Below are 243786 nucleotides of genomic sequence, written 5' to 3'. Positions count from 1 at the left end.
ACCATTACTAAATGGGATGCATCTGATGAAGAAATAATTCAACAGACTGTTCTGCTCTGATCATTCAAATAAGACCAACCTGATGGTTTATATAACATCCTTTCAAATGTTATCACTGTATTTTCAATTTAAGAATCATGAGACTTCTAGTAAAATACAAACCATTGCTACTCAGTGCTATTGTGTGTGTGTGTGGTTTTTATTTTTTATTTTTTTGGTTGGAAACATGGATGCGGGAGAAAAGTCTCCTTAACAGGATCAATCACTAACTAGTTATGCCAAAGACAGTGACTCTTCTCCAATAACAGCAGTGCTCTAAAGCATTTCTTCCCACATATGGCTCACATGTTCTTACTAAAATGCATGGCAGCCACCACCATTCACAGTTCCTATTACTGTCTGTAACTCTGTCCTTTAAAATTTGTCCCCTACTCAAAATCTTTTCTCGAGAAGAGCTGTCATTGATTTTCTCCCATATTCCATTGAGATGCCACATTGTTTGAAGCAGAATGTCAGAGAATATCCTTCCAGCAACTCTTCTGGCTTGTAATCATCCCCACACCTTCACTTTGGCTCATCATACAGGAGCTAGCTGGTTCTGCTGATGCCACACACTTGTCTTCAGCAGGGAACTGTTTTTGAAGAGTCCTGCTACCATAAGTCTTTTTTCGTAAGTCTTTATTTGTGATTCAAGAATTTTGGTGTGATGTCAAGTTTTATATTTTTTGAGAGTGACTGAACTCTGCCAGAATTTCAAAGACTTTAATTTTTGTCTATAGCTTGATGCCACCCTGTTTTTCAGTTTCTGTTATGATATGATGGTTTTTCTGATAACTATTGTCAAATTTTCTTTATTAGTGCATGTGAGAGAATTATCCCCATCCCAACCCACCCTGCTGCCTTTAGAGAGAAAACTGTCATTATCATTGGACGAGATGAGTCATCAAAGAGATTTTGGATAATGGACAGATCTGATTGAGTAGATAAAGGTGAGATTATTCATTGGGTTTAGAACTTGTCTCTCATCTTTGCCAGGCACATGAGGGGAGAGTTTGAGGTTTCCAAAAGATAAAAAACCAGCAACTGAGTGGAAGACCCAACAGAGAGGAATAAACTTTGAACTTGAAGAGTCAGAAATTCTTCTGCTTGCCCCTAGTGGGATGCTGACACAAGATGGAACTCATGCTATGAGGACTTAGATAAATGGAATTGCTGAAAAAGCAAATGTTCCTTAAATGCCTTCACAATTCACCAGCAAAAGGGCTTCAGAAACCCTTAAGGAACCATGAAAAAGGGTCAAGGCTAAAGGCCCCATCTTCATCAACGTGAAAGAGATGATTAGTCAGTGAATACAGAATTCCTCCAAGGAATTTTGAAACCAGAGAGGGAACTCTCTCTCTTGTCTCTAGGTGATTAGGAAAAGGCAGAACTCAAGAAGCTAAGTGGTGTTGGCACTAGTTAGGGCACTATGCCCACATCCTGTGATAGAAACCAGTAGACAGTTCCTGGAAGAGAGAGAATTCTGTCAGTTCTGGTATTGGTGCCTGCCCAGATCTTGCTCAGGTTAGCACTCTGACTGCTGAGTACCTCACCAAGTATCCAACTCAGACCTTGCAGGAGCAAGGCATGGAGATGGGAGCTGTGTCAGCCAAAGTCACTGAAAGCTAGTTTCTTAGAGAAAGGTTTTGTGTTCTGTAAACTAAAAAAAGGGAAAGGGAAATCTCATGCCCCTTTCTCCATGGAGATGAAGTTGATATCTTTGTCAGACGTCAAGAAATTTATTAGACCACAGTTACCTGTGGGCAGGGTCACTGTGATTAAAGACATGCATTTTCTTCTCCTCCTTGCTTTCATGCAGAAGCTGACATATACCTCTGCTCAAAACACTGAGGTATTTTGCTCCTTTGGGGTACTTTCTCCTCACTCACGGAATGAAAGGAATCAAATGAACAGGGGCCTGCCTCCTTGGGGAAGGCTGGGTTATCTTTCTCTCTCTCCTTTTGCAGTAGATGCTTTAGTTCCTTGGTTAAGCCCCTTGCAGGGAGAGTGTAGTCTTGCTTGGTCTAGGTAAAACTACCAATTTAAGAAATCTTTCTTGTGGTGGCCAGAAGACAGACGGTGCATTTCTAAAATGGTGGCAGCGATGGTTGTGGATATTCCTGAATCTCACCAACAGCGGTGTGGGCAAGAAGTGCTTTGAAGTGAAAAAGTGGAATGAAAAAGTGGAAAATCTGCGCCTGGGATATTGTGGTTGACGACTGTGCCATCTGCAGAAACCACATTATGGCTCTTCGCACAGAATGTTGAGCTAACCAGGTGTCTGCTACTTCTGAGGGGACGCTGTTGCGTGGGGCATCTGTACCCGTCTTTGCACCTCCACTGCATCTCCTGTGGGCTCAAAACACAACAGGGGTGTCCACTGGGCAACCGAGAGTGGGAATTCCAAAAGTATGGGCACCAGAAAAAGAGAATTCTTCCATCAAGCTCAACTGTTTTGTTATTCATTTAATGACTTGCCATCCTGTTACTTATTATAAATTAGGTAGAACCACGTCTTTTCTGCTTTGTCTTTTCATTTTGCTATTCCTGCAGCCATACTGTATTCTGTGTCAAATAAAATCCAGTTGGATTCTTAAAAAAAAAGAAAGAGGAAAAAAAGAAAAAAAATCTTTCTTGTGTCCTGGAAATTTCTATGAAGAACAGAATACACCAACCTGAACCTGTTCCAACCTGGCTTCATTCTATTGCTTGGAGAGAATTAACTCATGCTCCATGGGCAACATCAAAGAGGCAGGATTTTCAGGGCTACCAAATGTGTTCAGTGGTGTTCAGATTCCAGGTCTACAAATGCTTGCCTTTCATTTGCTTCAAATGTCTGCTCGGGCTTATGACTGGATAAGCAATATACTGTGTAGTGGACTTAGAGTAAATACATTAGACAATCCATGCTCTACAGGTGTTTTACATATAGGATTCTTTTATGTGTAAAACTGGAGAGAAAACAGCTGTTCTACAGCCCCTCTTATTCCAGCAGAATAATGGAAATATATTGCTCCCTGCTTATTTCCTCTTTCTACTGCCACAAAGATCATATTCACATGATTCCAGAAAATCCATTTGATGATGGGTGAATACTACAAATTAATTTTGTTGAATTTCTGGAAGTTGCACCCAACTCTCCTGTCCCCTTTGAAGTGCTGCACAGAACAGCAATTTGCTGCTGGCCTTCTGCAGCCTATTTTGTGGTAGATGAAAGGACCAGCATCATGTAAACCAATAAACTGTTTAGACTCTCTACATACATTGCTCTCTTAAGGAACAAGGCTGTGTTGGCCAAAGGTGGCCCATAAATCATAATAAGAACAAAAAAAGGGTGGTAAGGTAAACAGTACTACATGGAACTTGTTTTTAGGCTTTCAGACTCAGTGAGAGGACTTCATAAAGTAGGATATTATGATATGGGAGCTAGCTGCTAGATCTTTGGATGTACCTTGATCAGGAATCTATTACCTTGTGCCAAGATCCTTGAGCCCAGATGGTAACCCTAGAATTCAGCTGCTCGCCAGAAATTGTTCTGCTAGTTTGATGGCCTTGTCTGTTGGGAGCAGAAAGAGAAGAATGTAACATTGAATTTCGAGCATTCCTAGGGACTTCAAAGGACATCCATGAACTGGCAGCATCTGCTACTTTCTGATTACTTGTCTGATTTATAGCAAAGTTTAGATCCAAGAATTCTCTAAAGATGAGTTATGAATATGAATACTTCAGGTAAACTAAGTCATCAGCTCTGATCAGAACTTAGTGAATTTTTCTTTAGTTTAACTGAAATACATTTCTGAAATATATTTTGACATTCAGTGCTCTTGTAGCATCATTACACTCTAGATTCAGAAGTGAACATTTCTTTTCCCAGGATTTCTGGCTTTGAGTAGTGATTGGAGCTCAATATTATGTAGATGAGCCAATGACTATGTCAACACATATAACTCCACATATATTTATTGAATATATAGTACTTGAAAAGCTGAATCAAATAATGGATCCTGCTGGGAAAGAGATTAAGGTCTAAATATCAAAATATCTTGATGAAACGTCAAAAATGTAATGTCCAACATCCAGATCTTTAAAAATTGAATTTTTTCCAGAGTATTATCTTCATAGGACAATGTGAATTCAGCCTTCAAGTATTTATTTACACTCAATGCCCAATTCTGTTACATTTTTCCAGGTTTAAACAATCTCCTCTATTCAATACAATTAAAAATCCATGTTACTAATACCAATAGTGTATTTCAGTTCTCATAATACTCTGCTTGATAAAGATACTTTCTAGACATTTTTTCTTCTTCTTTTTAAAAAGAAAATTCATAAAGAATTCAAAAAGAAAAATCAAAGGAAAAAATAATGAGAATCACCCTTCTAAAGTGTACAATTTAGTGGTTTTTGGTATATTCACAAGATTATGTGACCATTACCATTTTATAATTATAGAACATTTTTGTCACTCCAAAAAAGAAACTCTGTGCCCATTAGCAGTAACTTCTCATTCCCCTGTGTCCGCGGGGAATGAAAACCACTGACAACCACTAATCTACCTTCCATCCCTATGGATTTGCCTATTCTGAACATTTCCTATCAATGGAAGCATACAATACGTAGCCTTTTGTGTCTGGCTTCTTTCACTTAGCATAATGCCTTAAAGATTTGCGCATGTTTTTAGCATGAAACAGTATTTCATTCATTTTTATGGCTGAATAGTATTCCATTATATGGATATACCTCATTTCATATATCTATTCATTGGTCAATGGACATTTGAGTTGTTTTCAGTTTGGGGCTATTATGAATAATGCTGCTATGAACAATTTGTGTACAAGTTTTTGTGTAAGAATGTTTCAATTCTCTTTGGTGTATATTTAGGAGTGGAATTGCTAGGTCATCTAATAACTCTGTTTAACTATTTAAGAAAACTTCCAGATAGTTTTCCAAAGTGGCTGCACTACTGTACATTCTTATCATCAATGTACAAGGGCTCCAGTTTCTCCACATCTTTGCCAACACCTGTGAATCTTTCTCATTGTAGCCATTCTAATAAGTGTGAAGTGATACCTCACTGTGGTCTTGATCTGTATTTTCCTAATGGCTAATGAAGTGACATGAGCATCATTCATATGCTTATTGGCCATTTGTATATTTCCTTTGGAGAAATGTCTGCTGAAGTCCTTTGTTCATTTTAAATTGAGTTTTAAAATCATTGAGTATCAAGAATTCTTTATATATTCTGATTACTAAATCTCTATTAGATAGATGATTTGCAAGTATTTTTTCCTCTTCTGTGGTCTGTCTTTTCACTTTATGGATGGTGTCCTTTGAAATCATTTTAGCATTAAAGATTTGTAAAGCTCTCTGGAGTATCAGCTATTTATAGGTTTTGATAGTTTCTTACAGGGCATTTTCAAAAAACAAATTGCTTAAGTTGAGTTTGAATTCTCCAGTTGGTAATTAGTATTCTGAACATGAAGCAAGGATAGTTTTTAACCAATAGTGAACAGTATATTTTATCGTCTGATTTTAGTATTACTTTCTCTCCATGGTTTTACAGCAATGATTGGATAACCAGTATTTTCAGCTTTACCCTCTTATTTCTTGGCACTTATTGACTTGGCTTTAGTCAACTATAGTTGTTAAATTTGAATTCTGTTCTTCTGTCACCTATAATGCTCCCTTGCCTACTTGTAAATAGAAGTATGGAGCTATTTTATTCAGAAGTGGTCAATGAAATTACTCAGCAGAGAAAAATAACTCAAATGAGTAAAGTCTGGCTTCATCTACCTCATTTTTGAAATTAGTATAATTTCCAACTTAGAATTCCTGTTCAAGGAAATATTGTCTGTCTTTGAAAATGTTACAGGGGGAAAGAAGCAGATATAGCAATGCACCTATATTCCTCAAAGACACTCAGACCTAAGGCTATTCTCCAACCTAGCTTCTGTGGAACTGCCATTCTAACAAGCAAGAATGTGAATTATTAATGCACCATAGCATTGTCACCAACAGACCACAAAAATCTATTTTAAAAATTCTTTTACATACATAGTACAGATTCTGCTGTGGCACTGTGTGCTCTAAAAGCTGCAGATACATTTTAGAAAACACTGATGAAGCCATTACTGCTCTGTCCATTTGTTCATAGTATATATCATTATTCAAGAAATTTAAGAACCATAATGATGGAAAATCACACAGAAAGAAAAGAAAAGGAACATGGACTCTGTCAGAAACAAGGGCTACATTTTTATTCAAGAGGTCCCTAATGATGGAAAATCACAGTGAAAGGCAGAGGCGAAACTGGGATTCCATAAAGGACCTGACACACACCAGTAGTACAAGTAGGAGAACAGTCATAGCAGACGCGTAAAAATAAAGAAAAACAAAATTAACGAGAGACAAGCTGTACTGGGGCTGACGGGCAAAACAGCAACAAATCACAGCGAATTCTGAAGATTAATTTCAAAGAATCTTCTGAAATAAGCAAGGAGACAGACAGCATCAATATTAATGAAGCTGAAATGGAACTCCAAAAGAGCCACAGCATAAAATGGCACATGAATGTTTTGTTTTTAAATGGATTGTAGATTGGATCACAGGACCATCAGGAAAATGAAGGGACATTCACAAGAACATCATAACAGGGCCAGCTGTGTGATAAGCAATTAACAACATCAGTGCTAAAATCTCCAGTGCAAAAGAAAAACATCAGTGGTGAAATAAAAGAAAATGTCAACAGTCTGCAGATGAGGTAAAAAGAAGTGAAGAATAGATTTTATTGAGACTCAATAGCCTGCACTGTGTCAATATCGAATGTCTTTGATAAAATGGACAATAGGCATTCGAAGAAAGATCAGAATGGATTCCATCTTGCAGTGCACTCAGTTTCTCTTCAGACTGTCAACTAAGGCAGCCCTGGAATCAGCCCAGTGCTTCCACTGCTTAAACTACTTGCTGGCTGTAAACCAGATGCTTTTGGAAGCTGCATTACTTAGACAGGCTTCTAGAGTTCTGCAGATGCATCTCTCATGCATCCCTGTAGGTCAAATTTTAAAACAAATAGTCTAGATATGTTAGTAGGACTGGTTACTTAGAGGAATGGTATAGTAAACATTTTTATCGAATGAACTATTTGCTATTAAAAGGCAAATTAGCATATCCCTGTTGGTTTTATGGAGTGCTGACCTCCAGATGGACAGGCCCAGGGGCTGTGTCTCAGTGTAGCTGTGGCAATTCCACTTGGCATTTCCATTTCTACGTGGTACCACAGAGGGAGAAAATAACACCCACTTCAAGCTTCTTCTCTCTTCCTATAGCTCTGCAACATTTATGATCGCAGGTTGTCGAGCTCTTTTAACCACTAGCTGAGCCAAAGCCTGTTTGCTGGGGAAGGAAGAGTATAGGGAGGTTCACTTCCCATCCACAATTAGAAAAGCAAGTCGTGTCTGGCACAAAACAGCCTCTGGAGGGTTGGGTTCTTTGCAGTCTCCCCCAAAAGATGGATGGGAAGTTACGAGCATTTCTGGGGAACTTAAATCAAGGGGCCCTTTCACAAAGCTTTGCTCTCTGAACTGCCTTAAAGAAATATTAGCCGTGTAGTAATTTAAAAATATGTCCACAGATTCTTTGGTACTCTTTCTTCAAGAACTGGCACTTAATGCTCCTCTCCTCAACAACGGGCTGGGCTTAGTGACAAACAGAATATGATGAAAATACTGGGGCATGATGTTGGAGACTAGGTCATAAAAGGCACTGGGGTGAAGGCAGGTATAGCTCAGTGGTAGAGTGGATGCTTAACATGAATGAGGTCCTGGGTTCAATCCCCAGTACTGCTTTTTTAAAAAAAAATTAAATTAGAAAATAATTTTTTAAATTTTTTTTAACATTTTTAATTGATTTATAATCATTTTACTAGAAAATAATTTTTAAAAGATATTTCCAGAGGAAATTAATAAAATACTCTTTAAAAAAAAAGCATTAGGCTTCTTCCTTGCTCTCTCTTGAATCATTCACGTGGAGGGAAGCAGTGGCCATCTCATGAGGTAATGTCAAGAGGGTACTAAAGCAACACTATGGAGAGGGCCATTGGTTGAGGAATTGAGCCTCCACACAGCAGCCAACAGGAGTAAAAGGAGGCCTCTGTCAAGAACCAGGGGAGTGAGTTGTCCTCTAGTCCCAGTTGCCCTCAGATGGCTGTAGCCAGGGCTGACATCTTGAATACAACCTCATGAGTCCCTGAGCCAAAATCCCTCAGCTAAATCTCTCCGGAATTCTTGACCCGCAGAAACTGTGAGGTAATAAATGTTCATTGTTTAAGCTGCTAAGTTTGGCAGCGATTTTCTATGTACCATAGATAATTACTAGAAGCCCCTACCATTTATTTGTAGTATTTATGTGCCAGGCTCTTGTTTGTCAGACAAAACTTCTCTGAAAAGGTCTAAGATCTTTAATTTCAATGCGCAGATGAACCAGCCTGTTAAAAATGCTACTTTCTGTGGCTCATCTCCTGACATGCGACCTATGAATCTATATTTTAACTAGCTTTCCAGGTGATTCTAATGCAGTTGGCTGGAGCATCTTATTTGAGAAATATGCTTAAGCCTTTACCAAAAAAGCACATCTTTTAAATAAGACCCTCTGGGCATGTTGCTCCTTTTAGAAGAATTATTACATTATTATTTTAAAAATACTACCCAAAGTCTGTATTGCGGTTTCTGGAAAGAGAAGAAGATAGTGTACCCTGATGGGAAGATATTTTTAGAGACCAACAACTTCTCAGACCAGACCATTTAAGAGATTGTCTTCTTTGTTTTGGTGGACACACTGGATAGGATACTTGCACTCCACAAGGAATTTTGGAGTTGTATTTAGGGTAGTTCTATAGGCAAAAACCTAGACCTCACTTTGCTCACAAGTTTATCTAATTATTAGGAGGTAAAGGCAGAACTATCTCAGAGGAGCAGAGAGTTGCCAGCATGGTAGATCTGAGGGTCCCTGAGGCTCTCCCCAACAGAAATCTCCTTCAGTCTCATTGGATAAGATAAACTCACTCTCCTATCTCAACTATCTTTTAAAAAACATAAATACTTTTGGGAAAGGTAACATTCTTAACCATCAGTCCCTCAAAATGAGTGAATGCATCTTTTTTTTTTTCCCCCCTGTTAGTCTTAGAAAAGAGTAAGGGAGTGGAGTGAAAGAATGGCTATTTCATGAAACCTATGATGTTATCAGTCATAAAGAGCACCTTTATTTGGTATATTTTTAAAAAAGAAAAAAACACTTCCAATTATAATACTGGAAGATGCCATCAGCTGTAATATACATTTTTGAGATATTAAAATGTGAAAAAATATATATCTTAGAGCAGATGAAATGAGAGCAATTTTATGGCTGACAACATGGTTATCAACCACATATCCCTAGTAGGGAAGAGTCTAGATAATGAAACGGTTTCTCACCTTGGAGTTTCAAAGTGCTAAAGATTATGATAGAAAGTAATATTGAAATTTTAAACTATTGAGGGGATTATTTCATTGGTTTGTGCTTAAAATCAAAGCAACAAAAATGATTCCTAATACTCAATTTTTATGATCTTACAGTGCAACTGGAAGTCATCAGAAAGATCACAGTGCTTATATACATACAAGTTTCTTTCTTAAAACATGAGCTTTTCATTCATTCATTCATTCTCTGACATCACTCTGAACTCAGTGGCTTGGCAAAGGTTTGGGGTGGGATTGCTGGGGGTGGGGAGAGCATAAAAAAGAATAATTTTATAGCCTAAAGGTATACTTATCATTAATAGGAGATTATCCGGAATACAATTCTTTACTGGGGTCCTCCTACTACACCTTCCTGTTCCTCTTTCTTAAAGCTTCACCTCTCACTCTCAGAGGAAGTAGACACCATCAGACCCAACCCCCTCAATGTCTTGGCAACACCCCTTTAGCCTGCACTGCATCTATAACCTCTATTCCTCCAACTGTGGAGGAAGAGGCATCTTCCCTCCTCCTGTGTAAGGCCAACCCCTCTATCTGTGCCCTACACTCTATTTTCTTCTGATTTCTCAGAGAACTCACTTAAACTATGACTGCTTTTCCCTGTTTCTAACTTTAACCAACTCATCTCTACTGGCTCCCTCCCATCCGTCCACATTTACGCATCCTCAAGGCTGTCTTGTTTTAAAAGTTCTTTGAAATGAATACAAAATAGTGAGTGCAAATAGGATGAGTGAAATTATAGAACCCAACAGAGCTTAGATGAAAGTTCCTGACTCTTTCAGCTGCAGAAAGCATCTTCCTAGACAGCCTCTGTGCCCCATATGCTAGCTATTCACTCCTTCAAAACAAATATTTGCTAAGCACCTTCCAGGGTTGTAGCGGAAAGCTGGAAATGTTTTCATTCACCAGAGAAATAGAGCTTGGTTCCAAAATTGCAACTGGAATATATACTTTTCATGGGTTTCCTAATTAGAAAGTTAAAGAGAGAAGCATGTTTTCTTTGTAGTTGGGAAGGAGTAACCATAAATAAGGACTGAAATGCTTAGTCACTTGGATGAAGCCTTACCACTAAGGCTACTTATTCTCCTTCTTGTCAATAAGAAACAGAACTGGAAGTATGGTAACTTTTAAAGATTCTTTATATTAAAACATTTCTATATTTAAAACAGACAGCCATATTCCTGTACATGCAAATAATCTGTTGTTAAACATGAATTAATGCAATTTAAAGATCCAATTTCTTTTTAAAAAACATTTACAACAGCATCAAAAATGTGAAATACTTTTCTGACTAAAGACAGGCAAGCCTTGTACACTAAAAGCTACATAACATTTCCGAGAGAAATGAAGGAATGCCTACATAAAGGAAAGCTATACTTTGCTCGTGGGGTTGAAGACTCAATTTTGTTGACATTAATTCTCCCCAAATTGATCTATACATTCAGTGGAATACCAATAAAAAACTGAGCAGGCTGTTTTTATAGATATTGACAAACATTATAAAATTCATATGGAAATGCAAATGACCTGGCTTAGCCAAAAGAACTGAAAAAGAACAAAGTCAGCAGACTAACACTATCTGGTTTTAAGGCTTTGTAAAGCTTCAGTATCCAAGACAGTGAGGCACATTGATACAAAGACAGGCAAATGGATCAATGAAATAGAACAGAGAGTCTAGAAATAGGCCACCTGTATATGAACAACTGATTTTTTGACAAAGGTATACAGGCAATTCAGCGAAAAAAGGATAATCTTTTTGAAAAATGGTGCTGGAATGTTTGGTTATCCACATGCAAAACAATGAATGGACATATATATATATATATGTCAAAACTTGTCACTTTTTACACTTTAAATAAATAAATATATATATATATATAATTTTTTGTATGTCATTTATACCTCAATATAGCTGTTTAAAAACCATTAAGATTTACTTCTGAAAAATCAATGTATAATTTTACTGATGTTGTTGTCAGAGTCTCCCAAATCATAATCGGAATGGTGTCTGGGTTAGGATCTCCTATGGATATATTAATATAACAAGAGGGCAAAACTTGATCAAGGCAACCCTCTGCCTTGGTAACTTCACGCCAGGCTAAATTAAGATGCTTCCATTAGATTACTTTCTTTTGAACTCAAAAAATTTCTTACTATATTAGATGAGAATTGATGATCAGAACCAACTGTCATTTTTGCTAAAAGTTAAAAGAATAGTTTTTTAACTCTGAAATGAGAAAATAAATTCAAATTTTAGAAAGACACAATTCATGCCAATATTTTTTCCATCATCTTTGATCATCTGAGTTGGTACTATTACATTAGGCAGGAAATCCTATTGAATTTAATGCCTAATTATGCTAGGGAAATTAAATGATTCCTCGAATCACCCAGAGTAAAATGTTAACGGTAACAGTTTTAGTATATTCTGATATCCCAGTAGATATTAGAATAACAATTGGGCTTGGTTTAGTGCTTAAGAGATGTGTCGTTCAAAAGACCTGGGCTAAATGTCCATGAGCAATGCATGGATAAACAAAATATGATATACATTCTAAGACATATTATTCAGCCTTAAAAAAGAATAGAACACTGATACATGTGACAATATGGATGAATTTTGAAAACATGCTAAGTGAAATAAGTCAGACAAAAAAGGACAAGTATTACATGATTCTATCTATATGTGGTACCTAGAATAGTCAAAATCATACAAACAGAACATAGAATAGTGGTTACTGGGGGTTGGGAGGAGGGGGAAATAGGGAATTAGTGCTAAATGGGTACAAAGTTTTAGTTTTGGAAGATAAAAAACTCCTAGAGAGGGATAGTGGTGATGGCTGCACAACAATGTGATTATACTTAATGCCAGTGAATTGTACACTTAAAAATGGTTAAAATGGTAAATTTTAGGTTGTGTATATTTTGCCACAATAGAAATAAATAAATATTTTTTAAAAAGCCTCAGCTAAGAACTAGTTCTGCCACTTAAAAGTTACGAGATCTTGAGTTATACATGTAGAGAAGTCATGAGCTCCTTACGTGCAGACAGAGATACCAATACCTGCCTTTAGAGTTTTTGTGAGAATTAAATGAGATAAGGTATGCCAAGTATTTAAACGGGTATGTTTTGGAAGTAGTAAAAGTGAATAAATGGTAGCTATTTTACATATTTATATCTGTATCTCTAAGATTAACAGTTTGTTGAATGAATAAATGAATGAGTGAAGAAATGAAGGAATTGCCTGGCACTTTTTCCAGTGTATCTGAAATGTTAGAACAATAACAATAATATTTGCATAATGATTTAGAGTTCCTAGAGTGCTGTCACAAATGTCAGCTCGTTTGAATGGCATAATAACAAACGGAATAGGGCGGATGTGAGATTGCTGTTCCTGCCCACCGGGATCCTACAGCAGGGCAGCGATCAGGGTGCCTAGTACAATGGAAGAGTGAAGTAGTAAAATTAAACTTTAAACCCAGGTTTGAGTCCAGGGTCTTTTCCATAGACACAATATAAAATGACCAATAGGACGGGAAGATGTGCAGAACATCACATCACATGAAGGATTGGTAGGTAGTACCACTCTTTGATTCCTTTGCCCTAGATATCCTCCCTCCCCTCACACCTAAAAATTAGCTACTATGCCTCTGGCAATTAGGGGTTAAAGTGGGAATTCAGTGCACCTGAACTAAGGTATCTGGTGGAAAGTAAGAACCGGAGAAGGTGGGAAAGAGAGAAACCCGACACTGATTAACTCAAAGGAGGAAGGAGCATTGTCCTTTGATCTCATTCATGTGGCTATAAAAAAGCCCCGAAGCAATAAGGGAGACTGTTCCATTTCTTGGCCAATGACTTCTCCTAATGCTCAGGTCACTGTCTATATAGGATGGAAGATGGATAAGAAGAAGCTGGAAACAGAAAGGGAAATAGAGCTAGTGCAAGCTGGACCAAATTAGATCCTGACTGTGATTTTTGCTAGAAGTTGAGAATAGTGACTTAAGCAGTCAGTGAGGAAGGTACCAGCCAAGAAATGGAACTGTCTTCCTTCATCGCTGTGAAGGCCATAGCAGCGATGAAAATGAGACTATGGAGTCTCCCATGAAACTCTTCCTCCACAATTCCCTGGGCTGTCATTTTGTTTGTTTTTTTCAGACTAGATTTTGGGAGATTTATCTTCTACCTACAAAATACAATTTCTGCCCTTAAATTCTGCAGCTGAGGTGTGTGCCACATTCTCATGTCCTTTAAAATGTTAGAATTGAGTCATAAGAAAGCTGGATAGCCATACAATCACCCTGAAAAGGGCTTGAAGCAAAGCCTTAGTGAGATGACTCCAACCTCAAACTATATGGCAAGCACACGATTCTCCCAGTGCCTTCATCGTGATAGAGGTGATAGTACTGTAGTTTCTTTTGTTGCCCACCTGACGAAGATGTTCCTTCCGTCTCTAATGAGTGAGGATACAGACACATGTCATTGCTCCTTTCTCTCTACTCCTCTGACCTCGGATAGCATGCAGCCACATTCTGTCTCCATCGTTACTGCAGAAAGTGCTATCTTTAAAGGAAGATGGCTTTTGCAGTCATAAGAACTCCAGCTGATCTGGCAAAGGTTGTAACCTATTTCACATCTTAAAGAACTAATCTTTATTTGGGGGTGTCTTTAAAAAGCACCCGTCTACAAGTACTTGTTTCCTTAAGTAAAATTCGCCATATCCTTTACCACCATGCTTAAAAATACAATTTTAGGAAGCATAAATACTATAGATAAGATCTGAAATGCTCAATGTGAAGAATTAGTAAAATGTTACTAGTTGCACATGGTAAGAGTTTTAAAATAAACAAAAATTTCTTGAATGAACATCCATACTGTACAATATATTTTCAGATCACATCAGGTTGTTGGTCTACTAGAAGATATGGAGAGAATTTCACATGGATGTGAAATCATGATGGTTTCTAAGGCTACCAGTGTCCCTATCAGGGAAAGAAATATTTGTTCCTAATATTTGATGTCCTGCGAGAGTCTGATCACACAGTAACGGAGATGCTACTTTCACTGCTTCTGGGTGAAAGGAGCAACTGATGCATATAGAACTTTCATGACCGATAAAGGTGATAATGTGACAGAGCCTACAGGTAGTTCAGGGCCCCCTGGAGGAATGGAGTTCAATGTGGGAGGGGCTGTGTGCTAACAGGAAGTGTCTTAGAGAGGAGATGGGATTCAAAAAATTTGAAGGAGACAGTAGGTGGCCTAAATAGTAGGTATTTAGAAGGAGATTCTGGTGGACTGCATGGGGAGTATATTAGTTTGCTCAGGCTGTGATAACAAAATACCTCAGACTGGGTGGCTTAAACCACAGAAATTTACTTCCTCACAGTCCTGGAGGCTAGCAGTCCAAGATTAAGGTGTCAGCAGGGTTGGTTTCTCCTGAGAGTCTCTCTCTTTGGGTTGTTGGGGGCCGTCTTTCTGTCTTCACATGGTCTTCCCTCTGTGCCTGTGTCCTAATCTCTTCTTCTTATATGAACACCTGTCATATTGGATTAAGGAGTGCCTATATGATCTCATTTTACCTTCATCACCTCTTTAAAGGTCCTGTCTCCAAATACAATCAATTCTGAGGTACTGGGGGTTAGGACTCCAACACATGAATCTGGGGGGAGGGACACATTCATCCTAAAACAGAGAGCATTGTAGGCAGAGGCACAAAGACATGAAAGCATATGATGATAACAGTGTGTTCTGTAGCAGAAATGTAACGTGCTCCTTGGGGAGGGAGAGAGATGGTGCTGGAGAGGTAGATGGGGCTCATAGGTTGCATGGGCTTGTCTGTCAAGCTGAGGAGTTTGGGTTTTATCCTGGAGACTAAAGAGTCATGGGAAATTTTAAATTATGGAAATGGCACAAACATATTTGTGTTTTTGGATGCTCTACTTTGGGGATTGGATTGTAGAGAGGGAAAATGTTTGAAAGCAGGGAAACCAATTAGGAAGTTAAGGGTGAATCCAGAGGGATGGGGAAACTGGAAGGAGTTTTTAGGGTGCTATGCAGAGACTGGAAAGGAGCAGATGGTGTGGAAGAAGCTGAAGCTATAAATGAGCCCGTTGTTAGGACTAGGTCTCGATGGAAGCCAAGGGGGCGCAAGAGGCACAGAGAAGGAGATCACTGAAGAAAAGTGGAAAGATGCAAGGGTGAGTAAAGGCTCAGATAAGTTAACAGATGGAGGGGCATTAAAGGAGTCTCTGCCTGAGGCCTCTGTTTTTGCTTCTGCTGGGAGAATGGTGGATGAAGTCCGTGACTTGAAGAGAACAGTAAAGGTTTGGAGGGGCCACTGTGAATAGGAAGGGGATAAAATAATTTCTGAGCCACACTCAGTGAAGTGTATGGCTTTCATAGGAGAGGCTAGATGACGATAGTCCTGGAACAGAGAAACAGAACTCAGTGGATTTCTGTTTGGACAGCTGACAAACTTGATAAGGACAAAGTCCCAGGCTGAGGGAATTGGAGGCACTGGTGAGGGAGTTGCCCATACTTCGGGACCTGGGCCAGGGGAAAGAAAAGGAACTAGGAGGGGCTAGAAGTCTGACAAGCTAGGATGGTCGAGGTAGAGATAAGGCAGAAGAATGGGTTTAATGACAGACAGGACACGTGAAATGCAGGCATGAAGGAAGTGGTGGTGAAAACAAAGAGGCTTCTAATTAAAGATTTCAGAGGAAGAGCAGCTTTAGGTAGTGATGAGGTCCTGAAGTCAATGCTAAAGAGTGGTGACATGCTGAGGTTACAGGGGAGAGTTTGATACTAGATGTAAAAGGAAAATTCCCTAAAGATGCTGTCAACATGGCTCTATTGTTTGGCCTTTTTAAAATTTTGGGCTTGGGGAACTATTGGAAACCTCTGCTCCCTAAGGAACATGAAAGTGAAAAGACAGAGCTCTGAAAAGCAAGTACATCTGGGGACCATTAATTATATGTAAAAACAAAAACACCCTCAAAACAAGAAACAGGACAGGAGAGGTAAGCACTCTGCCTTTTGCGATGTTAAATAACTAGCTAGAGAGAATTTTGTGCCTAAATCTTCATAATAAGGCAATTTTATTTGGTTTATACTTCCTGTAAATCTTGAAACAAGAGAACTTTTAAGTTCTGTTATATAAATCCCCCCTACCCTTGAAAAACAGCTTGAATTCTCTTTTATGTTCCTGTCATCCTCCTGGGGTTACAAGTTTGATTAGTAAAGTGGACCTGTAATTTCTAACTTCACACTCTGTACTTTATCTAACTATTCATTATTTACCCCAATTTCTCCCTCTAGAAGTCAGTTTTCTTTTAGACAGCTTTCCTTTCCAAAAAAACTCTACATTATTAAAATAAAAACTAAAAAAAGAAAAAGCACTAACCTTGTTTATTTGGAATATTCTATAGGAATCTTTAAAGTGAATAAAGCTGGACACAAATGTTCATAGCATTATTCATAACAGCCAAGGAGTGAAAACAACCCAATTGTCTCCTACCTGATGTATGAATAAATAAAATGTGGTACTATCCATATAATTAACTATCATTTGGCCATAAAAAGGAACGAAGTGCTGATACATGCTACATCGAAGTGAGAGAAGCCAGACATAAAGAACCAACAGGTATATGCTAATGGTACAGGGTTTCTTTTTGGGGTGATGAGAATATTCTAGAATTACCCAGTGGTAATAGTTGCACATTGTGAATATACTAAAAAACAGAGTTGTGTATCTTTAAAAAATTAATTTTATGTTATGTGACTACTATCTCATTAAAAAAAAAGCAGTGAATAAAGCTACCAGAGACTAAAGTAAGGTCTATATGACCTACTGGACATGCTACATGGAAATAAAGCATTTACTCCAATTTAATGCCCCACGACTAGTTTATTTTGCCTTGTTATACTCATCTGCCATCCCTAAATGATCAAGTTATCTGATCTAAGACTTTAAAAAAGTCTTAAAAGGGGTCAATCTTTAAAAGGGGTCAAACTCATCTTTTAATCAGTTGGTCATATTTCCTTTTTGTTTGAATTTAAGATTTCTATATGCATTACACATTTCTTATTTATGTCCATTGTTTGGAAAGTCTCACTATACATGCTGGACCCTTAATGGTGAATCTGGGTCTACAGTCTGTAAGTCAAACAGCCAGGAGTGGAACAGATTGGTAATAAGTATTATACCACTTGACACACTCTCTTATACTGCTTTGGGAGAACCAGTCAAATGGTAACTGATTGAGATAACATTTTTTTTGAAGTAATATTTTATAATTCAAGCACAGTAGCTGATTGAGTCAAAGGAAATACTATTAATTTCTTCTTTACCAAGACCACTGAAATGTATCCATGGGAGGAGGAGGAGGAAGAAGAAGGAGAAGGAGAAGAAGAAGAAGAGGAAGGAGAAGGAGAAGGAGAAGGAGAAAGAGCAGGGGGAAAAATAAAAAGGAAAAAAAAAGAAAAAAAGGAAAAAAGAAAAAAAAAGAAAAGGAGGGAAGAAAGGAAAGAGAAAAAGGAAGAGGGAACTTAGCAATCTTCTAACTCTGGCTTAACATTCCTTGATGATCTGAAAAAGGGCTTGAGGTTGAGAGTGGCAGTGCTTGGTCTAGTCAGAAATCTACCCCACACTTATGTGCACAAACATATACGAAGAAAGGAGTCAGAACCCAGAGTTCCTGCAACTTACCCCAACCAAAGTAGCACTAGACTTAAATGTTGTGATAAAATTGGGGGCTAAAATTGGCCCCCAACAACTCCTGCCGTCCCTGAATACACACTGTGTTCCTCATCTTTTGAAGTGAAGTGTCTTAGTCATCTGGGGCTACCATAACAAAACTGCACAAACTGTGTGGCTTACATAACAGAAACTTATTTCTCAAAGTTCTGGGGTCTGGAAGTCTGAGGTCAGGGTGCCAGCATATCTGGGTCCATGAACTTGTGACTATGGCTAAGATTTGCAGGCAGAATTTTGCAGTACCAGCTGGTTTTTCTAAGCTGCATATGATGAAATAGGAATATAAAGAGTCCAAGCCAGGACTCTGCTGGCAAGGATCAAATCCACGGTGCTGCCAGCTAGATGATAGGGCTTCTAAGAATTTTAAGTGCACACCTCTTAAATTTTCTCTGCTAGACAAAAGGACTTCTGAGAATCTTAAGGGCATTGTTCCACAGCACCTGACTCTAAATCCAGGATAGAGGGGCTCTGTCTTACAGAGATTTATCAGTATAGCTTTTATATAAAAGAGTAGATTAAAATTTGATACACTGGAAGCACATAAAGTTTTTTTTTTTTTTAGAGGAATTACACAAGCATTGCCTGAAGAGACAGAGAGAGTCCAGAACTTCTTCTGGACAAGAAGCAGAGAAAACTACTCAGTTGCAAACACAGGCCATTTCTTTTGGAAAATGAAGAATGACTCAGAGGGTAGAGCCAAGCGCCTAGAGAATCTGAGAGAACTACTCTGAGCAAGCAGATCTGGGCCTTAATCAAGGAATGTTCTCTGATGTAAGAGTTGGAGGAAATGATAGCATATGTTTGGCTTAATTTCAGAATTACCATGGTCTGGCGACAGCCATGTGCCTCCCATCCTCCACCTTTTTGAATGAAAGTGTCCATTGTGATTTTCCTGTCCCTTTTCTATCATTGTATGGTTGGATGCAGGTGGGGCAGATAATTTGCCTTTTTCATTCACAAGTCTTTGCAGCCAAGGGCTGCACCATAGAGACCTGAAGAGCTTCAATTGCTCCTGGACCTCATTTAGCTGACCAAGTCTTGGACTTTGACCTGATGGCCTAAGAGTATGAGATTGTAGGGGTTCTGAGGAGTGAGTATATTTTGCACGTGGGAAGGATTTGAATTGTTGTGGCTAGAGGGTGGGACCAAAGTAGCTAATCTCCAATGAATGTCCCCGACAAACACTTCTCCTACTTGTATACTTGCTACTCTTCACATTAGGAGATGAAGCTTATCTCCCTTTCCTTGAGTCCAGATTGGCTTTGACCAGTAGAATGTGAACAAGATGACATTCTAGGTCTTCTGGAACTAAACCCTAAGAGAAGTGACAGCTTCCATCGCCTGTGGTTTCTGAAACGCTCCCTCTTTGAACCCAGCCACCTGCTGTGAGATGCTTGAGTGACATGGAAGGCCATGCAGAGAACGACCAAGGTGCCCCCCTAACCAACAACCCCGGCTGACCAGCACCAAATGTCATCTAAATGAGTGAGGCCATCGGAATCTTCTAGTGATCCCACTGCCTAGCCTGGCAATCCCACTTGAAGCAGAACTACTCAGATAACCCACAGAAATGTGAGAAATACTAAGTATTTGTGTTAAGACACTAAGTTTTGGCTAGACAGAAGACTGTAACAGAAGAGAACTACTAATATCTGTAGGATGCTTTCATCTTGTGCTGTGTAGCCTACTTGCCCCTGTACACACCATTTTCATTAGCCCTCGTAAAGCCTTTGTGAGGAAGATGGTGGTAGGACGAGGAAACTGAGGCTGAGACAGATAAGCTCATCCAAATGACATAGCTAGTAAGTGGTAACACCAGAGTTCAAGTCTAGAATATCTGGCTCCAAAGCCTGTATTTTTTTTTTAGTATACCATGACACTCACCAACATTTTGTAAAGGAAAAATTCAGGTTTAAATTAGTGAAAAATATGATTGGTGATTTTAAACAGTATTACTCTAGAACCTTTGATTATGGAACAGCAAATTCTTATTCTATATATAATGCTAATGTATAGAAAGCCAAATACTTGCTTTATCATAGTCTCAGTTAATAGACTTTAATTGAACTTAATTTCTTCTTTTAGCATGTCTTATTCAAATAACAGGAAGATATATTTGTTGCTTATTTTGATAATAAATTTTAATTATATTCCTATGGAAAAATCTATTGTTCTTGTTATTTACGAAATTCTTTTGTTGGTTTAGTGCTGTCAAACCAGCTGATGAGAATCTATTCAATACATTCTACTTTTTAAAAATTTAATATTTGTGACAGATAAAAAGTGCATCAGAAGATAGCTGCATTTGATTAGCACAATATTGCTGAGATTTTGACTTAAAAAATACTGTGGATTAGAACACTAACATTAAAAAATCTTCAAACTGGGAAGGGTGGGAAATAGCTCAGGGGTAGAGTGCATGCTTAGCATGCATGAGGTCCTGGGTTCAGTCCCCAGTTCCTCCACTAAAAAAAGAAATCTTCAAACAGCATGAAATGTCTGCTTCAAAGCCCCATATATAAGATGGAATCTGTGGTTAAAGAATAGTGATGTTTCTATACTTTTCCAAGGTAGCTCATTTCAATTTATTCACAAATGATTAGGTAGTTATATTTAGCTAACAATACTATACAAAGGAGTCTCTTAGCATTGTCTTTAGCAGTATAGTTCTATATAAAATGTGAGCAACGATTTTAGGTCAGATTGTTCCTTTTATTTGATTGCTCTAGACTTTCATAATTCATAGTCTGGCTCTTCTTAGGGTTATATTTCCAGTCGGTAGGGTCTTTACAACACTTTAATTGTGCACATTATCAGAAATGTTGATGGAGACAGCAGCAATAAGAAATCTGGCAGGCTGGTTCCTTTAGGACTGTGTCTCTGTGCAGTGCCACCATGAGCCCTTGGCTCTGCCCTAGCCACTGGCAGCTCTTTACTGTGACTCTGTGAGTGAGTGGTAGGTACTCTTGCACGTCTCTGAGACTTGCTCCCCACCTCTTTAATCTCTACTCAGTCCGTACAATTCAGTACAAGTGTCCCCTACTCCAGTCACTTTCAGTCCTGCAGTCTGTTCAGTCACACAACATTTACTCACCCTCAGTTTAGCTCTTGCTCATTCCACTGTGATTCCTTTGTCTCTTTTCCCCATGATGCTATGGAACCATTGAGGGAAGCAACCGCATTTTATCCACCTTTATCTCGCCATCCTTCAGCAGAGTACCTGGCACAGCATTAGATTCAGTAAATGTCTGTTAAAAAAGAGAATGAAAGCCTTAGAAAAGTACCTTCAAGGAGAACCACAAAAAAAACACTATCTTACTTTTTCTTTTTAATAGTTTTATTGAGAGAGAATTCACATGCCCTGTACTTCACTTCCTGGGGTTATTTATGCTATGGCGAACATTTGGAGGTAGTTGCAGTTTATTCTCCTTCTGACTCTCGCATATACTACAAATAGATTTTTTTTAACTTTTAAAAAAATAATGACAGTTTTCACACATACTGAAAAATATTCAACACCCTTTAAATTCTCAGAAGCCCTTCTTTCTTGCACAGCAGTTCTCAAACTTCAGCCGCATCAGAATTACCTGAAGGTTTTGTTAAATCATAGACTGGTATGCCCTTCCCTCAGAATTTCTGGTCCAGTAAGTCTGGGAAGGGTCTATGAACTAGCATTTCTAACAGGTTCTCAGAGGATGCTACTGTTGCTGATTGGGGGACCATGTTTTGAGAACTACTGGTCTAGCAGTTTCACCAATTATCAACATTTTGCAATATTTACCATTTATTCCTCCCTCCCTTCCTCTTTCCTTCTCTTCTATATTTTCTAAAAGCATTTCATCCTTAAATACTTCTGTATATATCTGAAATATAAGGCCTTTAAAAAATATTATAGTATCATCACACCTAAAAGTTAACACTACTTCCTTAAAATCATCTAATTGATAATCATCAAAATTTTCTGATTATCTCAAAAACATTTTTTAGGATTGGTTTGTTCAAATCAGGCTTAAAACAAGGTCAACAAATTCCATTTTGCTGTGACTCTTAAGTCTCTTAATGTAGAACAGTTGTCTTTCCCTGTTTTTATTTTCTCATGCCATTGACTTGTTGACAAAATCAGGTCAATTATCCTATACAATGTCTTACATTCTGCATATAGATAATTGCTTCTTTTTAGTGTAATTTAACTTGTCCTTCCACCCACCATTTTCCCTGTAAACTGGAAGTTAAAACTAAAGGTTCAATTAGATTCGGTTTTAGCTTCTTTAGCAAGAATATTTCATAGGCAATGCCAGCTAAGTTATGCTGCATCACATTAAGAGGCATACGATGTCTGGTTGTCCTACTTTTAGTGACGCTACATTGATTGGTAGATTTAAGTGGTAACAGATTAATCTTTAGCTTTAATCTTTTATAAAGTGAACTATCAGTCTTTCTCCTTAACAGTTTAATCATCCATTGATGAGCACTGCCTATACTACAAAATACTGGTTTTCTAATTCCATCATTCTTTTTACACTTATTAACTGGATTTTGCTCCTCAATTAGGGCTATTCACTGTATTTTGTACAGGACATGCAGGATAAGTTCTTTTTTTTTCCCTTTAAAAAAGGCAGCCCTAGCAAACTAATTTAATGCCCTAGTTACTTCTGAGGGTGACCAATAACTTTTTGTGTATTTACATAATTAATTAGCTTTCTTTCTCTTTTTCATATTGTTATGAACACATGGATTTTACACAGTCGATGTATTTCAATTTGTTGCAATCATTTTTCTTTTGGGTGTTTACATGGTTCCATATTTGGCTAAAGGAAGCCCAGAGGAAGTTGACTGTTGTATCATTTTGATAATGACCCCAACAGTCTTTGATAACTTCCTTCCTTTTAGGTAGAAGGCATCCCAGACTCATTTTGTACATTTTGGATCACAACACATTAACATAATCATTTGCTCTATAATGTCCATAAAATAGTTTCAAAATGATACCAATATTTTTAGTAATAATTAGACTATTGAATGAAATTAAAATTTTGCCTTTTTGTCCTTAGAATACATATTTCTAAGAAAATATATTCAAAGTCTTATGTTCTAAAAAACCTTAAAGTAGTTTTTCTCTTTGTGTGTTTGTATCACTAACTTGATATACAGTTAAGTTCATTTATTTTAAAACAGTCTTTTTGGTACTTTGTCAGGAAATGTGCTTTGTTTTATAAGCATCATTAGAAAACACTTTTCTTCAAGCTGTAATGAGAATTGAAGTTAAAAGACAGACTAAATGGGAAGAAGCACAGTTCTGGGACCTCATCTTCCTGCTTATATGCATCATTTAATAGTTCACCAGTAATTTCACAGCAATTCATCCAAGATTCCCTGAATAAACTGTTCCCTGACAAAACATTTTAATCATGGCATCAATTTAGATAATCCTGGTCATGTCATGAACACTGAAGTCTTAATGTTTCCAGGCTCTTGTTTGTCCCTGAATATCAAAGCCTAAAGATATACAGAATATGTCTTCCAATACTGTTAATAGTCCTATTTACTAAACTGAAATATTCATGATTAAAAAAAGAAATCCTAGCCAGAAGTTCCCTTTGAGGTCAACTTTTTTTCTACATGAAATATTTGAGTTAATCTTCAGCTCCAATAAAAAGCACACACAGACACACACAAACCCCTCTTTCTTCTTTATCTATACTGTTAGATCATATCATTTACTATGTGCAAAACATCATTTGGTTGTTGTGGAACAAGCATGCTTAAATAGAAAGTGGATCTGGAATCAGATGGAATTGGTTTTATATCACCTAATAGGTTACCATCTAACAACGAGACTATAATAAAACTGCCTAACTTTTTATGGGTTTGGTGTCCTGAGCTGTAAAAGGGTCATAGCAATCCATATTTGTAGAGATAGTAAATTAGGTCCCAAAAGTAAAGTGGCTAGGACAGTATCTGGCACACAGTAGGGGTTTACTATCTCCATTTTCTCAACCTAAATACCTCTTAAGACAAACAGAAGCAGAAAAAAAAAATCATTTGATCTTAAAGATGACTGTCGGTACAGCGCTACTTCCTCTATTAGGTCATTTTGTATAATCTGGCTCTGCTTTAAAGGAGCACCAACCTAAGCTGTTACTGCTTCAATTGGCCAGGAAGACACAGTATTGAGCAGTCTCTTCAGCTGTCAGACAGGATATCCCAAAGACAGCTTCTAGAAGAAGACTGCTCAGTAATTTTTCAGGGTCACTCAAGAAAACCTACATGTTTCATCCCACTCCTTGGAAATCTTTCCCTCCATGTGACAAGGTATTTTCTCATCCAGAGTAAAATAAAGCACGAGACTCTCAATTCTAAATTTCATCTTGGTAGTGAGACATCTGGTGAGAGCAATGCGTTCCTTAGATCAGTACTTTTTTTTTTCAGTGTTAAATAATCATTTTTCTCATTAGACAGCTGTTAAAAAAGCAAGGGAAGAGAGCACTGTTCAACTGTGCAGCAAAAGTACTCCTTCTAGATCACTATTTAATAGCAACTTTCAAAGAGTTGATCTCCTTAGAGCACATGTTCCAAGAGAGTTTAATGTGTATTATATGAAAGCACAGGTACCCCTTTGGTAATGCTGGGTTAAGGAGATTTAACAGGTCTCTTTATTACAGAATTTCTCAGATCCTTAAATATACTAATGTAATTACAGTCTCCCAAAGGGGGATGCAGAGTGCAGCACTTCCTAAACTTATCTGAGCCTAAATCCCTTGCTCCACAGAGCAGTGTGGAGGGTCACTGTTCCACAGAACACACTCTGGGAAACGATATTTTATAATTCAGAACTACAGAGAAGAGGAACATGGGGCCAATGGGCCCTCTCACATACACTAATCATTTTCAGGACAGTATAAATTCTTCTTTGCTTTGGCTATTGCAACCATTGTTTGGCTGTAAGAAATAGAAATCCATTGCAAACCAAATTAAACAGAAAATGGAACCCTTGGTAGAACACACGGCTGTCTCACAGAGTCCAAGGTCAGAAAGTATAAATGGCTTTAGGAGAGCTAGACTGTAACAGCAAAGTCAGAATTTGTGATTAAAGGACCACATGGATAATTGATTACCTACCCTTTTCCCTGTCTGCCTGTTTTGTTTTTCTTTCTTTCGAAGACCTTTATCTGTACTGTCAATCAAGTGTCTGACATAACCTGAGTCTATGTTCCCTTTAAGCAGTCCATAGCATTTATTGCTATGTCCGAAGTCCAACTTCTTAAGAGAAGAGACTCTTGATTGCTCAGCTTGGGATGGGTTTTCACCCACCACTAGTTCAATCTGCTGTGGCTGGAGAGTTCCTGTGCTATAAATAGGAAGCCCTCAGATGGATGAGGGGGCACGGATCCTTCTTAGAAGGAAGGGGCCACGGGATAAGGAGGAGCCACCAAGTAATGTTAGTCATGGCTTCTTTATAAGAATCATCCTAGAAAGAAGGGCACCCGTGATTGCAGTATTTCATAGACTGATAATAGCAAATTGACTTACAAAGAATGTCCTTCATAGAATTTATTTGTGAATCTATTATGAATATTATATTAGGTATTATCACTATTTGTTAGTATCTAATTCTCCTCTACTGCCAGGTACAAGGATTCCTGTCCCTTGAAATTTGATGTGGCCATGTGACTTCACTTGGCCAATGAAATGCCACTTTGTGGGGAGAGCACTTTGATATGGAAGGATTTGGAGAGACTGAAACAGCCTGTAAGTGACAAGCCAACTCATGGATATCCAGCAGATCCCCAGGGACTTATGCAAGAGAAGTACTTTCATTCTGTAACCCTCCTGACATTTTGGAGTTGTCAGTTATTGTATTATAATCCAGCCTATCCTGACTAGGACAAATATTCTCTGAAATGAACAACACAGGTTCAATACTATATTGAAGGTGAAATGTTATGCTAATCTGGTGTTAATGTGAGAGGCCATGAGTTTGGTGATGCAGGCCTATGTACAAGATTCCCCAATTTTCAGTTCAACTGATGAGACTCATATATTTTGGTAAGTAATCATCATTTTCCATGACTGGAATTTTAAGCATCTTGTAAAGGTTAATAAAAATATTATTTTCACATGCTGTCATTTTATAACACCATTAAGTGTTATCAGAAGATGGTCAGTTTTCTTCAGTGTTTTCTCAGTGAACTAGATGTGCCAACATTTATTACACTTACGTACATTAAATCAGATGACCACCAATGCCACTGATTCCTTTCAGAATTACCATTCTGTGCTCAAGCTCTCATCTTGAGAAAATGGTTCAGGAAGTGTAAGTGGACACAGGTGTCCTTTACTTCTACAACCCTGATTTTGCTCCATAGCCCTCACAGTCATGTGCCTCAGAGGAAGTTGATCGCTCGTCCAGCCCCAAGGCTGGGCTGAATGGCCTCAGGCCATTCCCTCTGCCTGTGTTTGATTCAGGTACAGGCATGAGAGCCCATTGTGCCCAGTCGAAGAAGTCTTCTGGAAGGTTTCTAAGACAGATTTCCTTCTTTCCAGGAAAGCGGTAGAGGAAGAGGTGGTTTCTTCCCTCTACCCTCTCTGAATATGTGTTGCTCAGAACTGCCACAGCAGTCTTCTTGCTGTTAACCTGAGGATGAAACCAGAGGATGCCTGGAGAAGACAGAACTATGATAAGGGAAGAACCAGGATCCCTGAAAATAGTGTTGAGCTACAGAATCTATCGGTCCTGAAGTTCTCCCTCTCTGGACTTTGTGACATAGGACAAATTTCCACTGAATCAGAATTTCTATTACTTGCAGCTAAAAGCATCCTAGCTAATACATTAATAATATTTTTACTTTTTAAGATTAGCATATGCCTTTTTATGTTGCCTCTGAGAAAACAGTAAGTAAAATTTTCTTTTAACATTTTCTAAGTCTTTATCCATGAATTACAATAGAGATTAGATAACAAAACTCTAGCAGTGCCTGCGATGATAACTGGACTCTTTAATCAATCAACTTTCTTTCAAATACCACGAGCAATTCCAGAATAGAGAGCAGATGGTTAAACATGCTTTACTTCACAGGTAACTTATGGTCAAATATCAAAGATTCAAAATCACGGTCTGTCAAGTGGAAGAATGAAAATTGAAAATCTGCTTCCTTGCTGATGCCTGACAGGGTCTGAGTACTGCTGGTAATGGAACAGGGAAAGGGAATGATTAAGCACCGCCTTGTATATAGTATCAAAGTCCTGCAAGTAAGTGAAAATCAAGGTGCTGTATTTTAAATCTTCAAATTGTAATTAAAGTACTTAGGTATCCTGCAGATTTTTACCAGGTTCTTAGATAGTTATTTGTGTAATTACTGTTTGCCTACCTGTTAGGTTGCAAGCTCCTTGAGGGCCAGAACCATGTTTATCTTGTTCTTCACTGCTCTAATTCCTAGAGCAATGCCTGGAATAGGTACTTAAGAATATAATTTTATATGAAAAACAACACAAAGTGAAGAACAGGATATTCTAAATATATGGGACTCTTTTCTTGACACCGGGTATGACAGAAACCTTAATGTAGAGAAAAAGAAAATCTGATACAGATAACAGAGAAAATGCTATTTAGTAACTCTATATAGGTACTTTTTTTTTAATTGAGATAAAATTGACATATAACAGTGTAAGTTTAAGGTGTTGATTACCACAAGTTTTAGCTAGCACCTCCATCACCTCACACAATTATCATTTTTTTTTGCGATCAGAACATTTAAGATCTAGTCTTTCAGCAGTTTGAAAGTATATATATATATAATACAGTATTGCTAACTATAGTCACAATGCTGTGCATTAGATGCCCAGAGCTTATTTATCTTCTAATTGCAGGTTTGTACCCTTTGCCCAACATGCTCTCAATTCCACAGCCTCCCTCTTCCACCCTGCACAAGTTACTTACTTATTTATTTTTTTTGCAAGCTGTTCCCTTATGCTGTAAAGTTATTATTAGGACTCCATTTCCCTTCCAGTGTAGTTACTACTATTATCTTGCTATCTGTTATGCCTGTAACAGATGTTAACAAGGTTAGCCAACAAGTGTAGTCCAGTCCTGCCAGCCCATGGTGAATGTGTCACGTCTGCATTTTCTTTCTTTCCTTCTGATCCTCTCTCTGTAAACTCTTCCTGTCTCCTGTCCCTTGGCTTTCTGTGCAGGATCACTAAATCTCTGGATTTCCAACTGAGCTACTCTGTACTGGGGGGTAAATTACTGACTCCAAGCCACTCCCTAGATCCTGTGTGATCTTTGGTCAACTCACTTGATCCCTGGTTACTGGCTGGGAAGGAAAGAAAAATTATGAAAGGCTAATAATAGCAAAGAGTGAAAAATGTGAGCTCTACTTTTTTTTCATCCCATTCATCTTTCCTTGGCAGCAGCCTTATGTGGAGCTGATCTGATGGCCTAGTCTCATTCTTCCTCTGACAGAGATTTTTTTGCTCCATTTCCATCCTAGACCACTCTGATTCGTTCCTCTAGGCTTCACTCAATCACTGAGCCCAACAGGTCCTAAATAGACTTCTCTTTGTGCAAAAGGCTCAAGGACAAACTTTCCTGTGTTCAAAGTCATTTTCTTAGGCTTGGCATTAGTGTTAACTCTTAATATCCTGTTTGTCTCACTGAGTCTTCATTTATCATGTAGAAAAGAAGATGCATACTAGGATTTTCTCTGAGAAACCCTGCTTCATCAGTAGAGAGAGGTAACTCACACAGATGTTTCTACTGTGTGACCACTACCCACATGAACAAGGCTGACTGGACCCTTAGCAGAACTTCATCTAAACTGGGCCAATCAGATTCTCTTTCTTGTGACTATGAATTGACCCCCAGTGACTGCGAGCTAGTCACATTTCCTCCAGTGAGCTGGAAATGGAGTCCTGTTTTTGGGTAACCGTTGGCAGCAATTGGCCACTCCTGAAACCCTGTCTAGCTCACTGACATCTGCGTGAACTGCTTTAAGGCACTTTAAAGGTAGTCAAAAGTTCAAGTTAAAGATGTAGCTGCAAATACAGAAACAAGGACTCGACAGTGTGAATGGAAGAGAATGGGTAGATCACAGAGATATTGAGATTTAAGAAATAGTGGGATTTCACCAAAAGACAGTAATAAATTGAAGATAATTCAACTACTCCACAAGTGGGGAACATTTTCAAGTGGTATTGGAGTGGCTGGTTGCTGGGCAGATTGGACTTTCTGGGATTCTGAGCTTTTTAGGTAATGGTTCCTCTCTTTTTTCACAAGCAGCAGTGTGAAAGCCAACTATAAAAACGTCACTACTAAAACAGTAAACAACTTAGGAATTACTTTGTTAGGGCTATTCATAAGAGTTTATACTGATGGTGGGTACAAAATGTGGGCTAGTTAGTTTCTTTCTGTTTCGTAGCTATCATGCACCCAGACACTTTAAAAAAAATAAATATAAGGTTTTGGGGACAAGGGATCTAGATTGAGAGAATTTAAATAGTAAATAGTGCATATTTGCCAATTATATAAAGAAAAAAGAATACAAAACCAAAATCAAATTAAGTTGCCTGTGTCCTTCAAAATTTCCAAATTTACAGACAAAGCTTTTTAACTTGTCTCAGTGGACCACTCTCATAGGGCTAAGGAAAACCTTAATGCAATTTTACTATAAATAATGGCTCAGTTGCTGCTTATAAATAGTCCCTATTAGAATTTTGGCTGAAAGAGAACAGATTTTTCAGTTAGACTGGGGCTTGAAATCTGGCTTCTGCCATTTACCAGTTAGTTGTGTGACTCTATCCAAATTACTTTTTTTTTCTCTTTTTAACCTTTCTGATACTATTCCCTCATCTGTAAACTGGGGATATCAGCCAACTCATATCTTTTCCTTTATTAGGAACTATTTTTTTTTTGAAAGAAGCTTCCAGTGTCACAATTTCTGTACGAGTATTACATTCATTGGAACAAATACTTGAAAGCTCGTTGAAGGCCAGGACCTGTATGAATGAATTCCTTCTACATATGGAGCTCATAGTGTAGTCAGGTGTGGGTGAGATAAGATGAAACCCTAATATTAACAATAGTCTTTATTATTGTTTATGAGGTTTTCCTATATGTGCCAGGTACTGATGCTGCAAGTTTTACACACAGTATCTCAATTTAGCCTCATAACTTGGTGAGGTGGGTCTTAACGGCCTCATTTTGTCTAGGAGGAAATTGAAGTCCAGACAGGTTACTTTGGCTAGGGTCACACAGCTGAGTAGTGGAATTCAGATTGGAACATACACGTCCCAGATTGGAATTCCAAGGCCCCTGTTCGTAATCACCCAGAGGAAAGGGGGGGTGGGGTTGGAACTGGCTGTATTAAACGCATTCTGGGATCCAGCACCTATCAAACGCCTGTTTAACAATAAGGTGACTAATGTCTCTTTAGATATTAAGCTTCCCTTAGCTCTTTTTTCCTTCAGTAAAGTTTAACAGCTTCTCACCATGTAGATTGACTGCAGAAAGTTATAGGAATTTAAGACGAGCTGGGGCCGTGGTCCCCGACGACTCAGTTGGCGGCCAAGCTGGGCTGGCGAGGCTCATCGCCAGACCTCAGGCGACCCCTCTCCAAGTCCGAGGGTGCTTCGAGGTCCAGCGGGTGAAGTGTGGGGCCGCAGAGCGGCGAGCGAGCGTGTACGGGCGACGCGGGGCGTGCACCGTGAGGAAGCTGAGATCTGGAGCCGAGTAGCCCCACGTGCAGAGGGCGGAAGACTCGCGCTCCGGGGTGGGATGCGGTCAGGAGGGCCCAGGCGGCTGCTCCCGCTCCCGCCCTCTGTGGGGCCGCGCGGCCTCTCCCACCCTGCTCCCGCCTCCCGGGCAGCCGGGTTGGTGGGCGGGGCGAGAGGGAGCGCGGGGCGGGGCGAGAGGGCAAACGGGGTGGGCCGGGGCAGGGCGGGGCGGGGCGCGCAGCCTGCGCGCAGGTGCCGCCGGGCTCCCGGCCCGCCCGTTCCGCTGCCGCCGCCGACGTGCGTGCCGCTCGGCGGAGGGGCCGGGCCTGCGCTCTCTCCTCCTTCCTCCCCGCCTCCCGCTCCCGACAGGACCCATCTCCTGCTGCCGTTGGGACCCCGTGTCATCGCCCGCCCCGAGCACGGTGAGGCCCTCGGGGAGCCTCCGGGTATGCTCCCCGCCGCGTTTTCGACCCCATGGCCCGTTGCTCTGAGGCCCGCGTCAGGCCAAGGCCGCGTGGCCGGGATAGGGCGAGGGCAGCGGGCGGCGTGGGGTGTATGGATGAATGAGGCGCTCTCGGACTAGGCCGCGCGTCCCGAGAGCGGCCCACGCCTCACCCGGCACACTCTGGGAAAAGCCTTCTCCGGAGGCCGGGACGACCAGTGGCCCAGTCCAGCTGGGGAAGATGTTGGGTGAGGCCCCGTTTGGGTTGGGCGGCTGGCCACCCCTCGGTAGGAGGCCAGGGGACTGAAGAGTTCTCTGCTCCTGGAGCTGTGCCTCGGAGACCTGGAGTTTGGCTGGGAACAGGTGTGAGTTAAGACCCTGAGAAGGGAGATTCCTAGCCCTCGGAGTCAGGGATCAGAAGCTGGGATGAGCAGGGCCTCAGCGTGGCCCCGGAAGGTTCAACTGGAGCCAGAAGACAGGGACAGTTTGAGTTTCCAGCTTATAAAACGCGAGGTTAGCAATCCTTATGAGTTCAGTTTGCAGTACTAAAGTGGAATCAATTCTACACTTAGGAACTTGGAGTCAGGTTGGCAGGGGCCAAGAATGTTTCGACCTGTAACAAAAAGGGGTAGTGAATCCATTTACGACTAGAAATAACCGAAGGGTAGATCCCAAAGGTTGCTTGAGTGGACTGATGAGTTGTACCTACAGTGCCAGAGGTAGAAGAGACTTGTTGGAAAGACCTTGATAATACCGGCATGTGTTCATTCATGTGAAAAAATGGTGCTTGTCGGTAAATGGGAAAGAACAGGTTCCAGATTAAGGGGAGGAGGGGAATGGTTTGGTGGGCGGTGACTCGGGTTGCTGGTGGTTCTAGAATGGATTTGCTTTGACACTCTTACCTATGCTCCTGCTTCCAAATACTTTCATTCGTATAGCGACACGTCAGGTTAAGAAAGTATTTTGTGAACAGAGTAGCTGGAGGATTGGCAGCTAAATTTTATTTTTAATTTCTGATGCCACATATTTTTTAGATTAGTTTTTCCAGGACTTCTCAGGAGTGACTGCTTTGACAACTATCAGAATTGGATCTGTTAACAGAATTTTTTTTTTTCATTTTTGTTGAAAAATAAAGTGAATTTAGCTCTGTGTCAGTTTTGAATTGATATATACAGTATGCTTTATTCTTAATCTGTTATTCAGTAATATATTTTGTGTGATGAAATACGTTTTTGCTCAATGAGCATAGTAAAAAGTTTTGTTCAAATGTGTGTTTTGACATTTCAGATGCCTCCCAAAAAGGGAAGTGATGGAATTAAACCACCTCCAATCATTGGACGATTTGGAACCTCCTTGAAAATTGGTATTGTTGGATTGCCAAATGTTGGGTAGGTGGATGTTGGGCTTTTCTCATTTTCATCTCGTAAATATTTTGGCTCCTATTGTAGAAATGGGAACTCATGAGATAATTAAAATTTAAACTGAAGAAAATAGGCTAGGAAGCTGGAATATTAATATGTTGCAAAACAAGGTTTTCATTTAGATGTATCTTATTTTTGGTTTTCTACACAGATACTGTGTTGAAATTTGTTACTTATATTGTGTGTCTTGCTAAACTTGGAGGAAGAAGCAATGGGAGTTTAAACATCAAGTTGAACCAGATCAGCTCTGTTTGCTTGAAACACTGTTGGGAGACACACAGTATTGAATTTAAGTGGAACTAGAGTAGTTTAAGTTAGATTGTTGTGCTGGCTGGCTATGTAGGGGTCCTAGGTTGGCTACCAGAGGCCATGAAGTAGGATACTTTAGGAAATAGTTTTAAAAGCCCCTTTATACATTTGAATAGATTCTCGGGAGATCAGGAGTCAGATGGCTGAATTTTTACTGGAGAAGAAGGTGACAGTTTTAAACTTAATATTGGAATTTGCTAGATAAAAGGGTATCTGTTACAAAGTGGTTACATCTGAAAGTTGTGAGAGCAGAATTTTGAGTTCTGTAATGTTTAAAATTAAAGTGAATTATTTATCACAAATAACACAGTAATAGGAAATGTTTTTGGGGTTTATTATACAAATCTATATACATGCAACTTGGATGTTCAAAGTCTACTTTATCCTTATTTGCCCTTCTGTTTTAATGCCTTTTACTAATATTAAAATGTAAAATGTCTAGAAGTAATTAGGGTATACTAAGGAATAACAGATCCAGTATCGATTTTTTAAAGTGACTGAAAGTATTTTGTTATGTGCTTTTTGGGCTTTTAGTTTGGCAGCAGGTAGGACAACGGAGTTCTTTCATGTGTCCCTTGGAGTCTCTGTCACAGAGATTGCTTAGTGAACGGAGCATGGTGTGACCAAGTAAGGCAGTTCTGAAATTCTTGTAATGCAAAACATGACAAGTGTGGCTGTCCTAATTTCACTCTGGAGCCTGAGAGGTTTGCATTTTGAGGGGGTTTCCTGCTGTGATATAGGCTGCTTGGAAAGTAAGACTAAGTGGAGAGTGGGAATATAAGCAAAACAAATAATTAAGCAAAGTACTGTAGGGTGCTGTCATAAACTTGAAAGCAAGATATGATCATTATGTATGTGTGTGTATTGCATTAGTAAGCAAGACAGTTTTCAGATATTAACATACTTCTCTTATTGTAGAATCATTGCAGTCAGTGCAGCTTGACTTTAAATGGGACTACTTTAAAATGAGGCATCTTAAAAAGTGTTTCCTGTATGAGCTTTTTAGCTTAGAGCATAATAAAATCAATATATATATATGTAAATAATTAAAATATTTTATTATCTAGTATAAATGTGCTATTTATGCCTTTAAATTAAATACTTTAAATACTTTCTCCCAGTTTTATTCAGGTATACTTTATAAACAGTAAAATTCACTCATGTTAATAATGTACAGTTTGAGGAGTTTTGTGTTTGGTTATGAACACTCCTTTTTACAGAATGATATTATATTACCTGTGTCAGGTGCAGGTTCTTTGTAAGCAACATAGATTCTGGCTGTCTTAATCAAGAGAAAGAGACTTATTGGAAGGAGAGCGTTGAAGGCCAAGCTGAACAGCCAGACCTCAGAAAGAACAGGAGCTATGGTAGTGCTGGCAGAGATGGGTCCACGTGGAGCTCAGCCATATGAACTGAGCTTCTGGGTGTTTCCCATCTCCTGCTATCTCTCCAATGATGCAGATTCCTGTGTAAGAAGATCTGATTGGACCTCAGGGTAGACCTACAAGACATTGTTTGGGGAGAGGGGTCAATTCTCTAAAGGATGGCCTACTGATCAAAAATAAGAATATTTAAAACAGAAACCATCTAAAGAATTTTGTGATTTTTAGAGAACTGAATGAATAAGAAGTTTTGCTTTTTAGTAACCATAAGGCTGATTACCTAGAAACTTAGAGGTAATATTCATAGCTAACAATAATTGATATTTATTGAACACTTACTATATGCCGGTCACTCTTCTGAGAGCTTTATATGTATTATATAATTTAATCAGTGGTTTAACCTCTTCCCCCTCCCCTTCCCATTAGAATTTAAATTCCATGAAGGCAAAGATTGTCTTGTTCTTGTTGTTATAGTCCTAGCACCTAGACTGATATCAAGAACTTCATAAACACTCAGTAATTATTTATGAATGGGATAGTTTTCCACCCTTGATGCCATGTGTAGGTTTAATGATAAGAAGGCATGTTTTAATGACCACTTTTAATGAAATGGAAAAAATACTAAACCAAGAGTGTGAACATTTGATTTCTAGATCTGTTCTGCTTTTTCTTAACTGAATGACCTTCATAAATTAGCTCCTCTTGGACCAGTATACTGCTGTAGGTGTGAGGCTTGGAGGCTGTTGGGGAAAACTACTTTTTTTTAAGGATTTATTTTTTTAGAGCAGTTTTAGGTTCACAGCAGATTTGAGGGGAGGGTGTGGAGATTTCTCAGATACCCCCGGCCCTTATACAAGCATTATCAACATCCTGTACCAGAGTGGTACATTTGTTATCATTGATGAACTTACATTGACACATCATAATCACCCAGTGTCTGTAGTTTACCTAAGGGTACACCCATGGTGTTGTACTTTCTATGGGTTTGGACAAATGTATAGACCTTTGTCCACCATTATAGTATCATACAGAGTTGTTTCACTGTCCTAAAAATCCTCTGCTGCTCCTATTCACATACCCTCCCAAACCACTAAGTTCTCTACTGTCTCCATACTTTGGTCTTTTCCAGAATGTCATATAGTTGGAATCGTACAGTATGTAGCCTTATCAGATTGGCTTCTTTTACTTGGTAATATGCATTTAAGTTTCTTCCATGTCTTTTCCTGAGTTAAACAGCTAATTTCTTTTTAGTGCTGAATATTATTCCATTGCCTGAATGTACCATAGTTTATTTATCCATTCATCAACTGAAGGACATCTTAGTTTGCTTCCAAGTTTTGGCAGTTATGAATAAAACTGCTTGCTATAAACATCCATGTGCAGGTTTTTATGTGGACATAAATTTTCAACTTGTTTGGGTAAATACCAAAGAGCATGGTTGCTGGATTGTATGGTAAGAACATGCTTAGTTTTATAAGGAACTTCGGAAGTGGCTGTACTATTTTGCATTTCCACTAGCAATGAATAAGAGCTCTTGTTGCTCCATATCCTTGTCAGCATTTTTTGTTGTCAGGGTTCTGAATTTTGGCCATTTTAATGGGTGTGTAATGGTATTCCATTGTTTTAATTTGCATTTCCCTGTTGACATATAATGTGAAGCATCTTTTCTTATACTTATTATTTGTCATCTCTGTATTTTCCATGGTGGGACATGTGTAAGGTCTTTGGCCTATTTTTAAATTAGGTTGCTTATTTTCTTATTATTGAGTTTTAAGAGTTCTTTGTATGTTTTGGTTAACAGTCCTTTATCAGATGTGTCTTTCACAAATATTTTCTCCGAGTCTGTGGCTTGTCTTCCCATTCTCTTGACATTGACATTGTCTTTTGCAGAATAGAGGGTTTTCAGTTTAATGAAGTCTGACTTACCATTTCTTTCATGGATCATGCCTTTGGTATTGTATCTAAAAAGTCATTTCCATACCCAAGTTCATCTAGATTTTCTTCTATTGTCTAGGAGTTTTATAGTTTTGTATTTTATGCTTTTTGTGATCCATTTGAGTCAATTTTTGTGAAGGAAGTACGGTCTGTGCCTAGATTCTTTTTTTTTTTTTTGGCATGTGGATGTCCAGTTGTTCCAGCACCATTTGTTGAAAAGACTATCTTTGCTCCATTGTGTTGTCATTGCTTGAGAAACTACATTTTGGTATTCCAGGCTTCTTTACTGTGTCATGGGACAGCTCTTCTCATTACTACCATTGCATGAGATGCGATGTGGTTCAGTTGAGGATGTCAGAGAACCCCAAATAACTTTTGCTTAAACAGACGTTTATTTTTTATGTAGAAGTGTAAGCTTTGCAGTCCTAGATTGGTGACTTGCTGTATGAAGTCCTTGAAACCCCAGCTCCTTTCAACTCATACCTTGGCAATCCCAGAGATGTGGCCTTTCATTTTCATGTTCCAAAGAGTTGTGAATTCCATACAGCTGGTTATCTGAAGGTCAGAGGGCCAAACAACTTTCCCTGAAGTCTATTAGGGACTTCTTTTTTTCTTTTTTACAACCAAGGGTAACTTTATTTTTGTCATAATCTAGAATAGGGACTTTTTCTTGTAAGCTACCACACTATGCTTCTGGTAGCATTCCTTTGTCCAAATGAAGTCATAAGAATTTATTTTCAGGAAAGGCTAGGAAATGTAGTCTTTATTTTGATGGCCATATGTTCAGTTAAAAATTCTGTTACTATGAAAGAAGGAGAGAATGGATCTTGGGAGACAGCTCAATACTCTATTCTAATACTCAGCAGTTGCCCTAGGGGAGTATTTGTCTTGCTTAGTTCATGCTTCTGGGAATGTCCTTTGGTTGTTCCTACAACTTGCCTTTTTGCAGTTTGCCAGAGACCAACCATAGTCTTTGAAACCTATATCCTGTTGTTGAGGAAAACATTGTAAGAAATGCTTTAAAACAATCACAAGATAATTATGTTCAGTGTTTCAGTTATCTATTGTTGTATAGCAAACCACTTCAAAAGTTTGTGGTTTAAAACAGTAACTATTATTTCTCATTATTCTGTAGGTTAGTTGGGTGAGTGTCTTAACTGTTGGTCTCACTTGGGATCCTTTATGTGGCTGCATTCAGCAGGTAGCTAGTCAGGATTGGAAGGTCCAAGATGGCTACACCCACAGGGCTGGGACCTTATCAGGTTGGCTAGAAGTCTGGGGATATCTTCCTTTACTTGGCTTCTTGCTCTCCAAGTGGTCGCCTGCCCAAGCTTATTTATAGCATGGTGGCTATCTCCCAAGAGAGGGAAAATGTGACAGTGGCCCAGGACACTTCTACCTATTTGTTTTGGTCAAAGCAAGTTGTGACACCAGCCCAGAGATAAAGAAAGAAGGGAAATAGAGTGAGCCTAGTGTTGGGAGAAGTGGCAAAGAATGTGTGGCCATCTTTAATTCACTGCAGTCTCCTATTTTCCTAATATAATTTGTGTGACTCCCATTTGTTCCCTGGGGAAGTCTTTCTGGCTGATTCTTAGCTTCTTGTTCTTGCTGAAGGGGTTCCATCTTGATTGATTGAAGAAACTCACCGGAAGAAGATTATTCTCTAAGTGCTTAAAAAATAACTGGCTTTTTAAATGCATATATTTATTTCTCATGCTGGCCAGATATTTTCCAATATTTGATTATAAAAAATTTCATGTACAGAAAAGCCACTGAATTTTTATATGGAATATTGTTTCTTATATATACATTATTCTGTTATGTTTATCTCTGGGATAGATTATATTTTCCTTTTGTAGTTATAACTTAAAATATTCCAGTTATTACTATTAATAATTAATTTTTTTGCAGATTGCTTGCATGTACTAGTTTGAAATTGATGTGGAAATGAAGGTACCACGGTAGTGCAAATGGTATATTTTAACTATTTTTTAGATCATTAAAGGCCTTTTAAAAATACTTCCTTTGACAAAATCTATAGCAAAAGACAATAGTGATCTGTTTTACTTTATTTTTGTTTTTTTGGTGGGGGAAGGAGGTAATTTGATTTCCTTCCTTCCTTCCTTCCTTCCTTCCTTCCTTCCTTCCTTCCTTCCTTCATGGAGGTACTGGGGATTAAACCCAGGACGTCATGCATGCTAAGCATGAGCTCTACTGCTGAACTCTACCCTTCCCCTGACAACAGTGATCTGATTGTCAAAGCTGGTACTCATTTTTGTTCTTAATATACTTCACCTCTCTGTCCTATTTGATAGTTAGTAACTCCCCACCTCTCTTACTCTTCCTTCAGTCCTTTATGCTTGCTACACTTCCTGTGTTTGCTCCTAATATTAGATTTCTGTCCTTGGCTGTCTTCTCTTTTATACTTTCTCCCTAGGCAGTCTCATCCTCTCCTGATTTTAATCATCTATTGGTTTCTGTTTTCTAATGTATATGTCCTGCTCAGGTTGCATCTGAGTTCCAGATTCATATACCTAACTGCCCTGAATATCTCCAGTTAAATATCTTCACTCAGTATGACTAAAACTGAGCTCAATTCCTCTTGCATTCCCTATCTTGGGTAATAATACTACTTTCCCCCCAGATACTTGAGAGATTTACCTTTGCATACTTTCTCCTTAATTGAATTTTTCAGTAGGGCACCAAACCTGCTGCAGATAATCTCTCTGATTTGTTTTCTTCACATTTTCATTTCCACTCATTTCTTACTTGAATTATTCCAGAGGCTTCTTAAGTGGGCTTTCTGTCAGAGCATTATTTATAGTGATTCTTATTGTTTTTGCCCCAGTGAGGTTTTTTTTTTAATTTTTAAATTGAAGTATAACATATACAGTAAAATGTGCAAACTTTAAGTGCACATATCAGATTTTTACATTTTAATTCACTCATGTAACCAGTACCCACATCAAGATCTAGGACAAATCCGGTGTCACAAAATACTTCCTGGTACCCCTTCCCAGTCAGTCCTGTCCCTCCTAAGATAACCATGTTCCAACTTCTGTTACCACATTGATTAGTTTGCCTGATACAGATAGAATCACACACTATACACTCTTTATGTCGTTTATAAGTCAACATTATGTCTGTGAGATTATACAATATATTTACCCATTTTGCTGTTGATGGGCACTTAGGTTGTTTCCATTTCTGTTTTGAACATTCATGTACATGTCTTTTGGTGGGTAGACCTAAGCATTCACTTCTATTGGATGAATGGATACACTCACCCTCTGCACTCCCATCCCCTTACTGCCCCACCTCTAGGAATTAAATAGCTTTAGGCAGATACTACCACACAATTTTCCAAAGTGGTCATTCTAATTTATAGTGCCCATCTTGTAATAGAGTGCTAATTGCTCTGCTTTCTCACCAGCACTTGGTATTGTCATTCTTTTTCATTTTGACCATTCTTGTGTATAGTATCTCATTTTGCATATCTCTGATAGCTAATGATTTTGAGCATTTTTTCATATGTTTACTGGACATCTTTTGTGAAGCATCTTTTTTTTCTTATTAATGATTAGTTTTTTTAAAATTATGGCTATAGATTCTTTATTGGATATGTATTAGAACTACCTCTTCCCAGTCTGCATGACTTTCTTGCTTAAGATTAAATAAAAATTGTTTTTGAAGTAGATCCACAGTTTAAAAAATTTCACACTTGGAAAGCTCGTTAAAAAAAATTCTTATATGAGGTCTGTTACATTCCCCAAATGTTAACCTAGTACAGTTTATAAGAATCAGGAAATTAGCATTGATTTACCAATTGTTTCACTATTGTCCATTTTCTGGTCCAGGATCTAATCTAGGATTACGTATATGTTGCATTTAATTGTTCTGTCTCCTTAGTTTCCCTTAATCTGGAACAGTTTCTTAGTTTCTCTTTGTCTTTCATGCCCTTGATTCTTTTGAAGAATGCTGGCCACTTATGGTGGGCCCTTAATTGGGGTTTATCTAATATTTCCATGTGATTAAATTCAAGTTACGCAATTTTGGGCACAGAAGTGACATGTGCTTCTTAGTGTATTCTATCAGGAAGCACACAATGTTGATTTGTCCCATTACTAGTGATGTGAACTTTGATAACTTATCTAAGGAGGTGTCAGACTAATTTCTTCACTGAAAGGCTTACTGTATTTCCCACTGCAATTAATAAATATATCCTATGGGGGATATTTTGAAATGACGTAAATATTGTGTTTCTCATACTTTTGTTCCCCAGTTTTGGCATGTATTAATGATTCTTCTTTGAAATAGTTATTATTGTGGTGTTTACCAAATGGTGATTTTAAAATTTCTATTGTTCCTTCTGCATTTATAGAAGGAACAATTTATAAAAGGAACAATGGAAATTCTATTGTATAGAATTCTATTGTAAAGAAGAATCTCGCTTTTATTCATGCAAACTATTTATAATTTATTTATATCAGGATCAAATTTTATTTTGTTGGTTATAACATGCTACTGTTGTTATTATTTTGTTGTTCAAATTGCCGAGATTTGGCCATCAGGAGACTTCCTGTTCACCTGTATTCCTTTTGAGGTGTCCTCTATTTTTTGAATATTTTCTACTTTCTGGCTGTGTATTATGTTCCAGGCTTATTTGTACTTTTTCTGCCCCAGCTTTGGAATAAACAAATTTGTATGTTGACACATGTTTTCATCTCTCTTGGGTGTATACTTAGGAGTGGAATTTCTGGGTTATATGTGACTGTTTGACTATATGAGGAACTGTCAAGCTTTTCTAAAGTGACTGTGTCATTCTGTGTTCCCACAGCAATATATGTGGGGTCTTTAACTGAGGTATAGTTGACTTACAATATTATATTAGTTTCAGGGGTGCAACATAGTGCACTCATAAATAGACTCAAAATTTTGATAGATTATACTTCATTTATAGTTATTATGAATTATTGGCTGTATTCCCTGTGCTGTGCAATATATCCTTGTAGCTAATAATTTACTTTATACATAGTAGTTTGTGCCTCTTACTTCCCTACTCCTATCTTTCCCCTCCTCTTTCCCTGTCCCCATTGGTAACCTCTAGTTTCAGAATGCTTGGGAAGGGATTGACCTAACTAAATACACATCTCTCTACATTTATGCCAGAAAAGATTATGCTAGGTATAGGTGAAATGATACTGGTACTGCTAGGTACTTTAGGAGTAAAATCGATTTTGTGTATGATGTGATACTAGCTGTCATTATAACAAAGATTCTTTCGGAAATGATTTTCAAATAGTCCTGATAGACTGAGATAGGAGCATAACCTAATTGTAAATCTCGAGCTGCATTATTTTGTTTTTTTTTTTTTCTCTGTGATTTATCATAACATTTTGTGTATATTTCCCTGTGGAGCTGCATTATTTTCAATTTCATTCATTTCTGTTAGTAAAAACATGTATCTCCCTAGCACCCTTTCTGGATTGGTTTTATAATCCTCAAATCTTATTTGAGCATTGAAATTAGAGTGAGATAAATTTTTCTCAGTGTTAGCCTAGGAATTGATTTGAAATTATTTTATTCCTTCTAGGAAATCTACCTTCTTCAATGTATTAACCAATAGTCAAGCTTCAGCAGAAAACTTCCCATTCTGCACTATTGATCCGAATGAGAGCAGAGTACCTGTGCCAGATGAAAGGTTTGACTTTCTTTGCCAGTACCATAAACCAGCAAGGTAAGAAAAATCTTTTTGTCTTTGTTTATTTGGTGGCCCTGTACAGAATGAGTCAATATATGTAGTGATATATTTAAAAGCATGTAGAAGGGTTTTTCTTTTGTTTTTTGTTTTTGCAAAATTAATGTAGCATTATTGTTTTGGGTGATTATAAAAGTAATGTAAAGCAGGGAGAAGGGTGAGGAAGGATACATCCATTATTAGCATTGCAGTTATTTTTTTCTGGGGAGTATGAAGTAGAGGGAGAAGTTAGTCTGTATTAGGTGGTCTCATTCATGTAAAATTATACACGTATGTATGCATTCATAGGAAATGTGTGAAATGAAGATCACAAACTGATGGTTATCTCTGGGTAATGCAATCTTTAGGTCATTTTTTTCTTTATTTCTTGTTTTTCTCTGTTTTTTGAAATTTTTATAATAAGGAGATATTATATATTTAATTAGAAAAAATAAAATAATACAGGTGTGTAGGAAGTTCAGACTATAGAGATGTATAAACAGAGGAGTAAAAGTCACCTCTGCTTCTACTTTGGTATAATTAATGGGTGTAAATACTTTGGAGGTAGATCCTTCCATACTTTTCTGTGAATGTGCATGCATGTGTTTATAGCAAGAGGCTACTTTTTAACTTGGAGTATTAACATTTTTCTAGATTAAAAATGCACATATAATTTCTAATATAATAATTATATTTAACACTATATTATATGAATGTACACAGTTTATTTTCCATTTTTCTATTATTTTTGGGTTGGGGAGGGAGGTAATCAGATTTATTTATTTAGTTAGTTAATGGAGATACTGGGGGATTGAACCCAGGACCTCATGCATGTTAGGCATGCACTTTACCACTGAGCTATACCCTCTCCTCCTCCATTTTTCTATTATTGAGAATTCAGTTTGCTTTTAATTTTTTAGTTTGTCTATTTTGAATGTGGTGATAATCCCAAGTTTCTGTTTCCAGCCCTGAACTCTGTTGAACTCCAGATACATATCTAACCACCTCCTTGACATGACACTTAGATGACTAAACAGGTGCCTCGGACGTGACATGTCCAGAATGGACTTCTTGATTTCACTCTGCCTTAGGTCAAATTTGTTCTTTCTCAGGACTTTTATTAAGTCAATAAGTAGCAGTATTATTTTTCCAGTTGCTAAGTTAAAGTCCAAGATTTATCCATGATTCTTCTCTTTCCTCACCCCTACATCCAGTCTATCAGAAATTCCTATGAGTTGTAACTAGAAAATATATAATGGATTCATTTACTTCTCTTACTCTTATCCACTAGTTTTAGCATCTATTGATTTTTTTTTGATGAGTTAAGTATTACTGTGTTGATTGTCACGTGATGATTTTGTGATTCCACCATTTTTCTTCATTTATTAGTTGGCATTCTACTATAAGAAAAGCTTCCTTGTTTTCATTTATTCATTCATGTAATTATTCATATCAGTGTTACTCACTTGGTTATAATCTGTCACAATCATTGGATATAGCTCAAATTATATCCCTTAAATTGGTTCCTCAGGCTGACTTTTGTATCCTTTAAAAAATCTTTTTATTTTTAAATGATTTGAATTTTATATAAAAGCTGCAAAATTATACATAGAATGCTTATATGCCCTTCACTCAAATTTCTCTGAACCTTTGAAAATAAGTTGCAGATACAGTGCCACATTGCACTTTAATCCTTCAGTTTGTATTTACTAAATATAGATACTCTCCTACATAACCACAGCAAGCCGTTATAATCAGGATGTTGACGTTGATCTAATATTACCATCTAATTCACAGATTCCATTTAGATTTCTCCAGTTGTCTCAATAATGTGCTTTTTTGCTCAATCTCCTTGTAGGTAGCAAATCTCTCAAACTCACCAGGTTGTCGCCCAGTTTAGACACTCTTGCTTGGGTCCTGTCTATGCTGGGCTGCTCTTCTGCCCAGATACCTTCTTTGTACAGGCTCCAGCTGCTGTTGGGCTGCCTTCTCTCCTTGCTCTGACACTCTCCTTGTGTGAGCCTTTGCCACTTCCCAACTGTATGGTCATATGACATTGCTGAAATTTTTCAGAGACATGAAGAGAACAACAATGACAAAAAAGCCCTTGGACTTAAAATTTGTTGAAATTTTAGGCAGTGAGGGAATTTATTTCTCAAAATTTCTCTTGCATTTTCTTTATTGATAAACATTGATTAAATGCCTTTATGGAAATAAAAAGATTGAGTGGGAACCCATCTTCATTTTTTCCATAACTTATGGCCTCTTTGTGGTCAAGCAAAGAATTGACAATAATTCATAGTATTCTTGCTACCCTAAACTTATCTGTTATATTGCAAGTTCTCAAATTTTTTTGTGTGTTTTTGATGAAAAAATATCTTCCTCATTATTTTAGTCTATTTCTACTAAAGAAAAACTTATAAATATTTTTGGTATTCTGTGTTCATTATACTATAATGATTAGAAAGATTTTTAACCTTATCATTTTAGTCTCAAGAAAATTTCATATGGTCTAAAAACATTATTTTGCTCAAGTAGTCTTAAAATTATTGGTACAGTATTAAATTAGGACTCAAGTTTTTATTTTTTGAGATATTATATTAATCCTGGCTTTAAATTGAGAATCAGAATTAAGAAACTCATTTTTATTAGAAACCAGAATCTCAGAGCTATAGATTATCCTGTCTAGTTTCTTCATAAAAAGAAACTGAAGCACAGAAAGGTGGAATGATTTGAAGGTCACACAGATAGTTAATGTCAACCAGTAATGGAACCCAAGACTTCTTGCTTCAAGTTCAAGGCCTTTTCACTCATATCTTTGCTGCTCTATTTCATATTTGTCATATGGGTGATATGTTTTAGTTGTAAGAAATTATATTATTTAGGATGAGTTTGGTTGCACTTAGTATTTTGGCTTAAAAAATTTATTGAGTTAGTAACGGGTAGCTTGGTATTTAGTGTTGGTTTTAGCACCCTACTTGTGTCATCAAGGACCTAGCTTTGTTCCCCTCTCCATTCCACTTTATCAACTTGGTAATAAGATTGCCTTCCCCTGTAGGCTTAATTGTCAGAATATATAAACAGCTCATAGGACTTAATAAGAAAAAAACCAAACAACCCAATCCAAAAATGGTCAGAAGACCTAAACAAGCAATTCTCCATTGAAGATATACAAATGGTCAATAGGTACATGAAAAAATGCTCAATATCACTAATTATCAGAGAAATGCAAATCAAAACTACAATGAGGTATCACCTCGCACCAGTCAGAATGGCCATCATTCAAAAGTCCACAAACAATAAATGCTGGAGAGGGTGTTGAGAAAAGGGAACCTTCCTATACTGTTGGTGGGAATGTAGTTTGGTGCAGCCGTTGTGGAAAACAGTATGGAGATTCCTCAAAAAGCTAAAGATAGATTTACCATATGATCTAGCAATCCTACTCCTGGACATATGTCCAGAGGGAACCTTAATTCAAAAAGACACATGCACCCCAATGTTCATAGCAGCCCTGTTTGCAATAGCCAAGACATAGAAACAATCTAAATGTCCATCAACAGATGACTAGATAAAGAAGCTGTGGTGTATTTATACAATGGAATACTACTCAGCGATAAAAAAGAATAAAATAATGCCATTTGCAGCAACATGGATGGCCCTGGAAAATGTAATTCTAAGTGAAGAAAGCCAGAAAGGGAAAGAAAAATACCATATGATATCACTTATATGTGGAATTTTTTTTAAAAAGACAAATGAACTTATTTACAAAACAGAAACAGAGTCACAGACATAGAAAACAAATTTATGGTTACCAGGGGAGGAAGAGGGTGGGAAGGGATAAATTGGGAGTTCAAGATTTGCGGATACTAACTAATACATATAAAATAGACAAACGATAAGTATACTGTATAGCACAGGGAACTATATTCAATATCTTGTAGTAACTTATGGTGAAAAAGAATATTGAAAACAAATATATGTATGCTCCTATATGACTAAAGTATTGTGCTGTACACCAGAAATTAACACAACATTGTAAACTGACTATACTTCAATAAAAATATATATAAAACATCAAGAATGCTGAATTCACAAGAAAATTAACTTAACATGGTCAATTTTTTAAAACACTTATTTAAAATGCTTTCCTGCTAATGCTTCATCAATAACACATTTTAATGACAGATCTTTAATTTTAACTTAGATATTTAAGAATAATTGTATTTTGAAGAGGTCTTAAAAAGGCTATAGTATTCCATTGTGAATTAGACAGAAGCTGTCTCTCATCAGGAAAGACTTCCAAAACAGGGCTCTTTTTTTTTTTTTATTTTTAAATGTTTTTTCCCCATTTTTATTGAAATATAGAAAAATGTTTAATGTTAAATGTTTAAATTAAAAAAAATTGCCTTCCCCTTTAGTCATAGGATGCCTTGCAAATCTTGAAACTGTATACTTTCTCATGCATTTCTGGAGTGAAGGAAGAGGGGTTTGCTTCTAGAAGCTCTCTCAGAGGACTGATGAGCTTATGTATTCAAGAACCCTCTTAAGGCTCTCCGGCAAACCTCTCTGTCAGTCTTTCTAGGCAAATGTAGCAAGACAAAGATCCTGTAATCATTAATTGTGCCCAGGGGATGAGGTTAAACTGTTTAGTATAGGCCCAGGCTACATGCTTCTTTCTAGAGCTAGGTGTAGAGCCAGCTTCTCCAAAGCTCTGGGCTGTTCTGGGGAGGTATGGCCAGCCAAATGACAATCAGTAAGTCACCAAGAGAAGGAGCAAAGGATGCCACGGAGGCAACCACAATATCTAAAAAAAACCTAACCACATTTTGTGTATGTTTTCTGTGGATTTGCTGGTAACAATAATGAAGTAATTTCTATTTGTATAAAGGATATTTTATAGAACAATTATTTTAAAAGAACTTATTTTCCATGCAAATAATAGGGAAGTATTTTGTGGAACTTTTATGTTGTATTTTATCATGTAATAAAATTGACATTCTGAAAAATGAATACTCTTGAAAATGGACAAAGTATACATAATATACCATACAGCTTTGTCGTATGACACTGAAAGCAGCTTTATTTGCTCATATACTTTAATCTCCATTTCTACATGGCTGACTGGTTTTCCTAACTTGGTTTCCATTCTGTGTTAACTGTTACTTTACTGTGTCTGATTCTGTTGCTGTTGTTAACAACTAGGTTATTAATATGCTGATAGCTAGTTCACATCATTACATGCACTTTTGGGCTGTATAACTTGTGTGGTGCTTAAATGCAGACCCAGATATCCTGTATTTGAATCCCAATTTTGTCAGTATTAGCTTAGTGATTCTGCATGCAGTAGATTTCTTAACCCCTCTAAGGCTCAATTTCCTCATCTGTTAAGTGGGTTTAATAAATAACACCTACTGTATAGAGTTGTTTTGAACTTGGAAATGATAACACATGTAACACTTAGTCCAGTTCCTGTCACAAAGTACTAGTTGAGTGTGTCGGTTCATTCTATGATGATTACATTGCCTGTGACTGTATACTCTAAACATTCTCCACTGCTTTCGTGTATGTGTGTATGTGTCAGTGAAACAGTATGATAAAATTAATGATGTGAGTTTTAATTTTTAGAGACAGAATAACAACATCTATTCTGCTTTAAAGTTTTTTCCCTTCATTTTCCTGGGTAAGAAAGTCCTAATGTTATAGAAATAATTTCTTGTTTAAAAAATTTTTCTTTGTATTCATTTATCAGATCATTAGCACTGAGAGTCTAGAACAAAACATTGTTCTAGAAAGGAAAGAATTAACTCATGTAACATGTTTAGGAAAGCTACTTGGTTAACAAACAGGTTCTTAGTACTATTTTACAATAAAATCGTCTTTTGTTTTTCAGCAAAATTCCTGCCTTTCTAAATGTAGTGGATATTGCTGGTCTTGTGAAAGGAGCTCACAATGGGCAAGGTCTGGGAAATGCCTTTTTATCTCATATTAGTGCCTGTGATGGAATCTTTCATCTAACACGTAAGTACAGTTGTTTGTTTAATTGATTTTATCATGATCCAAGTTTTCTTTCCATTATTGCTCAAATAAAATTAATAAGTAATAAAATAGGATTCGCTTAGCTTCAAATGATGAATCGCGGATTCTTCTGTTAATTTTGACTTTAATGTTATTAAGTGTTATCTCCATATGAGAAGGTTTATTCCATAGCAAGTATATGCTGTGTTGCTGTTATATTCTAATTGAATTTGATCCTGTTCTGGATTAGACCCATTGAGAGGTGTTTCTATGTGGAAGTAACTTTGCTGATTGTAAAGGCATTTTGAAATTTTTTAACTTGTGGGACTTTTCTGCATTCTTGCTTTTCCATGTGTTGAGAAGGCAGAATTGATAGAGGAGGGGATTCCACTATCTGAGAGGAGAGAAAAGCATCCAGGTTATTTATTAGGGATGAAAGGATTAAGGAAAAGCTATAGGTCAGCTAGTCCTTAATGGAAAGAGGGACATAAAGCAAAGGGAGAAAATAGGTAGAACTATGTGTTTGTTTGTGTTCTTTTGACTGTGAAAGTGAACCAAGAACATAACAGTTCTCTGACAAAATAGAAAGTTTTAGGTTAAGTCTCCAGTCAAGACTGCACTTTATGGTAATAGTATTATAATAAGCAAATTAATGCAAACGAAGGAAGCATCAATTAGAGATGGGGTCCAGCTGTGGGCTGGTTTAGTGCTTTTGTTAGTTACTAGTCCTTGACTTGATAACTATAAGCAGTTGAGAATGAGCATTTAGAAAATTTTATAGCAATTTGAAAATTTTTTTGTCTTTTATATTTAATTAAAAAATTGTGCCAGTATTTTTGTTATGTCTTTTAAAAAATTCATTTGCCTAGTTATTCATTTTTATTGTATTTTACAAAAGTCCACCGCAGGTAGTTTGAGAAGCACTAGTCTAGTAGCTTTACCTTGGATCGAGGTTTGGAGACACCTTCTGATAGGGTTCGTGGTGCAGGCAAAGAGTAAGGTTATATATTTGTGTGTGGGGGGGATTCAGTTACGCTGAGTAGTGTTACCTAATGTCTGTACGTTGGTAGGAGCCTCTGTTTTCCTGACAGGTTGTTTTTTCACTGGTTCTGGTGACTGATGTGAGAGTTTCAAAAAGAGAGTGGAATCAATTGTGACTCCTAGGTTTCTGGACTGCATCAGTTGAATGACTCTTGATGCCACTCACTGAAGTGTTAAATACAGAAGGAGCAGCAAGTCTTGGGAGAGAGTTGATGAGTTCAATTTGGAATAGTGTTTTGAATGTACACCTGGGACTTCCAGATAGGAATGTCTTTAAGAAAGTAGTGTTGATAGGGTAGGTGTGACAGGAAGATGGGGGCAAGAGAAGTGAAGGATTGGGTGTGAGTAATTGAACTGATGCGTGGCATAGAGCTTAGGGTAGCTTAGAGCTTACCATAGGATAGGAGTGAAAGGAGGAAAGGACTGAAAAATGGATGCCTCATGGATCTGTTTCTTGTTGAGGTTCAGGAATAGATTTGCTGACCGTGAGCAGATGTGTGATTAGGGAAGGATATTTGATTTAAAATTTTCAGAGGTAGAGCAGTTTAGGGTGATGGTAAGTTCCTGAGAATAGCTTGAAACCATTACTATATGTCATAAAGTCTTTGATTTTGTTGTCTTTTGTGTAATGTACATCTGATATATTTTTCTAACCTATAGGGGAAAAATGAATTTGGTTAGGAGCATACATACTTTATTGTATTTCATTCAGGCTAAAGACATTGTTAAGAGAGGAAAAAAATCCAGTTAAACTAGGTAACGTATTTTCTTATAGCAATTGATTTAAAAAATGTTAAACTCAAAATATGCATCTTAGAATTGATGAAATACTTTATGTATTACTTGTATAATGCACAGAACACACAATGATGACATTTATAACAAGAACTTTTAAAAAACCTTCATATAATTATAGGCAGTAAAAATGACTTGTAGAGAATAAAAGGATAAAGTGATTACTTTGAAGCTATGAAAACTGAGGAGTCTATCATTCCAAATTATATATTTTCATCTTCAACAGATTATGAAATATGAGTGTGAAATAAGATTTTATCTTTAATATTACTCTTTATTTAAGGATTATTTTCTTCAAATATCTTAGTCACCAGAAATGCAGTTTGTTTGTTTATTTACTATTCATTAATTAAATAGTAAATGCTTTCTGTTCTGGATGCTGGAAATATGTATAGTAGGTAGCAGAAGCTAATATATTCTCTGGTTTTGTGAAGCTTCTAGTCTAGTGGTAGAAATAAACATTGAATAATTATATTAATAAATGTGTAATTACATTGTTGGATTTGGACTTTATTAAAAACACATACTGTGAATTGTTTACTTATTTGCTTAAAATAAGTTTGAAATATATTTTAATTCTTCATTTTTTATTTTGGTAAGAAAAATCCATTTTTTATGTTTATATCTTTTAATTTCTCTGTTTTTGTTCTATACAATTTGTTTCAAGTACTAAGGAAGAGGGCAGTATAGAAGGATATATATTAGTGTGTTCAGGGCACTTTGAAGCTTTCCATTAGAACCTCAAAAGAGAGAGAAAAAGTTATCAATGCGAAGTTTTGGTTTATTACTGAATTTTAACTTATTAATGCTATGTTTCTTTCTATTAGTTTGATTTTAAAAAATTAACTTGCCCCTCACCTTGTTTACATCTTTTGGTTATTAGATGGATGTAAATGTATACATTGTATTAAAAATTTATACATTTTTAAATGTAAATAGTTATTTTGACAGGTTTACTTTGGCTGTTAAGTCTTTTTTTTTGTTGTTAACTTGAAAATCTAGTAATTTTGAAAAGCACTTTTTAAAAAAATTGCAGTATAGTTGACTTAAAAAATATATTAGTTTCAGGGTACAATAGAGTGATTTAATATTTTTATGTATTGTACTTCATGTAAAGATATTATGAAATATTGGTTATGTTCCCTGTACTGTACATTACATCCTTATAACTTATTTATAAGTTATAGAAAGCCTAGTTGTTTGTACTTCTTAGTGGCTTTAAATCTTTAGATCACTCTATCTTACTCATTTGACACATCATTTGTGGAAGACCTTTTTAAAGTGTGTTGGATACTGAGGGATGTAATCATGTGTAAAAACAGATATGACTGTCCCTCATGGAGCTTATAATCCAGCGGAGGAGACAAAAATTGAATAAATGGTCGTATAAACACTAGATGTCATTTTCCAATTGTGTGCAAAGAAGAGAGACTCTGTGTGTGTGTGTGTGTGCGTGTTTGTGTGTGTGTGTGTGTGTGTGTGTGTGTGTGTGTGTGTGGTGTTACCTTGGGAAAGTGATGGCTCTGCCTAGAGGGTGAGAGCTGGTAAGTTAGTGGAAGGAGGAAAGGAGAGGTTTACTATTCATAGTAACTGACTTGTTTCAAAGGCCCTCATGCAATGAAACGCTGATAGGATGAATGATAAGGAGTAAGAGTGATGGAAAAGAGCCCGGGAGGTAGTTGGGTATTCACCATGTCCACCATATTAAGGATTTTCTTCTCTAATGGCTTAAGTGTAAAGTTTTGAATGGAGACTTGGGACAGGGAGGCAGATTAAACTGTTTCCAGGAGTTATTCAATTGAGTTGCATTTTTAATGTTTCAAGAAATCAAATTGGAGTTAGGCATCAATAATTGGAAACTTTATTGTTATAAAAATATATTTTTCTAGTTACTGATAATGATTTCCATTGATGAAGTCTTAGCCTGAAAAACATAGAATACTTCTTTTGTAAAAGGGTCTATATACATCACATAGTTTCCTTACTCCTCAAATAGCAGTTGTTTTTTTTTCCCCATTGTGCAGTTTGTTGCCTAATGTATAGGTATTTCAGACCCCTCCCTCCGTCAGTCCTTTAGAGTTCTCTTTAAAATTTTATTTTCAATAGTTTTCTTATTTACAAAGTACACTAAGGACAGGAGAGATGCTAGAAATAATAAAAGATTGTGTTGTTCACATGTATGCAGATCTGGAGTTACATTTTGTCTTTTTTTAATTGAAGTATTGTCAGGTTACAATGTTGTGTCAATTTCTGGTGTACAGCATAGTGTTTCAGTCATACATATGCATACATGTATTTCCTTTTCATATTCTTTTTTGTTACAGGTTACTACAAGATATTAAATATAGTTCTCTGTGCTATACAGATGAAACTTATTTATCTGTTTTATATATACTTGTCTTTTAAAATATATTTTTAGAGTTACTATATACTGACTCATAGCTGTGGATTCAGTTACATAAACAGGAATTTATCTTTCACTAAACAAGTATTGCTAAAGTTGAAGTGAGTCTTAACAGGTTAGTTATTCATATAAGCTGAGTTAGCTTTAGCCTTCGCATAATCAGGTAAGTAGTCACAACTGTTTTCTTCTAATTTATTTTCCATTATTTTGATTGAGATAGAAAATATGTGCAGTAAAGTAATGTAAAATGCACAGATCCGAAGTGCACAGCTGGATGCATTTGTACACGTGTATACACTTGTGTAACTACCACATAGATCAAGATAGAGAACATTTCTGTCACCCTTTTCAGCCAGTCCCCCACTAGGGATAATCACTCTTCTCACTTATATCATCAGTTAGTTTTGCTTATTCTTGAACTTCATATAAATGTAATCGCACACTCTATATCCTTTTCTGCCTTCCTCCTTTCTCTCAACATTATGTCTGTGAGATTCATCCCTATTGTGTCCATTGGTATTGATAATTTGTACTTTTGTTAAGTTAGAAATTTGGATTTTATCCACTTCACAAGTGATCTGCAGGATTATGTCACTTAGTTAACAGTTGATGCTCTATCAACACACTCTGAATGAATTTTAGTGGGAAGACGTTTGGGGCCAAAAGGAGAGCCAGCAAGTTTTTGTAGTACTTCATGGAGGAAATAATAAGCACTGGATTTCAGAAAACTGTCAGTGGCAGTTGGAGGGAAAGCAAATTTGAGAGACTTTGTGAAGAAGGGATAGGAATTTAATGATAGGCTTTTCTTACATCTCCTATAAACAGAAGTCTCCTCAAATAAGACTGTTTGCCAAAGATTCAGTATAGAATAGGGGAACAGCAACCATATTATTGGAAGCAAATTCTTTTAAAATTTATACGTGCAGTAATTTCTAACAGGTGTTTTATTTAGAAAAATGATTAATTTTTCTCTAGGGTTTAGTGAGCCAACGTGACTTGCTTTTACCAATTTTTAGATGCAGTATAACTTCCTATTGTTAGATTTTTAAAGCTTTGAACATGACAAGGCTATTGATTTTACTGAATCCTTAGTTTTTGTAAGCTGGCATTAGAAGTTTTGAAGTGATTTTTCAACAGGAAGCTATCTGTTGTGTGTTATCTGAAGGACAGCACCTTTGGCAGTATCACTGCACCCAATGTTAAGCAGTTTATAGGTGAAACTTGTTTCTCAACAGCTGCTTAGAGATATGACCTTGTAGGCTAGAAACAAGAATTCTGCTTTCTGAGCTATGGGACAGTTTTATTTCCAATTTAGAAACATGTATGAGGTTTGGATTTATAGAACTAATATTTATGAAGTATATAAACATTTATTAGTTATAGAGAACAAAATTTCAAATATAATTTGATTCTTTTCAGCTAAATTGATTTGCATGTGCATGTGTGATGTCAGTGGTAATGTTGGGAGTATGGGTTAATGGTGTCCTGATCTTTCCAGTTCTGTTCTCCAGTTGCTTCTTAAATTTTCTTCCTGTGGATTTATTTTGAAAATTTTGTGTGAACTTCAGTTGCATTTATTATTTTGCTCTACTGACTTCTAAAAGGAACTTTACAGTGAAAGACAAACACATTAAAATAACAGGAAAATGACAAAGGCCAATTAATGAAGAATGGGGATTAAAAGGAGTGGGATGGATGGACTGCCAGGAATCTAAGTACATGATAACATATAACCAACACGAAATAAAATATTGAAATTGAGAATAAATCTTACCGTTGAGCATCCAAAACAGCCAAGGCAAAGAGAAAAAATTATAAGTTGTCTAATTTCATATATATCTGTTATATATCAGAAGAGATACCCTTTCCTAGCTCTAAATTGAAATTTATTGCATCTTTGTAGGGGAGACCTGAGGCACAGCCTCCTGTGTAGTGTTTGCTGTTAGTTTGCATCAAAGGCAGTAGTTTGGAAACAATCTTTTACCTCCTCCTGTAAAACTTGATGAAAATAGAGGGCAGCATTAGTTTTTTTTTTCCCCTGAAGTATTCATCTTTTCTGGAGTATTTACCTATACTGTTTTATATAATAGTATAGGTTTGTAGCTCCATTTCATATAAGGGATAAAGTGTAGGGAACCAAGGTTGACTGTAGAGTTAGCATGTTTTTAAACTACTTCTTCAGGATGTGAGCAGGCTTTGGCAGTTGTGGCATGGCAAGCAATTCAGTATTAACTTTATTACCATATGTCTGAATTGTTGGCATTTTATTTTGATTTCCAGAAGAAGGGAAATGATTATTAACCACCTGGTATGTATTAGGTACTATGGTAGATCTTTCTAATGTATTATTCTATTTAATCTTAACAGTTCTGCAGCTGTATGGATGAGGGTATTGAGAAAGAAAGGCCAAGTAGTTTTCCTAGGGTACATAGCTAGTATATTGGGCATGGAGCCGTCTTTCTTCTTTAAGGTTTTTTCTCTTTCTAGTTTTTTCACTATACCATACTACTGTTGTACATTTTTAGATCTAAATGTTTGAGATCTATATAGTAAACATGTTCAAGATACATGTATCTGTGTATGTGCGTGCGTGTGTGAGAGAGAGAAAGAAAATTCAAGTGCTTGGTGTACATTGTTTTTCAGAGACTACCTTCTCTGCACAGAGGTGACCTACAGGCATATCTGAAGACTTTTCTGAAGAGACAAGTCCTATATAGTGATTTTTTTTTTAAAGAATTAGGTTATAGTTTTAATCTTTTGTTGTCATCAAATATTTATTAAGTACTTACTAGGTGCCAGGCTCTGTGCTAAGTGCTTTATGTGAGGAATTTCATTTAATTCCCAGAACAAGTCAGAAGTAGGTACAGAGAGGTTAGGAAATTTGTCCAGTGTTACAGAGCTGGTGGCTGGTGTACTTGGGAATAGTACTCAGTAAGGCAAGGCTAACTCCAAAACCTGCATTGTAAGCTTTTGCACCAGTTCTGACCGATAAAAATATAGTGTGAGCTATATATATAATTGAAAATTTTCTGATAGCCACATTAAAAAAGTAAAAGGTGAAATTAACTTTAATAACATTTAATCTATCAAAATATTATTTCAACATGTAGTCAGTTTGAAAAATTATTGTTACATTTTTTATGCCATGTCTTTGAAATCTGGTGTGTAATTAATACTTAGAGCACATTTGGACTAAACACATTTCAAGTACTTTATAGTCATATGTGGCTAATAGCTACAGTGTTGAACAGGTCAGCTCTGCTCTATATTCATAGAAAGAAATTTGAAGAGGATCATCAAATTGTTGATAGTTTTTTTGGCAAATAGAACTGGGGTGGTGAGAGAGATGGGTGACTTTATTTTTTTACTTTAGACTCTTGGCTTTTTTTTAGTGAACGTGTACTATTCTGATTTATAAAACATGAGAAATTTTCTTATTTAAATACCAATGTAAGATATGCACAAATGATTCAAATAAAATTCTCAAGAGTTCTGCATTAACACAATGAGAAGATGACTTTGGCTTAGAATGTTGTGATTCTGGAGTTGTCAGTGATCTATTGTGATCTCTGTAAAATGTTTAGTTTTTAAGCAGGGCTAATCAGGATGGTTCTGCCAGGATGATTTAGTTAAGGAGTTTACTCTCAGATAACTAAATTAGAGGGTTCTGTTGTTAAAGAATTTACTTCCTTGATAGCTCCCACAGCATTATATTTAGATGGTTTGTTCTGCCATAAAATGATACTTGCATTTCTAAGATTCCTTAGTGAAAGTGTGTATGTGTGTGTGTATGTATGTGTGTGTGTTTTGGGGAGAAGAGGAGGCTATGGGAGAGGCAGGACTGCCTTTATACCTCTTTGTCCTAATAACAAGCTAACTCTATTTTGTGCACTTATCTCTTCCCTTTCCATGTATTCTTGGTAAGAAGTTATCTGCGGAGCCTTATCTGTGTCCTTGCCAGGTAGAGTCAGGAACTGGCCACCTAACCTAAGCTGGACTTTGAAAGACTGGAAGATTGAGATTGAGAACTCAGTATTTCATTTCATCTGTTTTTTTTTCCCCAAGAGTAAGAATGATAATAGGAAAAGAAGCATAGTCTTCTAAATAGATTCTTAGCATTTTTATTGTCTTTACACCAATTATTTTAACATGCACAGTGCAGTCACCTAAACAAAATTCCTTTGTTGATTGGCCAAAGCTCGGAAACCCTTGCTAGCCATGCCAGCCCATTATTGTTCGAGATCAGTAGCCATCTACTTATATCAAAAAGTATCCCCTTATTATGGATTGAATTATATGCAATTTAGGTACAAAAACTTGTGCTTTAGAAAAAAATGAGCATTGTTTCATAGTGCACATAAAATTGTACATTAATTGTGTGTTTAACTTCCCTCTTGTACCTAATGAGTAGACAGTTTTGATTTTATCAGATATCACTCTACCTTTTGATTGTAAATGGCCAAATGCTATTACTTAAAAAAAATCATTATATTTAAAAATTCTAAATGATATATGGTTATTATAAACAAAATAGGAAATAATTAAGGTGTTCACAATAAAATTTCTTATTTGCCCTTTGTTTCCAATCTCCAGAAGTGTCTGCTTTTCTTTTCTTTAAAATCTGAAAAGATACATGCTGATTGTCTTTTCCTGATTACATGGAAGAGTGTAGCTTCTATTTGCATTTACTTTTCAGTGTTTATTTTCTTTTTAAAAAAAGGAGTCTACTCCTTTTAGTAGGTAGAGCATTTCAGTTTTTGGAATAACTGCTGATTGTACTGTTTGATTTTGATGTTACTTCTTTTTGGGTTTTATAATTCTTAGAAAATATGTCTGTCCCCACCCCACCCATATATGATTTTAAGCCCTTGACTGATTTCACTTCTCTTTTGGGCTCAACCCCCTTAAATTGGGGAGACAAGTCCTTATGAGATAGAGCTAAGATTAATCTAGGTAGATGATTTCTGTACAGATGGTTAGAATTTTTGGCCAAGAAAAATAAAAGCCCTTAGCCTTTCTCCTTTATTATTAATAACAGATGGGTCTTCATTCTGTTTTGTATTACTGTCTCTCTGTATCTGTTTGAATTTCATGTTTAAATTGCTTAGTTAGAGCTTTAACAGTAAGATTCCAGAGAGTGCCTTTAGTTTTGTTGCCTGTGTTTGCTAAAAAAGGATGAAGGTAGCATTGATGGAAGGAATAGGTCTTAAGTTGCCTTTCTAGTTTATGTGGAATTGTAGCCCTCAAGGCACTACAACGTTATTGAACTGCTAAATGAGAAGGTAAAAATGCTTTCATTTAATTGCTACCCCCTCCTTTAGGTTAAGTTAGGTGTTTATATGTTTTGTAAATCACCTTTAATTACCATGAACATAAATTACTGTTTTTCAAGAGCCTATCCCCCCTCCTCATAAGCATGTCATTTAAAAGTTTAAATGAGTCACACATTTTTGCCCAGACACAAATTGCCAATATAAAGCTGTCTTTGATTGTATCCTAAAATAATGGAGTTTCTTTTCTTTGGGTCCTGTAATTTTCCTTTTCAGCAGTATTTATTAAATAAATCTGGTATTGGATGGCTGTAAACAATCTGACCAAAAAACATATGTTTTCTTTGTTTCTTCAGTACAAATTCAGTGGGTTAAATAATTATGTAGTGGTTCTCATCTACATATACAATGCATTCTAATAACCAACTTCTGTTTACTGTGGAAAATATGGCTGCAATAAGAAACAGTTCCTTCTAGTTTGCATTGTAATATTGTATGAAGCTGTTTAATCTACTAGCTATTTACAATTTAATTGCTTGAACATATCCTTGTATTCATGGTGGTCTCATATCTACTTTAGGTGCTTGAGGCATTTTCATTTTTTTTTCTTGATTGTCTTTTCTGACATGTTTTAGAGGTTTTGTTTCCTGTCCTCTTTGCTGGAAATAGCAACTATATGGATTATTTTTTAAGACTGTTCTCTCACTAACAGGTTGAAATTACTCAGGGATGGAAGGGTATCTTCTAAGGTCCTGGAGAGTCTCTTGATCCTTAAACATCAAATTTTAAACTGTGTATTTGTTAGTTGTCAGGAACCTGTCATTATGTTAAGTTAACAATGTAAGTATTGAGACTGATTCGGTTTTGAAAACCAGTGCATTCTTGTTATATTTAACTTGCATGAATAAAATTAGATGAGCACTTGTTTTATTGCAGTGAGTCTTCGATTTCCTTATAACTTGCCCTTTTGCAAACTTTACATTGACACCCTTAAACCACCCATTGTAGGCCATACAGTTTTCCTGCAGCAATGACTTATAATTTGGAGCTTATGGGTTGCCAGACCAGGCAGTTGAAGGAAAGGCAGGGCTTCCTCTAAGGGCTACAGGCTATGTAGCAACACTGGTCTGTTAGAACCAGACGATTCCTCTCCTCTGCACTGGTGAGGTCAAGGTGTTCCCTCAAAATCCCCAGACTGCACATGAGCCTGGAGTTATCTTGTCCAGATCCATGATGTTCCCTTCCTGGTCATCTTCTCCTCCCCCCAATCCTGTCTTTGCTGTCCTTGCTCCCACTGTGAGAGGGAGGAAGGGACCTTGCCTGGCTGGTCTGGACTTGATTGACTCCGTTCTTGCCATCAGACCTAAAGAAGAGCCCATTGTACCAGAACTTTAGATATTTTACACATCACATAGATAAGGAGTTGGGTCTCAGAGAGATGGTTCTGTTCTTCTTCCCTCTTCCTTGAGTTGAAAGGAACAACTGTATCAACCTTCTCTTTAGGCCAGTTGTGAAGGTCTCTTGCATGCCAGATTGTCAGCTGGTTAGAACTGAAACAATGGGTTATACATTAATTTACTGCTTTCTGGGAACAGTGTTCTCCCTTATCCCTGCAACTAAATTTATTACTCAAATTTTAATAAAGTATTTGTATGAAAATACAGGGGATCGCACGTACTCCACCCATTTTACTAACTTGTTATTTTCCATCTTTATATATTCAGGCTGAATTCTGATTTGTGTATTGTGGGTAAAATGTTTGGGAAAGAATTCTGATTAAAATTATTTTGAATATGATTCTTAAAAACAGTTGAAGCAGTGTTACATTAGGGGTTATAGTCAGACTAAGAGTTGGTATTTTACTTTTAAAGAACTGAGGAAAATATAAGCCCCCATTAAGGAAATTTACTACAGGTTATAATTTAAAATAAAGAACCACAATCTTATCATGCATTACCATTTTAGATATGACCTGCTATTTATAAATTCATGGTCGCAGTGATAGGAAGGAGTCAACTGAGTAATAGGAAAGGGAATTCACTGAGTTAGGAGCAGGCAACTTGCAGTGCTCTCATTTGATTCTCCTAAGAATCCTGTGAATTAGATCTTATTAGCCTGTTTTAGAAATGAGGAAACTAGGTCTCAGAGTTTGAATAACTTTCAGAAATCATACAGCTACTGAGTGGCAGAGTCAAGACTTTTAGCAAAACCCATACTTTAATGACTATCCTATGTTTACTTCCTAAAAGCTATTTTATTGCTTAATATTATATCATAAAACATTTTTCTTATTTTAAAATAGCTTTAATATTAATAATAATTTTAATGAGGGGATAATATTTCATTGTGTCAGTGATCTACAATTTATAATTTCCTAAATATTGGAATATGTTTTCACTTATTTTGCTGTGACAGTAACTCTTCAGTGAGTGACTTTATTCATATTCTTTTGCCTTTATTGTATTATTTCCTTAAGAAATATTTACTGGAGAGAAATTAATGAATCAAAAGATACACTTCTTTTACATTTCATTTTTTGCTAGACATTGCCACGTTGATTTTTAATAGGGTTTCTTGAATTTGCTTTCTGTGGATATTACCATGCCTGGTTTAACCAATTATAAATGTCAGTTGTACAGTTGTATTGGGAACAACTTAAAGTGTACACAAATCATTGAAATGAGATTACTTAGTAACTATTTACCCTACGTAGAGTAAAGGGGAAGAGTTTGGTGACTTTCATTAGGAAATAGCTGGAGAAGCCCCAAGAGTGGGACAGTCCCTAAAGCCTATGGGTAGATAGTTGTTGGGAAAGAATGGAGAAGACTAAATGCACTGGAATTTACAAGAGGGATGGTTTGTACCTGGTTTGCTGTTCTTGGCAGGGTTTTATGGTTAGTCTCTGAGTTAAATTTGATGTAAATTAAGATCAGACTATAATTTGAATTTGAATTTTAATCCTTCTTTGTTATAATCACTTTCTGTTCTTTTTGTCAGCCTTTCTTTCTAACATTGTAATTCATGGATGAGAATTTTAAAGTTTGCTTCATTTGATTTGAGAGGCATTAGGAGACTGACCTATTTTACTTGCAAATAGATTTATACTGAATATTTACATAGAAGGATTATGTTATAAACGTCACTATGTTTTTTCACTGAATGATTTGTTAGATAAGATTTTACTAGGAAAATCTAATAAAGGAAACAAAGTTAATGTTATTTCAGATGGTGTATGTAAAAAATATATATACATGTTTATACACTGTATTTTCGTATTATTTTTGTTCACTGCCCCATACCAGCTAAGGCAGAATGGTAGCTAAGCTTTCTGGTGTGATGATGATATCCCTTGACAGTTGGTGAAAAGAACTGTTCTGCCCAACATTTTCCCCTCATCTCCTTTCTTTCCCCTTACATGACATGAAGAATAACAAGTCTTATTACCAGAAGCTTTATTTGTTGAGGATTAACATGTTATAGATAGTTTATTAAAGCTTTATTATTACATCAGTTACCTTATTTAATCTTTCACAAGATTTATGTGAAGTATGCATTACTATTCCCATTTTACATACTAGAGAAACACTTAGAGAAGTTAAGTAACTCACTCAGGTTAGTAAATGGCAGAACTGGGAGTTGAACTTGGGTTCTTTGATCTAAAGCCCTTCTTTTAACCATTATCTCTCATATATTGTGTACATTTTTAGTTAATTGACTGTAACGTTCATGGGCCCATGTTTTAGGTCTTTAGTCTCCTTTATCTTAGAACCCAGTTACTTCAAGAAAATCTTCACATTCTGTTTTTGAACCTAAAGTACTCATGGTAATTACTTTGATGTTCACAAGCATTTCTAGGGATAGAGTTCAGAGGGAGAGATCATGTTTAGTCGGAGAAGTTGTAATTTTGTTTGGTTCATAAAGATAGATGTTTTGTGTGGGTTTCTTTGAAGGTAATTTATGTATGGTAAGTGAAATACAGCTTACTTTATTAAGTGGATGCTTACTGTTAATTAGTGTCAATGCATCAGTATTTTATCTGGAATTTTAAAAAATGTATTTAAAGTTTACAGGATCTTATTTTTACTAAATAAGAAATACTTTTCTGACTTAGGCCTTTTCCATCCTCTTAGGCATTTGGGTAGGATATGAAAAATGGGATTATATTGGTGTTTTACTAGGATAAAGTTGGCACAGTAATGAGTTGGTTCATTAGCATCCTCTAAAGGTGATTAATGTTTCATTTAGGATCATTAATTCATAAATTTAAACACGTATTTCAGTCCATTGTAGATACCATCCTTACTGATACTAGGGTGTTCCAGCTTTGGCTGAGGGAACCTCTTCAAGTTGGCTCCTAAACTCTTTAGATACCACACTACTAGTCTTTGATAGTTTTATGCTATCTGGTATGATATGAAGAATGTTCCTGGCTTATCTTTTCCATTTCCTGCTCTAGGCCTGGAAAAAGTGGAGTATTCGAAGAACCCCAGTTCCTTTTTCTAACTCCAATAGTCCTCACTCAACTGTCTCTCTTCAGATCCCCCAGAGAAATTCATTTTTATAAAAAAGGATGCAACTTTTCCAGTCACTCATCTCCATATGGAAAGATGGAAAAATATCTTAAAAGGAATTGAGATTAATAACCTCTTAAAGCAGCAATTTTCAAACTTTTTGGTCTCAAGACTTTTATAGTCTTAAAATTATTAAATATACCAAAAATTTGTGTTTACATAGGTTAATAGCAATCAATATTTATCATATTAGAAATTAAAGATGGCTAAAAATTTTTATTTCTTCTTACTGTATTTTAAAATAGCAGTGATAAACCCATTATGTGTTAACATAATGTATTTCTTGAGAAATAAGTACATTTTCTGAAACAAAATATTTAATAAGAGTGGGATTGTTTTATATTTTACAAATCTTATTAATATCTGGTATAATAGAGGATGTCTGGATTATATTTGCTTGTACATTTAATCTTTTGTAATATGTTGATTCGGTTGAGATATATGAAGAAAATCTGGCCTCGTACGGATATGTGGTCAGAAAAAGGAAGAGTATTTTAATAACCTTTTCAGATAATGGTGACTATTATTCTTTGATACTATATCAAAGCTTGACAAATAGAAGTTTCTTAAAAGTTAATTGGAATGTAGAGTCTGCATCTATGGCAATGGACTTTTTGTTCTTTGACATTAAAGTCCACTGGTCTGTCTTGCACTTTGAATGACTTCATGCATGCCTTTAGTCACTTGGAAAACACGAATTCTCAGTAAGTGATGTAAATTTTTAAAATCATGACACATTTCATTATACAGTATCAAAAAAATCACATCTGTTATTATCACAGGTCTCATAAGAAAAGTCTTTGAATATTGGGAAGCTGTCAAGCTCATGGTGGCAGGAACAAGTTTTCCAAAATTCTAGTTTTCAATTGAAAATAAAAAGAATTTTATCATTTATAATAAAATGGCTGCCAGATACCAAAGATTAAATTACCATCGTTTGAATGTCGGTTGTTCTTTCAAGTAGAAGTGATGTTCCACATAAAAAGTGGTTAGTTCAACTTGCAATTCAAATTCTTTTTCTTGACAACTATTGGACTTTGGTATGCAGCAGAAGTGTTTTGTGTGTACTTCTGTGTCCTCAGCATATTAAGAAGATATGTACCCAAGGTTGAGATTTAATAGAAATGGGAATTTCTACTCACTTTAAGGATATTCTTAAGTGAAACTTGATTGTTGTTTGTGTGAAGAATATAATGACTACTAATACAGTTTGACATCAATACCTTGATTCATGGCTAAGATCCTGGTAGTTTTCACATCATTGATATTGTACCATGACTACAAATGTCAACACAGTAACAAAGACAGATAGCATCTTAGTGTTATTATGAAATAATATTTTAAACTTGCAGATACCTCAGGGGTCCCTGGAACACACTTTGAGAACCACTGTTCTAAATTCTTTGAAATTGCCCAGAAATCTTTGTTAGTCTTTATGAATCTGCCTACTTTCTCATCTTCTGTTAATACAACCTGAATTTCTTCAACTTCTACTATTCTCAGTAAATGAAAATAGTTTATTACTCAACTTTGCCATTTTGGTTTTGCAAGCATTGCATACAAAATTTCACTGCAAATGTGCAGAGCTTTCAGCTACATGGTCATTTGAAAAAATTTTAAATAATAGATATGGCGTATTTCAAGCACTTTGCTTACAAATGAATATTTGGCCAGAATGTGTAAATAAATTGGATGTTACATATATGTCCCAGAATTAAACAGTTATAATGTGAGTTTTAGAGATAACTTAATACTCCATAGAGATAATTAAATATTCCTTGGTTGTATTAATGTGACTATAAGGGAAGTTGTATATTTTTATGTGCCTGTTTATTTTTTCCTTATTTTTTAGTATCTTAGTCTGCCCTTCTCCATCCCCAGTTGTTGCCTTTTAAAAAACTAGAACAGTTAAAATCATTTAAGACAATTAAGGATCCTTTGTGTATAGGAATATTTGGGAGTGGGGGAGTGGGGAGAATCTTTTAATCATAATCCATTCATAATCAAATCTTTTTTGTGATAGTTCATTGCAGTACGAGAACTGGGGGTAGTGAGTTACGTGTATCTTAAACTTTTGAAGTTTTAGTTCAGTCTGATTTTGCATTAGTTTCCTTTAAAAAACAACATCAAAAACAACATAGCTTCTTGTGCTCTATTAAAAGTTTGATTCTTAGATTGGGATAATGGTGGTAGTGAGGAGTGCTAGTCATTTTGGACACTGCCATCTGTTTCACTTCTTTCCATTAGTGAGAAAACACCTCTAACTCTGCTAACTAATTAGGCCTAAAGAGCTTGGGTGTTGGTTCCTTTGTTTGCTTTTATGGGGAGATTTTTCTCTAGCACTGAAAAGCAGTTCCCAGATATCAATTAATAAGAATAGATTTTTTTTAAATTTGAAAATATTTTAACCTAAATTATTAAATTATGAAATACACTGGCAATATATCAACACATTGGAAATATATTAATACATTGTCTCATATAAATACTTTTAGCCCAGTATTAATCCTAGTTTGTCTGGTTCAACTTCACCTTTTTTATTTTGAGAATACTATATTTCCCTTTAGAAGAAATCTTTTGGTTATTCAAAGATTAAAACAGATATTCTGGCATGACATTATAGAAATGTTGATTATGAAAAATTTAAGAGCTTCTCTTCAGTATGTTCTTTTTATAAACCACCTGTTTTCTTATGTGCATAGTGTATATATTTGAACAAAGTGCTTATCACTTGTCAGCCATCAGTGGCAGCGTAGAAATTACTTGTGGTACTTGCTTTGCAAGGAGTCCTTTTGTATTTGTGACATCAGCTTTGTTTTATACAATTAAAGTATTACACGCTAGAATAATCTAAATTGCAACCACTAAATGGTGATTTAGTTCTTCTTGCCTTGAACTGAATTTGTTTACTGATTGTATGCAACTATTGACTACTATTTAATGTGAGAGTTTCATAAAAATTTCCCCTATTTTGGTAACAAATAAGAAGGTGGTTATATTAATAAAGTTTTTTCTCAATTTAAAAATTTGCTTTCAATAAATATTACATTGAGAGATAAAATGTAGAAAACCCCATGTATATGGATAATCCTTCTAATATGATTTGATTTTCAAATAAAGTTTAATACTTCTAATATGATATATTCATGAGTACTTTAATAGTATTGTTCTAATTTTCAAATTCCCAGTTAAAAGTGTTTTGCAGACATTTTTACTAATTTTCTTCTGTTAAAGAACAAAGTATAACTGTTTGGTTAAGACTTAAGATTGATACTAGAATAAATATTTAGACTATTAGATAACTTCTTTTATACTTATAACAACATTAACTCTACATAGCAATCTGCATGCTTAGAGAACTTTACTGGTGGATTCTAAGTAGTCTGAACATTTTCTCTTTGTTGTCTTCTAAAATAGTCCTGGTTATAATTTATTTAAATAAGTTAACAGCACTAATATATTGACATTATTTAAATTGATATGTATTTCCTTCAGATAAAATTTTCAGAGAACAGATTTCAGAACTAATGGAATAAAATTACTTACTTAAAGCAAATGTGTCTTGTATTTCGTAAATAGTTTTAGGACTGCCACTATTCAGTTTTATTATAAAGGTAAAGTATAGTATAAGTACATTTCCCAAGTTAGCCAGTGGTGTATCTCTGCAATATAATTGACTTGCTACACTTGACAGTAGTTAGTATATAGAAAGTCTACATGGGTTCAGTGATTCAGAAGCAGAAACCTACTCACAAATAAGACTTTTTTCTTCTTTTTAAAAATGATCTGAAACTAAATGGAAACTATATTTGCAGGGACAAAATTTGGAGTTTCTTTTTCACTGTGGGTTTGCTCTGATGTGAGTGATATAATATAGTGGACATCAGTATATAAGTAAATGATCAGATGAGTCATAAGATGAACATCTGCCTCAGAAGCCCTTTCAGACAGCATAAGTTATGTTGTTGAAGTCTCTAATCAGTGCATCTGTCCCTGAGACTTCAGTTGGTACAAGGATAGTTTTCTATTTTGGATTAGTTACTATATGAAGACAGCATATTAAAAATTTTTTTTCCTGCATGCAACTGGAAAATTTGTGCCTGTGATATCTGAATTTAAAAATTACAGTGATTTTTTAAGCATAGTAATAATTAAGGAATAGCAGTAAGCGTACAAACTTTTACTTTTACCTGACTTAAAATGATTATTGATGATAGGACTTTACATTAAAGACCCACAGATGCTTACTGGAGGACATTTTCTTGCAAATACTGATGTTACAACAGGAAAGAAATCCAAATGGAACCTGAAGCACAGCAGGATTCAGATAGGATATTTAACTAAAATAGAAGATTATATTTTGAGGCTGAACTAGAGCATTCCTACAGTTTTTAAATTGCCACCAGAGAGAGTTAGCAGGGAGGTGGAGGCAAGGAGGGCAGAGGAGGGAAGGTGTATGTACATGTTGGTGTGTTTCACACAAGGTAAAAAGTTCTAAGCAAAAGCACATTGTAGAATACCAGATGATGAGAATGACATACAGAGAATTGTGTGGTATATGTGTGTGTATTTTATTCTTTACAATTAGCAAGTCACAGAAGATAATGCTTATGATCATATTTAATTTTACTAAAGGATACAATCTAAAGTAGAAGAAATCTGCCCTGTTCTCTTAGAAAATTTATACTTCGCCATTCAATTAATGTTTTTCACAAGAGAAAAATGAGTGTAATTAGAGTACAGGGGTTTGAAAAAGAGTTGGCACAGTTATTTTACACATTAGGAACTGAAAATATTGGAAATAGAGAATAGTCATCAGGAAATATTTTTTATTCCAAAAGAGGGTTTTAAAAAGTTATCAGGATTTTTAATTTCTGCTCTGGGATGTAGGGAGCTGGAAGGAGTGTTATTCCTACCCTTACAGTGAAAAAGAACCTGACTAACTTCACAGCCTAAGGACATACATTTGCCTGTAGGGGAAGAGGAGACATGAATACTCACTCACCTGAGATAGACACAGCTGGACACCAGTAAGAAGGATTCAGCTAGAATTGTGGACAAATTAGTGAAGGTCAAGTAGAAGCTGACAAGAACATGTGTAATCTCTGAGGACATCAGAAATTGGAGAACCCTGTACCCTCATGTGTGTTCTTCCCCATGCACCCAAGTGGGTGGGGTAAGAACCCTAAGAGATAGGAGATAGGAAAGAGATCTCAGTAGTAATATAATGCACACCTACGGGAAGAGGGCAGCAGTGCCAGGATTCTTCTCTCCTCTCTCCGCTACATAGCAAAAGCCTTGATCTGTGGACAATGGCAGTGGTGGAGAAAGGAGGCAACAAGCCTTACCTCTGCCTTTGGGTGCTGATGAAATTCATTGCAGCTGGGGGAGAGGAAGGGAGGAACACCTTCAGGAATATGCTTAGCCCACAACTGTGGGGGTTAGGTCAATGGGGAGGAGAATTGAAAAAACTACAATCTCAAGGCCTAGGCTTGCTCAGAACAGCAGAAGGTACATCCTCCCCAACCATTTTCTACCTCCAAACTAAGATGTTTCTAATATGAATAATAGCACAATAGGTACAGGAGAAGAAAAAGAATAGACAGAGAGACACAGTGCAGGGGGGAGACCTAAACTCAAAATAGAATAGACATTACTCTGATACACTAACTTCTGATTTCTATAGGAATTTGAAACCTGTAGTGCACTGAGGGTAACAATAGCAATAACTTCAAACCCAGCTCAACTCCTAACTAAATAAACTCACTTTCCCCTCCCCAAAAGCCTAGGAGAAGAAAAAGCTTGCCCTTTCTCAGGCATAAAAATTGTTTACCTCAGTCTCTGCTGTCCTACACAAGATGTTCACCTTTCAACAAAAAATCGCTAGGCATACAAAAAAGGCAAGAAAAATCACACTCGGAAAAAGCAGTCATTGGAACTAACCTAAGATATGACATAGAAAAATGGACAACATGCATGATAAATGGGTAGTTTCAGCAGAGAGAAAAAAAGAGAAGAGTCAAGTGCAAATGCTGTAAATGAAAAACACAGTAACAGGTAAGAATGTCTTCAGTAGTCTCATTAGTAGATTCCACTCAATGGAAGAAAGAATCAGTGAACTTCAAGATAGTTCCATAGAAATTACCAAAACTGAAACACAAAGAGAAGAAAACTTAAAAAAAAAAAAGAGTATTGAAGACCAGTGGGAAAACATTAAGAAGTCTAACATATGCATAATTGAAATACCAGAAGGTAAACAGAATGGGATAAAATAAATATTTCAAGAAGTAATAACTGAAAATTTCCCAAAATTAATGAGACATAGAAAACACAGATACAAGAAGCTCAGAGAAAAACAACCTGGATATGTAACACACACACACACAAACACACACACACACACACACACACACACACACTATTCAGAAAACAAAAGTCAAAGAGCAAATCTCAAAGGCACCGAGAAAAAAAAAGAAACATTACGTACAAAAAACAAAGATAAGATTTTGTCTGATGGCTGACTTTTCATTAGAAACTATGGGAGTCAGAAGACAGTGGAGTGACATTTAAAAAATGCTGAATGAATAAAAGCCTGTCAGTCTAGGGATATATACTCAGTGAAAATATCTTTCAAAAATGAAGGAGAAATAGTTTTTCTTAGGCAAGCAAAAACTAGACATTCTCTGACAGGAGACCTACCCTATAAGAAATATTGAAGTAAGTTCTTCAGGCAGAAGGAATATAATCTGCACAAACTTAGATCTATATAAAGACCATTAGACATGAAAAAAAGTTATTTCTTATTTTTAATTTCTGTGAGCCAACTTTTTATATAAAAGGCTAGACAATAAGTATTTTAGGCTTTGAGAGCCTGTTGCATCTGCTCAACTCTGCCATTGTAGTATAAAATATATAAGTGAATGAATATGACTGTATTCTAATAAACAAACTACTTCTAAAAACAAGTGATGGGCTAGACTTGGCCCATGGACTATATATTTGGTTCACCTCTGCTCTAACAGATAACTGTCTAAAGCAAAAACAGTATTATATGTTTATTGCATATTTAAGAATAAAAGGTATGACAACAATAGCATAAAAGATGGAAGAGAGGAGTTGGAAAAATATTTCTGTAAGCCTTGTATTTACTATACATGAAATGCTATAATATTTGAAAGTGGCCTCAGACTGTATATGGGACAACCACTAAAATTTTTGAAATAGAAGCATAAATAATAAATCTGTAGAAGCAATAAAATGGAATCAGAAACAATCCTTAGCACAAGAGAAGTTAGAGAAAGAGGACTAAAGAAATAGAATTAAGGAAGCAAATATCAAATAGCAAGATGGTGGATTTTAATTTAGTCGTATCAATAATCATATTAAATATGGGTGGTTAAACCAAGGATTGGCAAAGTACTTCCAACTACAGTTTCATTTGTTTCTACATGTATATTGTGATCAAGTAAGTTCCTGGAATTTAGATACTCATTTACCTGCTTCAGGAGGAATTTTGATAGTGTACTGTGATACCCATCAGTTTAATGGTAATTTACCTTCAAGAAATAGTTTTCATTTTAAGGGTAAAAACTGACTTGGTTATGAGTGGAGATGAAAGAGTACATTGTATTTAAGGTTTTGGAAACATCAATCTGAAATAAAGGATAATAAAGCATTACAGTAAATGCACCTTCACTGAAGCTGTTCTGCTTTATCAGTTACCTAAATGACATTGGATTAGGAGTAATTTTTAATGTAGGAAGTTTTCAGAATTCATTTGTGAAATGTAATGTATATTAGGTACACATGCATTCCTATAATTTTCCCTTTGGAATACTGCTGACTATATACTACTATAAGCATGCTTCCACATTACTCTGTGATAAATACTACCGTGTGGTTAGTCAGAGTCTGTGCTTAACATTGTATTGGTAACTTTCTTGTAAATAATTTGAAGCAGTATTGATTGTCTTTGAAAATAATCCAATATTTGGAAAGAGATTGGTGGTTTTCAGTTGGAGCTTTGTTACTTACTAACTAGTTTTGTGCAGGCAGTAACACTTAGGTTCCTTGAGTGAAGTAGAGATTATTATCATACCCGGTTTACAGGCTTATAGTGAGGTTTAAATGAAATATAATGTATGTCAAACACTAAATACTGAGAAATATTATACAAATTGAAATCCCAAACTAATTGTTTTGAATATATAATTATGTATGTGGCTTAAAAGTAGAAATGATATCTAAAGTTATATGCTGAAAAGCCTTGCACCTTGTCTGTCATCCCCTCAACTCTAGTATTTATTTTTACTAGTTTATTGCTTTTCTTCTACAATTTTTTAATGCAGATACAAGCAAATACTTTAAATATTAATACGTTAAATATTTTTCCTTTCCCTTTCCTAAACAAAAACCCTGACATAGTGTGTGATGCACCTTCCTTTTGGCATTTAAAATGTCCTGGACAGCTCTCCATATCAATACACAGAGATTGTTTTCATCTTTCTTCACAGATGCATTGTATTTCATTGTGTGGCTGGCTGTATTGTCATTTATTCGGAAGATTCAGTATTCCCGGATACTTGGCTTATTTCCAGTTTATTCCAATGTTAAAATGCCACAGTGAATAATCTAGTACATATGTCATTTCATACATGTGTAAGTTTATGAGAGATAGGTTCCTAGAAATGAAATGATTGAGTTGAAGGGAAAATGCATTGGTAATTATGGCAGATTTCCTCCCTAGGGGTTGTGCAGTTTTTGAACTGCCTCCAGCAATGTATGAGAATACTTAATTCTCTGTAACCTTTCTAGCAGAATATATGTTAAATTTACAGATTTTTGTGGGTCATTAGGTGAGAATTGGTATGTGGGTATAGTTTTAATTTGCTTTTCTCATTGTAAGTAAAGTTGAGCATCTCTTCATATGTTTAATAGCTGTTTGTGTTTTCTCCAGATTGCTTTTTTATGTTGCTTGCCCATTTTTCTGTTGGGTTATTCTTTCTTTCCTTTTTTTCCCCTTAATAACTAAGAATTCTTTATACGTTGGGAATATTAGATCTATGAGTTGCAGATATTTTTTCCCAATTTGTCATTTGTCTTTGTGTTTTGCTATACAAATTTCTTTTTGTAGTTAAACAAAGTTTATTATCAAAAAGGTATTCTCCACTTCAAGATTATAAAATGATTCATCTGTTTTCTTTCAGTATATTTATGGTTTCATTTATTATTTGTAAATTTCTAATCCATTCAGAGTTTATCTTTGTGTGTACTTTGAGACATGGATTTATATATATTATATATATATTTTTTTAATTAATAGATTTTATTTTCTGAGCAGTTTTGGGCTTACAGAAAGATTGAGCAGTAAGTACAGAGTTCCCATATACCCTCTTACTCTCCCCTGTATATATATGTGTGTATGTATATATATGTGTTTGTGTGTGTGTGTGTGTACACACACACACACACAAATATATACACATATATTTTTGTTTTGTTTTGTTTTTTTGAGAATGGTTCTTTGGTTGTAAAATAATGTTTATTAAAGTCTATCTTTTACTGACTTGAGATGCCACCTTTATCATATGCTAGACTTCTATAAGTATTTGGGTCTATTTTGAATCTTCTTAGTCTGTTTCATCATTGTGTTAGTTTATTATTTGTGTGCTAAGGCAACACTTTTTAAATCATTAATGCTTTTTATATATTGTAGTATTTGGTAAGGCTGTTCCCTTCATTTTCAGGGTGTTCCTGTCTAGTCTTGCTCGTTTACTTTTCTTATATAAACTTAATAATCAACTTTCCTCATCCCAGAAAAAGAAATCTTACTGGCATTATTACTATGATGACATTAAATTTACAAGTTAATTTAAGAAGAATTTATAATTTTTTCATTCAGAAATATGGCATGTTCTTTTACTTGTTCAGATCTACTTTTGAAATGTTTGAAAAGATCCTCTTTGTGTTGGTTTTGTATGTTTCTTATAAAATTTATTTCTAGGTATTTTATCTTCTTTTTCTGTTGCTTTTGGTATTGTAAATGTGGTCTACTCTTTCATTATGTTTTTGACTGTTGTTTGTACATTAAGATTACTTTGAATGACTGAAAAATTGTGCTGAACACTGGAATTTGACACAACATTGTAAAATGATTATAAATCAATAAAAAATGTTTAAAAAAAAAGAATACTTTGAAAAATGAGCTGGTTCACCTGATTCTTTGTTAGGTACCATAGAAATTACCCAAAGAAAATGTGAAAAATTTTCCATATTCCAGAATGACTAATACATAGGTTGAATATATAAAGCTTATATATCTGAAACACTCAGAATACTTTACATTCATATCTAAATTACACATTTCAGATTATAACTGAGACTTAATGATAGCTTAGCATCAGCAGAATGAATTTATGAAACTCAGCAAGGGGAGGCCTTACAAGATGACATAGATTTTGAAGAAGGTCTTTAAAAATGGATAACATATAAATTAAGTGAAATTATACGTAATACATTAATTCAGTGGAATATTCTGCAGTTTATATTAAAATGAACAGCTTTCTGTGATACTTAAAGTGAAAAAGTAGGTTATACAAAGCTGTATATACAGAAGTATTCTGGTTTTGTTTAAGCCCTAGGGAAAAAAGTCTCAAAAATGTATTCTAATATTAACAATGGTTAATTGGAGATTGCTAGATAATTTCTTCTTTTTGCCTACCTTTTCTGGTGGCAATTACTAGTTGTCCACAAAAATCCAGGTTCTTCTTCCTTGCACATCTCTATTCATCTTTACTAATTTTTTTTTAAATTACATTTCTAAACCTACCATGAGAATAGACATGTCTGCAGTTTTAGCAGTGGATTATGAAAAGAAGTGATATGTGATACTTATCCTAGATTTTAAGGCATTGGCTAAGCCTCCTCTAGTAGTTACTTTTCTTCTTTTATGCTGGTTTAATTGGAAGTGCTTAGATCATGTAGGCGATAGTGGCACCTGAGAGGATAGTTGAGCCATGTCTTAGAAGGAACTTGGATCCATGAAAGACTACAAGGCACAGAGCTGCCTCACTAAGCGGGACCGTTCATTTCAAGATTGAAATTAAACAGAGATAAACTTTAATGCACTCTATTTTTGGCTCTCTTTGTTTTGTGTTCTAGTTTTACTTTGGCTAATAAACCCATGTGTTCTAAATATGTGAACACACAGTACTTTCATAATTAAAAAAATAAAACCCATTTTTGAAGAATGTAGGATCATATACATATTTTATTGAAACTTGATATTTTCATTTACTATATCTTAGGGGAGAAATAATTAGGTTTATTTACTTAATGGAGGTATCAGGAATTGAACTGAGTACCTTATACATACTAAGCAAGTACTCTATCGCTGAGCTACACCCTCCCCCTCATTTACTGTATCTTGAATATCTTGTCATGCTATTAATGCCCATTTTTGTTTAAATAAACTTTTTATTTGAATAATTATAGATTTACAGGAAAGTTTTAAAGCTATCACTGAGAATTCCCATATACCTCTTACGCAGTGACAGTTTCCCCTTACTGTTTTAGTATCCCCTTATTTTACCGTGGTACATTTGTCAAAACTAAGTACATAAAATATGTTACTTTATTAAGCCAACATGGGTACATTACTATTAACTAAACTCCAGACTTTATTTGGGTTTCCAGTTTATCTACTGATGTTTTTTTTCTGTTCCAGGATCCAGTTCAGGAGACCTCATTATATTTACTTGTCATGTTTCCTTAGTCTTTCCCAGTTTCCTCTGATAGTTTCTTGGTCTTTTATTCTTTTTCATGACCTTGACAGTTTTGACTGTTGCAGTGTTTTGTAGTATGTCCCTCAAATTGGTTTTATATGATGTTTTTCTCACCATTAGACCAGGGTTGTGAGGTTTTGGAAAGAATACTGCAGAGGTGATACGCCCCTTTCATCATATCCAGGAGTACATGGTATCTACATGACATCAGTGATATGTAAACCTTAATCACTTGGTGAAGGTGCTGTTTGCCAGGTTTTTGTCACTGCAAAGTTACTATTTTTTCTTTTTTACACTTTTCCTTTTCTTTGGAAATAAGCCAAATCTAGCCCACATTCAAAGGCAAAGGCTAAATTTAATCCGATAGGTATCAGCCTTGATGTCTGCCAGACCAACTTTGGATATTTGAAATTTTCTGTTTGATCCTATGGGCAGCTGACCAGTCAGCATGGAACCAGGCTGAAATTTCCTTCTTTAATTGCATAGAGTATAGCTTACTAGTTGGGAACAAGAGAGGGAAAAAATGGGATCAGAGAATATACCTGTATTCTTCCCCAAATACCTAATTTTTCTGTTGGTCATCTTGGTTTGGATATCAAAATTAAATTCTCTGTCTCTGGAGACCTGAAGTTTTAATGGGAAGAAGTAGTAGTTTCTGGTAGTTTTAATGGGAAGAAGATTTACTGAGTACCATTTATTGAGTTCCATTTGGGACCAGTACTGTGCTAGGCCTTTTACATGAATCATGTTTAATCTTTAGAACATTCTCAAGAGGAAAGTACCAGTGTTATCTACATTTTACTGTGAAGAAACTGAGACTAGATTTTGACTTGCCTAATGTCATTCAGCTTATAAGCAAGCAGGAGTATCCAGGTCAAAACGATTCCACCCCCACCCCCACCCCACCTTTTCCTTCTATACATCACAGTGCCAGCAGTTCTTTTGTCTCTGAGACAAAATGAGAACAACCTAGTTATCATTAAATAGAGGGATGTGATAGCTGTTTGGTGTACTTAACAGGTAGTGTGAAAAGATAAAAATCATTAATGGGGGAAAAAAGAAAAAAAGGAAAACAAACAAAAAAAACTCTCTCATTAATGTTATTTGATGTAATCAGATTTTCAAGTAAGGATTCTCTTTTCCCCAACCTAGATCATATACTCCCTGTTTTCTCTGCCCAAGTGTGTACTTCCTGAATACCAGAAGAAACTCAAGAGAGACTGGACTCTACTGGTCTCAGTTCTGGCTTACTGTTGCATAGCTAATGGTTGGATTATCAATAGTCTGATTTTGCCATTGGCCAGTTCATTCTGATGCCAGTGGCTTACTTACCAGTTTCTCCCTCAGAACTGATGATGGTGAAATAAACTTACTATTTTTCTGAGAGTACCTTTTATGCAGATACAGTAGTTGTATTAGCAAAGATTGACCTTTTTTTGTTGTTATTGAAGTAGTGTCCCATTTTATTAAAGAGATGTCAGAGTTTTCTTTAATGATATCTTTAGAGATTTGTTGTATACAATAAAATGTTTAAAAAGTAAAATATTTTGTACATTTGATGGTAATAAATACTAAGAAAAATAAAGTATGGAAAGAGGATAGTAAGTGTTTGGGTGGTGTTTGCAGTATTAAACACTACAAAGGAAGGCTTCACTGAGAAGTTGATATTTGAGTAAAGAACTAAAGGAAATAGGGGGTCAAATTATGCAAATATTTGGGGCACAGAGGTAATAGGAAATAAAAGGGCTCAAGGCCGAGTGGGGCCTGGTGTTTTTGAGCTCTGTTATCCTATGTCCACCTGATTCATACTCTACCTTTCATATAACAGGTGAATTGTCCCTGCGAAGACCAACCCCTTCACTTGTATGTTAAATCTGCTTCCCTCTCTCTCATGTATGATTGTGCTATTCTGCTGCCATGTCCTCTCTTTTCTGTATCATGTTTCCTCTCTATTAATTTGTTCCCATGACCATGCAGACATGGTGTAATGACCCCCTCCAGCTACTACTCTTTGTTCTCTTTCACAGCGGAACTGAAAAAAGATTGTTTACACTATGTCCACTTCTTTGCATTCCATTCTTTTTTTTATTTCTTTTTTTTTACACCTACTCCAGTGAGGCTTTACCCCCAAAGAGCATTTAAGAAGTTTCTTGTCTAGGTCACCAATGACCTCCATGTTGACAAATGCTCCATTTTCATCATTCTCTCTGAATAAATATTAGCCAGTTATCCATTTACTTGTTTATCACCTGTTTCTACCTACTAGTGTGTAAGTTCCACAACAGCAGGCACATGGGTGCTTCTCAATATTTGTTGAATGTGTGGGTAAATGATGCTACCAACCTTCTTGTCCATACCTTATATGCACCATTGTCCACTTGCCTGAGTTTTTTTCCTTAGAGTAAATTACTAAAAGTAGAAATTACTGAGTCAGACTACACACATTTTAGAGGCTTTTGTTACTTATTATTAAGCTGCCTCCTTAACCAGAACATTCTGTTAGTATTAGTTTATTTTTATGGCTTTAGCATTTATTACGAATACCTCTTAAATATTTTTACTGTTTCAGATTTGTATCTTTTCCCACATTGCTAAAATTCCAGTATAACTTGCAGTTTCTCACTTGAATACTCTGTCGAGGCTAGACAGTCAAATAGAAAAAGGTGCTCCTGAAGTTTTGTATCCACAGAGTATTGGAGACTTAGAATATCATTGAAGCAGTATGACTGTCTTTAAGGAAAGAAGTTTTAGCCATTATACTGCATTCTGCTGCCTTATCTGAGGAATAACACATTTGCCAGAGGCATTTTCCTTTAGATTGCTGCCCCAGTCAGAGGTCAAGTATTGTGGTAACTGCACTTTTGCTATTTTGATTGAAGAAATAGAGCACTAACACCCCCCCACCCCCAAATTTGTACTCTGATTATATGGATGGATTTCTGATTCTGGATTTAGTCAAATACTTTGATTTTACTTGCATGTTCCCAGTATCTTGTTGTGAGAATGTAGGCATAGCTATTGCTAAGAGTAAAAATGGATACATTTGTCCTATAATTGTAGCATTTTACTGAATGTAAATTTTTTCCAAATAAGTATTGTATTTATAACAAACTATATTTTATTTTGGAATCTTTAGGTTTTCTTCATTGAGAGAAACGTTTCTGCTATTGTTAATTAGCTAGTAACTGCTGTTTTCAGTATGCTTCAATTACAGTATGTTGCTTGATTATATGTTATAAAATAAACTTAAGTTTATCCCAGGCTGCTAAACTCAGTAGTTGCATGTTAGCTTATTGTTAGGAGTAGGTTTCTTGTAAATTTGGGAGGGAAGGGAAAGATAAAAGTAAAAAATAAAAATATCAAGATATTTTCTCTTTCATTAGGCTTTCACAACTTAATCTTTTTCTTTTTCTAGTTCTCATGTGACCAGCAAGTGAAAATAAGTTTAGTTACCAGTCCAGAATGTTTTAGGAACATGGAGTTTTTGAATTATAGTCATGTAATAACTGATGTCTAATGCTGCTGTTTGATAACTGATAGCAAGTATTTATTAAGTACCTATAGTGTCAAATATAAAGCACTAAGGTTGGCGAATTTCATAATATAGCTATCCTTAACAAAATTCATGACCAAATGGGGAAATTAAGACGAATGATGGAATGAATAATAACTCAGAATGAATCTGCTTCATGTTCTAAAGGGGCATGTGGTTTTAGGAAGTTTATTGTAATGTTTTACCACCAATAGAAATGTCTACTTAGCCTTTATATATTGTCAGGCATCCCACATGAGCCTCTGTCTATTTTATAGATAATTGAGTAAAAATATTTTTAAGATCCATAATTATTGATAGTGAAGAATTTTTGAATATTCCTAAGTTAAGTTAGGGTGCTCCTAAAAGAGCCTTGTAGGCCAACAAAGATATGTATTTGAATATCCTGCTGGATATGGATATGAAGTTTAGAATATTTAATAAACTGAACTCAAATAGTATTATGAAAAACTCAAATAGTATTCTGAACTCAAAGCATAACTACTTTGAGAAGTTTCTGTTCATTTAAACTTTGATGTATTGTATCAATAGCCAGCAATTTTTTACATTGTTGTCATTCTGTAACCATTAAATTTTACTTTGAGAATTTGAGGTATTAGTGAGAATTTCATTAGTAAGTTTTTTTTATGATCCTCTTGGTTGTGTTTTACCCCTGCATATAAGTAAAATAAACTGCCTACAGTTAAAAATAGAAAATGGATGAATGCATGTGCATATAATCTTCTGCTCATCACCCTTTTAATTTAAACATTATCCTTGGTTTAAATTTAAGTTATATACCTCAGGTCATAAACTAAACCAGTCCAAAATAAGGCATAATGTTCTGGCATCTTCCTTACATTCTTCTTCTGTATTTCCTGGTAGGAGTGGAAATTCTGAAAATAAGAGATATTTCTTAGAAGGAGAGTTTAATTTTGCTGTTATTAAAATAATTTGAAAGTTACTTATTTTTCCTTTAAAAATTTGTACTAGTTCTCAGAAGTCAAGCATTTATGCAGTTTGTACAAGTTTTGGGCAACTAATTCTACAACGTAGAATAATACTAAATATTTAAACCAAGAATAAAGCTTAGGCTAAAGATATTAGGTGGAAAATAAAATATGTATGTATTTGACTTGAAATATACTTATTTCATAGGCTCATATAAGGACAGTTTGAATTAGCTGGCACAATTATTATAGAAAATAATAGTTTGATCATATGAAGTGCATGTATGTCTATGTCTCTGTCTTAAGGAAGTAGAGTAAGTATTAAAATTTTTCATGCTTATGAAATGATTAAATTTAGATCTTACTTTTTCTTAAGCACTGAGGCTTTGGAACTGGTGTTTGTTTATAGTGTTCCTTTGTGAAAGGAGGTAGATTCATAAATTAAAATTGACTTATTAGTTCAATGGTGGTTATTTAAAAAAACATATATTTCCATGTTCTAGTTTACATTTGAGGTTATGCAAAAGTAGTTAATATTTATGATCTGACATTTTTTAAAAAATCATCTTTGAATTGACTTAGTGATTTATAGATTATGGTTGTCTTTTTTTTTTAACCAGTGTTTGCTTTATCCTTAAAGTTAGTTTAGTTCTTCATAGGGAAATGTATTTTGATTTGATTAGTTAATTGGAAAATAGGCATTTAAAAATTTTGCAGTCTTATAACATGCCACTAAGTATCTGTAAGAAATACTAAGAAATACTTATATTTGGTTTACATGTATAGTAAATTCTTTAAATTATTTAATGAAATTATTACATATAGTTGATATTTCAAGTATAAAAGGGCTTGGATAAAACTTGTTAACTGCATTTATTAGCAATTTGAAATGTAAAGCTTTTTAAAGTGATTGAATCCAGCATTTTAAAGACAGAAGGTGAGTATATTTTGAAACCATTGGAGAATTTGTTCAATTGGGGAAAAGTCAATGACTGTAAATTAAGATTTTTCTATAAGATCTGCCTTTTTCTCTTAGTTCTAAGATATTGATTTCCTGAGGAATTGATATTTTATGATTAAGCATGTTAAGATTTGCCTAAAAAAAAATTCAAGTGATCCAAATGTACTTGCTTTTATTAAACTGACTGACTTTATCAAAAGTCCATTGCCATTTGCTTATGGTTTCTGGCTTTTGCAGGCAGAGAATGATAGTGCTCTTAAATTGGATTTATGCTGACTTTTTTTTATTGACTTTTAAGAAACATATTTGTTCCAGTCTGAGAAGTGCAGAGATCCATGTCAAATATTCAGAATTCATATTTTCCTTGAACAGAAGGTTGTGATAAAATGGTACATGGTGTGTTTTCATTGCCTGTTGAAAGACTTTCATGCAGTTAAAATAAGCATTTTGATGGTGGTTGAATTAAGAGTTTTTGTCAGTCTCTTCTCATCATGGATGATTAGACTAAAACGTCTGCTTGTCTTGACTTGAGATCACCACAGCTTCAGATAACATGCTTTGTGATTGAAGGTCGAAATATTTTGAATTCTAATAGGCTGCCAGATGAATTGCTTGAAATAGACTGTAAAATTTCAAGGCTTCCTTTTCCATCTGCTGTGAAAAGAACCATTGGGAATGGTTGAGCTTGATGATCATAGAATTACTGGATGGTGATTCTAAAACCCTCAAAGGGAAGTTGCTATGGAGATCTAGTTCCAGACTGAAATGATTCACCTTTGAAAGGCTGCAGGGTCTGAGAAGCTGAACACATCATTGTTCAGGTGGTCATTGGTTAGGAAATTGCTGGTGCCTGTGTAATCAGCACTCCTGTGGTAGTTAACGATCTAAAAAGGTTTGTTCTGAATGATGTGGGACAACAGCAATGTGCATAAGATGGCTTCTCTCAATCATGGTTTGCTCAGCCTAGCGCTTGTAAAAATACAGTGAACTAAATAGCACAGGAAAGGAACTGCTTCATTGAGGAAATCTTTTCAAAACAAAATTTTGCATTGATGAGTTTGGCACCTAAAACAAAGTGGTTCCTTTTGAAAATAAAGTTTTTGCAGAAACACACTTTGTTTTCTTCATTTTAATCTACCTTCCCACATCCTTTTTGTGATAAGAAGCTCTTTATTTCTCTAGGTCCAGGGCCTTACCATGGTAAAATGTTCAGCTTTTAATATCCCAAGTACTATGTCAAAAGCCTTTTGCCTAGCCACAGGGTCACATGAAAATGTGTTTAGAAAAGCTCCCAAATCTTAGGGGATGAGTCTAGGAAAGTCCCTAAATTATTAGGAGTAGAATGTAATTAATCCCTCTATAGAATTGTTCCCCTCAAATGTTTTATTTTTCATTATTTGTGACAATATGTATTTTAAGTTGATATTATTTCCAATTTTTTCTTCTACTATTTTTACTAACTTAAATTTTTAATCACCTTTTACTTTTATTTCTAGAAACCTGAGACCAGAATAATTTTTGAAATTCATTTGACTTCAAGTCATTGTAAACTACTTTTCTCCCATATTAAGATTTCAAATAGGTGAAATTCAATCTTAGTTAATTTTCCAAGGGCCTATAATGTTGAGCTTCTGTAATCAAGTATGAAAACTCATTAAAGATAATTTTATGTATCAAGTTTCTGTAGATAAGCAGTTTTCCCACATATTATTATTGAGGTATATTTTACATATAATAAAATCACTCATTCTTACTGTACAGTTTGATGAATTTTGTTTATTGTATATAGTTACGTTTCCACTATCACAATCAGTAAATACATTTTAATCATCCTAAAATGTTTTCTTATATTCTTTTGCAGTTCTGCCAGCCCTTTTGCTCTAGCAACCACTAATCTGCTTTCTATCTGTTTTATCATTTTTAGAATTTCATATAATATCATATAGTATATTTGTGTTAGACTTTTTAAACTAGCATAATATTTTTGAGATTTATCCGTATTGTGTGCATTAATATTTTGTTCTTTATTATTGCCATGATAATAATGGTATAGATATGTCACAATTTGCTTATCTATTCATTAGTTGATGAATGTTTGAATTTCAAGTTTCTGATTTTACTATTATGAATATATGTATTCAAGTCTTTATGTGGACATATGTTTCTGTTTCTTTTGGAAAAATACCTAGAAGTGGGATTGCTGAAGCATGTGGTAAGTATGTGTTTAGCTTTATAAAATACTGCCATATACTGTTTTCCAAAGTGGCTGTAATTTTGATTTCTCACCAGCAATATGGGAGTTCCAAATACACTCGATCCTCTCCAACACTTGATATTGTTCTGCCATTTAAACCTTAGACATTCTAAAGTGTTTCTCATTGTGGCTTTAATGTCTATTTTCCAGATAATTAGTGATGAGCATCTTTTCATGTGCTTATTTGCCATCTGTATATCTTCCTTGGTGAAATATCTGTTCAGATCTTTTGCCCATATTGAACTGAACTATTTGTATTATTTTGAGCTGAAAGAGTTCTTTGTATATTCTGGATAAAAGTCCTTTATAAAATATATGTTATGTGAAATTTTCTCCCAGACTGTGTCTTGCCTTTTTGTTTTCTTGATTGTGTCTTTCAGAAGGCAAAAGGTTTTCATTATGATGTTCATGTTATCATTTTTTCCTCCATTGGTTCAATGCTTTTTGTGCCCTGTTTAAGAAATCTTTACATAACTCAGTGTCACAGAGATTTTCTTTTATTAAAGTTTAGTATTGTTAATGCTTACATTTATGTCTATCATCCAGTTTAATTTTGCATATAGCATGAGGAAAGGGTTAAAGTTAACTTCTTTCCATACACGTAGCTAGTTGTTCCAGAATCATCTGTTGGAAGGGATATCTTTTCCTTCATTGAATTAACTTGGCAACTTGTCAGAAATCAGTTGACCACATTTTGGGCTCAAATGCAGGTCTATTTTTGGACTCTATTCTCTTCCATTGATCTTTTTGTCTATTCTTCTCCCAATACCACACTGTCTTGATTACTGTAGCTTTAGTAAGTCTTGAAATCTAATAGTATAAGTCTTCCAACTTTGTTCTTTTTCAAGATTGTTTTGGCTTTTCTAGGTTTTCTATATAAATTTTAGAATCAGCTTAGATTTCTACAAATTAAAAAAAAAAGCCTGCTGAGTTTTTATTGATTTTTGACTTAGTATTGAAACTATGAATGGAGACTACCAATCTGTGAACATGGTAGATCTCTTAATTTATGTAGATCTTATATCAACAATATTTTGTAGGCTACATTGTACAGGTCTTGTACATATTTTGTTAAATTTATCCTGAAGTATTTAATTTTTTTTTTGCTATTGTAAGTGATATTGTAGCTTATTTGTATATGCCCCTGATCAGTTTGAAGTTCTCTTTTATTCCTAGTTGGCTGAGAACTTTTATCCCAAATGTATACTGAATTTTATCAAATGCATTTCTTTCATCAATTGAAATGATCATATGGTGTTTCTTTTTTATTAATATGGTGAATTACATAGACTGAATTTTAAATAATAATAAGCTGCTTGTATTCCCAAGATAAACTCACCTTGTCAAGATGAATAATCCTTTTTACATTATGTTTGATTTGATTTGCTAAGGTATTTTTTAAAAGGATTTTTGCATCTGTGTTCATGAGGGGATTATCAGTTCTGTGGTTTTCTTTCAGATCTTTAGTTGATTTGGCTGTGAGGGTAATAATAGCCTTGTAAATTGAGTTAGAAAATATTTCTTCCCCTATTTTCTGAAAGAGTTTGTGGAGGGTTGGTGTTACTCCTCCCCTAAATACTTTATAGAATTTACCAGTAAAGCTATCTGAGCCTAGAGTTTTCTTTATGGGAAGAATTTTACTTGCAAATTTAGTTTCTTTAATTGATATAGGGCTATTCATATTTTCTATTTCTTCTTGGTTTAGTTTTGTTAATTTGTATCTTTTTAGCACTTCGGTGATTTCATCCAGGCTATCAAATTTACTTCTTTCTACCTGTTTGATTTAAATCTGCTTTCCCCTTTTAATTTCCTAAAGTGAGAGCTCAGATACTTGATCTTAGAGCTTCTTTCCTAATGTAATAATTTAAAGTTACAAACGTTCCTCTAAATACTGCTTTTACTGCATCCACATATTTTGGTATGTTGTATTTTTATTATCTTATAAAATATATTCTTACGTCTCTTGTAATTTCTTCTTAATTCTTAAGAAATATATGTGTTTCTAAATGTTTGGGGTTTATCCATTATTCTTATTGTTACCAAATTTTAATTTAATTCCTTTGTGGTGAAGGATCATATTCTGTTTAATTTTAGCTTTTTTAAGTTTATTGAGACTTGTTTTTTTGACCCAGTGTGTAGTGTGGGACAAATGAGCTATGTACTCTTTTTATTTTTAATTTTGCAATTTTTTAATTGAAGCTATGTGCTCTTGAAAAGAATATGTATTTTGTTATTAGATGTAAATGTTTGATAAATATCAATTACTTACGTCAAGTTGATTGATAGCATTTTCATATCTTCTATGTCTTTATTGGTATTTTTTCTTTTTTGGCCTAGTTCTGTCAATTTAGTTAAGGGGAGGTGTTAAAAATCTTCAAGTCTTATATTCATGTATGACTGAAAAATTGTGCTGTACACCAAAAATTGACACAACATTGTAAACTGACTATAATGCAATTAAAAAAATGGACAGAGGAATTGAATAGACATTTTTCGAAAGAAGAAGACATACAAATGGCCAACAGGTATGTGAAAAGATGCTCAGCATCACTGGTTATCAGGGAAATGCAAGTCAAAACCACAGTGAGATATCACCTCTCAGATGTCATGATGGCTGTCATCAAATAGAAGAGATAACAAGTGTTGAGGAGGGTGTGGAGAAAAGGAAAACACATGCATTGTTGGTGAGAATGTAAATTGATGCAGCCACTGTGGAAAACAGTATGGAGGTTCCTCAAAAAAAATTTAAAATGAAACTACTATACGATCCAGCAATTCCAGTCCTTGGAATATAACCAAAAGAAATGAAATAACTATGTCAGAGACAACTGCACCATGTTCACTACAGCATTATTTGCAGTGACCAAGATATGGAAACAACCTAAGTGTCCATCGACAGATGAATGGATAAAGAAAATGTTTTATATATATATATGTAATGGAATCTTATTCAGCCATAAAAAATAAAATCTTGCCATTTCTGACAACATGGGTATTATGCTAAGTGAAATAAGTTAGACAGAGAAAGACAAATACCTATGATCTCACTTAAATGTAGAATCTAAAAAATAAATTGACCTCATAGAAACAGAGAACAGGTTGGTGGTTGCCAGCTGTGAGGGGTATGGAATAGGTGAAATGGGTGAACATGATCAAAAGGTACAAACTTCCAATTATAAGATAAACAAATCCTGGGGACATAAGGTACAGCAAGATGACTGTAGTTAACAACACTGTATTGTACATTTGAAGGTTAAGAAAATAGATCTTAAAAGTTCTTATCACAAGAAAAAAAAATCTCCAACTCTTGATTGTGGAATTCTCTATTTTGTCTTTAATTCTGTCAGTTTTGACTTATTATATTTTGAAGCTTTGTTATAAAGCATATACACATATGTGAACATATGCCTTCCTGATAAATTTACTTCTTCTCATTATAAAATATCCTTTTATCTTTGGGAGTACTTTTAATTTTGAAATTATAAGATAGTTAGAGCCATTGTAACTATCTTATGCTTATTGTTTTCCATCCATTTACTTTCAGCCTATCAATGTCTTTATGTTTAAAGTACATCTCTTGTACACTGCATATAGTTGTGTCCTATTTTTAAAATACCAATTTTGATAGTCAGCAACTTTTAAAATGCATTGTTAAATGTACTTATTGATAGATTTAGACTTGTGTACTTATATTTGTGTCCTGTTTGTTACTTCTGCGTTTTGTTCCTGTTTCTCTATGTATTATTTTATTATTTGAAGTTTTCTTAGGATTTTATTTTAATATTCATCTAGATTTTTAAGTAGACCTTTTCACCTGTTTCTTTAGTGCTTGCTTTAGTGATTACAACACACATCCTTAACTTTTCACAGGTGGTATATAGATATCTTTAAATTTCTTACAGTTTATATAGTTTATATTGTATCACTTCATGTAAAATATAAAAACCTTGCAAGTATATAATCCCATATTCCCTTTCAGTCCTTTATGCTATAGTTGTATGTAATATGCTACATATATAAACTAATAATTTTAAAAAGTAAGAAATTCATATAACGTAAAATTAACCCTTTAAAAGTGTATATTTCAGTGGCATTTAGCACATCCCACAAAACAGCTTTTGCTTTAAACATGTTTGTATTACAAATAAATGAAGAGGGAAAAAACAAAAAGAGTTAGTCTTTTGCATTTATTTAGATATTTGCCATTTTTGATACTTGTAACTTTTTTCTGATAATCTGAGGTTCTATTATGAAGACTTGAAGACTTTTCTTTAGAATGCTAAAGTGCAGGGTTATTGGCAATGAATTCTCTTAGTTTTCTTTCATCTGAAAATGTCAATTTCAGCTTTATTGTTTAAGAATATTTTTGCTGTGTATAAAATTCTTTGTTGGCAGGCTTTTTTGGTTTTCCTTTTTGCACTTTAAAAGTTTTGTGCTCTCTTCCGACCTTTTTAGTTTCTGATAAGAAGCAAACCATTAATTGAAACATTTCCTTTTTCTGCTTTTAAGATTTGCCCTTTACTTTTGACATTTGTGTCATACCTCTGCCATTATGTCTGCCATTGAGTGTGTCTCTTTGTCGACTTCTTTGAGTTTATTTTTATTGGTATTTATTGAGTTTCTTCAATCTGTAAATTCCTCTTTCAATAAATTTGGGTACATTTTTATTCATTAATTCTTCAAATATTTTTTCTGCCCTATCTCTTTGCCCTCTCCTCCTAGGACTTCAATTACATGCATACTGGACCATTTATATAATCTAGTATATCCCTGAGGCTCTGTTCATTTTTGCTTACTCTTATTTTTCTGTGTTATTCAGATTAGATAGTTGTATCGATTTATCTGAAAGTTAACTTACTCTTTCCTCAGTCATCTCATTTTGGCTGTTATGTCCATGCAATTTTTTTTAAGGTATTGTGTTTATCAGTGCTGATTAAAAAAAAATCATTCCTATTTCACTACTAGGAATGCCTAACTTTTTGTTCATCATGTGCATATTTTTATTTATTGAAGATTGTTTTAATAGGCACTTAAGACTATCCTTAGCTACTTCCAACATCTGGGTCATCTCAACTTAAATTTCACTTGTTTTCTCTTAACAATATGTTTGATTTTCCTTAGGTAGTTTTGGATTGTATCCTGGACATTATGAATGCTAAATTGTGATTTTAAATTCTATTGTTTTTCTCTACTATGTGTTGTTTCTTCTGTTTTAGTACGCAGTTAGACTACAAATTCTATTTCTTAGTTGGCAGCTCCAGTTTCAGTTCTGATATTTTGTCTTTAACTAGTCTGCTTTGATTCTGTCCTGCCCATACATGGTTCTGGCATCAGTCAAAGAGATGTGTGTACTGAATTTGGGAGTTCCCTTTATTTTCTGTTGCTCCTTCCTGTCTCTTTGTACTCTTTTATTGCCATAGTTTTCCTGGCTTTACTTTTTCTGGTTCCCTACACCAGACAGTTTATCTGCTTCTTGTGCTGTACTCCCTACACTTCACCCCAGATTGAAAGTCTTGAAAATGGGAACTAACTTCATACAGCTCGCCTCCTTTAAATGTATATTCTCAACCAGTCTGTCTATCTTTGTTCTTCAGTGCCTTTAGGTGGCTGCTTTTTTTAGTATCTTGTTCTTGATCCACTGTGCTTTTTCCTCCTAGTTCCTAGAGTGGGGAGTAGTGGTTTTCCTTTGAGATTTTACAATGCCTTTATTGAAAATGGAACCCTTTTGGGTGGAATTTTAGGCCATCTAATAACTCAGTGGCATGCCAAAACTAGAATACAATTTCTTATCAAATTTGTACACTAGCACTTTACTTCCTGTAGTAATAGTATGCATGTTAAGGCAATGTGTTTTGAACCTTAAGAAGAATGTATTTGAGATTTATAGTTAAATTCAACTTATTACCAAAATGTAATCAAACCCTGAATTGATTATCACACAGTATTTTATCCTTAGTAATAATATGTTATCATTATACCTTATTATTATATAATAAAACTTTGTCGAGTAAATATTTGTTAATGATAAGAATTACATTTCTGAAGATTCTGAATATACTTGTGCTGGCATGCTCTTTCTCATATAGCCTTTGGGGGTAAATTGAAGAAGATATAAAAGATTTAGTCCAGTATGTTAGTGACTAAATTGTAGCTAGTTTATATTTACTAATGGGGGAAATATTTTTGTTAGGGATAGGCTAATATTGTATTGACTTCTGGGTTCTTCCCCCCACCTCCATTTTAAGTTTAAGATACTTTGAGACATGATTGTTGATACTTTTTAATGTTTGAGTTTATTTTGCATAACAATTATGACAGTATTTTAAAAGGAGACATTAAGTGAATTCTTCTCTTAAGTTTTTTTGTTGTTTTTTAAAAAAATTTTTTATTGAAGTATAGTTCATTTACAATGTGTTAGTTTCTGGTATACAGTGTAGTGATTCAATTATACACACACATATTTCTTTTTAATTTTCTTTTTCATCATAGGTTATTACAAGCTATTGAATATAGTTCCCTGTGCTATATAGTACATCCTTGTTGTTTATCTATTTTGTGTATAGTAGTTTGTATCTGCCAATCCCAAACTCCTAATTTATCTCTCTACCCTTTCCCCTTTGGTAACCATAAATTTGTTTTCTATGTCTGTGAGTCTGTTTCTGTTTTGTAAATAAGTTCATTTGTCTCATTTTTCTTAGATTCTTCATATAAGTGATATCATGTGATATTTATCTTTCTCTATCTGACTGACTTTATTTAGTATGTTGCTGCAAATAGCATTATTTCATTCGTTCTTATGACTGAGTAGTATTCTATTGTGTATATATATACCATATCTCCTTTATCCATCCACTGATGGACATTTAGTTTGCTATCATGTCTTGGCTATTGTAAAATAGTGCTGCTATGAACTTTGGGATGTATGTATCTTTTTAAATTAGAGTTTCCTCCAGATATATGCCCAGGAGTGGGATTGCTGGAGCATATGGTAGCTCTATTTGTAGTTTCTTAAGGAATCTCCATGCTGTTTTTCACAGTGGCTGCACCAAGTTACATTCCCATCAACAATGTAGGAGGGTTTCCTTTTCTCTACACCCTCTCCAGCATTTATCATTTGTGAACTTTTTAATGATGGCTGTTCTGACCCATGTGAGTTATAGATCAGTGTAGTTTTGGTTTGCATTTATCTAATAATTAGTGATGTTGAGCATCTTTGCATGTGCCTGTTATGTGCTCATTATTCTAAAGGTAGTACTGATGGTTATCACTAACAAATTTTATAGCATACTGTATTATTACAGAACAGAATTTTGCAGATATTTAAGATGGTATAGGTGGAGATACTTTGCAAAATGGTAAAGGACCACTGTTGTAGTTTGTATTAGTAGAAATTAAAACAGCTTTCCTATGGGGACCAGAACCTCATGCTCAGATCATGATTCCTAGATATGTGAACTGGTACTGCCACTCCCACAATTGAGTTCCTGTCAGGGCTCTCTAGTCTTCTATTGTTTCTTCATGCTCAGAAGTGATAGAGAGAGAGAGCTGTCTTCAATCTGCCTAGGAAATTGCTTCTCAGAGGCTTTGTTATATTTTTCCTGTCCCACAGCAGGGAAATTTAGGCTCACTTGTATAAGTACATTGGCTTGTTTTTATTATGTGAGTTGAAATTCTTAAACTTGTGTCAGATATTATCTTCTGATAAGTATTAGGTGACATTTAAGCTATGAGTGGTGAATCATTTGCTATATAATGAAAAGAGGAAAGACATTCTCAGTATCTTAAAAAATGCATTTTTCTCTGTTATTGAAATTATTTAATTTGACAAAACTAATCCAATTTCTTCGATAGGTGATACTCTTGCATGCAACTGGTGAGGGCTTAAACTCCTTTAAATGAATCATTTTATGTTTAAGGAAGAAGTAAAACTTGAGCTGGATAGACTTTGGTTAGATGAAAAGGAGCAACAATTCCCTTGGCATACAGTCTCCAGAAAAGGGAATAACACTTGTTCTGTACCTCCTGTGTATCAGAGATTTTGCTATGCAAAATTAAAAAAAATTTTTTTCAGTAGATAATATCTCTGTTTAGAGGTGAAGAAACTAGGAGTCAGAAAATTATTGTTAGCTACATGATCTTAGGGAAGTTAGTAGCAGAACTCATAATTTCTGAAGCCAGGACTTTTGGCCTGATAGTAACTTAATACCAGTTGGATTATTAATTTTTGAATATGAAATAATAGATACTCATTATTATTATAATGTTTTACCTATGGCAGGAAGCATAATGTCTGAGTTGTGATATTTCCAGTAACAATAGTATTCTATTTTAAAATGGCTTAAAAATAAAGACAGTCGTATCAGCTTGCATTACTGAGCAGGTAAGACATGGTTTCAGGCAGTATTTGATCCACTGACTCAAAACTGTTCCTAAAGACTTAATGTTTTTCTATCTTTGCCCTCTGCCTTTACCAACTTTATCCTAAGACTGATTACTCTCATAGCCTGAAGATGGCTTCCGGCATCTCTCTGGCCACGTGGTTTCTAGTTTACATCCATCAGGGAAAGAGTGACTTTGGCCCAGCCTTCCAATAAAAGGCTTTGAGATTTACTCCACTTGAACCTACTGGGGTCACATGCCCAAGCCTTGACCATTCATTATGGGTAGATGGAATCATCTAAACTCCTTAAACTCCTAAGAAATAATGGGGAGGAGGGTGGCTAGAAGAGAGGGGGCATAGGTAGATGCTGGGGAGTTGATAACAAATCTGTACATTCCAATGTCAAACTTAAACATTGTTATTTGCAGTTCTCTTAACTGGGGAGGAGAGAAAATGCCTGTTAAATTTTAAGTTTAAAATTTTTTAAGAACTAATTCATTTTGATACTTTGATTCTTAACTGGCAAATATCTTTCTTTTCATGGTAATACCTCATAATATATCAGTTTAAACATCTCATTATTATGAGTTAAAGCAGTATAATTCTGATGAAATTTTATTACTGGAGTTGTAATAAAAATATTTCCTCTTCATTAAATATGTGGTGAAGTTTATTGTTCATGAAAATGAAACTGATATATTACTTTGTGAAGTCACCAAACATAAAGCAGAATGATACTAGAGCCTCCTCATAGTGCTCTATATTGGTTAATGCAAATTTTATTTAATACCATGTTTTAAAAGTTTTATTTCTCTTTGTTTATTTGTGAACAGTCTTTGTTTATTTGATTAAATAAAGAATTCTGTTTTCCAAATGAAAACCTTTTTCTTTTTTTCATTTTTTTAGGTTAAAAGTTTTCTTTAAAATTTTAATCAGCTTTCTAAGTAGTTACTCATACTTTTTGTTTAGAGATAATGATTTATTTTATATTATTGCTATAATCTGTATCACTTCTGCTGGTCTTTTCTAGAAATGCTTCTTTTTCTATTTCATTCTGTTTCCACTACCACTTCTTAGTTCAGGCTTTTATGAATTATAATTGACCCTTGTAATGAATTTTGCTGAGCCTCTCTTTTTTTGATCAGAGTGACCCTGGGACCATTTGTGTCAGACAAGTTTTGTTTAAAATGCACAATCCTAGGTGGGACCCTAGTGATTCAGAATCAAGGAGAGGCCTGGGAAAATCAACTGCACCCTAGGAGATTTTTAAAAATCACTGTTCTAGTCTTTCCTTTCTTCAGGTTCTTCTTTCAAGAGTAGTGGTTTTCAACCATTTTTATGTCCCACAGTGACTGTGTCCAAGAATTTCGGTCCTGTACCATGAAGGGAAAAAAAAATGCCTATTTTTCACAAAGCAGGAAATAATTGTGTGCATTTTGTTTAATTTCCAACTTAAGTTATATTAACATTGCTATATTAGTTAGGAATATATTATTGCTATGATTTTAAAATATACACAAATAAAAATTTACCAGTAGCTGAATATTATGGTGAGCATTAAATTTTGTACTATGCTAACTCAAACGCAGAGATAATGAGTACATAAGGATACAGTTACTAAGTAAGAAGCAGTACCTTCATAGCCTAGTATGAGGCAAGGAAAAGGGAACACCAAAGATCTAGGGATATTGCTTATATTCCAGAGGACCATGTCTTTGGCATGTCACTGTTAGTTGTGCTATAGCCATTGAGAAATTAGATGTACTACTGCTTGTGAATCATTGCATTTGATCATGTTACTGCCTCTTGTAAAATATTCAGGCCTTCCTGGGAAATCCATTTTCTGCCTAGTACTCAAGGCTCTTCTTTGTCAAACATTAGTATGTTTTTCAGGGTTCTCTTTTCTGGTCCAAATTTTCCTCAGACAGATTTGCTGTTTGTACCCTGAATGTTCCTTATGTATTTCATCCTTGTCTTTGCTGTACCTCGAACAAACTTTATTCTCTAAGTCTATATCCTCTATGATCCTCCTCCCCCAAACTCCTTTTGCTCTTTCTTCCTTATCTTTGAGGTCAAAGAGGTCTCTTTATGTGGTAGGTACCATTTTAGCAGCTGTGATTTAGTTACATGTGCTTGTCTTATTTCTCCAACTAGTCTCCAACTAGACTATAAGCTCCTTGAAGGTGTGGGTCATATCATATAATTTACTCTCTCTCCAGGTAATCTAAATACGCTTTCTACATAGCAGTCAATAAATAAAAGGAAGGTTTCAGTTTTGTTGCTAGAATTTTTTTCCAGCTGTAGAGTAAGTTCCTCTAATTGTGGTCTAGTAAATGTTTTTATACTACTTTGCTTATTTGCCTAAGATATGCAGGGTGCAAATGAATGTGTTTTTATTGTCTTTATTCAAACTGTGGATCAAGGAGTAAGATTTTAGATAAATGAAAATAAAATTCTTGTATTTAAATGTTTTACATTTATTGTTAGACCTATTTTTTCTGTATGCTAGTCACATATGCTGATTTTTATATGGTGTGTGTATGTATGTATGTGTATATATATATGTATGTATATATATGTATATGTGTGTGTGTCTGTATAAATAAGCCTGTAGATGTAATACACGTATGTTTACATTAAATTTACTTTTATTACTATAATTCAAGTGTTACATTATTTCTAGTATTAATACTTTTACTCAGGATTAAAACTTAGCAAAATAATATATGATATGTATAGATTGTGTTTGATAGAATTGGATGAATTCTTATAGGTAAAAATTTATATGACAGAAGGGAAATCTTATATAAGAAATGAACTGCAATATTTAAAATAGAAACCTGAAATCTTTTTCACATTGCAGCTGAGTTAAACAAATAATCTTTCCACTATTGCTAAGAAGTGCATGTAGTTAAAAATGCATTTATACATATTATTTTAAAAAACCTAGTTAACTTTAAAATATGTAAGTTTTCTTGTCGTTTAGGGTTCTGTGAAGCAGATCATCAAGAGGGTTGCAAATCATTGGTGGTTTCTATTTTCAGATTTCCACATCCCGGAGTAATTTGCTTTAATTTCACCCAATTTAACCTATACTTCACACCATCACCATTCAGCTTTAATAGCTATGTTCTATGCATAAGAAAAGCAGATAAATGTCCACAATTAGGCTGCAAATGATTACAACTAGTTAGGGCTTTATGAAGACAAAACTTAAAGGACTATGGCGCCAAACAAAGCCACAAAAGACGGCTGAAAATGCTGTCTCAAGAAGTCAAGTCTACCATGGCATTTGATTTATCACTTTTGTAGTTGATTTTACTTATTTTTAATATATTGGCAGGTGTGCCGACTCTCAGAAATATTCAGCTTTAAAGAATATTAGTTCTGTGTTGTTAATGTATTTTACTTTTTATTTGCTTCCTTGAATTTCAGCATAGATAACCAGATTGAACCTTCTTAAAAAATATTAAAATAGTAGCATTCTTTTTTGAAATTAAGCAGAATTGGTTTGAAATGTACTGGCATTTATATGTATTTGTGAAATTAAGACTTTTCTGAAATATTTATGTATATGTTGAATGGTCCTATCAGACATATGATGGAAGTATAATTTTACAATTCTGTCTAGAATTTAATTTCTGGATAGGTTGTAGCATATAAAATATATGCCTTTAGAGTATTACTTATGTAACATGTGCACATACATAATATATTCAGAAATTATTTTAATCCTATTTGTGTGTGTTATTTTTTCTCTGTATGTTAGTTCTTATTGATGGTTATTGCATAGCAGTATATTAATGTATAAAGAATTTGGCCATGCTTTATGGTTTAAAAAATAAGCCAAACTATTCATTTTACTGTAAAAGCATGTCTTCCTCCTGCAAGATAAAATCTGTTCTTTTTGTTAATGTATTTCCATATTTAACAAGGTAAATCTGAGTTAAGAGCTGCTCACATTTCTCTTCAAAATTTTAGGTCCAGGCTTTGACATATAAATCTTCTCTTATTTTTTAATGAATAAATAAAATTATAAGTTTCAGTTTGGTATTCAGATATTAATCTTTAATCATTCTTCTAAATATTCTCTCAGAAAGTCTGTATAGATTAAAGTAACAATACTGATGGATGATAATTTGATTTTATAGCTTTTGCGCACCCAGAATTATTCATATAGTTGAAATACTCCCCATTTTAGAAATGTATTGTCCACTGTCTTATTTATTATGAGGGGTGACGTATTTATTTAAAACATGTACCTGTTTTAGAAAATACTTATTTTCTTAAATAATATTCAAATAATGTCTCTTTAGTTTATTATTTTTAGAAGCCAAAATAAATATAGATTAAAAACATAAGCGGTTGTGGGTTTTATATACACGTATCAAACACAGTGTGCGTGTGTACACAGAGTTGCTAACTTTAAAAATAATGCTCAGGAATTAATAGCTCGTTGCTTTATAAAAGCAATGTATTTTGGAAAGTATACTGAAACTTATTTTTTAAATATATTTGTTTCAAAGAAAGCAATCTATCTCTCAAAATAGACCAGTATAGCCATGGCAAGACAATATAGCTACACAGTGTTGTATTAAACTAGTTTCATATGCTATATCATAAAACTTTCAGTCCAATCAGCAACTAAATTTAAATACTGCAAATTGTAGCAGCAAAACAATAATTCTGCTGATTAGCCCCTTTCCATTTCTTGTAAGTGAACTGTTTATGCTGTTGAGTACCTTTTGAAAAAAGAAAAAGCCAAAACAGCCTTGATTAGTCAAGGAGTAATTGGATGACTTGATTTTAGCAAGAGAATGAATTGGTTGATGATAGCCTGTAACTAAGTGTAGTGGTTCTGTTCAGATGAATACATAACATACAGTCATCAGATCTTGACAGGTATAACATATAAGCAGTGCTAAAATCTGGTGGTGGTGAGGATGGGATGGAGATGGAGGAGAATAAGCTTGCCATGAACTCTTTTACTGGAAATTTTGAGATGATTCTTAAAATAATTGAGAGGAACTTCCATTTTTTTTTTATGCTGGGGAAGGGGTAGGGAGATTTGTCTTACTTTATTAGTATAGTCACCATGTTTTATGCTCTAAAGACAAAATAGCTCTCAAGACGAAAGAGCGATAGAATCATTTAACTTTCTTCAGGGGGATCAGCGATATCGTATCTTTCTACTGTTGCTGAAGATCATATTCAATTTAAACCATGTGGGAAAGCCTTGAAGCATTAATTGTATTCATATTTAACTATTTAAAGACTTGATTAGTCAGAACTTTTTGTAGGCTGAATTATTTATGATTTCCTGATTATTTTAAGGATTTATGTGAGTTTATATTAGTGAGGAATGGCATAAAGCAAAATAACATTTTTTCAAGATAGTTTTTTAAAATTATATTCTTTTGTAACTAGTCTTCGTAAATAAACCTTGGTTTTCATCCTTTGTCTCCCGTCCAATAATGTATTACAGTAACCACCTCTTCTCTGTTATAATGAGCTTCTTGGGTCCAGTAGTTTCAGTTGCATGAAATATGAAGTCACTTTATTGCTAGATGAATGCACTGACTGGGGTGAACCTCTACACCTAGCTGCAGGGGGTGAAGGGTGTGGCAAGGTGCAGGTCCAGCCATATCCCTTCTGTTACTGGCTTTGATTTGGCACCACCTGGTGGTGATTGTTTGCTCTCACTTAACTATTGATGGTGATGACTAGATCTTTAGGACTTTAGGGTAGCAGTAGAATTCTAGGAATCTCTCCGATGGCTGGTACCCATTTTGTTGAGCCAATTAGGGTGTATTGGGTTGGAGGACTTCTGAGTATGTAGTGACCTGCCTTACACAGTCTGCATCCAAAGGTGCAGTCCGCTTGTCTGTCCTTAATCTTTCTAGGCCTTACCCTTTTATTCTGTGTTTTTGCTCTCATTTTAGAACTGTGGATTATTGCACTTAAGGATGAAATTATTTTTGTGAGGTATGCTATCTCATTTTATGACATTTACCTTCACAGTTCAGACCAAAGAATGTTATCCCCATCATTTTCCTATTCTAACACCAAATGTTCTTGGTGAGTCCTTCCTTTTCAATTCCTTCTACCAACCCCACCCCTAGAAAAACTAAGTAAGAGTCACAATCCTTTGATATTATAAATAAAGCTAAAAATAGTTATTTAAAAAAATTAATAGCCAGCCATTTATTTGACTAATAAGTACCTGACACGTTTATAATTTTTTAAGCATTAAACACCAGCTTCAAACTCTAGCAGAGACAATATCATCTCTTATCAGAACATCAATATATTTATAGGATAAAAATAATTTATACTTCCATTAAAATATGCACAGGAATCCTAATCTACATTTTAAATAACACCAGTGTTATATATATATTGGTTATATATAACACCAGTGTTTATATATATATTGGTTATATATAACACCAGTGTTCCAGTTTGACACCTTGAGGCTGACTTTCCATCAGCTTGTACTAAATACTGACTCCTCACTGCTTCCTTTCATCCTGGATTTACTTTCTTGTATTTATTATATGCTAATCTATCTCCCCTGTTAGATTGTAAACATCTTTGAAGGCAGAAACTAATCTTACTTAGCTTTTTCATAAGAGAGTGAGTGAATAAGCAAGCAAGGGCAAGATCACAAGAGCACCTCTGAAAATCTACACAGGAATTTTATAATCGAAGAGATTCAATTTCAGCTCTTGAGCTCAATGTTAGAACCTTTTCATCAGTTGACATCTACACATTTGAGCCTATGGCAACATCTTTTAGTTGCATATAGCACAACCTTTGTCTTTTAGTGTACACCAGTGTTTCTCAACTCTGAGTTAACAATATTTGGAGACATTTTTGATCTTCGCTGCTGGGGTGCGTGCTTGTGTGTATGTGCATGCACATACTCTTGTGTACACGTGTGCGTTACTGGCATCTGCTTTGTACAGGGGTGCTGTTAAACATGCTGCAATGCACTGGTCAGTGCCCCAACAGCAAAGAATTATCTGGCCCAAAATGTTAGTAGTGCCAAGGTTGAGAAATCCTGGTATATATCTTGTCTTTAGCTTTTCATTTACAAATGTAGTTAACATCTTTTGAGTACTTACATCCTGAGATCTTTATATATTACCACTTTTAATTTTTGGAACAATCTTATGAGGTAGGTATTATTGTCTAGATTTTACAAATAAGGAGAAATTAAATAATCACACAGCTAATGAATCAAACAGTCTGAAATCCAGATTTGAATCCAGATATATGATTCCAGAATCTGTGCCCTCCATCGCTTCTGCTCTACTTATACTTCTATCCTTCCTGGAATGTCCTCTTGACTCTCTATTTCCCTTTGCTAATATCTGTCCCTAAAAGTCTTCATCTGTACTCAGGCCTTTCATCCTTAACCCTGAATCATGTTGATTAATCCGTTCTCTCTCTCTCTTTTAATTGGTGTTAGTTACAGGTTGTATAGGTATGTTTTCCCTCTTCCTAATTGAATTTATACATGTAAAAAATTTTACCATAATATGTAATCCAGTGCAACATGCCCAAGAAGTCCTCAGAAAATAATTAAGTGAATATCATCACTAATAGTCAAGCAATTCAGAGGTGAAACGATGAAACACAAGAAACCTCTCATGTCTGTTATTTCAGTTTGCTATGTTTTATGCTTTATTTACTCTGTTCATTTATGTGACTGACATGCTTAGCTCTGGTTTCTTTGAAATACTGGCTAGATATCTTTTTGTGTGCTGTGAAATTGATCCTTTGCTGTTGTGCTGCATGTCTAGCCTCATTTAGAATCTATAGTTCCTTTCTAACAGTTTTTCATTCTGAGTGCTAAAAAGTGCTTGAGACATTCATTCGTTCATTGATTCCTTTATTCTTCACTTTACGTTATACCTAATTGTGTATCAGCTCTGATTAAGGCACTGGCGAGAACCAGAAAATCATTTAAGACAGAATCCTTGAGCTTAAATAACTAGGAGATAGAATTACATATTCTAATACTAGATATACATGCTATAGGCTAGGATATGGTTAGAGGAGGCATCATTGTGAAGATACCATTTCAGTGACATCTAATTAAGGCTATGAAAGATATGTAACTTTTTTCAAAAGACAGAAGTGGGGAGGAAAAATATTCCATGCAGAATATGAGTAACAGCATTGAAAATGTAAAATGAAAGCATTGAGAATAGGTTCGTTTAATTGAAAGGTGGGATATTAATGGGTATCAGCATTAAAAAAATTAAAGCTTTGATTTGTCATTTAGTTTATTTCTTGAATGGCAGAGAGTTCACCTGACTCCTTTTATGCATTCCTCAAGTACTGGTTGTAAAGATAAAATTCTAGTTTTTGTTAATTTCTCGATTTGCATTTTCCCTCCTTATAAAGTTATTCCTTTTTAAATTAAAGCATAGTTGATTTACAGTACTGTGTTAGTTTCAGGTGTATACAACAATATTTTTTAAAAAGGTATAAAAATGGATTTTCCCAGGAGTCATATTTAGGGTAATGCATTTAACTGTCAGTTTTACCATACTTGATTGCAAATGAGTATTCTTAACTCCTCTCCTTATGTAGGGGTAGTAGAGCTCTCTTAGACCTGGACTCCTCCAGAATTGGTGTGTAGATGAGGCGAAGTTAAGCTTTGTATTTTAGGGATGGGTGTGATTTATAATAGAAAGAAAAGGTATGTAACTTTGAGGCCCAGGTAAGAGAATGGGCAAAAGTTTACTGACAGTTGAGTATTAAGAACTTTCAGGGCTTAAGGAGTCAGTACAAGAGTTTGACTTGAGCCGAGGATTTGTGGAGACTGAGGGTGGGGCGAGGCCAGTTTATAGAGCACCTTTTCTAGTGGCAGAGGGCTAAGCGCCGTTTTAGAAATTAGGAAGCTAGTAAGATAGTTTACTAGGGAAGATTAAATATAATGAAAGCAGCTAACTGAACCATGGCAGTAGAGCAGAATCTCATTAAATATTAATTCAAAATAGCATTGATTAATTTTACCTTTTATACATCTGAGTATTATAGAGAGTAAGAAGTGAAAATCTTGAGAGATTAATGTTAGTTTTCGTTGAGATAACTTCTTTTCTGCCTGCTTCTTTGGAAAGAGTTGATATATTGCTGCAACTAAAAATGTAAAATCCTTGAACAATTGAATATAATTAAGTACAGGTGTTGACTCTGGGTTATAGTTCATAACTTTTAAATGTCTTCAAGGGTTCCTTAACACGTGATTGCCCACTGTGGATCGGGTGCCCCTGAGGAAACACAGCTGTCACCCTGATATAGGTGATGTGGCAATCAACAAGTTAATGGTGTGTGTTTAATTATCTATACTATGTTATATAATTATATTGTATAAAAATTATATTGTATAATATTGTGATGTGTTGCTTCTAGTCAGTTAAATAGTATCATTAATAATATTTCTTTATCTCTGTATTAAATAAGATATGTAGTTTTATTATTTATTTCCTATACTACATTTATAGTTACTATAAATATTGGCTGTATTTCCCTGCGCTATACAATACATCCTTGTAGCTTATTTATTTTATATGCAGTAGTTTTTAACCTCTTAATCCCCTACCCCTGTCTTTCTCCTTTCCCCACTGGTAACCACTAGTTTGTTCTCTGTATCTGTGAATCTGTTTCTTTTTGATATATTCACCTTAATGTTTTGTTTTTGAGTCACTACTTAAGAGCATGCTATTTTTTTTAAATATAGATGAACTCTTAAAATTAGGAGAAAATAATAAATTAAAAGAAATTTAATGTTTCTCAGAACCTGACCCACTTTATTATTATTTCCTATAGTAAATATCTATTTGTCTCAAGATTGGGTATGGTTTTTTACTCCTAGCACTGTTTAATTGCTTCATTTAAGCTCGTTACTTTGTGTTGAAGCCCTATGTGAATCATTTACAATTTCTTTAATTTTTAGATTGGTCCCTCAAAGTCAGCCATGTGTGCATTTTATGTTACTAAACTTTCTGAAAACCTTGATCAGTTTTTGAATATGTCAGAGTGATGGCAGTTTTCTTCCTGTTGGCTAGGATTTGGTTTTTGAACCTTTTCCTATATGAGAGAGGAGGAAGAGAGAGGAGATAGAGGAGAAGCAAAGCAAGAGCATGTATTTTTGGCTATCCCATAGTTCTCTTTTCTATTCCAGTATTAAACAATTAGCCTGCAACATAGCCTGGACTATTTTTCATATAATAGGTTTTCCCCTGGAAAATAAAGGTTAAAGACTTTAAAGGCCATTTTTGATTGATTTGTTATTGTAAATAAGTACAGTCCACCAAGTGTAGTTATGATATTCATTTATGCTATTGCATCAAGTAATTAACAGTTTATATTACTAGACCAACTATTGCTATTTTTATATGTTTACAAAATATTTTATTTCTCCAGGGGTCTATAAATATATCCACTTAAAGTAATTAAAATTTGATTAATACAACCCTTTTCATTTGTTTCAAGCTCTGAAGCCTTAGAGCCTTAAACCGACATCCTTTTTAGTAGAATTTTGTTAACAAAATGATTTATTAGTTCTTTTCTGTGTTCCAAACTTGCCTTCTTCCCTGATATCTTTAAGAAGGCAAATTTACTTTTGAAGTAAGTATAAGTTGAGATGCTCTTCTCCCACTTTCTGACTTTAGGAAAGTAGTTAAAACTACACATTTATTAATACAAAGATAAAGAAGTATTACAAGCTTGAGGTCCAGCTATGAATTAGATTCTGTTTTTGCTCAAATCATTTCTATTTTCAAGATGAGAAGGGACTTCATCTAGATTTAAACTAGAGTTTTAAAGTACATCTATAAACCTGGGTTTAAACTACACTTCTAAATCATAGCATTTGGAGTGTGCAATAAACAGCTTTCACCCCTCCCCTTTTATGCATGACTCCATTTATATGAAGTTCAAGAACCTGCAAACTAATCTAAGTAATAGGTGTCAGAATGGTGTTTATTCTGGGAGAGGGGAGCAATTTAACTGGAAAAGGAAAATGAGTGAACTTTCTAGGGTGATAGGTATGTTTTCTTTTTTTTTTTTTTTAACTGAAATATGGTTGACCTACAATATTATGTTAGTTTTACTTGTACAACATAGTGATTCAAGATTTAAATGCATTACAAAATCATCACCATGATAAATCTAGTAGCCACCTGTCCCCATACAAAGTTATTACAATACTATGGACCATGTTTCTTATGCTGCATCTTACATCCCTGTGACTTACTTATTTTACAACTGGAAGTTTGTACCTCTTAATCGTCTTCACCTATTTCACTGACCCACCCACCCCTCTCCTTTGACAGCTACCAGTTTGTTCTCTGTATCTCTGAGTCTGTTTTCATTTTATTTTGTTTATTTGTTTGTTTTGTGTTCTAGATTCTACCCATAAGTGAGGTATTTATTTTTTTCTGTCTGACTTACCTCTCTTAGCATGATACTCTGTAGATTCTCCCATGTTGTCACAAATGGCAAGATATTATTATTTTATGGCTGTAATTCCCCCTTTGAACTACTCTTCCCCCATACAGTAAAGAATTTTTTTTTTCACATTTTTTTCTCTGTGATTTATCATAACATTTTGTGTATATTTCCCTGTGCTATACAGTGTAATCTTGTTTATCTATTCTACAATTTTGAAACCCCCGTCTACCCCTTCCCACCCTCTACCCCGCCCCCCACCCCGGTCACCACAAGTCTGTATTCTCTGTCCATGAGTCTATTTCTGTCCTGTATTTATGCTTTGTTTTTGTTTGTTTGTTTGTTTTTGTTTTTTAGATTCCACATATGAGCGATCTCATATGGTATTTTTTTTTCTCTTTCTGGCTTACTTCACTTAGAATGATATTCTCTAGGAGCATCCATGTTGCTGCAAATGGCATTATGTTGTCGGTTTTTATGGCTGAGTAGTATTCCATTGTATAAATATACCACATCTTCTTTATCCAGTCACCTGTTGATGGACATTTAGGTTGTTTCCATGTTTTGGCTATTGTAAATAGTGCTGCTATGAACATTGGGGTGCAGGTGTCGTCCTGAAGTAGATTTCCTTCTGGGTACAAGCCCAGGAGTGGGATTCCTGGGTCATATGGTAAGTCTATTCCTAGTCTTTTGAGGAATCTCCACACTGTTTTCCATAGTGGCTGCACCAAACTGCATTCCCACCAGCAGTGTAGGAGGGTTCCCCTTTCTCCACAGCCTCTCCAGCATTTGTCATTTTTGGATTTTTGAATGACGGCCATTCTGACTGGTGTGAGGTGATACCTCATTGTAGTTTTGATTTGCATTTCTCTGATAATTAGTGATATTGAACACTTTTTCATGTGTTTTTTGATCATTTGTATGTGTCTTCCTTGGAGAATTGCTTGTTTAGGTCTTCTGCCCATTTTTGGATTGGGTTGTTTATTTTTTTCTTATTGAGTCGTATGAGCTGCTTATATATTTTGGAGATCAAGCCTTTGTCGGTTTCACTTGTAAAAATTTTCTCCCATTCCGTAGGTTTTCTTCTTGTTTTATTTCTGGTTTCCTTTGCTCTGCAGAAGCTTGTAAGTTTCATTAGGTCCCATTTGTTTATTCTTGCTTTTATTTCTTCTAGGAGAAAATTTTTGAAATGTATGTCAGATAATGTTTTGCCTATGTTTTCCTCTAGGAGGTTTATTGTATCTTGTCTTATGTTTAAGTCTTTAATCCATTTTGAGTTGATTTTTGTATATGGTGTAAGGGTGTGTTCTAGCTTCATTGTTTTACATGCTGCTGTCCAGTTTTCCCAACACCATTTGCTGAAGAGACTGTCTTTATTCCATTGTATATTCTTGCCTCCTTTGTCAAAGATGAGTTGACCAAAAGTTTGTGGGTTCATTTCTGGGCTCTCTGTTCTGTTCCATTGGTCTATATGTCTGTTTTGGTACCAATACCATGCTTTCTTGATGACTGTAGCTCTATAGTATTGTCTGAAGTCTGGGAGAGTTATTCCTCCAGCCTCTTTCTTTCTCTTCAGTAATGCTTTAGCAATTCTAGGTCTTTGATGGTTCCATATAAATTTTATTATGATTTGTTCTAGTTCTGTGAAATATGTCCTGGGTAATTGGATAGGGATTGCATTAAATCTGTAGATTGCCTTGGGCAGTGTGACCATTTTAACAATATTGATTCTTCCAATCCAAGAGCATGGACTATCTTTCCATTTTTTAAAGTCTTCTTTAATTTCCTTCATCAATGGTTTATAGTTTTCTGTGTATAATTCTTTCGCCTCCTTGGTTAGATTTATTCCCAGATATTTTATTACTTTGGGTGCTATTTTAAAGGGGATTGTTTCTTTACTTTCTTTTTCTGTTGATTTATCGTTAGTGTAAAGAAAGGCAACTGATTTTTGAACATTAATTTTGTAACCTGCTACCTTGCTGAATTCTTCGATCAGCTCTAGTAGCTTTTTTGTGGACCTTTTAGGGTTTTCTATATATAGTAACATGTCGTCAGCATATAATGACACTTTTACCTCTTCTTTTCCAATTTGGATCCCTTTTATTTCTTTCTCTTGCCTGATTGCTGTGGCTAGGACTTCCAGGACTATATTGAATAGGAGTGGTGATAGTGGGCATCCTTGTCTTGTCCCAGATTTTAGTGGGAAGCTTTTGAGTTTTTCACCGTTGAGAACTATGCTGGCTATAGGTTTGTCATATATAGCTTTTATTATGTTGAGATATGTACCCTGTATACCCACTTTGGCGAGAGTTTTTATCATAAATGGGTGTTGAATTTTATCAAATGCTTTTTCTGCATCGATTGAGATGATCATATGGTTTTTGTCCTTTCTCTTGTTGATGTGATGTATTACATTGATTGATTTGCGTATGTTGAACCAGCCTTGTGTCCCTGGGATGAACCCCACTTGGTCATGATGTATAATCTTTTTTATGTGTTGTTGGATTCTATTTGCTAAAATTTTGGTGAGGATTTTGGCGTCTATGTTCATCAGTGATATTGGCCTATAATTCTCTTTTTTTGTAGTGTCTTTGCCTGGTTTTGGTATCAGGGTGATGGTGGCTTCATAGAATGAGTTTGGGAGTATTCCCTCCTTTTCAATCGTCTGGAAGAGTTTGAGAAGGACTGGTATGAGTTCTTCTTTGTATGTTTGGTAGAATTCCCCGGTGAAGCCGTCCGGTCCTGGACTTTTATTTGTAGGGAGATTTTTAATTGCTATTTCTATTTCCTTTTTTGAGGAAGGCCTGTATCGCTATAAACTTCCCTCTTAGCACTGCCTTTGCTGTGTCCCATAGGTTTTGAGTGGTTGTGCTTTCATTATCATTTGTCTCAAGGTATTTTTTAATTTCAGCTTTGATTTCCTCATTGATCCATTGTTTTTTCAAGAACATATTGTTTAATCTCCATGCTTTTCTTTTTTTCTCCTTTGTTTCTCTGTTGTTGATTTCCAGTTTCATGGCATTGTGGTCAGTAAAGATGCTTGAGATAATTTCTATCTTCTTAAAATTGTTGAGGTTTCTTTTGTGTCCAAGTACATGATCGATCCTGGAAAATGTTCCATGTGCACTTGAAAAGAATGTATATTCTAATTTTTGGGGGTGTAAAGCTCTGAAAATATCCACCAAATCTAGTTTTTCTATTGTAGTATTTAATTTCTCTGTTGCCTTGTTTATTTTCTGTCTGGAAGATCTGTCTAGTGATGTTAATGCAGTGTTAAAATCTCCAACTATGATTGTATTCCCATCAATATCGCCCTTTATCTCTGTTAGTAATTCTTGTATGTACTTAGGTGCTCCTATATTGGGTGCATATATATTAACGAGTGTAATATCTTCATCTTGTATCACTCCTTTAATCATTATAAAATGTCCTTCTTTATCTTTCTTTATGGCCTTTGTTTTAAAGTCTATTTTGTCTGAAAATCAGTACTGCAACACCTGCTTTTTTGGCTTTTCCATTTGCATGGAATATCCTTTTCCATCCTTTCACTCTCAATCTATATGTGTCCTTCTCCCTAAAGTGGGTCTCTTGTATGCAGCATATTGAAGGTTCTTGCTTTATTATCCACTCTGCCACTCTATGTCTTTTGACTGGAGCATTTAGTCCATTAACATTTACAGTAATTAATGATAGATGTGTGTTTATTGCCATTTTGAACTTATCTTTGCAGTTGAATTGGTATATCCTCTTTGTTCCTTTCTTCTTCCTTTTGTGGTTTGGTAATTTTCCTTTGTATTATCATGGATTTTATTTAATTTTTGTGACTCCCTTGTAAATTTTTGACTTGTGGTTACCCTTTTTTGTAAATCTATTAACCTATACCCGTTTTTAATAAACTGATAATAACATGATCTCAAACCCATCCTACTGTTAAAAAAAATTTAAAAAAAGAAAAAAAAATTCTGTATTTCCCTGCCTCCCTCTCCCACTCTCAGTGATTTGTATGTCTTCTTTTGTAATTTTGTGTTTTCTTTATTTGTAATTCATGAGTTATCACCTTTCCAGTTGTACGTTTCTCATTTCTGTAGCATCCTGCTGCTTTTCTATTTAGAATAGCCCTTTCAATATTTCTTTTAGCATGGGTTTAGTGTTGCTAAACTCCTGCAGCTTTTTTTTTTATCTGTGAAACTCTTTATTTCTCCTTCTATCCTAAAGGATAGCCTTGCTGGATAAAGTATCCTAGGCTGCATCTTTTTTTCATTCAGGGCTTTGAATATATCTTGCCACTCCCTTCTGGCCTGTAGTGTTTGTGTAGAGAAATCAGCTGAGAGCCTTATGGGGGTTCCCTTGTAGTTCACTCTTTGCTTTTCTCTTGCTGCCTTTAGAATCATTTCTTTATCCTTGACTCTGGCCATCTTGATTATGATATGTCTTGGTGTGGGTCTATTTGGGTTCTTCCTGTTTGGGACCCTCTGAGCTTCCTGCACTTGTATATCTGATTCCTTCTTTAAGTTTGGGAAGTTTTCAGTCATGATTTCTTCAAAAACCTTTTCAATTCCCTTTGATCCTTCTTCCCCTTCTGGGACCCCTATTATGCGAAGATTGGGACGCTTTATATTATCCCATAGGTCCCTTATGCTATTATCATTATTTTTTATTTGCTTATCTTGTAGTTCTTCTGAATGGGTGCTTTCTGTTGCCCTGTCTTCTAGATCACTAATTCGTTCCTCTGCATTAACTAGTCGGCTTTGCACAGCTGTTAGATCATTCCTCATCTCTGTCAATGAGTTTTCCCATTTTGCTTGGCTCTTCTTTATAGCTTCAATTTCATTTTTGACATATTTTATTTCTCTAAGCATTATCTCTTTTAATTCCTTCAGCAATTTGATCACTCCGTTTTTGAAATCTTGATCTAGTAGGCTATCGATGTCTATTTCATTGAGCTTTCTTTCAGGGGATTCCTCTTGTTCTTTTAATTGGGAAAGGTTTCTCTGCTTCTTCATCTTGCTCATACCTCTCTGGCACTGTGGTTTATGGAGTATCAGTTGTCTATTTTGGATCTTAAGGATTTTATCTATCTAATGCCTATTTAGGAATACAACTTAGGAAAAAAAAAGAAAAAAGAAAAAAAAGAAAAAATAAGAGAGAGAGAGAAAAATTTTTAAAAGAAGGGAGAAAGAGGGTTTGAAAACAATGTATAATGAATAACTGAAGAGCGGGTTGAAGCAGAGTATTAATCCGGTGGAGACGTCCTTTTAAAACCTTTAAAAAAAAAAAGGGGGTGGGGAGATGAATATATGTGTTTGAAGCCTGTGTCTAATCAGTAACAGGACATCAAAACCCAAGAGAAATAGAAATGAATTAAGAAGTAAAAATTAAGAGTAATTGAAAATAGAACAGGTAAAAACAGATTAAAAAAAAAAACAAAAACAAAAAACAAAAAAACAAAAGAAAACAAACCCCCCCCCCAAAAAAAGGGGGTTTGTCGGTGTTCTCCTGGAGTGTGTGTGCTTTTAATGTGATGTCCTTCTGTCTTCGTCCTGTTTTGGAAGCTCAGCTTGTTTTCATAGGCCCTCCAGCACCTGTCGACAAGCAGATCGTGCCTCCTCCTAACACAGGGTCAGATGCAGCTCTCCTCTGCTGCGGGCGGGCGGGTCACTGCCCCTCCGGATGCCGCAGTCAGATGTTGCAGACTGGCCAGGCAGGAGGGCGGGTCGTGCCCCCTCCCAGCACCTCCGTCAGGGGTTGTGTTCCTGCCCTACAGGCGGGGGGCCGCTCTCCCCCTGCCTGCGCCGCCGGTAGCTCCGCTGCTCTGTGCGGCTGCGCGCTCTGCGCCGGCGCTCCGCCCCGTTCGGCGCTCTGCCCTGGTCGCGCTCCGCCCCGTTCGGCGCTCCGTCCTGGTCGGCGCTCCGCCCCGGTCGCGCTCCGCCCCGGTCGTCGCTCCGCCCTGGTCGTGCTCCGCGGGTGGGCTCGGGGAAGACCGAGGAGCAGCCTCGTCCCTGCTCCCAGCCAAGACCCAGCTGCTTGTTTGTCTTTGTGGAGCAAGTTCTCTGGGGGACCAGAATGGAAGGATCCTATCTGCCCAGGGCTGTAGGCCCGTCTCAGTCTGGCCCTTGAGGCTGCTAAGCCCTTCGGTGCGGACGCAGGTTTCGACTCTGCCCCCGCCTGGGTGTTAAGCGCCGGAGAATATGGCGGCTCTGCCTGGGCCCCGCCCCTCTTCCCCTGATAAGTTTCCGCGTGTTTTCAGAGATGGGGGTATGCACCCTTCCCCCGAGAGCACATCAACCTTGCTGTTTTATGGAGGGCCCAGGTTGTTCTGTCCTGTACACACCCACAGCCCCGGCGCCAGCCCCTTGCAGTCCCCTGGAGCCGCCTCCGTGCAGCCGCCCCCGTCCTCCGCCCGGCTTGTGCAGCCTGGCCCTGCCCGCCGCTGCCGGCCCGCGTCTCAGGCTGGGTGTTGGGGGGACGCTCTGTGCCCGTTTAACTTAGTTCTGTCAGACAAGGGCTGCTCTGTACAGATCCGAGCCTTGGAGGCTCCCCCTCCATCCCGCTGGCCTCTCAATTGGAGAGGGGAGACCCAGCGAGCAAGCGCCAGTCCTCCTTTGCCGCTCCCTCCCCGCGGGACCTGTCCCGCGCTGCTTTGCCTTTTGTTCTTTCTTTTTTCCTTTTCTCCTACCAGATTTTTGGCGTCTTTATCTTTTGAAGAGGGCGATGATCTGTTGGAGTTCCGCAGGTGCTCTGGTTGGCTGAGTGGGTCTGTAGATGTGGGTCTTGGTGTATTTGTGGGAGAGGGTGACTTACAAGCGTCCTTCTACTCCGCCATCTTGCCCGGAAGTCCCCAGTAAAGAATTTTTGTCATGTTATTTATGAAAAATAAGTAGGAACTGGCATTTCTCAGTGTTTATAAATGAAGCTGTGGATGTTAAGTGGATTGCCAATACAAATTTAGTTCTGTCCCTTCTCTTTATATATTAATGAGCTATAGAATTATAAGGAAGTTGAGAATCATAGTTCTGACACAAGATAGGACTTTGCTTTGAAGAATGAATTAGAAATTTGAAAAGGTAAACTTTTTGAATAGGATATCCTTGTCTTGATTTCTAACATTGTATTTAATAATTTATATTCTACTGTTTAGGAATGTGGCCTCAACCTTTCAGTGATTTTGGTGGGACTCTGGATTAGAATGTAAATGTTCAAAACATTTATTGTTTACCACATAAGACAAGCTGGAAAGAATGTGAAATAATAGAGCATACAGAATGTTTTGATGCTGTGATTTAAGATTCAGTAGATTTATGTAATAATTTTGTTTCTTTTTTTCTAGTCTATACTTTGGTTATATAATACTTTTTGGTTCCGTACTTGATTTAGGCTCTGAATCTTACATGTACTGATGTTACCTTAGATGCAAATGAAGATCTTTTGGCTTGACACCTTGTCATGATCGATGGATCTCTCTCTCTCTCTCTCATTGCTTTTATGTAGTCAACATTGTTTTCTTTAATTAAGTCTCACTATACGTCCTGCCATCATATCTCCTGTCAGTATCCTCGTGTGCTTCCTTATCACCACACTTGGAATACAGCAGTTTTTTTTAGCTGGTTCCCTACTTCTGGTTATCTTTCTCAAATGCTGCTTTCCATTTGTTACTCACTGACGTAAAACCAGTGTTGACTCCCTGTTGACTAGCAGATGGAATCCAGACTTAATTTGCTATTTGGACTTTCCTATTCTTCACCCCTACCAGGTGTAATAAATTTTTGTCTTCTACTACTCTTCAATATAATTTCTCACTGTAGTCAGATTTACAGCCTTATTTATTTCAACTTCTACTTTTTTTCTCTGATGGTTTTCCCTGTTACTTGTCATGCCTTTATCTTCTTTACCTATACCAAATTTATATAAAGTCCTTGATAACTAATTATTATTAATTAAACCTACTTTTAAGGTCCTTGCTAGTATTATTCTCCTTTTTAATTAGATTAGATTTGTTTTCCCAACCAATTGTTCAGTGATTAAAACCAAGGTCCTGTTAGTTTGATTTTTGTTTTTAATTCTTAACAAGACTTAGCAGATTGTTAAATATACAAGCAAGCTTCCTTTAACTGGGAACTTACATTTAGTAAGGTGTATTGTGGTTTGCATATGTGTTGAGAGGGTGACAGTTTATGCATTGGTTTATATACTAAGGAATTCCTTATTTCTGCATTGTACATTGGCAGAGGATGGAAAAAACATAAGTAAAAGAGGCCCATCTTGACCACATATCCTCTTATTCCCATTACCAAGAAAATTCTAGACATTTAAGAGTTTGGGATATCAAGGTTTCCATGACAGGTAGTTTATAAAGTACTGCTGTGAAGCCTATATACTTAAATATATCATGTCTTAAAAAATCTAGCCAGGGATGCTTTTCTTTTGTAAAGTAAATATAGCCAAAACCTAAGTAGTAATGTAGCAAAACAATTCATTGACATCCTCAATTTTTGAAGTGTATTTTTATTTCTGAAGTCCTTCCCAGTTAGATTTAGTACCCTAAAAGTATGAATTTATCTGTCTTACACTCAAATCTTTATGGAATAAGATAGGTTTGAATGAATGAATGAGTAAATTGGTCAATCTTCAGTTCATTTATAATTGGCAATAGCCAGCTCATTTCCACCATATCATACCAAGAAATAAATATGATGCAGAGTGTCCAAAACCATGTGGATAGTCAGATGTATTCTCACCAAGTATTTCTGTATTTTGACTGACTCTCAGTGAAGAAGTACCCAAAATTTTAAAAAGTTACAGATTTAGTATAAGCATTGACATTGTGCATTTTTTCACTTAGTGTATAGATTTTATAATAGAAATGATTTATCTAACAACTAAAAAGGTACTTTTTGGTTCATTTTGTTTGCTATTACCTCAAAGTATACTGGAGTCAGTCAGCAGAGTTCAGGGCTGGAAATTGCTGTTAATGAGTGTTTAATAGAGGGAAGAGAGAAGAGAGCTAAGAGAGGTATCATTTTTGGGGTAGTTAAAGCAAGGAAAAAAATAGTCTGACAAGAAATGGCCAGAGAAAATAGAAGAAAATTAGGAGACTGCCTTTGGAAAGAAGCAAGGGAAGAGACGATGTCAGTGCTCTGAAGTTAAATGCTACTGAGAGGTCATTCAGGATTCCTGAAGAATGGTTATTTCATTTAGCATCATAAAGACAAATCTTTGGTGTCCTTTTTGAAATCAATTTCTGATAGCATGATAGAGGCATATTCCAAGCTGCTGTAGGTTACGTCTTGAATAGGAAGTAAAGAAGTGGAGAGAGCAGGTAGAGCTCTTTCAAGAAGTTTAGCCCTGAACCAGAGGAAAGAAAGCAATAGCTGGAAAGGGAATTAATGTCCGAGGGTGACTGACATGACTGATTCAATGTAGAATCTTAAGCCTACTTAACATGTTGATGGGAAAGTATTAGTTGAAAGGGAGATGATATAACTATAGGAGAGAGAGAGGCATAGTAGATTGAGATCCCAGGAAATACAAAGAAAAGTCTGTGGAACAAACTTCCTTGGAAGAGGATAAGATCCAGGGCAGAGATAGTAGAGAAACTGGACATAAATAATAGAAGGTAGTGCTCTCCATTTTACTGCTGGAAAGAAGAATAGATTGGTTTAAAAAACGGGATGGGAGTTCGTGTTCCAAGATGACATGCATTTTCTCTGTGAAGTAAGAAAGAATAGGTTATCTGCTGGGTAGCAGGAAAGAAGAGGAAAGCGCTGGAAATGTGAGAGAAGTCAAAAAGGTTTGAAAAACGTGTTTTGTTATGAAAGGAAACGTGTAGAATTGCTGGATGAAAAACCTTTGTGATGGAATCCAGTCTGAGCCTAGCTTAGGGTTAAATTTCTCTTATAACACCTCATTTAATAATGAGGCTTTAGTTAGTATTATTTTGTCACCCATTTTATATGTATATAAGAAATGTACAGATATAAAATAATTTTTATGCTAATAGTGGTTTTCTTCTTGTGGCTAGTCACTGCAAAACCAAAATTTTAACTAAAATTTGTGCAAATTTTTCTGCAAGTTAAACTTGCTTATTGTGTTTTAAAAAGGATGACTTTTTAAAAATCACTTGTTTTGTATGGACAAATGCATGTTCATTATGAAAAGTTTAAGCAAGACAAAAATGATAAAGAAGATTTAAAAATTGCTCAGTAGCTCACTGCCCAAAAGTTATTTTCATTGGCAGTTCGTCCATGTTATTAAAAGAAACAATTTTATAAAAATGTGGTCATTAATCTATGTAACTGTTTTAAGTAGAATACTGTATGTAGTTTAAAAGAAAGAAAAAGAACTGATGTAGTAAAGAAGAAATTACTGAACTTCAGGTAATTTTTTCACAGAAGATATGTTCTTAAATGATCCTGCTTGAGTTAAGAAAAAGGATCATGAAAACACTAAAAGACTGGAAAAATTATTTTTAATTACATATTTCATCTTTATTATGGCATCTACTGATTCCTCACTGTAAAAGATGAGGAAATCAGTACACTTACATTTTTACCTCCTTCATCAAGATGACTGTATAGAAAAATTTTTATTCTGAGTATCATAAAAAGTTTTTTTATTTTTATAACTGTACTGAACATGTTTCCTTTGTTGCTCTGACTGCCAGGAAGCTAACTTTAAATTTTCCTATTCGATTGTGCTATTTGTATAAGATGCCTCAAATCATGATTAAAAACTAAGTAATATTGTACTTCCAGGGAAACTTCTTCCATAATTTTCAAATATTCAAAAAATTTACCTAAATTACTATCTGATGTGTTTATGAGTAAGGTATAATATACCTCCTTATTTCTTGCTAATTTTGTTCATATGAATCAGGTACTATATAACATTGATTGTTTGTCAAGAACACTTAAGTATTATTTTAAATACTTATATTTCAATTGTAATAATTTACTTACTTTAAAAATTATTATTCACTGAATAATTCCACAGTAAGATACAAACAACTTAATTGTTTTTAATTCTGAGAAATTATATTTAAAAACGCAATTTACAACCTGTAATGAGAATATCTTGGTCTTCTGGTATATGAGAATGAGCTATCGTGACTGTTTTTCTCTTATCAGTCTCAGTCAGATGGTCTTTCAAGGTTACTGTGATACCTCTATCTAAAATAATTGATACTTTATGTTTGAAAACATCTCATTTTGAGAATATAATTTGATTGGTAATTTTAATTAAATTTATTTATTTGTAAGTATTTATTGTTTTGTGAGTATACCACTGCTTTCTGTTTATAATATTTCTAATCTGATTGGTAATTTTAATTAAATTTATTTATTTATAAGTATTTATTGTTTTGTGAGTATACCACTGCTTTCTGTTTATAATATTTCTTAGTATTTGTTCATTTTCGTGATACTGTTATCTCATAATTTGAGTAAATCCCGGTTGAATTATGTTGCCACATTATGTCTTCAAAAGGGCATAAAGTCAGTACACATGCTTCAGTAATGTCTGGTTGTTTTACCCTTATGTTTCCAGTAGGCAATTTGAAATTATGGCTTCAACTGCACTTTAAATATGTGATAATAGCATGTATTTCTAATAAGGGCCAGCACCATTTTGTTCAGATAGTGTGAATGGTTGTCACTCATATATGACAAATGCACCTTCATCTGCTTCTTTGATAGCCCCCGAAAAACCATACCCTCAAATCAGGCCGATGAAATTAGCTGCTGTGTAAATTGTGTGTCTGAGTGGTTCATTATCTAATCACCGTCAGAACCACAGTGATAAAGTAGATTGAAGCAGGGAAGAGGTCTGCCAGATGATTTCACCCCCCCACCCGTCCAAATCCGGTTTCCCTTGGAAACCCTAATAGTGCAGTTTAGAACTTCAGGCTCTCATGCCTGGAATTTAGTATCTTTTAATGTACCAAGCCTGAAAATACCAGTAGTTCTGGAGCATAATTTTCTTTCTGTAAAGATCATAATTTTATTTATTTCAATCAGCTTTTGAAATGTTGAAGCTCTTGAATTAGTGTTTTGTTGCTAGTGCCCTAAATATTACTAAATAGGAAAAAAATTACTATGTCCTACTTTCAAGAATTCAGAATAATTTGAATACACTGTTAACCTTCTGGGAATCTTAAGTCACTCTAACAGTGACCTTCTGTGTTATCTGTTTATTGAATTGTTTCCCTTTAATTTATTTTAGGTGCTTTTGAAGATGATGATATCACGCATGTTGAAGGAAGTGTAGATCCTATTCGAGATATAGAAATAATACACGAAGAACTTCAGCTTAAAGATGAGGAAATGATTGGGCCCATTATAGATAAACTAGAAAAAGTGGCTGTGAGAGGAGGAGATAAAAAACTAAAACCTGAATATGTAAGTAAAAACTGACGGCTTCTTTAGATATTTGAGTTCATTTTCCTTGATTAAATTTTTTAAATAAAGCATATAAAATATCTAATATTAATTTGGAATTTTAGAACTCAAGGTTTATTTCTGTTACAAAATGTTGAGAAGCTTCATTTTCTTTTGGCAACACACTGGTTGTGGTGATAGGCTGTTTAAGGTGTTCTTAGCAAACATTTAGCAGTGATATTGTGTGTTTATGTGGTTACTATGTATATCCTTAAGTTTTAGTGTTAGATGTAAGGTTTGATGATGGAAACTTACTGGATTTAGAGAAATGACTGAGTATGAGTTTTGTAGATTTGAAGAAGTGATTTATGTGAGGAATTCATCTTCCATAGCAATTGACTGAATGAATGCACTATTAAAGTAGGTAATTTTAATCTTTCAGGGAGGAAACACATGCCATTGTCTTTAACATTCAAATGTGTTTTCTCTCACATTGTAGTAAATAATTATTAGTTCTATTGAAATAAATGTTTCAAAATTGGTTTTGAAGCTTTTAGTTTAAATATGATCAAATTGTCTTTGATGTTAAAAAAGCAGTCTTAATTATATATTTTCTCATTTATTAACACTTCATAGAATGTTCTTGCTTTATATGCTTTTTGTCATAGGGAGTTTTCTTTTTAACTTTTTGTGTGTTTTAATACACGTTTATTTTCTATTTTCTCATTTTCAGAAACTGTGATTATCTTCTCTTTTTGATTTCTCTCTCTTATTTTTAAAGAACGGCACTTTATTTTTTTTTTAACTTTTTGGGTGGGAGTAATTAGGTTTATTTTATTCATTTTTTAAATCATGGTATTGGGGATTGAACCCAGGGCCTCGTACATGCTAAGCACTCACTCTACTCCCAAGCTATATACCCTCCCCCTCTTTCTCATTTATTTTTAATAAGTTTGGAAAAAATGCAATTGATTAGGGGACTCTAATAGGAAGAAATCAAATACAGAATCAACCTCTACACTTAGGCACACTACCTAAATTATGGTTGAAAGTGCCTGGTTTTGGAACAGGGAGACCTGTGTTGTGCTACTGATTGATTTCTTTGATAATTTAGAGTGAGCTCACGTCATTTTACTTTTTTTAACATCATGGTTACTTCACTTTTTTCCTATTCAAGTAGAACGGGGAAAGGAGAGAGATTTGTCTGAGGAAATTATACAAGATTTAGAATGGAAAGGAGGATTTCACTTGTGAGTATAAAAAATATTCCTTTTTGAAAAGGGAAAAAAAATCATGAGAAAGATGTTGAGATTGAAAACAATTCATTTGCCCCAAATGGCATGATTACTGATTAGAATAAAGCCTTATGCAGTCACCCTTAGTTCATTGAAACTTACTGACACCCATATATTTCAGAAGCATTAACTGTCTTAAAAATAAATTTATCAGTCTAGTCTCTTCAGCAAATGGTGTTGGGAAAACTAGACGGCTGCATGTAAATCAATGAAGTTAGAATACTCCCTCACACCATACACAAAAATAAACTCAAAATGGCTTAAAGACTTAAACATAAGACAAGACACTATAAACGTCTTAGAAGAAAACATAGGCAAAACATTATCTGACGTTAATCTCAGCAATGTTCTCCTAGGGCAGTCTACCCAAGCAATAGAAATAAAAGCAAAAATAAGCAAATGGGGCTTAATTAAACTTACAAGCTTTTGCACAGCAAGGGAAACCATAAGCAAAACAAAACAAATTGCAACAGATGAGACTGACAAGGGCTAAGTCTCCAGAATATATTAACAGCTCATACAACTTAATAAGAAAAAAAAAAAAAACCCAATCCAAAAGTGGGCAGAAGACCTAAATAAGCAATTCTCCAATGAAGACATATGAATGGCCAATAGGCACATGAAAAAATGCTCAATATCGCTAATTATGAGAGAAATGCAAATCAAAACTGCAGTGAGGTATCACCTCAAACCAGTCAGAATGGCCATCATCAAAAGTCCACAAACGACTTTAATGCTGGAGAGAGTGTGGAGAAAAGGGAACCATTCTACACTGTTGGTGGGAATGTTGTTTTGTGCAGCTGTTATGAAAAACAATATGAAGATTCCTCAAAAAAACTAAAAATAGACTTACCATATGATCCAACAATCCCACTCCTGGGCATATATCCAGAGGGAACCTTAATTCAAAAAGATACATACACCCCAATGTTCATAGCAGCACAATTTACAAGAGCCAAGACATGGAAACAGCCTAAATGTCCATCAACAGATGACTGGATAAAGAAGCTGTGGTATATTTATACATGGAATACTACTCAGCCATAAAAAATAACAGAATAATGCCATTTGCAGCAACATGGATGAACCTGGAGAGTGTCATTCTAAGTGAAGTAAGCCAGAAAGAGAAAGAAAAAACCACATGATATCACTTTTATGTGGAATCTAAAAAAAAGAGAGAGAGAGAGAGAAATGAACTTATTTACAAAACACAGACAGACTCACAGACAGAACAAACTTATGGTTACCAGTTGGGGAAGGGAGTGGGAAGGGATAAATTGGGAGTTCGAGATTTGCAGATACTAACTAATATACATAAAATTGATAAACAACAAGTTTATACTGTATGGCACAGGGAACTATATTCAATTATCTTGTAGTAACTTATGGTGAAAAAGAATATGAAAACAAATGTATGTATGTTCTTATATGACTGAAGTATTGTGCTGTACACCAGAAAGTGACACAACATTGTAAACTGACTATACTTCAATTTGAAAAATTTTAAAACTAAATTTATCAATCTAGCTTTTACGTAAATAGGAGGTAGGGGCATCAAGTTCTTCTGAAATTCTTGGCCTACCATTTCCTGGCCTTTCCTCTCAAAGAAAGCTAGAATGTTGAGTGGTACTAAAAGCATTTTCTTCTCATTTCTAAGCATTTTCCTAAAATTTCTTTATAAGATTTGAAAGGATGGCTTGAACTTGTGTTTACAGAAAAATCTGAACACTTCCCCCTTCATTTTCCCTTCTTCCATCCAGCTCTTCTAGGTAGCTAGAGAGCATGATAGCCTAATTTTCTTCTTTCCAAAAACTGATTATTTCGTTGTTTTCTTTCCTCATATTAGATTCAGCTGCTTCAGAATAAATTATAGATCTGTGTTTCTCAACCTTTTTGAAAAAAATTATCACCTTCCCTAAGGAAAAAAAATTAATTAAAATTTAATTTAAATAAATTAATTTAATTTCCCACAATGAGATAAATATTAACAAGTAAGACTTTGTTGGATAGGGTTGAGCTTTGGAGGGCCACAACATTTTTAATAACTATTTTTTTCTTCACCACCAAGAATCAGTTTTTGCCTTTCTAGTAGTAACATTACCCCCATTAAGAATTCATGCTATAGATTTTCTTGTAGCAAATCCAGTACTGGTAAGTATGATAAAGCAGATGACTCTTTAGAAAATTTTCTTTAGTTTGTTGTTAGCAAAGGCAGAATTTTGGTTGCTTCTATTACTCAATTTGGGGAGAATTTACAGCTTTACAATACAGAATCCTTCAATGCAGGAACATCTATTTATTGAGCCAGGCACTCTTGGGCACTTTTTATATATGTTATTTAAACCTCACAACATGCAAGATTGCAAGATATATATTATTTCCATGTTAAAACTGAGGAAGGCCAAGTTTCACAAGGTTTTATGAATTGCTCAAGATTTCATACTTACTAAATTGTAGATCAAATTTTTTCAGCCAGATAAGTCCAACTACAGGGCAAATATGCTTTTTTCTTAAACTTTTAAAAAAATTGTAAAATATGTCCCAAAAGATGCATTAACCTCATATGTGTAGTTTAACAAATAGTTGTGAAACAAAGGCTAGTAAAACCTACTTCCATGTCATGAAATAGAACATTATTAGCACTCTAAAATATCTCTATCACTTACCAGTCTTAAAACTCTCTATCTTCATACTGCTAACTGTAATCCAGAAATTTATAATAATTCCTTTCCAGTGTATGTGCCACCTATATCAATATGAATTATTTTCCTAATTTCAAATTTTATATAATTGGTATCATGTTGTATGTATTTATATGAGCATTTTCATTCAACAAGATTTTGTACATTTCATTTATATTGCATTTCTTTTTAAAAAATTTTTTTATTGAAGTGTAGTTGATTTACAAATATGTTGCATTTATCTTTAATTCATTCGTTTCCCTTACTGTAAAATATTTCACTGAAAGAATATACCATAATTTAAAAATCTGTTCTACTTTCAATGGGTATTTGAATTTTCCCTCAAAAATTTTTTTATAATTATGAACATGCAGCTGTGAGCGTTCTTTTACATGTTGGTGCACATAAGGGTAGTCTAAGGCATACATTTAGAAGTCAGTAGTGTATCTTTGACTTCACTAGATAACACTCTTTTCCTAGTATATGAGAGTTTATCCTGTTGTCAGCACTTGGTATTATCAGATTTTTTTCATTTTTGCAGTTTGATAGCTGTGTAATCATATTTGGTTATGGTTCTAATTCGCAGTTCTCTATATAAGATTGGAGGCTTTTTTTTAATGTATTTATCGGCCCTTTAGGATTTCCTCTTTTGTAAAGTGCCTGTTCTAATTCTTTTGCTCATTTTCTGTTGAATCATTGTCTTTTTCTCATTAATTTGTGAAAGTGACTTATATTCTTGAATAGTGGTCATTTGTTTTGATTGGATTACAAATATCTTCTCCCATTCTGTGGCTTTTACTTTTACTCTTTTAATAGTATCTTTTGATGAACAGATCTTAATTTTAAGGTTAGTGTTTTCGTGTCTTGTTTAAGAATCTTACTTTAAGGTCCTCAAGATGATCTCTTGTCTTCTAAAAGCATTATTGTTTTACCTTTCACATTTAGGTCATTAACCTACCTCGAATTTATTTTTTATAAGTAGTGTAAGGCAAGCATCCAGTCTTATTTTTCCCCCCATATGGAAAACCTATTGTTCCAGTGCCATTTTTAAAAAAGACTGTCCTTTCCCTACTCCAATGATGTGCCACCTCTGTCATAAATCAAAGGGCTGTGACGTCTTTGCTCTTTCCTGAGGATTGGCAGATGAGTCCAGGTAAAAGTGACCAAAAGCAGCAGTGGGATCTGCTGAGGTGAAGGTAAGAAGGAGAAGATGGAATGAGGGGTTGATGTCCCACTGACTCTCTGGCCTTATATATGTTCCCTACATCATTTTTATACTTTCCTCATCCCCTGCTGTCCCAGTCTCTAGTCTAGATCAGGGACAATTAAAGTGTGGTCCTTAGACCACCAACATCACCATCACCTGGGAGCTTTTTAGAAATGCAAGCTACAGATCTACTAGATCAGAATCTCTGGGGATATGTTTTAACAGTCTTTCCAAGTAACTCCTATGCATGTTAAAGAAAGTTTGAGGGTCACTCCTCTAGAGTAACCGCCACCACCCTGCCCCTTCCAGGGTAGAGGTGTCTTAGGCCTTCCCCAACTGCTTTCTTAGTCTGGCAATACTTCACTATCTTATTAGGTCCATGGTAGTATTAAGAAGATTTTTTTTTCCTGTTTAGACCTATTTTATTGTTGTCTTTAGAGGGGCAGTTACCCTGAATCACTTAGTTCACTATTACTGAAAGTGGAGGTCTACTGGATATAATATTACCAACAATTTGCCTGATATCATCATATGACAGTTGGTGGGGACAAAAACCAACATTAAGCAGGGAAAGGCGTTTGAGGATGGGTTATTTTAAGTAGTTGGTTTGTTAGTGCATGTTTTTACATTACAACTACTTTTGTCTAAAAAAAGCAAGTCACAATAATATTTATAGTATAATCCTGTTTATGTAAAAAATGATACCTGTATACTTGGTAAGTTCATCAAAAGAGGTATGGAAATACACCCAGTTGTGTTTTAACAGTAAACATTTGGAAAGTAAAAAAAGTTTTTAACAGTAATATGTTTGGAAAGGGAAGTGGTTGTGGGAGAGTGAGTGATTGGGGTGGGTGCTTTGACTGTTTATGCTCTATACTTCTCTGTTACTTGACTTTTTTTCATAGCAATGCATTACTATTTTGTTTTTAAAAGGCCTAAGGAAATTTCCTTTAGGTGGCCTCTAAAAAAAGAACTAAATGCATTTACATTGTCCTTAGCTGTTTCTAACCTATATTCATCAAACTACAGTTTTAGCTTTGCACCAGGCAAAAGGTTTTGAAGTTTCTGCCTGAAATTGGTAAAGGAATATCGTAGGAGATGTCAACTTGGAAGAGAAACACAGATGGGAAGTTGTAGGCTTTAGCATCAATTCCATCTTCACTAACCTGAAAAACTGGACAGGCAATGTATTTTATAAAGATTAAGAAGCAGCTCCTTATGAATTTTCTCAAGGCTGTGCCATTTTGAGTTGTAAAGCCGTTTTGAATCACATCTGAGAGTCTTTGCCTCTTAATCTAAATTTGGGTTGGGTGTTCTCAGAATTGGACCCTGAGGCAAAGATTGGAGTGCAAGTAGTTTCCTTGGGAGTATCTCAGGAGGCACACATCAGGGAGTGGGGAATTAAGACCTGGAAGGGAAGGAAACTAATGGGAAGGAAACTAATACAAAGTATGTAGACGAGCAGGTGGGAAACCCTGAGCAGATGGGGATCAGTCTTCCTAAGTCCCCTGAAACAGTGTAGAAAGTGTCTTGTAGCTTTTTCTACTGAAAGGGTGAGGAAGATGGAGTAATTATCAGTTAATTTCCAAAAGTCATTGGTGATGGGTTGCTCCTGGGAGCATTAGCTCCCTGGCACCTGATATCTGTGTGGTCTAAGCACAGCACTCAGGTAGTTACAGATGCTTACAGTAGAAGCCGTCAGCATGTGCTGGGTCTGTGTGGGTGAGTGAGACATGAGCAGGGCACTCATGGTCTCTACTACACATTTCTTCATCCAATGTGCATTTAAATTTTTTATCCTAATCACTATTTATTTTTGGTTCTTCTTTAGGATCACAGGTTTAATTTGGTGGTATTTTATATTTTTCCTTGTTTCTGATTTATCTTTAGTTTTCCCAGTAAAAAGAGTACCAATGCAATTACGTTACCAACTAGTTATTCTCAGGGAGGTTTTTTTTTTCCCAATATTTTTTTATATTCTCTAACAAATGATCTAAAGGTACAAAATGTGATTGACTTCTTTTCTTCACTTTGTGTTTGTAATCTTGACTAACAGAACCAGGAACTTCTATTGGACATAGATCCTAGGCTAATAAAAGCTACTTGAAAGTTATAAGAAAAATAGATAGATCATGTTGTTCACTAGGTATTTACTGATTATTCCTTAATATTCATTCAAATGTGTGTCTATTTTTTGGATAATCTTTCAGAAATTCAACATTCAAACCTCTCTTCCTATGAAGTTTACATTTTCTAGAGTTAGAAATCATTTGTATTTTTATGTAAATTAGCAGGAAAAACTTGGATTAGATATACGCTAGCATAAAACATGAGCCAACTTTTTAATGCTAAAACAGAATCTTTCCTAAGTGGAAGACTCATGGATTCTGATATAAAGATACCTTTTATAAGGTGGGTCTTGCTGCTGTGTGAAAATTGAGACACCAAAGAAGGCAAGAGTGGGATAGACATTTCCTATTGGTATTAATTAGCCAGGTGTATTCATTTGCTAGGGCTGCCATAGCAGGTATCACAAACCAGATGGCTAAAATAGGAAGAAATGTATTCTTTCACAATTCTGGAGGCTATAAGCCTGAAATCAAAGTGTTGGCAGGGCCATGCTCCCTCTGAAGGTTCTAGGGGAGAATCCTTTCTTGCTATTTCAGCTTCTGGTAGCCTCAGGCTTTCTTTGGTTTGTGGCAGTATAACTCCAGTCTTTGCCTCCATCTTCACGTGACCACATTCCCTCTGTGTCTCTGTTCACACTTCCCTCTTCTTATAAGGATACCAGTCATAATTAGATTAAGGGCCCACCCTACTCCAGATAGGCCTATTTAGCTAGTTCCCAAATAAAGAAAGTCACACTCTGAAGGGTTAGGACTTTAACCTGTCTTTTTTGGAGGACACTTTAAGCCATAGCATTAACACCAAGGCATCAAGATCAAGATTGATTTTAAAATTTATTTAAGTGAGTGTACATTCTATTTGGAAAGACAAAATTTGGAAAATGAAGGTAGAAAGAAAGCTTTAAGGCAGATTTTATTTTCTGATGATCAATGATCAATCAATGATGGAAATCATCATACTTAAAAAATATTTTCAAACTAACAGTTATCTAATTAAGTGAATAAAAATTGCAACCAGGAATTCTAATTAATGGGTCTTTTTTTCTTGTCAGCCTCTCTGAATTAAGTAATTAAAATCCCTCCAAACATATAGTTATTAGCAGATTTCTTCTAATTATTCTTATGGTAGTTTTTAAGGTTGATTTTTACATAACTTTAGAAGAACATACAACATATTTAAATATGTAATAGATGTGTTTTTCACTAAAAGCAAAATATTCAAAAAAATATACTGTAAAAACAAAATTCTCCCTCCCACTTCTGTCTTATCATTTACCTTTGTCTCCTCTTTAGATTCTTATGTATCTTTCCAAAACTATTCCCCCATGACTTAAAAAGATCATTTCTAAAAGAACAACACTAAGAGTGCTTAGCCTGAATTGCATTCATTCAACTTTCTCCCTGAATTCTTGCAGTCCTCATGATCTCTAACTCTGTGTTCTCAAATTATTTGAACTGAAAATCATTATCTTTGACTCTCTTCTCTCCTTTACCATTTATATACCATCCTTTTGATTTTATCTCCTGAATATTTCCTTTGTCTCTTCCTTCCTCCTTATTTTAATGAATTCTTTAATTTGAGCCTTGTTCATGCTTAAATTTCTTTACCTCCATTCTTGCTGCTGTTTTCCACAGTTAGAAAATACAAATCTCACTGTGTTATGTCTTTGATTAAAATATCTCGCCATCTTCCTACAAGATACTGCCAACATAAAGTCTATGGCTCACAAATTTCTTTGTGTTGCAACCTTGCCTGACATATTTTCTCAACTCTTCTAACAGTAAACTAAAGATTTTGGCTTCACATGGGCTCATTTACTGGAACTCTACCCTTTTGCTACTTGCTCAGCCCCATTTCCTAGTCATTCTTTAAGACATAGCCTAAAGCAGAAGTTTCCTACTCTTTAAAAAAAAACATTTTTATTATGGTAAACTATACATAAAATAAAATTTACCACTTTAATCATTTTAAGTGTACAATTTAGTGGCGTTAAGTACATTCACAGTATTGTACAACCATTACCCCTATCCATTTCTGGAACTGTTTCACCATCCCAAACTGAAACTCTGTATGCTTTAAATAATAACATCCCATTTTTTCCTCCTTCCAGCCCCTGGTAACCTCTGTTCTACATCCTTTCTCTATGAATTTCCCTATTTTAGGTACCTCATGTAAGTGGAACTATAAAATTTTTGTCTTTTTGTGTCTGGCTTATAGATTCTCAGTGTTCACTATTATTTATTTGAAGACAGCAGTTAGGAAGTGCAAAGCTGTTTACGATTATCAGGGTAATACAAAAATGTATTGTGTTTGGGCCAAGGGTCACGAGAATTAGACTCATTTGAGACCAAACTACTTTCAAATCATCAATCTATGTATACTTGAGGTGAATGAACTTATATAAAAGCTGATGTTATGGTCCATATTCTATAGACATACTTTCCTGGATATTCCTACCTGTCTACTTTCTCCTTGCCAATTGCAAACAGAACACAGATAAAGAGAATTAAAAATAGGACATGTTAGTATATCCCCATAAACTCAATATTACCAACCTCAAGTGGGCCCTCAGCTATATCCAGCTTTCCTGTTTGCTCTCCTGCTCTCTGCTGTCACAGCTCCCCCACTCTCCTCAAACCTCTTATTTATGCCCATTCCCTGCTTACATCCATCAATATCCTTAGCAGACAACCTTGCCTCCTACTTCGAATCAAAATAAAAGCCATCAGACATAGGAATCCTCTCATTTTCTCTCTAATTTTATGCTAGCCAAACCTAAAGCCTGCTATTCATTCCTTATTTATGGCTAATTTTCCCAGTTCTTTGGATCTTATCACGTACTAACTTTCTAGAAACTTTACACTATTAGACATCGCTTCTTCTTTTTTTTCTTTTATTGCTTTTAAGTGATTTTATTGAGGTAAATTCACATATCATAAAGTTAACCCTTTTAAAGTATATGATTTTTTTTAGTTTATTCACAAAGTTGTTTCAATCACCAGTAGTTCCTTCTTTCTTATATATACAGCTTGTCCCTCTCAAACTAGATTGTTTTCATCAACTATTTAAAGGTATCTTTTTTAATCTTTAAAAAACACTTCTTGAATACCACACTTCTCATCCTTCAATTAACATATGTTCTCTACTTTCCTTTTTTAAAACCTCTTGAAAGACTTATTTTTTTCAACCTCCTAATAACTCAGTTCAATCTATCCAGTTTATCTGCTCATCAAACTCAAATAGGTTTCACTAGGGTTGTCAGTGGCTTTTGCTTTGTTAAGTCCAAGGGACATTTTCAGTCATCGTGATTTGTCAGTAGTATTGGATGCTGTTGGGTCATTTCTTAAACTGTTATTCCCGTGGATTGCATGACCACATTTTCCTGATTTCCCTCCTCCTTCTCTAGCAACTTCTCAGTTTCTTTTGAAGGCTCATCCTCTTACACCTTGGCTGTTAAGTATTGGCATTACTTAAAATTGAGTCTTAGGCTCGCCTCTCTTCTCTCAGTTCTTTTCCTATGGATATCATCTGTATCTATGGATACAATTACTATTTAAATACAAATAACTTCCAGATTTGTATCTCTAGCCCTGATCTGCCCTCAGAGCTCCAGGTAGCATATTTAATCCCTGACTTGACATCTCATATGTTTCTCAAAGACATCTTAAAGTTAGCACATCTAAATATCAAACAGAAATTTCCCTCTCTCAAACCTGATTCTCTTCAGGATTTCTTAGCTCAATGTATCATACCACTGTCTGTTAGATTATGCAAGCCAAAAACCTAATCATCTTTAACCCATTCTCTCTCCATCATTTCTCATATGTAGTCCATCACGGAATTCTGGCAACATGTATATATATATGGATGTAATAATATACCTATATTTTCCTGTGTGTATGCATACATAGAGATAAAGGATAAAACATATATGGCAAAATGATACTTTAATGAATCTGGGTATACAGACATTATTATTGTAGCTTTTCTTTATTGGAAATTATTTCAAAACAAAAGGTAAAAACAAAACAAAAATTAAAATGTATGATTTTAATGTATAGAGATACAGTTAAAATACATGACAGTAATGGCACAATGAGGGGGTAATGGAGTAATTAAAAGTGTTATAGTGCTCCAATTAAAAGACAAAGTATAGTTAAACATAGAATTACCATATGATGCAAGAGTTCCACTCCCAGATTAATATTTGCAAAAGAACTGAAACCAGGTGCTCAAACAAATACATATGCAAGCATGTTCATCACAGCACTATTCACAATAGCCAGAAGGTGGAAGCAGCCCAAATGCCTATCAGGATGAGAGGATAAACAAATTATGGTAAGTACATACAATGAATATTATTTAGCCTTAAAAAGTAAATGACTGTAGATGCTAGACATGGATCAACCTTGAAAACATTATGCTAAGTGAAGGAACCTAGACACAAAGGTCACATAGTGTATGATTCCATATGTGTGAAATATCCAGAATAGGTAAATTCATAGAGACAGAACTGCAGATTGGTGTTTGCAGGGGCTAGTGGGAAGGGATGGGAGAAACTGTTTAATGAGTATGGGGTTCTATTTTAGAGTGATGGAAATATTTTGGAAGTTGATAGAAGTGGTGGTTGCATAGCATGAATGCTTAAGTACTAAATTACTTTAAAATGATTAATTTTGTGTTTGTGTAAATTTTGTCTCAATACATTTAAAAAAAAAAAAACAATATCAGATTGGATTTTAAAAACCCACCTGTATACTGCTTATAAGACATATCTGAAACATTAAGATAGAGAAATATTGAAAGTAAAGGATGGAGAAATACATATTGTGCAATTTCTAACCACCCCCCCCTTAAAAAAAAAGCTAATGTATTATACTAATATCAAAGTAGACTTTAAAGGAGTTAAAGGGAACATTTCATAATGCTAAATGTTCAATCTACCAGGAAGATAAAATAATTTTAAGTTTGTATATGCCTAGTAACATAATCTCAAAATATATAAAGCAAAAACTGATAGAACTAAATAAATTTTGTAAAAGACCCAAATCTACAATCATAATAGAATATTTTAATACTTCTTTTAGTAATTGATACAACAAGCAAACAAAATTTTAGTAAGAATATAGAAGATTTAAACAGTGTGATTAAGGAGCTTGACCCAATGGACATATACACAATACTGTACCTAACAACAACAGACATTCTTGTCAAGTACAAATGGAATGTTTACCAAAATTGTCCATGTTTTTAGCCATATAGCAAATGAGCAAATTTCACATGATTGAAATTAAAAAGAATATGTTATCTGACCATTATGGAATTAAAATTAGCAATCAATAATGAAAAGATTACTAGAAAATTACTAAATGTTTGGAAATTAGATAGTACACATCTGAAAGATTTCATGTTTTAAGGCTAAATCATAGTGGAAATAAAATGTTTTAACCCTAGGATAATGAAATGATAATGAAAATACAACATATCAAAATTTGTTGTATTCTTTTCTGACATATACAATCAAATTCTATAAATTAATAATCTCAAATGTATATATCCAAAATAAGAAAGGATAAAATCAGTGTTCTCAAACTATCCATCTGAAGGAGTTGAAAAAAGAACCCAGAGAAACCAGGTGGAAGAAACAATAAAGATAAGAGCAAATATTAATGAAACAGAAAAGAAAGAAACATGTAATAAAGAGGCTCAAAAAGGCCTAGAGTTGCTTCTTTGAAAACACTAATAAAATTGTTAAGTTCTCAGTAAGACTGGTGAAGGAGAATAAAAGGAAGCATAAAATCAGCATCAGGGACTCTGTTATAAAGAAAACTGGTGCAGGCAACTTCACTATACGTTTAAAGTCTCACACACATTCTTCCAGAGAATAGAAAAAGAGGAAAACTTGCCAGCTAGTTTTATGAGGTCAGAAGAGTCCTGATACCAAAACCATACAATGTAAGAAAGAAAAGTTAAAGACAAACCTCTTTCATGAACATAAATACACATTAAGTAAAATATTAGCAAGCTGTAATAAACATTAATGACAATATAATATGACTAAAATTCTAGTAATGCAAAGCAGATTTGATGTTAAAAAATTAATGTAACAGAATAAAGGAGAAAAGTCATATGATCATATTTATACGATGGAAAAAATTTAATAAGATTTGATCACTCGTGATTTAAAAAAAGATTTCTAGGAAAAGAGTAAGCTCTTTAATCTGAGAAAGGGTATCTACAAAAAAAAAACACTACATAAACAATTATACTTAATGGTGAAATATTGAATGCTTTCCCCCTCATACTGGGAACAGAGCCAGTCATGTTTACTATCACTGCTTCTATTCAGTCTTGTAGAATTCTTATATTAGATAAGATAAAAGTGACATTATTCACAACATGCTTGTGTATTTAGAAAATATGACAGAATTTGGGATATAAAGTATTAGAATTAGTATATGAAGTCATCTGAGTTGTTGGATACAAGGCCAATATGAAAAATGATTTGTATTTCATAATTGAGAACTTAAAGGAAATTTTTTTTAAAAAGATGCTGATTGTAGTAGCATTTAAAAAATTCAAATACCTGGGAATAAATCTAGTGAAAGTTCTAAAATTTCACCCAGAAAACTATGAAAAAGTATTGAGAGCAATTAATGAATAATTAGATAAATGGAAGGTTATATCATGTTTTGATTGGAAGACTTGATATTTTAAAGATGTCAAACCTCTCTAAAATTGATCTATAGATTCAACCAGATCCCAGTCAAAATCCTATCATGTTATTTTTTGTAGAAATTGACAAACTGACTCTAAATTTTTCTTGGGAATGCAAAGGTCCCAAAATGGGCAAGGTAGTCTCAAAGAACAAAGCTGAAGGAATTTGTATACATGAATCTTAAATCAAGACTATATAAATGTGCAATGATTAAGACAGTCAAGGGTAGACAAATTGACCAATGGAACAGAATGAGTATATAGACACAAATACACTTTGATTTGTGATAAAGATGGCACTGCAGAGTAATGGAGAAAGGAATGCTTTTTTCAAGAAATGGTGTTGAGTCCACTGGGTATCCTTGTAGGAGAGAAAATAAATTCTCACCCACCTCCTGCTATACAGAAAAAGTAAAGTTTACAAAGAGTTAAAAGGTAAAACTCCTATAGAATAAAACATCTATCATATTAACATAGAATATCTTCATGACCTTGGGATAGACAAATTTTTTTAAACCGGACATAGAAAGCAATAATTATAACTGCAAATATTTTTAAATTGGGCTACATTAAAATTAGGACTTACGTTAAACAAAATTTGAAGAGCTAAGCTCAGAGTGAAAGAACGTATTACAGTATCTAACGAAGAACTTGTCTACATAATATGCAAAAAACTACAAATAAATAAGAAAAAGGCAGCCCAATAGGAAAATAGGCAAAAGCCATGAACAGGTACTTTATAAGAGAAAATTCCCCATTAATCATTAAGGAAGTACAAATTCAAACTACAGCAAGACACTACACACTTAACATAAATTAAGAAGACTGACAATACCAAGTGTTGGAGGGAATGTAGCAAATGGAATTCTCAGATAATGCTGATGAGAGTGTAAATTAGTGCATCTGCTTTTGAAAACTGATTAGCAATGTATACTATGTTTGAGTAAATGTGTGACTTATGTCAGAGTAAGTCCAGTCTTAGGTATATGCTCAAGAGAAATGCATACATAAATCTATAAAATACATGTATAATAATGTTTATAACAGCTTTATTTGTAATAGTTTTAAAGTATAAACAACTTAAGTATCAATGGTAGAATGGATAAATTGAGGTATATTCCTATAGTGGAATATTACATGGCAAAGAAAAAACATACTAAGACTACATCCAACAATGTGGATGAATTTCACAATGTTGAGCAAAAGAAACTGATCAGAAAACAGTACACACTGTATGATTCCATTTCTGTAAATTTCAATAATGGGTTAATTTGTGGTGCAAAAAAGCTAGGATATCTGGAGAGGAGTAGAACATTGTGACTACATTGCTAATAATATTCTGTGTGTTGATCAAGGTGGTAATTATATGCATGTGTTCATCTGTGATACTTCATCAAGTCTACTTATGTTATACTGAATATATGTTATACTTCAGTATAGCACCTTTTCATGTTTGGCCTCCAAACCACTGATTATCTTCTGCTGTGTCAGTTGAATCTCTATTATATTTTTATTTTCCTATATTGATTTTGGTTTCCTTAAAAATCTTTCTTAGTTTGTCAACTCTCTTAACATCTCATCCATTTTTTTCTAACCTCACTCTGTCCTCTCTTTGATGGGCTCATGTTTCATAGGTGCTCTTTTTGCATTCTGCCAAGTATGCCGAACAATTCATTAAGAGGGGGTTGTGCCTGTGTGTGTGTGAGAGAGAGAGATCATTTTCTTATTCCTTTATGATTCTCTTTATTCAGTAGCTTTTTTATTAAAATCAGATTCTCTTTGTCCTTTCTTGAACATGGTGAAATCCATTCAGATTTATTTATAGGAATCATAGGGACAGTTGCTTTCTTCTTAGTAATGCTCAAATCCTCTGCTGAGATTTATACCTCAGAAATGAATTTGTGTCCATTCCTGTTGCCACTTTATAGCCAACAGGGGCCAGAAGCATTGCTGTGTTGTTTCCACTATTACTCTCAGTGAATCATGTAACTGAAAACCCACAACTGCCAGCATATATTCTAGTAAATTATTGCTAGAATTAACCTATCATTTTAATTCTTGAAGGACATGCCCCCTTACACACACACTCTCTCTCTCAGCCATGTAGAACATTGTTGCCAGGTGTCTTAGTTTGCTTCTATGTTGCCTGACTTCTTTTCTGGGAGTGTTAGTCACTGAAGTATGTAGAATGTAGTCAGGGGTCAGTACTCTGGTCTCCATAAACAGCAGCATTCATTTAGTAGAGCAACAAATGCTTAATATTCTGATTCAGGCAGATCCTAAATTTCAACTTAAAATATAAACTGGAAGTCTTTTTTTGTTAGTGAAAGCCTAGATTGGTCTTTCTTGGAGCAGGAGGAAGCTGTATTAGTGGACTTCTAGCCAGACTATTTTGAGCTGGAGGCCTTGCCCCCCATTCTTTTGGCCTGAGTGCATTGTTGGCCATGTGTGTGAAAGCTACCCAACCAGTATAGGTCAGTTCATCTGGGTGTTAGCTTCAGGTTTTAAGGTGGTGGGTTTGGCTAGAGAGAAGTTTCAGGCTTGGAAGCTGCAATTATTGCAGAATAAGAGTGAGTCACCTTGATAAACTGCCAAGTCTATCCAGTTAGCCATCAAATTTTAGGATTATAGATGGTAGGCTGAGGATAGATGAAGTCCTCCCTTGTCCTCACCTTGTAAATATACCTTTATTTTTTTCCCTGTTTTTAAGATATTTACTGGTTAAAAATAAATAAAACAGCATTATAGTTTTAAAAAAAGAAGACAGAATGGGAAAGTCTCTCTGGAATCCAGTCTTCCCCAAGATTTCTATTGCTACCAATTTGGTAAGGCATCTGTCCAGTTTCATTATATGAGTACACTGTATTTATATGTAATATATATAGTTTCAGAACCACTAATGGAATCACATTATGCATTCTGCCGTAAGTAATAATACTTAATATCTATTGAGTATTTACTGTGTGCCTGGAACTGTGGCAGTTATTTTACATGTATTTTCTCATTTAATTGTTGAATTGAAGTTACTATCCAAATTTTACAGAAACAAACTTAAGTTAAGTAACCGCCCCAAAGTTACATAGCTAGAAAGTGGCAGAGCCAGGACTTGAGCCCAAATCTGTTTGGCCACAGAATCTATATTCTTAACTTTATTCCATTGTTCTGAACCTGCATTTTACTTAGCAATGTATTTTTAACATTTTCCCATGCAAATGTATATCCATATATGTCTTGTCTTAATGGATAAAAACTGTTCCGTTATATGAATGACCCAGAATTCATTAATAAATCTCCAATTAATGGTTTTTTAGGTTGTTTCTAATCTATACCTCTCTGTTTGTGCTAGTCTCACACTGTTCTAATTACTGTAGCTTTATGGTTTATTTAAATATATAGTAAAGCAAGTTACATATTTTTCTTTCTAAACATTTTTAACTCTCAAGCAATTCATTCTTTTTTTTTTAACTTTATTTGGGGTTGGGGGTGAGGTAATTAGGTTTACTTATTTATTTATTTTTAGAGGAGGTACTGGGAATTAAACCCAGGACCTTGTGCATGCTTAGCATGCACTCTCCCACTTGAGCTATACCCTCCCCTCTCAGTTCATTCTTTTAGAATAATGATATATCAATTTGTAATATTCTCCAACATCCCTGTTATGAATTGTGTTAGATAAACATTATAATGGCTGGAATTTTTATCAGCACAACGTTGGTAAGAATGGATAAATTTTGAGTGCAGGGTCTGGGTAAAGCAAGTTTTAGGCCAGTGTCTCTGGACCTCAGCCCTGGAAGTTCATGAACCTAGAACATATACTTAATTGACTGTTGTTGGGGCATTTGAGTCATTCATAAGCATGGTTCTTGGATTTTTGCCTCATGAATCCTTTTTAAAAGCATTCATAAGAAATGTGCCATCATCTCTCAAAGGCACATAAACCAAACTTTACATACAACTTCAGGGTATTAGGGAACTCCTGAAATCCATTTATGGATCATAGATTAGTAATTTCTGCTATGGGGACTGAAGAACACCAAAATAGAGAAGTCTAATAAGTAATCTTAGAAAGTCTACTTAAGGGTTATATATTAGTGTTTGCAAAGAAAAATATTATTTTTGTGATACATGGATTCACAATACCTATTGTATGCAGATACTAAGAATGTTGAATTTTCCTGATGACCTTGGAATAAGAGTGAGGACTTTGACTAACAACCTTGGGAATGCCTAGGCTAAGCCAGGAGTAATTAGAGGAGTAGTAAGGAAGACAAGAGTCCAGGGTGATTGGACACAACATGAATTTTCAAGTCACTTAGACCTGACAATGAATCTCAGCTCTGCCCCTTACTGGCAATGGGAATTTAGTCAAGTCATACATCCTCTCTGAGTCTATATACGTTACAGCTGCTATTAATAACAACAGTAATAAAATACACTGAGAACATAGAGCATTTCTAAAGTTAAATGTGAGGCCATCATCAGAAAGAAGAGTCGGAGCAGAAGAGCAAAGTATTAGACGTGAATTTGAATTAAGTTTCTTCGTTGTTAAATTGTAGTTGTTCAGCAAAAGCTAGTCCTTGTAGAATGTTGAGACTAGAAGCCTGAACTGAGATTTCACTAAGAAAGCCTGTATTGTTGGTATCCTTCAGACATTTGAAGAAAAGGACTAATGAATTATTTTGATTGGAGAAGATGTACGTGTGCTTTAAAGGAATACCCAAGAGAATATATTGCCATTTTGTAGATCATTGGCTTTTAGTATTTCAACAATCATGACGGCAACAGCTCACATTTATTGGGAACTTACTCTATGCCAAGAACTATGCTAAACATTTTATATGCTTTCTCTCTTGATCTTGGCAATAGCCCCCAGAGGGTAGATAGCATCATTATCTGCATTTTATCAATGAAGTAATAGGACATAGACCTGGTAAGTGGTGGATCTAGGACTTACTCCCACATTTAAGCATCAAGCTGTTACCTCTCATATTAGTATACTCACGTTGCTGCAGTATAACCAAAAGTTCAAATGACTAGGGATTTTTGCATAATCGTCATCATGTACAGAATTTATTTTGAAAATGTGCAATTTGTTAGTTATCAAAACAGTCCTCCTCCTACATCTGAATTTCTATATAATGACGTTACTAAAGAAATACAAAATCCTAAAGTAACTTCTAATGCATCAAGCATTAGTGTTTTTATTTTATGCTTTTATTGTATTCTAATTTGTTGAAAGTCGGGTAAGTATGGAGTAGATTATTTTTTTCAGTTAACTAAATTCGATTAACTGGAACCTTATTGTTCTAACTATAATTATTAATATACCTGTTTATATATACAAGCATAAGAAAAAATTCAGTCTGTCCGTTAAGTATTTTATACAGATAAGTCCAAACATTTTCTCTCATCTGATCAGAAGTCTTTCAGATAAGGAACATAAATAATAGCTTTGACATTTTGCTGAACTTAAAGTTAATTTTTATCTTATGTAACAAAAATAGCACTTTGCAACTATACCATATAAAGATCATTTACATAAGATTATCTTATCTGAGAGCAATCTATTTTTGTTTTGTATTAAGTAAAACTATCATCTTAGTAATCTAAGGTGTCTTCTTGGCTGTTAAATCTTTTGTGGGGGTAATTAAGAGTACTGAGTGCAAAATAAAATATCTTAAATTTTAAAATATTTTTACTTTCAACTGTTTAAAAACTTGGTTATAATCTATAAAATTTTCTAAAAAGATTTGAAGGTGGTTTAGTGAATATACTGCTTGAGAACTTTAATTATGAGTTAATTTTCTTTATCTAAAATTTGAGTGCTCCTAATTTGTAATATAATGTTGGTGTGAAGGGAAAAAAAAAAAAACTAATGCCAGAAAGCTTTTGCGATAAGATCTCTACGTCTGAAGTGATGATCTAGTTAACTTAAAATGAAAGAGAAATACCAAAATTCCTTCACTAGCAATCAGCGGTTATTGAGGCCCTTTGGTTTTGTAAAAATGTTTATAGTTACAAAAGTATTTTATACTTTTATACGATTAAAATTTAATTTCCTTCCTTATTTTTGGTTTGGCTTTCTTTTGTCTGTTTTCTTCTCTTTTCTTCTTTTAATTGAAAAAAACAAATGGGACCAAATATAAGATGGTACCACTGTTTTCTCCTTTTGTATAATCTTGTTGCGTGTCTCTACATAAGCTGTTCTGGCCACTCATCGTAGTAACCAGCTGGGCCATTTCACCTGCTGGAGCCATTAAAGAGGACTCTCTCCCCCTAGATTAATCCCCTTCGACATTAGTTTTTTGCACTGACAACTGGAGCAGGCATTCAGAATTTGCAGGTGGCCAGTGTGACGCACATAATTGCCTACAATTTTAGGCAATGAATAAAAATGGTCTACATTACTTGTCAAAGGTTGTATATGCAGTGCCAAGTGAGATCTATGGGAAGCCTTTTAGGGTTTAAAGAACAGTTAATAGCAAGGCTGCACAGGGCTTTTTTAATCATAATGCATTTGTAATATAGCACTTTGATCTTCTCCTTGTAGGAAATGGTGTTACATTAGCCACTTTTTAACATTTATGAGTGAAATTCAGTTATAGAAGAGTAAAAGTGATTATTCTTAAGCAGAACATGTTAGATTTCATTAAAAGTTTTCAGCTTGCCCCTTCCTTGTTAAAATCTGTGGGAAGTCCTTTTCCTGGAGGGTTTCAAATCAGGATCTAAGGATATAGGGCTTTTTCCTTATTTTTCCTGTTGGTAACAGCAAGATTTGGAAGGAAGGTATACTAAATACTGAGGTGATTTATATAAGTGGATATTTATAGAATACTAACTGATTTATGGTAAAATAAATACATCAATGAAAATGTAGGAAATTTATTGCTAATAATTATGTATTACAATAAATTTTGAGAAATGCATATTTAAAACATATCCATAAATTATCTTTAACAACAACAACAATAACAAAAACAGATGACTCTCAAACGCACTTCTGGAAGAGCTAAGTTTGACCTTTCAGACCCAAGAGCCTTTTATTAACACCTGCCTGTAAGGAGAACCTTGCCACACGCAGCTTTTAGATTCAGAACCACAAAACTGATGAGGAAAGGCTTGAAGGGTTCAGTTTGTGTCACTTGCTGTTTGCCGTTTCCATTTCACAGATGATTAATCTTTCTGTGAAGAAAGGCCAGAGAAACAAAGCACATTGGGCTCTTCCTGCAGTTACTCCTTCTGAATGCACACTAGCTTGCTAACTAAAAGGCCTTTAGATTTCCAGCAGAGAGAGATGTTCTGAAAGTGAATGCAGCTGGTTGGAGGTCACCAGTGCAGGGCTCTTGCCATTGTGTAATGGAGGCTTTGGCAGGTTGTGTGGGGGGGCGTAGGGTTGAAGCGGGGACAGGAGAAGTGGGCAGGGAGAAGGTGTCGACAAAAAAATTAATTCAGAATAAAAAGGGTTTTGGTCAGTTGACTTAATATTTTGGAGGGTATATCATCAATAATAGGCTCAATTTTTTCTATTTTGTTTGTTTGTTTTTCTTTTTAAGGAAAAACTTGTATTTCAGTCTCTCTCCAGTACCCCCCTCTATTTCCTAATAGCATGTTTATCTTGCAAGTGACATCACTAGATAATGTTGAAATATTATTAACTCTTGTAGTCTTTATGTTTTAATTGTCTTGAAATTTTTAAGACTGTTACTAATTTTGCTAGTATTCCAACTTCATTATGTTAAAATTTTAATGCCACATTAATGTTTCATTGCTATTTGGTTTTTTAATGAGATATTGAAAATAATTATCTGTGTGACTTTGTTCTCTTTTTGTAAAAAAGTTGAGTTTATTTTTATTTTGAGAATTTGAAAACTTTTAATTTTAATATTTAGTATCTAAATGCTTAGTGTTCATCTTGTATTTACTTTTTTCTCAATTGTGTATAGGACATAATGTGCAAAGTCAAATCCTGGGTTATAGATCAAAAGAAACCTGTTCGCTTCTATCATGATTGGAATGACAAAGAGGTAAGTTACAAATATGATGCCATCTGTTATTACCTTTGCTTTGATTTCTTAGGCCACAAATTAGAGTTGTCATTATTTTACACTTATTATTATATGTAGTTAAACTTTATTTCTCACAATGATTGCTTATTCCTAGGCTTGCTTTTTTTTCTTTTCCCCTACTCCTGGTATTTCATGACAACTAATCTTCTAGAAACAAGAATTATAAAAATGAAAATGGCTACTTGTTTAAAAAGAGTTTTCTTTCAAGTTCTTCAGTGACTTACTCAATATTTACTCAACTTTTTAAAAGGATTCTTTATCTCCCACTTTAGATTGAAGTGTTGAATAAACACTTATTTCTGACTTCAAAACCAATGGTCTACTTGGTTAATCTTTCTGAAAAAGACTACATTAGAAAGAAAAACAAATGGTAAGTTTTTTTCTCCCCAGATATACCCAGATATATCAAATCCGTACACATACACACACACATGTACATATGTACTTGCTGCTATGTTTGATTTTATTTTTCTCATTATTAAAAAGTTTAAAATGGATGAGAAATCTTTGCCTGTTGTTTACATTTGGAGATGAGTCTCCTAATGATTTACACTTAGAGAACTTAAGGGAAAAAAAAATAGGCAATATTGAATTATACATATTTACTTATCAAATTTAAATTTAATAGACATTAATTTTTTTCTTTTGCAAAATCAGAATAAAAGTAGTTAGAGCAAAAAAAAACTTTTTGAACTAGAAATTTCTAGCTATGTTGATATTATATGTGACTCTAAAATACCCACTTGAGATTGTAGCTGGGCATACATATTTAAAGTCCAGATTGAATGCTTTAAGAATTTTTTTGAATTAAAAAAACTATATGTAAGTGGAAGGAAAGACAGATATTTGATTCAAATACTTTAAAATATACAAAGGTAAAAACTATTCATTCATGTGTTGATTGTTATTTTTGACATGTAACCAAAATGTACAGGGTTTCCTTTCGTTCACTAGTAACTTCAAAAAATCCTGTGTTCTTATAATATATGGGCATGTACACATTTGTAATAGTGCTCACTGGACCCTCATTATTTTATACTATTAAGCCATACAAACCAATGAAAACTATCCAAAGCAAAATATCTGAATTCTTCTAAAATATATTGTCGTTTTTTCCCCCTGTACTTCATTAAGTACTTAGATGCACATGGTTTCAATTTTCCATTAAAAATTCTCATTTCCATATGATATCAAAGAGTGAGAAGCTTTAAACTGAAAAATAAACATTCATAGACTGGAAGCCAAAACAATAATTAATGTCAGATGGTTAACTCCAATAAATCATTAGAATAAATTCTGTGAAATTACTGCAACTAAAAATGCCCTGTTGATAATACTATAAGACATTTTGTGTTCCTGATAGGAAGCTGAATTTGGCCTCTTTATTGGTAATGTTCTAGAAAACATAAACCTGACATGAAACTTTAGTTCTGCCTGGTCAGTGTCCTCCAATAGTTAATTTACTTAAAAATAAACAGTTCTGTCTTGTTTCTTATATAAAATTCTTATAAATTTCATGATTAGTATGTTAAAAATTGTTACCTTTGGGAAGAAATTTTAAAATAAATTATTTGACCTCAGTTAATAAATCTCATTGTGGTATGAATGGTAAGGTTTCCTGAGGCTCTGTGAAACAATACAGACATCAAAGTTTACATGAAAAGGGATGAGTCAGTTTCCTTGCCCAAAGGGGCTTCTCACACCTGTATTTGGATGATTACAGGTAGAACTCCCTGGCTCTAATTGTATAGTAAATACCATTTCCCAGAGCCTAATGGTAGGCAGACTGCTTGGGAGACGCCAGTCTGTGATTTAGCTGTCGCCAGACACCCCATGTTTTTTGTGAGACCAGTTGTGATGATGATATGGTTATAGCCAATTGAAAGTAAACTCTTGTCTAAATAGCAAATTTTAATTTATAAAAATGTAGAGGTACGGATGATCCTATTTATAAAACCAAATTTTAGATTTTATGTATGACTAATGATCTGGTTTGGGGTAGTGTGTATGTTTGATGGGGGTGGAGGGATCAGATCTTGTGGAAGTTAGTGTAATTGTAGCTGAAAGATCAAAGACTGGGTAACTGAGTGATGTTCCAGAAGAGAATTTACCACATAGCCATTTTCTGTACAGTTTCTGCCGCCTGCTGTTCCTATTTTCCCTCAAGCTAGCCATTGACTACCCCCTGTGCATCCCTGCTCGTAAAAAATGATTGAGGAAGTATTTGTCATGTATTTATGAGTGGGAAACATTGTGTGATAGGGAATGGCATCTACTGGAGCCAGAAAGATTGCCATTTTCCTTTCATTCAGCCATTCTGCTACAGCTTTAAATCCTCTGTTTATGCAACATAGCCTTTGTATTAAAGTGCAGAATAAATTTTTACTATGAAAGATATGAATGCTAGGTTTTCATCATTTATTACATTGCAAGCAGATGTAGATAGTTAAAATATATTTTAATTACTAAATCCTTTTAATTTGTGTTAGCGTCTTGTTTTTTGGGTAATGTTTATATCTAAACTCCGTTTACATTGGTTGCTCCTTTAGCAAAAGAAAAAGTTGTTTTTTAAGATTATGTAATATTGCTGTAGCAAATTAAGACTGATGCAGGAAACAGTAATAAATATTTTCATGGGTCTTTTATATCTAGAAAACTATTTTGAATGGTCAGGAAAGAGAAGGAGTGGTTTGTGATTCTGGCCACAAAAGGAAGACAAAGTATATTTTAGTGGGTCACTATTTCAGAAGTAATGAACATTTTAATTACTAGCTAAAGTTCACTTTAAATTTAAATGGTAATGTATTATTTTTCAATCCTAGTAAAAGAAGGAAACATTTTGAAAGATAAGTCTATTGTGTTACTGGGTAGGTGACCTTTTTGAAAGATGTAAAAACTGGAATGGCTCCAAGCATCTACTCACTGATTTTAACAATGCTGAATTGGTCATTTTGTTGATTTATGATTAAGACCTAGGCCCTGAAGGAAAGCTGACATGGCAGCTGGGTTGGTTACAGTTGTGTTGTGATCAGATGACAGTAATCAAGATGTTGTAAGGGGAATCCACAGAGATCTTTTTTTTTTTATCATTATATATTGCTGTTCTTTGAAGAATAAAACTATGCAGAAGTTGTTATTGTCTTTGACTTATGTCAGTGATTTTTGAACATTTGAGGATTTCATTTTTCAGATGTGATCAGTTAGTTTTAACTAAGATTCTGTTACATGTAGTATTAATTTTCATTTGAGATTGCCTTCTGAGTCATGGTGTCAAGCAGGTACAGGACATTAGACCTGCCAAACTGTTGCTTAATTAGAGATATGAATTTCAATCTTTATACCTTTGCTGCTCTGTTAGTATATGCTATCCAATTATGAAATCAGTAGAACACGTACCTAGTTTCCAGTTATGTTTCATTTTTGTGTTCTTTTTGTCCCCATCTTTCTTGAAACTGTTGATAAAGGATAATTGTATTTTGTTATTTATTATACTACATATTCCTATTCAACTGGAAAGTATAACTAAAACTTAAGACAGTCAGACTCTGTATGTGTGTAATCTATATTTGCATATGCCGTGGTAAGCTGTGGTCACTGAACATTACTCTCTGGCTAATACTATATGAGTCAATTAATCTGAGTGTCGAAATTGGTTCAAGATAGGTAGACAAGTATTTGCAAAGTCTTTTAAACTGTTGGATAATCAAGGACAATATATCAGTTTCACTAAATAAATTTTAAATAGAAAAATGTTTTATTAATTATTATTTTTCTATGATTCAGTCTTCTCTACCCCTCACTTTTCTGTTTTTGTTATTTATTCACTTAATTTGTACACAACAACTAAATGTAGTTTGGTGATATGCACTGTGTACCTGGTTAGGGGAAAATTATGAAATAAGTCCAATATTATTTTGATTTCTTGAACTGGAAGAATTACAGGTACTATATCTCACTAACTACCCTACAGAGGGGGTATGTTCATTTTTTGCATCTAATTTGAGTGCATGTGTACATATACAATATAAAGCTATATTTATATATGTTACATACTACACAGGAAAAAACCTTTCAGGTATATAGGGGTAGTTTGAGCTATAATATCTAGTGGTTTCTTAGGCTTTTTCATATGAGCTCATCATATATTCACAGTAGGTATAGATGCTGACACACGAGCATACTTTACACAGCTACTATAATTATTGCTTTTCCTACAGGAGTAAAAGTAGTTGATTGGCAACCCTCCATGGAGGTAATATTAAATGATCATTTGCCTTACTGTGAACCTTAGGTTTTATTTTCCTGTTTACAGTAGGCGGTCTGACAGGAATTGTTCTACCTAACTCATCCTTGGACGTTGTTCTCCACAGCACATATTATGTAGTAGCACATTTCCATTGTGTCTTATCAATATGAGCAGTATTCACCACTATAGGAAGATTTGTTCACTGATTTCCATTATTTTCAGGCTATATACTTAACTTGAGCAGAAGTCCACTTCACAATTATATTTGTAGAAGGTTAATATAACCTTTTTCCCACAACATTTCCTTGGCCTTTCAGGAATACTATGATGTGTTCTGTAAAACTATTATAAGGAGTCATCAATTTCTGACAAGATTATTCATTGAAGCTAGAAATTTAACACAGATATGCTGCTTTGAAAAAACCACATTGTTATACATTTGATTTACTTGAAACAAATAAAGTAGAAATGATTAATTATTCCTAAATAAATTATTCATTTTAGTGCAGGAGACTTCTCAAGTAGATTTGAAATTAGGTTCAATTCATATAAAGGTTTCAGAAACATACCCTAGTATATAAAGCAATATACACATATCTAAGATTTTTTTAAAATGTTTTACTTTATCATCCACTAGTCTGGTAGAGTAAAAGCTGATATATTCATGCAGTATTTGGGGGGGATTATAATTTCTGGGTTTTTTTTTTAATTACTTGTGATTCATACGGTTTTGTGAGAATGTTGTGTGAGCTTCATCTTGAAGCATTTAACATTATGAAGCCTATGAGAATACATTATTTTTCTAAGTATGTTTCTACCGACTTGAAATTACAATGTAGTGTTGATAAGTTTAACATGTGAGGAGTTTTTTTAGCTGAATTAAACTTTATAAACTATAAATTGTCATTTTTAGTGGGGATGCCTTTATGAGGACTAGTGCTTGTTTGCTCCTTTGACAGATGTAAAAGGGTAATAGAACAGGTCAAGAGTATTCTGGAAGTCTAAACTGAGCTTTGCTTTGCTTTGCTTTGCTTTGCTTTGCTTTGCTTTGCTTTTCGTATGGAATTGATTAAATTGGTAAATCCTATACAACATATTCTTAATTTTACTGAAGCAAGTTATATATTAATCTAAAAAGAAAATATTTTCTTAAGACCCCTTCTCTGATTTACAGTTTCTTGGAGGGTTTGGGGTGGGGGGAGGTTTAGAGTTTTGGGTAAAGTTTTTATTGAATTATACCTACAGAAAAGTACATGGCTCAATAAATTTTAAAAAATTAAGTAACTCGTATTACTACCACCAATATCAAGAAATAGAACATTACCAGCATCCCAGAAACCTCACTTATGAACCATTTCTAGTCATTACTTATGTTCCCGAAAAAAATCCGTATCCTGAATTCTGGCAGTTTTGATTATTTATGCTACAGTTCCTTGTTTTTATTACTGTATAATAACCAATTGTTTGCTTTTTAATTTGTATTATGATAAAGCTTTGAAACAGTACCATATGCAATATGAATTGGGATTTCAAATAATTACTGATGAATGTATTTTGTGGAATTGATATTTCTTAATATCTCTGATCAAAATCTTGAGTGCTAAAAAGAATGTACTAAAGCAGGACAATCTTTTTATTACAAAAGATGAAAAGCTGAAAGGAGTGGGAGAAAAAGGACCTTTGCCCATTCAGGAATCTTTTTACTTGAAATGTCTTTTGGCATTTGTATAGTGTGTTCATGTAATATTACTTGTAAACTTTTCTGGTTTTCATTAAATGTGTTTTGGTTACTCTTTTAGCAATTTCATATTCGTATCAAGAGGTATTAGTGCCCTAGAACACAGTCATAATGAAACCAAATCAGACTTATGATTCCATATTTGAAAAACATAATTATGGAAGAAAGCACATCCTTTTATACGGGCACAATGCTACTGACACACCATATTATGCATGTTAGGAATTTTCCCTGGCTTATTTGCCTTTTGCCCAATACAGTTCAGAGACAGTAATTTCTCTTTGCAAGGTCATTCACTGAATTTGAGAAAGTGGTACTTTCAGGAGAGGCAGTTGTTGTCTTCATTAGCGCTGTCTGTTGACTTACTGATCTATGAGTGATATGGCTTATCAAATTCGTCAGGGCTTTCGTCTGTTCTTAAAGTAGGTAAAGAATTTCACTGCATACAATAGGGAGGAGTTTCACAAATTTTTCTCTAATTCTGAAAGACTAAAGCTCTTTTAAAAAACAAGTATTCTCTAGGATTCTCTGATGAAATTAAAACATATATTCCCCATACATGCACACACATTTCTAGGAAATGAAAGACAAACTTTGGCATACAGCTATATAGTGTTCTTCAAATCACAAGTGTTTCATGTACACAAAGAATTTCTCTGCCCGACTCTGGTGAATACTTTGAGGTCTATTAATACTTTTTTTAAAAAAATCTGTTCCCCAAAGGTTAAGGACTACTGAGTCAGATTTTGTTTCTAAAACTATGAGTTGAGATGAACCGCCCTCATAAAATGAGAGTTTTGAACAGTAGTTGGTAGAGGTAGAGGTAGAGGAAAATGTTGAAGCCCAGAAATCTTAAGGAGTGTTGGTGATAGGAGAGTGCAGGGCCTTGCGAAGGGTGTGGTGTTAATGCAGTATGCATGATCTGAATAACAGTGTTTTCCTGGGAGAAGGCTGTAGAAAAGGATAGAGCTGCACAGTGGTACCTGGTTCAGTCTTTTTAATGCTATATCAGGAAGAGAAATTAACTTCATGAAAACTGTCATTATGAATATAAATTTCAAATTTATGTTTCTTATGAAGACTGTGAGTTCATTGAGCAGATAAGTACTGTTTCCTTTTTCCTTTTCTAAGCAAATAATCATTGAGCCTGAACAGAAAAGGCCCTTGCCCCCACAAGGCTTATAGTCCTTGTGGGATAGTAGACAACTAACAAACAAATATTTAATATAATGTCAGGAAGTGATTAGGACGAATAAAAGTAAAGCAGGGTAAGAGGGTGTTAGTTTAGTTAGGGTAGTCAGGGAAGGCCTTTGTGAAGTCAGGGAGTGCACCATGAGAGAGGATCTGAGGAAAGCTTGGTCCATAGAGAGGGAACAGAAAATGCAAAGGCAGATATGATGGAGCATCGAAAAAGAATAGAATGTGAAGACAACCACTAGAAAAGAGCTTATAAATTCTTATTCAAATAAATCACAATTAAATAAATATTGAAACGTTATCCTAAATGTGTTCAAGTAAAATTTGCAGTTACATAGATTTACTTTGAATTTCATCTTTCCTTTTTCATGCTTGTCTAACAGCTTGCTGATCCAGACTACTATTCATAAATCACTTCTTTTAAAAGTCCCTTGATGTAAATGACCTCAAAGAAGTAGACTAAACTTTATGAAGAATAATAACAACCTGCGTTTGTCAAAATTTTACAATGTTTCAATTTACATTACTTCATTGGATCCTCATACAAATCCAGAGATAGCCTTCATGACACTGTAATTTTGTCCTTAAACTGAATTTTTATACAAGTGAAGTATGTTCATAATTGGATTAAGAGATCTGCATTTTAGTTTAAGAATGGGTTAAACGAACAAAGAGATAAACAAGATTCGTGTTTCCATTAATACAGTTACAAAGGTACCTTTTCCGTACTTTAAATTTTAATCTGTCATTAATATCAAGGGGTTGGCATCAGTATTCCTAGGCGGTTATCAACATTTTCCTCAGAAATTCTTTAAAAAGAACAGTTTGTGGAAAACATCTTTGGGCTTATTAGTCCGTTTTGAAATTTAAAAGGAAAAGATTGAAAAACATTTGTCTGTTGGTAATTGTTTTTTAGCTTACATGAAGGTCACTAGTAGTTTTCATATATAATTTATATTTAAAATTGTTACCTTTTAAATTGTGCCATTTTTCTTTCCTCTCTCCTGCCCCTACCTTCCTATTAAATGACAATGACTTAGCTTTTCATGTACCAAGCCAAGACATACGTAGCAAATCATCATTTATTATTGAGTTCCAGGCTCCCTTTTGAGCTTAGAAATTGGTGAGGTGTTAATAGAAGGATAGATAAAACATGAAAATTTTAAGAATATTTACAAAACACAGCTATTATCATGCCCATTTTACAGATGAGGCAGCGGGAGAGATTATGGAACATGCACAGGTCCTTGTAGCAGGCAAGTGGAAAAAATAGACCCATTTGACTTGAATATTTGTGGAGTTCCACACATGACAGTACCAGATATATTTGTGAATCTTTAGAAATCCTTGAAAATATTGCTTTAATTAACTTTGCATTTTGCTCTGTTTTATCTCAGAAAATATTGTCTCTACTAAATTGTTTAGGGTTTTAGTTAATAAAAGAAAACCATTCTCAAGATGACAAATTCTTAGGGTAATAAGTTTTAACTGCTGTAATTTTGTTAACTGTATATTGTTATAGCAATATATTTTAGCACCTACTTTAGCATTCATTTTTAAACGTACCATATATGAAAGTTTTGGTAGAAAAAATATAATCATTCTTATTGAAACGAGTCTAAAAATTACATCAAGTTGCCAAGTCTAAAATAATACTACAGAATAGACCTCACAAAGTATATCTATAACCACAGATCAGTTTTTATGTATGAATATGACAAGGAGAATTTTCCTTCTTTTTTCATCTAGCATACCGTACAATTTGTTAAGAGCAGTTCTTCACTGCTGGGGTGAGGGAGTTGATGTGCAAATAAACAGGGAACTGAGAGAATATCAGGAACTAGAATAGCAGCAGGTAATTCATGTGCCTAAAGTGTTGTGTTAGTAGTAGTTGGCATCATTCAACATGTACTCAACACTTACCTATATGCATTGCATTTAAGACTCCCAGCTACCTTATAAAGAAAGTACCATTATTATTTTAAGGAAGACAAAGCAAGTATAGAGAGATTGAGAACTTAGCCAAGGCTACAGAGCCAGTCAGTGGTGCCAAGATTCAGGCCTACACAGTTTATGTCTATAGCTCTTATTCTTTGCTGTGTCATGGTAATCTCACCACTGGGGCATTGGTGATGCTGGAAAGGTAGAAAAGGCCTGAGAAATGGGTCACATGCTAACCACGTTTCCTATCACTATACATTTCATTTAGCCTAGGTTTTGTTGTTGTGAAATAATAGTTCATGTACTATAAAATATGAGACTAAAAATTCACTGTAACTTGGTTAAAGAATGCTAACTGAACATAATGTAAAAATGTTATCTAAAACTGTATCTTTATTTTCATGGGCTTATCTCTGAAAACTATTTTCCAAACATATACCAATTTAATAGCCCTTTGCGTAAGGTCAACAGTTAAGATAGCTTATATATTTTTACATGGAAAATACATATAATTAATCCTTTTTTAAGATAAGTACTTTTTTCTGCCACTTGGTTGTTTTATTATGTGTTTTTTTTAACCACATAGTGGTTTGTTCTGTTTCCTTGCATTTTCAGTAACTTGGATGTGTTTTTGAGACATGGAATTGTGCGTATATGTGCACGTGTGCATATCTCTTTTATTAACTGAAGTGCAAACAGATAATTTGTATACTATTTCTGTTCAAATACTATATTAGCACATAGCAATATACTGGAAAGAACATTGTATGTGCATATATATGTATATTTATCTACACATACATCCAAGTCTTGGGCAAAATAATGACTACCATTTTTGTGCATCTATTATATGCTGGACTTTGAGGCACTTACATATATTCTTTCATTTGGTTTAATCCTACTAACATGGCAAATATCTACCCAAATATCTATCTTTCTTTCAAGCTCATGAGAGAAAGTATAAAACATTTTATTGCATTTATAGCATGCTGGTCATGAAACAGAAGGTACAAAAAAGAGTTGTCTGTGTTAGTTGTATCTTGGTAAAAATTACACGGAAACCCATACCAGCTAGAGAGCAAACATAAATGCAGTGTTTTTACATAAGCAGGACTCAAGATAGTTTGGTTAGTTTCCTTATAGCCCTTGTTTCCTCACCTGTGAGATAGAAAGAAACAATTTTCTTATAGGATAATGAGAATTAAATATTTTCCATATATTAAATTAAATTGTTCTGTGGTGTAAATAGGTCCATTTGTCTTGAGATTTAATTCTCATAATTTGATGAAAAAAGCATGTATATGATAAACATAGTTAATTAGTGTCTGCACAATAAATTCTCTTAATGGACTTGAGTCTTACCGGCATAAAATAACTGCATTCATCTTTGCTTTCCAACAAGTATGGGTTTCTGTCATTTCACTAGTGTACAACCAATATAGACAACTCTTTTTTTAACACTTTTTGTTGCTATAAACATATGGCTGAAAAGCATGCTATAAATGCAATAAAATGTTTTAACCTGTTAATTTTCAATAAATAAAGGATAGCAATTTCACATTTTCTTCTTTTTCTCCTAAATATACGTATTTTTATTTTTATTTTTTATAATTTTGTGATGTTCTGCCCTCTGAAATTAACAAGGGTAAGGTCATTTGCATTTTCCCCTTTCTTTCACCGTATTTTTGTTTCCTCTCTTTCCCCTATTCAAAAAAAATTATTTTGAAGTTTGGAATCCAGTTAGAAATCTGTTTAGAAATATAAATAGCAAACTTCATATTTAGAGAGATCTTACTGTTTCGTGAATACTCAAGACTTTTAAATGGAACAGTGGCACTCAGGAAATCTGACTGTGTTTCTCTTTTCATTAATCTAGACTAATCCCTGTACCTTTCCAACTCTATCCAAATGGATTTTTCCCTAGTCCTTTCAGCAGCTATGTTGTAACATGTACTATGTAGCTAAGAAAATCAGTGGTTTACAAGATTGTTCTTAGATGTAGACTGAAAAAACAAAATTCATAATTATGTTTTTATTATTTAAAAGTGGGTTTTTTCTGAGTCTTGATTTGATATCGTATAGAATAGTTTGCATGGGATACTTCTTGCATCAGAGAACTTTACTTCAGGACAAATCTGAGACAGAAGAGAAAAAAAGAGACCAAGAGAGAAAACATGGAGAGTATCAACCATTTGCTTCCTTTCCTATGTTCAGAGGTAAACATCTTAGTTGTCTAGATCTCTTGAAATTAGTACTTTTAAAAGCTTTTAAAGGTTAATAGGATAAATGGGTGAAGTATCTGGTTAAAGTTTAATGATTAAGTAATTACGTTCCTACAGTTACATATATTGCGATTATGATGTGTGGTGGGTGTTATTTTAAATCTATTAAATGAAATTTGTGTTGTTGGCCAAGTATATGTTTTAATGTGACTTGATATTACTTAGGCATTTTGGATATATAGTTTAAAGGCCACCAAATTTACACTGGGAAATTCTTATCAGCTTCATAATCTCGGAAAACTGAAACAAAGAAAAAGCAATGCCTGTTAAATATTCTTAGCTATATGCAGGGAAAGGTATGTGAGTGTGACTTAGCTAATAATGATGACTTTCTTACTGTATATCACATATAGGATTTTTAAATTAAATATTTAATAGTTATACATTTGCTTATGGTTATTTTAGTGCCCTGTTGACATCAAGGGTTGCTGATTGTTGTATTTGTAGTTCCTGACAAATAGAAATTATTTGATATGCTAAGCCATTTCTGACAGAAGATACAAAGTTTTGACAAACACGTATGGCACAGCAAGTGTCCAATTCTAAAGAGCAAAATAAATGCAAACCACCATTATGGTGAACACAAACAGCCTGAAAGCAAGTTATCAGTAAGCAAATAATTGTTGAACTGTTATGAATGGAATAGGATGTTGAAATAGGGCATGATTGGCTGATGTTACATATGTCCTTGATTACCTTCCTTGTGCTTTTATCCTAATAAGTGACATTCTTTGTATTCCCTTGGATGGCTAGACAGTCTGACACTGAAGAAGAATAAATATTGCATGTGGTACACATTAAGCTGTCATCCAAGACAGCATTTATAAAAAGTAACTGGAGAAATTCATAAGAAATTCTGCGCTGCTACAGTTTCCTGGCTCCAGTCATAATTGTCAAAGTTCTTGACACATTTAGGTCTTCAGAAATGATTTAGGTTTATAGTGGCTTGGTGTATGAATAATTATTATGGATTTGTGTTCTCATATTGCCTGAGGATGTTAATGTTAGTTACCCAAATGTTATGTTTTACGGTAATTTTTATTTTAAGAAATATCCCCACATTGGTAATAGTGACATATCTTCCATCTTATGGTCTTTCTTAAAGGGATTTTAGACAATTCATATATTTAAAAGGAAGAACAGGAGTTTTTTAAAATGCTTAGTTTATCTTTATAATCAGTTGGAAAATACTGCTTGCGTGTGTTTAGTGCTAGCAAACAACTTTCAAAATAAGTATTTTTATTTTATTTTTATTTTTATTTTTATTTTTATTTTTATTTTTCAGCAGCATTGGAAAGCCTTCAAATGGCTCAAATGAATACTATTTTCAAGCTATTTCCAAAAAAACAAATCACTACTTGATGTTTTAAAATATTGTATGCTTTTATTCACATACTTTTGTAACTTTAATATAGTTCTTTGAGGCAGGGTAGTGTTTTATTTGTTCACTGTTATCTCTTAAAATTTCCTTTTGGAGGAAGATGTGTAGAGGATATAATATTGTACAAAAATAAGCATACCTAAATAAAGAGATAAATTATGATAGGCAAATTTAGCAAGCATTTTTTTTAAAGTCCCTCTTTCTTTCACTAAACAAAAACACTTCTCCTTTTCATCCTGTGTATAGAGTTGGTCACATAATAACTGTAGGATGCCAGAAATTTTTCTCTTTTTTTATATTTCTGTAACCTGACAGTTATTCTAAGTCATTTGAAATAAAGTAATTAGTATTCCCATTCTATAATCTAATCAAGAACATAACACATTCTATCAGCTGATTACTAGGAAAATGTGATTAAGTATCAGAATGATTTAGGATCCAACACAAATATGAAAATATTAAAATACAGTGTTGAATTCTAAATTATGAGCTCTATTTTGGGGAGGACAAGAGGTCAGTCAGAGTTTTTGTGACAACTGTATTTTATGTTAGTTTTAAAATTATATAATATTAATTTGGGGGAATGTTTTTGGGATACTCTCTTTACTTTGAAATATAGATGATCCATTTGGATTGAAGAAACTTTTCTCCAGGTATAACACGGCTCAAATGTTACCTATAGCTTTTAACTCTCTGGACCACTACGGAGCACAAAATATTTGCCCAACTGGTAAATTGAACTGTAAGTCCCACTGCGGGAAATTGCTTTGCTGTGCTCCAAACAGCAGTTATCTTAGTAATTGTACCTGAATTCTTTGTGGTTAATAGAGCATAGACGTCCATTTTACAAGCAGAAAATTATTTCTCTTAAATACTTTTAATTATAAATCCCCCAAATAAAATGTAATTCAGTAGACTATACGGAGATATTAAATTGCATCATTTTTAATTATTAGTGCAGAAAACTGAAATTCTTTTTTTCTTTTTAGTGTAGGACTGTACATACCGACATTTCACATTCTAAACTGGAGCTCCCAACAAGGAGCTTATCAGAGCAAATTGTCTAGTCCATCCCCTTCCTCACTCAAAACCTAATGACCCTTTATCATCATGGTTTAGATTGCTGGACACAGATGTGAGAAAATACAAGTAATCTACAGGTAACTACAGTAGCTGCACTGATGTTCTCAGAGAACTGACTGCTGGGAAGATAAAAAGCTTCCCACAGAGTCTGTGACTTTCCAGCAGCAAAGCACATCATGAGCTCATACATGAAGTTTTATTTGCTGAAAATTCACAATAAGATACATTAGAACATTCAGCAGGGACTCTTTTTAGATGAGCACAGAAATTCTGGAGGGTTATTAGTTGATGCACCAGTGCATAGCATCACACTAAAAATTTTTAAAAGTTCAGCAATATTAATTCTTTCTACAGACATCAAAGATTATAACTACAATGCAGCACTAATATTGAACTTCCTGATACTCATATAATCTACTTCAGACCTTAATCTCTTTCTCTTCACAAAAGGCTGAGCTTCCTGCTGAAAAGTAGTTTGGTTATGATTTTTAATATGAAAGTGGAACAGCAATTTCTCAAACTTTATGCTAAATTATGTTTCAAAGGACTTGTTTGTGACCAGGTGGCCTGCTTTTGTTAGCTGCTTAGATTGTGATCAGTGAGGAAAACTCATTTATCTATTTGCATGCAGTTGAGTAATTTACCATGAAAAGGATGATCTTTTTTTGTTTGTTTTGTTTGTGGTTTGATGTTTTTGTTTCTGGATAAAGGTACTGCACCTGTAGCTTAAGTTTTATAATTGTTGGTTTATTATTTGCAGTGATCACAGTTTCAAACAGCTTTAGAAAAACTACAATGCAAAAAATAGTTACTTAATCTTTTTTTTATGTATGAAGTGTTTTGTTTTTAGTCATTGAATCTGGTTTAAGTTTACTAGATTGAGGTGAATCAGTGTGAATTAGACTGCCTGAACTTCAGGTGTGTGTTTCTTTTCAAAAATCATTTGCTCGTCATATTTTTGTAAAAGCTAATTAATTTTGTTTCTGTAAAATCTATAACTTCTGGATTAGGAATAGTCATATTTCCTTCATATGTCAAAATGAATTACAGTCCTCAAATCATTTTTAGAAATTACCATTTTAGTAGCTGAAAGATAAAGATGATTTTCAACAACCAGTGTTGGTTAAGCAGTTGACAGCCAACAAAAGGAGTAGTGAGGTATTTGACTCATTCATTGTGTAGCGGTATGGGTTATGTACCTAGCTTTTTCCTTTTGGAAAATATTGAAATGCCCAGAAAATTAGAAGAGATACTGTCTAAGTCCTTTTAGGCTAGGTTCCTACTCATTTTTGCTTCAAGAATATTATATACTTGTAAGAACAATTCTATGCAAGTAGAGCACATTATATCAAATATACCTGCCATCTTAAGTAATTAATTTAATATTAAGTTTCTAATGTAGAATGACTGTGAACAAAATAAATTTCTTATCAGAAAACAGAAAGGACAAATTGTAAGTACTGCTGATCATTAGAATTCCTATTATTATTAACAGTGATTAATGTCACTCTTTTTGGAGATTTGTATTGGTGAAGATTTTTAGTTTATACTGATAAATTTGAAACATTCCATGTTGCATGGCATAGATTAATCTAAAAAACAGAACATTGAAGAATTGTTTGAGGAGTATTATGCATTAATTCTGTTTTTAGTTTGCTATAAGATCTAAAGAAAAAACTGTATTTGTTTCCATTTAGCAACAAATAGGAAACACAGAACTCAGAATTCTACAAAGTGTATTTTCTTACGCTCTTCATGTTTAAAGGGAAAGAGACCAGGGAAGCATGTGCTGTATAAGATTGTTTTGCATTTTTGTTTTTACATCACCAGATTAAGTATAATGAAAGCCATCTGAGAATTGTAGGAAATACTCATTGGTTTTTGTCAAGGACTGTATGGGTTTCTTTTCCTTCTTATTCCTCTGTAGTTTTAAAAAAAAATTTCAACAAGATATACAGAAAATTAAAAACCTTGTCTGTTACAAAGTTTTGTTTGAGCTTTTTAAACTGAGTGATTAGCAGAAATAATGACCCTGTCAGCCTTAATCACATTAAAATGTGGTTAACATCATTTAATTTTTTCCACTTAATATGCAAAAATTTCCAGTAGATTTGCAGTGAAGGCCATTGAAATTCCATTAGAACAAGAATAAAAATTTCAGGCATCATTTATTCAGAGAAGAAATAAAGGTCTCGATTGAGAACTGCTGAATCTTTCTATTAGAGACACTATGAATCATTACATTGAATGTACCTTACGTTTTGATAGACCTGTGTCTGGCTTTTCAAATGGTTGAAAGTCATGTTTTATCATTTCTCATGAGGAGAAATAAGCTAGAATTGCATAATTTTATAAATATCTAAAAGATTACTGAACATTTTATTTTGTACTCCTTAACCTGCTTAAATTGTAAGTAGAAATTTATTTGTGCCTGAAAAACAAGATAATGAAGGAATTAATTATTTTAATATGGAATAAACTACATAACCAACCCGCAAAATGGACAAGTTGTGTTTTAAATAGTTACTTTGGTGTATGCCAAAGAAGAAAATTAGAATCAAGCATCTAATGACACTAACTCTTTCCCAAAGTTCATAGCTTATCATTTGTCAAGCTTCAACTGGTATGTTATGCTGCATTAGCTATGTATGAATTACAACTGAAGCACATTCTATGACTTCTAGTATTGTTTGTCTCTTTATGATCATTTTTGGTATTTATTTATTGTGATATAGTAAGAAAAGCTTAATTTTGTTTTAAGCAATTAAGAAATGCCTACCATTTGTACTTTCTTTGGCCTGTTTGCATTTGCCAGTATCCTGTAAAACTTACATTGTGTGGAATGTTTCTCCTCCATTTAAAAAAAAGGACTGTTACTGTATATACCTGATAAGCAGAAATGGCTTTCTGGAACCATTCCTATCTCTCGGGTAATTAAGTAATTATACAGTGTTGGGTTTTTGTTTTTTTTTTCAAATTTGTATTTTGTTCCCAAACCGTTTGAACCCATTGTATGATTACACTGTGTGTACTTTGTAGTAAAAATACCATTGGAAAATTCATCAGGGAAAGTGTTCCATGCATGTGTACTCACAATGTATAAATTTCTCTATCCTGACATGTTTCTATATGTGTGGAAATCTAAGAACATTTAATTGTCTGCTCCTCCTGTTTACCACAACCCTTCCCCACCATGGTTGGCTCCTGTGGCCTCCTCAGAAACCCTTTCCCTGACAACTCTGCCTAGAGTAATCCTCAGACTCCCTTTTGTTCACAGCATCATGTGTATTTGCTCCTGAGCACTTACCACAAGGTATATCACCTCATTTATTTGTCTGTCTTTTGGTCCCATAAGAATTTAAATTCCATAAGAATAAGGACCATGCCTGTTTTGTTCATTTTCTATCTCCAGCACTTGGCATTGGACTCAGTAAATTTTGTTAATTGATTGAATTAACAAATTCTGGATAAAGTCAGTTGAATTTATCCATTAATGTTTCCACTCTTTTAGTCTTCATTAATAGGAATATCTAAATCACTTGTCTGTTCTGGTTAGATACATCTGAAGTTTAGAGCACAGGTGGGTAGACCGTGCCAGGGAGCCACAGATGATTTCTACAATGGGTCAGATAGTCAGTGTCTTCGGCTTTGAGGACCACGGTCTCTGTTACAGCCACTCACCTTTGCTGTTGTACTGCTTGGGCAGCTGCAGACAGTGTGTAAACAAATGGACATGGCACAGGCCGGTGAGATTTCATTTATGGACCCTGACGTTGAACTTCATATAATTTCACTGCCACAAAATAGTCTTCCTTTTTGTTGTTGTTGTTGTTGTTGTTTTGAGAAATCAATTTAAGATGTAAAAACCGTTCTTAGCTTGTGGGCCATGCAAAAATGTGCAGTGATTTGCTGACCCTTGTGCTTAGCCCAAGCCAGCCTTTCAGTTGTACATGTGATTATATAACCCTACTCATCTACTGAAATAGTTCCTCCTTCTGTCTCTCCTGCAGCATCAATTTTTCCTTCCTGAGTGGGCATTTCCATCAGCATATAAGCATGCTGTCATTTCTCCAGTCTTTAGAACAACTTATTTTGACCCCATTTGCCTTTCACACTGCAGCCTTTTCTGTACTTCTTCTGAAAAGAGTTATATAAATATTAAATGAAATTACATATATAAGATGCCCGTCATTTTCTCCTTTCCTTATAAAAGAAATATGGTTGTGTAGTAGCATTTTTTGTGTTAACTTTGTTTGCAGATTTTCCTTATTTAAAGGAAAACTAGTATGGAAAATGTATCCTGAATAATATTTTTCCTCAAAACAGTATGACCCCATTAGGAGGCAAGATGGGGAGGAAGAGGTATACAGTAGATGGAAGAAGGCTCCATACTGTGTACCTGTCTCTGTCTTTCTGTCTCTGTTCCTTTCTGAATAAACTGTGCTTAGAAACTTTGTGATACTCTCTCGTGCTTGGCTTATGGGTGACAGGCATATTAGCCTTCCACTTCTAATCTCTTCTCTTTACTAATTTTCTCTCTGTCTGCCATGACTCTTCCCTAGGGATTAGTAAATTGAGTGACTCTTGTTAACTTTTATACCTTCAACTCCACTTGTAATGCTAGTGACTCTCAAAGTTTAGTGTGCACCAAAATCATCCGGAGGGTTTATTAAAAACCAGATTGCTGCCTTCACTGCCAGCATTTCTGATTCATTAGGTCTGGGATGGGGCCTGAGAATTGTCAAGTCCAACAAGTTCCTCGGTGCTGCTGGTGCTGCTGGTGCATGGATGTTACTGAGATGCACTGCACGCTGCTAATGATTTGCAAATCTGCAGCCTTGGTTTTTCCTCTTATCCCTTTTCAAGTTTCATGATTTCTGACTGTCAACAAGAAATCTCCATTTGGCTATTCCATTATCGTTATGAAGCTTAATATGTACAAAACTGAACTCTTTATTTTTTCCTATGATACATCCACAGTGGAATCTACTTTTAAACTTTCCTGTCTTTGTTAGTAGTACCAGCACTCTCTGAACCTTTTAAGCTCAAGTGCTTCAAATCTTTTTAGCATATGTTCTTTTATACATCATATTCAGTTAATTATTACGTTCTATCTTTTTTCTTATAAATCTGGCCCTAACTCATTCCTTCCTCTTCCATTACATCGCTTATCAACCCAGACTAAAATCTTATCACTTCATTTTTGAGTTGGGTAACAGCCTTCTAGCTTATCATCCTTGACTTTGTAGCTTATTTTCATATGCAAGGCACTCTGATTTGCTTTAAATATATTCACTCTGCCATTTTCTCAATCTGTGACCTTCATTGAAACATAGAATATCTTCACAACTTGGGATAGGCAAAGATCTCTTGGATGAGATACAAAAACACTAATATTAAAAGAAAAAAATGGACTTCATTATAATAAATAACTTCTGTCCACCAAAAAACACCATTAAGGAAATGAATAGATTAGACACAGACTGGAAAAACACATTCACTGTACATATATCTGACCAAGGACTTACATCCAGAATATATTTTTAAAATTTCTATGAACAAATGATATAATAACCTAGTTATAAAAATGGGCAAAGGATTTAAACATATGTTTGACAAAGGAAGATATATAAATAAACATGAAAAGGTACTCAGCATCTTTAAGTCATCAGGGAAAGGCAGTTTAAAACCACAGTGATATATGATTTCATAATCACTAAAATGGCTAAAATCAAAATAACTAATAACACCAAATGTGGACATGGAAGGGGATAGGAATTGTCATGCATTACTGATGGGAATATGAAATGGTACAAACACTTTGGAAAATTGGTAGTTTCTTTTGAGTTAAGTATACATCTACCTCTGACCCAGTAATTCCAACTTTCAGTATTTATCTAAAAGAAATGAAAAATATATTCATATGTTATAAATTTTTTTTACACAAAATAATAATAGCAGCTTTATTCATAATAGCCCCAAACTGGAAGCAGCTCACATGTCCATTAGAAAAATGGATAAATAAATTGTGGCATATTTATATTATGGAAGTCATAACACCTCACCAATAAAATACACAGAGTATCTTGGAGAGGCAGTGGGGATTGACTTGGAATAGTCATATGGAAACTTTCTAAGGATGTGGAACTATTTATTCTCTATCTGTTTTGAAGAGTGGTTACATGTGTATATAAAATTCAAGAGCCATCAGTGGCTTCTTGTTTCCTATCAGGTGTATCCAAATATACATTAAAATACCTAAAGAGATCAACAGGCTGTCTTGGTGAGTTCTGTGAAGATAAGGACAATGTTTGTCTTGTTTATTCCTACCAACTCAGCACTTTGCTGGCACATAGTAAATTTTTAATAAATATCTCTTGTGTGAGTGAATAGTCTTAATGTACCATGAATGTTTTTGCACGTATTTTATAATACTTTTTCTAATTACTGTGTGATATGTTATTATATTGATATGCTATATTTTATTTATTTATTTATTAAAGTGAAGTATAGTTGACATACAATATTGTGTTAGTTTCAGGTGTACAACATAGTGGTTTGATAGTCAAATAAATACATTATGAAATGGTCACCATAAGTCTAGTAACCATTTGTCACTATAGAAAATTATTACAGTATTATTAAGTATTCTTTATGCTATAATTACATCCCCATAACTTATCTATTTTATAACTGGAAGCTTGTACCTCTTAATAATCCCTTTGCCCTATTTCGCCCAACATCCCCCACCCTCCCCCGACAACTACCAGTATGTTCTTTGTATCTGTGAGTCTGTTTTCATTTTGTTTTGTTTTTAAATTACACATATAAGTGAGATCATGTGGTATTTGTCTTTCTCTGACTGACTTATTTCACTTAGAATAGTTATACCCTCTAGGTCTGTCCATGTTATCGCAAATGGCAAGATTTCATTCTTTTCTGTGACTGAGTAATATTCCTGTGTGTGTACATGTGTCATCTTTATCCATTCTTCCATCAATGGGCATAGATTACTTCCATATCTTGGCTATTATAAATAATGCTACAGTGAACATAAGGGTGCATATATCTTTTCAAATTAGTGCCTTTATTTTCTTTAGGTCAATACTCAGAAGCAGAATTGCTGGATCATATGGTAGTTCTATTTTTAATTTTTTGAGGAAACTTCATACTGTTTTCTGTAGTGGCTGTTGTAGTGGTTGTACCAATTTACATTCCCATCAACAGTGCACAAGCATTCCCTTTTCCGCATCCTCACCAGCACTTGTTATTTGTCTTTCTAATGATAGCCATTCTGACAGATATGAAGTGATATGTCATTGTGGTTTTCATTTGCATTTTCCTGTGATAAGTGTCTATTGGCCATTTGTATTTTTTCTTCAGAGAAGTATCTATTCAACTTCTATGTCCATTTTTTAAATCAGATTGTTTTTTGATACTGAGTTGTATAATTTCTTAGTATAATTTCAATTTTAACCCCTTTTGATTATCCAGATCCCCCACTGTTTTCTTTTGAGGTTATTTGACTTTTGTATGTGTAAATGAAGTACAATGAACACTGTGTAGCCATTCAAGAAGGTACATTTTCCTCAACCCCAGCCAACACTGGGTATTATTGTTACTTTAACCTTTACTAATCTGATAGACAAAAAATGGTGTATTATTTTAATTTTTATTTCTTTGATTACAATGTAAAGATAGAGTACCTTTAATATCTGTTAGACTAATCATTAGAGAAAAGACGTATCTCCACTAGGAACAAAATTAAACATGGGCATATGTCAGTTGCATAGCATTGATTTCTCATATATAGTGATTATTTTGATGTATTCTAAGAGCAGAAATCTTATTGTAAAGTAAGAGAAACCACTCAAGAATATGCATTTAACTGTAGTGTGTCATTAATAAAATTACTTTTGGTATTTTTAAGTGACTTTATTTAAAACAGCAGATAAATGTAGCAGGCAATGTGTAAAGGCAGAAGAGAGAAACCTTTGAACTGGGAATGGGAGCAGAGGAATAAATGTTTTATCAATTTTGTATCTCCCAGTATGGCCAGGGAACAGGATGTGAGAAGCTGCTTTTCATACTCAGAGGCAGGTAACAAGTGGTTTCTAGACCGACTATTTTGATTACTATTGGCTTAGGAATTTTAGCAAAGTCAAGTATACGTCCTACTGGTGTACTTCAAATCTGTTTTTTATACATATACTTGCAACCCTGAGTAATTTTTTGCCCCTTTTTAGAATCTGCTGGAATATGACAGTTTAAGGAGAAAATCAGGAAAGAAATACCTTTAAAAAAATTTTGAAGTGGTTAGTGCTTAGACCTGCCTTCTTGGATAAATCTGATTAACAGATAAATATGCAACAGAATTCTGTGTAAGAAATTGTTTTGAACATTGAGGTGTTCATAAAAGGCAAAGCCATTCTTCACTTTATAAATAGTAATTGCTAATATATACTGGACATTTACCTTGTGTCAGATACCATGCTAAGCATATTACGTGCACGTTCTCATTTAATCTTCACAACAACCCTCTGAAATAGATGCTGTTACTATCTCCATTTATAGGTGAGAAAGCAGACTTTGGAGGGTTTCCATGACGTGACTAGGATCCCTCCTATGTCTGGCCTCAGTACTCTGTAACCATATTCTATACTTACCTCCTTTTGCAAAGGGATTGTGTGTAGGAATCCTTTAATTATAGAATTCCTTGCATTAAAGTAAATTAACTTCTATATTTTATTTACAAAATTTCATTTTGTGTACAGTGTCTTTTCAGTAAAATAAGGGACTCTGGTATATTATTAGTTGCTAGGACAAACTACAAGCTATGAAACCAACTACAAATTTTGATAGATGTGATTCTACTCCCACATGTTTCCTAATTATCCCTTTTCTTGTGTGAAAATATTCCATTAAGCCATTTGGCACTTTGTATAAGACTATGCACACCAAATTATGTTAAAATAAATATTCCTAAAACAGAGAATAAGTCTTCTTTCAGAAGCAGCTGGTAGTTTTGCCACAGACTGCTTACCATGGATAGGGAAAAGTCACTTCATTTCTCATCTAACATGGTTCCGCTTAGTGAAAATGTCTGTTAATAAGAATGATTGCATGTGCCTATTTGCAATTACTGAGGTGTGCTTTAGAGTGCTTTTCTTTTTTATTGCTTCTTGCTTCTCCCCTGTCCCCAAATCACTTTTCTCCAAAGATACAGAAACAGCAACTTTCCCTTTTTTACAATGACTATTTGCCTTGGGTTTGTATCCTTCTATGTCTGCCCCTTAATGAAATTCACATGTATCCCAGATGAATAAATAGTGAGAGAATTTGGATAAATAGGATCATGAAGGAATGGACTCCTTTGTTAGAATATGGAAGCACCCTCCAGAGTGGATGAATTAAGAACAGCTTCAGGAAGAAGGATCTATATGGGAGAGGAGGTCTGTGCAGAGTGATTCGGACATACTTAGCCATATTTATCTTTCCCCTGGGGGTTTCTTAACTTTCTTACTGGCCCCACAAAATCCCAGCTCTATCATGAGCAAAAAACCCTTTCCTTTTCACTTTTCCTAAAAAAAAAAGAGAGAAAGTTATATAACTGAAAAGACTATTAAATATATTGGTTTCCTTTTCCAAAATTCTTGGTTTTAATGAGGCCAAAATCTTCCTTTACTGAAATTGTGCATTCCCTCCTCCTTGTCATGTCTGTGGCACATTACTTCCCCTATCATAACACTTATCATGCCCTTTAAACTTATGCATTTGTCTGTTTTTCCTCCCCCAACCCTACACCCTCTTTTTCACAGTTGCTTTTCCAGGGTCTAACATAATGCTTATTAGTACACATAGTTATTTACCATATATATTTGCAGTCATTTTGCTTGAATTCTTTCCAGTTACTTCCCCATCTATAAAGAGTTGTTTAGACAAGACTTCTTCCCAGAAGTACAGACTTGATTTTTAAAAAGAACTCTCATTCTTTACTTGCAGGTAGTCTAAAGGTATTATTAATTCTATAGTTTCTGTTGAGAATGACCCCACTTGCTGATAGGAGACAGCTAAGATCGGGGGCTAATGTTTGAAGACCTCCTGGGTTCTAGGCACTTTAATACATCAACCTGTAAGGATATATTATTTGTGTTACTGGTGATTAAACTGAGGTTCAGGAAGCTTGAATGACTTTCCCAGAATGTTATTTATAGCTAGTATATGATTAAGCTGGCATTTGAATTAGTATTTGCTTTACTCCAAAATCTCTGCTTTATCTATTGATCTCTTCTATCTCTGCAGGAAGAATAGACATTATAGGATCATACTGTGCAGAATGTTAGCATTTTTTAATCTTTAAATTCTTAGTTTAGCTTTGGATTTTTTAAGATAATATACACAGAATTTTCCCTTTTAAAGTAAGTTTTAGTATATCCACCATATTATGCCATCATCACTACTAGTTCCAGAACATTTTTGAGATTGGTCTAAATTTATGAAGACTTAATTCAGAAGTTTTCATCATTTTTATGGTACTGTGTTTCTTTGGCACACTGCCACAATAACACGTGTTGCAATACATGCTCTCTCTCTCCGTTCCCCACATATACACAAACTCACTCTTGTTTCAAGTATCTTCTCCTTGATCTCTCCCAAGAGATCAAGGATAGCCTTTTGACTTTCTTCATCTTCATAAGTAGTCTGGGTATGGACGTCGCATTTCTGATACCATCAAAATTAAAGATTTTACGTTCTATCTGTGATACTTAAATCAAGATTTGTGGCTCTCCCTATAAGTTTATGTTTTGATTATGGATTGCATCAACTGGTGTCTTTGCACAAAAGTGGAAGGAAAGATAGTTTATCCCAGAGCCCTGTGGCCAGAAGTAATTTAATTTCTTCTATAGGATCGTATTATAGTTGGGAAGTTTTCTTACAACTAACAGAGTTTCACAGTCTCAAACTGCAAATGTTGATTTCATACCTCATGACAACTATAGTTACAGAATATTTCTTAGTGTAATATTTAAAATCAGAATATGCAGAGAAATGGCAGAGATTCACAAATATTGGCTCTCAGACATCAAAGTGCAAAGTGTTGTAAGGGTTAGGTACAATTCCTACTTCCAGAGATCATAAATCTAGGGGGTTTTTGGTAGAGTCCTAGATTCACAGGTGGTCCAGAAATTATTTTGAGAAACACTGCTAAACTGTACCCTGCTTAGGGCCACTTAGTATTAATGTACATCATAACTTTGTAGCCTTGAAAGGGGTAAGAAGCCTGAGATTCTGGGAACATCTTGAAGTTTGAGGCACTCATTTTGGTTCATTCGCAGTGAACCTTGATGGTTCTGACTTAAATTACAGTAGTTCAAGCTATAGATTACCTTGGGAATGAAAATAACCCCACTACACTATGATTTTTTTTCTTTGTGTAGCCTTACCTGAATTAGATATACTTCCTTCCTGTTCTGTTGGTATGGTTTTTCACTTTGCCATTCTAGTAAACATGCATTACCCCCAGTTGTCAGGTCATCTATAGCTTATTAATTTCTAAAGGTTGACTCTGGCAGAAGAAACAGGTAGCTAGAATCTATAAGAGTCATATGTATTTCTGAGTGTTCATTTACCTACTCTTTTTTAGATTAACTTTCAGCTTAATTCATTCCTTTTTCTTTGACCTACCCAACATTTATTGAGCATATACTTCTGCCAGGCCCTATCATAAGTGGTTCTGGAAATATTGCTGTGAACAAAATATTCAAAAAGTTCCTTGCCCTAATAACTGAGTGAGTGGGTTCATCAATGCTATGTGAAAGACACTAAACGTTGACAGTAATATATTAAGTGCTATGGAGAAAAATAAGTCAAGGTAAGGGAGTAGAGAGTGCCAGAAAATGGGAAAGGAGGGGCTTTTTTTTTTTTAAGATGGTGCAAAGTTAACATCTAAGCAGCGATCTGAAGTGCCTAAACATTTCAGCGCTTGTCAGCCATAAAAACCGACAACATAATGCCATTTGCAGCAACATGGATGTTACTGGAGAATGTCATTCTAAGTGAAGTAAGCCAGAAAGAGAAAGAAAAATACCATATGAGATCACTCATATGCAGAATCTTAAAAAAACAAAACAGAACAAAACATAAATACAAAGCAGAAACAGACTCATAGACATAGAGTACAAACTTGTGGTTGCCAGCGGGACAGGGGGTGAGAAGGAACTGGGATTTCAAAATGTAGAATAGATAAACAAGATTGTACTGTGTAGCACAGGGAAATATATACAGGATCTTGTGGTGGCTCACAGTAAAAGAGAATGTGACAATGAATGTATGTATGTTCATATATAACAAACATTGTGCTCTACACTGGAATTTGACACAACATTGTAAAATGACTATAACTCAATAAAAAGAAGTTTAGAAAAAAAAAAGATGGTGCAAAGTAACATCTAAGCAGCGATCTGAAGTGCCTAAAGATTTCAGCGCTTGTCCATTCGATTTTCTGGCATATGCCATAAAATGTTAGAATTTGCCATCTATAAAGAATTATTCAATCGTTGAACTTTAGAGTTGTTAAAAACAATAGAACTCTTTCTTATGAAAACTGATGCAGAAATCCAGCACATAAGAATGATGCAGCTCTAGCTGAAATGCAAAAGTAGAGGATCCATAACCTCCCTATTCTCCCTCCCTTGCTCTTTCCACCCTTTATCCTCCTAGCAGAAAGGAGCTCCTCCTATAGGGAACCCAGAACAGGTTGAAAACACTTGTCAGTTTGCAGATGGGTAATCTAAAGCTAAGAGAACTTAAATACTACCTGTAGTCACTCAGCTGATTATTAGCCAAAGCAGTTTCCACCTTGTTGTCCATTTAGAAAATATTGAGCATTCACTGTGTGCCAGTGTTGTGCTAGGAAAGTTCTTTAGATGTATCAGGGAACAAAGACAAGTCCCTGATCTCAAGAAGTTTTTGTGATAGTGGGAGGAGATTTTTAAAATAGGCAATGTATAGTATAGGGTGGAGGGTGGTGATAGCATCTATCCATATGGAAGCTCAGGGGAAGCTCTGTAGGAGCTGGTTTCTTAAAGAATAAATTGGAGTTAGACCAGTTAAGAGGAGATGCAATCATATACTTAAATGCGGACAACATCAAAATGTGGTCTTATCAGTATCAGGATGCTTTCAGCTACAAATAACAAAGACAGTCCCAATATGTGATAGTTAGACCCAAGGGAGTTTGTCTCCAGGGTTGGTTAATTCAGTGTTGCTATAATAGTTTCAAGAACAAGGGTTTTTCTCATCTTTCCTTACATCCATTCTTCTGGTCACAGTAGGGCTGCTAGAATTCTAGAGATAAGATCCAGACGCTCGTCTTTTCCCTGTTTAAGAGTCAAATGAGCCTTTCAGAATCTTTTCCTGAAGCCCCTAGCAGGCTTCCTCTCATGCCCTGTTGACCACAACTGGTTCACATGCCCACTCTCAGAGACATTGCTAGCTGGAGAATGGGATTACTATGATTTGCTCAAAGTAATTAGGATTCATCCTGATGTTTCCTCTTGTTTATTCATTGCAAGATAATTTTTTTTAATGGAGCCTTTTTGCTGAACATAGAAAATACCTCCATAGAGTTGTTACATGTTCATCACATGTAGATTAATTGCATGTCTTATCTTTGTATTATCTTCTCTTTTTAAGCATATTCAGAATTAAATCCCAAAGTCATGATGAGCCCAAGGTGTTGGGATAAGTATTTCCCAGTTTTTCTAATTTGCTTTTAAGTTTGTCTGCTTGTCATAACACTTATTTTAATTTCTTCATAACATTCCAGTTACCACTAGAGTTAGAAAGCTTGTTAATCCTTGAAACGGAAAACCTGAAGCCCAGTTTTCACTTATTTGCTGCAAAAAGAATGTCTATTTCCCGAGAATTTATTTCCTGTATGTGTGTGTTTACAAATGCCATTTTAATATAGTGACTGCAAAATGAATGGGGTTTCTCAGACAGTGGTTCTGTGAGGTCCTCATAGATAATAATTTGTGGTAATATCTCTCTTACTTGATATGGATTCAGGTTCCACAAAGTCTTGCTCTGTAATCATTTCTTATAATTTGAATCTAGATTCCAAAGCTAACTTACTACAGATATTTTTCCAGATATTGAGGCTTATTAGAATAAGAGAGGCATAACTGGGTCTTATAAAGTAAGAGCTGTTGACCATAGTAATTCGGTCTAAACTAATCATTTTTACTGTGAATCTAAAATTTCTCTGACATTGCAGGGGATTCAGAGCAAACATTCTCCTTATACTTCCTGAAGTTCTAGTGACTTTTTCCTCTTGGTTTTGAGCCTGAGGGATATAAGCAGGTGTTTTTCTATTATTCTCACTTCTCTCTTATCAGTGGTATAAGGTAGTCAGTATCTGCTTAGTTATCAGTTGGCTGCAGAGTTATCTCAGACATTTTATGCTTTCAGTTAATGTGCTTTTATTTTCAAAGTCCTTTAATTCAGTGCTTCTGAAGGCTTAACATACATATGAAATACCTGAGAATATTGTTAAAATGCAGATTCTGAGATTCTGCTTTTCTAGGAAGCACCCAAAAGATAAGACCATACTTGGAGGAGCAAAATTTAATTGTTCTGTACAAGTCCATAAAGCCAGACAAAACCGTTGAAACTTGACGTCTATTATATACATGAAAGATGGGGATCTCTTTTAGAAGAGGGATTAGATTTCCGACACTAATCAATTAATCAGACTAGAGTTTTTTTGGTATTCCTTCTTTCTCCCTCTTTTTTCCCTACTGACTTCCTAATAACCCCCTTCTAATAACTTAATTCAAACAAAGAATTTTGAAGAGTTGGGAACTTGGGTTTTTTAGAGCTAATTTTTTGACCTTGAATGAATATTGTTGATGGTATATTTTTCAGTCTGTATATTGTTTGTGGTATTAATTTTAGTGCAGGTTTATGGTATTTATTACCATTTGTAGTTGAATGGCTAGTTGGACACAAAATGTTGAAAAGAATAAATTAAAATTCTTATTAAAGTACATTAGAGAAAATGATCTCAGGAGTTTAAGTTGCAAGAATTTAGGTTTATGCAGAATATCAAATAGCACCATTGAGATTACTCTCTTTCTCATTCTAAAGGTAAGTACTGTTTTGTAAGAAGTCTCAATTTGGATATGAGTATGAAGTTAATGAGTCTGTGTACCATATGTTAGAATCAAGTATGAAATCTATTTCTTCTTGTGGGTAATGATCAAAAAATGTTTGAAAGCTGCTGTATTAGGACATAGTAAAATGGAGGATTTAACTCTATCTAGTCCAGGGAGCTTCCAGTGAAGAGGGTGGACAGAGCCAATACAGGAACCTCCCTTCTTGTTTCTAATATATAGAAACATTAGAAAAATAACCAGGAAAGGATAGTATTGATGATGTGTGGTATTTTTAGTACACAGTAGGACTTGAAAGCAGGAAAAGGGATTCTCTGGGTGCCAAAAATAAAGAGGAAAGCTCGTTGATCATAGTAGGTGAACTCAACAGTATATGGCCCTCAGGGGAAGCTGAGCTTACATGGCTTAGAGGCCTTGGTGTCTATATAGGAATAAGACTCAGCACAGGCCTCAGGGTACAGGTAGGTGCTGGAAGGAGGCTCACTCACAAAGCCTAGAAAGAACTGTTCTTTCCATGATTAAATACTAGAAAAATGCACCCCAACTCCTACCCCTTCCAGAAAAGGGAGAAAACTGTTACTCTCAGGAAATTATAGACTGAAACTGCACTGTTAAGAGGGAAGGGGGGTCTTAATTTGCATTGCCAGTAACCTAGTGCAGAAACACTAGGCCTCAAAATGATCCAGAGCCCAAGACCCTCCATAAGGTCTTTGCCTGGAAGAAACAACCACAAAACTACTGCATTGATACATCTCAGCAACCCAGGAGTTGACCACAGTCTCTCTTGAAACATAACAGCTTCTGCCCAATGACCACGCATTCAAGAACATCACAGCCTATACACAAGAACCAACTATTTTGAGAGTTCGTTAGCAGATGACAAATGGTAGGGGACAGAGTTACACACAAGAAACTAGAATTAATTAGCACTCTCTGAAGGAACTTTTAAATTAATCTTTTAAAAATATTGAAAAGAAATAAGAATTTATGAAACAAGAGTAAAATGTTACCAAAAAAGAGCAGGTAGATTTTGAAATGTAATTTTTAGAAATAAAATTAGTATCTGGGAAGAGATATACAAACCACGTAAATTAACCCTAGGAAAATCAAATTATGGAATCTGAAATTTCAAGGCTGGATAAGGTCAGCTTATAAGACCAAAGGTAAATTTGAGACAATCTTTTAGAAATCTAATACTAATTTAATATTAAAGATCTCATTCTGCTCGAAGACTCTAACACATCACTACTTGCCAGTGTATCTCAAAGCATCACCCTTTTAGCCTTAAAATTGATTGTCCCTGCTTTGTTCACTTTCTGTGGAATCATTACTAGGAAGATAAATACAATTAATGGCAGTTCCTCTTTCCATTTATCACTCATAAGACTTTGGGGAAATCATTGTGGCTCCAGCTCTTTATGAGTAATCTCCAGCTTTATGCAATAATCTGTTCATATATGTTTGTGAAATGAATGCTATGGAAGTCTACAGTTTAACTCTTTGGGAGTGTACTGTCTTTACTGTTTCTTCTCCCCTCATATAATTTGATTATTTTATGACAATATCATTATCATTATTATTTTGGTCACTAACAATTGAATAGTTTTCTTTAGACATTTGCTAACATTTGTATACAGAGATTATTATTCAGTCACTTTGACAGAATGTACCTGACATTGTTTTTCTAGTAATAGTACTGAAATAGCCCTCATCTGCCCGTAACACACATTTTTGAGATGACTAACTGTAGTTTGGGGTATGGTTTGTAGCAATAGAATAGACATTTTTCTGCAAAAGGTAACTGGTCCCAATGGGGTTCAAACTTGTGATCTTGGCCTCATTATCACACTCTTGTAACCATCAGACCTAATAGATACATTATATGTATTTCAGTCTGTACTCTTGAAATCAGTTCATATTTTTAATTACCCAACGCTTATTTGAAATATGTAATTAAAAATCACTTCGGGGCATTTCTCACTTTTGTTTGATAGTAAAAGTAACAAAAGTAAAGCAGACAGCCAAAGAACCTAACTCACTTTTCATCTTCCCTGTGTTTTCTATGACAGTGAAAGTCACAAAAGTAAAGCTTGCAGGCAAAGACCTAACTCACTTTACGGAGAGTGCTACGGTACCTTTTTCTTTTAGTGAGGCTGTAGCAGGTCTGATGTCAGTCACTTTAGAGACCTTTAGACCTCAGTGCTCATTTATTGCTAAAATGTACCAGCTCTGCTTCTGCATTATGAAGATCATCTGTCAACACTTTGAGATATTCTCCTTTGTTATTAAGCTTGTGATGCTCTACACTGTCAGGTTTTTTGCCAATTATAGTTAAGGTACAATGGTGTATTCACCAGATCAAAGTCTCACATTGGCGGTAGAGGAATGATTTGTAAGTCTTTATTCATCTGAATTGTACAATAGAACACCTGAGGAATGCAAATAATCCCTCTGAGGAATCTGCAGGAAAGGCTGTTAAAATGACAGGGTAGAACTATTGTTATTCTGAATTGATGTTTTAGCCAAAGTAATTATTTTTTACCTTGTTGTCTCATAACAGTTCTAGTTTTATTAGTTATTTTGACCATATTTATGAAATAAAATGTGTTTGATATTTTTCTATTATCCTTTTACCTGGCCTGTTTTATTTCACTTTCATTGAATTTGTATTTGGTATGTGATTTTTTTTAATTACATATTTTATTCTGACTTGTATAGTAAGTGTATGTTACTAAACCATTGATGATAAGATTTTTAATGTACAGTTTTATTTGAATAGTGTAAGTCTATAAAGTGACTTAGAATCTCATGTTGTTATATGCAGAAGTATCAATTTAAATTTTCATTTTTTTCCTTAACCTTTGCTTCATAACTTTGCATAAAAAAAATAGCTGGTTTGTATTCCCTGTTTTAAAGGACACATACTTTATTCCCAAATAAATCTTAGGGATTGGTCCATTATTTTTAGGATGTGACCGAAAAGAAAAAATAATACAAAGATCAAAAACAACTGATAACATATTAAATAAGTGAATTATTGGTTAGCCTTGTATAACAAACATGTACAAACTACTGTGTAAATTTTTCCTTTCTTTATCCCATCCTAAATTCTACTCAATAGGGCATATTTTAAATTTTCTAATAATTCTGATCCCTGCCATTTTCTTTCATGAGTGTTGATTAATTTGTGGTTTAGTTCTTGTGTTTCTTATCCACAAAAGTGACATTTGCATTGTTTATTTAAGGTTTCCTGCCAGTTTTTTTCCTTGGTAGTTATTAAAACCTTGGTCTAAATATGGGAGAGAAGTGGAACTGTATAAGACAATGATATACATTAAACTATGAAATCTATATCCAGTTGTATACTAAGCTCTACTCCAGAATCATAGTCCTATATGCTATGGTAACCTAAGAATGAAAATGAATAATAGTAATTGCTGTTAGTATTTGTTTACTGTATACCAAACTTTACTCTTCTAGGTTCTTTACCTACAATATAATATGTACTATTATTATCTCCACAGATGAGGAAACTGAGGCTTAAAAAGGTTTAGTAACCTGCCCAGTAATAAAAAGCTAGCAAAGTTGTAGGACCAGAACCTGGTTAATGCATTCACTATACTTATTTCATTTATATTCTAACTACCACTTGGCTAAAATATTCCATGCTTTGGAAGAAAAAAAAATCACTCAATAATTTTTTTCAGGTAACACTTGGTGTCAATTTCCTAACTTGCCTTTCCAAACCCTTTGCTATTAAAGGAATTAATTTCCTCTGTAGTTCTGTTATTCATGATCCTACAAAAGTGAGACTCATAAAAACAATATGTACACAATCAACTAAGTTTGTAAATCTATATTTCTGGACACTTTTTTTTTTGATTGGCAAAAATCTCCCTGAAAACCAGTGACAATTATAAGCTCTTGTTAGTCCAAGAAGGAACTGAACCAGGCATACAGCTATCTGGGTGTAACAAATTATTTGTCAGAGCTCTTCAAAATTCAATGACACTTTTAGGTGTGATTCCTATACATAACAGAACTTTGTGTTTTTGCTTTGTAAAAATTTACTTTGTAAAGTAGAGAAAATAATAAATCATAACATTGAGATTTTCAAGGTCACAGGTGTTAGTGCTGAATGAATTCAGTATAACTTTAAAAAGTTTAAAAATATTTGTATAATAGTTCCTATAGATAATGTATTAAAGTAAAACTAGATTACAGTAAAATATTATGGCGTATACCTGAAGCAGTTGCTGCCTGTTAATGCCTTGACCTTGGAAAGCTATACACAAAAAGATGGCATCATAAAACCGTGCAATTCTTATGAATATGTATGTGCTACTTGATAATAATGAATGTGGTACAGTCATGCATGCACTACAAGATAATGTTGTGCCCTTTTTTGTCTACAGGTTGATAAAAATTAAAGAGTGGGTGGACAAGTATGACCCAGGTGCCTTGGTCATTCCTTTTAGTGGGGCCTTGGAACTCAAGTTGCAAGAATTGAGTGCTGAGGAGAGACAGAAGTATCTGGAAGCGAACATGACACAAAGGTTAATTAGCATTCATTTTCCCTACACTTTATTATCAACTATTTCCTTGCAGTAATTTAATTGCTTGCGCTGATAGAATAATAAATGACAGAGTAATTACCATTATAAAGAGGGAATCTTCTCCTTTCTTTACCATGAGACAGAGTGAAAAGATTTATTTTAAATTAAGTTTTTAACTGTCATCTGTCATCTCTCCACAGTGTTTTAATTATAACATAGGTATTAGTTATGTATATTTTTGAGAAGGAATGATCGCCAAAACTCTTTCGTCATGTTCAGTGGGGGAGGGGAAAGGGTGAATCAGTTGCCTTAATTTTTTCCGAGTAACAGTAATATATTGTTTAAACATTGGATTTCAATCAAATAATTTTGCTTTCATGACCCACATCCTGGAAATAATTGATATTGGAGGAAATTAATCAAAGAACGGGTAGATCAGATTTTGGGGGTTTTATAGTAAACAATTCAAAATGATATGTTTAGACTAACAATTAAAACCAATTTTAGAAGGGATTTTTTAGGAATAGTTATATGCTTTCTGACCTCCTCAAGTGTATTATAAAAGAAGAATAGTCATTTACTAATATCTCTTAACATTTTCTGCTTGAAATGCATAATTTTAGCTCTGTACTGATCTCTGGCACAATCAACTTATATGTTGAGTGAATTTGTTTCATTTTATTTCAGCGCTTTGCCAAAGATCATTAAGGCTGGGTTTGCAGCACTCCAACTAGAATACTTTTTCACTGCAGGCCCAGATGAAGTGCGTGCATGGACCATCAGGGTAAGATTCATACTTATTCATCAGCTATATCCAGTTCCACACTATTGAATTCAGATTGATATCACTGACTTTGAAGTTTGTCATGGTGGCGGTTAGCTAGTCATTACAGATGAGGTTTTTGTCCAGGATAACTTTAATTATTTGTGAGCTGCTGAACAGTGAAAGTGGAGCGGCATTGATTGAGGCAGGTAACAATTGATTCTGCCTATTACATAGTCTGAATTTCTTCATCCTGTAGAATCTGTCTACCCTCCTCCTGTGGTCAGAGATAAGACGCACCAGTATTGTGCTTGCTTAATCTGTGTGACTGGGTTTGTCTGCAGTGAAATTGATGTTGCTTTTCATTTTGTATTCGCTAAGTTTGTTTGGGTTGCGGGTGGTTCTTTCCTCCTTTGCTTTGCTCGGATTACATTTTCAGCAATAAAAGCAATATGACATCATTATGCTCTTCATAGATACACAGTTGGGCTCAAAGAGCTAAACTCAGTGTGTGATAATTCATGCCTTTTTTTGTTTGAATTAATAGAAATAGTGTTTATTTTTGCAATGTTATATACTCAGCCTTCTTTAATAATGTGATATGTATTTTAAATATTGATGTATAACTGATTACAACCAGAGAGAATGACTAATTTATTCCCAGAGGACAATAGAAACTGAACTGTAATGAGTTGCTTTTAAATGAAAATACATTGTGATATGGTGGTTACTCTTAAAAAATATTTTGAAATACATAAGGTCTGAAATAGTGTTACAGAATGTAAAAATAATGTCAGAACTTTTAGAAATACTCAATGTCTTATTCATTCTTTTATTATACTTTTTTAATGTATGCTACATGAAAAAAATGTAGGGCTGCTTTGATTTCTATTTTTACTGACTACCTTAATTTATTGTTGCATTTATTTTGATTTAAGATGGATAGGAACATGGAGTCAGTTCAACATAATGTTAAATGCGTTGTGTGAAAGTGAGATTCACTTTTCTTTGATCTCCTTTTTCCCTTGTTAAAAAAAAAAGTTTGATTGACTTCTAACTAAGGTCCTTTTATACAGACTTGGAAAATAATGTCAAAGCAAATCTGAGTTGCTAAACAAATTGCCAGGGTTAATTTTTACTATTTATTTTAAAGCCTTAAAACTTCCAAACTTAAGCATGTGCAGCAGGAAAGAAAACATGTTCTAGGCTTGAAAATGTGAAAGCTGGTTTATCTTAAGACTGATTGTAAGTATCCATGATCTAATGTGCTAAGATATTTAGTCAGGTAAGCATCAGTGAGTAGCCATATTAACCCAATACATCTTTTATTGTAAAAACTGTGCTTTATAGTGTCAGACTCCTTATCACTTTAACATGCTTTATTAAGCAGCCTTTAGGGTCACCATTATTTCTCAGATATCTTTCCATGGTTCTGTGTGTCTGGAATGTATGTCCTTGTAATTTAACATATGAGGTAATTATAAGGCATTTCTCTTCCTATATCAACTTGAATTTTCCTTCATGATGGTTAGAGGCAGTGTGCATTATGTAAAGTGTTCAGAATTTTATTATTAAAATTTTATGACGATTTCAAAATTATTTGCTGAGCATAGATTATATGATTTGTTGGAAATGCCTTTAAAATGTTCCTTTATATATTGATTTTTATATGTTCTTTAGATGAGCTGAAATTTCAAAGGCTTTTTATCTTTTTAAATCCTTTGATAATTCACCTTGAAAGCTACTTTAAAATCCTTATTTTTTCCACTGTGAAGAATAGAAAATCGAAATGAAACCTACGCCAAAACCAGACCACTGCATCTAAATCGATAAATCTGTGGATGACTATTAGGAAAAACAAAGCCACGCTTCTTTAATATCTACTGATCTGTCTGTGCTAAGTCTGCTGCGCAGAGGTATCCAGTGTTGAAAATGTTCTAATTATATATTTGGCATCTTAACTGATAGTAAACTAACTTTAAGTTGAGCCCAACTGCAGATCGGAGAAAAGAAACTCTACGCTTACCATCAATCATCTTAAATGCAATTAGTTTTCTCTGGTCTATCTTTTCAAAGAAAGGGACGAAGGCTCCTCAAGCTGCAGGAAAGATTCATACAGATTTTGAAAAAGGATTCATTATGGCTGAAGTGATGAAATACGAAGATTTTAAAGAGGAAGGTTCTGAAAATGCGGTCAAGGTAAGGAATTATTTTCTAGTTTCACATTTTATAATCTTTGCTAATATGAAGATACTCATAATTAAAATGAATGATAACTGTCTTTTAAACTGTGTGTCAGTGTTAGTGTTGCTATCAACTGAAGAGCTGTAGATGTTTATGTGCTTTTAGACAATTTTTTAAATTATGAATTGTCAGTAATTCTGTGGTGTTTTTCTAAAACTGAAAATTTTTTTAAAAACTAGCTTTAAGTATTATAAATAATTTCAAAGAATTTGTTCACTGGTGGCCAATGAAAAATTATACTTACTACATTTGAAGATCTGAAATAAAAGTAGTATATGTATGCTTATGATTAATTCAAAGAAAGCAATATGAATTTATTTAAACAAAACCTGTTCTTGCTGAAACTTCATGGTTGTACTTTTTTTTTTTTTTTTTTAAGATCTTTGGGAACTTGATTTGCTTTCTCAACACTAGAGGGCAGGTCCAAAATTGTGCTTTATTTTAGCTAATAAGTATAATTTGATTTGCATCCACTAATACTGAAGCTATATTATACATGAGTAATAAATGATTTTTTAAATGTAAATTCTGTTGCAGGCTTGATTTTGTTTGGCTTTATTAGATTTTACCTAGCAAAATCTACTAGGTATGTGTCCTCTCTAATCGATAGATAGGTCAAGTTATTAAAGTGACATCGTAAGAGGGCCTCTTTATCTTTAATTTGTTATTTGAAGACTACCACAGAAAATGTTAAAGAATTTAGAAGTCTCTCTTGTGTTTACTATTACATAATTTGAAAGAAATGCAAAAAAGTTTATTTGAAGTTTAGTTTATTCTCATTGATATCATTGGAAAGCTGATACTGAACAGCAGGACGTTAATAGAACTGTTGGAACCCCAGGAAGAGGAGGGGAAAATCTTGGTATAATTGGTTCAGTGTGGAATGAGAGCTATTTTTTTTTTTAAAGGAGTGAAAGAAGTTACAGTTTACAGCTAAATAAAGTCATTAACTTTTCGATGGTGTCATCTGTGTCAATAGATGGGTATGAAAATATAGTGTATTAAGATTGGACTTTGTCAGGAATACAAATTAGACTTGAAAAATCTCAGATTATTTTTCAACTTGCTACATCATGCTGGCGTATATTTTTTTCCATAGAGTAAAGGTGATTAAAATAAGGATGTTTTTCTGTTACTGGAATTTAGAAATCAGATGCTTCTTTTTTATGCTCTCATGGGATAAGCTTGTTTTACCAATCCTTAAATAGATGTCTATGTTGTAATAAACTTGGAAGATATATAAGTTGTGAATACTTCTTTTAACAATACAGAGAAATTTTATAATACACAATAAAATAATATTGCCTGCTTATAGAATTGCTTAACACTAACTGGGAGCTTTTAAACTATAAATTGGAAAAGATTGACCTCTGACTTTTCAGCTTAGAATACCATTAAGTATTTTATGTAGGTTTTTTAATCTCTAAAACTAACATTTCAAAATTTGAGCTCCAAATAAAATAAAGCATTTATGAATTGCTTTACGTTCTTATATTCAACAAATACTTACCTGCATATTATCAAGTAGATTTTAGGTTTGAGAGCCAAGATTGTGTATTTGTGTATGTATGTATGTATATGTATTTCTAACACCAGTGCAGCATAACTAATTTAATGCCAGTGCTGTGAACTATATACTGAATAGCTCTGTGTGGGCTTTGTAGTCTACAGGGATATCACATTATTAGCAATCATATCTGCTTAGGCAAAGCTGGCTTCTACAGATGGCTGCTTTCAAGTGCAAATGAACTGGTTAGACGTGTCTTGTTTAATACATACTCAAGATTCACAAATGGGTATTGATTTTTTTTCTCAACCAGTGTTTCTGATAGCAGTGGAAATGGATTAAATGGTCTCTAGAGAATTTAAAGGAACACTGTCACCTTTAATTAGTAGTAAACGAGTGATAACAAAGTATATAAACTTATATTAATATACCATGTCAATATGTGTTTGATTTAAATTGTCTATATAGTTTTATAGCATTGGGCTTTAGATTCTCAAAATAAGTAGCGTATGGGGTTCCATACATCACACTTTTACAAAAATCATGTCAGAGCATCTGTGTGTGCCTTTTTTAATGTTATGGTATATTGGCTTTTTAAAAATTAGCATCATTTTAATAGCACTTATTAGTAGTAAATGTTTTTTTTATATATGGTCTAGATAATTGGAATATGCTTTCTAGGGCTCTATGATCTGATTTGTTGATTTTAATTTCAGATGTATGATGTTTCTTAGTGTTGTTTCTGATTAATATAATTGGACTTGACTGTGAACACTCTTATCAGTATCTTCAAAGGGAAGTACTAATCTTGTTGGGCAAAGGTTTCGTGTTGTCAGTAAATTCCAACAAAAGGAAAATGCTTTTGAAAATTTTTTCCAAAAGATCCTGAAGTCCTCAATGTTGCATGGTCAGTGTGTGGTCATGTGGGACTAGGTTGGTTGTGTACTGTGGGAAGTGTGGATGTCATAGATGTTGAAGAGCCTGTTGTGCTTAGAATGAAGGGTGTGTGCTGTGCCACGGGGTGAACCTGGGTCTCGGGACCCGCTGCTTGTTTGTATTAGAATTACCAGCAGATTGCTTGTCTTCATCTGCATGCCAGCAGGTGGAATCAGTTGCTTTGCTGACTAATTTACAAGTGAAAAAAAAATGTCTTTGCAGTTCCAACCTGTTAGAGTCTACTTGTAACTAGGGCCATAAGTCACTCTACTTCTCTGTGATGAATTCTAGTTTACACCACTCTGTATGGCTATTGTTGAGACTAAATTAAAAGCCACAAGGAAATAATAGTTTACAGTTGATAATAGTTTTACAGTTGATAATAGTTTTCCGTGTAGCAAACTGTCTTTTTGGCATCATCGATATCACCAAAGAATTTCTTTAAGCAAATGAAGCGGCTTTAACCTAGTTGTATAATTTTTTTTTCCTGCCTGGTTTGATCTGTTTTGTTACAGTGACTTGCCGGATGTTTGCAGACACATCAGAAATGTACCATAAACAGCATGTAATGAAACTTAATGATATTGGTATAATTACATTTATGTACCAACAATTTAGTGGAGAATACATTATGATTATGTATATATGGAAAGTCTAGTGCTGCCCGAATCAGGAATCTTTGCTTCTCTCCAAGTCTGGTTTTGAACTTGTATGCCTTCCTATATTTCTTTTTTTTTTTCCTTTAGTATGACCCAAGAAGTATAATACTTTGTGCATGTGTTCCTACCATCTACCTCATATATTGAATTGTGAAATAACCTATTTCCTCTGTATTTCCTATTTACAGGCTGCTGGAAAGTACAGACAACAAGGCAGAAATTATATTGTTGAAGATGGAGATATTATCTTCTTCAAATTTAATACACCTCAGCAACCGAAGAAGAAATAAATTTTAATTATTGATCAGATAAACATGCAAGTTCCAAAAGGCATATGCTTTTTTTAAAATTAAAATTTCTGAAAACTGAAGGGGCAAATAGAGTTGGGGGATGGGACTCTTCTACAAACAGAATTATTTTTATTTGTTTTAAAATTAAAATACTGTGTACCTCCAATGAAATGCGAGTTCACTAAATGTGAACAGCTTTGCTTTTCATGTGATTAAGACCCTACTCCAAATTGTAGAAGCTTTTCAGGAACCATATTACTCTCATGATACTTCATTAATCTCCATCATGTATGCCAAGCCTGACACATTTGACAGTGAGGACAATGTGGCTTGCTCCTTTTTGAATCTACAGATAATGCATGTTTTACAGTACTCCAGATGTCTACACTCAATAAAACATTTGACAAAACCAGCCTTGGTGTGTTTGGGGATGTCTGTATTGACTGACTGTGGTGTGCTGAATGCGATACGGCACCTGGCGGTTGCTGATTACAGAATTTTAAGGCGTGTGTATGACACAGTAACTGGCATGTGGGGCAGCTGCAATTGTGTCTTAAAAGTGGGTCTTTCATGGGAATCAGAAGAATAGTATACAGGGGCTTGTCTCAAGAAAGTTAGTTAATTTGTAGATGGACATTTATTGACAGATGATAGCAACGATATTCCAGAGGATGTAACGTAGGTGACTGTGACCAAAAAGAAAATAATGCTGGAAAAAAGTCTGCTTCAAAAATTAAAGAATTTGTTGTTGTTTTTGTTGTTCTGACCATATTGAAGAGAGCGCTTATTTTTAATCATTCCTTTGAAATTATGAAATTATTGTGAAAACTAACCCTTTCATATCTGGTGGGTTATACTTTTGTTTTGATTTAGAGTGAGTATAAAGAGTTCATTGCTAAAAAGATTAGACCTTGAAAATTATAAAACTTTTTTTATACTTGCTGTTAAAATACTTTAAGACCAGTTGAAATTTTAGTGTATGTAAGCCAAGCACTTTGTAAAATTGTAGCAGAAAATTATGCAAGAAAATAATGATAAATTAATTAACTGGAGATCATTGCCACTTAGCCTTTTTATCTTATGACAGTCTTATTTAGAGTTCCCTGCTCTCTGAGCCCTCCCTTTCTTTCTCCGTTAACACTCCTGCAAGACCGCCCTTGTCCCCCTCCATGGCCCTTTTGAGCTCCTCTGTGATCAGAGGACCATTTCAGTGGAATAGAGATCCCCACCTGAGCCAGCCCTTGCCTCTGCTGTGTTGCTTTGTTCCATTAAAGATAAGGAAGTTTTAAAACACACACACATAAACTTAACATTGAAAGTTTACTTAATGTAACACAAAAAACCAAGAAAAGAAGTGATTTTAAAGGTGATTTGCTATACAGGAGAAGGGATGTTTAAAGAGGATTCCATTGAGTCACGGATATAATTTAGAAGCTCTTTGGTGAGTATGCTCTTTTTGAGAATCAAGTAATGATCTTTTGCTAACATAAAAATTAGTAAACTGCAGCAGAGAAATAAGAATAGAATTAAGTGAAAACCTTTCTTAAAAAAGAACTAAGTAAAACATAAATGAAACTTAGGTACAGGTGTAGTTGACCAAGTTTGCAGTGAAAATTCCTGTTATATGTCTGTGTTAGAGGAATGTATAGATTAGTGGATTGTTAGGGATTTCAGCAGCATAGGAAGAAATCCAATCTCTTGGTTTTGAGTCCTCTCCAAAATAAATTGCATAGACTTCTTAAAGAAGTTTGAAATCTCATTAAAAAGCCTTTAAGATTGTGTAATTTTACTAACTCTAACTTCTAATGTGATAATTGCACATTGCAGAACAGAACCATTAATAAGAGAAAGGAGTTAGTTTTGAGGTAACTACATTCATTAGGAGCTGAAATTAAATGCTAAAAATGTTTAATTTAGTTAGAAGTTCTGCAACATTCTATATGTATAAAAATTTGTCTTTTCTACAAAAGTTGAGAATTCCAAGAATTTTGCATGTAGACAACTGGGTATGTGCCTATATGTTAATGTTTTCTCTCCTTTAATATTGGTGGTAATTAATGTATTTTTAGGATTAGAAGTGCATTTTTCCCACCTGCCAATAGATCCATCTTAATCAGATTTGTAGTTAAGAGATTTGATTTGAAAAAAGTTTGTGATAGCATTTAGTGTGGTTGTATCATTATTACCTTCGTAACTTCACTTTGGGCATGGCTCAAATCAGAACCAGAACCCCCCTAAAAAGCACGAACGCTTTTCATTGTTAACATAGGTGCATAAGCTTCTGTTCACTTTTAATTTGTCAGCTCCATTTGGAGAGTAAGTTTTCCTACTCATGAGTAATCAGCTTTCCTGCATCAAAATCCAGATTGATGCTTATCTGTAGTTGTCTCTTAGTATTATATTCTCAAAGCTCCTTTGTAACAACTCTGTCCCCTCTCATTCATAGAGTCAGAGACAGAAAATCCCTTCCTTTCCTGTCTCATATTTTTTTGATTAGTCTACTTAAATGCACTTAATAGTCTTTTTTTTAATTAGTATTACTTTACCAGAGACTTCAGAAATGTTGTTTCTAACAGCACAGGGCTTTAGCTGGGAAAATTGATCTCATTTTAAGCTTATAAAAATACACTCTAGTGATAGAATAAAAGAGCTAGGTTTGACTTTTGAGTGACTTTGTCTCCTAACTGACTTGGGGCCCCATATAAAAACTGACAGTTCTTGGTTTGCCTTCGTGGTCTGTTAATATCCCGAACCACTTGTAAATTAGTGTCTCATTGAGAAGCCCCATGTTGCAATTAGGAATTAAGAAAAAGAGGAGACTTGTGACCCCTAGGGTGGCACTTCACAGAGTTTTCATATATCGGATGTGGTTCTTGGCTTTTCAGGTCCAGGGACTTGAATTTTTCAGCTCAGCTGGTGCTGTGTGTGACATTTTCCAAACTTCTAGGAGTCTAATTTATAAACTAGGATGCCAGTTTCTTTCATTTACAGTAAAAGATGTTTCTGATATATAAATAATAAACGGTGGTAAAGGCCCATACTCAGGAGGCCAGTTTGAATCCTGACTACACCACTTCCTAGTTGTGTGACCTTGGTTAGGTAAGTTACTTGACTACTCTGAGCCTATTTCTTCTGCTGTAAATCATGGATAATGGACCAGCCTCATGGGGTTGTTGTGAGGATTAAATGAATTTATACACGTACAAACGTACCTCAGATATATTACGGGTTCCAGACCACTGCAATAAAGCTAATACTGCATTTTGTAATGTGAATTTTTTGGTTTCCCAATGCATATAAAATTAGTGTACACTATACTGTAATCTGTTAAGTGTACAATAGCATTATGTCTAAAAAACCAATGTACATACCTTAATTTAAAAGTACTGCTAAAATAATGCTAACCATCCACTTGAGCCTTCAGTAAGTTGTAATATTTTGCAGTAGTAACACCAAAGATCACTCATCAACAGCTCACTACAACAAATATGATAATAATGAAACAGTTTGAAATGTGAGAATACCAAAATGTGATACAGACACACAAGTGAGCAAATGCTATTGGAAATATAGCACTGATAGACTTGCCCAACACAGGCTTGCCACAAACCTTCAATTTGTTAAAAAAAAAAAAGGGCAGTATCTGTAAAATGCAATAAAGTGAGGTATGCCTGTAAAACGCTAAAATTGCTTAGTAACTAGTAAGTACTTAGTAAATGTTAGCAATTCTTTTAACTTACAATTTGGAGTGCTTCTTTCTAGCATCTGTGTCCACTCGAGACAAAACCATAGAACAATGTGTTGCTTGGTTAAGTGTAAAATTAGAAGAGAGAAATGTAAATTTTCTTTAGGAAATCACTTCCAGGACTTCTAATGAATGTCTCTAGTTGAGGTTACCTTCTGTCTATTTGATCATTAGGTCATTTTATTAGTCCTGTCTCTGTAAGATCACAGTAAAAAGGGGCACAGATAATTAATGGTATTTCTTCCAAAGACACATAAAAATGAGAGATAATAGAGGGATTTGCCTTCTTAGCATCCTAGACCTTCAAGCTCTAGGCTATGCAACAGAGTTCTTAGTGAAACATGAAAAAAACTCAGTCACATGATTTGGAATTCTCAGATCCAGCTCTTCCTTTGACTGAATTTTTGATTCCCCAACCAGAGAATGACCTATTTTGATGCTGTTCTTGGGGAGCATTTCTGTATCTGCTTTCTTATATGGATGATAGAGTTGCTTTCATGCTTTGGCAAGCAACTAGGGAAGGAAGACACTTTCATAAGGGCCTGTACATGTAGCCTGCATTTGAGGGCCTGCAGAGCCCACCCAGTAAGGTCAGTGCGGTCTATTGCCACCGGAGCGTGGGAGAGGAGGATAGTGATACGTTCAATTCTTTGATTCTCCTTCTGGTCTTCATGCAAATTGCCCTTTTTTCTGGTGATAAAAATCTTGGTTGCCTTAGAGAATAAGGAATAGATCACGTCTTAGTTTAATTAAGTTTCAATCACACTTTCCTCATCCTCTTGATATTATTTTATAAAACACTTTACTCCCCAGATCATAACTATAAACTATTTGTTTGAAGGTTATTTGCACATTATTTGATCCATTCTATGTTGATTTTACTCTGAGAAAATGATATTATATGAGAGTATGCTTATTGTCTACCGGAACGCATTCTTTCTCCGCAATTTAAATAGAGCGTATCTGTAAAATGCAATAAAGTGAGGTACGCCTGTAAAATGCTAAATGGGCACATGACCTGGGCACATGGCTGACCTGCTGCAGACTATTACTCAGACTCTGCAGCTAAGAGTAGGTGCAGGATTGAGCTCCTGTCAGTGGAATGCGAATGCAGGCTGATTCCAGAGATAGGCCTTAAAACATTGGATCTGTGCTCTCCTCAGCAGCTATTTTCCTTCCAGAGAACCCATTATTAATAATGCATACGAGGACAGCACCTTAGGGGACAGTGGAGCAACAATATGTCAGGAACCTGCATCTCTGAAGGACTCTAGAGAGCAGAGTACCCAGTAACCTGCTTCCCTGGGACTGGTATGTGAAAGAGAAGTAAACTTAGGTATTTAAGCTACTGTATTTGAGCTACCATATTTCTGTTGTAGCAGCTTAGCTTTTTGCTCTAGCAAATACAGACATTCTCTGTTCTTGTCGCCATTATACCTTCTTTGGAGTTTATAACTTCTGTTCTGTGTTATGAACACAGCTTTATTGGGTGGAAAGAGCTTCCAATCAGATCTGGATCAGATACCACTTCCACCACTTAGATGTCACCTTCTGCAAATTACTCTTCCTGCCTTGCCTTAGATTCTTCATAGGTATAATGAAGATCAAAGATTAAATGGCCTAGTATGAAAGGACTAAAGAGAGTTTTCCTATATAATAGCTACACAAAAAATGTAAATTCCAGAGAGTTCCCTTTAACATCACCTAAAGTAAACACTGTTAACGGGCCCAATCCTTACATACCATACACAAGAAAATACAGAGCATGTTTTTCTGGGGTTATTTAAATACTTGTCCTGTAGAAGAAATATTAATATTTTAGTATTGCTAAAGAATTTTCTGAAAGAGGAAATAGTTGAATTGAGTGATAAATGTTGATATTTTGCTAATAATATGCCAGGACTTCATATAAATCATTGAATTCTCAGGCTGAAAATGTCATTTCAGAGTATCCTTCTTAACTTACCTACTGTGAATAAGAAGTAACTGAGGAGCAGAGAGATTAAGTAATACTAACTGTATTGACAAGTCATAAAATAATAAACTATGTTGTTGCAAAGATTAATTTATAAATTCATTATTTGGAAGTTGATATTAATTTTCACATGGAAAATGGTTATTGTAGTTTCAGGGTAGCCACAAAATCCTGTTCACCACAGTGTCACTAAAATTCTGTAGGGAGTCTTGGACAGCCAAGAAAAAAGGGTAAGGAAGTCCTAACATCTCAGGGGAGGGGGTAGTTGAGTTGTAGAGTTCATGCCTAGCATGCACGAAGTCCTGGATTCAATCCCCAGTACCTCCATTAAAACTAAAGAAATAAACCTAATTACCTCTCCCCACCAAACAAAATTGTTAAAAAAATCATAAAATTGCTTGATTAAAAAAAAAAAAAGAATGAGAAAAAGATCACAAACATCTCAACGTGGTAACTGGGCAGCAGAGATCATTGATCATCTGGCCACAGACTACTTCTCTCATAATTCCTTTTTTTGTAAAGACACGAGGAAATTAAATTCTTTAACCAAAATTACACAGCTAATTATTTCCTCTTTCAAAAAAAAAAAAAAAGATGGTCATTTTTTCAACTAGTACAGTAGAGCATTATTTGCATTGAATGACCATTTTGGCCTTAATGAATAGAAACAAGTTTGGGAGGGTAGGATGAAAATCCTACCAGCCTGGATCATGTATATTTAAAAGGTTTCAGCAATCCACGTTTTTCCCATTAGTCCAAACTAGAATATCCACAAGCAGTTTCTAAAAATAAATAAATGATTAGGGATGAGTAGACATGAGGGAATAGCCAGCAGACCCTTGTGATGCCCCTATTTCTTCACCTCACCCTTTGTCCTTTGAATTATTGTTACCTGAGAATTATAAAGGAGTATTTGTCCTAAAGAAATGAAGGATGTGGAAATTAGAAGGAAAAAAAAAGGCTTAAAAACTATCCTACTCAGTGAAAATGTGCTGCCCCTCTACTGCTAAGGTGGAGGGGACACGCTACATTTTTATCTGGGGAGCAGATGTACATATATGCACATTTTCATGCAGCTGTACAGTTGAGACTTGAGTATTTTACTGTATACCTCTGTTTTAAAAAGAAAAAAATACATCCCTCAGTTAAACGATTGGTTGGTAAAGCCCTTATGTCCAAAGCATTACTACAATATTAAGTCTTCCATAACGTGCTTATGTACTTGAAGGTTTTTAAAATTTTGGTTAGTGATGATATCGATATACAAACCGCATACAAAAAATTTGTTAATGCTTAAGATAGCCGCATTTTACAAATGAACAAGATGTATTATTTCAGGAATTATGTTGCAAGACTGGTTCCCATAGATGAGAAGGTAAATTATTTTCTGTGATCCAAAGAATTGAATGACTTCTAGGTTTTTAGCCTGAGCAAATGGATGCATGATGGTGCCACTTACTGAGACGAGAAAGACTTGGGGGAGAAGCAGGTATAGGATGTGTGGGGGGAAGGGAATCAAGAATCTGTTTTGAATGTAGGTGACACTGCCCAACTTCAAGACTTACTATAAAGCTACAGCAATCAAAACAGTGTGATGTTGGTGAAAGAATAGACAAATAGATCAAGAACAGAATAGAGAACCCAGAAATAGTCCCACATAAATATAGTCAACTGACCGTTGACAAAGGAGCAAAGACAATACAATGGAGCAAAGATTTTCAACAAATCTTTCAAACAGATGGTGTTGGAACAAGTTGATGTTCACATGCAAAAAAAAAAAAAAAAAGATCTGGACACAGACCTTACATCTTTTGCAAAAAGTAACTCAGAATAAATCACAGACCTAAATGTAAACATGCAGAACCATAAAAGTCCCGGAAGATAACATAGGAGAAAATCTAGATGGCCTTAGGTATGGTGATGACTTTTTATATATGACAACAAAGATACAATCCATAAAAGAAAGAATTGATGAGTTACATTAAAATTAAAAACTTATGCTCTGCAGAAGACACTGTCAAGAAAATGAGAAGACAAGCCGCAGACTGGGAGGAAATATTTGCAGAAGACATATCTGATAAAGAACTATTACCCAAAGTATACAATGAACTCTTGAAACTCAACAATAAGAAAAACAACCCAATTAAAAATATTTTAAACATAGGTTCAAGATGCCCTTTAAACACCTTTGGGTAGATATCAAGTTGGTCTCTAGCTCAGAGGAAAGTTTGAGGCAGCGGATATATAAATTTAGAATCATCACTATATGGATGGTGTTTAAAAGCTGGGGACTGGAGTAGATCACCCAGACTAGAGAGAGTGTATAAAAAGAGAAGAGGAAAGGGCCCAAGAATGAGTCTAGTACAGAGATCAAGGAAAGGAGTAGAGATCAGCAGAACAGACTGAAAGAAGCAGCTAATGACAGGAACAAACCAACAAAGTACAGTCAGAGCAACCAGGAGAAAGCAGTTTCAAAAAGAAAGCAAATGCTGCTGAGCAATTGAAAAAGATGAAGATAAAGATGTGCTGGTTGACAAGTTTCATTTGAAAGCCAAGTTTGGATTACTCTTTTGATAAGTTTTTCTGTGAAGGCGACAAGAGAAATGGGTTAGTGGCTGGAGGGAAATGTTCAGGTAAGAGGATGGGTGGGTTGGTTGCTTGCTTGCTTTGTTTTATTTTGGTTCTGTGTGATGGGAAATGCTAGCGCATGTCTGGATGTTGATAGGTATGCTCCTGAAGGGGAGAGTTTGAGGCTGATGAGGCAAGAGAGACAGGAGGAGGCAGAAGAATTGTAGCTTTGAGAAGCTGTGGGGTGAGCAGGCACAATCTGGAACACTGGTGCAGGGACTGCCCTTTGGTAGATGCAGGAATGCTGCTTCCACTGGAATAGAAGACAGTGGGAACTTGGGTAGAGGTGTAGCTTGTTTTCCCAGTGATGTTTGGATCAAAGCCATAGCAGAGGGTGTGTGGAGAGAGTAGATTTTAAGGGATAATAGAAGTTTTTCCACAAGCCACTTCAACTTGCCCTTTGGCTTTTGTTTTTTCTTTTTCTTTTTCTTTTTTAAACCATATTTCCAGGGGCTAGCACATTCGAGTCAACTCCCAGTTGCTTCAGAAGGATTCCAGAATCAGCGGGGACAGTGCACCAGCTGAGTGTCAGTCCTGAGGGAATGGGCACCTTCTCACCCCTTGTGCTCCTGCGCTTTACCTTGTTGCAGGAATAGGGAAAACCAGCGCTTAAGGTAATCTCTCATGAGGCTCTGCGTTTTATCTTTCTATTTTTGTGATAAGATTCCTCAGTTCTTGCTCTCGTGAGGACTGCCAAATCTGAGCAGTTTCTGTTTAGGGCAACTACCCTTCTTCACAAAAGTTTTAGTCTTGGCAGAGAATAGCAGTTACAGCTGCTGCTATCAATGATTTAAATGAGGGTGTTGTTGGGGGCGGTGTACAGTTCATAGCCTTTCATTTCAATCCATTGAAATCCCATGGTAGTGCAGACAAGAAAGCATGTCTTGAACTTTCGTGGCTCTTGCCTGAGTGAATTAACTAGCCCTGTTTACTAATATTTTTCTGCCCCCTCTGAGGACCCTTGTCTTTAGAATTCACTGCTCTCTGGTTTGAACAAAGCCTCCAGTTTGCTGCTCCTCTGATCTGCAGCTTGAGAGCAAGCATATTTGCTCTGGTCAAACTCTGTGTGTAAGTGATGTCAGCCATTTGGCTGATTATATTTGTATCATTTTGGAGTGAATTCCAGGGACCTCGGGACATGATTCCTTTTTTACTTGAAAATAGATTTAATGAGGAAATGTATTAGATTTTGCCAAGTTTTATTTCCAAGGAGGGAGCCTGTCCCAAGGCTTAACTCCTACAAAGCCAAATCTGATGTCTGGCTTGACAGATCTTTACCCAATCTAGACAGTATAACAAATGAGAGCTATATTTCCTTTCTTATGCATTCTTTGAAAGTAATGACCAGCTCGGGACCAATGTCCCACCTTTCACCTGCTAATGCCGCCAAACATCACAAACACTGTTGATTACTTTCCCATAACCATCTCCCATACCCAGTACACTCCCCTTTCCTTGCAACAAAAATCTCAATTTTATTCGAGAGTAAGTTTGCCCAGCTCCAGGAAATGCATTATTACTGGTCTAAATTCATCATGTAATCTCCCTTCTCCTCTGCCAGGGATAGGGATAGGCAGGTGACCCAGCTCTGGCCTGTGAAATGTAAAGAGGTCTGGAGAGGGCTCTTGGCAGAGCTTTGGGGGGAAAATTCCTCCCTGATAAAAAGAGACTGACAAGAAGACTTTGCCGCACTCTTTTCCCTCCTGCTACGAGGGACTTGGGGGTGAGTTCCAGGGCCGTCTGGACATCATTCCTTTATTATTTGAACATAGAGTTAGTACCAAGAACTGTATTTGGAGCTATGGAAAAGGAATGCCAAGAGATGGGCAAAGAAGCGTCCCTAACTGTTGGCCAATACTGGGTCAGCCTCCCTCCAGACCCTTTATTTGTGCAAGAATTAAACGCCTTCATTGTTTAAGCCACTTTTAGTTGAGTATTCTGTTACTTGCAGCTAAAAGCCTCCAGATACACCTGACTTCACAGAACTTACTATGCTCAAGAGCATTTATACCTAACACTCTCTATCCCGACTCAACAAAAAGAATTCCCCATCATCCACTTGGCTGTTAAGCCACGGCTCCTTAGTAGCTTGTTACATATAGTTAAAGGTCCAAGAGTATTATAAAAGCAAAGTGTTTTAATTCTTCTGATTTTCTAGTGCACTTTGGCTAAGTGGAATATTGTAAATAAAATACTTTTTCATTAACTGATCTATAGAAAAGTGAATGTTAGTATTCCCAAATAGCCGTTTTAGAGTTTTCTTCTTTAAAGTGTTTTTCAGCCCTTCTGGTTCAGAATTTGAGTTCTTGACTGGGTCAGCCTTTGGGAATTATTGAAAACCAACCGTAAACAGCCCCTGCTGTTGCCTAAGGCAGTCACTGTGGGTTCTTTTTAATGCTATGAAAGCTCACCTGTGTTATTAAAATCCCAAATATTCTTCCTCCTTTATGGCTTGGCATTTCTTAACCTCATTTGTCCATAACTTCAGCACTTTATGCATGTTTATTACTAGAAGCTTAAATTTGTTCTGTATTAAATATTTTTATTACAGTTTTTCCTCTTTTCCAACCCATTCACATTTCTATCACTTGTATCCCTGAAAATGTGGGCATATGGCCAAACCTCATTGTGGGGACCACTAGGTCAAACTGGAAGATGATGATACTGTCATTTGCGATTAACTACCAAAAGCACATCTTCAGTTTACCAGGTTTTCTGTTTTTCTTATCTTTACCTGAGAGTAAAATTAAGGTGTTTAGGTTTGAACTAGCCCCAGGAAATCCCTGACATTTTGTAATAAGCAAAAACAGTCTTAAACTAACATTTGCCCAGAGCCTAAAATAAACCATGCAACAAGCCTAGAGGGAATAAGCACAACTTTCTCTTCATTCTGAGCTTTAGCTTTCATGTTGGCCGAGGCAGATTTAGTTACTGACAGTAGATACAAGCTTATTTGCTAGCTGAATGAAATGGGACTGGGGAGAGGAGAAGGAAGAGTGACGAAAGAACAAAGAACACTGACCAACTTCGGACATAATTCTTCCAGTAAACTCAGTGCAGATTTTGTAGTGCATTTCCGCAAGTGGTTTATGGAACTTATTTTCAGATTCTACACAAAGCACTGATTGCATCAAGCAGCTGAAGAATTCATCTCCTGCATCCCTGGAACAATGACTGTAAACTTGTTCATTAAATTCAACAAGCATGTTTGAGCCAGGCCTGTGCCAACTACTAAGGACTATCAGCCTCTTGAAACCCAGGCCTGTGGAGGAGGGGTTTCAAAGTTGTCTTGATAGTACCCACTCGATTTTAATGTATGGAGGTGACTGAGTGACAACACAGAGAGGCTAATGCCACTGAAAGAAGATTGTGATTACTTACATTTCCCAAGAGAAAGGAGCCTGCCTTACTACACAGGGCCCCATGGGGTAGCACCAGGTCTGGTCAGGAGGCAGAAGCAGCAAGGGGAAAAGATGGCCCAGACCTTTACTGTTTTCCCAGGAAAGGCAAAGCAAGGCAGGGAAAACAGCTGAGGACTGCCTGGTTTAAATAATGTTGGCGGGCTCTGGGCTACCGGAGTGATGTCTCGTTGTGTGCTACCTGGCTCTGGTGATCAGGGCAGAGGAGTGTTGGCTTGGTGTGTGAGAACTGAATAAAGGAGGTGGTTGGGAGTATGGACTCATGATTGGTTAGAAGGTTTGTAATATGATTTTTGTGCCTCCACAAAAGCAGGCTTACAGGGGAGATGTCAGCAACCGTGGCCGTTAGTTTGGCCCTGTGACTAATGGATGCCAGGTGGACAAACATAGAATCTAAGAAAACAGAGGAAAAAAATCCACATGATCAGAGGATCTCAGTGCAAATCAATCCTCTTACACACAAAAAAACTTAGAAACCATACTGTGTATGGATAAGCACATGGAAAACCAACCACATAGCTGTTGCAGGTTTTACTTATAAAAATGTGCAGTAAAGAATTTGGCCTTGCCCAGAGAGGTCTGGCCTTTGCCCTCAGCTTGTGGGATGAATCTACGTCGTACCCAATAGGACTGTCTTTGTGTAAGGCACTGGATGGCCACACTGGATGGTAGGGTGGGGAATGGCCTCTCCAGAAAGACCAGCCATATAATTTACGGTGGAGCTTAGGTCACATAGTATCAACCTACAGGCTGAGTTTGACCATGTGGGCAATCAATTAATCATGCCTACATAATGAATCCCCAGTAAAAATTCTGGACTCCGATACTGAGGTGAGCTTCCCCAGTGGGCAGTGCTCCATGCCTACTGTCACACATAGATGCCAGGAGGGAAATGCATCCTAACTCCATGGGACAGGATAATGGAAGCTGCACATCTGGAACCTTCCCAGACTCTGCCCATCACCTCTCTTCGTTTGGCTGATTTTAATCTGTCTCCTTTCCCTGTGATAAACCATAACCATGAATATAAAAGCTCTCAGTGAATTCTGTGAGCCCTTCTAGTGAACTGTGAAACTTGAGGGCAATGTTGGGAACCCCACCCCAAACGTGCAATTGGTGTCAGAAGGGAAGGCAGTTTTGGGAACAATGACCTCAAACTTTGCAGTTTGTCTAACTCCAGGCAAAAAGTATATACATGTGTTCTGTCCATAAATAAATAAATTTTAAAAGTAAAGGAGACATTAATTAAAAAATGGAAGGTTCTCCCCCCTTCTCTGGCTTTACCAATCCCTGTTCTCCAGAAGATCCCACTTTAACTGTTTCTTTCTGGTTTCTGCACAAATACAAACATATATACACACTTTATCATTTTTTTAATCATAAATGAAGTTGTGCTCTAGAGCCTGTTCTGAAGTTTCCTTTTATCCCTTCTATTTCATGAATAGTCTTTGTGTCAGCACATCTGGACCTACCCCTGTGCTTTTGGGTGGCTGAATGGTGTTGGTATGGCTGTACCATCATAAGAAGGGAACCAAGTGTCAAGGTTCTTGTGAGATCACATGATTTCACATACGTGGAGCTCTTAGAACAGTACTGACACACAACAAGCAAGCACCCCACGTGTTTGGTACCATTTATTTGTTTGTTTATTTAGCCAATCCTCTATTGTGTACATTGCTATTTCTAATTTTTCCATTATTTCCAACAAGGCCACAGTGAATTTCCCTGAGCGTGTACTTATACAATCACATCTGGGATAAATTTCTAGGAATGGAGCTGGTATGCCAAAGGGTATATGCATTTAACATTTTGCTAGGTGTTGTCAAACTGCTGTCTAAAATGGTTGTACCAATTTACATTCCATCCCCTGGCCTGTGATCTTCTTTATTCCCCTTAGTCCCAATTACTGAGCGTTACCCAACTTCTTAGTCTTAACCAGTCTGATGGGCTTTTAAAAATTGCATCTCCTTGCAGTTTAGTTTGCATTTCTTTAATTATTGTGAGGCTGGGTATCTTTTTTTATATATTCATTCATTTACTTTATATTTATAGTACTTTTTCTTCCAGCTGCTTAATTCATGTGCTTTAATTTCCTATTTGATTTAAGCAAACTTCCCATGCCATTTGAAACTAGTATCTTGAATGAGAATCAGGCAAAATGAAAAGATATCAGGATGCTTTCCCAGCCAGCATTTTCACATCATTGTGACTTCCACTATGGTTTTGAACTTCCTTAAAAAAAAGCAAAGCTAAATGAAAAACAATAGGCTAGAAAGAGGTACTAATTTTTTCTGGTTGATTGAAGGACTTTTGTTTATTTGTTTATTCCTCCCAACTAAATAGAATTCATTCCCTTTTATTCAGCTTATATCCATCTCTCCAGCATAGAAACCAACCCACCAAGAACTGAATCTTTTTATTTTTTAATTTAAACCAACCTAATAAATATTTTTTCATTTCTCACCCAACATAAAAGATGATACACAGCAAACTGGTAACAACTTTTGTGTGTGTTGGTAAGTTTTTGTGCTTTCTATAGACTGAATTACTTTATAAAAACAGGTTGATTTGTATGTTGTTCTAAGGTTTTGTTTTTGTTTTTTTTTTGGAGGAGGTGGTAATTAGATTTATTTATTTTTAGAGGAGGTACTGCTGGGGACTGAACCCAGGACTCTGTGCATGCTAAGCATGTGCTCTACCACTTGAGCTAAACCCTACCCCTCTAAAGATATATTCTTGATTTTCAAGTGAATTTCACATTTTGCAAAGAACATTTGTGTCAACTCCTCAGAAATTTGATTTCTCCAAAAGAGAAACCCCAAAATATGATCCTGCCTTTCTTCAAACATTTTTCCAAAATTGACCTCTTGAAAGCTTACCAAATGGGGCTCCTTATTTTTCAACTGTACAACCTCATCCCTGCCCCTTCCCCATTTTTCAGAACCTGTAACAGTCAGTATATGATTATACACAAACTAGCCTCACCTGTTTATATATACCCATATCTATCTTTTCTCCCCTGCTAACTGTAAAGCTCCTATAGATTAGATTCTCTGTTAGTTATAAACTAGTATAACAAATTACCTCCAAATTTAGCAGCTTAAAACGACAGTAAACATTTATTACCTAGCACAATTTCTGTAGGTCAGAAGTTCAGGAGCTGGGCTGCAGTCATCTAAGTAAAGGCTTGGCTGGAGCTGAGGATCTGCTTCCAAGGTGGTGCCCTCTCCTGGCTGGCAAATTGACACTAGGTAGTTTCTCACCACGTAAATGCCTCCACAGACCTACTCAACAGCCTTCATGACAAGGCATCTGGCTTCCCCCAGAGTGATCCAAGAAAGGACAAGGCAAAAGCCACAGTGTCTTTTATGATGTAGCTCAGAAGTCACACACTCATTTCCAAAATATCCTGTTGGTTACATAGATTGATCCTTTTAAGGTAGAGAATACCAGGATGCAGGAATCATTTGTGGCCATCCTGGAGGCTGGCTACCATGAGGACCCTGTCTTTTATTTATTCCTTACATTCCTCATAGGTCATAGATCTCGGCATTGGTATCATCACTTAAAAAACCCAATGATGCAGAAATACTGCAGTGAATCAGGAAAGTGTTTCCTTTATCAAAACTGATGACACATGTGTAAAAGGACAAGTCTTAGGTCAGCTCTGCAAGGCAGAGATGTGCATGCATGAAATCTGTTGTGGAGAGTCAGTCCTCCAGGCCACAGCCCTCCCCACCATGGAGAGTGCCAGCAGAAGGACTGGGGTCAGGCAGTTGTGGAACTACAGCTATGGCCTCAGCACATGCCCAGGGGAGCTCTAGAGCTGGGATGGCCCTTTAGAGTATTTACACCATCGAAACTGGCAAATGCTGCAAGTCAGAGTTTTTCATCCCTGATCTGATCCCTGAGTCAGTTACTCATCATTAACCAGCACACAAGTGATCTTCTGAATTCCTTTCTCTGAGATCCAGAATGTGTTATTTTGGCGTATTAAAATTCTGAGAATTCCTACCATAAGGAAAAATGTTTAACTTTGTGAAATAAGCATTTTCTAAACATGAGATGGTTACAAATCTTAGGCCACAGGCTCAAGTGTACAGGAAGCTATTTAATTTCTGATTCTGAGTCCCTTTCTTTTAGATTGATGAGGGAAAAAAAACAAGACATAACCTCCCTCCTTCCTGGAATTGTCTCACCACGCCCACCCCACCCTCCAACTGCCAGGTTTTATACTGGTTCCAGGTGGCAGTAGCGGCGTGCTTCCAGTTCTGGTTCTTACTCTCTGGTGCACCAGACACTGCTCAGACGGCCCACATCCCTGACCACAGGGCCCTGCTGGGTCTGCGGTCTGGGCCAGTCCTTCTGTGACACTCAGGGCAAAGGAATCCTGACCTAGAGGTGTGCACTTTCTCAGCTTCTCTGTCAGCACCACTCCTAGGGCCTCTGGCATCTCCCCCATCCTCAGGGCTCCAGAAAGCCTCTGAGATGCAAACTCTAATCCCACCTTTTCCTTTGCCACTTCCCTGGGCTCTGCTGCACCACATGCAGAAGTGGGCTCCCTCCCCCCACCTTCTCTTCCCGATTCCCCCTTCCCTTGTCCCACGCCTCCCCCTCACCTGCTCCCCACCTGCTCTCCCCTTTTCCTTGTTCCTTCCCAGCTCCCTTCCCTTCTCTCCTTCTCCCGCTCAAAAGCATTCCTGGCTGGGGAAGTCCCTCTGTAAGTCTTCCAGTCTTTTTTCGAGAAGCAGCTGAATTCTCCTAAGGATTTAGGTTTTGAATAACAAAAGCTAGGAAAGCTGGCTGTTTTGTTTTCTGTTCTAACAGAAGCCTCCCCTAAAGCACTGAGCAAGGTACCTCGATCTGCTTAAATGGGGAAGAAAGTATGAAACTGGAAGAGATGGGCTAAAGAAACTCTTATCTGAAAATACGTTTTGCTCCATCACACCAGTTCGAACTTCACAACAGTTCAGGCGAAATTCTGCTGGCGGCTTCCCACGTGGCCTACAGAGGACCCTGCCGGGTTCCCAGGAGGTACTACAGGATGGCCTCAGGGCTCACAGTCAAGTCCGGAAGGCTTCATCTCCAGACCCTGTCCGCCTTTCCGGAGCGTAGGTGCAAAAGAGGAGGAAGGCTGCCGTGAAGAGAGTCCCAGTTTACCTAGAGTCCGGGGGCTGCAGAGGGCGAGTGGAGGGAGGTTACTGTTCTTGGTGGCCTTTGGAAAACTTTCTCACAAGATTGCATCTCCCCCACTGCGCTTGTGTTTCCACAGGCACTGCTTTCTGAGGCGCCGATGGCACTTTTGAAAAGGATCCTGATCCCCACTGTGATACTGTAGGTCTCTGAAAGCATCCTAAAATCCCTTGGAGAATTAACATACTGATTTAGAAATGACACCAAAATGCAGACCCTACCAAACTAAAATAAATCCAAACACCACTACATGGGCATGATTTAATAGGACGTCGTTTCTCTGTTGTTTATTTCACATAGCACTTATACTGGTGACAACCACCATAACAGATCCCAGGGCCTCGATAAGATCAACAAATTACCAAGTGCTAATTGTTTCTGCCAGGTGTAAGTGAGGAGATAAATAGCTGATAAATGAAACAGCAGTGCCGGAGGGTGCCATTCCCCGACTCCTGGACTTTTCTGCACTCCCTGGCAAAATAATTTCCTCTTCTCCCCTAATTAGACACTTCTACCTTTAAAGCCTGCACTCACTGATGTGCCAAATTTAGAAGAGGAGAAAAAAGATAAGGAGGACAGTGGTCTAATAAATTGAATGTCAATGACATTTTATCACTTTGTCATCATTGAAATATGGACTGTCTCTCTTGGATCATATCTGGTCATCTATGTAGTTTTTCCCTAAGGAGCTACTTTCCTGGTGCTGGAGTGTGGGGACCATCACTTAAGGTCCCACGTGGCCGGGCACCTTTCAATGCCTGCTGGCACACCACAGCAGTTTGCTGCCATTTACGGTCCTGCCTCACACTCACTTATAAGTGTTATTATCCCATCACATTTATTCAGTGCCGGTTAATGTGTCTTAACTTTATCACAAATGCCAGTTGTTCTCTTCTCAGCTTCCCATCTCAAGTGCGAATTGTAAGGGTTGAATATTACCACCACATTATTGCACTAGAAATGCAGACAGAGTGCAATACAGTGTAAAGGGTTGGGGTTTTTTTTGTTTTGTTTTGGTCTTTTCGTCTTCAGCCTCTGAACATCTGGTTAGAAGAATGTTATCTGGATAATGTTATTTTCCACTCTGCTTTAGTCATGGTATGTCACATGCATTAGATATTTGAAAGACAAAAATGTGGCCATTTCTTATTATTTCATCCAGCCAGCCAGCCATTGACTTCATCATTTATTGTTTGCCTATTTACCAAACTCTTTTGGTTCAGACCCTGTGCAGGGTGCTAGATGAAAGGCAAATGTGAGTCTGGCACATTTCTTTCTGCTCAGCTCAGAGGGAGAAGCCGAAACTGTAAATAGATTACTGTATAAAGATGTGTGCAGGCCCCACCCAGCCTGGGCTTGGGCCAGAAGATTCCAAAGAGATGAGAAGGCAAAGAGGAACAGCAGAGAGCAGGAGCAGCGACCTGTAGGCCCCTCACTGAGCTACCCTCAGAAGCAAATAAGAGCCCACTGTGTCTGGGGTATCAGTGCAGGCGTGGCCAGGAGGAGCCTGTGAGGATGAAGCACAACACAACCCTTGGCCAAGGTTATCTCACTTTTTCTCCCAGGAACCCTGTGACTCACATACTGCCCTAGCTGCTCTGTATGAGGAGCAAGAGGGATGAAGGAAGAAATTCCGGCGGCCCCTGCCTACTGTGACCTTGGAAAAAGGAACTTAACCTTTCAGGGCCTCAGTTTCTTCATATGTTGAATGGGGATCAAAACAGTTTCTACCTCTCAGGCTTGTGAGGATGAAATGAATTTATACATGCAAAGCACTGAGAATGGGGCTTAGGTTCAATACATAGTAGCTATCATTACTAATCCCACTGATTAAGCTTCGTGAGTATAATTAAGTGACCCGAATCAGACAGCTGAAAAGGAGCAGAGCCAGAGGTCAAACCACTTCCCCACCCACAACGCTCTGTATTGTACCGCAGGACCATATAGGTCAAGACAGAGTGCAACCCAGGAAGGCTTTCTGCAGAAGTGGCATCAAGCTGAGTTTGGAAGAAGGGCTAGGGATTTGCCAGGGAAAGAAAGTGGAAGAGGGCATTTCAAGGAGATGGAGCTGATTGTGTGAAAGCACGCCTGATGTGTTGGGGGAACTGGGAAAACCAACGTATAGGGGGAGGGAGTGGCCAGAGCTACATGAAAACCAGCTGAGGAGTTTGGACTGGATCCTGAAGACCTTGCATATTCTTTGTTTGGGTTTTGGTGCTAGTTATGTGTTTATACGAAGAGTGGAAAAGAGTGAAAGGGAAATTTAAAAATATAGGTCATCTGTATTTACAATTTATTTAGTACTTTTCTTTAAATGACTTGCTCTTTTTACTTAAATTTATTTTTAAAAGAAGCTTTGCATCACAACCATAAATGGAAGGCTCAAAGTGCCGAATGTGTTTTGAAATTCAGATTTTTTTCTGATTCAGAAGGTGATATAATGTGTATACTCAACATGAGTTAACACCCACCCCAGGGAGGCAAAAGAATCAATGAATATTTCTGCAAAGAAATGAATGAATATTTACACTAAAATAAAAACTACATATTGCTTGTCTCAAATTAGCTTTGGCTCCAACCTTACCAAAAAAACCCTTTTATTTCAGAGTTTTTTTGATTTTGGAATGTAGATGAGTAGTATCACTTGCTGGAAATAGAAGGTAGCAGAAAATACATTCATGGCAGAGGAAGCCATGTGATCTGAGTCCAGCTCACCCTCCCTGCTCTGGATGCTGGCAGCCTCCACGGGCAATGTCAGCAATGCGGGGAGCTGGATTAGAGGAGACAGAATCTCTAAGTGATATTCTTGCAACTTCTCTAGAAAGCTGAAGCTACCTTAAAGTTAAAAGTTCATTTTTTTTTAAAAATTCAACTTTCTCCTTGGCATTAAGAACTGACAGAGAATAAAATGCAGAATCACCTTCTCATTCCATCATTTCATTTGTTAATACTCTGTCCTCATTCCACCCAAAATCACCTCATGGACTCCCCAACACCTAGGCCTTTGGAAACCCTGGCTGGGGCTGGGCTGGGCTGGGCCACACTGTCTCTGAAGGTCCGGCCAAGAGCTTAGGCTTTTTCTGTGGATGTAGAGGTTCCCACTACTGGTATGTAAGTAGGTTGGGAGCTGCCCTTGAGAGTTTCATCTGCGGAAGAGGGGTGGGCATTTTGGCGGGAGCAGGAGAACTTGGGCAAGAGAAGGGGAGGGTTGGTGGTCACGAAGGGGTAGACATGGGACAGTTGCGGGAAGACATGAGGCGTCAAAGGGGCAGGAATCCAGGCCCATTAGGGGTGTTAGGCCAGGGCTGGAGTACACAGGACAGTGTGTCAGGGGGCTGGCTGGGGCAGGATGCTGACTTTGAGGGGGCTAAGGGCACCTTACGGAAAATATCTTTTATGGGACTGGAAGCCAGAGCTCAGAGCCAGAGATGCAGGTTTGGATGTCCTCCTTTTGCAAAACAGGGCCCTGGAGCTAGAGGACATCTCCAAGAGAGAGAAAAGAACCTTCCTCTCCCCTAACCCCTTGCATTGCCAACCTCACCCCCACCATGGTTTAAACTGGGGAGGAGACCCAGGAGACCTACAAACTGGGAAATCGGCAGAGGGGTCCTCATGCTAGGTGGAAAAAGAAGCTTGGTTCTTGGTTATTAACAGTGAAGCCAGTGGAACTGGGATCTGATTGACAGAAGATGGAGACCCTCTCTAAAGGACCCGATGGCCTGGGCTGCCAAAGCAGGGAGTTGTTTTACCAAAGACAAAGGAAAGATGCACATGGAGACATCCTGGAGGAAGCAAGGAAACAGGACTTGCCTTTCGAGGGCCTGGGGACCTGTTTGCGCACAGAGGACACCCATCCTACCCGAGTGCCTATTTTTGCCCCCAAATTCCCTCCTGTCCATCAGCCCCTTGCCTGAGACACCAACACCAGGAACCCTGTGCCAAGCCAGTGCCATTCTGGGGCTTAAGCCAGCTGCGGGGAGGAGGAGAGAAAATGAAGACCTCAGGGCCGGTTGCTGAGCCAGTTGGATCTTGGCTGAAGGGAGAACAGTCCTGAGCAGGGGCCACCCTGGCCCTGGCCTGCCTAGGGCCCTGGACCCTGGGGTCAGCCCCCTGCCCCCCAGGGAGGGCTGACTGGCAGCCGGCTGCGGGCCTGCGGGAAGCCGGTCAGCCTGACATCCCCAGCAGATGTCAGTCTGGGAACAGGAAGCAGCTTGTTTGGGGCTGCTAAAAATAAATAAATAAATAAATAATAACCACAACCACAAGAAGAGTCTTTTATTCCAAAGTAAAAAAATGCTTTAATGACTAGAGCATTTAACACATCGGGGGTTTTCATTGTTTTCAATTATGTGCAATTCTGAAAGGAGAGCACAAATTCTGAGCCTGAATGGAGAATTGTGGGGCTGTGGATTGGTGCTGTTTTAAACATTTGCTTTACTACTTTAAGAAGAGAACTGTAAAATGGAAATAATGATATATTATTACAAGTAAATTACACTGTGGAGTAGCATTAATATTGCAGTTGAAACCTAGAATTTGAAATAAAGATGGAAATATTCATTTGTACATAGTTTTTGTTCTTAGAAAAAATGATTTGGAATTAGGCAAGAAGCTTCCTTCTGTGTGTGCTCCCCCGGCAGGCTGAGCGCTCCCTGGCCCCGACCGCCCCCACCAGCCTCACCGCCCTCCCGCCTGAGGCCAGCAGTACGGACAGGAGTTCTCAGCCCCTAGGGGCGCTGGCACGGGGTGGGGGCCTCCCAGCTCCCCCCAGCGAGGGGGGAAAAGTAACGCATTGCAGAAATGTGGGATTTGGAAAGTGGAAGTCCCTGCCGTCTGGGGTGGTGGGTGGACCTATCAGTCTAAGGTGCTTGGGTTTAGAGACTGGATAAGGGGAGGGTGACAGGCAAGCTTTACTCTTTGGCAATCACTTTCCCTAATGGGAAGAGGGCTGGGAGAAGGGGGACAGGGGAAAGATTAGGGATACAGATAACTTCCTTCTGTTTGTCAATTCAAGTGTTTTTCATTTTTATTTTACCTTCTTTTTTTTCTCTCTATGGGGGAACTATCCTCCCTTGAGTGTTTTTAAAACCAGGATAATACAGCTGGGCTCTGCTGACTGTTTTCTGGACTGAACATCAAGGTCTGCTGTGGTCAGTGACAAAAGACCTTTGGAAACGCATCCTTTAGTGATGCCCCATCATCCTAGAGCCAGGCCCACAGGGCTCATGAGGCCTCCTGCCCATTTCTTGCCCTGCGTTGCCCGCTTGGCCCAACTCTCTTCCCCTGTCCCAGCTGCTGCCCCTGAGGGCTGCTGTGCAGGTCACTCTCCTTCCTCATCACCCATGAGGTTCACCAAGCTCACCATTCCAGACTGTACTGCCTCTGTGAAGCCTTCGGGGACATCCTGTCACCCCACCTATCCTACCTACCAAGTCTGTGTTCCTCTAACACCTGGAACTTATCTTTCAGCATTTTCCATAGTGTGTTCCCCACACTTGATCATGAGTTTCCTGAATGAACCTGGGGTCACATTTGTATCCCTTGCCCATTGCAGGGAATAACAATAAATGCTGAATGAATGAATGAATGGACAGTTTGGGAGGTGAGACTGGGAAGTATTATTTACTGAGCATATACCAACCATCCTGCAGTGTAAGCATGATCTCTCTTTTTACAAATGAGGAAACTGAGGGGCAGAGATGTTTAGTAACTTACCCCAAGAGCAAGGATTAGACAGAGCAAGTCTGTCTGACTCCCTAAACCACTTTTTCATCCATATGATGGAGTAAGGACTGACTCAAAGAATCCAAAACATGTACACTGAGCACCACCAAGAGACCTTTATGGCACTTGGAATCTTCAGGACAGTCTGGCAAATACCAAGGGTCTTCATGGAGAATTGCCTTGACTTCCTGATAACCACTCTCTCTCCCACACTGTCTCCCATTCTCATGACCGTTTTTTTTTTTAATGAAGGTGCTGAGGATTGAACCCAGGACCTTGTGCATGCTAAGCATGCCCTCTACCACTGAGCTGTACCCCGCTCCACCTTTTATTTGGAAAGCTTTAAACCTAGAGAAAGGTCGGTAAGACAATGAACATGATTATATACTTCATATTTGCAAATATATATACACACTCATATATATGTATTTTTACATTACAAGTTTTGGGGTTTTTTGGCTTTTTTTTGGTTAAACGATTTGAGAATAATTTGCAAGCTCAAATATTTTGGCATGCTTCTGTTAAGGAGAAAGATTCTCTTCTGTAGTCACAATACTATTATCACACCCAACCAATTAACATATATTTAATGGTTAATATATGGTCTGTACTCAAATTCCCTAATTGATTTAAGAATGTCCTTTTACAGTTATTTTTGTTTTTTGGTCCAGGATCCAATTGAGGGTCACTAATTTCATTGAGTTATCTTTTTTCTGTAGTCTCCTGTAACCTGAAACAATTTGGTTTTTTTTCTTTTTCATGATACTAACATTTTTGAGTCCAGACTAATTTTCTTGCAGAGCGTCCCACATTCTGTATTTCTCTGTTTGTTCCCTCGTATTTTTCCCCCAAGAATACTACATGGTGACGTGTATATCCCACTGCGTTGTATCAATGTCAGTAATGTCAGTTTGTCCCATTATCAGTGATGTTGTTATATTTGCTTGGTGTGATGGGCAGCCTCTAAGACGGTCCCCACATCCAATGGTCCCCACCTCCTGGTATTCACACCCTGTGAGTCCCCGTCCCTTTGAGTGTGGGCTGGAATTAGTGGCTCACTTCTAAAGACTAGAATATGGCAGAAGATATAGAATGTCCCTCCTGAAATTAGGTTATAGAAAGACTGTGGTTTTCATTTTGGGAACTGTCTCTGTTTGCATCACTTGCCCTGGGGGAAGCCTACTGCCGCGTGTGTTTGTGTGTGTGGTGAAGCACTGTACGGAGAGGCCCACAGGAGTGATATAATTGATTATCATAACTTCTTTCTGATAGCCAAGTTGTCCCAAATTTGGTTAGTTAAAGTTCCTTCAAGCTGAGGTCTGTATCCTTTTGACATGTTTCCATCAGTCTTTGAGCATTTTCTTACTTTCTGGCTCACTTTGTATTTTCCTTGCCCCAGACCTGGAATCAGCCATCTCTCTCTCTCCAAGGTTTCTTTTAGTGGAGAATGACATTCAGAAACCAGGCCCTGGCCACTAAGTCTGCTCATTGCTACTGGGATATCATTGCTTATAGACCTTTTCACGGACTGAGTTAGAAAATGCATTTTTGAAAAGAAGTTTCCTCCAATTCAAATCCAGCACGGTAGGGTTCTTCCTCCCCTTCGCATTCCATGTTTGTGTCTCTTCCTCCAATTCCCGACATCAGTATATTTAATCATTTGCTATATCCTACAACAGACTCAAAATAGTTTCAGAATTGCTACTCCAATACCATTTCCATCACGAAGACTTCTAAGAAAAATTCAAGCCTTTGCAGTTTTATTTGTTCTTAGACTGCATCCCACTAAAGGTGCACAGTCAGAGCACAGTATCACTAATCATTGAAATTAACTCTGTATATGTATGGGGTCGGGGAGGTTCCATTATCAATCTGACATGCAGTTAGATTTCTTTGTTTCTATTTACATTGAGTTTCAGGGTTTGCTTTCTTCAAATCTTTTTAAATTTAATATATATTTTTTTTAACATTTTTTATTGATTTATAATCATTTTACAATGTTGTGTCAAATTCCAGTGTTCAGCACAATTTTTCAGTCATTCATGGACATATACACATTGTCACATTTTTTTCTCTGTGAGTTATCATAATATTTTGTGTATATTTCCCTGTGCTATACAGTGTCATCTCATTTATCTATTCTACAATTTTTAAATTTAATATAAATTTAATATATTTTTAATATATAAAACTTTTACATGGCTCAAAAGTCAAAACTCTGTATATAAAAAGTATACTCAGAAGTCTTTCTCCCATCTTCATTCCTTCCACTCCATTCCTGTCTATCCACTATACACAACCATTTTTATTAGTTTCTGGTTTATTCTTCCTATGTTTCTTCTTCTTATACAAAAAGTAGCATACCATGTCTACTCTTTAGCAGTTTGCTTTTTTCACTTCAGTATCTCTCAGAAATCACCACATGATAATTCACAGAAATATTCCTCAACCTTTTCCATTTTGTATTACTCTGTTGTATGAATTGATCATAGTTTACTCAGTTAGTATACAAATGGGTGAGCATTTAAGTTGTTTCTAATATTTTGTTATCATAAATAATGTCTAAGTAAATAACCTTATAAATATGTTGTTTTATGTTTGTGGAAGTGTACCTTCAGGGTGAATTCCTGCTATTAGGATTGCTGGGTCAGAGGGTAAATGCAGATGTAGTCTTGCTAGCTATTCCAAATTCCCTCTATAGGGGTTGCACCACTTTGCAATCCCAACAATGATAAGAATCCCCTTTTCCTTACAGCCTTGCCAACAGAGTGCATTACCAAACTTTTGCATTTTTGACAATTCCGTAATGACTAGTATCTTTATGTAGTTCAAATATGCATCTATAGCATTATGAGGGAAGCTAAACATCTCTTCATATTTTTAAGGTCCATTTACATATTTTGTATGTGTGTGTGAACTGTCTATTCATGCTTTTCCGCAATTTTCTATTAAGTCTTAGCTCCCCCCTTTTTGATATTTAACTATTACTTATATTCCTAACATTACAGGTTAGCCTGTATCTGTGAATCTGTGAATCTGTAATAAATGTTACAAAACTTTTCTCTCAGTTTGCACATTTTTTTTTGCCATGCAGAAGGGTTTTTTTAAAATGTTGTTAAATTAATTAATATTTTATTTCTTGCATCTGAATATTTTAGTTTTCATTAGAAAGCATTTATTTGGGAGTTGGGCTGGGGTTGGATTGGATTTCCTGGCATGTTGGTGTTGTGTCTCCCTCTTCTGAGGCACTAGGGTGAGACCTCGTCCCCCTTCTGCCAAGAAGATGGGGGCCGTGAGCCAAGCCAGTCTGACTGGTTTTTCTCTACTCTCTCAGGAATTCCACAGCCCTCCTTGACCCAAGAAACCTTGGTTGGGGAGAGTCACTTACCTCTCATTTGGAGGGGTAGATGCCACACAGGAGGGAAAGCTGCCCCACATCTTCTCTTTTAGCCAGAGGGGCAGGTACTCAGAGCTGCCCTTGGCTTGCATGGGGTTTGAGTCATAGGCTTTTCCCACACCCAGAGTATAAATAAGTCCACCCATATTTTCTTCTAATACTTGTGTGGTTTAATTTTTTGCATTTAGGTTTCTGGTCCATTTGGCGTTTATCCTGGTGGGTGTTAAGAAGTATGGGTCCAATTTTCTGCTCGGCAGGTTGGCCCCTTGGAGAGGGACACGGCGTTGGTGAGGAGGACTAAGCGGCGATCGCCCTTACTGTGTCCACCGCTAGGTGGCGCTCCTTTAGACTCATTTGTGTGGAACCGTAGGAGGAAATGCTCTAAAGTCTTGAGAAGAAAAAGGAAATGACTGGTTAGGTTTGATTGGCCAAGAGGAAGCCTCTTCTGGGAAGTTTCCCTCCATCCACACAACCTAGGCTCATATAGGCCAGCTCGGTACTTCTTCCTTATGTTTGAAATTACGACTTCCTGCATGTCTCTGTTTCCGTCAGGAATGTTGTGTGGGCCAAGAGTGTGTGCGCACAAAGATTGCTCTTGCAGTGTCTCCAGGCCCTGGGGTGAGGCAGTGGGGAGAGAGGTCAAGGTGGCCACTGCCTTGACCTGTGCTTCCTGGGGAGCCAGGGCCTGGGAGTGACAAGACTTGGGTTCCTCTCCCAAGCCACTGCCAACTGGCCTTGTTATCACAAGCTGCTTAGCCTCCTGTTCCTCAGTGTCTTCATCTGTAGAATGGAACAATGATGCCTTCCCTGCCCATATGACAGACAAAGCTGTCAGAGGAATACAAAGATATAAGTGGAAATGTGTGTGCAAAGTAAAAAACACTGTATAAATGCGTTTTTTATAATCATCATAGTCATATTTTATCATATATGGATTTGTCTCTCTGGAAGATATGAAGGTCATAAGAATTTGTAGTGATAGCCTACTTTATTGTATAAGATGATTTTTCTTTTTCTTTTTCTTTTTCTTTTTTATAAGATGCTTTTTCCATGTATCCTCTCATGAAGGCTGTGGAAGCAACACAGCCTTAATGAGAAAATGGACTAGGTTGGCTTAAAAAGGACTGCCGAAGTCGAGGTCCTAGAGGAGGTCTACAATGAGCTTTCCTAAGGGTTCCCACACCCCTGAAATTGTGTACAGAGTTATGTTACGTATGTGTGTCTTTTTTGCAGCTTGTGCCAGATTGCTAAAGGGGCTCTCAGTTCAAAAGTGATTAAGAACCACCTGGAAAAAGGAGCCAGGCTGGCCCCAGGGCCCCCTCCTCGTTTGGCTCTGGAAGGACTGAACTGGTTCTAGGTTATCCCTCAGCCCCCGATTGAATCTTCTGGCTACGGTCTCACTTCCTACTGGAGCTGGTCTGGAGAGAAGGAGAAAAGAGATGTGGGAAGGGTCTGGAAGGGGTCTGTAGTGTCTAGAAAGCAAAGATGAAACCCTAAGGCACATGCGCAGCTCAGCAAATAGAAAACAATTGTGTCTTGCAAAACACTTGTCATGCCACAGTGGTCTTCCCTGTTCCTGAAATGTGCCAAGGTCGTTCCTGTTTTGGGGCCTCATGCAGAAGTGGTTTTGATTACCTAGAATGTTATTGCCCTGGCTCGTCTCCTGGCTGGTTTCATATCATCCAGGTCTCAACTGGACTGTCACTTCCTCAGAGGGGTCCTCCCTGATCACACAGTCTCCCCAGCCCCAGTTCTCTTCAAGAGCAACCAACACGATGGGAAATCACCTTCTTCATTCGCTTACTTGTTTGTTGTCTGCACTGCCAGCCCCCCACCCAGCAGAGTGAAAACACGATTTGGGCAGTAACATGTTATTCCCCAAGTCTCCAATAGTAGCTGACACAGGGAAGCATTCAACACAAACTTATGGAATGGATACCTGTTGTATGAAAGGAACGGAGTTCTGGTTAGAAAGTACTGCAACAGCGTCTTTGACTCCTCTTCCTCCCTAAGTGCCAGTGTCAAAGTTGTCCGGTGTGTGTTCTGCTTTTGCGAAATGCCTCACCACCATCTCTCCAACCTCTATGGCCGCTGCTCACTCACCCTGGACCTCTCACCCTGCTGCCAGACGTTCCTCAAACACAGGTCTCCTTGCCCCAGCGCCGCATCCTTCTCCTCTGCTCCAGTTCAACCCCCACTCCTGGGACAGCCAGCCTTCTCATGTGGCCTCCTGGTCATTTTAGGGGCTGAATCAAAGTGTCTTTCCCCTAGTAACTCCACGCCCTGCTTTCCCAGCCAGTAGATTTTTTGCCTCTCTTATTAGTGAAGCCCAAGCATGGTGGGTGGTGTAGGCAGCTCTGTGGGAATCTCCGGAGAAGAAATGTGTCTGCCCCTGAGGTGCGTGGGGCTTCTGAAGGCAGCAGGATGGGTGGGTGTGTGAGAAGTGGCAGGGGCTGGGGCAACAGCCGGAGAGAGTTTTCTGAGGCTGGCTCAGGAGCAGGCCGAAAAGAGCCCCCTGCCCCAGGATAGACCCGGGGACCCTAGACAGCTCTTGTCGTAGGAGGTGCTGGGGCCTGCCTGCTACAAATCACTTAAGCCCTCAGAAGGGCTGGCATGGAGCAGCACCCAGGTGACGAGATGGCCTTGTCCCTGCCTGTTTTGCAGCTGTGGATAGCCAGCCAAGGGTGAGCAGGTGGTTGTGTAATAACTTAAGAAGGGAGAAAGCAAACCCAGTGAGCCAGGAGATCCTGGCTTTGGTGATGGAGGAAACACTGACCACAGCTGGTGATGTGGCCCCTCTCTCCATCAGCAACTGTTGCCGGGTGTGGCTGGCAGGGGTTAGCAAGCTCCTGCCTGCCTCTCAGAAGAACCCACACTGGGACTCATGTGGGAAAACGTTACATAAGCAGTTCAGGCGACGATATTTAGAGACCTCTCTTATGAAAGACACTGCATTTCCTGTGAGTTATTAACATTAAGAATATGTATTTTTCATATAAAATGTCTAAATTCATCTACCCTCTAGAGATCATTTCATCTTGTACCTTGTGCTATCTCAGCAGAAAAAAAATGCTTTCCTCAAATGTGTCAGTTCTATTTTTAAAAAGGTTCAGTGACCTATTTCTGTAAATCTCACAGACACTGAAAGAAGAGCAGTCTATTTAGGCTTAGCTCTGTCACCGAAAAGCCAGGTGTTGGCTACAGAGTCGCCATCTTGCTTTGCAGGAGAGAAGCGTAAACAAACGAGGAGGATTGTCAGAGTGAGATCATGGGAGCATAAAAACACACATGCATACACACACTTCTCCATTTTTTAACAGTGTCATGATGACTACAGCCCAACTTTAGCCAAACTCAAATTAGAGGATTGCTTAAGAGTCAGCCATTTCCTGGACAAAGAACTTGAAAAGGCAATTTACAAAAAAGGGACCACAATTCATCGACTAATACATGGAAAATGGTTAGCTCCTCTAGCAATCAAGGAAATGAAGATTCTGACAATGCCAGTTTCCAAAGCTAACCTACGGTGTGAGATGTCAGGCTAGCAACTACCCCTGGGTGGGGTGGAAGAGGGCGGAAGGGGGCACAACAGGGCTTCTGCTAATGTTCAGTTTCTTGATCGGGGTGCTGGCTCCTTAGGGGTGTTCACTGTGAAAATTTGCTTATGATTTGTATACTTCTCTGACTGCATGATAAATCTCACTATAAAGTTTACATAAGAAATAAGCTCACTTTCTATCTATTAAGTTAGCAGCAAAAAAAAAAAAATTTCTTTTTTTTACGTGATAACAGCCATGCAGTTGAAGCCACTGCAAAGTTGGAATTTTCACGTACAGCTAGTGGCTGTGTACTATAACACAGCCCTCTTTGGGGAACAATTCAGCAATATGGATTTAAACTTTTAGAAACATTCATATTTGTTATCTTGTTCATTCCACTTCTGAGACTCTATCTTAAGAAACAATTCAAAATGTCAAAAAAAGGTTTAAATTGCAATATCATTTAGAATAACAAAAAATGTGTGACAGCAAAACATTAAAAGCAATCTAAATGTTCAACTACAGGGCCAGGGTCAAGAAAACTCTGCTAAATCCCAGAATGACATTTTAGGGACTCTCTAGTAAACTAAAGTGAGTCATGACAGGAGGAAACACAATACAGTAAGTAGGAAAAGCAGGATATGGAATTGTAGGCACAATGGCAACTATGTTAAAAAAAAAAAAGAGGAACAACTCTATGCAGAGAAAATCACAAGAAGATTAAAAAGTGAGCAATGGGGAGAGAGTATGGCTCAGTGTGGGGGGAAGGGTATAGCTCAGCGGTAGAGTCAGAATTAGCATGCACGAGGTCCTGGGTTCACTCCCAGTACCTCCATTAAATAACAAATAAGTAAAACCTAATTACCACGCCCCCCCCCCCCGCAAAAATCAGTGAGCAATGCTTGTGTTTGGTTAAAAGGTCCATGTGGGATATAATTTCTTCAATTTACTTTCCTATGTTTTCCAAGTTATATTTAATGAACGTGTACTACTTTGGTAAAGGAGGGAACATTTAAAAGGTCAGCCATGTGCCTTCCATTCAGTCTCAGAAGGCACTGCCCTCTGCTTCTCCCGGGTCCCCTGTACCCCTGCCTGTCTGTGGTTTGGTGCCTAATGTCACCCTATGGGTGGAAGGGAACCAGCACTGGAAACTGTCACCTCTGGGAGTTTTGAAGCCAACTGTCCTCTCCATCGTGGCTGATGCAGGCTTGGTTCTGATGACCCAGTAAACTTCCTGAGCACATCACCAAGGCTACAAATGTGCCAAGGTCCTACTAAAACACTTGAACTCTGGTGGTGTGGGGGTGGGGAAATTATGGGCTCAAAAATACGAGAAGAAAAGTGCAAAATTAAAATTTACAATTTTTTATTGCCGTAGCTACAAAATGTAAATGAGGTCGACTCCTTTCATCCTTCCCTTTGATTTCATAAAAATGTCATTAAATTTAAGATCAATTTGTAGATTAAATTTTTCTCATGTTCAAGAGTTTCTGGCTATTCGTGACCTTTGAAAGAAATTCATAGCAAACATATATTAAATTCTTTTTTTCATAGTCATACAATTTTTAAAAGCAAAGCGGTAAGAGAAACAGCGATACAACTATGTTTCCTGTGGGATAGACATGGGTTTAAATGCGTGTTCCAAGGTAGGACAGGGTTGCTGCAGGCGAGAGTGCCTGAGGCCTGGAGGTCTGGCAGGCCAAGGCACCTTTGTTCCTTCCCTCAGGTAATAAGCAATGCACCAAGAGGTCTCCCGTCACACCCTTGCCTGCTCCAGGAGGAAAATTTATTCAGGTGCTTTCCTGCTGAACATGCCCCCTTAAGAGAAGTCAGCCTTGATCCTGAGACTAGGTGGACCCCCTCCTACCTTCTTACCTAAGTCCTATGCTTCCTTTTGTCAAACCTCTTTTCTTGTTGAATTGTAATTATCTGCCCCTGCCCATGGCCCTGGGAGACCCCTGAGAGTAGGAACCACTTTGTAAAGATCTTTCTTAACGTTGTGAATGCTCCAGAGTGTTGAGGATTAAATGAATGAATTACAGGATGGGAAAGAGGGGGTGAAAAGGGCAGACAGGGGTTGGAAAGGGGGGAGGGATGGGGAGTTGGAGACGAGGGTGGCCTGAGACAGGTTTGGATTGAGCGGACTGTGGGACCGCTGGGTAGGTACAGGTGCTTGGTCCACGTGGATACTCCAGCCTGGCGTGCAGGCGAGGGGAGGGGCTGGGATGGAGTCATCGAGGTTGGGGGGGAGTGTGTCGAAGCCACTGCTGTGGCTGTGAAGAGGTCACGTGGGAAGTGTGGGTGGAGAGAGCCCTGGGGAACCTCATAACTTGTGGGGTGAGCAGGAACGTGGTAAGTGAACAGGAGCTGTGAAGTCTGAGTGGTTCCAGTAGAAAGAGGAAGAAAGCTGTATCAGGAGTTGTGAACTCCGGGCGGGAGGCCAGTTTGCGGTGAGCACTCCTGTGTGTTGACTGTGTGCCAGGCCCACGCCCTGTGCTTTGCATGGATTATCGCAAGTGAGCTACAGGGCAATGTTCAGATAAACCCCATTTTACAGACGAGTGAATCGAAGCACAGATTGGCTGAGTAACTCTCCCAGAGACACATAGGAAGGAAGTGAAGATGCAGGGTTCCACTCCAAAGTCCACCACAAGGCCAGGTTACCTCCGCGTACAAGTGGGGTTGGAAGACTATCCCGAGGAGCTGGTTATTAGAAAGCCGCAGTGCAGTGTCTGCGATGCGGGCCCAAGCCCAGCTGCAGGGGACTGCGTGAGTCAGGGACAGGTCAAGGGGACACGGAGTGACTGTTTCATGAAGCAAAGGGGTGCTTGCAATTTCACCCATGTGTTTGTTTTCAAGCAGCAATTGCAGGGGAGAGAATAGCTCAGTGGCAGAGTATGCGCTTAGCATACCCGAGATCTAGGGTTCAGTCCTCAGCACCTCCATTAAGAAAATAAATAAACCTAATTTTATTTCCCCTCTCAAAAAAACTAAAATAAAAAATACACAAAATTTTTTTTAAAAAGAAGCAATTGCCAGCCATACTTTTTATAATTTTAATGTCTTTTAAAAATGATATTAGCTGTTTTGGGGTGGCATGTGAGGTTTGTAGCCGGGAGCTGCTCCTGCCACCAAGAACATGGAAACTTTGTCCCGAGTCCCGCTCTTAGTGCTTCAGTGTCCCAGCCTGAGATGAAGAAGCCGCCCCGGGTGCCTGGCCACCGCGGTGTGCGCCCCGATGCTAGTGTCTTACTTCTTATCACTGGAGGAACAATTGATGAAGTCACTGTCGCACCTCCCAGGGCTGGCTCCGTGACTGATGAACGTGGGCCTCAGAGGCCCACTGGTGGAGTAAGTGGACAACATACTACGAAGGGCCCGCAGCCAGCTTCCTGTTTACAGAGGGAGGTTTAGGTTTCATAATCCTGGGCCGATCTAATGTGCCAAATGTTCCAAAACTCAATAGATGTCTTGTCTATTCATTGGATTTGTGTCCTACTGAGTTTTTTCGTGGCTGGAGTATTCATGAGAATGAAACTGCCAGGCTATCTGAATGTTCGAGTGCCTTTGGAGAAGAAATCAGTGGAAAATGGATTTGATCCTGTTAATGAAATTTTAAAGGCTGTATCAATCCTCTAACATGAAATGTGGGAAAGGATGAAAAACAGCAGAAAAAGAAACATCTGTGATAAGACAGGAAGCAATAAAGCTTGGACGAGAGTGTCTTCTGCTTAGGGAAGAGATAAGCTTATCACAGTATTTTTTTTCCTGCTGACCTGTACGGATGTACCAATGATAAGTGGCATTTTCTTCTTAGTTTGTTGTTTCTGAAAGAAAATATGCTCTGTTTCTACAACTATACTATTGAATAAAATGATTTTTTCCAACCCCCTTAACATTTTTTGGACCTTTCTGATTTTCAGAAATTAATGTAAAATCAGGAAGCAAGATCCCATAGGCTAAGAACCCTGGGTGGCTGGTCAGCTTTGCCTTTAGATACTGTGTGATAGTACCTTATTTCAGATATGTATGTAAAACTGCTTCCTAAACAGTAAGAAAGGAGCAGAAATTGATAATTTTTCTAATTAAAAAAAAAGTTAAATTTGAACATAGCAATGAAAACCTAAGCACCTCTCCATTGCTTTGTTAACTTCTTCCTTAATGCAGAACTGGCTGTAACAAACACTTGCAAGCCTTTCTGGTCAATATTCAACATTATGGATTTTCTTACAATTCATTTATCCACAGACACTTTTGCAGAGCCCTGCTGCCTGCAGAGCCGCTTGGAAAGTGAAGAGGAAAGAGGGGTCCTCCACCCCTCCTGGAGACTGGGGTCCTTGGTCCTAGGTGGGCCTGTTACCTAGAACTCTCCCTGCCAGTGTCTGCCTGGCTAACTTCCTTTCCTCCCTCAAGTCTTCCACCATTGCAGTGAGACCTGCCCTGACCATGGTAATCCTGCAGCCAGCCCTCTCCCCACAAACTGCAGGGGCTCCTGTCTCCTGTTCCCTGATCTATTTTGTTCTTTTCTCCATAGCAACTGCCAGCCACTGAGTAATTCTACTTATGCAGTACCTTTAGTGTTTGCTGCACATTTCCCCTGACTACTATGGTGCAAGCACCTCGAAGGCAGGCATCTTTATCTGTTTTGTTCTCTGACTTATCCCAGGTGCCTAGAGCATTCCTGGGCACATCGTAGGCCTTCTGTTCATATTTTTGGGTTAAAAAAAGCAGTTGTCCCAGTGGGCTGTGACTCCTTCATGAAACAGGAAGGGCTTTGGCCAAATTTTGGAAGATGGGCAGGCTTTCCATAAGAGAAATAAGGAAGATGATCGGGTAGGGGAGCAATATGAGCAAATGCTGGGAGACTGGAACAAGTCAGTCCTTTGGGAGGCAGTAATTAGACTGATTTGGCAGTGCCTGGGGTGTGTGGTAGCAAATGCCAGGATAAAGGGTGTGGATTTTCTTTTGTAGACAATGGGAGGGAAGGGAAGGACCATGGAAGGGTTCTGAGCAGGGAAGGTACTTGATGCCAGAAATCTTTTAGGAAGATTGACCTGGAAGTGGAGTGCCTTTTGGGTGGGAGTGGTCCCTTCTGGGATATTTTCCTGGATCCCCACCCGCGTTTTCCCCTTCCTCATGAGCACTCCTGATTAGTCTGGGGCTTCTCTGTGCCCCCATTTTCCCTGTGCTCTCACTGCTCCGCACTAAGCCAGAATCAGAATCTGAAGGTGTGTGGCGCATCTTAGATTTGGAGGGAGGCAGCTTTGGCTCTGCCGACTCCCCTTTCTCTAGCTGAAGTTGGGGGAGCCTCTGGTTAGAACTGGCATGTGGCACTTGGGATGCTTCCTCCTGCTCCTCCAGCTTCAAATTCATGCTACGGCCCCAAGAAGGATGAGAGAATGCTTTGAGATTTCCCTAAGCAACAATGAAATTCCAAAGGAGTAAAAGGCACGGAGACCTTTGCCTGGTACATCAAGATCGTGGACAGATTTAGAGCTGGAACCTTGTGTTACAATTACAAGTCAGACTCCAAGAGCGGTAACCAGCCCATTAGCGCAGGCACCTGGAAACTGACTTTTCTGTCATCTCTCCAAACACACACACACATGCACACACACGTGTGCACACTCTCACAGACACACGTTCACTGGGCCCTGGAAAGATCAAGGCCAACTGCAAAGCACCCATTCCCCAAGACTCCTAATTTATATTGGGAACTAGCTATAAAGCTCCCCCTGGCCCCCAGCCTTCCCTTGCAATGATGAAGAGCATGTCACATCACACTAAATGTGACACTTAATCAAAACCCATCTTCTTTAACAAATCCTTAACCTCCAGCACAGGAGAGTCACCAAGGCCAAGGGACGAGACGGGGAGCCGACTCAGGTGGCGTACGCTTTGATTAAGATGATACAGATTTCCTTTTATTTCACTTTCATCAGAGTTGTAGAATTCCAGATCTGTCCCCTTTTTGATTTGACAACAGCACATTTCAGTAGAGGTTGACACCAAAAAAAGACCAGGACTTGTGCTCTCTTCAACCTGGAGTAGGCGATAATTTCTCTGAATCCTCTTCAGTAATGATCGCCAGGGCTTCTGATCTTCCCATAAGCAAGTTTTGCAGGGAATGTGGTTAAACTGAAGCACAAACCTGGCTGGCATCTGGTTCCTTTCTTAAGTAGTATCTAAATACCCTTAATCTATCGGCCCTGGAAAAGACCTCCCCTTCTCTGCCTCCTTCCCTCTGTCTTTTTTCCCTGAGACTTAAATCCTCAAGTGAATTCTTTCACCAGATTTCTGGGGCAGGAAATTTACTTCCTGCCACACAGTATATTAGAAACTTCTGGGACTCCAGCGGCTGTCCATCTCTATCCCATGGCCCATGGCTTTTCTCTTGACCTGTGTGGGATTTTGTTTTACAATTATTTAATCACAAGGTAGTTCCTGATACAACATATTTCTCTCTGTTCAACAGTTATTGAATCCCTGGTTATGGATGACGTAGGTGTTATGAGACAGAAAGGTTTATTTCTGCTTCCAAGAAACTTTCAATCTGGAAATATGATGCAATAATAGTAATATGTGGTAGAATGTGACAAATGGCTACAAAAACGCCAAAGCACAGGAATTCATCCAGTATTAGTCATCCAACATGTGGCAGACCCCATTCTAGGCACTGGGATGTGGCTCTGTACAAAACGGACAACATTCCTGCCTGCAAGGTGCTTACATTCTAGTTGGGTCTGGATTTTCAATTTTTGTATATTCAGCTTTGAACAACCCATCCTTTCAAACTTTATCCATTGACCTCCTCCAGTCTCCTTTTGTAGACTGCATTTGGACTTTCATGCACACGCTGACAAGTGAAACGTCTGAGCTATTGCACAACCTCATTCCAGCCCAGTTTGTGTAATGTTGGTGCCCTTATTATTCACTAAAAATCAGCAGAAATTTAAAAAATTTGAAAGTGTGTAAGTTCTCATTAACTTATTATAACTGAGACAAAGATGGAAACCATTAGGAAGGAAAAAAGCAAAATGAGAGGATCTATTTAAAGTATTGATGAAATATCACATATTGAGTCTCACGAAGTATAATCAGGATTTTTAAAATTATTTTTTGTTTCTGTGAGAGCAGTCTTCCTTATGATACTTGTTGGCAATAGCTTGGGCAGGTTCTCAGCAAAAGCACTGTTTAGGCCCTACCACTACACGGGGACCCCTTTTGCACTCCTCCGGGCTGGGTGCTGGGACCTGGACTGAGAAAGGACCAGGTGTGGCTCAGTATCAGGAAAAGGCACTTACCTTTTACTCAAAGACATAAAGGAGAATAGAGTGTCCAGCATATTTCAAAGCAGAAGAAAAAAAGGTTTTCTAGAAAAGCCTGCATTTTAGCCAAAAAGAGGAGATAAGAAAATAGCAAAGAATCATCTCCTTTCCAAGAACAGGTTAAGGCTAAAGATTGTTGACTGACCTAAAATGGGAAGATGGAAGTTGGTTCAAGGGCCGGAGCCAGGAAGAGACTAAGTGTCACACCTGCACTGTGGAGTGCCCCCTGCCCCGCCCCTGGAGGAGAGGAGACTGTCCGAGAATTATTCCTGAAGACAGTCTATGAAGGAGTCCGGGCAGGATGACAGCACACCAATGGGACAGGTTGAATGTTGCGGGTGAGGGCAGCCAGAGCCACCCGCAGCTGTAATAAGAAGAACTTTACTTGGTAGTTACAGTGGCATATGGTCCGTGTCCTACTTTCCCTCCCGCAGGCCCCCGAACTGCTCATGCAGCAATGCAGCATGCACAGGAGGAAACTACAGCCTTAAAAGCCAGTGAGAGCTGGAGCAAAGACATCTGCACTTGTCCTGGGAGACAAGATCCTTCTCCTTCTGACCGGCAGAGGAGCTGAGGGGCTGCTACAACCCCTAGTCAAAGTTTGGAGGGATCATCGTCTGCTGGCCCTTCTCTGTGACCTCCCCATCATACTTGAGAGCTGACCCCTGGTCTCACCAGCACGATTAAGAACTTTAGCGCAGAATTCAGTCACCATCCAGGTGAGTAAACAGGTGTTTGTTTCTCTGTGTGTCGTTGTGATAAAATAGTCTACGTTTTTAACTTATTTTTTCAACATACATAGAAGTATAAAGAATCCCACGTTGTACACAAGCTTACACAATTACATTTCAGTTTTTTAAATTAATGAATCAAAAAACCAAAAAACAATTAAAAAAAAAAACTCTTCTTCAACCATATGATGGACTACTATGCAGCCATTAAAACCTTAAAATCATCTTACTGAAAAAAAAAAAAGACTCCCATATACCCATCATCTAAGTTTAAACATTGATACCTTGCCACATGCTATAGACTGAATATTTGTGTCTTATCCCAAATTCATGTATTGAAACTTAGTCCCCACTGTGATGACATTAGGAGGTTGGATCTTTGGGAAGTGGTTAGGTTATGAAAGGGGAGCCCTCATGAATGGGATTAGTGCCCTTAGAAAAGAGACCCCAGAGAGGCCTCTCACCTCTTCCACTAAGTGAGGTTAGGTGCGAGGTTAGCCATCCATGAACCAGGAAGAGGGCTCTCATCAGACACCAAATCTGCCAGCAACTTAATCTTAAGACTTTTAGCCTCCAGAATTGTCAGGTGTAAATGCTCGTTGTTTATAATCCACTCAGTCTACGGTATTCTGTTACAGGAGCCCAGATGGACTAAGACAGCAATTTGCTTCATCAGCTTTTTTTCCCCTTAAGTATTTTAAAATAAATTCCAGACATTGTATTTCACCCCTAAATAGTTCATTATATGCTTTTAAAGAGATAAGGACATTTTCTTATGTAATAACCAGAATACCCCTATCACGCACATCAAAATCAATAATAAATTCTTAAACATTTTCTAATACCCAATCCAAATTCAAGATCAGGGGCGTTCAAGGTGGTATGGCAGTAGACATACCCAGTCCAAATTCAAATGTTCCTGGTTATCCCAAAATGTCTTCTTACAGTTGGTTTGTTTGAGTTAGGATCCAAACCAGGCGCACACCTGCATTTGGTTGTTATATCTCTTCAGTTTCTTTAATCTAGAGGATGATTCTGCTGCGTTAGCCAGGGGGTTGCTCTCACCACCTCTGTCCTAGGCTGCTGTGACTCTCTCCAAGTGTCCTTCGAGGCCCCTCCTGAGCTGTCCGGGTAACCAGACTAGAGTGGCTACAGTCTGAAGGTATTAGCTCTATCTTGGAACAAGAGATGCAGATTTTCAAAATTCCAGGTATGAGACCATGAGTTTTGGGAAAAATGTAGGATGCAGTTTCTGTCCCCTGGTTCCAGACAAGATACAGCTTCCACCTGGAGGAGGGAGAGAGAAGGAGGGCCCCAGGATACAAGCAGGCTGAGGAGGGTGCATTCCACACACAGAGGAATGCAGCTTGTGCTGGTGGGCTAGGCAGCTGCCCTCCTCGGGCTTCTCTGGTGAGCATGGCCCGTGACAGTCTCCTGCTGTTTGTCCAGTGGAAGAGACACCGATCACTGCCGGGAGAACTTTACAGTCAAAGGCCCATGTCACAGGGAAAGCCCCTTCATTGGGCGTGAGGGCCCTGGCTACCTAGCGGGTTGGTGGTGCATGGAAGGAAGCCTGTCCCACCCCCACCCTAAACCTGGCCAGCATTGCACTGAGGTCATCCGTGCAGCTGGGCCAGGAGACACACGCCCTCTGCTACATCTTTGTAAGGCTGCCTGGCCACTGGCATACTCTCGTGCTCCCTCTGAGAGTTCAGCCTTATGCTAGGCTGATTTTTCCTAGGTTTGAAACTTTGATCCAAAGAATAGTGTTTCTCAGAAACAGACTCACAGACATAGAAAACAAACTTATGGTTACCAGGGAGGAAAGGAGGGAGGTGGTGGAGGGATAAATTGGGAGTTCAGGATTTTCAGATACAAACTACTGTATATAGAATGATAAACAACAAGGTCCTACTGTATAGCACAGGTAACTATGTAATAGCCTATAATGAAAAAGAATATGAAAAGGAATATATCTAAATATATATATACAAAACTGAATCACTATGCTGTACATCAGAAATTAACACAACATTGTAAACCGACTATACTTCAATTAAAAAAAAAGACACACAAAGACTAGCATTTCTCTCATGGGAGCAGGAAGTACCTGGAGCCTGAGCTTTGTCCTCTAGTGCAGTGTTCCAGCCGAAGTGTGCCCCTGGCCCTCCTGGAACAGAGCTAGCCATGCTAGTGAACAGAGTGGAGAGGTGTGAGCCAACACCCAGATGACAGCTGTGCTCTGGGCCTCGGCCAGTCCAGAGTGCTGGCCTGCCTTCCTGCCTGTGTCTGTGTGGAAACTCGGTCCTGCGGAGTGCGTTTGGAGGATGTTCATCTTCTCTGATGGCCACTTAGTGCTCCTTGGGCCCTTGTCTTCTCTCTATTGGCCTTGGTGGCCAAGGTACTGAGAAGGCAGGCTCCTGGGGACCCCAGACATTCTCACTGTACCAGGATGGTGGGAACTTTGGGGGGCTGCTGCTCTGCTGGCCCCCACATGTAGCACAGAGATCCTGGCAGCTGGAATCTGGTCTGCATCTGATCCATTTTATCTGCGAAGTATTCAGAAAATCTCTCCTCTGGAGAACATGCTGACCCTCTGAAAGAGGGAGTGTAGGGTAGGTTGCCTGTTTGAAGATGTTCTCAGTTTTGATGAGGCTTGTGCAAAGACCCTCGATAAGCCTCAGAACGTGAGCCAAGTGGGTGGGGAAAAGGCTCTCTGGTGACACTCAGCGTCTTCCCCGGCCTTCCATTTTACGTGTTTACCAATTGTGAAAGCAAATCCAGCTGTTGGGAGGAATTGCTTCCAGATGACATTATGGGAAAGGAAAACACACTTTATAAAAAGGCTGCAGAATAAAAAGCAGAACATGTATGCTCTGTGGGCCAGGATCTCATATGGACTATTTCCTGATATTGTGCAATAAGCCAGCTCCTGGGGTAATAATCAGAACGTGCAAATGTTCCCTGTACTAGAGTCAGGAGACCAGGGCTGGGGCCAGTCTTGGCAGAACTTGGGGAAAATCACTTGACCTCACTGGGCCACCAGATTTTTCTCCTTCTCCAGAACTGCTTCCCACCTTCACCGGGGACCCCCTGTGAAAGCCTCAGAAAATATCTTCTGTATGCCCAGTGATGTAAAAGGAACCACAGCAAAGCAAAGACATTTTGCTTTTGAAGACAGGATTCGTTTCTCAGCCCCCCAGCACAGAAATTTGCTGTGTTGGCTTTCTCCAAGATTTTAGAAGCTCTCTAACGAGCTGGAATTAAACTGTCCCTTTACTAATTTGGTTTCACAGGCCACTGGCTAAAACCTACTTAGAGTGGTTTGGAAGAGGATTAGGACATTTGCGTCTCTTCCAAGTTGACTTTTCAGGCAAGGGTCAGTCAGCAGCTGGAGACTCCCTTGGCTCGGGGCCAGGGCTCTTTTGTAAGCTATAAGTTTGCAAGGGCCTGGCGAGCATGCTGTAACTCTATTATCCAAGAAACAGAAAATTTGCAAGGAAATAAAAACGTAAATGTATAAAAGCAGGACACATGTTCCCAAGTTTGCCTGCCTAGAGAGAAGGCCAGAAAGCCCAGGGTTGGGGGGGGAAGGTATAGCTCAGTGGTAGAATGTGTGCTTTGAAGGCACAAAAGGTCCTAGATTCAATCCCCAGTACCTCCATTAAAAAATAAATAAATAAGTAAATAAACCTAATTGCCCCCTCCCCAAAAACAAACAAAAACAACAACAAAAAACCCCTCAACACAGAAAGCCCAGGGTTGCATTTCCCCAGGGAAAGGGAAACAGCCAAGGCCCTTGAGTTACCTCGTTCAGTCCCAAGAGGGCAGAGCGGACTTCAGCAGCCAGAGAACTGCCTTGAGCTCAGGAGATCTCCTAAGACCTGCATGGTCGCCACTAGCCATGTGTGACGGTTGCAATTAAATAAAATTTAAAATTGTTTTTCAGCCTCGCCAGCCACATTTCAAGTGCTCAGTAGCTATACATGGGTAGTAACTGCCGTATGAGGCCATACAGATAAAGTGAACATTCACGCAGTTACTGAGTACCACGGCTGTGAAGGAAGCATCCAGCATCTCTACCCTCAGGGAGTTTCTCTTCTAAAGGGCAAGATAAACAATAGACACTAAACATAATGAGGAACTTTATCCTTTGAGGCACCAGAAGGAAACAGATGAGGCACTCAGTTGAGTGATTGAGAACAGCTTAATAAAGGATTTACCAAGATGTGAGCTGACTTCAGAGAAGTCAGCAAGGAATGGTGCAGGACTCCAGAACTACCCCCAGTAGCAGTAGGCCTGGAGGCATAAGCGGAGAGGTGATCAGCAGAACCCAGTGAGAGCTGCGGAGAGGGGGCTGTGGCCTCTGCTGGGGACCTGGCCAGGAGAGGGTTATGGGTGGGGGAGGGGCCTAACGACTTGGACCCCCACACTCCTCCCTTCTCAGGGCCTCCCACTGGCCAGGCCCCAGGGAAGCCACTGGCAGGGAGTCCCCTGGGGCACAGCGCACGGTGGAAACTAGAGGAGAGGGAATCTGAAGGGACAGACAGAGTAGCTAGCATCATCATGTACCTATTAAAAGGCAACAGGTGCAGAAGGAAGAGGACAGATAAGAGGGATGAGTTATAGGCAGGCAGCCATGGGAGACAGATTGCCTGAAGCACCGGGTCTCCTTCGTTTGCTCTCCCACCAGCCCTCCTTTTCTTGTTTCCTTATGACTAATTGTGTCCCTGCCACCAGGTCCTAGTGTCCTCTGCTTTTTCGGCCACTTGTCCCATCCTATCTGTGGCACTCTGACAAGTCCCTTGGAGCCAAACCAGGGCAGCTCTGCTGAACCACCTTCAGTGAATCTTTCTGCTCTGTTGACCTTAGGAGCACAGGCGGGGCAATTTTTCGTTTTAATTATATTTTAGTTTTTAGAATAGTTTTAATTTTCCAGAAAAATTGAGAAAACAGCATAGAGAGCTCTCATCTTATTTTGTCCGGGGGGGGGCCCACACAACTGCCCCTATTATTACAATCTTCTGTTGGCATGGCAGATGCATTACAATTAATGAACCAATAATGGCATGTTATTAACTCAAGTCCATGTGGCATTCTGATTTTCTTAGTTTTTACCATCAACCTAAGCTGTCTCCAAGCCAACTCTGCCACCCTCTAATCCGTCTACTTGTTTTCACAAATCCCTTTCCAAGCTTTCAAATGCTGAAGAGAAAAATCTAAAACTGGGTGATGGGTCCAGTCTGGTGAGAGAATACGGAGAAACACTAACAGTCACAGAGCAACCTGCAGGTGCAAGGGATTCTCAACAGCTTCAACCCAGTCCCTCAACGTTGGGGCGCTACCCTCCTTGAAGCCATCACACAGAGGTCCCTTAAACCCTCCTGCCAGCTTCCCCTACTGTTCATAGCTTCCATATCATGATACAGTTATCAAAACTGAGAAACCAGCCTTGATATGAGACTATTAACTGGGCTACGGACTTTGCCTGGATTTCACCAGTTTTTCTGCTAATATCTTGTTCTGTTCTAGAATCCAATCCAGTCTTCCATGTTGGATTTGCCTGTTCTGTCTCCTTAGTGTTCGCCAATCTGACAGTGTCTCAGGCTCCCCTTGTCTTTCATGACCTTGACACTTTACGAAGAGCATTAGTCAGAGGATTTGCAGAATGTCCTTCTATTTGGGTTTGGGTTTGATGTTTTCTCATGACTAGACTGGGGCTGTGAATTTTGGGGAAGAAGACCCCAGAGGGAAAGTGCTTTTTTTATGATGTTGTATCAGGGGGTTTATGATCTGAGCATGACATAATACAGAGGATGTGAACCTCGGTCACTTGGTTGAGGTGGTGTCTGCCAGGTTGTGCCACTATAAAGTTACTAATTTTCTTTTCTTTCTCTCTTTTTTTTAAGTTACTCATTTTCTTTTCCATACTCTCATTACCAATAAGTCGCTAAATCCAGCTCATACTCAAGGGAACAGGAATTAAGCCCCTTCTTTGGGGGAAGACGTATCAAAGATTTGTGGACGTATGTTAAACCAACCACAGGAATTAATTAGTATTTTGGGGTAGAGACTTCGAGGCTATACAGAGATCCTGTTTCTCCTTAAAGTTTAACCCCCTGCTTTTCGCATTCCTCAGTGGATCTTGCTGGCAGCAATTACTACTGTGGGGTTTTAATGGTGACTTCCTACCTCCCTCTTCCTTCTGCTTTTATAACGTGGAATCCTTCTGTGAGGACAGTTTGTCTCTTCTACTCATTTACGGATTCAGTCATTTATTTATACCAATGTGGACTCATGGATCTTTATTTTTTCTTTGAGTTATAATCTAATATTATTATTATTATTATTATTATTATTAATTTTGTTGCTCAGATTGTTTCAGTGTTGGACATTGGGAGCTCTTTCAGATTTCTGTGTCCCTTCGGCATGCCCTCATCCATTTTTGTGTTTTGCTTTATTTTGAGCAGCACTTTACTTTCTGTCAGTATAAAATGCCTCAAGCTCACTTTGTCTTTTCAGCCCCAGCTGCTTCAACCCTGGAATCTGCCATTTCTCCAGAGGGCCTCCCAGGGCATTTTAAATTTCCCTGCTGATGTGCTAGTGGCTTTATTTAGGGCCTGCTGTTTTGCCAGGATCAGAATCCTCTCCTTACAGGCAACTCTCACGGTGGGAAAGAGCCTGACGGAGCCATTGTCCCTGCCCTGGCCCTTTGTAGTTACATGGCTTTGGGCACACAACTCTGTAAGCCTCAGTGTTCTCTTCTGTAAAATGGGGAATAATTGCACTTCCTTATGGGGTTTGTGTGAGATCTAAATGAGAGACTGCATGTGAAGCAGTTCACATGCCTGTCATAAATATTCAATAAATTTTTTTCCATAAATATTTTTTGATGATAATGAAGATGCTGCTGCTTCTGGTAGGGGTGACTGGTTTTAAGGGTGTAGCAGACTGCCTGGCTATGTAACCTTAATAAAATTCTGTGCCTCCGTTTCTCATCTGTAAAATGGGGATAATAACAATAACTACCTCCTGGAGCTTTGGTTGGATTATGAGAGTTAATACACACAAAGCACTTAGAACAGGGACCGGCATATAGTAAGTACTTGTTAACTGTTAGCTATTACTGCTTCTGTAACTATTACTATTAAAGACTAAATCTCTGGATCCTTTGGTGTTATCCTACCTATAGTTCGTAGGCCAAGAATTATGGTAGAAAAATTTAACTATGTAGATTTTTTTTCTAAGCATGAAATGTAAAGGTAATAGTGGTTAACATTATGCAGTTGTAATCCTTAGAAGGAGTACAGCCAAGTTTGGACTCATAACTGTTTTGATCACCAGCACATGCTGGTGACATTTTCTCTTCTGAGGTGTTGACAAACAAAATAACTCAATTCATATTCATCTCGCAATGATGCATTTAGCCCAAATGGCCAGAGTCTTTGGAGAAACTCTTCATAAATCCATCAAATTTGAACATTAAAAAATGATAACTATGATCGGCCAATGCTGAGGGACCCATTTTGTGGAACAAACACAGTTAGTGACACAATAATTAAGACGCAGGGAAGACTGCTGACAATTTGGAGATGTTTTCTTGGAGAATATACCAAATGACTTACAGATTGCGGGACATTAGCAGATAATTAAATTGGCAATTTATTGCTGCAGAGTGACAGTTGTGGCCCTCTCCTCCGTGCTTATGATGTCAAGCATCCATAGATAATTCCTGCTCTGCCTTAACTGTAGGATGGAATGTCATGAAAACACCTTCCCTCCGGCTGAAAACCCTGATGAGTTTTCTTGCCAAGAATGTAAGGATTTTCTCACTGTTGGTGTTAAAGTGCAGCTGAAGCTTTGCTCAATGAAGAGTCTGGTGGTGTGATGACACGAGGGAAGGCCCACTGGGCTCAAGGGTGGACACAGAGACTCCCCTCCCTTCTCTCACTCATCTCAGGCACTCCCACCCCACCTCATACCCTAGGGGCATCCTTGATGCCAGAATGAGTTATTCACTGGATGAGTGTTGCCCCAACCCCAGCCATTTGTGAACAACCTTCCTGGTTTTGCTTTATCCACAAACAATATGGGCTGTCATTTGTTTAATATTTTTCTTATAGTAAACTCACTTTTGAAAACCATGATGCCCAAGTTAGCCTCATCTTGACCAACAATATCGGAGGAGCCACAGGGCCATCATAATGATAAGGTCAGCTGACCTCAGTCAATGGCTAGGGGGGTGTCTCTTCTCTGTGAGGAAAAGTCCACTGTGGCCTGGCTGGGAACTGAAGCAGAATGGACAAGAGCCTAGAGGAGAGACTGGGCTATCTTCATGGAGACAGTTCTCTTTAAATAAGTTGACACTGGTGCAGCAAGCCCTTCTAACATGAAGGGGCACGTGTCTGTTCACTATGAGCAAACATCAGGGCTCCTGAGGTCCAAGAGAAGGAAAGGCAGAGTGACTGGACAGAGTGAGAGTGAAGGCTGTTATATGCATGAGGAGTCTGCAGGGTGGAGGCAGGCACATGGGGCCTGTAAAGCCATCTGGAGGACACTGTGGTGGGGGCCTCACTATACGAGGAGGTGTCCCCTAGAGTCTGTTCCAATGATTTGGCAGTCTGCACCACTCTCTGGTTTGGTTATCGCCCACTGTAAAGAAGATAGGTGTCTTCCTGGGTAAAAGCTTAAGGCTGACAGAGATTACAAGCTGCAAACACTTGGATCCCATTAACATTAGTACAGCTATTAGTAATGGTTTCTTCTGGAGCATAACACACCAAAGGCTCTGAGGAATTCTACAGTAAAACAACGAAGAAACAAGGGGTTTTATTGGGCTTAACTCAATGTTGCCTAAAACTCAACTACATTTTCACTATCTTGACACTCAATCTTTGATTCCTAACATTCCCTCTTCTCAGATGTACTAAATGGTAAGCCTTTTTTTTTTTTAATGATGGTGAAATACAAGTATCCTAGTTAAAGACAATTTTGCAAGAATTTTGTGATGGGCCCTCAAGTCCCTGGGGTCTCCTCCAGAGTACTGCTAAAACACTGTTGGGAAATACGGCTTTCACTGTGGCCTTGCTGGAAGTGGGGGTAGCTATCCTGTTTTCTTTTCTCCTTAGATTAGGCCCTAAATCTCAGAAGATATAATAGCTCACATTTGCATGGCATTTTATAGTTTACTATATCACATGCATTACCTCAGTTTCTCCTCACAACAACCCTGAGGGGAGGGATTATTTTTCCATTTTATGAAAGAATAGTCTCAGAGAGCTTCAGTGACTCATTCATGGCCTAAAGCTAGCCTGAGGCAATGCCAAGACCTAAGCCGATCTTTTTCTTCTAGATCCAATGATCTTCTTGTATTTCCAACTGATTTTTTTTTTTCTTGAGCACATCATTTTGTTTCTTGGTCAAATCAGAATGTTGGCTCTAAATTCCAGGGATTTGGGGTTGTAATCCCCTCCCGTAATCCAAAATGCTGTTTTCCAATGAAGCCTAGAGGATCACCACTAACAATGGTTCTAGCCCCTCCAGGGCCTGGGAGGGCATTTGGTCAAGGGGGCTCAGAGCCCCTAGAGGGCTCGGCACAGGCCGAGGACACAGGCGAGCTGCGCCTGACCTTTTGCTCCTTCACCTAAAATCTTTCCCACTCTCCACTCTGCCTCAGGGCCGAGAGCCTGGGAGCCTGATCTGCGTCCAAACACTTAGATCTCTAAGGAGTCGCAATGCTGCCTCCCACTTCCCCGGGCCCTAAGGGAGGAGCCGCTTATGTGAAAAGCCTAATTTGCTAAAGAGCCTCCTCGGCACCCCTTTGAGTGCCTTCAAGGCGTTTGGCCGGTGTCACCCGCTCAGTGTTTGCAGATTCCGGGTCCAGATGCGCCGGGACACAGGCGGTCAGCTTGGCCAGAGCTTCAAGTGCCACGGCTTCCAGCTCCCTGGGGAGGGAAAGAGTCTTCACCTCTGCCGGGTGCCCCTTTCCCTTCGGGGCTAGAGGGGGAGGAGCGGGAAAGGGGAGTGGGGACGAGAGGGGGAGGGGACACAGGGAAAGGGGCATGAGAAGGGGGAGGGAGGGAAGAAGAGTGGGAGGAGAGTGGGGGTTGGGAAAGAGGAAGAGGGGGAGGGGAGACGCTGAAGCCGAGCGAGGAGGGACGGGGCCTGGAGCAGGGAGGGCCATGGCCCCGCCCACTGGTCCGCGGGGTGGGGCCTCGGAAGTCGAGCGTGGAGGCTGAGTGGCTGCTTGCGCCGAGGGGAGCGCCGACTCCGTTTCCCGCGCGTCCCCGGGAGGCCTAGGGAACAGCTGGGCGTCGGGGCCCCGGGAAGGGAGCGGAAGTCAGCGCCGAAGCCGCGGAAGGAAAGGAGGCTGGCGGACGCTCCGCAGCCCAGGTTTAGTTGTGCTCCTGCCTCTGAAACGCGGGCGTGAGACTGGAGTGTGGCCGTGCAGCGCTTTCTGTAGAAAGCAGTGGCCTGGAGCGCACCTCGCTTCTGGTGCTCAGGTCTGAAAGGAGGGAGCTTCATGGTCCGGGGTTCAGTGTGACTCCTCCGATTCCCCCAGCCAACCCCTTCAAGGGGCTCCCGGTTCTGAAAGTGAGTTCTGCATTTCTGTGGTCTCCAGGTGGGAAACTGGCAGGCCAAGGGAGGGGTGTGAATGCCAGCGTGTACCGAGGTCTGTGAGCAGGAGTGAGCATCCATGAAGGAAGAGGGGCTTTGCTCCAGGAACCCCTCTTTCCCAGACCTCTACTGAGTGGTGGGGTGAAGGCGAGACAGTTTGTCTGAATTCAAAAAGACAGAAGGTCCCCAGGGTAGCCAGGTCTTCCAATATGACCGAAGTGCTGAGCATCTTAAAGACTGGTCCTGACACCTTGCCTTTGTTCCTGTCCCACCCATGGTGATCTCATGAGAAGCCTATCATTAAATAGTGATGTTCATTGCATTTGTTTTCCCTTCTTGTCTATTATTCTCTGCTCTGAATCCCAGATAACAAACTCATATTTTCGTTCCTGCTAACACTTGATTGGGTGTCTTCCTTTATTTATTATTTGACTCCCTTGGGACTTTGCACATCTCATAGAAGGCAGGCCTGAGTCCAACACTGGAGACGGTTTTGATTGAATCTCAGCTCCACCACTGACTAGCTCTATGCTTTGAGGCAGATAACTTAACCTCCCTACACTGCAATTTCCACCATTGTAAAATGAAGGTAATAATAATACCCACCTTCTAAGGTTGACTGGAGGATTCAATGAAATAATTCACGTAAATTTATCTAGTCTTATGTGTCAGAGCCATGGGCCCTCTTACACCTGAGTTACTCTGGGTGTCGCCTCTTCTGCACCCCTTTACTTTGCCACCTAGCCCATTAAGCAGGGGGTTGCTTGACATGTTTTCTTTGTCTATATATAGGTGATTGTTTCCTCAACCTGCTTTTTTAAGTTCTTTAAACATGCATTTATTTCTTTGTATACTCAGTGACACCAATTTGATACATTGCACATAGCTTGTGTTCAATAAATGTTTGTGAATTGACTGATCAATAAAATCTCACTGATACCTAGAGAGAGATTTTTTTTCTAGAAAATTTGAAGTTTTGGAAAAGGGAAACTCTTCATGGGGTAGGGTAAATAGAAAAAAAACTTAATAGATGAAGTTATCTTGTTAGTTTAGGACCATAAAAAGGTATCATGTGTAATAATCTTAATTATATAAAGAAAATTGTAAAAAAAGACAATTGATAGTGAACATGACCAGTATTAGAGCTGATGCCCTGCTGTAGTAGGATTGAGTGGTTTTTTTTCTCCTGCTTTACACTTTTTAGTCCTTTCCAAGTTTTTTACTGTCAGTATGTGTTACTCTGTTACTCAGGAAAAGTACTTTATTTGTACAATTTAGCTGATAAAAATAATCATATTTTAGATATGTTGAGATGGAGGAGGAAAACTCTTGAGAATAAAGCAACAATTTTCCTCTTTTTTTTTCAGACCAGCAAATCTTTTCTGATTTGTGCTAGAAAATCGATTTATTAGTTTGAAGTATAATGACATCTCCTTTTCAGTAACCAGAATATCACTTGTCTTGACTTCCTTTGAAAGGTTAAGATCCCAGGCAGGGAATGAAAACCATAAAAGAGTTCACGTTAAATCCAGAGTAAAGGCAAAGTGAATGGAATAGTTTTAATGGTTATTTCAACTAAGTTGTATCAGTCTAGTGAACTTTGACCTTTCCAGTGACTTTTTTTTTTTGGCTTAAAGATACACCAGTGCACTCCTGCTTTTATTACTGTAATACTTTTAAAAGTTTTTTTAAATTTATAATTTACTTCAAATAGAGCTACCTTCCATCTTGATTGAAAATTAGGACAATGGCTTGATTTATTACACAGAGTCATTCATTCAACAAGAATTTACTAAGCACCTACCAAGCGCCAGGCCCTGTGCTGATGCTGGGAATACCAGGCAAGACCTGGTCTTTATCTTCCAGGAGCTTAGGGTTTCATTGATGGACATACATATATAAGCAATGATGTATAGAGAATTATCACAGGAGCTTTAATAGGTCAAAGTAGATAAACTTACAGCAGCCAGTGAGGCAGAAAGGAGTAGCCAGTTGTAGTAAGGCAAGAAGTAAGCGAGAAGGAGGAGACAGGAGAATCTCCACAGAAAACTAGTTATCTAGGCCAGTTACAAGTCCTTAGCTTATAAATGGATAGTCCATCCTGATGTGGGACTATTATTTTTTTCTGTACTTTGCCCTCCTCATCTGAGTACATTTTCTGATGCATTTGGAATGCTTGGTGATTCTGTCCTTCCTTGATAGGGGCAGTGAGTTCATAACAGTCAAGGCCCATTCCATCATATTCCAAGGATTGGCCAAAATTAAAAAATTTGATTGAGACTTATAAAATACCTTAAACCCTAAACTTTTTACTTTTACTTAGAGCATATAATTGTACATTCATTCCCCAGTCTTTAGATGTTGGGCTTAATGTGTGGGTCCGCTCATTGAAATTAGTCATCATTTTTGCTTGCATTGGCCCCCCACTCTTGATTCATTGGGTTTAGGATTTCTAGCTTTTGTTTTTCTGTAGTGAGGAGATAACGTAAAGATACTTGTAAAACAACATCAGCGAGGTTTTAGGCTTTACAATTTCTTTTCTCATCTTTTACTATTTTCTAGCTCACAACTAATTTGACATCAATTTTTATTTATTTTTTAGTGACCAGCCTTTATAGAGTATTTTCAAATCATTCAGCTTCATTTTATATCATTTTTCACGTCTGGTTTATTTACTTGTTTTTTTTCTTTTGTACTCATATTTCATTGTTTTATGTAATAATCATAATCACATTTTAAAATAAATAAGTAATTCTAAGCACACAATTCAACTGCTCTATACTGTTTCACTGTTTAAAATGTTAGTCATGACCCAGTGAATTTATTTCAACCCAGTAAATTAATATGAAGACCTACAGTTCGAAAAATACTGTGTTAAAACGTAGCCTCCTAGCATTCAGTGCACCTGGCATCAGTGGGGTTACAGGGGGTTAGAGAGTGAAGGTTAATCCAGTGAGTTAGTTAAGCAGTGTTTCGTTAAGAGGGCTTCTATGGTATTAAAATTTTGTTGGATTAAATTTCTGGGTCAATCACTAGTGTTTGGAAATCTCATTGCACTCAAGTTTCAGCTGTTGTGATTTGATTTGTAAAGAAACTTGGCTTGGATCTAAAACCCTCAAGCTTAGAGTTAGTGCTAATGGCCCTCAGAGTTCGTATTCTATACTTAACCAACCATAGCTGAGCCATTTTAAGGCCCTTTGACTTATATCCTTTTCTATGGATAGAACAAGGAGATTAATTGATAAAATGTCTAAGCTAATCTAAGACAACTTTTTTCCTAGTTTATGACAATGTCTGGGATTCTACGAAACTTCATTTAAGTCTTAGCCCTGTATTCTTTCTAGGGACACAGGACTTGAAAGATATTTGATGGTGCCAGAAAGGGAAGAATGTTTGTTTAAGTTGAAGTGAAGACCTTCCTTTTCCTCAGTGGAGCCTCCCAGAAACAAAAGGTACTGTGGGCTGTCCTGCCAGAGAGCATACTAAAGGCAGGTGGGTATTTTCCTGGGTTGATAATGTACCCTGGTCTGCAGGACTAGCTGTCAGAAGTTTACCCTTTTTCAAAAATTCTAGTTGTTCAGGGAAGATATGGCCAGTAAAGGATGGACTGTCTGTGGCAAAATATCTGGGAATCCCTGTCTGTGACTCAGGTACCTCCATCCCCTTTTAAAGTTAGAGCATGCAGTATGCCATTCTTCCCCTTTGAGGATGTCAGTTCTGGAATCTTAGAAGTAGGTTGGGTGTGGAGATTGCTGGGAAATAGGGCTGGTGAGCGATGTGCACTAGGCATATCTTCTGGCTTCGCTAGCTGTTTTTCTGACTCTTCTGAGATGGAGCTCCCTCTTGTAGTTATAGAGAGGCCACAATAATGTCAGAGAGAGAAGCCAGCTAGTTCTGCAGAGAAGTCTGAGGGGTCATCACAGTTGTGTAGTCCCCAGAACTCACATTATCAATGCAACCAGAGTGACCAGGTTCTCAGGGACTGATTCATGCTAGTCAGACCCACTGAAGACACCTGAGTGAATGTAATGCCAGTTCACAATGGGGGCATTCATGTCCCATGACCAAAAGACTCCTGTATGTTCTCCAGGACCCTCACTACTAAACCCTAGGTACCTGGGGATCTATCCTAGTGACCAGAAAGTTGTTTGGTGATCTCCAAATCACAAGAGAGAAATGGTGACCTTATGGGTTGAATTGTGTCCCCTCCAAATTCATATGCTGAAGACCCAACTCCTTGTACCTTGGAATGTGACCTTATTTGGAAATAGAGTAATTCATTGCAGATGTAATTGATTAAGAGTAAAGTAGCCCGTAATGTACTATAACTGGCATCTTATAATAGGGATGGCATTGAAGTTAAGTTATTATCAACTTAAAATATACTGTTATAGATGTAAGTTGTTATATATAAGCCTCATGGTAACCACAAAGCAAAAACCTATTGTAAATATCCAAAAGATAAAGAGAAAGGAATATAAGCATAACTCTAAAGAAAGTCAGCACACCACAAAGGGAGAAAGCAAGGGAAGAACAGAAAGGGATTACAAAAACAGCCAGGAAACAATTAACAAAATGGCAATAAGCATATACTTATCAATAATTAATTTGAATGTAAATAGATTAAGTTTTCCAATGAAAAGACATAGAGTAGCTGAATGGATTAAAAAAAAGAGCCATCTATATGCTACCTACAAGAGACTCACTTCAGATGTAAGGACAAACAGACTGAAAGTGAAGGAAAAATATATTCCATGCAAATGGAAACCGAAAGAAAGCTGGAGTACCTATACTTGTATCAGACAAAATAGACTTTAAAACAAAGACTGTAATAAGAAACAAAGAAAGGCATTACATAATGATAAAGGGGTAAATCTAATAAGAAGATATAACACTTGTAAATATTTATGCACCAACATAGGAGCATCTAAATATATAAAGCAAATATTAACAAACCTTAAAAGAGAAATATACTAGGAGACTTTAACACCCCACTTACATCAATGGATAGATCATCGAGACAGAAAATCAGTATGGAAACATTGGTCTTATTAGGACAGATGGACTAAACAGATATTTACAGAAGATTCCACTCAAAAGTAACAGAATATACATTCTTCTCAAGTGCACGTGGAACATTTTACAAGATAGATCATATATTAGGTCACAAAATAAGTAAATAAATTTAAAAGAATTGAAGTCATATCAAGCATTTTTTTCTGCCCGCAATGGTATGAAACTAGAGATTAATTACATGAAGAAAACTGGAAAATTCACAAGTATGTAGAGATTAAACAACATACTACGGAACAGCCAATGGATCAAAGAAGAAATCCAAAGAGAAATTAAAAAAAAAAATCTGAGATAAATGAAAACAGAAAGGTAACATACCAAAATTTATGCGATGCAGCAAAAACAGTTCTAAGAGGGAATTTCATAGTGATAAATGCCTACCTCAAGAAACAATAAATCTTCTCCAAGTCAGTAGTGCCTGTGAGCTGCAAGGGAACCTTCTGGCAGTGCCTGCCCAATCACTGGCCTGAGGGTGCCATAGGAGCAGGTCATGACTGGAAGAGCCTCAGCCTGAGTGTTACATCCTGCCACTCCTTTTCAGGATCACTCAGACCTATACACCCAGTAAAAATAAATAAATAAATAAACAAGAGTCTCAAATAAACAACCTAATTTTATACCTCAAGAAACTAGAATAAGAAGAACAAATGAAGTCCAAAGTTAGTAGAAGGAAGAAAATAACAAAGATTAGACTGGAAATAAATGAAATAGAGACTAAAACAGCAATAGAAAAGATCAATGAAACTAAGAGCTGGTATTCTGAAAAGATAAAATTGACAAACCTTTAGCTAGACTCACCAAGACAGAGGACTCAAATAAATAAAATAAACTAAAGAGGAGATGTTAAACTGATGCCACGTAAATACAAAGGATCATGAGACTACTATGAACAACAAAACATTAACAAATTGGACAACCCAGAAGAAATGGATAAATTCCTAGAAACATACAACCTTCCAAGATTGGAATGATGAAATAAAAAATATGAACAGACTGATGACTAGTAAGGAGATTGAATAAGTAATCAAAAACCTCCCAAGAAACAAAAGTCTAAGAGCAGACAGCTCCACCAGTGAATTCTACCAAACATTCAAAGAAGAATTAATACCAATCCTTTTCAGACTTTTCAAAAAACACAAGAGGAGGGAACTCTTCCATACTTACTTTAGAGGCCAGCATCCCCCTGATACCAAAACCAGAATAAGGATGTTGCAAGAAAAGAAAATTACTGGCCAATATCCTTGATGAACACAGATGCAAGAATTCTCAACAAAATATTAGCAAACTGAATTCAGTAATACATTAAAATGATCATACACCATGATCAGGTGAGATTTATTCTAGGGATCCACAAATCAGTCAATGTGATATACCATATTTACACAATGAAGGATAAAAATCATACAATGGTCCTAATAGTTGTAGGGAAAGCATTTGACAAACTTCAACATCCATTTAGACAAAAACTCTACAAAGTGGATGTAGAGGAAACATACCTCAACATAGTATAGGCCATATGTGACAAGCCCACAGCTAACATCATATTTGATGGTGAAAATCTGAAAGTCTTTTCTCTAAGATCTGGAAAAGACAAGTTTTTTCTCTAAGATCTGGAACAAGAGCCAGTCTTGCTACTTCTTATTCAACATAGTATTGTAAGTCCTAGCCAGAGCAATTAGTCAAACAAACAAACAGACCAAAAAAAAAAATCCGAAAAAAACCCTATGCAAATTGGTAAGGAAGAAATGAAACTGTCACTGTTTGCAAATGACATGATATTATATATTGAAAGTCCCCAAGACTCCATCAAATGACTGTCATCTCTAATAAATTCAGTGAAGTTGCAGGATACAAAATCAATACACAAAAATCTGTTGCCTTTCTATATAGTAATAATGAACTATCAGAAAGAGAAATTAAGAAAATAATCCCATTTATAATTGCATCAAAAGAATAAAATACCCAGGAATAAATTTAACCGAGGATATGAGAGGATATAACCAAGGATTGAAAACTGTAGGTCATTAATGAAAGAAACTGAAGAAGACACAAATAAATGGAAAGATGTTCCATGCTCATGGACTGGAAGAATCAGTATTTTTAACATGTTTATACTGCCCACAGCAATATACAGATTCAGTCCAATCCCAATCAAAATTCCAGTTGCATTTTTCACAGAAATAGAACAAACCGTCCTAAAGTCTGTCTGGAACTATAAAAGACCCTGAATAGTGAAAGCAGTCTTGAGAAAGAACAAAGCCTGAGGTATCATGCTCCCTGATTTCAAACTATATTACAAAGCTATGGTAACTTAAAATAGCATGGTATTGGTATAAATATAGATACATAGATCAATGGAACAGAATAGAGCAGCCAGAAATAAACCCACATATATATGGTCAATTAATTTATGACCAAGGAGCCAAGAGTATACAATGGATACAGTCTCTTCAGTAAAGGGTACTGAGAAAATTGGATGGCCACATGCAAAAGAGTGAAACTGAACCACTATGTTACACTACACAAAAATTAACTCAAAGGATTAAAGACTTGAAAGTAGACTTAAACCATAAAAATTCTAAAAGAAAACATGGATGTTAAGCATTTTGACATAGGTCTTGATTTCAAAAAATCTGACACCAAAAGCAAAAGCAAAAATCAGCACGTGGGACTACATCAAAAGCTTCTGCACACCAAAGGAAACTATCAACAAAATGAAAAGGCAACCTACTGAATGGGAAAAAATATTTGCAAATCATGTATCTGATAAGGGGCTAATATTCAAAATATATAAAGAACTCACACAACTCAATAGCAAAAAGAAAAAAGTGTCAAAAAACAAAAACTAGAACAATCCAATTAAAAAATGGACAGAAGATCTGAATAGACATTTTTCCAAAGAGGAAATGCAGATGGCCAACAGGCACATGAGAAGAAGCTCAACACTGCTAATCATCAGAGAAATGCAAATCAAAAACACAGCGAGATATCACCTCATACCTGTTAGAATGACTATTATCAAAAAGTTTAGAAATAACAAGTTTTGGTGAGGCTACAGAAAGAAGGAAACTCTCATGCACTGTTAGTGGGAATATAAATTGGTGCAGGCGGTTCTGCAGACTATTTGTGGACCTTGACAAATTACCGTATAACCCTCTCTAGGGACAAGATTATTTGTAATCCCTAGATCTAGTCTGTCTCTTGGGCAATACTGGAAAAACACTCCCCAAACTTTGGCCTTTGGTTTCCTTTTCCTAAATCCAAGAACACCTTCCTTCTTTTTATATGATCTTTATTCAGATAGGTCAATACCACGTACCGTATCTCAGTTTTCTTTGCCATACTTCACTCGTGGCTCACAGTACATCTGGGTTGCTCCTTCCAAGCATTTACAGGCATTCCCCAAACTATTCTCAGTTTTAGTGAACAGAAGAGTCAGCTGGAGGACTGCTGATTTAAAAGAAGAAAGAAAGAGAAAGAAGCAAACAAACCAAAAAAGATTTGTGACCCTTGCCTCTTGAAATTTTGACTTGTAAATTTATGGTGGGACCCACGGATAATCATGTTAAATAAGTACCACAGGTCCTGTTAACCTCATTGATTATCTGTTGATTTGTGCTAGTTTCTTCCTTAGAGCAAAATCTAAAATTCCAAGCTCTGGAGACACCCAACTTGGTCCAACTTTGATAGATCCTACTCCTAGCTTTAAGGACTTAGGCATTCCCCATCTAAGAGTCAGAAGGAGAGTGGGTGTCCAAGCCAGTCCCAATTCATTCATTCATTCAATAAAAATTTTTGAGCACCTAATATGAACTAAATACTATTCTAGGTTATGGAGATACATCAATAAAACAGACACAGATCCCTTACATTCTAGCTGGTAGGAAACAGTCAACAAATCAATAAATACATTAGGTGAGCAGTACTATAGACAAATATAAGAAGTATGGAAGGATTGTGTGTGCAGAGGGTCTGCGGGCATTGCATTTTTCAACCGTGTCCTGGGTGGGCCTCACTGCCAAAGTGACTTGAAGATGAGCCATGTGGTTTTCCAGAAGCTGAGCACACCTGGCACGGTAAGAGAAACAGGAGGCCAGTGTGGCTGGAGTGCAGTGAGAAAGGGAGGCAGGTGGCAGGAGCTGAGGTCAGAGGTCACCAGGGAGTCAGATCATGTCCTTACAGGTCATTGCAAGGTCACTGGCTTTTATTCTAGTGAGATGGAAAGCCATTGGAAGATTCTGAGCAGTGACATTTTCTGACTTACATTTTAAAATTATAATTCAGGCTGCTGTAGGAGGGATAGGCACAGAAGCAGGGAGACCAGTTAGAAGATGATTCCAGTCATCCAGGTGAAATGTTGACGGTTGGCAACAGAGTGGTAGCAGCAGAGATGGTGAGGGATGGTTGGATGTTGGATAAAATTTGAGGGTAGAACCAACCATTTTCTGACAGATTGGATGTGAACGTTGGACAAGAGACATAGATGTCAAGGAGGACTCTAATCAGGGTGAATGTTAGAATTCTTGCTTGGAATGCTGAACAGAAGCATCCCCAAATGCAGAAGCACATGGCCTGCACTCAAGAGCCAATGAGTCCTTTGGTACTTAGTTACTTGCCTGCAAAACAGGCTTACTGCTACTCCCATCCTGAGATGTCTCTCAGGATGAGATGTCCCACCCTGAGATGACTCTGAGATGTCTCTCAGATGTGCTATTTGCCTAAAGAAACTTCTCACAGTTCCACCAGACCTCAGGGATGACTTTCCCAAAACATTCCCTCTCATGCCTTTCCCGTCTCTTGGAAAACTGTAAGCCCCTTAGAAAACTGTGTCAGGAAGAGGGCCAGACAGAGCTGGCAGCAGAAAGCCTGAATATGTTAGCACAGCATCCCTGTTGGTGGGAGGAGTAGTAGTGGTAGGATCACCTGTATCAAAATTGAGAGCAGAGATGAATGGACTTACCTGGGATCAGAAAGTCTTCTATTTCAAATCTAAGATTGGTTTGTCTGATTAACCAATCACAATTCATCTATCACATGGAAAAGAGTAGAGCTTTCAGGAGGCCATCTGGCTGGCTGCTTTACTGACTGGTAATACATTGGTACAGACATCACAGATCTGACCCTCAGCTTTATGATCCAATAACTATTGGACTCCTTGACTCAGAGTGATTAAGTGGGAAAGGATTAATTCATTATAACCAAACTTACAAGAAACTGATTATAAACCAGCCTGTCAGACTATTGATAATAGGAAATATTTCTCAAACTTGAAAACTGGTAGACTCTTGAATATTTCCCATTTTGAAAAAAACTGTATTCATACTTACATTATGAGACTTTAGGTGATCACTTGTCCAAAACAGTCATAAATGCAAATCTAGTCTGGGTATTGAGATTACATGGCATTACTCTATGGAAAGGTGGTGATCTAGGTGATGCTTGTATTGAAATTTTTTTATTATCTTTAAAATAAAAATGCAAAATTCTGAAAGCATTCTAGAGAATTCCTGTACCTCTAAGAATATGATCAGAGATTCCAAAATGAAAAACAATGCAAAAGGAGAAAGGCTTTGTTCGAAAACTGTAGCTGGTTATGTATACAGGATGCTCTAAAGCAAGTCCACTCAGGAAACCGGATTGCAGATCAGAAGGCAGATTGGTGGGTGTAGAATAAGAACAGAGGGAGGTGGCTGTTCTCAGGGAACAGACAAGGGTAGTTGGTTATCCTACCTGCATTTGCTCTGCAAATGTTTATGTTTTAAGACTCTACCAGTCATGGAGAACACAGCTCCATCTTTCTTGCATTATATTAGAGACACACTGACAAATTACTGTTCACTAACTTCCCTTTTCCTAGACTTCATCATGAATCCATGAACTCTCCCTGCCAATGCGTCATTTCTAGGTAAACAGGAATTGTGCTTTTCTCCTGTCAAGGAAGGGACTTGGACCAGACTGATGGAATTCCAGAGCCCAAGTTCTTTCCAATTAGCTGGTTTTTAGTATTCAACTAAAATTGTGAGGGACACTTATATACTATTGGGGATGGTAAAAGCAACTTTTAAATCTTCCAATTTCGTGTACAGCAGACTCTGAGAAATCCACCATTCTTTTCAAATGACTTCTCCCCGTGTTGTCTGCCTACTCTTATCTTAAGTCTGTTTTTGACTAACCCTCCCCTTTCCCCATCTCCAACTTCAACTGAGTCAGTGCTAGGAACTAGGAAGCACCCACCATTCATTGCCAGGTACTCCATCCTGGCTCCTGCACCAGATTGGACTCCAGCCAGATTCAGCTCTGGGCTGCCTCCAAGCAGGCTGAGAGAATGCACCCTGTTCCCAGGCGGCGATTCCAGAGGCAGCATTCAATCGCCAGTTCTTCCCTGGCCCGGGGGAGCCAGGCAAGGGCATGGAATCCCTTAGGCTGTTTGGCAAATGCCTACTTGTTCTCTAGGATGGTCAGAATGCAGGGGTGTAGGTGGGGTGGAGGGGTAGGGTGGAGTGGGGTGCTGGCGGAGGCCGGTGCCTGGCCAGTTTAGAAATGATAGAGCCCCTAAGGAGCATGTCCTGACCCCCAGGGAGCCTTGATCTGGAGCATGCGGTCATTGCTGATCCCCCTTACCTGGTCTGCTACACCCACTCAGAGCAGATGCCTGCGCAAGCACCACCAGTGCCCTCCAGAGCCTCTTGGTTCAGCCAATGCTACCTTTCTCTACCCCACTGTTTCTTAGGAACGTGTGCTGCTTAACTTCTTCCCACAGTCTGGAATGCTGGTCACTTTTAGCTCCTCCTCACCAAATCCTCCCCAACCTCCCTTCCTTCCTTCCTGCCTTCCTGCCTACCTTTCTTCCTTTCTTTCCCCTTCCAGTTTTACTGAGATATAATTGACAGGCAGTGTAAGTTTAAGGTGTACAGACTTGACTTACATACATCATGAAATAATCACCACAATAAGTTTAGTGAACATTCATCAACTCATATACACACAAAATAAAAGAAAAAGAAACAATTTTTTCCTTGTGATGAGAGCTCTTAGGATTTGCTTTCAAGAACTTTCATATAAAACACAGAACAGTGTTAATTATATTTATCATATTGTACATTACATCCCTAGTACTTGTAACTGGAAGTATGTACCTTTGATCACCTTCATTCAGTTCTCCCTTCCCCTACCCTCTGCCTCTGATAACCACAAATCTGATCTCTTTTACTTTGAGTTTATTTGTTTGTCTGTTTTTGAGGTATAATTGACCTACAGTGTTAGTTCCTGTTGTAGTGATTTAATATTTCTATACATTACAAAAATGATCACCAGTCCTGCTCATCCTTTAGAAGCCACAGCTGAAATGAGCCCTCCAGAAAGCCTTCTATGATCTATGACCAGAAAGGATTCCTTCTTTTTAGGTCAACAGCCATACCCATTTTCCTGGACCCGTTTTAAAACAGACAAATTTCTGGTTTCTATTGTAGCTATGGAGGTACGTTTCTTATCTATTCTACCTGGAAACAAGGTAGGACATGAGGGCATGTCTGACTGCCTTTGCTTTTCTCATAAGGTTCTGCACATTTTAGGAACTTAATATTTGTTGAATGAATAATAAATCGGAAACATTGTACACATGGTGCACAAATTACACAAGATGAGATCCTTTACAAGTTCCCCTTCAGAAGCTGCCCCTAAGCAGGGCTTTCCTGGGGTCCCTCTGATCTCCCCACACCCCTACAGCTAAAGGGGCCTATTGCAGAGGAAGGGGAGCCTCCAGGTCCTTGATCCAGCAGTAAGTCAGCATCCCTTCTGATTGGTCAGTGCCTTGGCCATACCAGTTGTTAAATATTTCGAGTATCAGCCCTGCATCTAAGACAGGCAGCACTCAACCAAATGACACAGGAGAGAGAGTGGTTACAAGTGCATGTTATAGAGTAAGACATCCCCATTGTGTGTGAGGTGCAGGCTGGGTGTGCTGAGGGGGTTGCTGGAGGGTGGGGGAGTTGGGGGTTGCTGGAAGCTGGGAAGCAGGGAATGATTTCACTTTTCTTTAATTACGTTTGTAACCTTGGGCAATAGAATGCTGGTAGCAGTGAAGAGACCCAAGTTCTAGTTCTGGTGCTGACCCCTGTGCTTGGATCCGGGGCAAATCATTTCATCTTGTCAGAGTCAATTCGTCTACACAATAGGGGAATGGTAAGGTTATAGTGAGATACAGGGTTACTCGGTTCAAGTAGAAAGTCATGAGTGGAGCCTCAAGAATGAAAAGGTCAAAGGGATAGTTGTTTGTATGTTGACCTCCCTGTGGAAGAGAGCACCTATTTCCTTCCTGTGCTTTAACAGGATGTATTTATTGGTTCTAGACCAAGCCTTAAAATTGAGCATCTGGCAAAAGATGTAGAAAATAAACAGGTATATTCAACATCAGTCTGATAATGTGTCCAATAGTCTGAAGTTTTTTTTTTTCTCTTGAAGCAGGAAGTGTTTCTTATCAGTTCAAGTCACAGTTACACCATGCTTTCTTTTCTTTGTAAAGACAATTTTTTGTCTTTTAAGTTCTTTGTTATTTCTCCTCTGAAAGGGCTCACAACACATTGCCAGATGTGACCAGTGAGCATGGAGTAGGTTATGTAAATGTCTGGCACAGTTTAGTTTTTTATCATTGTTTGTATTACTTGGTTTAAAAAAAAATCACTTATGGTTATAGTTTCCTGTGCAAGTAGAATTGCTTAATAGAAGAAAAGGAAATAGAGCAACTATTACTAAATGACCCAAAAGCAGAAGTTGAGGTCCTTTCACATGAATATTCAAAAGTGTTTCAGCTACACACTCTGGTCTTGGCAGCCCAGAGCTGGGGAAGGCCTGAGCAAAGTCAGAAGTGAAAATTTATGCACCTCCAGAGGAATGCAGGCAGGAAGTAGACGTGTGGAGGTGGTACTGGGGGTGAATCTTTGAGCAGAACCACCTAGTAGCCACGAACACCACTCAACAAATCCAGTTATAATCATGTAACAGAAACACATGTTGTGAACTTGCTAATTTCTCAGACACATGTTGTGTTTCAGGATTCTTGAAAGTTCCCCATGGGAACTTTCTCTAAACTGGTTCTGTTCAAAGTCAAACCCCTGGCTAGCTGACCAGTAAGATAGTTGTCTAGATTGGGGAGCCCTTTGAGATCTGAAAGTTAAAAAGAAGCATATTATAACAGCTTAGAATCTGAAACAGAGATTACAATTTTAACAATATGCATTTAAATGTGAATTATCATTGGTTACACAAATACCAAATTTATTCAACACATAATTCTCAGCCTCTTTTTTCCCGATAAAAGTCATAAATATAGTGCCAAGTGGAAAGTAAAGGCTGCTGGGTGATTGGTAAGACAGCTGATTGTTTCTCTAGCAAAGGAAATTTCATAATTTGTTCATAAGCCACGGCATTAATGCTAAGACTTGCTTTCAGCTATTAATTATCCCCTACAGAAATTTGGTTTCTGTTTTCAATCTTGATAAGAAAGCAGTTGTTATTGTAGACTTCAGGGGAAGAACGCTACCTGAGAGAATGGCACTGACGGGCAGGGCCAGAGTTTTAACGAGGGGAGCTTTGTTACACAGAAAGATTTTGGAGGTGGTATTTTAACACAGTCTCCCTCAGAAGATTGTTTTCTGATGGCTTTTGTTGTTAAAATGCAAGTATCTAAAATATGTCTGATTAGTTTCATAATAATAACGCCAGTCCCCCATTCTGCTTATACCAAATATAAGTGAATGCTTTATTTTTTACCTTAAAGTTTGAAGAAAAACTTTAAATTTAAATTTAAGTATTATAATTAAGGAACAAACACAATTATCTCCAGGTCGCTGATCAATGTCACCATCTTAATGAAGTCTATTTTGACCATTTTATTTAAAATTGTGTTGGGGGAGGGTATAGCTCAAGAGGTAGAGTGCATGCTTAGCATGTGCAAGATCCTGGGTTCAATCCCCAGTACTCCCCCAAACATAAATAAATAAATAAACCTAATTACCTTCCCTTCCAAAAAATAATTAAAAAAAATAAATAAAAATTTAAAAAGTTGTGTTACTACCCCCAACCCTCACACTCTTTTCTGCGTAGCACTTACCACTTTCCAATTTACTAATTTATTTATTTTTTATATTTATTGTTTATAATTTTTCTCCTACTAGAAGGTAACCTTCTACACGGCAAATGTTTGTCGAATGATTAATGGACATTTATAAACCTGCACTTCCAAAACCTCTTCTGTTTATAGGATACTACGAACATCTAAGAACCCTAAGGTGCCTTTCTGAAAGGCACAACAAGCCCTGTGGAGGCATGTGATCGAAGTGTAGTCAGGGAAATCGTGCTGAACACAAATGTTTGGAGCTCCAATTGCTCTTTGAGCATTTGCTAGAAGCAATTGAGTGCCAAGTCTGCACAGGACCTAAGGAGAAAGTTCTCTCAGTTGCTAGAAAATCAAGACAGAATGTATTTGTAAAGCATTCATTTCTCTGAACCCAGGGCTGAATCCACTGTGAGGTTCCTCCAAAAGGAGAAGGCCCTGTCCTTGTTGTCAACAAGATAGTCCTCTGGCTGGGGAAGTTTCTGTAGGAATGGCTACCTGTGGTTCATGACTCTTATTAGCAAAAGGGTCCACCTAAGTTTAACAAAGGAACTGCTCCAATTTGAGGACTTTAAAAAACAAACAAACCTCAAGTCAAAGAATATCATTGAAAGCACCTGTAACCACTTTCTTAGCCCAGTAGCCAATTCCTTTGACCTGGTAATCAAAGCTTTTCAAAAGTAATTGTGCAGTGAGGCTTAGCTGAATATTTTCAAAGTATCTCCGTATCAGAGTGTGCTTGTGATAAAGAGAGCTTGTGTTCCTGCTGTCCTCTGCTTGCTGTAAACACCTCAGCCTCTTGTCTAACTAAGGCACAAGTCTGTGCTTGACTCGTACCCTGGCTCACCAGTCAGAGCCCCTGGGTCTCTCTAGTGAGTTCCCCAGTGTTCAGCGTCTGTTGGTCCCTGGTCCCTCCACCTCCAGCCCCTCCTGCTCACTGGAGCCAGAAGAATCCTTCGAAATCATGGCTTTTACCTTATCAGGCCCCTCTTTGGAAATTAATTTTACAACATGCATAGAACTAGATCTACACTCCTCACCCTAGAATTTTAAGCCTTCCATCCAAAAGTTCCATGCGGCTTGGATGACCTCAGCTCCTACCTCTCGCCACGGTGAGCACTGTGCTCCAATCCTGGCTGTGCTCTTCTTTCCCCTTCCACTTGCTCCTTTTCCCTTTCCCAGCCCTTGCTCTCCATCCTTATAGCCATCTCTTTGCCTTCGTTTGTACTGTTTCTCGTTCATCCATCCATTCATTCATTAAATTGATATTGAGCAGCTACCATATATGAAGCAGTGTTTTGTGTCCTGGGGCTACAAACTCAGCAATTTGGATTATGCCCTCTTCCCTTCTCCTTCAATGCAAGGCAATGCAAACCATACGCTTTCCTCAAGAGCCAGTTCAAGCCTCACCTTCCTGAAGGTTCCTGACTGACCCCTTTGGACAGTGGTAGGCAGCTGAGTGTAATGGTTAGGAGAAAAGGCTTGGGAATCAGATAAATCTGGACTGGAATTTTTGCTCTGCCACCCAATATCTATGGACTATTAGGCAAGTTCCTCAACTTTTCTAAGCCTTCTATTGCCTCATCTACAAAATGGGAATCGTGGTACCTCATGGGTTTGTTGTGAGAATAGAGAGAGGTGACAGTCAATGGTGATGTTGCTGTTACTGTCTTTCTCTTCTCTGAAACCTTATAGCAGATAAGTGATGCTTGGCCACTTAAGAATGAATGAACATTATCTGTAGTGCTTTTGTGTGTTTCATAAAACTCCTTCGTCACCCAGCAGTACTTAACAAGTGCATTGTAGATGTGTATGTACAGTAAGAGGACACTTGGCCGTCTCATCATCTCTCTCCTATTGGGTCCCCAGTTCCTCAGGGACACCGGCTTCAGGCTGTCTTTTCTATACCACCTCCCTGTCAAGATGAACCTTTTCTGTGGACTGAAAGCCATCTAGATAGAAAAGGAGCTGCCTCTATTTGATCTGGGGCTAATGGGAGAGGGAAACTTTTACAGACTGAAGGGTGCCTGAATTTCCAGCTAGTGTTAAGTGACCATAGCAAAGTATAGCCCATGGCTGCAATTTGGTCTGTCAAAGATGGAATTAAAAGTAAATTTGAAGTTTCACAACATAGTTTCTCTCTATTACGGGTGCTGCTGTGCATTAAAATTGTCTGTGTGAGGCTCATTGGGATGGGCAGAGATTCAATCAGTACTAATGACTTAAGGAAATGGGGTGGTGAGAATTAAGGTCATCCATCCCAACTGGGGCAAGAAAAAGAACCAGGAAATGTGTTTTTCAGTCTTGACATCTTGCCAGCTGGAGCAAGAGGGAAATTTTTTTTTTGAACTCACTGAGCAGCCTACTCACAAATCAGAGAGCTGCATTCAACAAGAATAGAGATAATTTTTAAGTGGTCTAGTTAAAGAGTGGCACCACCCATTCCTGGTTGCGCAGAGCACCCCCTAGGGACCCTTGAAACCATACCACATCACTAGGTAGAAGCCCACTTTAGAAAATGCCATGATAACTGGTTTTATGCAGTGAGGCCACTTACACATCCTCAGTAATGGTTTGGACTGTAAAATATAACATAGCAGAGCATAATCTAGCAGATGTGCTCACCAAATCCTGCGTATTTAGCCGCCAATAGATAAATAAGATATTATCTATTAGGTATAATATTTAGGTGTGGTATCTGGTTAAGTAGTCTTAAAAAGAATAAATATTTCAAACAGGTTACAAACCAACCTTATAGTTTTCAAAATCACTTCTATATGCTCTCATCTGGTTCTTATGACAACCCTGGGACAAGGGCAGGGTAGAGAATTATAACCATTTTACAGGGAAAGAGAGAGGTTAAATAATTGTCCGAGGTTACAAAGCCTCTAAATAGCAGAACTAGGATAAGAATCCTCGTAGCCATTATTATTTTTGTTATTATATCATGCTGGCTATTATATTGACTCCCCAATACACATCATATCGCTAGTTTTCTTGCTCTCTGTCCTGTACACAGAGATTTCTGGAATGCATGTGCCCCTGAGCTGCTCTGTCTCCTCTGGGCTAGGGACTAGAGTGTCCCTGACTGCGTTCTTGACTTTCACAGGGGCAGATGGGGCCCCAAGCCTCGCCTGGCCCTGCTGGCCAGTTTCCTCCTTTTGCCTGGGGCCAGGCCCGAGTGGGATGGTTAGAACTGGAGCCCTTTTTACATTTCATGTTTTTCTGGTTTCTGAAAACGAAACAGGGCAAGAAACTCCTGCAGCAGGAGTGTTTGTTCCAGGCAGGGCGTTCAGCCATCTCCTCCAGCAGGAGGATCTGCCTTGGGGCATTCCTATTCCCCTCCCTTGCTGTGTGATCACTCTGATAAGTTTTAAAGATACATCACATTCAGGGTCCAGATCGGACTATTAGGCTGGAGTGCAAGTTCAGTAGGTTACATGATTTCACTTCATTTAAAAAAACTATGCTTGAAGTTGGGAGGTACACGTGTTTACTAATATTATGCTGAAGCTTTAAGAAGGGTCCATCCCCCAGCCCCAGAGACTTAAGTTGGATAGCTTGCCTGGAAGGAGCGATGATGACCAGCACAGGCTGACACATGCTGGTTTGGTGGGGCAAAGTTCAGCCTGGCCTCTGGAGGTTCATTATCTGAAAGAGAGATCATTCACCCGCATTTGGTCTTTGCTTGGATTTCTTCTGGGGAGAAAAAATAAAAGAAGAAATACACCCAAAACTCCACGTAATGGAACTTCATTAAATTGGAAGCACCACCGAGGCTGTGTGAATGGGGAGGGTGTTAGCTGAACAAGAAAATGTAAAACCCTGCGGCTTCCCAGCTGGAACTTCTCCATGTTGCACATCTGCATTCATCCCGCTGCCCGTGCTTTTCACGATTGTTTCTGAGGCCAAGGACCTAAGTTTTGAGTGCTCACAGATCAGAACCGTGCCAGGGGAAACCCAGAAATATTTAGCAACTCTACCCAGAGAACACAAAACAGTTACCCCCTCCATTCAGTCCCCTTCACACGCCCCCGAGACACCGTGGACTCCAGAGGCTGCAGGGGAAGACATGACTTTGAAAGTCTCTTGAATAGGCTGTAAGAACATGCTTTCTCCCACATGTCTGAGACATGTGGGGAGAGAGAGATTGGAAGAAAGGCGGGCGGAGGCAGGGAGACCT

General features: G+C 36.8%; 1 protein-coding gene, 1 long non-coding RNA gene and 2 pseudogenes across 4 annotated transcripts; 3 read left to right on the top strand and 1 right to left on the bottom strand.

The window, feature by feature from the left end:
* Positions 1 to 2125: 2125 nt before the first annotated feature.
* On the top strand, positions 2126 to 2467 carry LOC102532850 (E3 ubiquitin-protein ligase RBX1 pseudogene; annotated as a pseudogene).
* Positions 2468 to 2479: 12 nt separating this feature from the next.
* On the bottom strand, positions 2480 to 30986 carry LOC140696398 (uncharacterized). Its single transcript, XR_012072672.1, has 4 exons — positions 30788 to 30986; positions 21396 to 21549; positions 3511 to 3595; positions 2480 to 2631 (listed from the first exon to the last, which is right to left on the bottom strand). It is a non-coding gene; the product is annotated as an uncharacterized lncRNA (long non-coding RNA).
* Positions 30987 to 31260: 274 nt separating this feature from the next.
* OLA1 (Obg like ATPase 1) lies at positions 31261 to 176535 on the top strand. Of its 3 annotated transcripts, none has more exons than XM_031678336.2 (11): positions 31261 to 31434; positions 32742 to 32842; positions 42095 to 42238; positions 48129 to 48256; positions 113877 to 114052; positions 136002 to 136082; positions 136397 to 136494; positions 169584 to 169724; positions 170412 to 170508; positions 172564 to 172686; positions 176022 to 176535. In XM_031678336.2, exons 2-11 carry the CDS (start codon positions 32742 to 32744, stop codon positions 176121 to 176123), a joined length of 1191 nt encoding a protein of 396 aa, XP_031534196.1. In that variant the 5' UTR covers positions 31261 to 31434; the 3' UTR covers positions 176124 to 176535. The 3 variants fall into 3 exon arrangements, with proteins under 3 accessions (XP_031534196.1, XP_031534197.1, XP_072817286.1); XM_031678337.2 differs by having other exon boundaries at positions 31286 to 31458; XM_072961185.1 differs by lacking the exons at positions 31261 to 31434; positions 32742 to 32842; positions 42095 to 42238; positions 48129 to 48256 and adding an exon at positions 107630 to 107794 and having other exon boundaries at positions 176022 to 176240.
* Positions 176536 to 208882: 32347 nt separating this feature from the next.
* On the top strand, positions 208883 to 209382 carry LOC107034517 (oligosaccharyltransferase complex subunit OSTC-like; annotated as a pseudogene).
* The last annotated feature ends 34404 nt before the right edge of the window (positions 209383 to 243786 follow it).

The sequence above is a fragment of the Vicugna pacos genome, chromosome 5 (genome assembly GCF_048564905.1).
Source record: "Vicugna pacos chromosome 5, VicPac4, whole genome shotgun sequence".
NCBI lineage: Eukaryota > Metazoa > Chordata > Mammalia > Artiodactyla > Camelidae > Vicugna > Vicugna pacos.
The sequence above is the reverse complement of the archived record's forward strand: the minus strand, read 5'-3'. Positions and strand labels throughout refer to the sequence as shown.

Excerpts from the sequence above, each read along its gene's own strand:
- OLA1 (XM_031678336.2), top strand. The coding sequence starts at position 32,742 with ATGCCTCCCAAAAAGGGAAGTGATGGAATTAAACCACCTCCAATCATT. Across the intron at positions 136,083-136,396 it reads ATGATTGGAATGACAAAGAG|ATTGAAGTGTTGAATAAACA; the intron begins GTAAGTTACAAA and ends CTCCCACTTTAG. Across the intron at positions 172,687-176,021 it reads GTTCTGAAAATGCGGTCAAG|GCTGCTGGAAAGTACAGACA; the intron begins GTAAGGAATTAT and ends TCCTATTTACAG.